Source organism: Chiroxiphia lanceolata, chromosome 20 (genome assembly GCF_009829145.1).
Source record: "Chiroxiphia lanceolata isolate bChiLan1 chromosome 20, bChiLan1.pri, whole genome shotgun sequence".
Taxonomy (NCBI): Eukaryota; Metazoa; Chordata; class Aves; order Passeriformes; family Pipridae; genus Chiroxiphia; species Chiroxiphia lanceolata.
Genome location: NC_045656.1, coordinates 2,323,889 through 2,606,884, shown reverse-complemented (window position 1 = coordinate 2,606,884; position 282,996 = coordinate 2,323,889). Strand labels below are relative to the sequence as shown.

The 282,996-nt window shown below is 51.1% G+C and overlaps 2 protein-coding genes across 5 annotated transcripts in view; both read left to right on the top strand.

Moving 5' to 3' along the window:
* Positions 1-71,124, top strand: part of LOC116796783 (S-adenosyl-L-methionine-dependent tRNA 4-demethylwyosine synthase TYW1-like) — a 101,997-nt gene extending 30,873 nt beyond the window's left edge. Inside the window, 9 exon segments of the mRNA XM_032707686.1 lie at positions 2,913-2,965; positions 6,224-6,342; positions 14,778-14,887; positions 19,871-20,048; positions 24,201-24,336; positions 47,927-48,037; positions 59,815-59,883; positions 59,885-59,983; positions 69,489-71,124. Of these exon segments, the coding sequence (XP_032563577.1) occupies positions 2,913-2,965; positions 6,224-6,342; positions 14,778-14,887; positions 19,871-20,048; positions 24,201-24,336; positions 47,927-48,037; positions 59,815-59,883; positions 59,885-59,983; positions 69,489-69,710 (1,097 nt within the window). The 3' untranslated portion in view covers positions 69,711-71,124.
* A 25,218-nt stretch (positions 71,125-96,342) lies between these two features.
* On the top strand, positions 96,343-259,539 carry CALN1 (calneuron 1). 4 transcript variants are annotated; one of them, XM_032707608.1, is made up of 7 exons: positions 96,343-96,508; positions 115,709-115,909; positions 140,433-140,557; positions 185,470-185,613; positions 202,929-203,041; positions 250,262-250,415; positions 256,414-259,539. In XM_032707608.1, the coding sequence occupies exons 2-7, from the start codon at positions 115,782-115,784 to the stop codon at positions 256,539-256,541; spliced, it is 792 nt and encodes a 263-aa protein (XP_032563499.1). In that variant the 5' UTR covers positions 96,343-96,508; positions 115,709-115,781; the 3' UTR covers positions 256,542-259,539. The 4 variants fall into 4 exon arrangements, with proteins under 4 accessions (XP_032563499.1, XP_032563503.1, XP_032563500.1 ...); XM_032707612.1 differs by lacking the exons at positions 96,343-96,508; positions 115,709-115,909 and adding exons at positions 124,833-125,108; positions 126,126-126,263; XM_032707609.1 differs by lacking the exons at positions 96,343-96,508; positions 115,709-115,909 and adding exons at positions 124,833-125,108; positions 126,126-126,743.
* The last annotated feature ends 23,457 nt before the right edge of the window (positions 259,540-282,996 follow it).

Here is a 282,996-nt window from a genome sequence, read left to right as displayed (position 1 = left end):
TGCGTGGCTCTAGCAGGGTGACCACACTTCTCCCCGTTTCCCCCCTGGTGAAGGACCCAAGTTCTCTGCACAGTGGCTTTAGGGAGTTCTGCAAGTCCTGCTGTTCCCTCCTGTCACCACAGCTGGGCCTCCTGGCAGCAGCCAAGATGAGTAAACCCCTTCTCATCCCTAAAGCTGGCTGCAGTTTGTAGGACTCTGTTTTTGGTGTTGAACATGGGCAGTTTTCCTGGCCTTGAAAGGAAGCTGGGACTGCTCCACATGGTGGAAGTTGATTTCAGTAACTGAAGAGAAAATGCTGGAGCTCTGGGCTCCGGTGCTTGGCATCTTGCTCAGTTTAGCTGCTTCCTCTCTCTTCCCTCAAACAGCTCAGCAGCAAATCTAGGAGAGCATGTCCTATTTCCAATTTAAGTTTCCTCCAAAGCCCATTTTAAAGCAGCCATATTACTTCTACTGACAAGTGATCTGTGAGGGAATAATCTCCCGTGAATGCCGTTGCTGGATTTTGAAAAATGGCAAAAATAAGACTTGGGGCTGTGCTGGTTGACAGCAGAGTCTGGCTCAGGCAGCTGTATTAGAGGGAGGAGGAATGCAGCATTCCTTTGAGCTCTCATCCAGAAATCCTGTAAGAACAGGAATTTTAGCAGTGCAGGGAGGTCTCAGTTGAGATTAGACCATGCTGGACAAGCCTGTTTGCAAAGAAAAGGTGAAGATCTGGGCAGGGCAGAGCCAGGGTGGGGGATATGCTGGGTCACAGCCAGAGGCAGTTGTGTGTTTGTGGCTGTGCCACTGGACAGTGTCACAACCTGCTACAGGATCTTCTGGGTGTCATCCAGTCCCAGGGAAAGGTGTCCCCAGTATTGCTTGTGGCTTTGGGGACTGTCAGTTCCATGGTAGAAAAGCTGAACCATGGAATGGTTTGGGTTGGAAGGACATTAAAGATCATCCAGTGCCACCCCCTGCCATGGGCAGGGGCACCTTCCACTATTCTGAGTTGCTCCAAACTCCATCCAACCTGGCCTTGGACACTTGCAGGGATCCAGGGGCAGCCACAGCTTCTCTGGGCAACCTGTGCCAGGGCCTCCCCACCCTCACAGGGAAGGATTCCTTGCAGTATCCCATCTAACCCTGTCCTCTGGCAGTGGGAAGCCATTCCCTCTTGTGCTGTCACTCCAAACCTTGTAAACAGTCTCTCTCCATGTTTCTTGTAGCCCCTTCAGGTCCTGGAAGGCCACAATTAGGTCACCCTGGGGCTTCTCTTCTCCAGGATGAAAATCCCAACTGTCTCAGCCTTTCCTCCCAGCAGAGCTGCTCCATCCCTCTGGATATTGGGGGTTATTTGCTCAGAGAGGCAAATGTTGCAGTGTTGTCCATCCCCACGGGGCAGGAGGGAGATGGAGCCCAGGCCATGGGAGCAGCCTGGCTCTGAAGCCCCCAAAGCCTCACTTCATCTGGCACTTGGGCCCTTTGCCATCTCACAGAGGGTCCTGCCGGGCACCTCCTCTGTGCTGCTGCTTGTGCAGTGTCCTGTGTCACCTCAGGCTAAAACCACCTGTCCTGACCCCCCAGCCAGGTCAGAACCGGTGTGAGGAGCTGGGATCAAACCCCAGGTGAAGCAGGAGAGGAGCCTGGGCAGATCCCAGCTGGCTTTGAGTGGCAGAACCAGAGCATTGTGCTCCACATGCTCTGTGATTCCCCCTTGGCCGTGTCTGCCTTCACACAGTTTAACTTCCACCTGGTGCAGCTCTTGTGGCATCTGCTGGCACTGCCATTCCTGGCTGGCTCCCTGCCCTTGGAGGTGTGGGGCTCTTTGGGATGCAGTCACTCTCCCTGGAATCTTGTACCAGAGCTGCCCAGGGACAAACAGGCAGGGCAGGGAATTGTGCTGCTGCTCCTTGGAGGAGCTGAGGGCCAGTTGTGCTGAGCAGAAGACTTTTTTCCCTGTTCAGCTCATGCTAGTTTGTTGGCAGGAAGAAGACCTGACAGCTAACATTTGATATTTTTTTGCCCCCTAAAGCAGGTAGTTGGGATGTGCTGAGTTTGGGGCCAGCCAGGCCAGTGCCACAGAAAAGCTGCCCTGTGAGTGACACAGCGAGGCATCACAAATCCCTCTTATTTTTATTCTGATTTTGAAGTGACTTTTAATCCTTGAGACATATTGGCCTCTAAGCACTTTTTTTTCAAAGAGGGATATAACCCAACTCGAGCAGTTGGGGTAATAATAGCACTTAGTGCTTAATGAGTGTTGTGGGATTAATCCTCCTGGAGCAAGATATTTAAATGGAATTGTGTTGATCTTGGGAATGGGGCAGTGCTTTCTCTGGGCATGGAGGAGCAGCTCCCTTGCTGTGGCTGCACCAAAACCACGGGGATGGAGCTGGTGAGCCTGAAGGTTGGGTTTAGGCTGAGCTTTGTGTGTTGGGTCCCTTCCCCTGCCTTCACAGCTGCTCTGGGAATCAGGTGTTGTCCTCTGGGCTCAGTCAGACCTGCCAGTGGGGATTTGGGATCCTGGCTTCTGGGAAGAGGCTGTTGGAGGGTCATGGCTCAGGGCCAGGGAGATGTCTGTGATTCCCTGTCCTGCTCCCTCCCACTTTGCTGGGGCAGACCTGTGGTTCTGCCAACCCGTTCCAAGAGGGGTTTTCTGGCCACCCTGTTGATTCAAACAGGACTGAGCAATATAAATAAATGTCCCATCAAAAGGAACCATTCCCAGTTGGCTGAAGTCCCTTGGGTGGCCACGGCCATGGCTCTGATGTGCAGCTCTGTCATTGCTGGGGGTGTCACCTGGGGGCCAATGAGGAAGAGCAGCACTGAGTCTGTGATGCTTAATCCTTTTGGGTACCCATTGGTATGTTTTATGTCTCAATTACTGCAGGTTAAAATCAGCTCTTCATTATTTTTTGCTTTGTTTTCAGGTTACAAACTCATTGGGAGCCATTCCGGGGTGAAGCTCTGCCGGTGGACAAAGGTGTGCTCTCTTTCCTTTTCTCTTTTGGGAAATAAAACAAAGCTAGAGACCTACTCAGGTATTTCACTTTCCCAATGAAATGTCATTTTAAAGTGTGCACAAAACCAAATTGCCTCTTTCCAGCTTTAGTCTTGCATTTCAAGCTGTTAAAACCCCGCTGTGAAGAGTGAGAATGTAGCTGTGGCAAAGAGCTGGGAACATCATTTGCTGCTTTTTCCTGTTATTCTGCTGTCTGCTAAAATCTCTCCTGCCTGCTGGAATACATGGCAGGAGCAGGACACTGCAGAGGAAAGGGGGAAGGTTCCATCACCAGTGTTTCCATCACCAGTGTGAGGGCTCTGAAACAGGGATAACAGCCCATTGTTCCACCTGGACGGGCCCACAAGGATGTTTGAGCCTGTTGTGCTGGGCTGGGGCAGTCACTGCTCCTCCACTGGTTTTCTAAATCAGATTTAAACAGTGAGGTGTCGCTTCTTAATGGTAGGACTATTAAAAATTCCCCTTGTGGGAGTGTGTATGGATGTGGTTGTGTGTAATACCCGTGGGTATGTACATATGGGAAAGGATAAATACAGATGGAAAAGGGAAACACAGATACAATTTGGGCAAGAGGCTTTTAGGGTGTGTAAAAGCCCCTCAGGAAGGGGCTGGTTTCCTAAAATAGGGGAGAAACCACTGAAGAAACATCAAAAGCTGGGGACATGGCTTAGTGGTGGGCTTGGCAGTGCTGGGTTAATGGTTGGACTCCATGGTCTTAGAGGGCTTTGCCAACCTCAATAATTCTATGATATATATGAAAACACCACTCTCCCAACCCTACAGTTGTCTGTTGTAGGCTCTGTAACCTTTCCAAGCAGTTTGCAGACTTAAAAACATTCCCAGCAGAGGCACAAAGCCCTGGAGAACAGAGTTCAGCTACTTGAGGGTGTTTGTAGTTTCAGTTGTTCTCTGCAGGTCCCTGAGAAACTCAGGATTTGAAAATTTGTCTCTAATGTTGTACATTTGGAGAGTAACATTGATCAGAGAATCCCAGATCATTTAGGTTGGAAAAGAGCTCCAAGATGGGGTCCAACCATCCCCCCAGCACTGCCAAGGCCTCTTCTTACCCAGGTCCCCAAGTGCCACGTCTACAAGTTTTTAAACCCTCCAGGGATGGGGACTCCACCACTGCCCTGGGCAGCTGGGCCAGGGCTGGATAATCCTTTCCATGAAGACATTTTTCCAGTATCCAACCTGAGCCTCCCATGGCACAGCTTGAGGCTGTTTCCCCTTGTCCTGTCCCTTGTTCCCTGGGAGCAGAGCCCAACCCCCCCCCCAGCTCCCCCCTCCTGTCAGGGAGTTGCAGAGCCAGAAGGTCCCCCCTGAGCCTCCTTTTCTCCAGGCTGAGCCCCCCCAGCTGTTCCTGGTGCTCCAGCCCCTTCCCCCTCCACGCTGCAGAGCACCAACCCCTCCAGCATTCCTGGGATGAGAACCTGTGGGAATCAACCCCTCATTAATGTGCCAGCACATCTCTAATTCCTGCACCGTGGAGATGATCAGCCCTTGGTCTCTCAGCTCTGTTTTACTGCTTGATTAACTCTGTTTGTTTTGGAAAGAGCCCTTGGAATGGCAATCACCAGCGAGTTTGTATTGTCAGTGAACTGTTTCATCAAAAACCCTGTTCTCCTCGCCCAGCCCTGTATTGTCAGGAGTGTTTGTGAGATACATCGATCCCACTGATGCTTCTGCTGCTCACTCTTACAAATATTTCTCTCCTCTATCATTTTTAGTGTCAGAGAAGGCCGTGAAATGTTCAAAGAAAAACTTGTCAAGCTCCAATGTTGCGACTGAGAAAAGCAGAGAAGCTGCTTTTATTAAAGAAGCAGAATTTAATGCAGTGCTGTAAAGCCATTTCACAAAATAAATAGCAGCTCTATGTGCTTAGATAGGCCCACACTATTTTTAGCTTAAGCAGGAATTGAATGTAAAGGCTTCTAATAAATTGAGCTGAAATTGGTTCCAGGCAGTGGCTTTGCTTTAGGTTCACATCAGTGTGTGAGTGTCTCCAGGAGCCTCGTTGGAGATTTGTATCACTGGAAAGCAGGAGCAGGGCTGGCAGGATTAGCATTAAATAGACTTTCATAGGGATATCACAGATAGCAAAGATTGTGCTCTGTCAAATCCCAGAAAAGAGCAAAAAAACCTGCAAATTTTCAGAAGAGTCCCAAATATAACTCCTGCTCTCCTGGAATTTGTGGATCTCCTGAAGTCTCTGTTTGAAGAATGGGTAGAATAAACAGCATTTCCCACCTTGTTTCATCTTCCACCTGTACAACCAGCCTGTGCATATCTTAGGGGTTACCTGGATATTTTTCCCTGCTGCTCAGTGAAGACTTTCCTTTGGATCACCAGGATCCTTCAGGTGCATAAGAAGCTGCTGTGTCATATTGCAAATTTGCTTTTGAGAGTAGTAGCTTCTTTCTCATTTATTATTATTTAACTGAGCTAACGAAAGGCAGTCTTTGCTCCAAGCAGCTTGAATGCTAAACAGGAGTTAATTCCCATTGGGAAGCTGCTGTGGTTGTGCTGGGAAGGGAAGTGCAGAGTCCTGCTGGAGCCACTGCTGGGTGTGAATGAGGGTTTATAAGGTCAGGGTGTTTATTTAATTTAGTGCTGGAAGAAACACTCTGGCAGACAAATGAAAGGAATTGAGTGTTCAGTAGGGCAGCCTTAAAATTGACCCTTGTTACTCCTTTTACAACAACACTTCTTGCATCTCCAGTGGCTTCTCCTGCTTTTTTTCATGGGCTGGTTCAGTGAAAGCTCCACATTGCTGTGCTGGGGTCTGCAAGGGAGAAGGTACTGATGAGATTAAAGTTTTTTCTCCTCCAAACCAGTTGTAAATCTGACCTCATAAATGCAGTTTGGCTGCAGGGCTGCGTATAAACAGTCACACTGTTGATATGTGTGTGCTGGGAATCGCTCCGAGCGGGTGGCACTGGTGGCACTGGTGTCCTGGGTGACCTCACAGTGTCACTCACAGGGCTTTGAACTGGAGTTCCTGGGGACTGAAGGGAGCAGATTTCAAACTGTACTCTCACTATGCTGGTGTTGTGTTGTCTGTCTGTGCTCTCACTGTGCTGGTGTTTGTGTTGTCTGTCTGTGCCCTCACTGTGCTGGTGTTTGTGTTGTCTGTCTGTGCCCTCACTGTGCTGGTGTTTGTGTTGTCTGTCTGTGCTCTCACTGTGCTGGTGTTGTGTTGTCTGTCTGTGCCCGCAGTCGATGCTCCGGGGCCGAGGGGGCTGCTACAAACACACCTTCTATGGGATCGAGAGCCACCGCTGCATGGAGGCCACCCCCAGCCTGGCCTGTGCCAACAAGTGTGTCTTCTGCTGGAGGTAAAACCCTGGGGGGGTTCACCTTGGGGTTGGGGTCTGCTGGACAGAGACAATGCTGTCCCTGAGCCAGCAGGGAGCCCTGGGGGCAAGGAGGCCAATGGGATCCTGGGGAGCATCAGGAAGAGCATTCCCAGCAGGGCAGGGAGGGGATCCTGCCCCTCTGCCCAGCCCTGGGCAGGCACATCTGCAGGGCTGGGCCCAGCTCGGGCTCCTCAGCACAGCAGGGCCAGGGAGCTCCTGCAGCGGGGCCAGCGCAGGCTGTGAGGATGAGGAGGGCACTGGAGCATCTCCCTGAGCAGCAAAGGCTGAGGGAGCTGGGGCTGTTCAGCCTCCAGAGCAGACCCTGAGAGGGGCCCTCCCACTGTGTGTCAGGGGCTGCAGGGAGGGGGCAGAGGATGGAGCAGGCTCTGCTGGGGGGGCCCAGCAATGGCCCAGCAGGAACGGGCAGGAACTGATGCCCAGGAAGCTCCAGCTGGACAGGAGGAAGAACTTCTTCCCTGGGCAGTGCCCCAGCTCTGAACAGGCTGCCCAGGGAGGGGCTGGAGTCTCCTCCCTGGGGATATTCCAGAGCCCTCTGGACACAATCCTGTGCCCTGTGCTCTGGGCTGGCCCTGCCTGAGCAGGGAGGTGGCACCAGTGACCCACTGGGGTCCCTTCCAGCCTGACCCATCCTGGGATTCTGTCCCTACCCTGTTCTCAAAAGCACCCCCGGGCAGGGTGGGACTGGGGAGAGGCTGAGGCTCAGCAGGAACACCAGCAGTGGTGTGAGTGCTCTGAGTGGGAGGACAGGGAGGTTATTTTTGAGCTCTTTTGTCTTCTACCTTGCTCGTTAATTCATCCCATTAGAGCTGTGTTTCCTTTGGGATTTATGTCTTACCCCAGGTTGCCAACAACACCCATTCCATCCCTCAGCCTGAGTGTCCAACATCCCAGTAAATAATCCTGAATGACCTGGGCTAGTGGAAGGTGTCCCTGCCCATGGCAGGGGTTTGGAACAAGATGAGCTTTAAGGTCCCTTCCAACCCAAACTGTTCTAGGATTCTGTGATAATATTTCCATGCAAAACGAGCCAAACTCCTCTGAGTGCCCCTTTCTGTCTCTCATAGCCTTCAAGTTTTAATAATGCAAATATTTCATGAGAACATTTAAAGCACTGCTCTAACTCTGAAGGCACTTTGAAGCTGTTTCCAGCATTGGTGTTAAGTTTAAGCACTAGACTCTGGTCATCCTGTTAAGTTTGCATTTGGGGGTCTATTCCAAAATGTTAATTGGTGCTCTTGATGGGCTTTCCTCATATCCTGGCTGGAAAGGACTCAGCAAATGGAATGTTTAATGAGAAAGTTCTGCTGCTTTTCTTCAGAGCAGTGTAATGGTTGGGAAGATGATGTGCCACTCGTGTCTCTTTTTTTCCCACGTCTCAGCTCCTGGTGCACCCTGAATTCTGCAGGGTGCCTGGGAATGCTGGGCATGGGATTGTCCCTCTGGCCCCACACAGAAGGTACATCCCAAACAGCAAAGAGGAGGAGGTGGTTTGTTCCCAGTATTACTCCACAGGGGATTTAACACAGTTTCTCTTCAAATTGAGCTAATTCAGTATTTCTTAGCAGCAGCCTGAGTCAGGGAAGTCCAGCAAGTGTAAATTGGAGAGTGCAGTAATTGGGATAAATTGGTTCATTCCACGTGCCTCTAACTCATCATCCTGGAACTGTCACTCTGCACTTCAGAGGGATCCTGGAAGCAGCAGCCCTAGGATGCTGATTTCCTGATGGTTACAACCTGAATGCAAGGAAACAGCTTTCCAGGGGGCTGTGCTGACAGGTTTTATGTATTTATTCATATATTTACCTCCTGTGGGTGAAATGGGGGGGCAGGAGATTAACTCTCCCACATGGAATGCAGCTGGTTGTCTTCTCATACCTCCATGGGAAGCTGGAAGTTTTAAGCTGGAAGATGTAAGGCTCAGGTTGAGGCTCATCCCAGGGCTTGCTTTATGTACTTAAGCTTGACATAAACCAGACCTGCTGCTGAAAGAAGTTTTCTTCTTTTTGGTTACTTTTGCAGATCCTGTGCTTGGGCTGCTGCAGCCTTTGTGTGGCTGTGATTTGGTGTGTTCCCTAAATAATAAGAAGGATTCTTATATATTATATTCCACAGAATAATAAGAAGGATTTCCATCCTTTCTTCCTACACCAAATCCCTGCTGATCCTGTGCCAGCCCAGCTCACAAACCCTGCAGTCAGGCCTATCTCTGCACTTTATTTTAAACCCACCACACCTTGCAGAGTCTTAACCATGTGAGACTGAACATGGGATTGCAGGTGCAGGATAAACACATCCCCTCCTTAGCAGCACTTGCCATCTGTGCTGTTGGAGACACACAAAGCAATGGTTTTGATCTGCTGTTGGCAGAATGTTTTTAACACCAGTTTTACGCCTTGCTGCTCTCCCTGGGCAGCTCTGCCTTGCAGATAAGGCCTCTGTGATTTTTTTTTTTCCCTGATCTCTTCTTTCAGGGTTTTGACATTTGTAGAGCCTGCCAATGTTTCCAACTGCACAACCACAGCAGCTCTCCCAGGATGGCTGAGGAAAAGGCCAAGGAGCCTGTTTGTTTTCTTTTCCTCACTTTGGCAAGAAATGCTGCAGTTGAGCTGCTTTCCCTGGGAATTGGATGTCAGGGGAGTTGGCTGCTTGTCACTGACACGTTTTGGCCCCAAACCAGTCATAGAATCATGGAAGGGTTTGGGTTGGAAGGGACCTCAAAGCTCATCTCCTTCCAACCCCCTGCTGTGGGCAGGGACACCTTCCACTGGACCTCATGGGCGGAGCCAGTGTCCAAACACCTGCAGAAAATTAGGGTGTAATTAAAATAAATAAAATTGATTTACAAATAAAATTTGTAAAAGATGTAGCTTGGCTCTGCACTGGAGCCCTTCCCTTTCCTTGTCCCTGGGAGCAGCAGATCCCTGGGAGCTGCCACTCCTGCCAGTGCCCCCTCACTGGCTCATGCTGCCCAGTGTGTCCCCTCAGAGCTGGCTCAGAGGTTGGGGCTGAAGGATTATGTGGCAGCTCTTTTGGAGGACTGGGAGATGGGAATGACCTGGAGCTGTGCCAGGGCAGGCTCAGGTTGGATCTCAGCCAAAGGTTCTTCCCCCAGAGGCTGGTTGGGCACTGCCCAGGCTCCCCAGGGCAGTGGGCACAGCCTCAAGGCTGCCAGAGCTCAGGGAGGGTTTGGACAACGCTCTCTGGGATTGTTGGGGTGTCCTGGATGGTCCCTTCCAGCTCAGGATATTCCATGATTCTCTGAGCTGGATTGTTTGGTGTTCCCCAGGGCAGCATGGAGCTGTGCTGAACTCCTGGGTTGGAGGGGGGAACCCACACCTTAATTACTGCAACATAACTGTGCTCACAGAGGGAGTCTGTCCCTCCCCATCCCTGCTCTGTAGTGTCTCTGTAGCCTGATTGCCTAAATGGAGCTGTGCAAGTGGCCAAATCTTTTAATCAATTAGAGCAAGAGCGGATTCTGAGGCTTCCTGACACCAAACTGCGACACAGTCACCAGGCAGAGCTCCTGGGATGAGCTGCTCTGGCTGTCTGAAACCCAGTCAATTATTGTGGAGAGGTGGAACAGCAAAATCAGATTGAAATTAATAGGGTTTATTATTTTGCATCTGAGGAGGAGGCAAAGCAGACAGAGTGAAATATCCTGTGGAGGAATTGGCTCATATTTCTTGTTCTGTAACTTTGTTTATACCTGTACCTGAAGGTTTCAGGTTTACAGTAGAAAACAGCTGAAGTTCTTCTGTACACACAGTAAATAAGTGTGTGGCCAAAAGCCAGTGATCACTGGAAACCCTGCAAAATGAAGAGATTCAAAATGAATAATCTCTCCTAGGAGAACTACTTCAGGTCATCAAAAAATGAAGAAGAAACTGAAAACAGATTAAAACAAAAGCTTCTCCTCAATAAGTAACTTGACTCCAGAGGCTCAATCCTTCAGGGAAATGGGAAGTATTGTGATATCAAAGGAGTTGTCACTGCAGGTTTGGAAAACTTGGAACCTCAGAGAGTCTCTGCATGTCCAGCCACCAGTCCTTGCTCTGCTGAGTTATTCCTCTTTTCTCCCTGGTTATTGTTTTATTTACAGGAGTGAGGTATTGTGATATATCATTTCCTTCACATTTGGTTCTTCACTGGTTTGTTGATTTTTGGGCCTTCCAGGAGCTCTAGAAATAAGCATATAAATGGGACAGGAATCATGGAAAGTACCCAGTTCATGCCCCTGTCAGTGGTAAAGAGTCTCGATGCTCTGCCAGCTCAGTAATCAGAGGCACTTCTGGGAGAAAATGTTCCTCAGGTGAAATGGGATTGGAATCTCTGATTTTCATCCCATAACACTGTGCATTTTTCTGGACCTGGGCTTGTTGAAGGCTTCTGTAGCTGTCACTGTCAGCTCCCAACTTTCTGGCATTGGTGGGGAATATATTCAGATTATTGGCTGTGAGATGCTCACGTGGGTTGGGTAATTCCTGCAGGGGGTTGGTGCCCAGGCACCAACTTTTTGGTGTGTTTTGACACTCAGATTAGTTGTGAAATGGTCTTGGAGGCTGTGCCAAGCAGGATTGTGCTGGGAGGGGATGGGATGGAGGGACACAAGCACAGGGCAGACACCTGGGAGGTGCTGAGCACCATCTTTGGGGAACTGCTCTGCAAAAACTGAGCATTTCCTGGAGTTGGGATGTATTTTCTTCATCAGGGAGCATCTTCTGTCCTTAAGATTTCCAAAGTGTGAGTTGGAAGAGGATCACAGAATCCTTTTGGTTGGGAAAACCCTTGGAAATCCTCGAGTCCAGCCATTCCCTCAGCACTGCCAAGGCCACCACTGACCCATGTCCCCAAGTGCCACATCCACTGTGTTAAACCCCTCCAGGGATGAGACTCCACCACTGCCCTACCACATGAAGATTTCCATGAAGAAATTTTCCCTGCTATCCAATCTGAACCACCCTTGGCACCCTCTGATACTTTGAGCCAACTTATCCACCATGCTCTGGGGTGACTGAACCATCCCAGAGAGTTTAAATATCTCTAATCTGTTCTCTTCCCAGCCCAGTCTGGGCCCTTCCTCTTGCTCTTAGGAAAAAGCAGAAGAAAAGCTGCAAAGAGGTTTCTTGTCATCCCAGAGGAACATTAAACGTGGGTTGCTTGTGCACTGGACAAGCTTTTTCCTTGTTCCTCGTTTTCCTCCTCCCATCATTACAGGGAGAGTCATCCTTGGGAGCCCTTTTGTGTGTCCTCTCCTAGTTGTGTCTGATTTTTGCCCTTCCCCTCTCTGAGGTTGCCCCTGTGTTCCTGTGCTGGTTTTGTTTGCAGCTGAGGGATCACAAGGTTGCAGAAGAGCAGGTTGGGTTTTGTTATCCTTTGTTTCTTCGCTTTTTATTGCTGCAGGTTGTGCTTCTGCCTTAATGGGGTTTAAAATGCCAGTTCTCCTCAACTCCTTTGCCCTTAAGCTCTTCTCCTCTGGGATCTCCCCTGATGGTTCTCAGGGTTCACTGAAGATGCTTCCCCTGGACTCTCTTTAATTTTATTCTGCTCTTCCCCTCCCTGAGAAGGACGTGCTCTGTCCTTTCCTGGGCACTGCCACCAGCACTTCCTTCATGTTCCCCCCCAGGGATCACCAGCTCTGGAGCAAATGATACTTTATCCCCGAGTTTCACTTGCCCTCAAAGATTCTTGGAAGGCTTTAATAATCCTTTGAAGAAGGCACAAAGCAAAAGTAGATTTATTAAACCAATCCCCAAGCAATTGGGATGGGGATGCACATCCACCTTCACAGAGGTCTCAGGGACTGCCAGGGACACTCTGGGAATGCTGTCACCTAATCCTGGTGGATCAAAGGTCTGATAACACTGCTGGATGGTCAGCCAGGGAAAATTGGGAGCCAGCTGGGAGATTCCCACCGTGTTTGCTGCAGTCCTGCCTCACTCTGTGGTGGTGGGATGCTGCAGCAGTGAAATGTCTCTGAAGGATCAAAGCAAACCTGTTTCACACTTGGAATCTCTGCTAAAATCGAGCGTTTCTGGTGTGTGTGGCTTTGGGTGGGATTTCTTTTTTCCTTGTGTTATTTTGGGAGGGAAGGAAGGAAGGAATCCCGTGCACAGGTACCAGCTCTAGACTTGAGTCACCAGTGAGGCAGATGATGAGGAGGGTCACGGAACCTGGGGGGGAATGGGAAGGTGACAGTGGAATCCTGTGTGTTCTGGGGACCATAAAACAATCTCAGCCACAAGGCATTGCTTTTTTATGCTCCTATTAGCAGAGAAACTCCTTTTTTGCCAAATAAGCTGCTTTGTAGACATGACCTGCTATGTTTATTAAACAGTTAGGACGTGTTCAAAATTCAGGGCCTGTTGGACACCAACAGCTGTCCAGGGTGTATCCAGAGCTTATTGATTTTCTGCCAACTTGCCCTATAAAATATACAAGGTACAAGTTATGTAGTTAAACATGTAAGAGTTTTATAAATGCATTTTATAGCTGACATTCAGAAAACTTGCCATGTTGGCAGATGAGGGAGAAAAAGGGGAAATACAGAAAGCAAAGCTGTTTTGGCTTAAAGGATCCTTGAGGTGGTAAAGTGTGGGAGCAGTGCTTGAATCTTTGCTCTTGAAGTGGATGAAGAAATGTTTGAGCTAAAAGGCTGGGTTTAGTGAGGCTGGGTCTGGAATTTGGGCTTTAGCACTGGCAGAGTGTGCAACTGCAGGTTTTCACTTGGAGAATCCCAGAATGGTTTGGGTTGGAGGGACTTTGAAGCTCATCCCATTCCACCCCCTGCCATGGGCAGGGACACCTTCCACTAGCCCAGGTTGCTCCAAGCCCCGTCCAGCCTGAGCTTGAACACTTCCAGGGATCCAGGGGCAGCCACAGCTTCTCTGGGCAACCTGTGCCAGGGCCTCCCCACCCTCACAGGGAACAAATTCTCCCAAATATTTCATCTACTCTTAGTTTGAATCCATTCCCCCTTGTCCAAAGTCAGTGGGAGTCTTTTACTTGTCTCCAGCAAGTGTTGGATCAGCCACTTCATCCTGAGAAAGTGCTTCCCTGTCTTTCCTCCCTTAGTTAACTGCTGGGATCATGTCCTGGTGCCCCTGGAGCTGGCAGGCTGAATGCAGCAGGGCACCTCCCAGCCCTCTCCTTGGCTGCCTTCCAGGGCTGCTGGAGAGTGGGGCTGGAAACAGGGGGCACCGGGGCAGAAATCTCAGTGTCAGGGGGATATTTTACTTGGTCTTGTTTCCCTGTCCAGAGCTGTGTTAATCCAACATTTTCTGTGACAGACTCTGCCAAATGTGCTGCTCTTTTCTCAGTGGGTTATTCCGAGTGCAGTGGGGCTGGGAGGGAAAAGGGAAGGAGCTGTTGCAGCATGTTTTGGAAAGAAACAGTAAAGATGGAGAGAGAACAAGGGGGTGAAAACGCTGAAATTCATTGACTTAAGATGATCCTTAAAGGCTGATGATCCCTGTTAGATGCTGATCCAAGTGCAGCAGGAGTGGGGGATTGCTCTGAGCAGGGAACAGGCTCTCTCTGGGCTGTGTTTGTCAGGTGGGACCATGATGGGGACCAACCAGTTGCTTGTGATGTCTCATTTGCTGGTGAGGATGCAGGTTGTTTTCCCAGCTGACTTACAATGGTTTTGTGACATCTTCTCATGCTAATAAATAAGAAATGGGGAGAAACTCTGCAGATCTCCCAGGGGCTTGTGTGGATTTCCCTGGGTGGGCTTTTGCTGGTTTTAGGTGCAATGATCCTTTCCAGGCAAGGTTGGCTTCCTAACCCAATGTGCTGTTCCTCAGAGGGAAGATCTGTGGGGTTTCTCCTTCAGTCTGGGACATGAACCACATCCACCACTGTGGTACAGTGCAGACTTCCTGCTCTCAGAGTTTGAAGCATCCTGCCCTAATCTGCCTTGTTGCCACAGCACAAAACAAAGACTGGATTAGAAACAAATCCTGTCCTTCTCAGGGTGGTGGTTGGTACCTTTAAAATGGAACTAAAGGTGTCCTGGGACCTTCCTTCTCCAGAGCTTCCTGCAGCTGTGGTCAGAAGAGGAGGTAGAACCAGTTTTCCTTTCTTTACAGAGGTTTTCGTGGCTGCAGAGCATCATTTTAGCTTAGAAACCTTTCACCTGGGGTTCAGAATAGGTATGTTAAGTTTAATAGGAACTGCAAGGTCCATTTTTCCCCTCTGGGGAGAGCAGAGCCTGGAAGGAGAGAGGTATGAGAGTGGTGGTCAAGGATGACACCTGAAAGTGGGGTCAGCAGCAGGATGTTGCTGGGGATTTCTTGTGGCTTTTAGTGTTGTTAAACACTGCCAAAGGTGGCAGGTGGGTGCTCCCAGGTGTGTTCAAATGCCAGTGAGTGCCTTGTCTCCTCTCCCTTCAGACACCACACGAACCCCGTGGGCACAGAGTGGCGCTGGAAGATGGACCAGCCAGAGCTGATCCTGCAGGAGGCCATTGAGAACCATCAGAACATGATCAAGCAGTTCAGAGGTAACTTCTCCTCCCACCCCATCAGTGGTGCTTTGAGAAGACAACCAGCAGTGGCACCTTCAGAGCCTGGGGGAGAACATTCTGGTCATCTGGGAGGGAGAGGTGTGAGATGTGGGACATCACAGAGATGGGGGAGAAGAAACTCCTGTGGCACATTTGTTGTTTTCTGAGCTGTTTGACCTTTCCCTCAGCCACTGGGTATCTGGTGCTTCCTGCAGGGGAGGAGGGGAGTTGCACCTTGGTGGTTGTTACACCTTTTCCCTTGGTGAGCACAGAGATTTCCACAGTGGTTAAACGGGTTTGGATGATGGGGAATCTTGGCTCTTCTGTGCAAGTGAGGTTAAAAGTGATCAAGAAATACCCAGCCTTAATCCCCTGCTTTTGTGTTAGTTCTGAAACTTCCAGGTTGTGTTTTTCCCATTAATAATTAAGCAGCAGCATTCAGGGTATTCCTGTTCTCAGGAATTATTCAAACACCTCTTTCTGACTGAAGCTGCAGTTATCCCCTCTCAGTAGCACTGCTTTTCCTTCAAATAGGAACCTGTTGTGAGTTGGATGTTTATTCATTCTGTCTCTGTGTAGACATGGCTGTTTTTTGGGAGGTTTTATTTGATTTCCCAAATGTGATAAACTTGGTTGGGTTTGATATCTTAGAGACCTTTTCCATGATCCAGTGAGTGTAAGCAGTGGAAGGTTCTGGAGGAGTCTGTAACCCCCTGTCAGCCCACGCTGAACCCACAGACCCACCTGCTGTGGTAGAACAGGGGACCACAGGCTTGGGGTTCTGTTTGGAAGGGTCAGCTCAGACATCAAAACCAGCTTGTTCAGCCAGGGTGGTGCCCAGAGAGGTGGGGGAGTCTCCAACCCTGGAGTCTTTCAAGTCCTTTAAGTAAAGCCATTATCACCCTGGACTAAGGAATAACCTTTTCTTCCCTTTACTACTCCCTGCTCTCTTCCCAAAAAGGGCTGGGAACAGGGGATCGTTATGGACAGACTTGTCAGCATCTGAAAATATTGCTTAAGTGTCAAGAGGCCTGTAAGGACATCCCAATTCTCTCCTTTGGGAGCTTCTTCTCCATTAAACAAATTCATAAATATTCCCTGAAATGTGCCTGTGCATCCTCAGCACGGTTACCCTTGACCTGGAACTGTGAAAGGAGAAAGAGCAGGGGGGAGAAAAATGGTTCTGGACTAGAAATGAGCTGCAAAGTGGGAAAAGAAAAGCTGTGTTACTTTTTCAGAGTGATAGATGGCAACATGCTTCCTGCCTTGGGAGCCAAAGGTTTATTAAGGAGAAGGAAAATCAGTAGGAAAAGCCCAGGAGCTGCTGTTCCATGTTGGGGATGTTACACTGTCACTTCCCTGGGGTGCCTGTGGAAATATTGTTGGAGCAGAATCAGTGAAAGCAAAATGGAGCTGGAGCAGTGTGGGGGGATCTGAAGCAGGGACAGGGAAAGGATGCAGGAAGGGATGGGAGTCCCCAGTGGGCTGTGCCAGGCTGGAGCTGCCTCGGGCACAAAACATGGCTGTGTCTTTCCAGCCAACTTAGCAGCTCCACAAACAGCAGGTGGATTTTATTGGGATTGATTTTTGAAACAAAAAAAAAACAACCATCAAAACCCCACAAACCACCCCAGTGCTTGAGCAGTGAGGAGCAGGTTGTTGTGGGGCAGGAGGGCAGGTTGGGCTCTGTCCCTCTGTGCTGCCACTGCTGAGGGATCTCGAGGGCTGGGGGCAGTTTTGGGCTCCTCAGGACAAGAGTGACACTGAGGGGCTGGAACATGTCCAGGGAAGGGGCTGGAGCAGCAGGAGCAGCTGAGGGAGCTGGGGGGGCTCAGCCTGGAGAAAAGGAGGCTCAGGGGGGACCTTCTGGCTCTGCAACCCCCTGACAGGAGGGGGGAGCTGGGGGGGGTCGGGCTCTGCTCCCAGGGAACAAGGGACAGGAGGAGAGGGAACAGCCTCCAGCTGTGCCAGGGGAGGGTCAGGTTGGATATCAGGGAAAATTTCTCCATGGAAAGGGTTGTCCTTCCCTGTCCCAGCTCAGGGCAGTGGTGGAGTCCCCATCCCTGGAGGGGTTTAAAACCTGTATAGATGTGACCCTTGGGGACATGGGTTAGGGGTGGCCTTGACAGTGCTGGGGGACAGGTTGGACTCGAAACTGGGGGTCTTTTCCAACCTCAGTGATTCCATGATTCTGCAGCACTGACTGGGACTCCAGAGGAACTTCCAGCAGGGCTGAGCTGTTTGACCCCCAGAGCAGAATAGACAAATTTGGGTCCTGGAGAATAAAACCACGGGGCAATGTCTTACCTAGAGATCCTTCAGGGCTTGAGCACCCAGTGATGCTGCTCAGGTGATGCCCAAAGCCATTTGAATAAATTGGTGCTGCCCTTTGTAGTCCCAGTGCCAAAGGAACTGCTGAGCTCATCTGAGGAGCACCAGGAGGATCAGAGGGATGGAGCAGCTCTGCTGGGAGGAAAGGCTGAGAGAGCTGGGACTGTTCAGGCTGGAGGAGAGGAGCTTCAGGGAGACCTGACTGTGGTCTTTCAGTACCTGAAGGAGCCAACAGGAAAGATGGAGAGGGACTGTTTACAAGGGCCTGGAGTGACAGGACAAAGGAGAATGGCTTCCCACTGCCAGAGGGGAAATTTAGGTTGGATATTGTGAAGGAATTGTTGGCTGTGAGGGTGGGGAGGCCCTGGCACAGGTTGCCCAGAGAAGCTGTGGCTGCCCCTGGATCCCTGGAAGTGTCCAAGGGCAGGTTGAACGGGGCTTGGAGCAACCTGGGCTAGTGGAAGGTGTCCCTGCCCATGGCAGGGGTGGGACTGAGTGATCTTTAAGGTCCCTTTCCAACCCAAACCATTCTGGGATTCTATGAGGCTTTATTAATTCAATGCATTGAAGTAGAAATGAGATTTTCTTTGAAGGAACAGAAGAATTCTTGTGTCCCTTTATCCTTTAGGATATCCTGGAGGAACAGCCCTCGATACTCTGAGTCCCTCTAATATATCATGTTCTCCTTTATTGTTGCCATAGTTTGTGCTGGTTTTGAAGACCACAGACATTAAAGTCACATAATTCTCTTTTAGAGTAAGTGATGGAGAGAAATGTTACTGCTGTGGAGTGAAGGTGGGAAGCAGTGCAGTTGATGGATACATTTTTCCAGGGAGTGACTGGTAAATCTCTCTGCCCTTGCAAAGGGCACACAGAGAATGGAAACATAATTCAGAAATAGGAGAGTGGGGAGTCTCTGATGATACAGCCCAGGGAAAAGGAAAAAAAAAAAAAAAACAAACAAAAATGCATGACCTGTGCTGGGAAATCCTGAGAGTCCCTGAGGGTACAACAGCCCCAAGTGCAGGAGAGTTCCTGCCCTCCTGGAATAGCACTAATGCTGTGCAGTTTATCCCTGCCTGGCTGGTGATTTGTACTGTCAAATGTTTGCACACAAACCCTCTCCCTCCTCTGGGCTGTGTTTGCTGTTCAGCAGATTTGGTGTAAACTGTTTTGAGAACGTTCCACTCCAACTTTAGGTGATGTTGGAATTTTCTTCTCTCTGCTTACAAAGCTGCCACGGTAATTATGGGAGTCCAGAGGAGAGATGCTGAGAGAGGGGAATTAATTAATTCCAAAAATGACTTACAGTAGCTTTAGAAATACCAAAGTTAGTCCTTTAATCTCAGTGTGTGGTTCAGATGCTTCTTTCTTTTCAAATAAAGCTCTCATTTAGTACTGTCAAGTTTCTATGGAATAACCATTAGTCCTCTCACTGGCTCAGGACTGAGCCTGGCTGGTTTAAAATTCACTAAGCTCTGCTCTGATTCCAAATCAGCTTTTTTCTACATGAGGCTGCAGCAATATCCACAAACACCCCTTTTTATCTGGGCTTTGCAGCACAGGGTGGAATTTTCTGTGCTGCAGCGTCAAGGCAACGAGAGGTGAGCTGAGGACCTGGATCCACACTCAGGGCTTTGTTTTTTTAGCTTTAAAAGAGACCAGCCCCCAATCTAAGCCCTCAGATATTATTGGAGGACATCAAGGCACGTCAAGGAAATGTGAAGTGACATATTTGGAGCAGAGGCTTGTTTGTAGTCGGGTGATTCCACGCGGGGTCCTGAGCGCTCGGGCAGGGCTGGGTGGGCTGGAGGAGGGTTTTCCTCCCCTGGGAATTGTGACCTCAGGTGGGTCAGACCTGCAGGTGATGTTTTCACATGGATGCTACAGTTGAGCTCCTTGTTTTCCTCTTCCTTCTGAAATCCCTTTGCTGTTCAGGGCCATGTCATGGTGGGGGTTTGAACTCTTCCTTGTGTGTTTGCCGGTGTGGATTCAGCCCCAGCTGTTGATGTTCTGCCCAGTGACACGTGCTCAGCTCCCCCAGGAGCTGCTTTTCCTGGGGCTGGGGGGCCACAGGGACCAGCAGCAGACACACACACACACCTAACCTGGGGTTCTTTCTTAAGACACCTGCTTGAAGTTGTCAAACTGGCTCTTGTGTTTCTGTCTCAGTGCTCAGGCAGCACCACCGAGGGCTCAGCAATGGAAAGCTGGGCTCAAATGTTAAAGCTGGGCTCAAATGTTAAAGCTGGGCTCAAAGATTAAAGCTGGACTCAAATGTTAAAGCTGGGCTCAAATGTTACTCGTTACTACTACCCACGTTGCTCACAGCAGTGATCAGGGCACACACAGCCCCAGGCCCTGGGTGGACACTGTCTATGGGTTCCTGCAGTGCTGCTCCTGGGCACTGCCTGTGGCCTGGTGTCCCCTCTGGTTCCAGCTGCTTTTCTCAGTCCTCTTTGTGCCAGAGTGTCTTTTAGATACAGATGCAAGGTTTGGGAGGGGGATTTGTTATGGGATCCCAGAATGGAAGGGACCTTAAAAATCATCTCGTTCCAAGCCCTGCCATGGGCAGGGACACCTTCCACTTTACCACATCACTCAGGGCCCCATCCATTGTTGATTTAAGGCTGTTTCCCCCTTTTCCAGGTGTGTCAGGCGTGAAGGCAGCTCGCTTTGAGGAGGCCCTGGCAGTGAAACACTGTGCTCTGTCCCTGGTGGGGGAGCCCATCATGTACCCCCAGATCAACCGCTTCGTGAGGCTCCTGCACCAGCACAGCATCTCCAGCTTCCTGGTGACCAATGCACAGTTCCCAGAGGAGATCAGGTAAGAGCTGGATGAAATACCTTCCTACTGAAACATTGGAATGCTGACCTGTGTCTTGATTCCACTTTATCCCCCACTGGAGTGAGCTCTGCATGATGGCAATGGAAAACCCACTCGGCACCTCTTTGGTTTGAACCTCAATCTCCCAGTGCTCATTTTCATCTCTTTCTCTCCCCCAGTTTGATTTTCCTTTCTGTACCTCTTAAACAAACTGGGATTGCTTCTGGAGGTGAAGAGAATGGAATGTTGTACCTGCTGAAGGAGGAGAACAGGGAGGGAGCTGTGCTTTGAGCTCGGGGCTGTGGATACCTGGTGTGTTTCTGTCAGCCACAGCAGGAGACTGAGCTCATGAATTTTGGGTCTGACCTTTGTTCTCACTCCCTAAGAGCAGCTTTTGGCTCAAACCAAAGCTCTGTCCAGCCCAGCATCTCCAGCAGGACCCTGAGTGCAGGATAAGGACACATGACAAGCACACACTCATTGGCAAAGTGGGATCAGAGGTTTTTACCTCCCTCTCAGAGGCACTTGAGCTGTGATTCTGTAAATGTAACAAACATATTAATGGACACTCCAAGAGTCTTTACAAATGCAAAGAATCCCTTTTTCTGCTGCTTTGGAGCATCCAGGCTGCTTTTAACAAAGTCTGAAGCAGAGTAGCAAGAGCCGAGGGTGGGTGGGAGCTCAAAATTCCATCAGCTGATCCCTCTGGCAAAGTCCAAGCCTGGAGTTGGGTGAGCTAGTGCAGGGTGGCTTTGGGGTGTCACTCAGCTCCTTGTTTCAGCTCAGTCCTCTCTGTGTCAGTACTTCTGATAGGGCTTCCTTTTCACTCCTCATGGTCTGAATATGGCAGTGGGGGGGGGGTGGAGGGCAGGCAATTTTGGAGGGAGTAATTATACACCACAAAGGCATTCCAAATGATTGAATAATTGTGTAATCAAGTTACTTTAAGTCATGTATTATGTGCCTGATAGATAGAAATTGCTCTTTCCTAAATATAGCAGTTTAAAAAGAGAGCACACGCTCTATTTTGAAGCTGCACTTCTTCGGATCTGCTGAATCTGTTTGAAAAGAAACAAAAAAGAAAGTGATAAAACGCTGGTCTTGCTGTCTTAAAAATTGCAACTGATCTTTGGCTCTTCAAAGCAAATGATTTGCTTAATGTGGGAACTGAAGTAGGCACCAGGCTCAGTTCTGTGCTGTCAGCAGAGGGGAGCTGGAGTGGAAATGTTACTCCTAAAATAGGCAGAGTGACCTCTGGTGCAGGAAGGGCCTTTGGACAAGGGCCTGCAAAGGCCTCCCAGGGCTGGAGCCCCTCTGCTCTGGAGCCAGGCTGGGAGAGCTGGGGGGGGGGTTCACCTGGAGAAGAGAAGGCTCCAGGGAGACCTGAGAGCCCCTTGCAGGGCCTAAAGGGGCTCCAGGAGAGCTGGAGAGGGACTTGGGATAAGGGCTGGAGGGACAGGACAAGAGGGAATGGCTTCCCACTGCCAGAGGGCAGGGATAGATGGGATATTGGGAAGGAATTGTTCCCTATGAGGGTGGTGAGGCCCTGGCACAGGTTGCCCAGAGAAGTTTTGGCTGCCCCATCCCTGGAAGTGTCCAAGGCCAGGTTGGATGGGCCTTGGAGCAACCTGGGTTAGTGGAAGGTGTCCCTGCCCATGGCAGGGGGTGGGACTGAGTGATCTTCAAGGTCCCTTCCCACCCAAACCATTCCATGGGAGGGGACTGTGGGCTGGGCTGTTGCTGGGTTTGGGACAGGAGCCCACTGGGCCTCCTCCTCCTCCTCCTCCTCCTCCTTCTCTTCTCTCTGGACTGCAGCTCCACCTGCCCCCCACAAACATCCACAAAGTGAGGGAGCTTTCCTGGCTCTGAACAGGAACCCTCCTGTGTGTGTTTGCATTTGTGATCCTCAGAGATAACAATGAGCAGATTCTCATCAGATTGTCATCATTGCTCATAAGCAAACGCTCGGGTTTAGTGTTGCTGTGTCTGCTCCTGGTGGGCTGCTGGAACCACCTCGTGGCTGGTGTGTAAATGCCATGGATTTGGTGTCCTGGATGTCACCTCAGACAACCAAAACCCCATCCTGGTACCATCCAACTAAATCTGTTAATTGTGAAGTGTAGCTGAGTTCCAGGAACATCAGGTGGGTTCTAGTTCTCATGGCACCCATGGCTGCCCTTTCTCCTTATTCCCTGAGCATGTCCAAGCTCATCCTGGCTCAATTCCCAGCCAGGCAGGGTCCTGTGGACCTCTCCTGCTTGGAGCAATGTGGTGCAGAAATCCCTCCTTGGAATCTCTTCTAATTCCTTAATTTTCTCCATCTAACAGTGACTCTGGCTCTTGCCTGTCGTTAGCTTTGAGTTCCTAAGAGAAGAGATGATTTTTCTCAGCCTGCAGTTTAAAAACCCCCTCCATCTTCACTGGGGCACCTTCTAATTAAACAAACACAGCATTGAGGAAAAAAAAGGGTATTTTGGCTCAGTATTCTCTGAAACTGAACACTCCAATCCACTTAGGCCTAGAACATTTGCTCATTTTGGAGTCTGTGGCTTTGGGCTGCCAGTCCAGACAGGCTTGTTTCCCAAACTGATATTTTAACCTGAAATGTTCAGTTTGTTCTGGGTTCCTCATGCAGAGGGAATGTGTTCAGATGGTTGGTTGAGTGTCCACGTGAAGTGGATTTTTCTGCACACAAAGAGCTCTGCTCAGTCTCATTGTGGCCAGTCCTTGTCCCTTTGTCACCTTCAGGGTGGGCAGGGGGTTGGGTGTACTTTTGGGTGGCCCTGTTTGGCAGCTGAGCAATGGTTTCTAATTTCTTCTCCAAGGAACCCCACGAAGCTGGGACTGGTGCTTGCTCATTGCACTCCCAAAGTGCTGTCCCCACACTGAGCTCTGGGGGACACTTGGGATGTGGTTGTTCAGCTCAGAGCCCCCGGGGTGGAAGGTGCCACGAGGGCTGGGTGTGTCACACTCACTGGCTTTGTCCCTTCTGTGTGTCACCAGGGTTTGTCCCCATCCCTGGAGGTGTCCAAGGAAGGACTGGAGGTGGCACTCAGTGCTCTGGGCTGGGGGACAAGTCACAGGTTGGTCTTGATGATCTTGGAGGGCTTTTCCAACCTGGAATTCTAAGGGAGCTCCTTCTAGGTTGTTCTCAATGCCCTCAATGATCCCTTTGCTGATGCACCTGTTGCTGCTTCTCCTTTATTCCCTTGATTTCTGGAAGGGTTTAGACTCAACCCAGGCTCTACACACAGCACAGGAGGTTTAAACTCTTTAGGAATTACCAGTGTTGGGCTCACAGATGCTGAGCTCACCAGCATAGTGTGACCAGAAAGGAATATTATTTATGGAATAAGGCCTTGTTAGTGGAAGGAGAACATGATGGTGGTTTGTGTGGGGGTTTATTTTCTAAACAGCTTTAATATCCCTTCAAAAACTGGCTGAGGATCCACCTGCAGGTCAGGTAAGTTCCATGTATGCAGCAGTAGGAAATGGCTGAGTTATGCCTCTATTTAGAATCCCAGAATCACTGAGGTTGGAAAAGCCCTCCAGGATCACCAAGTCCACCCTGTGCCCAATCCCCACCTTGTCCCCCAGCCCAGAGCACTGACTGGGGGACTCTACCACCTCCCTGGGCAGCCTCTTCCAGTGTCTGACCACCCTTTCCAGGAAGAGATGTCCTCCTGAGGTCCATTTCTGTTGAATGGGATTAGTTTTCCATGGGCCAGAGCAAACAGAACGTGGGGCAGGGGCTGAGCTGTGTGGATTTTAACCATGGGGGCTGTGGGGAGCAGCAGAGCTTCTCCCTGCTTCCCTGGCAACCTCCTTTGGGAAGCCTTTCCCAGTGTGTTACAGCTACTCTGGAGTGAAATATGTTCCAGTTCAGTGAGGAAAAGATAATTAAATTGTCAGCCAAGGCCTGTGTGTGTGAGTTCCCAGCTTTGGGGGTGTTATTTGGTGGAAGGTTCTAGCAGCTCACCACGGACAATGGTCACTTGGCAGAGATGAACCCCTGGACTTGGATGGTTTGCCAAGTTCCTGTTGCTACTGGACCTGCAGAGCAGCTTGGTGGGAGCTCCTGTAGCACAAAAACACAAACTGAAGCAGCAGCAATGTCTGAAAACAGCAATTCCCTGGTTTTTCTTTCCAAAGGAGCCTGGAGCCAGTGACCCAGCTGTATGTCAGTGTGGATGCCAGCACCAGGGAGAGCCTGAGGAGAATCGACAGACCCCTCTTCAAGGACTTCTGGCAGAGGTTTCTGGACAGTTTAAAGGCCTTGGCTGAAAAGGTACCCAGTTAAGAATGTACTTCTAAATAGGGTTTTTTAATTCCTTCTGCCCTTTGCCTGCTCAGGACACCTTTTTTCTTCCTTCTCACTTTCCTTCTGCTTTCTACAAAAGCAGAGACTTTCTACAAAAGACTTGAGAGGCTTCAGAGGCTCTCAAGGTGGGCCATGGGGTGGGTTCTGGATGTGCTGGGAGCATATTTGCATGGTTTGTACATTCAGGTGTATAAATTTTAGCAGGTTTGATCCATTTTCTATGTGGGGACAGACTCATTGACAAAAGAATGTGTCTGAAATGGGACAGTAAACTGCTGTGAGAGATGGAGAGATCATCAAATAACAGATTTCCTGATGAAGGGGTTACACTGCAAACAGGCTGCTGAAGGAAAGCTGGAGAGCTGGAAATTCAGGGAAGCCTGGGAAGAGTCACAAACCCCCATATATCACCTTGCTCTGGTTCTCAGAGGTTCCCTTGACCCTGCAGACATGACACTGTGTGTGCTGGAGTTTACCAGCTCTGACCACCCCCCTCCTCCATGGAAATCTGCTTATTTCTGGAAGATTGACCCAAACCAGGGGTGATTTGTGTCCACCAGAGGCAGCTGAGCAGTGACCTGAAGGCCCATGGGACTGTGTCAGCTCAGAGTTTGGTGTGACATGTTTTGTAGCAATTAATGCCCCATCCTGGGTATTAATAACAATAGTGCTTCGTGAGCAAGTCTCCTCCTCTTCTTCCTGATCCTGTGCTCTGATGGAAGCAAATCCTTGTATTTACCAATTTGGCAGCTGTTGACACGTTCCCTGCTGAGATGAACAGCCAGGAGAGAGGGTTTCCTTTAAATAGTGAGTTTTTCTGCCTTCTGAGATGACAATATTGGGCTATTTTCTGCCAAATCTACTCAGATTAGTAGATCTGAGGGACTCAGCAGGGTTCCAGTTTATTCTGGAAAGTGTGATCAGGTGGATTGTGTGTGAATGTCTAGTCTTAAAATCTCAGGCCAAACTCTTGGGTGTGTTGAAATCAGGTACAAACTGAGTTCCCTGGGAGCAGGGGCAGTGTGGGAACAACAGGAGCTAAAATATTGAAGGCAAAAAAAATGTTGAAAAAGCCCTTTGGGGACTTGCTTTTGCTCATCATTTCTTTCCTGCTGCCTCTCTTGACCCTGGATAGATTTGGTTCATTCCTTGCTGGGTGTTGTCAGAAAGTTCCTTGCAAAGGATTGAAGGTGAAAGTATTGGCAGGTCTGTCCATACAGCTAAAAATACTCTGGCCAAGGTGAAGAGGAGAGGAAAAAGGAGCTCAACTAGCAGGTGCATTTTCTCCTCAGAGCAACTGCACTTTGAAGGGTCCTTGAAACACTGGGAAAACAAGAGCCAGTTAATATTTGCTCCAGTTGGGGAAACTGCTCTGCCAACCCTGCTCAGCTGCACATGGGGACAGCAAGAGCTCCTGGGGAAGCTGCTGTTTGTTGGGTTTTTCCTCTTAATCACAGAATCCTTTTGGTTGAAAAAGGCCCCCAAAGGCTGTTGAGTCCACCCTGTGCCCCATCCCCACCCTGTCCCCCAGCCCAGAGCACTGAGAGCCACCTCCAGTCCTTCCTTGGACACCTCCAGGGATGGGGACTCCACCACCTCTCCAGGCAGCCCCTTCCAGTGCCTGACCACCCTTTCCATGGAGAAATTCCTCCTGATGTCCAACCTGACCCTCCCCTGGCACAGCTTGAGGCCGTTCCCTCTCCTCCTGTCCCTTGTTCCCTGGGAGCAGAGCCCGACCCCCCCCGGCTCCCCCCCTCCTGTCAGGGGGTTGCAGAGCCAGAAGGTCCCCCCTGAGCCTCCTTTGCTCCAGGCTGAGCCCCCCCAGCTCCCTCAGCTGCTCCTGCTGCTCCAGCCCCTTCCCCAGCTCTGTTCCCTTCACTGGACACACTCCAGCCTCTCAATGTCTCTCTTGTCCTGAGGATCCCAAAACTGCCCCCAGGACTGGAGGTACCTCAGCAGTGCCAGCACAGGGGGACAATCCCTGCCCTGCTCAAACCATGTTATACGTGATTCTGGTACCCAAAAACCCCCTTAAAGTGCTCCTGGGGCGTGGAAGTGCTGATGCATTGTGTTGGGAAGGTGCTGCTGATTTCTCTGGAACCAAAATCCAAGCCCCATGTTTTCCCAGTGAATCAATCCATCGAGGCTGAGTCAATCCTCCTGAGCCCGAGACGAGCTGGCACTGCAGCTCCTGTGACTCACTGCCAGTGGGAATCGTGGGGAGGTTTGGTCTGTGCACATTTAAAAAATAAAAGTGGGCAAAGGGAGCTGCTGAAAACACAAGTTGTACCTTGCTGGGCTCGCCCTGTGGGGTTTGGCAAGTGCTGATCCTGTCCTGGGGCTGCAGGGGTGGGAGGGTCAGGGCCTGCTGCAAAATAATCCTCTGCTTGGATAATCCAGACAGAGGAGTGGGAGAAAGGAAGAGGAGAGGACACAGTCCTGACTGAGAAAGGGTGTTCTTGGCTGTTTTCTTTCTGTAACCAAAACCAGGCTGATTCTTCTGGAACACAGGGATAGAAGGGCAAAGGGGTGGGTTTTGAACCTGTTGCTCCAGTGGGGTGGTTAAAGAACCACAGAATGGTTTGGGTTGGAAGGGACCTTAAAACTCATCTCATCCCACCCCTGCCACGGGCAGGGACACCTTCCACTAGCCCAGGTTGCTCCAAGCCCTGTCCAACCTTGGCCCAGTTACACTGAGAATGGATTTCATGCTTTGAACTGAAGTTCTGCACAAAGTTCTTGAGCCTCAGTAAAGGAGTGAATTTGATAAGGGATCATTCCCAGGAGGATTTGCCTGCCTCATCCAGCATGTTGGGGATTAGCTGCTACATCCATTTTCAAAGGAAGCTCAGGAATAAAAGATAATAATCTGTGCTATTTCTCATTGCAGCAAACAAGATGAACCCCCCCACACACTTTGTCCACTGCTGTTTGGAGCAAGTTTTATCCTTTCTAGAGCTGTTCTCACTGAGCTGATCTTTGTGTTAAACTTCCTGTGCTGAGAACCATTTTGTGAGAGAGGAGTTTGTGTTAGACAGCAGGTACACTCCCAGAAGGCTCCAGTTGTTTTTTGTCCTGTGTCCTCTCCCTCCCAAATTAAATTGAGAGGAAAAGGAAAGGCATTAACATGTGCAACTGGGACTGTGCCCTTTCCAAACATCACATCTGAAGTTTTGTAGCCTCGTCCTCTGACAGCCTTGAGTTTGTGAGGATGATTGAGGGGTGACTTGACTTGAGAGACAAGTGCTTGGAGGGAGCACTAAGGATGTGACTCCTTATCTCTGTGTCAGGGTGAGGAATCTCTGTTGAAAGATGTTTCTTCCAGCCATTGCTGCTTCCTAATGCTAAAATCCAAGTGAGGAATGAGGTGCAAATTAATAATGAAGGTCCAGCAGCTCAGGAGGGAAGGGATGGATTTTCCATCCCTTATGATTTTATAATCAAGTTGATGCTTTTTTCCCCAAAAAATAACATCAACCAGACGTGCTGAGCAAGAAAACAACCCATGGTCTGTGAGCTCTCACCCCCACAGTCAGATTTGGGATCCTTTTGTGTTGGATTTGGGATCTGTTTCCCTCAGTGTTACTGGACCACGTTCTGTAGGCTGAGAACCTTTGGAAACTGTTGTTGTGGTTGTTGTGGTCCATAAATCCCTGAGGGTTTTCCCAAGGATAGGGATGTGACTGAGACAAGTGGGAATGCCCCTCTGAGTTGCTGATGGATGAAGTGGGGATGCAGCGACCCAGGGTGGCAAAGTGTGTATGGATTTCTACCCAGGCACTGGGAAAACAGCTGGAGATGGACCAGCACAACATGGTCCATTCTGGATGTGCTTTTTACCACAGAATCCCAGGGTGGATCAGGCTGGAAGGGACCCCAGTGGGTCACTGGTGCCACCTCCCTGCTCAGGCAGGGCCAGCCCAGAGCACAGGGCACAGGATTGTGTCCAGAGGGCTCTGGAATATCCCCAGGGAGGAGACTCCAGCCCCTCCCTGGGCAGCCTGTTCAGAGCTGGGGCACTGCCCAGGGAAGAAGTTCTTCCTCCTGTCCAGCTGGAGCTTCCTGGGCATCAGTTCCTGCCCGTTCCTGCTGGGCCATTGCTGGGCCCCCCGAGCAGAGCCTGCTCCATCCTCTGCCCCCTCCCTGCAGCCCCTGACACACAGTGGGAGGGCCCCTCTCAGGCTCTGCTCTGGAGGCTGAACAGCCCCAGCTCCCTCAGCCTTTGCTGCTCAGGGAGATGCTCCAGTGCCCTCCTCATCCTCACAGCCTGCGCTGGCCCCGCTGCAGGAGCTCCCTGGCCCTGCTGTGCTGAGGAGCCCGAGCTGGGCCCAGCCCTGCAGATGTGCCTGCCCAGGGCTGGGCAGAGGGGCAGGATCCCCTCCCTGCCTTGCTGGGAATGCTCTTCTTAAGCTGTTGGGAGACTAAAACAGCTCCTGAAGCAAGTGGCTGCTGGTCTATGGGCTTGATGGTCTCTGGGAAGAAGGTCCCTGGTGTCACTCGTGCTCTGAGGAACATTCTCCCAACCTTGCCGTGGTGCCACCTCTTCTGTCTGTATTTTCTTGACTTCATCATGATAAATCCTGTCCAATCCACTCCATACCCTGTGCCCTGCAGTACTTGCTGTGCTGCCAGGCACCAAGTGGGCATTGCTGAGCTGCTCTAACTTTCAGGGGACAGGTGCCAATGTTCCCTTAAACAGATTGGAGCCACACGCAAAGCAAGCGGGGAACGAGCCCTGGAGGTTAATAGATGTTGTGGCACTGCAGGAACTGATGATGAAGCAGAACCTTGTCCTTCCTGTCCTTCCAGGAGGGTCACAAAAAGCAAAGGAAACAGCTTATTGGCACTGGCAGGAGCTCAGAGTTGGGTCTTTAAACATCACACACAACATGTGCTTCAGATCTGGGGTCTAACCTTGCCCTCAGTGTTTTTCTACTTCAAGGGAATTAAGATTTCATGGAGAACCAGGGTCATGGCTCTCTGGGGGAGGTGTAACAAATGCCTTGGGGTTTTTTCTTTATTAAGAAAAAGATCAGGAAGGGAAATGGTTCCCTCTACCTGCTCTGGGATGTTACCCACTGACAGTGCCTGGGGTTGGTGCTGGATACTCCTTGCTGGAAGGTGGTTTGGCCAGAGGAAGGCAGGAGATATAAAACCCATCTCCCATTCCCACCTTCCAGGGCAGCATTGAAATGCTGTTTACAGGTATTTCCTTTTCCAATTCTGGATGGTGAAGTTTGCATATTTAAACATTCCCAGCCTTGCATTTGCTGCTGTTTACTTTAGTCTTTTTTATTTTTTCCCCCCTCCAATGTGATCCTGCCCTCCAAGTTCCCCTTGGCTTTGTGTGATTGCAAACAGCACAAATACATGGAATCACATCTCCAGCACGTTTCAGGGCTTATTATTATGTAATATATGACAGGAACAATTGCTGTTATGAAAAGACACATTTGATTTGCAGGGAGATGATTTCTGTGCTTCCTGGGGGAGGGGAGCTGTGTGCGATGTTTCTGAGCTGAGTGACTTTTTAAGGAGAATTTAAGTGGAAAATCTGCAACAGATGTTAGAATCAGTAATCAATTTTACCACTAGAAATTTGGAGGAATTTGACTCTCCTGCACAGTAAATGCTCTGCACCAGCTGTGTGCTTGTTTTAATGGGTTTGCTAATGAGACTTCTGGTGTAACCCCTTGGAAATGCAGTGTGAGGAGTGTGACACAGGTAAGGTGTTTAATGTGAAGTTGTTGCCTCTGAAATGCATCATCTCCTTTCAGTGGAGCTTCCAGGGAGCAGCAATCCAGGGGAGGCTGCAGTGAGATGTTTGGCTGCAGAGGGAGCAAAATCTGATTTCTCCTGCTGTTCCAGTGCCTCTGGCTTTGCTTGCAGGCAGGAAAAGGGGGAAAAACGTTCATGAACGCAGCTCCCAACCAAAGGGATGTGTTATCCCAAGCTCCTGGTTGTCCTGTGTGTCTTGGGAAGGCAGGATAGTGAGGCTGGAGGAAGGCAAGGTGTCTGTGACCACCCCAGCAAGCCAGAGGCTGAGCTGGGGGTGAAATCCATGTTGTCTTAGTCCTTGTGCAATACTCTGTCTGTTATCCCACACCAATCCCCTGCTCCTCGTTCCTGCCTGGGCCTTTGGGGCGGTTTGTTTGCTCCTGGGGGGGCTGTTTCAGCTGCAGATGCTGCCCAGCTGCCACCCTGCTGGTGGCACAAGGCACTGCTACCCCTTCCCGTGGCCCTTGGAAAGGGGCTCTTACCTGGGAGCTGGGAATGGGAGTAACAGGACCCTCCTTTTCCAAGTCCTCTCATCTCTCCTCCTCCTCAGCTCCCAGACACTATCCAGCTTCCTTCCACTTATCATTTAAGGAGCATTTGCTGTTCTTTCCCTCTGTTAAGCACCATCTTTCCTTAGCCTTGAGCTCTTCCTAAAGCTGTATGAGATGCCAGACTTGGCTTTTAGGGAACTTGGTTCCAACCAATCTCTATCCCCCCTTCCAGCCCTTCTGTTGTTTATTAAGCCAGTCACTATCCAAGGGGCTGCTCTGTTCCCTGGGAGCCAGAATTCCCAGCCACCCCAGCAGCTTCCATGCTCTTGGGGACATCTTGTCACATTTTCTCTGGTTGGGAACTGGAATAATCTTCCTGTAAAATCACCCTGAGAAGACAGAGCACGTGTGTGGTTTTATGGAAACTTTTCAAAAGGAGCCTAAAAATATGCAAAGGAAACTTTTGTCTGTACTTTGCTTTAAAATAAGTTTTTATTTCAACCTGTAAAGCTGAAGTAACGGGGCCAAATGCCACAGATTGGGATTGTGCAGAGCACTGCAGGATATTCCAGTTTGCTGAATGGAATAGCTCTTGGATTTCTCTCCTTGTTCACTGATTATCAATGGCAGGATGATTCCAATAAGGAGCATTTGTTGGGTTCATTGAATCCATTCATTTGAATCCATTTGATGTTTCAGGAAGGATGAGTTGACAAAGCACCTGCAGGAGTGATGTGTTTTCTCCTCTCAGATGGAGAGGGTATAACAGAGGTGTAACTGAGGATGTGGATTTTATGGGAATGTGGGAATGTTGTGCTGGTGGGAATGTGCTCATGGATTTGTGCAAGGGGAATAAAATCTGGAAGACTTATGGCTTTGGAAGGGTGGAGGAATCCTCTCCTCAGAGGCTGGTTACAATGGGATGTGTGCAGGAGTGTTTGGGTGGCAGAGGCTGCAGTGCTGGGTCCAGACTGGCAGTGGCTGGGGAAGAGAAGGCTCCAGGGAGACCTTGGAGCCCCTTCCAGATCCTGAAGGGGGTTATAAAAGGAGGGAAAGGGACTTTTTCCATGGGCACATACTGACAAGACAAGGGGAATGGTTTTAAACTGCCAGAGGGCAGGGTTAGGTGGGGTATTGGGAAGGAATTCTTGGCTGTGAGGGTGGGGAGGCCCTGGCACAGGTTGCTCAGAGAAGCTGTGGCTGCCCAACCCCTGGAAGTGTCCAAGGCCAGGTTGGACAGGGCTTGGAGCAGCCTGGGCTAGTGGAAGGTGTCCCTGCCCATGGCAGGGGTGGAATGAGATGATCTTTAAGGTCCCTTCCAACCCAAACCATTCTGGAATTCTCTAATTTTTGGAGTTTATTGTTGTGGACATACCTGAATACAGAAAGCTGGTCATTAGTGACAGTGACAAAGGTCAAAGCAAAGTGGCAGTTCAGAAATTATTTATTTTCCATTTTTTACATAACTAAGGCCTTTGTTGGCTGAGCTTGGATCCTGTTGTGTTCAGACATCTCTAAATGTAATAGTCTGGTGCAGTTCCTGTGCTGACTAGTTCAGGAATCTCCGTTTTTCCTTATCCCAGGAGAGCACTTGGCTGCTCATGACTGTGTTTGGTGAAGGAACTGATACCAGATGCACTGTGAATGATCTCCCCTGACTGCTTAATGCTACAACCAGCAGGGGATGGAGTGTTTGGTGAGCCCTGGAACTGGAGAGTTGATGATCCATGGGATAATACAACTATTTACAGACCTGTAAAAACTCTTGTCTGCTCCATTGCTTTTATGGCATTCTGGCTCTGTTTTGAAATTTGCTTAACAATCCTGAGGAGCCTCATCTCCTCTCTGGGCTCTCCTGAAGAGTCCAGCCTGCTGTGGAAGCAGGAGGATCCAAAGGCTTTTCATGGAGACTGGGTTTAATGTGAGACGTCGGAATTTCGGGTACTGTCAAGCGTGGAGCCCCAACTCAGGCTCCTTGGGGGGAGAAGAACTCACACTGTGCATGCAGAGACACTCAGGACTTGAGTAGACTCTTTGTTGTGGTTTTATTTATTAAGAAGCAACGTAATTTCTGAACAGAATCATAGAATAGAACCACAGAGTGGTTTGGGTTGGAAGGGAACTTAAAGATGATCCAGTTCCACGCCCCTGCCATGGGCAGAGACACCTTCCACCAGCCCAGGTTGCTCCAAGCCCCATCCAACCTGACCTTGGACACTCCCAGGGATGGGGCAGCCACAGCTGCTCTGGGCATCCCTGTCCCACTATCCCAGGGTACTCCAAGATGCTCCCTCAGCACACAGTCCCTGCCACTGGACACCACCATGCAAAATGAGGGCACCAATTGCTTCAGACTGTGATAAGGTCATAGAATCCCAGAATGTGCTGAGCTGGAAGGGACCCCCAAGGATCATCAGTCCAAGCCTCAGCCCTGCACAGGCCCATCCCCAAGAGTCACCCCCTGTGCCCCAGAGGATCAGCCAAACCCTCCCTGAGCTCTGGCAGCCTTGGGGCTGTGCCCACTGCCCTGGGGAGCCTGGGCAGTGCCCAACCAGCCTCTGGGGGAAGAACCTTTGGCTGAGATCCAACCTGAGCCTGCCCTGACACAGCTCCAGCCATTCCCTGGCTGCTGTCCCTGGTCCCCCCAGAGCAGAGCTCAGTCCCTGCCCCTCCTCTGCCCCTGCCCAGGCAGTTGGAACTGCACTGAGGTCTCCCCCCAGTCTCCTCTTCTCCAGCTGAACACACCAAGTGCCCTCAGTGTCCTTCCATGGCTTCAAATCAAGGCCCTTCCCCATCCTCGTTCCCTCCTTTGGACACTCTCTAATGGCTCAATCCCTTCCCTACATTGTGTCCCCCCAAACTGCCCCAATGTTGAGGTGAGGCCGCCCCAGGGCAGAGCAGAGCAGGACAATCCCCTCCCTGGTGCCCCCAGGACAGGGTTGGCCCTCCTGGCTGCCAGGGCACTGCTGACTCAGGGCCAACTGGCACCACCAGGACCCCCAGGGCCCTTTCCTGGCACTGCTTTCCAGCCTCTTATGCCCAGTCTGTCCGTTCATCCTGGGTTGCCCCATCCCAGGGGCAGAATCCAGCACTTCCCCTTGTTGAACTTCCATGGTTGGTGATTCCCAGCCCTCAGTGCTGGGGGGGGGGGAGGGGGTTGCAGCAGGATTGATCTCCACATCCCAATTTTCTTGCAGAGCATAATCCAGCTGCCCTTCTGGGACTGCTTTTAAAACATCATCCCAATGTGTGCTGGGATGGGAATGTCTCCTCTCCTCACTCCTGGCCCATCCTGCTCTGTCCCATCACTATGCAGGAATTCTCTTTGTCCCCAGCTCAATCTGGAGCTGAACTACTTAACAGAATGGGCAGTTAAAATGTTTAAAGCTTATTTATCTGCCCATTTCACAGTGAGCTCTTACAGGGGATAGCTGCTGGGAGTGGGCTCCCGAGCCTCTAACCTCCTGGCCGGGACCAGGAGCCCTTGGCCGCAACCGTTGCATGAGAGAGGAGAAACAGGGGGAGCCTTGCCGGCAGGTACTGCACCTCCATGAAAGAGGAGAAGGAAGCTTCGGAGCACACAGAGGTTTGGCGTTCCAGGGTTGGGGGGGAGGGGTTGGGGGGGGGATTATCGTAGTGTGTCAAGCGGGCCGTGGTGGTCCGCTGACTAGCAGGAGGGAGAGTGGTACAATCCCATATGTAATGTCGCAGGTGAGTAGTGTGCCTGAAGATATGTGGAAACACAGTGGGGGTTGGATAAGGTCAGGGTGGATAGTGGGTTCTTTTAGAATAATGGGGGGCCCCGCCAGGCTGGAGCCAATAAAAGGCACCCCTGCCTGGATGGGTACTGGGGTCAGAATGTTTGCTTTGTTTGTTCTGTCTGTCTGGTTTTGGTTCTCCTGTGGCTACTGCCCAGGCTCGGCATACTGGATATACTCGCTTTGCTCTGTTACATCCTGAAACGGTGGACAGGACAAAGGGTTGTCCCTGGGTACCTCCTCCAGTTTATTTATAGGTAGGTGATAATAAAGCAGGAAATGAAATACTTGCTCAAGGCGTTCTAATAGGAACATAGTCTCCGTTCCCCTGTGTGGTTGCAAACTGTATGGTACATGCCTCCAGTAGGGTCGCCCATGCCAGACAGATCAAAACCGTAGGACCAGATTTAATACATTCTTGGGCAGGATGAGCTCATTAGCCTCCTGGCAGTCATCCTAGGAGAAGGACAACTCCAATCCCAAACCCGGGCAGATGGAGCTCGCTTAGCCCTGTAAGGCCGTCCATCTAAGAGAAGGTCACTCTAATCAAACCTACGTCCTGAGGACCTCACTGCCACCGTCCAAGCTCGCTCGGCCCTGGCAGATGAACCTCAGGATTAAAGGGTGGGTTCAGTTCCGCGCACACTGTGTCTCACCTAAAAAATCCACTGCACAGGCTTGAAGGCTTTACCCACATGCAAAAAGTCCTGTAGCGACAGGCGAGGGTCGAAACGGCAGGTGAAAGGTGCACTGGGAGCCGCAGACCCAACCCTGCATGCAGGCGGTTCAGGATATTGGTCATTTGAGACTGACCGGAGATGACAGTCTCTTGGGGCAGCACCCTGAACGACCAAGCAGCCTTTTCAAGGACAGCACTGCTTGCTCCACTCAGAGAGGGGCCTAGAAAAGGTGGCCTAAACAAAGCTCATCTCCACTTTCACCCGGTTGGTTAACTGCAGGCCAACGGGCATCTTCCTCCAATGCGGTCGCACAAAGAGCAAAAGACAAAGGCATGCACCTGCCTCCAAAGGTGTACCTAAATTAACTCTAGCATGTTGGAATATCAGAACCATGCTCGATTCTGCGGGTAGCGGACGTCCTGAGCGTCGGTCTGCCCTAATTGCCCATGAGCTGGCTCGTCTCAACATCGACATTGCCACTCTCAGTGAAGTTCGCCTTCATGAAGAAGGCAGCCTCAGAGAACATGGTGCCAGTTACACACTCTTTTGGTCAGGCAAGCCCAGAACCGAAAAACACCTCTCAGGAGTCGGCTTCATGATCAAAAACTCCATTGTCCCTAAACTTGAAAATCTGCCGACAGGTCACTCTGACCGCATTATCTCCCTACGCTTTCTGCTAAACAACAAGCAATATGTTGTCATCTTTAGTATATATGCCCCAACTCTCCAAGCTGACCCTGCTGAAAAAGATAAATTTTACACTGACCTGCGCCTCCTTACCCAAAAGGTTCCTGCAGACGATAAGATCATTATCCTTGGTGATTTCAACGCCAGAGTAGGCAAGAATTTTGAAGCCTGGAAAGGAGTATTAGGCAAGCATGGTGTTGGAAACTGCAACGACAATGGTCGACTTCTGCTAGAATTCTGTGCAGAGCAACAACTCACCATCACTAATACTATCTTTCAGCAGAAAGATAGTCTGAAGACAACCTGGATGCACCCCCGTTCTAAGCATTGGCACCTCATTGATTATGTCTTAGTGCGACAGAGAGATGCCCGCGATGTCCTCCATACCCGCGTGATGCCCAGCGCAGAATGCCAAACAGACCATCGGCTTGTGCGCTGTAAACTCAATTTTAAGCTCAAATTCAAACCAAAGAGGGGCAGCATCCCAAGGAGAAGACTCCAAGTTAACAATCTCCAATCAGCCACAGTAAGAGACAGTTTCCAGGCAAACCTTCAAACTAGGCTCGAAAACATTCCCACAGATTCCTCTCCTGAAACAATCTGACTTCATATTAAAAACAGCATCCTGCATTCCTCTGAAGAATCCTTAGGGTTCTCCCTCAAGAAGAACAAGGACTGGTTTGACGAAAACAACCAAGAAATCCAAGACTTGTTGAGGAAGAAGAGAACCACCCACCAAGCACACCTTGCACTGCCATCCTGTCATGCAAGAAAAACAGCCTTTCGTCTCGCATGCAGCAAGCTCCAACAGAAACTCCGTGACATCCAGAACAACTGGTGGATCGATCTAGCTGAAAAAACTCAATTATGCGCAGATACAGGTGATCACAAAGGTTTCTATGAGGCCTTGAAAACAGCATACGGACCTACATACCAGGTCCAAAGCCCTCTACTCAGTGCTGATGGTCAAACCCTTCTAACAGATAAAACCTCCATTCTCAATCGATGGTCTGAACACTTTCAGACTCTTTTCAGTACCAGCCGTGTAGTCCAAGATTCAGCAATTCAGTCCATCACACAACAACCAGTAAAATATGAATTGGATACTGCCCCCACTTTAGAAGAAACCCTCAAGGCCATACAGCAGGTAAAAATCGGCAAGGCAGCTGGGGTTGATGGAATTCCACCTGAAGTCTGGAAACATGGGGGCCTTGCACTCCACACCAAATTTCACGAGTTTGTGGTGCGCTGCTGGGAGCTCGGTGAACTACCATCAGACCTTCGTGATGCTGTCATCATCATTTTGTATAAGAAGAAAGGTATTAAATCAGATTGCTCAAACTACCGTGGTATTACTCTGCTCTCCATTGCTGGCAAAATCCTGGCAAGAATACTCTTGAACAGACTAATACCCACTATAGCAGAAGGAATTCTACCTGAAAGTCAATGTGGTTTCAGAACCAACAGGAGCACCACAGACATGGGTATTTGTCCTCAGACAACTGCAAGAGAAGTGTAGGGAACAGAACAAAGGTCTCTATGTAACCTTTGTCGACCTCACCAAGGCTTTTGATACTGTGAGCAGAAAAGGTCTGTGGCAGATTTTGGAACGTTTAGGTTGTCCCCCCAAGTTCCTTAAAATGATCATCTCACTCCATGAGGATCAGCACGGCCAAGTCAGATATGGCAACGCACTTTCTGAGCCCTTTTTAATTAAGAATGGTGTGAAACAAGGCTGCATTCTCGTTCCTACCCTATTCACCGTCTTCTTTAGCATGATGCTCCGAAGGGCCACAGCAGACCTCGATGATCAGGACGGCATCTACATTCGATACCGTACTGATGGAAGTCTATTCAATCTAAGGCGACTGAAGGCCCACACCAAGACCTTAAACCATCTTGTCCGGGAGCTGCTTTATGCTGATGACGCCGCCCTTGTTGCCCACACAGAAGCAGCTCTGCAGCGTTTAACATCCTGCTTTGCAGATGCTGCTGAGCTCTTTGGGCTGGAAGTCAGCTTAAAGAAGACAGAGGTCCTCCATCAACCTGCACCTCAGGAAGTCTTCCATCATCCCCACATCACCATTGGCCAATCAGAGCTCAAATCAGTCCAACAGTTTAATTACCTCGGTAGCCTCATCTCCTCAGATGGTAAGATCGACGGAGAGGTAGACAACAGGTTAGCTAAGGCATATAATGCTTTTGGAAAACTCCACAAGAGAGTATGGCGTAATAAACACTTAAAGAAAAGCACCAAGATCAGTGTTTACAAAGCCATAGTGTTGTCTACTCTCCTATACGGCTCCGAATCATGGGTCATCTACCGCCACCACCTCCGTCTCCTAGAACGCTTCCATCAACGCTGCCTCCGTACAATCCTTAACATCCACTGGTCAGATTTTGTGACCAATACATCTGTACTAGAGCAAGCAGCTGTCACTAGTATTGAGGTCATGTTACTGAGAACGCAGCTGCGATGGGCAGGGCACGTCTCAAGGATGAAGGACCAACCACCGCCTCCCTAAGATCCTGCTCTATGGTGAACTTACCACTGGCTGCCGCATGAGAGGAGCCCCAAAGAGGAGATACAAGGACTGCCTGAAACAACATCTCAGCCTTGGCCATATTGATCACCAGAACTGGTCTACTCTGGCCTCCAATCGGGAGGCCTGGAGACACACCATCTATAACACAGCTGTCTCCTTTGAGAACTCACGCAGGATCACTCTCGAGGAAAAAAGGCAACGCAGAAAGAACCGTGTCTTGCAGAATACACCATCTAAGGAGTCTTTCTGCTGTGCCTTTTGCAATCGGATATGTCTGTCACGTATTGGCCTCATAAGCCACCAGCGTGCCTGCAGCAAATGTGGATAGTGCCTTCCCAAATCTTCGTTCGCGAAGCCTAGCCATGATTTATCTGCCCATAATATTTGTTGTTTTAGAGCCCAGCTCCTGAATTAGAGCTTTACAAGAGCCCTGGCCTTGCAAGGATTGTTTAATCAATGAGAGAAATTTATTTCGGACTCTGTTTATGTTGGTCCTTGTCGAGTGAAACGGGCAGGATCTCCAGCAGGTGGTGGTGGGGCTTTCAAATCTATTTTTAGGTGATTTGGACAAAACCCAGCAGAAAAATATCATAAATCCTTTGCTTTGCAGTCCACGAGAGCGCTTTTTAACGAGGTAATTATGTTTTTATGGCAGCTCAGTCTCTGCTTTCATCACTTGAGGTTGCATTGCTGGTTTGTTATTTCCTGAGATAACAAGTGGCAGTTTGTTCTCCTCAGTACAATCCCCCCTTCCCAGGCTGTGTCCCTGTGCTGTGCCACCCTCACAGGGAAGGATTCCTTCCCAATATCCCATCTAACCCTGCTCTCTGGCAGTTTGAAGCCTGTCACTCCAGGCCCTTGTAAATAGTCTCTCTTTTAGTCCCTTCAGGTCCTGGAAGGCCACAACTGGGTCAGCTTCCCTTCTCCTTCCATGACAGGACTCAGCATGAAGCTTTGTCAGGGCAGGCTCAGGTTGGATCTCAGCCAAAGGTTCTTCCCCCAGAGGCTGGTTGGGCACTGCCCAGGCTCCCCAGGGCAGTGGGCACAGCCCCAAGGCTGCCAGAGCTCAGGGAGGGTTTGGCTGATCCTCTGGGGCACAGGGGGTGACTCTTGGGGCTGGGCCTGTGCAGGGCTCAGGGTTGGACTCCATGATCCTTGGGGATCCCTTCCAGCTCAGAATCACATCCTGGGATTCTGTGTGTCCCCCCTGCTGTGCCCCTGTCCCAGGTGGGTTGGGGGTTCCTGCTCAGCTCAGGCCCTTGGGGCCTCTCCCGGACTCACATTCCAGGAAAACCGTCCCAGCTTTTCTCACGCGTCACTCACGAATGTTCAGACTGCAACGAGAGCTTTTGTTTCCAAACAGTCTTTATTTCTTTCTTATTTCTTCCTCTGAGATGATGCATCACACAGTTACAGGATGTAATGTTACCAGGTATCCTGAATTTTTATTTCAGTGGGAAACAAAGGCTCTGTGTCTTTCTCTCGGGGACTTCAGCAGTATTCCTGTATTACACTAAAATACAGAGAGAATTTAATAAATCTAAAAGTCTTTTATCTTCATGCAGAACATTTCTCACAGCTCCTCCGCTCTGCCTGGCCAGGGGGATGGAGGTGGTGGCCCTTTGGAGTTAAACATCCACTAATTCCCTGGGAACTGAACCATCACCAGGCTGTGTGGTCTGTTTAACAGCAAGCTTGAGGTGGTTTTTGCTGCTGATGTGATGTGATCTGTTTTAATGCTCTTCTATTTTAAGTCCCATTGCCTTGGACTTCTTTTTCCCTGGGTATAAATTTTACATGATTCCTTGAAACTGCCCCAGAAATATGGAAAAGAAACGAATAATCCCTGGAATATTGTTGGTGCTGATTTCCAAGAGTTAAGTGTATTAAAACCAAGGCCATGAAAAATGGATAAGGAGCAGTCATGGTTCTGGATTTGCTTGAGAACAACATTTATGGCTCTCAAAACAAAACTGTTGCTGTACTTTGTTTGACTTCTAGAGATTTTTTAATAATCTGATTAATTTCTACTGGAGTGTGAAGCAATAAAGTAGATTACAAGCACGTACAGGAAGAATGATTGTGGAGGGGAATGTGACTTAGGAAGGCAAGAGAATGAAAAATGATGGGTTTTTTTCTCCTTACTTTCCAGTCTGGATCCTCCATTCTTGTGCTTCACACATCAGCAGCTGCTTTAAAATTCTGGCTTGGGAATCTGAGCTGATGTGCTCACATCACTGCAGGATTTCCTCCTTCTTTGGAGGCAGAATTTGAGAGCTGGTCCATCCAGTTCGATTTGGGATGACCTGGAGAGATTGTGTTGATTGATGTCTGCCTTTTCAAACCCTGATACCAACCAAAAACCCAACTTTGATGGTTTTCTAATTGTTATTCATGCCAGTTTTCATCTTATCTGCAGGACCTTAAAAGAATAAGGAATTTCATCTGGAGATCAGACTTGGCACCTCAGAATAATTATACTCAGAGAGGCAATTTTGTTTCTTACATAAATGTGGTAAAGCTGAAAGAATTAGAATTTGCTTTGCTCTTTGACCTTTAAAGGGACTGAATTGGACTCCAGTGGTGAGAAAAGATGTAGGACCAGTCCCTCATCATGTGGACACATCACCTTGGAATTGGTTTTTTTTCCCTGATTCTCTAATTAGTTTTTTTCCTGTTTCTCTCACAAAGATCAGGAATGGCTTTGACATGGAAAAGAAGGACCAGGTTCATGTTTTGGTTGTTTTTTATGTTTTTTTTTTAATTTAAAGTTTGGGGTTATTTTTTAAAAAACATCCCAGTTGCTTTGGTATTAACACTCAGATCATGGAATCCTGGAATGCTTTGGGTTGGAAGGGACCTTAAAGACCCTCTCATTCCACCCTCTGCCATGGGCAGAGATCCCACCCACTCAATCAGCTTTGAGGGGAGTCTGTAAGTCTCAGCTGGGAAAAACTGAGCACTTAAAAAGCTGTTTTTATGCTTACACATAGATGGAAACACAAATCTTGGGGCATTTCTGAACCTTTCTTTAGATACCCATATTTAACATGAACAACAGATTATTTTCTGATGGTCTCACATGTAATAAACTGAATTATCCAAATCTGGAGAAAACCTCAGTTTTGAAAATCTGGTGGGACTGCAAACTCTCAAGGCTGACTTTCCAAATTAGCTGTGTCTCAATTCCAGCTAAACTTAGATCACAGTAATATTTGGGTCACTCCAGGCAAGAAAATACTGGGCACAGGAAGAGACCTCTGAGGCTTTAAACCTTCAGAAACTCCAGGACACGTGGAATATCGACACCCCCAAGCACTTCAGAAGCAATAATTTGGTTTGGTTTTTCCCCACAGGCAGCAAAGAAGATCCTTAATGTGAGATTTAATGTTGTGCTGGAGCTGGTTCAGGGTCCAAAGAGAGGGTGCTGGTGACAAGGTGGGCTTTGTCCCCGTCCTGGGGATGTGAGTTGGGAACAACTGGGGCATCCTGGGTGAAGCCCAAGGGCTCTGGTGCTGAGCTGCAGGTTTAGGCTGAGCTTTAGGCTCCCTTTGCAAGCCCTGAAATCGATGCTCTGAGCTTTGCTGGGCTTGTACAGCGGAGCAGCTCGTGTGTTAATTATCTTATGCTAATCAGCACCTTTTTTAGCAGTGGAGACAAAGCTCCACTCACTTTAACTGGTGTATTAATAGCAAATTCTGGAACAATGGGTGGTTTTAGCAGGTTCCTACGCAGCACAACCTGTTCAGGTTATTGCTTTAATGACTCTTGGCCTGAAGAAAGGAAGCTGAAAACTTTTGGGCTCTTGTGCTGAGAAGGAACTTCTCCTGTGCTGTGGAAATTTGCTCAGCACGACAATCCCTGGGTCCTGCAATGTGACTCTTGGAGGACACTGTTCCTCCAGTGATGGATGAGCCAGAGCAGAGTGAGGAGCTTGTTATGGGAGGGGAGGGTCCTGCTTGCCAAAAAAATGGATTAATCTGCATCCTTTCAAGGACACTGAGTCTTCTGATGGTGATGATGTTCTCCTGGTGCCACACTTGAGTCCAGAGGAGGCCACGGAGATGCTCCAAGGGCTGGAGCCCCTCCGCTCTGGAGCCAGGCTGGGAGAGCTGGGGGGGTTCACCTGGAGAAGAGAAGGCTCCAGGGAGAGCTGAGAGCCCCTTGCAGGGCCTAAAGGGGCTCCAGGAGAGCTGGAGAGGGATTGGGGACAAGGGATGGAGTGACAGGACAAGGGGGAATGGCTTCAAACTGCCAGAGGGCAGGGTTAGGTGGGATATTGGGAAGGAATTGTTCCCTGTGAGGGTGGTGAGGCCCTGGTACAGGTTGCCCAGAGAAGCTGTGGCTGCCCCATCCATAGGAGTGTCCAAGGCCAGGTTGGATAAACTTGGAGCAACCTGGGCTAGTGGAAGGTGTCCCTGCCCAGGGCAGGGGGTTGATCTGGATGATCTTTAAGGTCCCTTCCAACCCAAAGCATTCCATGGTCTGCAGAGCTCTGGGAGCCTGGAGGCTGAACAGAGCTGGCTTTGGGAGAGGCAGAAATGATCTCCAGGCCTCTTCCAGGGGCTCTGTCTCCAAGCTTTGGAAAGCTGTGAAATTTTGGATTGTGTTGGAATTTGAAATTCCTTTTTGCTGCATTTTGGATCCTTTATCCTTGCCGAGGTTTCTGCATAAAAACACACGTTACCGGCTCTGCTGAAGCGATTCTTGGCTCCAGGGTTTTTTTTTTCCTGATCCACATCCCTGTGACAAGTAATTTCCAAGTGTGAAAATTGCTTTGATATCTTTATTCAGCACTTGCTCACTTAGGAAGTTGTTGCATAACCCAGGCAAGGGAAGAGGCTGGAGTTTGGGGAAAGGACTTTTCCAGTGCTGGGAAAGGGCAGCCTTCCAGTTGCTCCAGGAATGCTGGGCTGTGGGGCTGCACTGCCAGTTTTCAGACTGTTTTGTGCCGTGATCAGAGCAGGTCCCTGCCAGCTCAGAAGCTCTGAAAATGTGTCCTGAAGTCATTTTGCAAGTCAGGCCTTCCCTTGAAGGGAGGGAGCAAATCCTAATGAGCCCAAGGAGCTGCCTTTGAAGTGGCTTCCTGCTCGTCCCCCAGTCCCTGCAAAGGCTCTGTGAAGTTGTGTGAAGGAAAGAGCAATTTTTGTTTGGAGTTTGCACCATCATTTCCTCTCCCCAGAGGGTGCTTTTGCTGTTCAAGCAGCTCAGTGTTTGTGTTGACAATACTGAGATTCATTAGCTGCAAAAATAGGCATTTCTTGGAGGTGTCTGGGCAGGAAACAGCATTTTCCAACAATGAAATAACTTGAGCTGTGTCTGAGAAAGGTGTGTGAGTGTCCAGGGTGCCTGCCTTGGGGCTAGGAAGTGGGGATAAAAATAAAGGGGATATTATATTTACTCCCAAACGGTGGGACACTGTTCCTGTGCCTTAACAACAGAGCCAGTGTGAGGGACACGGTCCAAGGGAAGGGCTGGGTTGGAAAAGGGAGATGATGCTCCCCTGTCCCACTTGGAGAAGGGAGATGATGCTCCCCTGTCCCACCTGGAGAAGAGAAATGCTTCCTCTGCCCCATGTGGAGAAGGGAGATGATGTTCCTCTCCTGTCCCCCTTCAGAAGGGAGATGATGCTGCCCCTGCCCCACTTGGAGAAGGGAGATGCTCCTTTGCTTTGGCTGGAGGAGGGAGGTGCTCCCTCTGCCCCACCTGGAGAAGGGAGCTGATGTTCCTCTCCTGTCCCACTTGGAGAAGGAAGATGATGCTCCCCCTGCCCCACTTGGAGAAGGGAAATGCTCCCTCTGCCCCATTTGGAGAAGGGAGATGTTCCCCTGCTTTGGGTGGAGGAGGGAGGTGCTTCCTTTTCCCACTTGGAGAAGGGAGATGATGCTCCCTCTGCCCCATTTGGGGAAGGGAGGTGCTCCCCTACCTTGGTTGGAGAAGGGAAATGCTCCCTCTGCCCCATTTGGAGAAGGGAGCTGATGTTCCTCTCCTGTCCCACTTGGAGAAGGAAGATGATGCTCCCCCTGCCCAGCTTCGAGAAGGGAAATGCTCCCTCTGCCTCATTTGGAGAAGGGAGATGATTCTCCCTGTGCCCCACTTGGAGAAAGGAGATGTTCCCCTGCTTTGGTTGGAGAAGGGAGATGATGTTCCTCTCCTGCCCCACTTGGAGAAGGGAAATGCTCCCTCTGCCCCATTTGGAGAAGGGAGATGTTCCCCTGCTTTGGGTGGAGGAGGGAGATGCTTCTTTTTCCTTCTTGGAGAAGGGAGATGATGCTCCCTCTGCCCCACTTGGAGAAGGGAAATGCTCCTCTACTTTGGTTGGTGAAGGGAGATGATGATCCTCTCCTGCCCCACTTGGAGAAGGGAAATGCTCCCTCTGCCCCACCTGGAGAAGGGAGATGTTCCCTTGCTTTGGCTGGAGGAGGGAGGTGCTTCCTTTTCCCACTTGGAGAAGGGAGATGCTCCCCTGCCTTGGTTGGAGAAGGGAGCTGATGTTCCTCTCCTGCCCCACCCGGAGAAGGGAGATGATGCTCCTCTGGGATCACTCCACCCCCTGCTCTTTGCTGCACATTTGGGGTGTCCCCCCTTCCCTGTCCCTCCTGAGATCAGCCCTGGGCTGTTTCGTGGAGAATAATTCTGTTTGATCTACGAGAAGATGAATGTTGAGGAGGAGGGAATTAAAAAGAAATGATAAAAAAGAAGCAGCCCCAATCCCTCTTGGTTACTGAAGTGGGAAGGGAACACTTTGTCAAAGTGACACCAGGTCCTTTATTAACCCTTTCTGGCCCGGGGGGTGTCAGCATTTGCGTTATTATAGAATATCCTGAGCTGGAAGGGACCCACAAGGATCCAGTCCAAGCCCTGGCCCTGCACAGACACCCCAAATCCCACCCTGTCCAAACACTCCCTGAGCTCTGGCAGCTTTGGGGCTGTGACACTTCCCAGATCTTGTGAGAGACCAGGACCTCAGATCCACTCAATGAAAGGCTTTTTTTTATCCTAAATATTCTCCCCTAACCCTGTTCAGGTTTGGGCTTCCCTTGTGCCCCGTCCTGCCACTGAAAGGCTGCAATGCTTTTTCAGGGCAGCCTGGTAGGATTTTAGCAGGAATTTTTAGCAGGAATTACCTGAAGGGAAAATACTGCTTTTCCCCAGGTCGGATCTTCATCCCTTTGCCCTCAAAGCGTTTGGGGAACAGAAGGCTGAGCTGCACCCTGGAACTTGCATTTTTGGGACCCCCAGAGAGAAAGGTGCCTGTTGCTCTGTAGCTTTGAGAATCCATCAAGGGACAAAGCCCAGAATCTCTATTTCTTGAGCATCCTGCCAACCCTGAGGTGGTTTGTGTCCTCCAGAGAGCGAGGCTGGAAAGATTTCGGGGACTGAGTGACACGTGCCAAAGTGCCTCTCAGGGGTTTTCCCCCTGTTAAGATATTTCTTGGACAATATTTTATATTAAGGTGCCTTTAATGGACCTCAGGCAATCCCAAGGAAAGCCCAGGGCTGTGTGTTAGACCAGCCTGCCCTGATAACCTGGATTTCCTTTGCCACCTGATGGGCATCTGTGCTCCTGCCCCTTCCCGGGGCTGCTTCTCTGCACCCGGAGCTTTCTGGTGTCAAACAAATGCAGTTCCACACCCTTGGCTCGCCCCCTCCTCCACAAGGTTTGTTATTTGATTAACTCCTCTTCCTCCCCCCTTCTCCTGATGCCTGCAGGGGGGGAAATAAGTTGCTTTTCCTGGGAAAAGCAGGGAGCAGAACATCAGCCTGCTTTGAGATCCCGCCGCTTCAGCTCGTTGAATTCTCGGGGTTTAAGCTCTTTATTTCTTGTTTTGCTGTGCTTATAAGAGGCTCTCCTGGGGCTCTGCTGTACAACAAATACAAATAAAACATGAATAAAGCGATCTGACTGCTGGCATTCCTCAAGGATTACTCCCAGAGAACATTTTGGGGCTGTTTAGTCATTTTGATGTGTCCCTTCTCCAGCTTTTCCTAAAAACACTTGAGAGATGTTGCCCTCTGGAAAGGGGCTTCTTCAGTCACAACAGTAAATTTTGATTTTTCTACCTGTTTCCTGTATCCACTTGAGTTTCTTTCCCTGCTTTCCCTCCCCAGTTGTGATTAATTAATATGTTTTTTGGGATAGTTCAGTTATGGAAGTGATGGATAACACAGTTATTCCTTGTCAGTGCTGCCAGGGGTTGTGGGGCAGGTAGTGCCTGGGGGGAAAACACCCAAATTTGGTTAAAAACGGCCAAACCCAACCAACAAATACGAGACAATTGGTGTGAATTATGAAATATTAAAAAAAAAAGGAATTAGCAAAAAATGAGCAAAAATAAATGGGGTTAAGGGAAGGAAAATGGGTGAAATTAGTTAAAAATTATAAAAATATGTTAAAAATATATAAATTTGAGAAATGTTGTTTAAAAGTACTAAAGAAACCCAGAATTGGTAAAATGGTTAGAAAGGACAAAAAGGCCAAACTAAAATCACAAGAGAATATAAAACTTAATAAAAAGAACCAAAAAGGCACAAAAGTTATAGAAAATTGATGGGATCCAGGCTGGGATCCAGCCTGGGCCCAGCTGAGGAGCCTGGAGCTGCTGTGGGTTTGTTGCTGTGGATTTGTTGAGGGCTCTTTCCCTCTGGCTGAACTGTCCCATTTTATAGTCTGCAGTGTGTGGGGATGGCAGAGGAGTTAATCAAAGAGCACTTCTGCCAGGAAAATTGCTCTGTAAATAAATTCCAAAAACAAGTGAAATAAAATTCCCCAAAATAAGCGAAGTGAAATTCCAAAAATAAGCGAACTGAAATTCCAAAAATAAGTGAAATAAAACATCAATGGGAGCTGAAGGGGAAGGAGAAGCTGGAAACAAGCGGATGTCACGGCGAGAGTGGATTTGTTCCGTGGCCAAGTGCTTGTGTGGAGAGTCCTTTTGTCCCCAGGAGCTTCTCTGGAGAGCAGCCCTTGGAGGGCAAATCAGAACAACTCCAAGGACAGAAGCTCTGGGAGTGCTGTCACTGTTCAGGTTGGACAGTGGGGAAAATTCCTCCCTGGAAAAGCTTGTCCAGCCCTGGCACAGCTGCCCGGGACAGTGGGGGAGTCCCCAACCCTGGAGGGATTTAACACATGTGGGTGTGGCCCTTGGGGACAGGGGGCAGTGGTGGCCTTGGCAGTGCTGGGGAATGGCTGGATTTGATGATCTCAGAGGGCTTTTCCAACCTGGATGAGTCCATGTTCCTATGGAAGTCACCAGTGCCAGATGATCCAGCTGGAGGAACGAAAACATCTGTAACTAGCTGGGACATTTTATGCCTGGGGAAGCAAATCAAAGAGAGTTAAATTTCCTGGTTATTTTCCCGTTAAGTTAAAGCTCCTGTAAAAACGAAGTGCCTGGGAAATCCAGGAGGAATATCAGTCATTTTATGGGATAAGGTGGCTCAGCTCCGATGCTGGGGACTAAATACCTTGAAAGAACAAGTGAGGAGGCTCCTGCTTTCGTTCAATCTCTGAAATAAAGGAATGATTTAATCTCTTTTTTCCTCTTTGAAGTCCCAGGGCTGGAACATCCCTGTGCCAGAGTGGGATCCTAATGGGATTTTTTCCTTGATTCCAGGAACAGCGCACGGTTTACAGGCTGACCCTGGTGAAAGCTTGGAATGTGGATGAACTCAAAGCTTATGCTGAGCTGATATCCCTTGGAAAACCAGACTTCATCGAGGTCAAGGTGAGCTACCTGGAGCTGTTCCCTTTTTTTCCATCGTTTTTTCCCCAGTTTTTAACTCCCCGTTTCCCCCTCACTTTAGTCTTCAACTTTCTGAGTAAAACTCTCCTCAAGATTTCAGTGACCTGTAAGGAACTTTACTCTTCCTTTTAATGATAGTTCACTGGTAATAATTAATAACCAGTATTTCCTAGTGTGCATTTGGAGTAGGTTTCAGTTGGCCTCAAGTTAAGTTTTGTGCCAGCCAGCCTTGATTTCTGCCCAACACAATTTCTGTATTTCTCATGGAAACAGGGACTGATAAATAGATATTCCTTTTTTATGTCAACCAGCACTTTGAACAAATTATTCTGGGACAAGCTGGCAGTTTGTGGTGTGATTCTTCCCATCCTGGTGTCAAATTTTGCCAGGGAAAAAGGTGATAATATCAGGTTTAGTGATGTGCTTGCTGTTTGTACACAGCAGGGCAGGAGGGGCTTTGTCATGGGGTTCATGGATTTAGGGAATGTAAAAAAAAGTTAAAAACTTGTAAAAAAGGCACTGTATAAATGCTCTGGGAAGAGCCCCTCTCAGCATTGGTACCCAGTTACCTCTGGATTTGTGCAGCTCCAGCTCCTGGACTTTCCCTTTCCTTTTCCTTTTCCTTCTCCCCTTCAATTTTTTAGCCTTGTTTTTGAAGAAAAAGCCTGGACTTTGCTGCAGTGGAACAAACCCAAAGGCTTTGATCCATCAGTGGTGAGAGGTCTCTCTCTCTGAATGTACTGCTGAAGTTGAGACCTTGATCCAAAATCAGGGTTTGGGGAAAAAAACCCCTCACTTTTACCTTGTGTATCAAACTGCTTCATATTCCTTGGGTCAAGCCAAGCAGGAGGAGTGTTCCTGTGGGAAGAACTCCCAATCTCCAGGATGCTGGAGGGCAGGGATGGAGCTGTGAGTGTTGGTGCTGCTGAGGCTGCTCTGCCCTGGGCACCAATTAGTGCAATGAGCTGGGTTTAAATCAATGTTTCCAAACACTGATCCCCTGGGAATTCTGCAGGGCAAACATCTGCCTCCTCCAAAGGCACAGGGCTGCTCTTCCCTCTCCCCCCCTAGTCCTGCTTTCCCAGAGTTCAGCTCTTCCCTGGAAAAATCATGCCTTGGGCTGCCAGGGAAGTAGCTGGGGAAGGAGGTGAGCGAAGGATGTGCTCCTGGGGCTCTTCCAGCTGGGACAGGGGCATCTCTGGAACACTTCCCCCTGAGGCAGAGAGGGGGGGAGACATTCCCAGGATCCATGTAGTGGGCTGGTGGCACTGAGGGCTCAGCCTTGCTCAGCTGCAGGGGGTCAGAGGCTGACAGGACACACAGGGGGCTGCTGGGTGGGTTTGGGGCTTTTCTCGGGCTGATCCAAGTGGGAGTTTGCTGTTTCTTGGGGATTTTTAATAATAAAAAGTATGTGCTGTCTAATGTCACCTAATTCCACTTGCAAGCAGGAATCCCAGAGTGGGTCAGGCTGGAAGGGACCACAGTGGGGCATCTGGGCAAGCAAGGTCATCCCAGAGCACATGGCACAGGATTGTGTCCAGATGGTTCTGGAACATCCCCGGTGAGGGACACTCCACACCCTCCCTGGGCAGCCTGGGCAGTGCCTTGCTCTAAATGTCCTATTTCCAGAAATAGGACATATCCCCGAATTCCCAGCAGCTCATCCTGGCCAGGTGCCTTCAAGCCAAGGGACATCAAGGACATTTTGTGCCTCAGTTTCATTCTCTGGGAACAGTTTAGTGTCGTGCCTGTGCTCTGGTCCCAAAAGCTGGCATGTGGAAAAGTCTCTTGTGTTTCTAATCCCAAGAGCTCAGGGACCCAGGGAAATTGGGGTTTAAGCCTTTTTAAGGGATGCCACATCCCTCTGCTGGCTGGAAGTGTTGGGAAAGCCTTCCCTTCCCAATCCCAGCTCGGATGAAAACCCACAGTCCAACGTTTCACAGCTCCAAGGTGAGCTGTGCACTCAAACCCCACACCCTCTTCTCTTGGCTCTTTGTTTCCAGCCTGGTGGAGGGAGGGTGATTTTCCCAAGCTCTCCAAAGCAAACAGGAGGTCTGACAGCAGCTCAGCCCCGGGAGAGAGGAGAGAGAGAACAAGAGCACAGCTAATTCCTCCTCAGCTCCAGCAGCAGGAAGGAGTTATCAGTGCTCAGGACAGGAAGGAGGCTCCATTTTTTTTCCATGTAATTGAGGTTTTAAATAGAGCTGTGCTGTGATCTGGGTTTGGAAAAGAAGAAAGGCAGGTTGATTCCCAGGCAGTGTGGATGTGCTGTTGTGAGCAGCAGTGCTGGAGCTCCTGTTCACACAGGGCAGGCTCAGGTTGGATCTCAGGCAAAGGTTCTTCCCCCAGAGGCTGGTTGGGCACTGCCCAGGCTCCCCAGGGCAGTGGGCACAGCCCCAAGGCTGCCAGAGCTCAGGGAGGGTTTGGCTGATCCTCTGGGGCACAGGGGGTGACTCTTGGGGCTGGGCCTGTGCAGGGCTGAGGGTTGGACTCCACGATCCTTCGGGGTCCCTTCCAGCTCAGCACATCCTGGGATTCTATGATCTTACCACAGTTTGAAGCAACTCAGTGCTGGTCCAACACTGGGGTCTAAATGATCTTTCTGAAAAATCATGGATTTCTCTGGTGGCTTCCCTGGCTTTGCTTGAGACAGATTGTGTTTCAATTGACCCAAAGCTGGATGAAGGGTCCTTGCTCACAGATTTTTATCTGGGATGTTTTTATGGGAGAACAAGAGGGTTTTAAACAAGTTTAACAACCAAGTGTAATGTTCCAGGAGGTAGCACTTGATGCTCTGCAGAGGGAAGTAGCTCACACCAAATCCAGCATCATCCTATATTGGCCTTTTGTGTTTTCTGTGGCTTCATCATCACAATTTTTCCCTTTTCATGGCCAGGAGTGAGGGACCTGTTCCAGAGTGACTGAGAGGGGCTGATGATCAGTGAGGTTTGTTGCTGTGGGATGTGAGAGTCCAACAACTACCAACATCCCTGGAAGTGTCCAAGGCCAGGTTGGACAGGGCTTGGAGCAACCTGGGCTAGTGGAAGTGTCCCTGCCCATGGCAGGGGGTGGGACAAGGTGGGCTTTAAGTTCCCTTCTACCCCAAACCATTCCACAATTCTGTGATTGTACCATAGGACAGAAAGTCAGGGGTTCAATTCTGACCCAAGTCAGAAGGGTCGAGTGTGTTCCAGTCTAGTCTCAAGGTTGCTGCTGGGATTCCCTTTCCTGCAAAAACTCAGACAAAAACTCCTGCCAGTGTGTCCCTGGCCTCTGGTCCAGCCCTGGCAGTTGTGGTGCTCACACAGCATTTGTCACCTGGGAATTGATATTGTCACTTGATATTTTTGATTAAAAGTGATTTCTTGTGTTCCTTTGAGAATGAAGCGTATCTGGCACGTGGACAGGGCTCAGCATTTTGTTTCCCAGAGCTCCCGTGTGACAGGTTAAAAAGGCAACAACCGGGTGGTGCTCAAAGCAAATAAACAAACAATTAGTAGGAGACACTGCAAAGCATCTGCCACAAAATGGGGCTGATCCCAGTGGGATTTCCTGGTTAAATACTGGAGATAAATGACGTCCATTTAAGATGAACTGAGCTAATCCAGTGTTGCTCCAAAGAGGCTCATGGGGTGGAGGGGAGGGAGATTTAGATTCTTGCAGGGCTTAATACTTGTTCTCATTTCCATGAGTGTCTGAACTCTGTGGGACCCTGTTCTCTTCCTTAAGCCAGTGGTAAAGGGAGAATCAGTCCTGGGGTTATTAGATATGCATCCAATGTATTTATTACCTTAGTCTATTCTAATGCCAGCGTGTCTCTGGCACAGCTGATGGTTGTATTTAAGGTCTAGAACGTGCAACTCGTCGTCTTGAATGTTCCAAAAGCCAGAGGTTTGTGTTGCCATCCAGCATTTTTGTGTCCAGGGAAAGGAATGGAGCTGGGGAAGGGGCTGGAGCAGCAGGAGCAGCTGAGGGAGCTGGGGGGGCTCAGCCTGGAGCAAAGGAGGCTCAGGGGGGACCTTCTGGCTCTGCAACCCCCTGACAGGAGGGGGGAGCTGGGGGGGGTTGGGCTCTGCTCCAGGGAGCAAGGGACAGGAGGAGAGGGAACGGCCTCAAGCTGTGCCAGGGGAGGGTCAGGTTGGACATCAGGAGGAATTTCTCCATGGAAAGGGGTGTCCAGCCCTGGCCCAGCTGCCCAGGCAGGGGTGGAGTCCCCATCCCTGGAGGGGTTTAACAGACATGGATGTGGCACTTGGGGACATCATTAGTGGTGGCCTTGGCAGTGCTGGGGGATGGTTGGACTCCATCATCTCAGAGGGGTTTTCAACCCTAATGACTCTGTTGATGACTTTAGGACTCTGTTGGATTCTTTGAGAACCTAATAATTCTATTCTATTCCTTCTTAAACCAAAGGGGCAAAAGGATTTTCCTATGAAGTGTAGATGAGCCCTAAGGAACTCCTTCAGAAGTGAGAACCAAACCTGCCCAAAGCAGCTCAGAGCTGCTTCTGCAGAGCTGAGGAGATCTCTGCTCTCTGTGAGCAGGGACAGCAGCCAGGGAATGGCTGGAGCTGTGTCAGGGCAGGCTCAGGTTGGATCTCAGCAAAAGGTTCTTCCCCCAGAGGCTGGTTGGGCACTGCCCAGGCTCCCCAGGGCAGTGGGCACAGCCCCAAGGCTGCCAGAGCTCAGGGAGGGTTTGGACAACGCTCTCAGGGACAGAGTGGGATTGTTGGGGTGTCTGTGCAGGACCAGGAGTTGGTCCCTCCCAGCTCAGGATATTCCATGATTTTGTGATCTGGTTGCTGTGGTTGGAGCCCGAAGCAGAACGTTGTCCCTGGGGAAGGGTCTGTCCTTGCTAAATCATGGAATGGCTTGAGTTGGGGGAGACCTTAAAGACCATCCAGTTCCACCCCCTGCCATGGGCAGGGACACCTTCCACTAGCCCAGGTTGCTCCAACCTGGCCTTGGACACTTCCAGGGATGGGGCAGCCACAGCTTCTCTGGGAAGTGAAGCTTCATCGTGCAGCTCACAGGAACAAGTGACTTTGTAGCCTTCCCCCCTGAGCTGAGCCTTCCAGCTTCTCCCCATCCCTTTTCATTTCAGCAGGACAACCCAAGCCTGGCTGCCCTCGCTCCAAGGGCTGTTTGTCCCACAGTGTCTGAGGGCAGCACTTTGGGCAGAGCAGAGGTGACAGTCCCAGCACAGAATCTTCTCAAGCCTTTGTGAAATCAGTTTGCAGCCACTTGGAAACACTTGCCCCTGATGATTTCCCTGCAGCACCTCCACACCAAGCTGGGGGTGGTGTCTGGCCCAGCTGAGGGTGCTGCTCTGGGGCTGCAAAGCTCCTGAGGCTTTGCTGCAAGATTCTAATGACCAAGGAAATGTGTGGAAGGAAGGAGCAGAGGGAAGTATCAGTCCCAATCTGCTCAGTCTTGTCATATTAAACACTAAAGATTATTTAAGTGCTTAAAGTAATGAGGAAAATGAGCTGTGCCTTAATGAGTTTTTAATTGCAGCAGCAAGAGGGGACTGCCCCCACCTGTCAAAAAAGCCACTGAGTCCTGCTGAATCCCAGTTGGAATTTAGATGAAGGGAGGTGAAGCTAAATCTCCTGTTCTAGTGCCTGCTATAAATAAACCCAAACCATGGATGATTTCCATGCATGAAAATAGCCCAACATTGACCAATTACTGTCCCAGAATCACAGGGTTGGGAAGGTTGGAATGGACCTGTAAGACCAAGTCCAACCATCCCCCCAGCACTGCCAAGGTCACCACTGGCCATGTCCCCAAGTGCCACAGCCACATGTTTTTTGAGCACCTTCAGGGGTGGGGACTCTACCACCTCCCTGGGCAGCCCCTTCCAATCCCTGACCACCTTTTCCATGGAGAAATTCCTCCTGATGTCCAACCTGACCCTCCCCTGGCACAGCTGGAGGCTGTTCCCTCTCCTCCTGTCCCTTGTTCCCTGGCAGCAGAGCCCGACCCCCCCCAGTTCCCCCCTCCTGTCAGGGGGTTGCAGAGCCAGAAGGTCCCCCCTGAGCCTCCTTTTCTCCAGGCTGAGCCCCCCCAGCTCCCTCAGCTGCTCCTGCTGCTCCAGCCCCTTCCCAGCTCCATTCCCTTCCCTGGACTCACCCCAGCCCCTCAATGTTGTCTTGTCCCCTCACCCGTGAGCTCTGGGTCCAAGGACAAGGTGTGGACGGTCTGAGGTGCCCAGGTGGGCAATGGCAGGGCTGCCTGGGGCTGTGCCACCTCCCTGTCCTGCAGGGGCACCTGAGGGTCTGGCAGTGCTGGATAAATCCCAGTTGCCCTGGGCTGCTGTGGAAGCTGCTTCCAGGTGGGTCCTGAGCAGCCTCTGCTGACAGGGAGTGAACCCATTTTGCTGCTGCCGTTGGTCCAACTAAAGGTTACAACTCACTAATCATGGAATGGTTTGGGTTGGAAGGGACCTTTAAAGGTCTTCTAATTCCAACCCCCTGCCATGGGCAGGGACTTCAACTAGGGTGAAGTTGCTCCAAGCCCCATCCAACCTGGCCTTGGACACTTCCAGGGATGGGGCAGCCACAGCTTCTCTGGGCAACCTGTGCCAGTGTTTTACCACCTTCCTGGTGAAAAACTTCTTCTAGTGCCCAAGGGAAGCTGTAGAAACTAAAGAGTGAATGGGGACAGCTCAGCCTGGAGAAAAGGAGGCTCAGGGGGGACCTTCTGGCTCTGCAACCCCCTGACAGGAGGGGGGAGCGGGGGGGGGTCGGGCTCTGCTGCCAGGGAACAAGGGACAGGAGGAGAGGGAACGGCCTCCAGCTGTCCCAGGGGAGGGTCAGGTTGGACATCAGAAGGAATTTCTCCATGGAAAGGGTGGTCAGGCACTGGAAGGGGCTGTCCAGGGAGGTTTGGAGTCCCAGGAAGGTTTGAAGCCCTGGAAGTGTCACTCAGTGCTCTGGGCTGGGGGACAGGGTGGGGATTGGGCACAGAGTGGACTCCATGGGCTGGGAGAACTTTTCCAGCCTCAGTGATTCCATGAATGTGACTCTGGGAGCAGAGGGGTGAGGGATTCAACACCCCTGTTTCTCTCTTGGTATCCACAAGAAGAGCTGGAATGAAAGGCTGTGTCCTGTGTTTGAGTTCAGCTTTTCCAGGAGGGGTTCCTTCCCCTTCAGGGGACTCACAGAACATTATGGGGTGGCTGCAGCCCCACTCAGTGCATGGCTGTGTGTGGGGGGTGTCTGGAGAGCTGGGGTTGTGCAGCCCAACTCACCATCTCCACCCCTGCCTTTCACATTTCACTACCACCCAGAACTGGTGGCCTTTGTTAAATCAGCTAAAAAGTGATTATCAAACACAGCCAACGAGTTGAATCCTCCCTGAACCCACTGCAGGGCTGTGTCTGTCATTTGGAGGTGCTGATGGCCAGACTATGAGCATTTTTATTGCAGGGAGTGCCATCTATCAACATGTCATTTAAGGCTTTTTATATTTGTCCTGGGTCAGGGCTGCCCCAGTTTTTAAACAGTGGCTCTGTCACTCAGCAGCTTGGCCAACACTTTGTTCTGCTCTTCATTCACATGAGCCTCAATGAAATTTATAATTTGTGGGCTGGCAGTTCAGGGAATTGTTTTGTTCAGTAATTAAGTTGGGAAGTCTGGAGTTTGAGTTGAGAGACAAAGCCCTGTCATATTTAATTCCCCAGGAATCTTTTCTTCAGAGCCCCTATGGATTAAAATGATTGCTGGCTGTCCAGATCTCCATCCAGATCCTGGGGGAAGGAATGTGCTCCTCATGCTTCTCCCCCTGGCACAAGGCTCTGGGCAATAGTTGTGCTCAGCTCCATCACAGCCACATGAAAATCAGCTCTGGGTCCCAGCACAGGAAGGACATGGAGCTGTTGGAGCAGGTCCAGAGGAGGCACCAAGATGATCAGAGGGATGGAGCAGCTCTGCTGGGAGCCAGGCTGGGAGAGCTGGGGGGGTCACCTGGAGAAGAGAAGGCTCCAGGAGACCTGAGAGCCCCTTGCAGGGCCTAAAGGGGCTCCAGGAGAGCTGGAGAGGGACTGGGGACAAGGGATGGAGGGACAGGACAAGGGGAATGGCTTCCCACTGCCAGAGGGCAGGGTTAGATGGGATATTAGAGAGAATTTTCCCCTGATATCCAACCTGAACCTCCCCTGACACAACTTGAGGCTGTTTCCTCTTGTCCTGTCCCTTGTTCCCTGGGAGAAGAGACCAACACCCCCCTCCCTACAACCTAAAGCAAAGAATTCCACAGAGTGTCCCTACCCAGGATCCAAATGTTCCCTCGTGGTGCTCCAGCCCTCCCTTGTGCCACCACTTGGATTGTTGCCCTGCTGGATGTGCCCTGGGATGGTGGTGTGTCCTCCAGCAGGGCAGGGTGTCCCTGGCATCCCCAGGTGAGCCCAGGGAGCTGCTTTTGGGAATAAAGTTCATTTGCCACGACCAAAGTTCCCTGTTCAGGTGGGGAGGCCCTGGCACAGAAAAGCTGTGGCTGCCCCATCCCTGGGAGTGTCCAAGGCCAGGTTGGAGCAACCTGGGCTAGTAGAAGATGTCCCTGCTCATGGCAGGGGGTGGCACTGGATGATCTTTAAGGTCCCTTCCAACCCAACCCCTTCCATGATTCTGTGAACCCCGGGCAGTGCCCAGCAGGGTTTCTCTGGATTCATCCCGGCGGAACCAGGAGCTGCTTTTCAAAAGGCTGCTGTTCCAAGGTACTTGGCCAAAGCCCTGTGGGTTAGGATGCTAAAACACCCTCATTAAGGAGGTAATTAAGAGCGGGGTTGATGATGCTGCTGCCGTGGGGAGGTTGGTGTGAGAGCTCGGGGGGAAACAATGGAATCACTTCCTTCTCCACACTTGATGTCTCAATAACTGTCTTCATGTGTCACCAGCAAATACAGGGTGACTGCCCTAATCAACCCTTCCCCCTTTTTTAAGTGGTATCAGCTCTGGTAATTAACTCTGTTTTAAGGAGTTGGGGAGGTTGAAAGCTGCTGTGCCTTCCTTGGGTGTGCTGGAAGCTGATCCTCATTGATTTGTGCTGGGAATTAATGAGCCAGCCGAGCCCTCAGTTATTCCATGTGCTTCCTTTGCTTGTAAGTGATCTCTTTGGAGTTTACTAAGGGAGTGAGTCATGTTGTAGCTTCCTAAGAATTTTACCCCTCTGTCCTCATCCATTTTTCATGCTGCTCAAATCCATAAGCTGGATAATGAATGCTGGGAAAATATTTCTGTGTCTCTCCAGCTGAACTTTGGGGATCCATAACCCCTGATTTGCATGGCTGTGGCTGCTCTAAATAAGACTAACAAATATAGAACTAATATTTTTAAAGGCTTCTTTCAGAGCTGGGCTAAATAAAAATGAATGTACATCCTTTTTTAGCACCATCCCCCTGTTTCCAGGCTGGCTCAGAGTTGTGCTGCTTGGGCAGATTAATGGAGGGAGCCACTCATTAATTTATGGGTGAGAAAGTAATTGCTTCCCAAACTTGTACAGTTGCTAATTAGCAGCAGGCTGTTCCTTTTGTAGCCCTGTTTCAGCTCTGTGTGGTTCACCTTGCTCTTAATTGAAAGTGTTTGCAGAGATGTGTTTGTTGCAGGCCATGAAATGTGCAGTTGAACTCGGGTAAATCAGATTTGGGAGCAGGGTGGCAGTGGGGTGGACACAACACACGTGAACTTTGGGTCCAAATGCCATTGAAAAGAAGTGTTCACAGAGGGAAAAAACCAGACAGCATCAGCCATCAAATCGTGTTTTTAAAGGCTGGGCTGATGGGGTTTTGTGACTGGAATAAAACAGCTCAGGCAAGGAGCAAAGGGGATGAAAAGTAGCCCAGAGCTGGGCTGTTGTGAAGGGGAAAAGCCCTTTTTCTTTGTGTTCCCCCTTTGGGTGGGTTTGGGACCAACCCTGTGAGCAGGTGGGTGATTTCTCCTCTGGCTGGTGACAGATTAATTGCTGGGAAAACAACAGCGAAGGGTTTGATTAGAAGAACTTTAAGTGACTCAGTAGAGTATCTGTCAAATATTTTTAGGCAGGCAGGTTAAAAGATCCCATAAACTACCCCACTGTTTACAGTGTGAGTGGGTGACACTGAGTGTACCTCCCACTGCCTGGGGAGCACCCAGTACCCTGCCCCTGTTGGATGGCAAAGTGCAGTTTAAAAAAGATCCAATACTGTGCAGTGTTCTACTCTGGGAAGGGAAGGTTTGGGAAGGGAAGGTTTGGGAAGGGAAGGTTTGGGAAGGTTTTTGGGAAGGTATGGGAAGGAAAGAAGGAAAGAGAGAAGAAAGAAGGAAAGAAATAGAGAAAGAAAGAAAAAGAGAGAAAGAGAGAAAGTAGGAGAAAATAGAGAAAAGAGAAAGAAAGAAAAAGAGGGGTGAAAGAAAGAAAGAAGAGAGGGAAAGAGAGAGAAAGGAAGAGAAAGAAAGAAAAAAGAAAGAGAAAAAGAAGGAGAAAGAGAGAAAGAGGAAAGAAAGAAAGAGAAGGAAATAAAGAGGAAGAAAAGAGAAGAGAGGAAGGAGAAAAAGAGAGAGAGAAAGAAAGAAGGAAGAGAGAAGAAAAAAGAAAGAGAGGAGAGAAAGGAAAGAAAGAAAGAAGAGGAGAGAGAGAGAGAAAGGAAAGAAAGAAGAGAGAGAGAAGGAAAGAAAGAAAAGAGAAAGAGAGAGAAAGAAAGAAAGAAGAGAAAGAGAGGAGAGGAGAAAGGAAAGAAAGAAAGAAAAGAAAAGAAAGAGAGAGAGAGGAAAAAGAGAAAGAAAAAGAAAGAAAGACATAAAAATACATCTCAACAAGCCACCAGCTGCTGAGGCAATTTTAGAGAATTTTCCTGACTTGTAAAGAGGGAACAAGTCAGTAGTGATTTGAGGTCATGGCTAAAACTAAATCAGTAATTCAGAGGTTCAAGTGATCAGATCTCCAAATTAGGAGCAGCTGGTTCCAAACTGGGACAACTGGAGGTGGCACTCGGTGCTCTGGGCTGGGGGACAAGGTGGGGATGGGTCCAAGGTTGGACTCGATGGTCTTGGAGGGCTTTTCCAAAGGGTTCTGTGGTTGTGAGGCTGAAGGTGGTGGAGGGGGGTGGGAGAACTTGAGGGGTTCCATTCACTGACCAGGGGGCTCGGGGCTGCTGCAGGGGGTTGGATCACCCTGGGCGTGGGAGTGATGGGAACACTGGGATGGGAGGGATGGAAGTGATGGGATGGAAGTGGTGGGAGCACTGGGATGGGAGTGATGGGGTGGGAGTGATAGGAATGATGGGATGGGAGTGATGGGAATGATGGGATGGGAGCGATGGGAGCAATGGGGATGGGAGTGATGGGAGCACTGGGATGGGAGTGATGGGAGCACTGGGATGGAGTGATGGGAGCACTGGGGGTTCACCTCTGTGACACAGGGGACAGTATCTCCAGGAGTGGCACAGTGACCTGTCACACTGGATGTCCATGAGACTTTATTCCAGAGATGTTGTGTTTCAACCCAAGTGACCTTCTGGAAGGTCCGTCGGGCACTCAGGACCATCCCCCCTTGGAATCCTCCTCAAACTGCTTTCCAGGATAAACACCACCCTGTGTTTTGCTGCCAGGGACACCTGGGCACAGGGATGTGTCACTGAGGGAGAGATGGAGCTTTGCTGCCATCTCCAACTTTGTGACCTTGTGAAGGGGTGACCAACCCAGACATTCCAGACGTGCCAGCACCGCCCGGAGCTCGGGAGGAGTTACCCTGACTCCTGATGGTTTCCATGTCTCTCCTCAGGGTGTGACCTACTGTGGAGAAAGCTCTGCCAGCAGCCTCACCATGGCCAACGTGCCCTGGCACGAGGAGGGTGGTGGGGTTTGTGCAGGACCTGGCCGAGCTCCTGCCGACTACGAGATCGCCTCGCGAGCACGAGCACTCAAACTGCCTGCTGCTGGCCCACACCAAGGTGAGCATCCCCGGGCCAGGGGGGATTCCAGCCACTGCTGCTTCTCCTGGGAAGTGCTGTATGACTGCCTGGTTCTGACGTGTTTGTTCTCCAGAGTTTTCATGGAATTGTTTAGGCTGGAAAAGCCCTCTTAGATCCTTGTGTCCAACCCGGCGCTGCCAAGGCCACCCACGTCCCCAAGTGCCACATCCACACAGCTCCTGAGTCCTTCCAGGGATGGGGACTCCACCACTGCCCTGGGCAGCTGGGTCAGGGCTGGACAACCCTTTCCATGGAGAAATTTTCCCAATATCCAACCTAAATCTCCGCTGGTGCAACTTGAGGCCGTTCCCTCTCCTCCTTGTCCCTTGTTCCCTGGCAGCAGAGCCCGACCCCCCCAGCTCCCCCCTCCTGTCAGGGGGTTGCAGAGCCAGAAGGTCCCCCCTGAGCCTCCTTTTCTCCAGGCTGAGCCCCCCCAGCTCCCTCAGCTGCTCCTGCTGCTCCAGCCCCTTCCCAGCTCCATTCCACTTCTGGCATGGATACTTCCATCTGGATGGCTTTTGGGAAGGAAGCTCAGTGCTGGATCTCCTGCCTTTTGTCCCACTCCCTTTGCATTTTGAGGAAGGCAGGAACAAATCCAGTGTAGGCTCTGCCTTGGCTCTGTGTTTGCACTGGGGTGTCCAGTGGCAGGGACAGTGTGCTCAGGGAGCATCCCTGGGATAGTGGGAGAAGCTGTGGCTGCCCCATCCCTGGAAGTGTCCCAGGCCAGTTTGGAGCAACCTGGGCTAGTGGAAGGTGTCCCTGCCCATGGCAGGGGGTGGGATGAGATGAGCTTTAATGTCCCTCCCAACCCAAACCATTCTGGGATTCCATGTGCTCCTTCCAGCCTGACCTTGAACATTTCCAGGGATGGGGCAGCCACAGCTTCTCTGGGCACCCTGTGCCAGGGCCTCCCCACCCTCTTGGTACAAAACTCTTCTTATTTCCAATGCAAATTGTCCCTCCTTAAAGCCACCACCCTTGTCCTGTCACAACAGGCCTGCTAAAAATTTGTCCCTTCTCTCTTACAGGCCCCCCTCAAGTAGGGAAAGGAAATGAATTGAAATGAAATAAGAGTGAAAGGCCAAAAGAATAATAATTCTTTTTAAAGTATGCAGGAGATGAAAAAGCATCAAGTGCTGTTTTGTTTTCTGACCTTCAGAAAAGATTAATAGAAAGGCAATAAAAATATATCATAATGTGTGAGCTGGGCAGCTGATGGAACTGTAGAATCCTGGAATGGTTTGGGTTGGAGGGGGCCTTAAAAACCACCTCATTCCACCCCCTGCCATGGGCAGGGACACCTTCCACTAGCCCAGGTTGCTCCAGCCTGGCCTTGGACACTTCCAGGGATCCAGGGGCAGCCACAGCTTCTCTGGGCAACCTGGGCCAGGGCCTCCCCACCCTCACAGAGAACAATTCCTTCCCAGTATCCCTCTATCCCTACTCCCTTTCACTCTGAAACCATGTTTGATAATTGTCAGAATCTCCTTGTTGAAAACCTCTGCACAGTTCCCAAACTGTCCTTATTTTTATGGGAGCAGAGAAAACCAGGATACCTGGCACTAATTCTGTTTCAAGCCCCCTAAAATTTGCTTTTTATTTACGGCCTCGCTCTTGGTTGTTGCCACTGGCAACTGTGCCTGAGAAATCCAAATATTCTTTTCCATTCTAAGGTCCAGGGGAAGGAAAACAAACAGATTGCACCGACCCTATTGATGCATAATTTAAGTAACACCATTTAGTAACAAGAATGAATTGATACCTGCCCAGGAGGAATTCAGCAGCTGCTTTGCCTTCCAGAGCCATTAGCAGAGGGTGTCTTTGGGAAACAATCTGTCCCCAGTACTAAAATAACTAATAAAAAATAGATTTATTTTGATTAGGTTTTAATTTTTGCATTTCAGGCTCTAGTGGAGAATAAAATTTGTCAGTGTCTTATATTTGCAGCAAACCTGTGCCCTGGGAATGATCAGGCTGGAGCCAGGAATGGCAAAATCAAAGGGCTCTTTAAAAAATTAAGGAGTTGCAGGAAGGCTGTAATAGAAATCATTAAGAAATGGGATTATTATTTCCCTGTGTTCGGAGTTTTGGGGGTGTTCAAACAATGCTCATCATCATTTGAACATCAATGTGGAATGACAGCCTGCAGGAAAAGAGTCTGGGAATGTCAGAAATAATTCATCCTGCCTTGATTGATGGAGAGTCATTGATTGGCACCTGCTTGTGTGATGAATGATAGTTTAGGAACTTAAGCTCTAGAGTCTCCAAGGGCCAGGGATTTAGGGGGGAAAAAGGGATTTAAGGGAGAGGAAACTGCAGTTTGTAGGGCTGGTGTATTTTCTTCTCCCTGGAGTGAAGAGGTGACCCTGGGGTTGGAGCTGGGGAATATTTGGGGGGTTCTTCAGTGTCTTCAAGTCTCCCACTGAGCTTCCAAGTCTCTTCCCACACACACATCCCTTGTTTTTTCCCTGCTTCCTGGTGCCTGAACGTGTGTCTGGAGGTGCAGGAGAGGAGCTTGAGGACTCAGGGAGGCTCAGGGATTGAAATGTGTCCCACTTAACCCTGGAGAGCTTTGGATCTGTCTGTCCTGGACTATCCCAGGAGAGCTTTGGATCTGCTTGTCCTGGCTATCCCAGGAGAGCTTTGGATCTGGCTCTGCTGGAGAGCTTTGGATGTGCCTCTGCTGGACTATCCCAGGAGAGCTTGGATGTGCCTCTGTGGACTGTCCCAGGAGAGCTTGGGATGTGCCTCTGCTGGGACTATCCCAGGAGAGCTTTGGATGTGCCTCTGCTGGACTGTCCCAGGAGAGCTTGGGATGTGCCTCTGCTGGACTGTCCCAGGAGAGCTTAAAAGGTCTTATAAACTGAAGCCTTACAGCAAAAATGTTCCTTTTCCAGTTGTCCTTCACAGAGGCCTTAAATGAACACAGCCAAACACCTGTGACCTGAAAATCCATTAGTTGCTGGGATTTCCATGGTTTTGGAGCCATCAGTTTCTTAGGATCATGGAATGGTTTGGGTTGGAAGGGACCTTAAAGCTCATCCCACCCCTCTGCCATGGGCAGGGACACTTTCCATAGCCCAGGTTGCTCCAAGCCCTGTCCAACCTGGCCTTGGACACTTCCAGGGATGGGTTGTGTCCTTCTGAAGGATGAGTGCAGCCCTCCTTGCCTTGGCCTGGGCTCCCATGGATGTGGGATATCCCCTTCCCTGCCTTTTCTGCCTCTTCCTCCCAGCTTTCCAGTGGTTCCCATCTCACTGAGAGGTTCCCTGTGTGTTTGGGCTCCATCCCCCTCAGGTTCTTAGCAACAGTGCTGAATTCCTGAGGAATTCCATTTGCTTTCTAGTAAATCCCATAAACACCACGGTCCCAAAAATGTGATTTATGGCAGCACTTTGGAACTAACAGGCTGAAATATCGACACCTTTCTAATTAACACTGAATTCAAGTGGCCTTTTCCAGAGAGGGACCTCAGGCTGCTGCTTTTCCAGGCTTGGAACAATCAGTGTATCCTCAGGATGACCAGAACAAGTGCCTAAGAAAGGGGATGTGCTGCAACTTCCTTGCAGGGAAGGTTTTTATGGATGAAATTTGACCCCTGGGCATTTCTAGGATAAAACCTTCTGCCCCACTGGGTTGAATTTGCTTTACTTGTGTGTTCCACCCTCTCCCAAAGCACCTCCTGACAATTATCTCCTGGTTTGTTCATTTAAATCTCTCCCTTGCTGGAGCAGGTGGGTTTTTTTCCAGTTCCCTGTTGCTTTCCAGACACAAATTCCTTGTCAGTGCTGCTCCCTCTGCTCCTCAGCCAGGCTGGCATTCCATAATTCCCAGGTCCCTGGGATTCCATAGTTCTCTGGTAGAACACTGTGATTCCATGTCTGAGCATCCCTGCCTCTTCCCTGTGGTGCCAGGGTTGATTTCCATGGCAATTAACCATGCAGAGCACCGGGAATATTCCTGGAATCCAGTGCTTTGCTCTCTCTGGAGCTCTCAGTTAACTGCCTTCAGCCTTTTCTGCCTTTATAAACCTGATGTGTCTGACTAGGAATCATGGAATTGGAAAGGTTGGAAAATCCCAGCCCCATCCAGCATGTTCACCACTAATCCTGTCCCCAAAGTGCCACATCCACATGTTCTGTGAACACCTCCAGGGCTGGGGGACTCCACCACTGCCCTGGGCCGCCCCTTCCAGTGCCTGACCAGCCTTTCCATGAAGGAATTTTCCCTGATGTCCAACCTGAACCTCCCCTGGCACAACTTGAGGCTGTTTCCTCTTATCCTGTCCCTTGTTCCCTGGGAGAAGAGACCAACACCCCCCTCCCTACAACCTAAAGCAAAGAATTCCACAAGCAGAGTGTCCCTACCCAGGGATCCAAATGTTCCCTCGTGGTGCTGCAGCCTCCCTTGTGTCACCACTTGGATTGTTGCCCTGCTGGATGTGCCCTGGGATGGTGGTGTGTCCTCCAGCAGGGCAGGGTGTCCGTGGCATCCCCAGGTGAGCCCAGGGAGCTGCTTTTGGGAGTAAAGTTCATTTGCCACGACCAAAATTCTCTGTTCAGGTGGGGAGGCCCTGGCCCAGGTTGCCCAGAGAAGCTGTGGCTGCCCCACCCCTGGGAGTGTCCAAGGCCAGGTTGGAGCAACCTGGGCTGGTGGGAGGTGTCCCTGCCCAGGGCAGGGGGTGGGATGAGATGAGCTTTAATATTCCTTCCCAACCCAACCCATTCCATGACTCCATGGCCCTGCAGTGCTGGGGTGTGCCAAGGCTGCTGACAGGGGTGGCTTGATCTAAAATGAGTTGGGGGACGTAGAGTCCTGTCCAAAGGTGCTCAGCACTCTCCATCAACCACAGAATCCTCCTGGAAAAGTGGGAATTGGCCTTTTCCTTGGCAGTGTGTCCCTGTGAGGGCTGTGGAGGCTCCACGGGTGTCCTGGCTGTGCTTGGAGAGGCTGCAGGGAGGTGAAGATGTTCCATGCTGAGCTTTTGTCTATATTTAGGGAGGGAGAGGAAGCACTTAACTCCCAGCTGCACTCACAGGGGGGAGAGCAGAGACAGAGAGTCCATCACATCCCGTTTCCTTCCTGCCTGCAAGTCATTTGGAGAGTGGGACATGTCCTTGTGATCCCGGATCCGGAGGCAGCATCACGGGGCAAGGGGAAAACCAGCCTGGGGAGCTGCTTGGAGCGAGGCAACAACATTCCCAGGGGATGGGGCAGATCCCAGGTGGGGCCAAGCAGCCAAACAACCCCCCCAGGGCAGGTGTGAGCAGGGAATGTTGTGTTTCCTGCAGGTTTTCTGCCTTTCCTGTGTCCCCTTCCAGCAGGAAGGTGGCTCTGCTGGCTTGATATTTGAGTTATAACAGGAGACCTCTGTTGTGCTGCAGTAATCCTGGTTTGATCCATTGGAATAAAACTGTCTGGATGCAGCCACTGGCTTAATTGGCAGAGGAGCTGCTCCACTCAGTGGAGGGGGGGGGGATTAAACCCAAATAAATCTGCAATAATGAAGCTTTTCTTTGCAATAACTCCCCTCCCAGGGGCACAGGGCTCAGATCAGGTCAGTTTGGGGTTGTTCCACTCTTTTGGGGAACACGATATTTATGTGGATAAATTAATCTGAGTAGGGTCATGTGGTGGTCAGAAAGCTCCAAACTTTTCCTTTTTCATGATTAGTTGCAACCTCAGGCTTGAGGGGGAAGAAATTACGATTAAACTGGTTTTAAGTTGCAGGTGCAGGAGGAGAAGGTAATAATGGCCTTAAGGGGAAGGAGGGCCAGGGTTAGGTGGGATATTGGGAAGGAATTCTTCCCTGAGAGGGTGGGGAGGCCCTGGAATGGATTTCCAGAGAAGCTGTGGCTGCCCCATCTCTGGAAGTGTCCAAGACCAGGTTGGAGCAACCTGGGCTAGTGGAAGGCCATTATTGCCTTCTCATCCCTGCACCTGCAACTTAAAAACCAGCTTATCCTAGTTTCTTCCCCCTCAAGCCTGAGGTTGCTATAATCGTGACAAAGGAAAAGTCTGTGGCTTTTTTGAACAGCACATGACCCCACTCAGATCCTGATTTCTCCACAATATTTCTCCTTGTTTTGCTGAGTGACTCCAGCTCTGACACTGCCGCTGTCAGACAGAGGGAGCCTTAAATAATTGTGAGCCTTAATTAGGTGAGAAACTGTGGGTAATGATTCCGTGAATTGTTTGTTTGTCTTGGAGAGCTTGGCAGTGGCAGGTGCTGAGAATGCCCTGATTTATGAGCTGTTTAATCACCCCCCGTGTGTGAGGGTGGAAAAGCTCCTTTGTTTATCCTCAGATCGGAATGGAGGAGTTCAGGACTCAGGATCGGTTTCCAGGTGCCTCTTTGATGCTGTGCTGCAGAAGTGGCCGATAGTGGGCACAGGGATCGGGAGCTGCAGTGGGCTCTCAGTCCCATATCCCACATTCCACATGGCATCACCTCTGCTCAGGCACCTCTGCCCCAGGTCCCTGCAGTCCTGGGTTGCTCCAACTTGGCCCTGGACATTTCCAGGGATGGAGCAGCCACAGCTTCTCTGGGCAACCTGTACCAGGGCCTCCCCACCCTCACAACCAACAATTCCTCCCCAATATCCATCTATCCCTGCCCTCTGGCAGTGGGAAGCCATTGCCCCTTGTACTGTCCCTCCAATCCCTTGTCCCAAACCCCTTCCAGCTGTTCTGGAGCCCCTTTAGGCCCTGGAAGGGGCTCTCAGGTCTCCCTGGAGCCTTCTCTTCTCCCGGGAACCCACCCAGCTCTCCCAGGCATGGCTCCAGAGCAGAGGGGCTCCAGCCCTTGGAGCATCTCTGGGGCCTCTTCTGGACCCTCTCCAGCAGCTCCATGTCCTTGTGATGTTGTTCCCAGGGCTGGAGCAGCTCTGCAGGGGGGTCTCACCTGAGGGGGCAGAGGGGCAGAATCCCCCCCTGCCCTCTGCCCACGCTGGGGATCAGCCCAGGGCACAGGGTTGGGTTGTGCCCCTGGCAGGAGGTGGAACTGGATGATCTTTCAGGTCCCTTCCAGCCCAGGCCATTCCATGATTCCATGCTGAGCTTCCATCCACCAACACCCCCAGACCCTTCTCCTCAGGAGAGCCATCCTGCTCCACCCAGCTTGGATTTGGGCCTGGATTTTGCCCTGACCCAGGTGCAGGACCTTTGCACTTGGCCTTGTTGAACTGTCATCACCCTCATTTGGGGTGGTGGCCACAGGCCATGTCCTCCTTCCAGCTGCTCTGGGTGGCACCAGCATCTCCTGAGGCTGTGCTGCTCCTGGTGAGCCACCCTTGGCCATAGGGTGAAGGGCTCTTTGTGAGACCCCCCTTCCACCCCTTTGGATCCATCACAGGTTGGACTTTGTGATCACCTTAATGATTTTGTGATTCCCCCCTGATTTTCCAAGGAAAAGAGCCATTATCAAGTCTCAGCTCTCTTTTCTGTGCTGGGTTCTCTTAGGTGGCCTCAAGGCTCTCTGTGTGACCTGTTGGGAGTGCTCCAAAACCCATCATGGGAATAATCTCAACACCTTCCATGTCTCCCCACGTGCCTTCAAGGCTTTGCTGGATCCCCCTGGATTGGGGATTAGTTGGGTGGACAGTTTGCTGAGTGTGACTGAATCAAATCTGGGGGGAGCAGAGAGTCTTCTGTGTGAAACCTGTCAACTCCCACCTCCACATGCCCTGGCAGGGGAACCCAGGTCCCAGAGCTCCAGAGACTGGGCGCAGGTGGTTTTTTGGCCACCTGCTTACAGGTGGCCTCACAAACACATCACCCACCTTGGCATGGGAAAAATGAGTTGGTTTCTGCCAAGGCTTCTTCCCCAGAGCTGTGACTCTGCAGTGTCCCCTCCCCTGCTCCATGTGGAGGCAATCCCAGCAGGAACGTGCTGTAATTCCAGAGGCAGCAATGGATGAGCACTAACCATGTTTGAGTGCAAGGATTTTGCAGTGTCAGCAGTTTTTCCAACCAAAAAGCTTTTAGCTCTCGGGCACAAGTCAAGAGCCACTTAAATGCACAGCCATCAAGTTTGGGGAAAAAACCAACCACCACAACCAGGGAGTCAGGCTGTTTTCCCTCTTTTTTTTTTTTTTCCTTTGGATGAAATGCATTAATAAGTCTTAGCTGAGATAACTCCTAATTGAGGATTCAGTCAGGGCTGTGGCCTAAAATTAGCAGAGCAGGTCTGGGAGACAATGCAGCTCCAGCCTGTCAGAAGAAGCAATTCTTCACGTTCTCACGTGGAAAGAGGATTCGTGTCATTAAACCTCTTTATCCTCCCCCCCTCCCAAACACAGCCCTCCTGCCCCTGTCAGGAATCACCCAATCCATCCAGTCCCTGCTCTGATGCTGCTCCTGGGCTGTTTTTTCCAGGCTGTGCTGTCCTGGAGTTGGAGACACGCGGTCTGAGCGGGAGCTTTGGTTGACCTTGGCCCTCAAGGGGCACCTGGGCACCAATCCCTGTTTACACTGTCCCCTCCAGGGCTTGTCCAGTTCTTTCAGGTGTAAGTGTCACCTGGGAACCGCAGACAGGCCTGGGAAGGCTTTGGGATGCTCCATGGGAGTGTTCCCCCTGGAAAGTGGGGCTGGAGGGGGGGGTGGAATCCGGTACTTTGAAGGGTCCAGCAAAGCGTCCAACAGTCAAACCCTCATGGAAATTATCATGGAATGGTTTGGGTGGAAAGGGACCTTAAAGCTCATCCAGTCCCACCCCCTGCCATGGGCAGGGACACCTTCCACTAGCCCAGGTTGCTCCAAGCCCCATCCAACCTGGCCTTGGACACTTCCAGGGATCCAGGGGCAGCCACAGCTTCTCTGGGCAACCTGTACCAGGGCCTTCCCACCCTCACAGCCAAGAATTCCTTCCCAATATCCCATCTATCCCTGCCCTCTCTCAGTTTGAAGCCATTCCCCCTTGTCCTGTCCCCATCCCTTGTCCCCAGTCCCTTCCAGCTCTCCTGGAGCCCCTTTAGGCCCGGAAGGGGCTCTCAGGTCTCCCTGGAGCCTTCTCTTCTCCAGGTGAACCCCCCCAGCTCTCCAGCCTGGCTCCAGAGCAGAGGGGCTCCAGCCCTTGGAGCATCTCCGTGGCTCCTCTGACTTGCTCCATCAGCTCCACATCTTCCCTGTGCTGAGGATTCCAGAGCTGGAAGCAGCTCTGCAGGGGGGTCTCACAAGGGCAGAGCAGAGGGGCTGAATCAATTCCCTGTGGGCAAACAGCCCTCAGTGACTAAAGCTGTGAGAAAACCAGGGCTCCTGTGTCTGCAGGTGTTCTCCAACCCCAGGGATGAGGATATCCATCCACCTGAATTCCTTTTGGTTTCCTGGGAAGGCCGTTCGGAGTGGCTTTACCCCGGACCTCACTGGGGCTACGGAGTTAAAACCAACAACAGCTGCCATCCATTCAGCCCAAACCCATCTTATCTTGGCAGAAATGTGGATTTGGTGCCTCCCATGCTCCGTAACGTGTTTGTTTTCCCTCCAGTTCAAGGTGGATGGCGAGTGGTTCACCTGGATCGACTACGAGCGCTTCCAGGAGCTGGTGCGGGAGCGCGAGCGGAGTGGCGGCGCCAGGACCTTCACCGCGGCCGATTACACGGCCAGGACTCCTCCCTGGGCTCTCTTTGGGGCCAGGGAGCGGGGATTTGACCCCCTGGATGTCAGATTCCAGCGGAGGAGCAAGGCCCGGGACATCTCTGGCTGCTGAGCTTTGGGGCTCCATTTCCGGCCGACGCGGATTTCGGATCTTCCCGTCGACGTTACCCCGCGTTTGCTGTTGAGCGGGAGGGTCAAGCCTTGAGTTCACCCTTCCCTCCCGGTTTTAGGGCTTCCTGGATGAAAATATTTATAACATTCTCTCTCCCAAATCAGAAATGGTTCATGGCAGTGGTTTCTCAGCAGCCTGGTGGGGAGGCAGGGCCATGGTCGTGTTTGGAGTTGGATGTGGTTTGGAGTTGGATATGGAGCAGGAGCATTCCTTGGATTCCAGTGCCCTCTGTGAGGAAGCCTGGCACATCTGGCCCCAGCTTGGCAGCAAAACGTTCCACATCCACGAGGAAAAGTACCACAGGGATTTCAACCCCGAGCTTGTTGGATCAGGGCAGGTGGGACCTGGATCAAAGAACCTGATCCCTGCTGGGAATTATTTGGACTTAGTTCAGGTTTATGTATTTAATTCCTGTAAAAACCTCATCTCATCCAAGAAACTTGGGAATAGTGTGAGTAACAGCCCCCCTATTGATACCAGCTGTGACCTCTGATACCTCTCCAAGTATCTTCCAACTTCCTGGTTTTGGGAATGGATGTTTCTGAGCAGTGTTATCCCACTCCCAGCAGCCCTGAACAACGTGTACAATCCCTCAAAGCCCTGGCTGTGTGTGCCCAGTGCCCATGGGAGCTGGACATCAGAGATGGAACTCCCCCTCTCCCCTGGGAAGCTCCACAGCCTCACTGCTGCTCTGGATGGGGAGAACGGGGTGGAGAAGGAAACTGGACCCAGTCGAGGTCTCTGGAGTCAAGAAACCAACTCCTCTCCTTTGGAGAGGTGACATCCAGGCACAAGGTCAGGGGTTGCTCTGGGATACCCTGGGCACTCTGGAGGTGCTGGAGCCTGGCTGGAAAATGGCTTTTAAATAAGGAGGGAATTCCCTTTCCCTCTTTGCTGCATCCCCAAGGGTTGGAGGCTCTGTGTGCAAACCCCCTGGCACATTCCCGGGCCTTCAGTTCCCAGATGGCTGAACCAGGCAAAGCTCTGCCCCTTCCCAAGTGGCTCCCACCCCTCTTCCATGGCTCCCACCCGTGGGCAGCCCCTCCTCCCTCAGGGCTCCAGGTCCTCCCTGGTGCTGCTCCAGCCAAACCCTTCCTAGGAATGGATGGAACCAGCAGCAGGAACAGCTTTAATTCACACCCAGGGCTGGAGGTGGGACCACACCTCAATCCTGCTCAGGGGGGTTTGTTTCCCTGTGGAACTCCAGCAGCTTGGATCAAAGGTGCTCCCAGCACTCCCACCCTAAACCTTCTCATCCCATGGAGCTGTGGATGCTGAGAGTCCCTGGGATGGTGATTTTCTTTCTTTTTTAAAAGCAAGCCCGTTTCTTAGGCTGTAAAAAGTGTTTCTAAAGAAAAAAAGGGAATAAAAGTTCTTTTGCCTAGAGCGCCTTTGGTGTGTGGCTGCTGTGCAAGGCTTTGTGAGAGGGGATGGTAGATTGATTTTAAGGAGATCAAAAGCACAGATGTTGTGTAATATCTCTTTTCTTTATAGGACGTGGAGGGGAAGGGGGAGCATTGGTGTGTCTGTGGGTGAGGGATGCCCTTCCTGGGGCAGAAAATTTCAGAAAATCATAGAATCCCAGGATGGTTTGGGTTGGAAGATGCAGGATGCAGGAAATGAAATCTATTAAGTACAGTTTGCCTTCTGAGCTTCAGAAAAGATTAATAGACAGTAAAAATATAAAACAATGTGTGAGCCAGGCAACTGATGGAATTGTACAATCCTGGGATGGTTTGGGTTGGAAGGGACATTAAATCTCATCTCATTCCACCCCCTGCCATGGGCAGGGACACCTTCCACCAGCCCAGGGTGCTCCAAGCCCTGTCCAACCTGGCCTTGGACACTTCCAGGGATGGGGCAGCCACAGCTTCTCTGGGCACCCTGTGCCAGGGCCTCACCACCCTCCCAGGGAATGATTCTCCCTGATCCTCCCTGTGTCTCCATGTTCCCTCCATCTTCCTTGATCCTCCATGAGTCCTCACATTCCCTCAATCCTTTCCCATGTCCTCCCTGTTCTATTCTCCTTGGTTTTGCCTGTGTCCTTATGCTCCCTCCATCCTCTCCCTGTGTCCCCATGTTCCCTTCATCCTCCCTGCTCCTCCTCATGTCCTCACATTCCCTCCTTCTGTCTCCCACGTGCTCCCTCCATCCCTCTCCCGATCCTCCCTGTGTCCTCACACTCCCTCCATCCTCTCCCTGCTCCTCCCCACTGTTTCCCAGGGCTCAGAGGGACGAGTGTGACCTCCTGAGGTCAGTGCCCAGCATTCCCATGGGAATTGGCACCTGAGCTGTCCTAGAAGAACGGTGCTTTCCCTGCCCTGGTGCCAGGCAGGGTGGAACCAGGGCCACATCCCTCCTGCCTGTCTCTCCTGGGGGCCAGCTGGCACCTGCAGGCTGCTCCCAGAGCACTTTGGGCAGGATTCAGCCCTGCAGTTCCTCTGGAATTACCTCGAGCTCAGGGAAAATCTTCCAGCACAGACACCCCCCGTGATCCTCCTACACAGGGAGTTCCCAGATGGACAATTTCCATGTCCCCATCTCTGCTGTTCTGGGGACACACTAAACTGGAGCCCTGGTGGGGCTCTGCTGAGCTCTGGGATCATGCTCTGGATGTGCTGGGAATGGAGGGCTTTGTCCTCTTTCCAACACCTGGAATTGCTTCTGGCATTTAGAACAGGTTGGCTCTCACTCCTGGGGTTGGGGGGCGGGAGTGATGTCCATAGGGAAACTTCCTGGGAAACTTCCCAGGATGTACCTGGGAAAAAAGTGGTTTTGTTTCAATGAGGAGTTTTCTGTTCTGCCAAAGGTCAGGGAAGGATCCTGGATGGGAAGAACCTCTCCAGTGTCAGGGTTGCAGGATCAGCCCATCTTGTGATGCTCTGAATATATTTGGCTTAATAATTGGGGAATTCCAACCCATTTTCCGTAGGTTTCCATCTGGATCACAGTCATCCTTCAGTTTATGGTGCTGCTGGGGGGTAGGGGGTCCCCATCCCCCTTCCTGCCCCCAGTGCTGCCCAGGAGATTCCCAAAAAACTCTCCCCCTTCTGTTTGGGGGTTTTACCCAAAGCCAGGGCACAACGTTTGTCCTGGTGCCACTTCCAGCAAAGTGGGACCTGTTGCTTCAATACCCGACCTGGAGCCTCGGGAAGTTCCATCCTAAGGGCAAAACGGACCAAAATTGGTTTAACCCCTTAAAAACAGGGAGAACTGGAGGAGTCCTGTGCCCAAATTCCTGTGCCTGCTCCAGCTCCTCCTTCCCTGGCACAGCCTGGATCCCTCCGTGCTGCTCCTGCTGCTGCTGTTCCCTGACTCAGGGCTGAGTCATTCGGGGTGGGGGGTGCGTTTCGCTTTGGAACGAAGATAAATAGATTTGTTTCCCAAAAATCTCCAGCAGGAAAACATTCCCCACCCCCCCCGAACAGAACCGTCATCCATCAGCTTTGTCTTCAGCTGGCTCGGCTCCTGAATCATTGATGATGTTACAGCCGCTGCTGTGCCCCGAGGGGGGGAGGAAAAAGATCTGGGAATTAACGGGAGGAAGGGCATCGTTCTCACTTCATCAAGCGCAGGCTGAGCTGAGCCGGGGGTTGGCAGAGAGGGGACTGAGCCAGCCCTGAGAACTTGTGCTGCTCCAGAGCTCCCCGTGGGGAAAGGGAGGCGGTTAATCCCGGGGGAATATTCCTAAGGAAGCCCCTGAGTTTTCCTGGGGGGGGAGCTCAGCAGTTCGTTCCCCCCTCCTCTGTGTCCTCCCTTCCCGCAGCTGGAGGGGGCAGGAGCTCCTGGGGGTCATTTCCAGCAGTGATGGGGCATTTTAGGAGGAGGAGGAGGGACCCCCAGCCAGGCTGAACCTTCACCCCTAAAATCCACGGGGCAGCAGCACGATTGGAGCCAATGGAACATGGAGTGGGGGTGGGTTTATGGCTGTCCCCAAGGCCCCATCCCTGGTGCCAACCCCCCCTCCCACTGTGGGGCACAAGCCCCCGTGGCCACATCCTGCACCTTCCCAGAGCAGGGCCACCATCCCTGGTGCTTGGACAAATGCCAGCCTCTCCCTCATCCCAAAGCCTTCCTCTGTCATCACTTGGAAAGACTGAGGAAGATGAGCTTTAAGGTCCCTTCCAACCCAGGGCATTCCATGATTCCCTGGGGGTGGTTTCTGCTTCAACGATGCATTTCCCCCTTCTCCCATTTCCAGGTGGGCTCAAATCCCTTGGGAGCTGCTGGGATGGGTTGGTGCCTCTCCTGGGCTGCCCCAGCCATTGCACAGGGACTGGTGGCATCTTTGAGATTCAAATCTCTTAAGCCAAAAAAACCTTTCTCGGGACAGATCAAAACTGATGAGAAGGTTTGCAAGAAAATACTCCAGCCAAAAAAAAAAAAAAAAAAAAAAAAACCACACTCGAAAACCTTGAAAAAATTCAGAATTCAGCAATTCTTTGGGAAAAAGCTGCCCCATCTCCTCCAGGCTTTTCCCATCCCCGGGATTTTTTTTCGGGATGCTGATAACAACACATTCCTCACCTCTGGGGCAGCCTCTGGGAGCTCAAGGCGCTCTGAGGCTCATCCTCTTTGCCGGGGGCTCAGATCAGATCAGATCAGCCGCTTAAACCATCTCAGCGCTAAACACGCGTTGTTTGCCAAACCCAGGGAAAGCATCAGGGACGGGAATAATGAGCTGTTAAACGAGCAGCCCGCGCTGCCTTTCCCCGTCCAATCATCCACAGCCCCCCCCAGGTGTCTTTGGCAAGCGGGAATTTCTCCCCTGGATGGGACTGGGGGAGGGTGGGAGGATGGAACCTCCCTGGAGGTTGGTTCCCCCATAACCGAGAAAAGGGAAGTTTTGCAGGGAAATGGGGTTTGGGGCAGGTTTTGCTGGTGGTGTGTCCTGACCATGAGGCTCCATAAAACCCCTCACTGCCAGAAGGACATCGAGGGGCTGGAGCATGTCCAGGGAAAGGAACGGAGCTGGGGAAGGGCTGGAGCAGCAGGAGCAGCTGAGGGAGCTGGGGGGGCTCAGCCTGGAGAAAAGGAGGCTCAGGGGGGACCTTCTCACTCTTTACAACTCCCTGGAATGAGGGTGGAGTGATATTCCAGTAACCAAGTGTCTCAAACTGATGATTGTCTATAACTTGAACCCTGTAAAACCTAAACAAGCTCTGTACAACCAACTGTGCCTTTCTGAAGTGGTCCTGGGTATTTAGTTATTTATTTTAAACCCGGGTTTACATGTTATTTTTATAATCTCTTCAGAGTGGGAAGGAGATTCTCTGTGTGTACTGACAGCCTTTCCTGGGCCCCTGATCCAGCCTGGGATGTGCTGAGCTGCCTTTGGAGAGGCTCTGCCAGCAGGAGCCAGGAGTGATGGGGCTGCAGCTGCTGCAGGGGGTTCATTTGGAGCTCACTCTTGTTGCAAGGGGATGGGCAGTGTTTGTGTTCCAGATCCCAGATGGATCAAAGCCGTTCCTTATCCCACTTCCCTGGCTCACCTGCAGCAGATATTCCTCACTGCTGTGTTTCTCCTCCTCCCCTTTTTCTCTCTGCTCCTCCCAAGATTAAAGGGAGAACACAGGGAACACCAGAGCCCTTTGAAGGAGGGTTGTAAAGCTCTGATCTCCTCAGAGGCCCTGTTTGATGGCAATGATGCTGGGCAGGTTTTCCTCACTGGGCTCCTCCAGGCTGTGGGTGGGATGTTGCTGGGGCAGGGGGGGCAGAGGGTCCTGGGCCAGGGCAAGGTGTTAACCCACAACTGGCACCAAACCTCCCTAAATCCCTCAAGAGGGAGGTGGAACAAGATGCTCTTTAAGGTCTTCAGGGACTCGAAACCATTCTGGGATTCTGTGGAATGACTGCTGTGACTCTTGGGTCCTGTGCAGGGACAGGGGTTGGACTCAATTCCTGTGGGCCCAGCTCAGCAGTTCTGGGATCCTGTGGGACTTGGGAGCCTTGTCTCTGCAGGAGAGCTGGGTGTCAGGGCTGGGAGCTCTGGGAATGCTGGGCAGGTGATGCTCTGGGGTCCCACCACCCTGGAGCCAGCAGGGAAAGGTGCTGGCCCTGGTTGCTGCTCATCCCGGTCCTGCTGCCACCGAGGCCACCCCGATGCAGGAGGAGGGAAGGGGCTCTGCAGGGCTCACCTCTGGCACTGTGGTGGCTTTGGGGACAATCCCCTGGGCCCTCCTAGCCCCACAGAGCACTCCCCAAGTGGTCCTGGGGCTGGCCCTGGCCCGGAGGTGCCGCAGCTGAAACCTCGGAGACCTGTCCTGGGTGACCCCACGTGTTCACCACCATCACACCCCCCAGGAACTCCTGGGAACACCCATTGCTGTCACCACTGTGCCCTCAGTGGTGTCACAAACAGCCCCAGGGCTGTAAGTGTTTTTCTCATTCTATTAACAACTTTGCAGACCAAGATCCTAAATTTTGCCCAGGTTCTCAGGAACATTGGCACAGTCGCTCCACGTAGGAAACACATTTCAGCTCACCTAAACTGAGATTAGCTCAGCTGGTGCTAACAAAGCCAAGGTTGTGGTGTTGATCCCTGTAAGGGCCATTCTCTTAAGAGCTGGACTTGCTGGTCTTTGTGGGTCCCTTCCAACACAGAATATTCTGAGAGGCTTCTTCCTTTGCATATTTGTGCTGAAATCACTTTAGAGCTGAGTAGTGCTGAGTAAACTCAGAAAGATTCATAGAAAAATCAGAGTCCGGGACAGAAAACGAGACTAAAATTGTTTAGATGTTCGATATTATTTGATAGGAAGGGTATTTAATATTTTCTAGGCTGTTTTCTAGGCTTTGAGGGGGTTTGATGTGTCATATCTCCCATCTGAAGCCTTGCAAGTGACCCCCTCATGGCCCTGCTGGGTGGGTTTGTGGCCCTTGATCTCTGTGTTTCTCTGTGCCAGGAGGTCCTGGTGGCCAAACCCTCCTGGTGGATCTTTTCTCCAAGATCTTTAGATTGTTATCCAAAAATCAAACTTTCCCCAAGGCTTTCTGTATTTAATCAGCAAATATCATCCAATTATAAGGGGATCAAGTAATTATGTCTCCCTCAGCAAACCTACTTCTCTTTTTTTTCCCCCCCCCCAGGGGGAGGAGAGCTCTTCCCTCAGGATTATGTGATTAAACAGAGGTTTAAAGAGAAATCTTGCTTTGTTGCTTAAAGAGCTTAATTTGAAATCCTCTCAGAAGTGAACTGAGCTTTGCAAAGGCTGAGGGAAGGACTGGGAGCTCAGCCCCTGCCCGGGCTCCCACTGGGTTGTGCCCTCCATGCCTGGAAGTGGGATCAGCCCTTGGCCAGGGGCTTGGAGCAGTCCTGGAGTCCTTCATTCTGGCTGCTCAGCCCTGGTTTTCCCCTGAGATGTGCTCTGGGCCAGCTGGATGGTCCCCCCTGCTCCAGTGGGACGTCAAGGCTCAGGTGGAACCCGACGGTCACCTTGGGATGAGCCTGAACACCTGAGACCCACTGAAACAGTGGGATTTGCCACTGGATGTGGCCAGATCGCCTCTCAGGGCACCTCACTCGTGTCTCTCCTCGCTCTGGGGAAGGTCCATCACTCCCAAAAGGTCTCCAGTGGTGGTTTGGCCTCAGATCCAACCGCACCCATGGTTTTCCCTGCTCCAGCTCCACAGCTCCTGCTGGCCCTGCTTTGGTGGCACAACAAACATCCCACAACCTGAAGAAAGGCTGAAAACCATGTGCCAGGTGTGTGTCCCTGCTTACAGTTCTGTTTTCCCACTCTCCAAGGCACAGGAGTCATGGATGTGCTTGGGGAAGGTCTCTGAGCTCCCGGCCAGCAGAGGAGCAGCTTGGGAAGGATCAGTTCATTGATTCCTTCAGTCCAGGCAAAAAGCACCCGAGGAGCTGTTTTGTCTCCTCAGAAATAGTTTGCCATGCTCTGCTTTTATATTTTTCTGTGCATTTACGGCCCAGTGGAGAAATTCTGGCCATGTGTTTGTTGGCAGCAGGGAGAACTCTGGGGAACAGCTCCCAGCCCAGTCCCTGGGGCCTGGGGAAAGGAGGTGGAGGTGGCTCTACCTCCTTCTTCCTCCCAACCAGAGGCCAAATCCCCAGCTGGGAGCTCTCCTGGGGTGATGTCTCAGGAGCTTTCACCTATTTAAGCAGTGTCAGAAGCAGAGCTGGGACATTCCCAGGCTGCTGGCACTGAGAGAAACCTGAGAGGCTTCCCCAAGGTACCAGGAAATCCTTCCCAAGCTTTTCCTCCCATGCTTATCTTTCAGTTTGGTCACCCAAGACTGTCATTTTTGCTCTGACAACAGCACATTTTGGGGGGTTTGAAGCAGTTTCCTGAGGTGTTGAGCTCTAACTGGCAACTGGAGCGGGTACCACCAAAGGGAAACTTGGGATTTCTGGCAAATCTGGCTTGGAATGGGAACACAGGGAAAGGGGGAGAGGAGAGGAGGGACTGAGTTATCCCAGAGCTGTGCCCACACTTTGGTTGATCCCTGCTGAGAACTGGAGAACATGGAATCCCAGGATGGTTTGGGTTGGAAGGGACCTTAAAGGACCATGGGCAGGGACATCTCCCACTAGCCCAGGTTGCTCCAAGCCCTGTCCATCCTGGCCTGGAATGTTTCCAGGGATGTGGTGTGTTAATGCCAGAGGACACTGATATCCCTCTGGATAGCCCAGGGCCAGGCTCTGGTCGTTAAAATTCCGTGAGATCTTGGGTGAAAGGTGTGTTTTGAGGCTGCTCTCCTTCCCCCCTGCTCTTCCCAGGAAAACTCCAGGCTACTGTAGAGCTGGGAAAAAAGTGCTGTGTGAGTGCAAATCAGGGCAAGGCAGAGGGAGAGAAGGAATTCAAGGAGATCTTGCATCTCCCAGAAGCTCTGCCTTAAAGAAGGCAGGAGGTTGGGATGAATGATGCATAGGATAACAAGCCTGGGGATGGAGGGAGGGAAAAGAAGGGCTGGGAAAATATCAGAGACAGGGGGAAGAGCCAGAAAAGCAGGGGTGTCATCTATCAGGGCAGGTTTCATGTTTACAAGGGAAAAAAATGTAAATAAATCCACGAAAACCTTGGGGCAAAAATTCAAATGAGCCTCAGGGAACCTCTTGGAGGGTGGGGGGGGGTGAGGGGGTGATAAAATGGGTTGAAAAGTGTCATTTGCAGTTGTTTTGCATAAACCAGAGTGAGCAACAGCCTTGAGAGCCCTGCAGTAACAGGTCCCTCCAGCCAGGCCAGCAGTGGATGGAACTGCTTTAAATGGGCTCTTTTGGGCTCTGGGGGTGGGAAGGGAGAGGGAAAACAAAGGGAACTGGGAGCCCTCAGGGGCCTGAAAATTGTTAAATTGAAAATGCTTAATCTCATCAGTGTTAATGATCTAAATATGTATGTGTGTGTGTGCATATACCGTGTGAAGAGTGCAGGAGGAAGGGCCCAGGGAGGGCTCCCAAAGTCCTGAAAGTCTCCTAAAATCCTTAAATCTCCTTAAAGACCACGGACAAGGAGGCTGCAGTGGGACACGGGTGGGAACAGACCCCGGGTTTGGGAGGCAGAGCAGTGCCTGACAATAAGGGTCTGAAAATAAGAGAGAAGAGGGAGCAGGGGCTGGGGGTGATCAGGTACTGGTCCCCCCAAGAGCTGGAGTGGCTTTTGGCTGGTTTTGCTCTGCAGTGATGGACTCGGAGTGTCTGGGCTGATAAAAGCTGAGCCTGAGGGAAGGTGAGGCTGTTAGAGGGGTCTCAGTGCCCTGGAAGGAGCTGATGGCTGAGGAGAAGGAGGAGGGGCAGGGACTGTCCTTCCCCAGGACACAGGGCTGGTGTCCTTGCAGGGATGTCTGGAGATGGGGCTGTAAATCTGGAGTGCACTGCAAGGACAAGGAGCTGCAGGAGATTCATCACATCTCTTACTATCCCAGGATGTGCTGAGCTGGGAGGGACCCCCAAGGATCATCAGTCCAACCCTCAGCCCTGCACAGGCCCAGCCCCAAGAGTCACCCCCTGTGCCCCAGAGGATCAGCCAAACCCTCCCTGAGCTCTGGCAGCCTTGGGGCTGTGCCCACTGCCCTGGGGAGCCTGGGCAGTGCCCAACCAGCCTCTGGGGGAAGAACCTCTGGCTGAGATCCAACCTGAGCCTGCCCTGACACAGCTCCAGGACAGGAGCTCATAAACCTCATCCCCATAAACCTCAGGGTTCCTGTGGCTCCAGGTTATCCAGCATTTCACACCCTTCCCATGCTGCTCCCAAAGGGGGATTTTCAATCCTGCCGGGGTGGAGGGGGATGTTTTCCCTGACACCCCCATCTCATTCCCACTGGATCCCACTGCCCTGCTTTGCTCGTGTCCCCAGGGTGCTCCAGCCGAGGGAACAGATCCTAAACAAGCACTGCCATGAAATTTTAAACCCTTGATTAATTATGCTGAGCTGAGCACTCCCCTGTAGCCTGATGGCCATCGATTTATTCTGCTGATGTTAAACCTTTAACACCAACTCCAGGCTTGGGGAGAAAGGTCTGTGATTCCATGAGCTGGGGGGAGAGAAACCAGCTGTAGTAGCTGTATCTGCTTTTCCCCTCCTTCCTGACCACCTTTCCCAAACCCCTCTCACGCTGGAGCCACTTTTCCAATGGATCACAGAATGTTCTGAGTTGGAAGGGACCCAAAGGATCATCAAATCCAGCTCTGGTGCACGGCAGCCCCCTGGTTTGGGAGAGGTGCTCCGGGTCTCTCTTGGATCCAGGGGTTCCTCCAGGACCTTCCCACCCAGGTGTGGGTTGGGTTTGCCCAGCACTCGTCTCCCAGTTTGTCTATCCTGGTCTGAGCATCAGGGAAGTGTCCCCAGCCCGGATTTTCTGCTCCCTGCGGGCTCCGTGCCACCACCTGCCTTTCCCTGCCTGTAAATATTAACGATTTGGGTTAAGTGGAGTTAAGTGGCTGCGTTAATTATCGAGCAGATCCTCAGCAGCCTTTTCCTCCGGGAAGGGATGGTGGATTAGGGCACCCTCACCTTTATTTTGCAAATGCCCGGTGCTCTGAGCAGCCCCGGGGCACGGGCTGGGCTTGGTTTGTTCTCCTTCTCTTTGCAAAATGGGTGAGTTCGAGGTCCTACCTCCCCTATTCCAGGTTCTGCAGGAATAAATGCTGACAAAACCGAGCTCACCTCCAAACCCCACGTCCCAAAGGCATGAGGGGCTGCACTCGTGGCTTGGCCAGAGCAGTTCTACTCCTTGATTAAAAACGCAAAGCCTTCAATGATGACACTCATCGCTCTGACCTGGGTTTCCAGCAGGCTCAGAGCCTCGTGGCACAGAGGGCTGGGGAAGCTGGAGGAGCAACACTCCAGTTAAAAGGCCCAGGAAAACACAGGCAACAAAAAAAATCACAGCTGCAGGAGGAATGGTGAGAACACAGGAGGGATTTGTCTGTAGCTGTGATGCTAGAGGAGTTGTGGTGCTCTGGCCCTGCTCTTCTTTCTTGGCAATTCCAGCAGCTTTGGGTAGTTCATGTTTTTCTGTGTCTTTGCTCGAGTCAGAATCATTTTCTGCCTGCTCTCCCTTTGTCCTCTGATTCATTTCTGTGTGAAAAACCCATTAAACACAGAAGAGAAGGTCAGGATTTCAAAGCCCCTGGTGCAGAAACCTCACATGGAACCTCTGGCTGTGAGTTCCCATCACAGGCTGGTGGATGTTGGTTGAGAACAAGATCTCCAGGACCCCTTTGCTCTCATTTCCACTGTACCAAGAGGCAGAAATGTCCACAGCCCTCACAGCACAGCCCTGTGTGAGCCTGCAGCTCCTGGCAAATCCAGCCAGGAGTGAACTGATCCTCTGGGAAACTAATGGAGCTGAGCCCATAATCCACCCAAACCTGTGTTTGGATGTGCACAAAGCAGAGACTAAGCCAGTGAGCAAAGCTCTGCCTAAAGGTCCCAAGGGCCAGAGACCAACTTTGTGGAGTGCTCTGACTCCCCTTGGATCAGCCCACATGGGAAGGGCTGAAGGATGGACCCCCACACTGAGCTGTCCCTCAGCATCACATCCACGAGCTGAGAAGAGCTTGCTGATAACTCTGCCCTGGCCAATTCCCTGAAATCCCACGGGATCCCTCAGTACTGACATTCCCTCCCCACCCCAAAATCCAGAATTGTTCTTCCTCGTGCCGTTTTAAAGCTTCACAGAAACCCCTCAGCATTATGGAGCTCTCCCAAAGAGCTGCTCCCTGCTTTTCTTAAGGAAGGCTCCCAGTTTCCCAGCCCTGAAAGCTGGGGTTGGATCACAGCATTTCCTTGTGCATTATGTGTTTTCACTTACTACTTCAATTATCACGCCTTCCTCTGCAATTTACTCCCATATTTTATTCTAATGGTCCTGCTGTGCCTCAGGATCTTTGGAAACTCTAATAATAAGTGTAGGAGTATAATATAAATCATCCTGGTGCTACCTGCATGTGTCTGGTTACTCTCCTTGCATTTGTAATAGCAGAGCTAGGCTGGATCAAAACGGGGGTTTGGCCATTTTTCCTTACCTCTCAAGGAGGGTTTCCAGGTGTATCTGTCATGCCAAACATGTGGGAGCCCAAGTCATTCAGCACATCACCAATGGTCACCAGGTGCCACAGCCTGTTACAAGCTGTGGAGGATCCTCACTGATTTTTTATAGTGGAACATCAAATCCAAAAGCTTCACATAGGGGACTGGCTGTTCAAAGATCCCAGAGTGGGACATTCATGGGCTGTTGCTGAGGCTGTGTCAGCATTAAAGAGCTTTTGGTGACCTTAGACATGATGGAAATGTTTAGGGAATGGAGCTGGGAAGGGCTGGAGCAGTAGGAGCAGCTGAGGGAGCTGGGGGGGCTCAGCCTGGAGAAAAGGAGGCTCGGGGGGGACCTTCTGGCTCTGCAACTCCCTGACAGGAGGGGGGAGCCGGGGGGGGTCGGGCTCTGCTCCCAGGGAACAAGGGACAGGAGGAGAGGGAATGGCCTCCAGCTGTGCCAGGGGAGGGTCAGGTTGGACATCCAGGGGAAATTTCTCCATGGAAAGTCTTGTCCTGCCATGGCACAGCTGCCCAGGGCAGGGTGGAGTCCTCATCCCTGGAGGGGTTTAAGAGACATGTGGATGTGGCACATGGGACATGGGTTAGTTTTGGCCTTGGCAGTGCTGGGGCTGTGCTGGACTTGGTGACCTCAGAGGACTTTTTAAAACGGAGATTATTTCATGATTCTTGATTATTGTGCCAAGAAAAAGGCCCCCAGGCAGGTGGGGGTGTCTGGACAGCTCTGAGCACGACACTTACAACTTTAATACAGACAAACAACAAAAGCCTGGAGGAAAAACAGCCCTGAAGTGACTGCTGTGGCACACTGAGGCAGAAGGGGGTTGTGGTTGTCCAGCTCCTCCCCAGCAGCAAGGGCTGAGTCACAAACACCATCCCCAGAGCAACAGTCTGGGACTGCAGCCACCTCATCCCTGCCCTGCTGGAAATGATGGACTGGAGATGTTCCATCCTCACCTGGAGGCACAAAACCAGGAAGGTTTGCAGAGGCTGGTGAGCTCAGGGCCTGCAGGACTGAGGTTATCATGTCCATGGAACCCTCGGCTCTGTGCCACAGGCTCAGATGAAGGAGGTTGTTGCTCCTGTGTGTGGAGAGCCTGGGACACCTCAGAGCCCTCAGGGACACCCTGGATTTCCCAACAAAACAACCCCTGCACAAGTGTGAAGATAAAACCTGCAAGATTTGAGCTGATTTCCTTGGTGTCTCTGGAGGAAATGCCAGGAGAGGGCACAGCTCTGATTTTCCCCCACATGTGGCTCCTTGGGGTCCCACAGACAGGCAGGAGGAGGCAACGAGGCCTTGTGGCCTCAGAGAGAGTTGGGTTGGGTCAGCTGAGTGAGGATGGAATTACCCATCCTTCAGTCCCTTCCTCCAGCTCCCAGCACCTCAGCCACACCAGGATTCACAGAGCAGCTCCTATCTGAGCTCTGTGCAACTGCCTGAGACCTCTGGAGCTCCTCTGCTCACTCTGGATTTGGGGTGTGAGAAAATAAAGCTCTGGCAGGGACCAGGCTGAGGGGCAGGAATGCCCTGAGCCAGCCAAAATCCTGGAGACCCTGAGCTGAGCCACATCTGACTCCTCTCTGCTTATTTTTGCCCTCCTTGTGCTGCTCTGCTGTCCCTGGGGGATGGAAACTCCTGAGGGAATCCAAGGGCTTCAAATTGTGGTGCCAGAGGGTGCTTTTCTCCATGGGCAGCCCTCTCAGGTGTCTGAGGGCAACAGTGGGGTGTCTCCAGGAGATTTTGAAAGGGATTTAATAACCCCTTTAAGGTGTCTCATGTTTGGAAACACGGCTGGGAGAACCCAGAGAGTCCCAGTAGGACTTTGGTGTGGAGCTCCTGGGGTTGCTGGCTCTGGGCTGAGCTGGCTTTGGGGGAGATGAGTGCTGGGGGACTATCCCTGATGGCCATCACTGCCTGGAACATCCCATGGGATGCACTTGCTGGTGACGGGCCAGTGGAATGTTGGGAGGGGAAGATGTCTGGATGCAAATTGGAGGGAAATGTAGAGGCTGCACTTCCATGTCCTGGGCTGGATGAGTAAGAGGAGATCAAATGGATCAGAATGAGCCCCCCTGGCAGCAGGAATGCTGATGAAAAAGCAAAAAGCCCATCACTGGGGGGGTTTGCTGAACCTCCTTGCTGGGAATTGGGCAGCATCCCCAGCCAGGCTCTCCTGTGAGCCTGAGTTAAATGCCAGAGGGGTGTCTGGGGGAAGGAGCTGTGCTTGGATCACTCCCTGGACACTCTCCTGTGAATCAGGGGATGAAGTGGCCAAGCCCAGCCAAGCTGTGCTCCCTGAACCTCTCCTGTGTCACTGCTGGGCTGGGCAGCTCTGACCCTGCAGCTCATCCTTGTCCCTGCTCAACATAGACCTGGAACCTCCTTGCCAGGGCTTTATTCCCTTTTTCCATGTCACACAAACCCCTGTCTGCAGCCTTTGAGTCCCTTTGGGATCTCAGGTGGCTGCTCCTGGGACTCTCTTCCCAAGCTGAGAGTGCAGCCACTGCCCAGACTGAGCTGGGCTTCAGTCAGTGGCTCAGAGCCACCTGGACTCATTTTCCAAGTGACTCCTCAGCCAAATTCCCAGCCATGTTCCCTTGCAGAAATGGGATTTTGGGCAAAGTTTGCAGTCTGTCTCAAATTCCACTTCTGCAATGGCTCAGGTTCCTGGGACAGGTGGGGAATGGATCTGCAGGAGTCTGGCCAGAGGCTTTGGAAGATGCTGGTCATGCTGAGGGACTTCCGAAGCGAAAAACTTCCAGCTCCCCAGCCCAGAGATGTGTTTTAGGGTTTAAATATCCCTCAAATCAGGCTCCCCATAGCTCAGCCCTGATTGGCAAGCCCATGGAAACTGAAGTCCTGCATGAAATGGAATTCAGGCTTCCTAAACCACTTTTGAAAACGTCACTTCATGTCTTTCTTGCATCTTTATTTCTCTTTACCTGGACCTTGCATGGCACGTTTTCTTTTCTACCTCTCCTGGCGCCTTCAGATTCTGGTCCCTTCTCATGTGAGGTGTTAATTATTTTCCTCACAGCATTAAGTGCTTCAGTGGCTGAGCAGCCTGGTCTTTTATACCTCCATCCCATCAAACACTGCTGCTCCCTTTGGCGCATTCCATTTCTCTCCTGGACTCTCACAGAAGGTTTGCTGCCAGGGCCCAGAGAATCCCTGGAGCTTCGTGCTGCTGACTCCAGAAAACAGGGAATGTTTCTAGAGCTGGACAAGAAACACTGTGAGTTTTTCCCCTGCTCCCCTGAGGCTTTTCCAGGGGATTTTTTTTTTTTTTTTTGGCAGCCAGATGTGGGTGTGGAGGAGGTTTGGGGGCGCTGGGGCAGAGCCTGGGGAGCAGCAGGACACAATTCCTGGAGGGATCTCTGGGCTGATAATCCCTTGGTGTCTCTGTCGGTGCTCCATCATTTTGATCTGCATTTTGACACCGTGTCTCTCCAGTCCTGACATAATGGGAGAGGAAATTATACGTATTTGAACAAATCACATCAGTTTGACAGAAGTCAGGAGCAGTTTTAATGAAGTTGGATCTGTTCCCTGTCTGTGCTGAACGAGCAGGAGGGGCTGGGAAACTGAGCTGGACTTTGTCCCTTTAAATAATAGAAATCTGTGATGTCACATCTAATGCTCCATCAGTGCCTGTAATGCCATCAGTCATAGGAGGAATAATATGACAGAGATATTTTTTTAATGATGAATAGCTTCCATCACTCTGGAAAAGATCCCACCTTAAATGGATTGAGCTCCTGCAAAAAAGAAAATTCCTTTGGGTCAGGGTCGGGTTGGATTTTTTTTTTTTTTTTCATTTCAGTGAGGGTTGAATTGGCTTTGAGACGATGTTTGAGGTGGGAGAGTTGCAAACCCAAAGCCTCCCTCTCCCGATCGTGCACCAGAGGGCACTGCACGATGTGCCGGGAGCTGCCGACAATCCCAACGGAGCTCCGCCAGGATCTGGGGTTTTTTCTGCGTGTAGGATGCGTTTGGAGATGGGTCTCAGGGCTTCCAGAGGTGTCTCAGGGCTTCCCGAGGTATCTCAGGGCTTCCTCCCCCTGGGGATGCCATCACGGCAGGTTTGGCTCAGTCACCACCCCCCGGGTGACCACGGGGCTCATCCCACAGTGAGGGATCACCTGCAGTCCCAAATTTGGGACAAATGCTGCTGGGGATGGTCCAGGGTGTCAGCAGCTCCTCGCTGGCAGGAGGCATCTCCCCCCTGGGCAGGGGTAGGGGCTGTCCTAGGCTGCCTTGGCCTTGGTGTCCCATCTCCATCCACTGAGGCTGCTGCTCCACTAAAAGCTTCTGGGAGAAGCACTTCTGCTCCAAACCAGGCTTGGAGCTGTGTCAGGGCAGGGTCAGGTTGGATCTCAGCCAAAGGTTCTTCCCCAGAGGCTGGTTGGGCACTGCCCAGGCTCCCCAGGGCAGGGGCACAGCCCCAAGGCTGCTCAGGGAGCTCTCAGGGACAGGGTGGGATTGTTGGGTGCTTGTGCAGGACCAGGATCTGACCTGGATGCTCCCTGTGGGTCCCTTCCAGCTCAGGGTATTCCATGGTTCTGTGATTGGATCATCCTCAGTCCATTTTCATCAGGTGCCTGCTGGTTCCCCAGGGTGCCCATCACAGCAGCAACCAGGCTTTTGAGTTCTGGTTTCCTTTCATTTCTCCCCAAGTTTTCTTTTCTTTTTTTTTTTTTTTTAATGTTTTAACAGCTGAGCTCGTCTGTGATGTGCCACCACTTCAATCCTTCCCTCTTAAACTAGAGAAACTGGGGCCCTCCACCTTTCCTGGTGGGAATCCCAGGGGGAGGTGGGGGCAGAGCAGCATTTCTGGGGTGGGTGATGCTGGGAGCACTTCCCTGGCTGGTGGCAGCAAGAGGACAAGGCTGGAGAGTCCAACAGCCTTTCTTGGCCTTTAATTATGCCCTGGAAGTTGTGCAGGTGAGGATTCCTACAATCCAAGCAACCCTGTAGGAGTGGGATTGAATTGTTAGCACATCCTGCACTGGGCAGCCTCTGGAGCTGCCAGGAATGATGGAGCTGGAAACCTGCTCCTACCCCTGCACCTGCTTTCTATTATTTGTGGGCAAAATCCTGAGACTCCCTGAACAACCAGGAGGGGGAAACTTCCCCTGGGGGAGGAGGTGTTTGTGAGGGGAGTCCTGCAGGTGGATAATCCCTCAGGGAGGGAGCAGGACATCCCTTCTCTGCTCATGGAGGAGGCCAGGGGATTATCCCTAAGCACTCTCCTGTCTGGGGAATTTCCTGCCTGGAAAGATGTGTTCATGCACTCGGGATGCTCATGGATGTGCCTCCAAATGCAGCTGGAAAAAGGTCCCAAGCTCCTGCATGATGATCCCATGGATGTGGTTCAGGAGAGCCCAGGTTTGGCATCTGGGCTCTGGGAATGGGCTGGAAAGGAACAGCTGTGGCTGAGCAAGTACTGGGAACAAGCCTTTCCATGGGGGTGTCCCAAATCCTGCCTTAGTGGCACCACAGTGATCCTGTGCCCCCTCACCCCCCTCACCTCCAACATCCCTTTTCTCCTGGGAATCCTTGCAGGTCTTTCTTCAGGGTCACACTCCCGGCTCAGGATGGTCCCTCTGGAAGTCCAGGGCCAGGCTGGAGGGATCTCATGGTTCTCTGAGCTCCTCTGCCCCCACAGCAACCCAGCTGGCTGCCCAGGGAGGGCTCTCCCTGCTGGGACAGTCACTTCTGCTCCACAACTCTCCCAAACCACGAGTCAACGTGTGTTCAAAGGCACTTCCCTTGCACCCTCCATCCCTGGGGAGATCCTGGCTGGCTGCTGAGCAAAGGCTGGCTCTGGGACACCGTGTCACCTGCCTGTTCTCCCTGGATCATTTAGGTTTGTCCCCATCCCATCACCCCATGCAGGACCCACCAGCACCTTCCCCCCAGAAAAGGAGGGCTGGGGGGGGTCCATGGGCTGCCCTCCTACTTCTCCTCCAGCAGAGAGGATTCCCAGGAGCCTGAGGAGGAGGGAAGGGCCACCTGAAGGGTTAATCCATGTCCTCCAGGACCTGAATTGAATCGATGTAATCCCACACAGGCTAATGGAAGTTCTGTATGATGATGTTGGTTGATGTCATGTCCCAGTCCTTCAATTATTTGATTCATTCACATTTAGGATAAATACAGGATTAACCCAAAAGGAGGGTTTAGGAGGGAGAACCTCTTACTCTTTAATTTTAATCTAAAATGAGTTCAAGGAATTTGCTCTGGTGATTGAGGGGAGGTGATTTAGGGAAGGATAAAGGCACAGGGGAGCAGCCTGGGGGTGGATGGGGCCTGGGACAGCCTGGTCATCAATATCTGCTTCAAACAAACCCAACACATCTCTCTTCTTCCTCCTCTCCCCTCCAAGACCTCTTATTAAGCTCTTCCTCCCAAAATCCTGGGTTTAGCATAATTTTTTCCTTCCTTTTTATTTTTTTTTTCACCTGGGCACTCAGGACATCTCCTCTCCTCTGGGGGCTGCACTGCCATATGAATTAAGGCTGATGAACTCGAATCTTGAGCAAGCCAGGCTCAAGGTGAAGGAGCTTCATCCCATCCCTCAGAGGTGCTGAGAAGCTCCTCTGCAGCTCCTGGGAGGTGCTGGAGCAGGAGGGACCCAGCCCTGCCCCGAGCAGCCCCAGGCAGAGCCAGGAATGCCCAGAGGCTCTGGGGGGGCACAGCCCATCAAACAACCTCTGGGTGCCCCTCGGGGTCCCAGCCAGGTGGGCACGGGGGTTCTGCCTTTGCATTTGAGGCTTTCTTTGCACGGGGCAGAGGAAACACCAGTTTCAAGTGGTATTTTTGGTGAGCTGTCCCCACTCCAGGGCTCGGACCCCGCCGGCACCGGGAGGGGACAAGGTGACAGGTGACAAAGCTGCTCCTCAGGGGTGGGGTGGGGTGAGGGTGGGTGATGCTGGAGGGGGTCTGCAGCCCCTCCTGGGCTCTCTGAGCAGTGGGGTCTGTCCATCCCCGCGTGTGAGGGCTGGACACCGCGGGCAGCTCAGCCCCGCTCCCCCGCCAGCCCCGCACCTTCCAGCCTGCAGGGAACACTGAGGAGAGCTCCCCGCGCTTCTTTCCGCCCTGGGATCCCAAAATGAGGCCAGATTTTGCATAGGTTGATGCTGCTGTGCTGGCAGGATGACGCAGAGCCATTGCCATGGAGACAGAAAGCCAAGGTAAGGAGCCACGCAGCTCCTGGCAGCAGCATCCCGGGAGCGGGGCCCTCACCCCGAGTCCCGCAGCGGCTGGGAGAGACACCCCCAGCTGCAACCACGATAAAACGGGATGTAAATATTCCAGCACAGGTTGGAACCTTCCCTCCACCTCCTCCTCCTCCTCCTCCTCCTCTTCCTCCCGCTGCTGCTGTGCTCGCGCGGGGGGTTGGAGCAGGGGCCGCGCCGGATGCAGGTTACACAATTGGGGAGCGCTAAGTCGTGCTTAGCATTTTAGGCAATAATAGCTCCACTTCAAAGAATTGCTTAATGACTCTTTAGCTGAGCCCTCCCTCACGCGAGAGCTCCTCAGACCCACTTCGAGCTGAGAGCACAGCGCGGCTCTGGCAACGCCAGGCAGGGCTTTTGTGGGGCAGGGGCAGCCCGAGGGCACAGCAGCCTCTGCTGGGGCATGCAGCGCTCCAAAATCCACCCGGATCACAGCAGAGGGAAGCATGGAAGGGCTGGAATGTGCTTGAAACCACCCCCCGGTTATCAGGTATCGTTGAATCCCAGAATGGTTTGGGTTGTCCTGTTCCTGGTGGGTTTTCATACCTTTGGGGTCACTTTGTGCTCTTTGGGAGGACACAGAGCCTGCACTCATATGTAGGATGGAGGAAGCCAACACGTTGGTTTGGTTACAAGACCCCCACAGCCACATCCCCCTTTGGGGGGTTTCTCCATGTGCTGTGTCATCAGTTCTCCACCTGGTGTGGCCAAACCCAGCTCTGGAGCAGTCCATGCCCAGCTCCAGGATCCCCGTCCTGGTGCCACCAGTCCTGCTGGGTCCTGGCCCTGGGAGTGTTGGACAGACCCAGCCCTGACATGAACAATGTGAACCTTCTAACTAAAGATCATCCAGTCCCACCTCCTGCCATGGGCAGGGACACCTTCCACTAGCCCAGGTGGCTCCAACCTGGCCTTGGACACTTCCAGGGATCCAGGGGCAGCCACAGCTTCTCTGGGCAACCTGTGCCAGGGCCTCCCCACCCTCACAGGGAACAATTCCTTCCCCATATCCAACCCAAGTTTCCCCTCTGGCAGTTTGAAGCCATTCCCCTTCTCCTGTCCCTCCAGGCCCTCCAGTCTCTCTTTACTTTCCTTGTAGCTCCTTCAGGTCCTGGAAGACCACAATTAGGTCACCCCAAAGCTTCTCTTCTGGATAATCCCAGCTCTCCCAGCCTTTCCTCCCAGCAGAGCTGCTCCATCCCTCTGATCATCCTGGTGGGCTCTGGAGGAGATGCTGCTTCCAAGTGCAAACGTCTGAGCACCCATTTGCTGCTCATCTCCTCTTCCAGCCCCTTTTCTTGGCTCCTGGCGGGCTGGAAGCAGGAGATGCCATGAAAATATGGAAACTATTTCCCATGCCCCTTTCCTGTGGGATTTAGGTCAGGTGGAGAAGGCAGTGGTTGGGCTCCCAGGGACTGAGCTCCCACTGTCCATGTCAGGGCTGGGTCCATCCAGTGGTGGGGTCACCAGCCCTGGTGGCATTTAACACGTGTGGATGTGGCACTTGGGGACAGGGCTTGGCAGTGCTGGAGGAACTGTGGGACTCCCATGACCTCAGAGGGCTTTTCCAACCTGTGATCCTGTGGTTTGTGGCCCCGTGTTTGCTGATGGGCTGGACAGGGACGTGTGGCAGAGTCGATTTGTCTCTTCCTCTCCCCGCTGTTATTTTGGGCTTTCTCACTTATCCAACCGCCCGTCAGGAAACCTGCTGGAAGAGCAAATCCCTGAGAGCTCTGCTCCAGTTTGAAATCGAGTTTGAGGTGGCCAATATATGCAAAAATTAAGAAGGATGGACAGTGTACACTGGCTCTGTGACCTTGGCTTTCCCTCAGACTGAAGTTGGGAACAGCCCTAAACCGGGAGCAGTTATTAAACCTGTCAGCACACGGCTCCCTAATTCACCTTTTACGTTTTGAGAACCTAAAGCAGCCCATCAGGAAGGTTTTTCTTCTGCTTCCACTGTCAGTTAGAGGCTGATTTATCATCCTCAAGCAGGATGATTTAGGTCCCCTTCACATTTTTCTTCCCAACTGCTGTGCAGTGCAAACATGGATTCCCATCACTTGTCCCCGTGCAGCCCCTCCCTGGGCTCAACCCTTGCTGTCAGGGTGTCTTGCACAAAATATCACCCTGTGGAAACCAAAAAAATCCCATTTCTTTCCATATTTTCAGTTGTGAACAGCCCTTAGCTGGAGCACAGATACTGCTTTTTGCTGGTCTTTATCATATCCCCTCACAGCAGAGCTAGTAAAGATTAGCTTTATGCTGATTTCTGTCTTACAAATCCTGGTGAAGGGGTTTTTTATGGCCAGATCTGCAACTTGTGAAGGGTTCTCTCCTTGCAGAACAGCCTGGCATTGATCAGGGTCAAGGTCAGGGAGAAGCCAGTGAGACAGATGGACACATGTACATGGCATAAATCTTGTTTAATTTACAAATCTGGGCAAAAAGAATAATTTGTGCTTAAATTAATTAAGTACCCCTTTATTCTGAGAGAAGGATGAGAACTTTCTCCATGACCTGAACTTGGACATCAAAGTCCCACAGGGATTTGGAAAGTCAGCAAAAGGAGACTGGGAACAGATATGCAAAAGTGGATTAAACATCAGCTCCCCCATGTTTAACCAGGTTTTTTTTGTTTGTTTCCAAATTCCTTTTGAAGTTCTAAAAAAAAAAAAAAATAGTCCCCTGGTGACACTTGGTGCAAAGCAAACAAGGTTTTCAAAGCTTTGAGCTGGAATTCAGGAGACCAAACCCCTGCCTATAGGTTTGCAGCATGTTTTATTCTCTTTGCTTTTTATCTTTAGGTAAAGGGCTGTAATTTGGGTGATTAATTGCAAAAGCACGGGGTAATTTTCTCAGCCTGACACGATATTGCACTTTGAGAGTCCATTGTCTGCCCAGAGAGGATCCTCTGAGTGCTGCTCCCACATCAGCACAAAAAGGGGTTATCACATCAACTCCTCTTTGGATTCTGAATTAATTAAATCAGGTTGAGGGGCTCCAGCCAGCCTGGTTGTCCTGGGGACAGATGTTACATCAATAAACCCTCCAGCCTGCGCCGTGGGAGACCCTGGATGAGAGAGGCACCAACGGGCTCTTCCAGCCTCCAAACTGATGCCAGTGAGGTGGTTTCCCCTTCAGAAAATGTGGTGTAGAGAGAAGAGATGCATCAAAACGTGCAGCAGTGACAGAATTTAACACTGCTTGCCTCAAAAGGGAGCTTGTCCATGTGCTTGGCCATTCCCGGCTTTCCCAGCAGCCGCACAGAAATACAGGATCAATTCAGTTGGGGATCATCAAGTCCAACCTATGACCCAACACCACCTCTCTACTAGACCATGGCAGGAAGTGCCACATCCAGTCTCTTCTTAAACAGCTCCAGGGACGGTGACTCCACCACCACCCTCCTCGTGGTTTGGGTTGGAGAAGGAATTCAGCAGTGACACGACGCGGTTTTTGGACAAGATCCTGCACAGCTCTGCAGGTCACTGGTGCTTGGATCACATCTCCCTGCCCCATTCCCACCCTGCCTGGGTGCCTCAGACCCGAGGTCTGGGGAAGGGTGGTGGGGCTGGTGTAAATAAGAGGTGACTCACAGAAGAGCCAGGGGCTGATCCAGTCTCCTGATTCAGCTCCTCTCCCCTGTGGTGCCTCTGCCTTGGTGCTGGTTGATGTCTCCAGCTCTATGTTTCCATCTCATCCCCAGAAACCTGCAAACTCTGATTTCTGCCTGAGATTAAATACCCACAAGCTCTCCAGGAGACTTGTCCTGCAGGGACAGGTCCAGATGGGGTCAAGTGCAAGATTTAGACTGGTGGAAAAGTGAGGTTTTAGACATCAGAAAACCTTCAGTGAACCAAACTGCACACTTAATAGTGCCTTCAGCCTCCTTGTGAGGGGAATAAGAGGGACAGGCACTGATCTCTGTGGGGACCAGGGACAGCAGCCAGGGAATGGCTGGAGCTGTGTCAGGGCAGGTTCAGGTTGGATCTCAGGCAAAGGTTCTTCCCCCAGAGGCTGGTTGGGCACTGCCCAGGCTCCCCAGGGCAGTGGGCACAGCCCCAAGGCTGCCAGAGCTCAGGGAGGGTTTGGCTGATCCTCTGGGGCACAGGGGGTGACTCTTGGGGCTGGGCCTGTGCAGGGCTGAGGGTTGGACTCCATGATCCTTGGGGATCCCTTCCAGCTCAGTGATTCTGGGATTCTGTGTTGAACCCAACGCTCAAATCATGGTAAATGAGGAGTTTTGAGCTCACTGCTCCTCTGTCGTGGCCATGGATGAGCTCATCCTAAAGAAAAGGGAAGAGATGAATATTTCACAGTCAAAAGCCAAAAAATCCAAGGTTCCAGCCAGGGTGGCATCATTGCTGAGGCTTATTTGTCCCTCACCAAAGACTTCCAGGCTGACTAAAACAGAAAAAGTAGATGCAAGGCTCACTTTAGAAACACAAAGACGTGGGAAAAACCCCCAAACAAGGCTGAGGATCCTCCTAAAGTGGAACACCTTGGCACTGCCACCCAACTCTGGCCAACCAGGCAGTTCACAAGCCCAAGCTCAGCTGCTGAGGCAGTTGATCTGGAACTCAGATATAAACCACACCATCCCAGTGAAAAATATCACACGTGGCCTCCACTTCAGGCTACGTTCCAGTATCTGAAGGAAGAGATCTTTTAATTGAAAGCCTTAATGCTTCTCGTTAGATTTAAAATTAGAGCAGAACGGCAATAAAATTGGTCATGGGATTGGGAGAAGTTTTAAGGGAGGGAAGGAAATTTATCCTTCATTTTTTTGCATCGGAGCATCCGTTAGAAGCTTGTGCACATCTGATTACGTCAATGCAAGGATTAATAATTAAAGGAACAACAACCACAGGCCTCCGAGATGCACGAGAAGGCAACAGCTCGGGCCAGAGGCTGGGATTTCTTAGGATGCCCTGTTTTTGCTGGCATTTTACCTCGGCCTGGTCCACCTCATCATTTAGGAAAGCTCTTTCCCACCAGCCTCTGCCAAGTGATGTCCTGTGAGCAATTTGCAGCTGATGCCTGGGAGATCCTATCGGTGCTTGTTATCAGATTGATTTTGAGGGGAGATGTGAAGGTGTTCACAGAGTCACAGAATGTGCTGAGCTGGAAGGGACCCCCAAGGATCATGGAGTCCAACCCTCAGCCCTGCACAGGCCCAGCCCCAAGAGTCACCCCCTGTGCCCCAGAGGATCAGTCAAACCCTCCCTGAGCTCTGGCAGCCTTGGGGCTGTGCCCACTGCCCCGGGGAGCCTGGTCAGTGCCCAACCAGCCTCTGGATGAAGATGTGTTTGGGGTGAAGCCCTACAGCCACCAGCAGAAGCCCCTGCAGAGTGACGGTGATGCTCCAGCAAACCTGACAGCCCCGAGCCAACGCGGCTCGCGGACACCATTACCCAGGACTAGCAAAAAAGCAGGATCCCAAACTGCTTCCTCTCCATTCCCTGGAGCCAGACGGACATCAACAGGCCACTGGGATGAGACAGAGCCATTTCGCTCCCTGGAGTGGCCCCCAGCCAAGCAGATGCCTCAGCACGACGTTCTACAGATCCGGCCCCATCCCCGTGCCGGGAGCGCCTTGCCGGGCGCTGAAGTCACCTCAAAGCGTTGGCTTGGGCAAAGGAGTCTCCAACTTGACTGCAGTTTTCCCATCCAGTCCCAAACTGCTCTTCCCTTCCCTCCCCATCCTTCCTTCCTCCATCTTGGTAGTCTTCTCCTTCATTAATAACCTGCTAATTATCTCAGCAGCTTGGAACCGGGTTGCGGCGTGGAATTAGAACCAGCTTTTCATTTTGGCACCCGCCACTCCGTCTAATTAATAAGACAAGAGAAAGCCAGAACATGTGGGTCAGCCCTGAGTGCAGGGAAGGGATTGGTCAGACATGCCAGCACTGGGATGCTCTGAAGCTGGTCTTGGCGAGGGTGGGTTTCATTTTGGGGCCAAAATGGGGAAAAAAAGAAGATAAGGCTTTCCAGGCTGGTCGCTCCTCTTGCTTTTCCTCCTTTTAACTCAAAATCTGGACCAGTGGAAAGCCTGCACTCCATCTTCATCACCTCTTTGCTGGGGAGGGAGTGGGGAAGCAATGGCAAGGCTTGAAGACGTGTTTTGGCCAACCCTGCCGTGCTGAGCAGCCCGAGGTGCCCACAGAGCCCAGACTGTCGCAGGCGGGTTTTGAGGGAGATCTGGAGAACGACTGGAGGAACCTGGAGCTGAAGGAGGGATCGGCGTCACTCGCTGGGTCGTCTCCCCACTGCCTTGGCACGAGCAAGTGGCCGCCAAATCCAAATGGAATTGCTTCCCAGCTCCCTGGATGCAGGCAGGAGGCCGAGCACCCCGTCCTGCAGAGCTGAGCTGGGGTGACGCATCCCTTCCCCGCCGCCCGCTCCACCCATGGCAGGGCGACGCCTCTGGGCGCTGCCGCAGAGTGGTGGCACCACCAAGGCACCACCATCCTGCTCTGGACCCACCAGGGCGCTGGTAGAGCACCGACTCCCCTCCCTGCACCCGCAGGAGTTCTCAGGCTCCCCTCGCCCACCCTGCTGCCGGTAGAATCCCCCCGGCCACCCACCGTGCTCAGGGGAGAGCTGATTTACAACTTGTTGTTGCTGCCACCGAGCAACTCCTGTTGTTGCTGCTTCCTCCGGGCTTCCCTGGCTGCCAGGATGCCCCCGATGGGCGGCAAGGCACTGCCGGAGCTGCCAGGCCGGGGTGGCAGAGCGTGGCTCCTGGGGGAGCAGCGCTGCCAAATTGGGGTTCTAGCCCTTTAAATCCGATCCAGTACTGCAAAAAAAAGGACGAGCGAGCAGGAGAGAGCCTTCAGACTCTTTTAATTAAAGCTTGTACCATATTCCGTGTTCCCAAGTCACGGCAGTCACTCCGGCTTCTCCAGGACATCTCGGGGCTCTCCGGCACCGCGACATGGATGGGGGGAGTCGCTCACCTGGGACCGGCGGCAGGAGGTACGCACGGAGGGACGGGGCTGCTTGCATGGCTTCTCCCCCTCTCCTGCTGGCAGCTGGAAGCATCCCCCCGGTTTGTTTTTTTTTTTTCCCCGTGTTTTCGTTTGCTGGAGAGAAAGTCTGACGCGATGCTCGCGGCTCCCGGGGCAGGAGCATCCTCCCAAAGCTCACCTGGGGGCGAGGGGCTCCCCGTCCTGCCCCGCTCTCTCCCCTCTGCTCTCCCTCCCTTTAAATGATTAAGTGCATGACCTCGAGTCGTGTTTGGTTTGGTTTGGTTTTTTTTTCCCCCTCGCTCCTTAAATCCCAGAGCTGCCATTCAGCAGAAGATAAGTTGGGCTGCCCGCTCCATAAATCACCGCTGAAGTTGGTCGCGGTCTCGCCGCTCTCGCCGCCGGTTGCCCCCTCTGGCTCCTCTCCCTCTGCCTCCCCAGGTTAGGAGAGTTTTGCCATATCCTTCCATGCGCATTGCAGAGCATTTCTTCCGAGCCTCATGGACCAGAACCCAGGGTTATTAGGAGAGACAGCGTTGTTTTCACGCCGGAGTCTCATCTCCTCAGCAGAATAAGCTTCAGCTGGGCTTATAAATCGCCTTCAGCAGGAACATTGTGCACAGAGAGCAGCTCACTGCTAACTGCCCCAACATTTACCTGCTAGCTCCCCCAATATTTACCTGCTAACTACCCCAACATTTCACTGCTAACTGCCCCAACATTCACCTGCTAGCTCCCCCAATACTTCACTTCTAATTACCCCAACATTTACCTAACTCCCCCAATATTTACCTGCTAACTCCCCCAATATTTATCTGCTAGCTACCTCAACATTTACCTACTAACTACCCCAACATTTCACTGCTAACAACCCAATATTTACCTAACTCCCCCAATATTTACCTGCTAGCTACCCCAACATTTCACTGCTAACCACCCTAATATTTAACTGCTAACCCCCCCACGTTTACCTGTTTATTCCCCCAATATTTCACTGCTAACTCCCCCAACATTTCACTGCTAACTACCCCAATATTTACCTCTAGCTACCCCAACATTTCACTGCTAACCACCCCAGTATTTACCTGCTAACTACCCCAATATTTCTCTGCTAACCACCCCAATATTTAACTGCGAACTCCCCCAATATTTAACTACCCAACATTTCACTAACTCCCCCTCTCACCCATTGATTTCCTCTCCTCCTGACTGAGTGATCTCTCTGGTTATTTATTTCCACAAGGCTATTTCTTTAAATTAGGTATTATGCTTCCTTCCTCCCCGTCTCGGGCTGGTGCATCATTAGGGTGCCCTGACCTCAATGAGAGCCTGTTTTTCTCTTGGCAGTGGGTCCCAGGTGAGGTTGGGTCTCTCTCCTGCCCAGATCCCCAGAGGGAAACAGGCTGTGCCAGGAAATATTTGTCCCGGTGCCTATCTGAGGTTAATAACACTTTTGACAAATAGCAAACCTCCTCGAGGCTTGAAATAGGGTTGGAAAAGCAGCCACTAATCTCCTGGAGAAGAGCTCGCTGGTGGCCACCTCTCTCAGTAAATCAGGGGCCGAGTTGTTGGTGTGCGACACCAGCGCAGCAAAACAACCTCCCCCTGCTAAAGCACCAGGAAAACACCCGGCCTTGCCAGCATTCCCCAGAGCTTGTGCAGGGAATCCTGAGAGCTCAGCACGGCCCAAAGCCCACGGCACTGCGGGACTGGGGCGGGAAGATGGGTTTTTTTTCCTCACTGCCGGTGTTTGCCATAAGTGAGAGAGCGACGGGACGGGGAACGTGGAAGTGAGCAAGGGAAGAGGAGCCGTGTGTCGGTGTAGGAGCAGCTGAGCAAGAGCACCTGGAGGGATCAGGTGGTTTGTGGGCAGCAAGACACTTCAGCTTGAGCAGTTGAAGGAATGAAACTTAAGAGAGGAGGAGGCTGAGAGCAAAAGCAGAGATGCCAGGACGGAGTGAAACCCACTCCAGGATTAACTCATGGGCTGCAGGGCTGGGGAGGGAAAGGGATGTTGTGTTTATTGGTTTCTCTGTTCAGGGTTGTTTTCCTCAGTGGCTCCCATCCCTTTGGTAGAGATTTAACCATTTGTGACTTTTGGTGGCATGAGGAAGAGCTTGTCCTTTGTGTCCCAGACATGGGATAATAACTCCCTTGTTCCCAGCTTGCAGAACAAATGACCTGGCAAGGAAACCTGAAAGGGCCTGAAAGTCAAAAAACCTGTTCCTGTGGGCTGAGCAGGGCAAAGTGTTCTTGGGTGAAGCCCCTGAAACCTGGTTCCTTCAGCCAGCAGAGCTGGAAAACACAGAGTAGGGTTTGAAAACCACCAAAAAATACAAGCGAGGGGAGGAAAGACAAACAAAATGTACATCTTGGTTCAGCAAAGCATCTCCAGCCTTGCAAGCATAAGGAGGGTGGGGAGTAATTATTTATAGTGCCATCAGCAGAAATAATGGGATGAAATGAAGGGCTGAAAAGTTTTGCTGACTCTCAGGGAATGTGTCCTGGCAGGGATGGATATTTCCCGGGCCCAGCCCTTTGCGTCTCCAGCGCTCCCAAACGTGCAGCCTGGAGAGGCAGGGAAGGAACCCACAGGGAGCAGCTGGGCAGAGACACAGAGCTGAGCCCACCACGAGGATGGAGCTTAAATACCAGCTACAACTTCCCCCCTGAGCCACCTCTGCTGCCCAAGCCTGGATTTATCTCCTGCTGGATTCCTGAGCTGGGACAGGAGCAGCCTCGGCGGCGGGGAAGGGCTGGGTGGCCAGGTTTGGCTTTTCCATTCTAATTCTGTGAATATTGAGATTAAAAAGGGAGGGAGGGAGTAATTTTTGAGCTCAGCAGTTAGTGGGATTGAGTGCTTTGTGCTCTGTAATTAAGCTCTGAGTCCTGAGTCTCAGTGACGCTCTTGAACCCGATGACAAAAGGATTGGAAGGGTTGGCAGGCAGGGAATTGCTCACCTGGCATCACTCGCAGTAGAGGTGACCTGGGCAAGGTTTTCTTTTCTAAATTGAGGAAACTGAGCTTGGACTCTTCTTTGTGGCTTTGTGATGACAAAAAGGCCTCTTTTTTTCCCCTTTTTTTTTCTAATCTTCTTTCTTCACCTGGGAATGATGAGCAGTGTCAAGGTTGTCCCTCCCCGTCTGAGGTTGTCGCAGGTGGAAAGGGTGGATTTGAACCTGGATCAAGTTGTGGGCTCTCAGCAGGTGTGGCAGACAGACACAAACATCCTTCCTAAAAATCTCTGTGCCACAGGTTTTCCATAGTCCCAGAGCCCTTTCCTTCCCCCGGGCTCCTTGACAGCACCACGAGAGACCAGTGCCCGGGTGGGCACAAAGATCTGAGCTTCCCTGGTCCCACCAGGCCATTTGCTCCATCCTGCCTGTCCATCTCCAACCACCAAAGACTTTCCCACTGCAAACAAGAGCTGAATTTCTGAGGAACAAGCAGAAAAATTCTATTTTTATTGCAGGTAATAACCTTCCTTACTTCCTTTGCTCTGTACAGTGGAAAGAGCACAGGTACAAAAGGCATAACTCCGATTTTTGCTTTTTTCTTTGCCAGTCACCTTTAAACAACAGAAAACCTGGAGCAGGAAGGGACCAATATGTATTTGATGAAGATAAAACCTAAATTTACTACTTCTAGCTGCTAGAAATGAATATATTCTCCTACTCAGAGCAAAGGATGTATGTCAAGCCCATTCTACATCTCTGGCAGAATACTGCAGTTTGAATTAGTGTGACAAATTAAAACCAGTCTACAGAAGTCCTAAATTGTAGAAATGGATCGTGTGAATGAAGTGGCACAGTTATTAAGAGGAATGTTGGAGGTGTAAACATCAGGGTGGAGGGATCAGAGCAGCCACAGCCAGGGAATTCAGCAGGATCCAGATATGGATCGGGAGAACCTGCAGGGCTGGATCATCTGATCATCTGTGCTGATCCCCTGGGGGGTTTGGCTGGATTCAGGTGGCCTTTCAGAGCAGGTTAATCCACCTTAATGCCACAGCCTTGTCTTCTTTGATGTTTTTACCTTTTTTTTTCCCCTCCTCCTTCAGGGTCTGTTATTCCCCTTTGAACATTAGCCACTCTCAGTGTATTATTTTAACCCCCCGTTTCAATGGAAGGAGGTAAAAGGCTGCCCAGACAATGCAAACCTGGCTTTCCACGGCCACCCAGAGACTGCCAGAAATCAATTGTCAGCTAGAGGCTGATCTTTAGATAAAGTTAAGCCACACTGTATCAGAAGCCCTGGGGATCCTTGAAAGTAGATTTTCAAGAAATTCCCGTGCAGATGTTGCCCGGTTTGATGGAGGTTTCACCCTTTAAATCCTTTCGTGCTGCGACCTGGGCTGCTCAGGAGCTGAATCCCTCTGAATTCCTCCCGGCTCCAGCCAAAGCAAGGGCTCCAGTTTGAGAACTGCTTTGGGAGCCCAAGGCACTGTTTCAAAGTGGATTAATAAACCCTCAGGAGCTGCTGATGCTTTGCTGGAAGCTGGCAGGATGCCCCTGCTGGCTTTGGAAAGGTTCCTCTTGGAGGCTCCACTGCAGGAGCAAAGGCAGGAATGGTCTGGCACAGCCAGAGCTGTAAGTGAAACAGGAACACAGGAATCTTCTGAGAGGGTGTTTTTATTTGTGCTCCCTCATAAATCCAGTGGGGAGAAACAGCCCATGAAGCTGGGAAAGGATTAACTTGAGAAGAGCAAAGGTCTCCCAGGGTTTAAGAACAGGAAAGTTGCTGGTTCTTGAGAGCAAGGAGATGCTCCAGGATTGGTGCTGTCACAGAGGAGCCACCAAGCCTGGCTGCCCCTTGGACCTGCTGCTTGTGGTGATGTGACAGCACAGTACAGCTCCAGAGCTGCAGGAGGGGAAACCTGGAGGATGTCACAGAATCCCAGGGTGGGTCAAACTGGAAGGGACCCCAGTGGGTCACTGGTGCCACCTCCCTGCTCAGGCAGGGCCAGCCCAGAGCACAGGGCACAGGATTGTGTCCAGAGGGCTCTGGAATATCCCCAGGGAGGAGACTCCAGCCCCTCCCTGGGCAGCCTGTTCAGAGCTGGGGCACTGCCCAGGGAAGAAGTTCTTCCTCCTGTCCAGCTGGAGCTTCCTGGGCATCAGTTCCTGCCCGTTCCTGCTGGGCCATTGCTGGGCCCCCCGAGCAGAGCCTGCTCCATCCTCTGCCCCCTCCCTGCAGCCCCTGACACACAGTGGGAGGGCCCCTCTCAGGGTCTGCTCTGGAGGCTGAACAGCCCCAGCTCCCTCAGCCTTTGCTGCTCAGGGAGATGCTCCAGTGCCCTCCTCATCCTCACAGCCTGCGCTGGCCCCGCTGCAGGAGCTCCCTGGCCCTGCTGTGCTGAGGAGCCCGAGCTGGGCCCAGCCCAGGGCTGGGCAGAGGGGCAGGATCCCCTCCCTGCCCTGCTGGGAAAGTGTTAACCCCGGGGGGGGCGGGGATCCGCTGCTGGCTGGTGGCTCCTGGGAAGGGTGAAGTTCTTCTGTCCTGGTGATGGAGATGATGTTGCTACAACGTGTGTTACACTTGTTACTGTGCTGTAATGTGTGAGCTGGGATGGTGCCAAGAAACTTCTGCAGGATGGCATTGCCCCCTGGCACTGCACAGCCATCCATGCAGAGCTGTGGTATTTTTGTCAGTTCCTCTCAACGAGCTTCCATCCAAAAACCCATTTTCTGGAACAAAAGCTGCAGATCCAAGAGCTGTTGTAATGCTAATAACACCGGGGGGGATTAATCCCAACCAATCCTGGCCTCAGAGAACAATCCAGAGCAAAACCTGGTGGGGCAGGACCCCGAGCAGCTGAGGGTGTCAGACTCAGCCAGGAGCCCCTCTGCTCCCACCCAGCAGAGCCTGATCCCACAGCCAATTGTTTTCTGAGTTCCTGATGACCAGAAAGAGTGGGAAAACAGATTCAGGCATTTTAGATAATCCTAACCCATAAAAAGAAAACAGCTGGAAGAGTAGAGATGGGGTTTTTTCTCCCTCAGCTTGGCCCATGGACCAAAGGTGCAGTTTTGTCCTGTGACCTGATTGAAGCAGCACAATCTCACAGCGCTTCTCAGGATGTCTGATGAATATTTTATCCCCTCCTGAAATGTAAGTTGTAAAAGATGGGCTTTCTCCAGGGTACAAGGAGAAGATGGATCTGTGGAAAATGCTCTCAGTGCTCTTTAAACCCCAGCTGAACTGCGTGGCTGCAGGGAGAGGGTTTATGATGAGGTGATGTGGGCTTGGTCTGGGTTTGGCACAAAAGGCAGCAGGGGCTCCACCTTGGGTCTCATTTAAGGCTTGAGAAAACCATCACAGCTCTGGAGGGGCTGAGAGCAGCCAGAGGCACCAGGAAACCTTGAACAGTCCTACTGACCCCTTTTGCTGACCCTCTTTCTGCCGCATGGCAGCTGCTAAAAACCCAGCAGACCTTGTTGTGAGTAAGAGGGACACCCCAAACTGCTCAAGGGTGGGCCAGAGGCAGGGGCCAATTGTCACAATCACAGATGTGCTCTGGTGGTGGAACTAGATGGGCTTTAAGGTCTCTTCCAACCCAAACCTTCCTGGGATTCTGGGATTCCACGACAAGCCTTGGCACTCACAGGATGGTTTTCCAGAGGTGAATGTCCCAGGCAGGATGGCACGAGGGGAGCTGCTCTGTGTCCATGTATATCCACGAGCAGGAGGGCACAGGAGTTTCTGGGACCTTGGGAGCAGACATGGGGCTGCAGACCTCGGTCTCTGTGAGCATAAAATCACAGAATCACAGAATCCCGAGGGCTTGGAATGGAGCTTAAAGACCCTCTAGTCCCAACCACCCACTGCCACGGGCAGGGACACCTCCCACCAGACCAGGTTGCTCAAGGCCTTATCCAGCCTGGCTTTGAGCACTGCCAGGGTTGGGGCATCCACAACCTCCCCTGGGCAACCTGGGCCAGTGTGTCCCCACCCTCACAGTAAAGTGAAGGTGTCCCTCCACATCATCTCATGTGCTGCTGGAGAGTAGATTTGAAGAAAATAAGGTTTGTTCATAAAAAAGTACTGGCAGTGTGTGGGAGGAAGCTGTGAAGGAAGGACGAAGCTGGAGACACATGCTGGTGTTTCCTTGCTGCTGAGATACATCCCCCAGGTGTGGAGAACAGAGTGCTGTGATGCAAAACACCTTTTCATCAGTGTTGGTACAGCACAGTAGGCTCTTGGTCTAAGACTCAGAGCCCGGGACTAATTCTGGGACCTGGAGGAACCGGAGTCTGCCACTGTGGCTTCCCCCTTCCCCTCCCTGAAGGTCTCTTTAAAAAAAACCACCATGAAAGTCCCTTAAAAAAAAAAAGATATTTATTTTTTCAGATGCTATTTCCCACGTCAGATTCACCATAAAGGATTTTAAAGAGCAGATTAGCTGACTTAAATAGCGTGAATTATGAGGAGAACCTGCTCTGTGCAAAGGACAGGGTCACAGGGGATGATTCACCAGGCTTTTTCTTGACCATTAGTTAAACACTTTCTGTCACAAATGTGATCCACATAAAATTGCTGGAGGATTTCTTCCAGCTCTCAGTGTCCAGAAGCTGCAGGAGGAAACATTTTCTTCCCTGCCAGTAGATAAAAGGCCACATGGACTCAGGGCAATGGTGTTGGAGCTCCTTTTCTCAGGACAAATTCCCCTCTCACCTGATCTCCTGGAGTGCAGTCCACACCTTCTCCTCCAACTTCCCAACCTGGAAAATTCCTGAGCTGAAAGCTGTGGCTGTCTCTGTTTCAATGCATGTTATTCCTCCTTGAACCTATTTCTGCTTTTGAGCACCTCCTGGAAAAACCCAACAACGTGACTGGGCCCTATCTGCCAAAACACTTCCTCTGCCACCTTCTCTTTATTTTAAAAAGTTATTCCTTGGTAGTTTCATCAGGTGCCTCTTAAGCCTGGAGCTGTGAGAAACAGCAAGTCCTTGCTGTCTATTCCCTTTCTCTGTGGAGTTTCTCCCTTAAAACCCTTCTTTTAATAAGTGTCTCCTCCAGCCCTTTCAGCCCCCTCTTTGCCAGACTGAAGGGCCCTGAAGTGTCGATGTACTTTTGTGCACAAGCCACTCTCTGTCTCTGCCCAGGCTCAGTTCCCTCCTCTCCCCTTTCCTTGCTGTGTTATCTCCCTTCTGGAGTGTCCTGAGCAGGGCTTGATTCACCCTGGGGGTGCAGGGTGGGTTCACACAACAGTAGAGTTTCAGTTTTGGTCTCTATTTCTCGCCCAGAAACATCTCACCTTATGTTTTCCCGTGGCTGTGCTGGATGTGGAGTGGATGTTTTCCAAGCAGCATCCAAGTTTCTCCCAGTAAATCCTCCCTGAACAGCAATTCCTAGTTCAGAGCTCTTCATCTGGTAGGAGACCATGGGGTGTTTTCCTCCTGTGCTTTTGGCACTGAAATTCAGCTCTTTGTTCTTCAGACATTGGATTTTGTGAGGGGTTTTTTTGGGTTTTTGGTTTTTTTTGCAGCTCTTGCAACCAACTCAGGTTTTGCTCATCCTGATTGATTTTGCCTCTAATAAACGTTGTCATCTCACTCCTCACCCCCCTCCCAGGGAATTCCTGACAAACCAGGGGATATTTTACAGGGGTTGCAACAGGGGGTTACTTTCATTATGGAAAACTGTCCATCTTTATTCCTTCTTTCCCCACCTCCTTCATCCTGAAAACAATGCCAACCATCCCTTACCCTCCCACCAGGCCCTGTCTCTCCTCTCTGTGTGTTTTCCTTGGGGGTCATTTTTCAGCCCCAGCAAACCTCCTTCCCCTGCTATTTCCTGTTGTCACCTCTTACAGGTTGTCATTCCACCCCATTTTTGGCCTGTCCCACTGTTCCTTCCCGTGCAATTTGTCACATCCAGGCATCTATTCCCTTTCTGAACACCCTTGTGCTTTTTGAGTAATGCCTTTTAACTTTCCTGCTCTGCTGCACAACCCTTTTTTTTCCTTTTAACTCTGGTTGGTTTGGCAATCTGTGATTATTCCAGGCTTGAAATAGAGAGCTTAAAGCAGTTATTTTAATCTTTTAACTTCTCCCTTTTTATTGCTTTTTCGAGCAGCTCCTTAATTTTTAATGCAGTTGTATAAAAATCGATGTATTATGTATTTATAAGTTTAGATATATTTAGTGTAATATTTTTAATATATAAAGATGTGTGTATATATGGTGAATATATATATTTACAGTCACATGAGCACTGCGAATATCTTGAATTTCAGAGCAAAACAGAGCTTGTTTTCTGCTTCCAGAGTCAATAATTTTGCATTCAGTAGTTATTTATGGTCTCCAAAAACTATTTCAGAGCTCATGCCTCGTGAGGTGTGGTGGATGGAGCCAACCCAGTGTGTGTCCTGGGTTCACAGAGCTCCCCAGGAGCCTCTTCCCAACAAAATCCCAGTGCCAGCTGTATGGACACCCACAGGGGTGTCCCCATGTTTTGGTTTCCAGAGGCAAAAATCTTGAAGAGAACCCCTCTGAGCTGTGCTCCACCATCCTCCCTGCTCTGGAGGGGCTGATAACTCAAGTGTAGCTGGTTTCCACTTCTCAATTCCAGCTGGAGATGGTGTCTCCAGTCACTGGCCAGGAGAATCCAGGGCCATGGTGGGAATCAGGATTCCAGCCCTTTGCACGTGGATACGTGCCCTGGATACCACATCAACCCAAGGGATGCCCTCCCTGCCTGAGCCACATCTTCAGAAAGCAATGAAACTACTCCAGGTGGAATTCACCGTGTTGGAATCATGGAATCACAGGAGCACTTAGGCTGGAAAAGCCCTCTGAGATGATGGAGTCCAACCATCCCCCAGCACTGCCAAGGCCACCACTAATGATGTCCCCAAGTGCCACATCCATGTTTGTAAACCCCTCCAGGCATGGGGACTCCACCCCTGCCTGGGCAGCTGGGCCAGGGCTGGACAACCCTTTCCATGGAGAAATTTTCCCCAATATCCAACCTGACCCTCCCCTGGCACAGCTGGAGGCCGTTCCCTCTCATCCCATCCCTTGTTCCCTGGGAGCAGAGCCCGACCCCCCCCCAGCTCCCCCCTCCTGTCAGGGGGTTGCAGAGCCAGAAGGTCCCCCCTGAGCCTCCTTTTCTCCAGGCTGAGCCCCCCCAGCTCCCTCAGCTGCTCCTGCTGCTCCAGCCCCTTCCCAGCTCCACTCCCTTCCCTGCACACGCTCCAGCCCCTCAGTGTCTCTCTCATCAGGAGGAGCCCCAACCTGCCCCCAGGATTTGAGGTGGTGCCTCACCAACGTGGAATGAAGTCACAATATTGACATCAACACTTGGGCACTGACGAGAATCTAAAACCCCTTTCCTTTGGAAGACACTCCTGCGTTGCTGTGACAATGGTCAAATTAGAGGCAGGAGGGCTATTCAGGCAGGCCTAAATTAAGTAATAATTGAAATGTTTGAAGGAAAATGAGTATGGCTGTTCAGGGTCAGCCTTAAATATGTTTTGCTAACAGCTTGCAGGAAAAAATTTTGATGAAAATTGCAGTGCTGTGTGAGAGAGGACTGGCTTTTATTTCAAAGCAAAGAAGAAGAGCAGGAGAGGAAGGAAGGGGGAGGACACACGAGAGCACAGTTAATAAGATGTATAATCAAATTAAAACTTTTGCACAGTTGAGGTAAAACTGCAGAGTTTAAATCCACAACATATTTTGTTTACCAAAGCCCCTGAATGTTTGAAAGCACATTTGACTAATACATACCTCCCGTGCTTTATGGGGTATTTATTTAATGTAGATAAGTCAGGGAAGCGAAGCACTTTTTGCTAAGTAATGACTCAAATTGCTGCTGAAAAACAACAGAAGCAGAGAAAAAGTTGTTCTAGAGAACTCAGGAGCTGCCAGCCAGGCCCTGTTTGAGAATAATGTGTAAATTCAAATGCAGCAACTTCACTTGATGGCCCATGAGGTGAGGGGAGTCGGGTGTTCCGAAAAATCCTCACGTTTGCTTTCCTGAGCCAGGAAAATCAGCTCCTGATTTCTACAGCAGCACCAGTTTCGTGCTATAACAGCCCCAGCTCACTCAGGCTCACGTGGCAGGAGGAATTTCTCCCTGGAAAGGGTGGTCAGGCACTGGTAGGGGCTGCCCAGGGAGATTTGGAGTCCCCATCCCTGGAGGTGTCCAAGGCAGGACTGGAGGTGACACTCAGTGCTCTGGGCTGGGGGACAAAGGGAGATCAGTCACAGGTTGGATAATCTTGGAGGGTTTTTCCAACCTCAAGTGATTCTATAAATGTGATTCTGTACCCTGGCACAGGTGACTTTCAGAGGAGCCCTATTTAAGATGCCAGGACAGGTGACAAGTTTTCAGATGTTCATCATCTGAATCCCAGTTCCCCCACGTTTCTGAATCCTGGGATCAAACCTTAGGGCACTCATTGCCCTCAGCATCCTCACCTGGGTCCCACCCATGGCCAGGAGCCCATTTAAGCTCAGTCCTGAGCCCTCAGCTCCAGTTTGTGCTGTTTGTGCCCATTTCCCTGGCAGGACCTCGGAGCTATATTGGAGATCCCTTTGCTCCCAGCCTGTCTCCTGGATGGACCTGCACTGTAGCTTTGTTTTCAGGCTCATCTGCTCCTGACTGAGCTTTTTGGGTGGAGCTTGCACTTAATTTCTCACCTTTTCAGTGGCTGTTACCAGCACTCTGAGTTCAGACCCCTCAGGACTTCTTTGGGGGGGCCACCCTTGGCCCCTGGTTCTGTTATTCCCACCACGGAGCAGATCCATCTCTGTCACTCCCTGACAAAGCTCTTCTTGACCTGCCCTTCCCTCCCTGAGCCTGTCCTGCTGAGGCAGTGCCAGCACAGGTGGCACTGACAGGGGGTGGGGTTGAGTTTGGCTTCACAGCCCCAAATCCAGGAGCTGATGGTGCCGAGGTCGGGAGGAGGATGTGGGAATGTGGTTGAAGAGGCCTCCTGAGCTGGATCAATGAGCACTGTGGGCTCCAACAACTGCTGAGCACCCTCCAGCTGAGCCTGGACACCCCTTAAACGCCCAACTCTTGGGCTGTACCACCCCTGCTTGGCAGAGGCTGCAGCTCTGAGCTCCAAGTAACTCTTTGCCATTCGACACTTGGCATTCCAGCCATCCCTATAAACACCTGCTGAAGCTCAGCTTAGATCCAGCCCTGCCAGATTTTCACCTAAACCCCTTTTATTTTTGGTTCCTTCGCTCTTGCTTTCACTCCTGGTCGGGTCTTTGAGGGCAGGAGCCTCTTGCTCCACCTGAGGTGCTTCCACCTTCTCCCAGCAGCACCTCTGGGGAATTCTCTGCAATTCCATGAAGGAAGTTGGGCGAAGGGGAGCAGCAATAATTTGCAAGTCCTGCCAACAAAAATCTCTTTCATTTTTGCTGTTGGTTTTTTTTTTTCCTCCCTGTACCTTGGCAAGGCTCTTTCCTGTTTTTCTTTCATTACATGGCAAATGCACAATAGGAACAGGAGGTCAATTACTCCAAATTCACAATTCCTAATTTTTCTGACATTGCCAGTTGCTTTTTCTAAAGGCAGTGAACAATGTGTGAAGTCCTTGTTGGGTAACAGACATAATTAGACTCTTTCTGAATTTCCAAGAGCTTTTGGGTGCTCAGCACACTCCTTCCCTAATACCCTGTGGCTCTGTATTTGTGCTAATAAACTGAATTGTGTCCAACTGACCCTGCAGATTTTGAGAACAGTATTGGAAGGCAAAGAAGGAACAGCTGGAATGGAAGATTCTGTGCAAGAATCCCATGTATGGATTTAGAGAAAAATATTGGTTTTGTCAAAATTCTTCCAGAAAAGCTTTACAGGTCCAGGGGAAGGGATAAGAAAGGATTGTTACAGATCCATGAGGTCAGATAAGCAGGGCTTGGTGGACGGGGAAAACATGAAATACTGCCTCTAAAAATAAAAATGAGTGAAATTTCAGCTGGGTGGGGACAAAAAGGCAGCTGCAGGGAGGAAAAGTGAAAATCTCAGTCAAATTATGACCAAGCTGACAGCTCTGTCCCTCTGCCAAAGTGGTACCTCCTGGTTTCGGTCAGGGGGGCAGTTTTGGGTCAACTGGAGCAGCTGAAATTTGCTGAATTCAAATTTAGAGGAATTAATAATTCCTTTCTAATTTAAAAAAAATTCACTGAATAATTTTCTTTCAGCGGATGGTTTTAGTTTGCACGGGAAGTTCTGAGTGGAGAGCTGAGTAACCCCCACCCCTGGGCTGGGGGCAAATGAGCCCCCAGGGACTGCTGGAGCTGCCTGGATGGGCCACAGACCCAGCAGCCATCCCTTGTGTTCTCCTGCTGCTGCCTTGCACTGTAGGAATAATTGGAACTGAATACTAAGAAAAAAACAATTTACTGTCTGTTTATTCCTGGTGGGATGAGATATATGAGCTCTGCACTCACTCCCAGGGAGTATTTAAGCATTTCTTGTAACAGGAGCCAAAGCAGCTCCTGGTTTCTGACAGCCTGGAGTTTAGGCCACGCTCTTTGCTGCTCCAAACCTGTCTGACTGGGCTCTCAGGCACTTGAGACATTAAAGTAGCATTTTGTACAAGCAAATCTCAGCAGCTCAGCTTGGTAAAGAGCAGCTTTGGTGCTTTCCAGTCCAGACTTTTATACCCCATCCCAAAATCCACATTAATCCCAGGTGCCAGCTCTGCTCTCAGACACTGAGGTGATTAAACCTCTTCCTTGTCCCTGTGTTAAAACACCAGAAAAGGCTCCAAGGGGCACTGAGTGATCCAGGCAGGGGGATTAGTTCCAAAAACCCTAAAAAACAAAAGCCACAAATCCCCACAAACAGACCAAAAAAAAAAAAACCCACCACCAAAAAGGCTCCAAAACAAACAACTCCCCCCTGACAAAAAAATCAACTCCCATAACATAATAATCAAAAATGAAACCAATTAAAAAGGAGGTCACCTGCCTCCCAGTGGACACCAGTGGGGCTCAGAGATGAACCTCCTCCCTGCAGTGGTGTCTGGGGAACTGGGCCGTGCTGGGCAGCCCTTCTTGGCTTTTATTCACTGCCAGAAAATGAAGTGCTTGTCACCGGCCACCACCCTTTGGCAGATTTGCTCTTTCTTCACTGGCTTAAAGCCACGGAGGAATTTGGAGTTGACTCAAGCTGAACTGCAGGTTCTGCTGAGATGAGCAGGAGAATGAGAAGTGTCACAGCCAGTGACCCTCGGGTGGGCTGGGGGTGCAAGGGGGGCTCTGCCTCCACCACTGCCCCACACAACTTACGAGCTGCACGTCGTGCTTTAGGAACAGCCACGGACCTGTTCGTGTCCTCCACAGCCTCACCCATGACCAGGCTGTTTCCCAACCTGAATCCCTCCTGAAAATGCCGGCAGAGGGAATTTAAGGCATTTCAGGAGTGCTCATGATGGTGTATTTCCATATTTCCATATTTCCATATTTCCATATTTCCGTATTTCCATCTTCCCATCCCCACCAGGAGCAGGGCAGACTGAGCTACACCCAACCTTCCCACCCTCTCTCCAGGTGCATTTCTTCAGCCTGTTTTCCAGCTCAGAGGGCATTAAGAAAATTATCCTTCCATCCAAGTGCCTGTGAGGGATGTCAGAGATCCTGGATGTTCCTGAGTGCCCTGGGAAGGACAGTGCTTTGTGTACGGAGGGGATGATGCTGCACTGCCTCCCTCCCCTCCTGGCTGCACCCTCCCAGCCCTCTCTCACACCTCTGAGCCTCTCCACTCTGCCCTGCCTCCCCTAGAGAGAAAAACGAGATGTGAGAGGAAAAAAGCACCGAGGAAAATCTGGGAATCCAGATGTCTCAGCATCAGTCCAAGCCGTGTCCTTCCTGGCTTGTAACAGGGAGCTTTGGAGTGAAGGAAAGCCCTGACCCCCAGCCAGCCATTGTACCTGCTCTCACCCCCTTCTCCAAGAGGTGAAGTCTGGAGCAGCTGCTGGATTTCATTTTAAATCTTCGGGTTTGGGCTATTAATAAGCCTGGAAAATAACCCACATGTTCTCTGAATTATGCAACAGATGTTAAATTCCCCAGGATGAAGAAGTGTCAGCCTGATGGAAGAAGTGATGTGAGGACCTTTCTTTTCCCCTTTGGGCTGCGTTTCTCCTCTTATTAACAAAATTGATTATCTGCTGAGGGAGAGACGGAGATAACTCCGATCCCCCACCAGCTCTGAGCCAATCCCGCCGTCCCCCTTCGCTTTGAGCTCGTGTTTGTGCCCTTCTTGCCTCTCTCCAGCAGCAGATTTGGAAGACAAGTGTCATCCAGATCGAAGTCCCATTGAAGGAATGTGTTGTGATGAGGAGCTGCTGAGTGAGTCACCGCCCGCGCTGGCACCGAGCGCTGGGGACGGGCCAGATCCTGACGCTTGGCAGGAAGAGCAGGAGGCAAAGGAGGAAAGGAAACTCAGGGCCAGGAGCTCTGCAGAGCTCACCCAGCCAAGGGGGCTGGGCTGCAAATGCAATCCCAGTTAACCATTTCAGTGCCACTGCACCCAGGGAATGGCTGGAGCTGTGTCAGGGCAGGCTCAGGTTGGATCTCAGCCAAAGGTTCTTCCCCCAGAGGCTGGTTGGGCACTGCCCAGGCTCCCCAGGGCAGTGGGCACAGCCCCAAGGCTGCCAGAGCTCAGGGAGGGTTTGACTGATCCTCTGGGGCACAGAGGGTGACTCTTGGGGCTGGGCCTGTGTAGGGCTGAGGGTTGGACTCCATGATTCTTGGGGGTCCCTTCCAGCTCAGCACATTCCATGATTCAGTGTTCCCAGCCTCACTGGGGCAGTGTGAGATGGACTGGAGGTGAGGACAGAGGAGGTGTCTTAGGCAGGAGGTTAAAAAGGGTTTCCTTCTGTCTCCTTTTTGATGATTTATTTTTTTGGAGGTTGTTGTTCCTGATCTTCCCCTGTCCCAGAGTGAGCACTCCTGGCTCCACATGGGGAAAGGTCCTGAGCAGCTCAGGATGGTTTGAACCAGGGTGGCTCTTCTTTGGATCCCTGTCTTAGTCCCTTGCATGAAGATTGAGGGCACACCTTGAGTATGAGGCTGCACCTCAGGTCCCAGTTCTGGGACCTTCATGACAAGAGAGACACTGAGGGGCTGGAGCGTGTGCAGGGAAGGGAACGGAGCTGGGAAGGGGCTGGAGCAGCAGGAGCAGCTGAGGGAGCTGGGGGGGCTCAGCCTGGAGAAAAGGAGGCTCAGGGGGGACCTTCTGGCTCTGCAACCCCCTGACAGGAGGAGGGAGCTGGGGGGGGTCGGGCTCTGCTCCCAGAAAACAAGGGACAGGAGGAGAGGGAACGGTCTCAAGCTGTGCCAGGGGAGGTTCAAATTGGATATTGGGGAAAATTTCTTCCTGGAAATGGGTGGTCAGGCACTGTCACAGCTTCTCAGGGTGGTGGTAGAGTCCCCATCCCTGGAGGTGGCACTCAGTGCTCTGGGCTGGGGACAAGGTGGGGATGGGGCACAGGTTGGAGTCAACGGGCTGGGAGGGCTTTTCCATCTCAATAATTCCAGGATTCTGAGCTGGAGGGAGGCTGTCACCAGCTGTGTGAAACACAGCTGAGCAGCCCCTTGGGAGAGAAGTTCATGAACATGGATTGAAGCCCCGGGGCCCAGGGGGACCACATTCCTGAGGCAGGCTGACAGCTGAGCCTCTGCTCCGCCCGAGGTGTCCCTGCTCCTGTCGGTGCCCCCTGGCTGCTCTCCTGAGGGGTGACTCTGCTCACAGGGTTGGTTCTGAGCTCTGCTGCACCATCTCCCATTCCACACCCACTGGCACCACGGCTGTGAGCCCTCGTTCCACCACAATGGGCCCTTTCCTCCCGGGAATGCTGCTGGGAAAACATGGCTCAAGGCAGAACGAGCTGATGGGGGGAAAGTCCTCCTGGTGTTCCACCACCAACAACATTAATGTGACTGTAGGGAAGGGCCCTCCTGGATTCTTCCTTCTTTTTTCACATCCTGTAGCAGGAAGAGGAAGGAATTGAAGTGAGTTCCTGCTAACTGTGAAATCCAGCAGGATTTGGAATGTACTGGGAATCTCCTAAGTGCTGATATCTAATCTGGACACCTGTGACAAGTCTGGGTCCCCCATGCAAAGAATTGATTCTTGGCCACTTTAAGGTAATAAAAAAGAAACGTGGAGTCTGGTGGACCAGATTCTGAGTGTTTTCCCCATTTCTCCACAGTTCCCCTTTCTTTGCCCTTCAGGAGCAGTTGACAGCCTTGTACTCTGTGTTATTCACCGCTCACCACTGATTAATGGGCCCCTAATGCCATTACTTGTTTCATTATCCAATCTGGGAGATCAGTCATTATCTAGGAATAAGAAAAGGCAATTTTTCACTGGCATTAAGTGGTTGGCTGGAGGGGTGAAGTGCAAGGTTCGCTTTTCAGAACAGGAGCAAGCCACTATTAGGGAGAAAAACTGCAGTGAAAGTCATCTGTGAGTTTGTATTGCCCAAGGAGTGGAGCTCAGCTATGGAGGAGGTGTTGCCAAACACAGAGATAAGGGAGAGAGTCCAAAAAAAAATTAGGACTGTATCGAGAAGGTGCTCTCAGAGGGTTGAGAATAACAATAATAATTGGAATTGATAATAATAATACACCTTGGAGGTCAGAGCTCGAGCTGTGGGTGCTGTGCAATTACAGACAAAACAGCAAATAAATTGTTGCTTCGAGTTCTCCTCCTCTGTTGGGAGGAGAGGAGCCAGACGGCGGGTGACAGATGGCAGGGGCGGGGGGTGACGGCGGCTGGCACGGCGAGGGCACGGCTGGGGCACCGGCAGGACCGCGGCTGGCACCGGGCGGGCACAGGAAGGATGACAAGGGGCATATGTGCATCACCTGGGGGCACCAGGGCCAGCACAGGGCAAGGGGGAAAGGGCCTGTTCAGAGTGTAAGGAGAGACTGAGAGGGTTTGATGTTGCAGGGTGACTGAAGGCATAAAATCATGGAATGTGCTGAGCTGGGAGGGACTCGCAAGGAACATCCAGTCCAACTCTCAGCCCTGCCCATCCCCAAGAGTCACCCCCTGTGCCCCAGAGGATCAGCCAAAGCCTCCCTGAGCTCTGGCAGCCTTGGGGCTGTGCCCACTGCCCTGGGGAGCCTGGGCAGTGCCCAACCAGCCTCTGGGGGAAGAACGTTTTCCTGAGATCCAACCTGAGCCTGCCCTGACACAGCTCCAGCCATTCCCTGGCTGCTGTCCCTGGTCCCAAAACGAATCAGGATGGTGGGTCAACCAGTCCAAGCCATGAAGGGTCCTGGCATGGACACAGTGGCTTGTCCTGGATGCAGAAAAGAAGGAGAGGTGTGTCCCTCATGGTGGGGAAGGAGCGCAGCCCGTGCTGGTGATGGACAGGAGCTCAGGGACACAGCACACAAGGTGTGTCAGACTCAGAGCTCTTGTGTGTCATGGCTGGAGAAGAGACACCTCCCTGGGGCCTTGGAGGTTGGGGGTACCTGTGGTGGGTGCCCTGCAGAGGGACCTGTGTGGCCCTGGCTCCTCGTGCTGTGCCAGGTGGTGGCATCACATCCCTGGAGCACGGGAGCACCTGCTGGACCAGCTCCCCAGGGCAGTGGGCACAGCCCCAAGGCTGCCAGAGCTCAGGGAGGGTTTGGCTGATCCTCTGGGGCACAGGGGGTGACTCTTGGGGCTGGGCCTGTGCAGGGCTGAGGGTTGGACTGATGATCCTTGGGGGTCCCTTCCAGCTCAGCAGATCCTGATGTCCCATGGGAGGGAGGTGGGCACACGCTGTGCAGGGACCCTGTGCTGCCGTGCTCCAGGCTGGCACCGGTGGCACTGGGCTCACAGCGTCACACGTGGATGTTTGGAGGTGCCTTGCCAGCATCTTCCCAGCGCCCCTGAGCCAATCCCTGTGGATGCTGCAGGTCTGGGCTGCAGCTGGAGCCAGCCCTGGCTGCTCCACTTCATCTGTGCCAACCCTGCCCTGCGAAACACCCGAGCCAAACGCCCTTGCCCCCTGGCAGGAGCAGGGCTGTGTCCCGGAGCGCAGCATTCCCATGGCATCTCCACATTCCCTGCAAAGCCAGCTTTTATTTCCAACTGAACATCTGTTCCAGATGTGGCCGCGCTGCCATTGTTGTCCTGCTCCTCACTGAAAGGCTGCCATGAATTATTGAGAGATGGGCTCTAAATAAATGATAAAGCGGGACCGTGCCTGCGCTGAAGTTTTTTTCTGTCCACCCCTTCCAGAGTCACACTCCGGGCTTTGATGTCCCCATGATGAGCTCACCCAGCGCCCAGAACCTGCCAGCTCACCCTCCTGATGGGGCTGATCGAGGAGCGAGGAGAGGGGCAGCCCAAGCATGAAGGTGGCCGAGGGGACGAGTCTCCCGGGGAGAAGGAGAAGGAGGAGCCGCAGCAGAGGATGAGACAACCCGAGTTTCCCTCCTGGCAAGTGCTTTTCTCCTCTCAAATCCCCCCTCCCCTGCACAGGGCTGGGAGGGGGGGGTGCCAGCTCCCAAAGCTGGGCGGTGGGGATGGTGGTGGGGCTGGGAATGTGTTGGGAATCTCGGGGCCAAAAGGATTTGGAGCTAAAATCCCGGAGCGAAACCTCACAGGGAGTAAACACAGACATCCCCACCCCATCCACGGGCACGTGATACGAGGGCAAGGGCACTCTGGGGCTGAGGGTCCAAACCACCCTAAACCACTGTGGGGCCAAAGCAGCCCCTCCTTTTTTTGCTGGCTCTCCTCTGGGAAGTCCGAGTGGAATTTTGGAAGCCTGGTAGCCTTGGAAATTGATTTTATTTAAATTATTGTTTCTTTTTTTTCTTCCCCATTTTGAAAAATGGCTTGACTCACAGTTGCATGAGGCTGTGGAGACTTGCAGCAGACCATCTGTTTCAGCTGTTAGCAGTCATTAATTTTTTCATATTTTTTGCTACTTTGGAGACACTTTGGGAGAAAAAAACCCATGTTCTCGATGGCATTGGAGGACTTCAAAGTCAGTAATGTTTTTTTTCTCATAGAAACAATATACAGGGAATGCAGTTGTTATAAAAGAATTCCATTTTTATTGGGCTTTCTAGATGGGGAATTTGTCTCCTGTGGACATGCAGGAGGACAGAGTGTTTATCTGCTTTTCTCCATGAACTTGGCTAAACCTGCACTGCAATGCATGTTCTGAGGAGTATTTTTCTGGGTTAAATCTAAGGCAGAAAGGCTTTTATTTAAACAAAAAAAAAACAATACAGGGAGATTTTCTTTTAAGCCACTCCGTTTCTGGAACTAAGCACTTCCTGATTAAATCAGCCATATTGTCTCCAGTTATTCTACCCAGAAACTGGAAAATTACTCAACTCCTTTGACAGGTGCTCCCAGCTGATGGCTCAGGTTTGTGGATCGAGTGCTGGGGCTTGTGGCACGATAAATAACAGGACAAACTCCTCTTCTGACGCCCCCCACCCTCCAGCCTGGGCACTTTGCCCTCGTGCCCGTCGGTCCCTGAGCCAGCTCCTCTCGAGGTGCTGCCTCTGAGCCACTGCTGGAGGGTCAGTTCAGCTCAGCAAAGCCCTGGAGGGCTGTTCTCACCAGGGCCTTGGTGTGATGGGAGCCCACCAGGGCTGGACCTGCTTCCCCAGGGCTCGAGGGGCCCCGTCCCGCCGGGTCTGTCCCAGGGGTTCCCTCCTGCTTTCCCTGCGCTTCACGGGAGGTTTGAGGTGCAGCAAAACAACCTCCTTGATTTTAGCACCGAGTGACAGGACAAGGAGAATGGTTTTAGACTGCCCACAGAGCAGGGTTAGGTGGGATATCGGGAAGGAATTCTTCCTGGGAAGGGTGGTGAGGCCCTGGCACCTGTGACTGCCAGTGTGGCAGCTCAAACATCCCCCAAACTGCAGGTTCTTGGGACCTCCTCCCACCCGAGGAGAGATGGAGGAAGGATGTTCATCCCTCAGCCCAAGCAGCTTCACTCATTTCTACCCTGGGTTTGCCATCCTGAGAGAACTGCTGCTCCCAAAAACGGGATCACAGAACGGTTTGGGGGGAAGGGACCTCAAAGATCAACCAGCCCAACTGGTGATTCAGCCATTCCCACAGGGAATGGCTTCCCACTGCCAGAGAGCAGGGTTAGATGGGATATTGGGAAGGAATTGTTCCCTGTGAGGGTGGGGAGGCCCTGGCACAGGTTGCCCAGAGAAGCTGTGGCTGCCCCAGCCCTGGAAGTGTCCAAGGCCAGGCTGGTGCAACCTGGGCTAGTGGAAGGTGTCCCTGTGGCAGGGAGTGGGATGAGTTTTAACCCTTCCAACCCAAAGCATTCCATGATTCTATGGATTATAAATCGTGACACAAGATTTAAGGGGTGTTGGGAAATGGAAGAAGGTGCAGTATCTTGTATGGAATTAAGTGGTGGGAGATGGTGGCAGCTCCTCTAGAGGATGCTGAGGCCTTTGTCCAGCCATGAAGCCCTGGGCTGGTACTGGGCAGAGCAGAGAGCTCTGCACTGGGCTCATGGTTGTGCTGGTTTGGGTTGTGCAGCCCTGAAAGGATGTAAAACACGACCCAGGAACCTCCCAACCTGCTCTTGAGGCTGATGATGGTGGGAGGAGTCAGCAGGACGGAAACAGAGTGGCTTGACCTGCCTGTGACACCTGGGAAGTGACAGCCAGAGAGCTGTGGAGCACTTCCAACCATCCATTAGGACTGAAGCTTTCAGCAAAATTACAAAAGTGTCCTGGAAAAGGCTCCTTGGAGCTGGCCAAGGAGCTGATCCTGGGGTTGGGAGTGGGAGCTGCTTCCTGGCAGCTGCTGTGGGGCTGCACCCAGTTTGTGCCAGTGCAGAGTGAACTGGCACCGAGGGACGTGTGGGGTGGTGGGTCCTCCTGCCCCAGTGGTAACCCCAAATATCAGAGTCCATAGGATGTGCCCTGAGAGCTCAACATCAGTGTGAGCTCTGTGTGATCCCACATGAGTTTCCGAGTATGGACTGGATCCACTTCTTGTCCTTTTCCAGGACATGTCCCATCCCTGCTCTCCTTGGAGCTGGCCAAGGGACACAGGTGGGTCCTCCTGTCCCTGTGACTGTGGCACAGGATGGTAAACCCCAAATATCTCTGCAGGGCAAAGCAAAGAGTCCATAGGATGTGCCCTGAGAGCTCAATATCAGCTCTGTGTGATCCCACATGAGTTTCCAGGTATGGGTTGGATCTACCTCTTGTCCTTTTCCAGGACATGTCCCATTCCTGTTCTCCTTGGAGCTGGCCAAGGAGCCATTCCCATGGCTGGGAGTGGGAGCTGCTTCTTGGCAGCTGCTGTGGGGCTGCACCCAGTTTGTGCCAGTGCAGAGTGAACTGGCATCGAGGGACGTGTGGGGTGGTGGGTCCTCCTGCCCCAGTGGTAAACCCCAAATATCTCTGTAGGGCAAAGCAAGAAGTCCATAGGACGTGCCCTGAGAGCTCAACATCAGCTCTGTGTGATCCCAAGTGCATTTCCAGGTATGGATTGGATCCACCTCTTGCCATGTCCCACCCCTGTGTCTCCTGCTCTCATTTTGTGCCCCGGGTGAAGGGGCACAGCCAGTGCCCTGTGGTGCTGCCAGCAGAAGGTGGGAGGATGAAAGAATTCACATCTGGAGGCTCAGAGATGTTCGGGGACTGCGTGGTTTTCATTTGAGGCCTTTCTGTTGTCGATTGAGTTAATTAGGATTAAAAAGAAGGAAAAAAAAAAAAGGAAAGAGAAGCAGGCAGGATGGCAGGACTGGGCTTTGGCTTTGGGTTTTTTTTCAATCAGAGGCCTGGTTTAGAGTGCTACAGAGCCAATTTTCATTTTGAAATTTCCTCTCATTTTCACTTTAAGGCTCCTCCAAAAGAATTTCGAGCTGCAAACTGGAAGGAGGAGGTGTTAGACTTCATAAAGCAACCCTCCAAATCTATGAATTGACTCGAAAAACACCTTCTGTTTTGTCCATTTTCTGAAAAGTCAATTTTCTGGACGGGCTTTCTGGGGCCTGGATTGAGGTTTGTAGGTTTGATGAAGAGGGAGGAAGGTGATTAGAGGTCCTGGGGTGTCCCTTTTTGTTCTTCATGTCCTGCTGTATGTTGGCTTTTTGCTCAGGTGGCCCCTGAGACACCCCACTCACAGCACAGGGCACAGCCCGAAAACCCCTGCCCAGATCCCGAGTCAGAGGGAATAGTAGGAAAAAAGAAAGAAATAGTAGGAAAAAAAAAAAAAAAGAAAGAAATAGTAGGGGAAGAAAGAAAATGCCAGGAAATTTGCCCATTAACACCCCAGACACAAAAGTCTCAATGGAGCTTTTCCCCCCTGAACCAGCTCGAACGTCTCTGCCTGATGGGAAGTCTAAAAATAAGCCCTGTTCTCCACAAACAGCTTAAAGATGTTGAAAATGAAAAGCAACAAAGGCTGGAGAACGTATGAGTCATTAAATTACAGGGCTATCTTTCGAAGAGCAAAACAAAACACACACCAAAAAAAGCCCCTCCTTCCCCCCCCACCCCAAGCCCTCGCTGCTGGAATTCGTTGGGAGTTCTCTTGGGTTTTCTTTGGGGCTCTCTGCCCGTGCAGACACTTTGGCTGGTTTTTGTGGGCTCAGAGGGCTGAAACCTTCTCCATTTTCATGGCCTGACGTGCCAGAGCTGCTCTGGAGGAATAATAAGAGGAAAAGCAGGCTGCTTTTGAGCAGGAGGGGCTTTTCTCCCGCACACGGGCGTTTCTGTTGGGGTGTTTTGGGGAATGAACCTTCTTGCAGGGAAGGGTGTCAGCTCACATTCCCCTTGACAGCATATCCTCTGACCCCAGAGAAGCCACAAGTGTTTGGCCTCTCAGCTGGGAGCAAGCAGGTTTTTTTTGGGTGTGATCACATTTGTCTATAGCTTGAGTTTTGTTGAGATAATGCAATTAAAAGGAGTTCTGGGTTGGTTGAAGGGGTTTTTTTTCCCCTTTCTGAAGGTCTCATTTCAATGAGCTCCACTAGGGTGGACTCTGTTGCAAAGCTGAAGCTTTTTTAGCATTTGCAGATGAGCTCAAATCAAAATCTTGGCGTTTGGGGATGGACTGGAGCCAAACCTGTGCCTACATCTGATGTTTGCAGCCAGCCCCAATCTCCCTAATAGGCTGAGCTGAAACCTTGGAGCCAAGCAGATGGTGGGGCTGGAGATGCAAATCTGCCAGTGCTGCTGCAGCCCAGACCTGCTGCTGGGGTGTGTGATACCCTCTCTGGGGTCTGGAGGAGCTTGGAATGGGTTGGGTTGGAAGGGACCTTAAAGCTCATCCAGTCCCACCCCCTGCCATGGGCAGGGACACCTTCCACTAGCCCAGGTTGCTCCAACCTGGCCTTGGACACTCCCAGGGATCCAGGGGCAGCCACAGCTTCTCTGGGCAACCTGTGCCAGGGCCTCCCCACCCTCATCATCAGCACCTTCCTCCCTCCTCTTCCTCGCTGCAGGGCGGGGAGGAAGGGCAGGATCTCTGGGAGATCCTGGCCTGTTTTCCCGAGTCCGTTTTGGTCCAAACTGGCTCATTCCGGGCCCAAAAAACCCACTGATCAATAAATCAGTTGCCTGAGTTGGCAGGTCCAATAAAAGCTGTGCTCAGTGATCATAAATCCTGGAGCAGAGCTGGCTCAGCGGTGATTTAATCTCGATATTCCGTTCGGAAATGCGCTAATTAAACTTCAGGGTAAAGCAGCCGGAGCGAAAAGGAGCCGGATAAAAGAAGTAAAAATAAAAGTTTCTCCTGGAATAATTAACCATCACTAAAACATGAAAACCCGGGCTAGGGAGCAATTGTGTGCCTTCCACAAAGCGTTTCATCAGAAATAATGGGCTGAAATGAAGCCATACTGAAAATGAAGGCTGGAAGTTGAGAAACTTATCCCACTCATGAGACCCATTAGACTGGGAAATGCTTCTGAACCCTCCCCAGGGAGTGGGGGAGTGGCTGTTTCTCAGGATATTTAAGATTGGACTGGACAGAGCCCCCTCCCCAGCACTGTGAGGGTGACTGCAGACCTCCTGCTTCAATGGGCCTTCCCGAGGTTTCATTGCAAAGCCCTTTAAACCCAATCGAGGACTTTCTTATCTGAGGGACCTCTAAGTTTGACCCCACAGGCCTCACATTTAGATACAAGGGATATTTTGAAGGCACCAGCCTCTTCTAAAACCATCCCCTGGCTTGCCCTGCCTCCCCTTGGACACCCAATTCATTGCTGCCGACTCACGGCGCGTTGGCTCCAAATCCCAAAACGAAGCCCTTGCCCTGCCTCTGTGGCTGTGGCTTTGCTGAGCAGCTCCCTGCGAGCTGGGAGGGACCCAAATTCCATCAGCCTGACTGGTGTGCAACAGCTTGATAGCAAATTACATCAAGGGCTAATCCACTTGTTATCAGAGTGACAGCTCAGCGCTGGCGGTGACAACTCCGGCCGGTCCCCACCAGCCACCAACCTGCCCTGCCTGGCGTAATTCTTCTGTGTGATGCTTTGTCACATGAGTATTATATTGTCTCTCAGTGTATCATTTTCAGGAGGGTGATGTGAATCTCACAGGGCTCATTCCTGAGGCAGCCCTTTCCTTCCCTCTCCCACCGCCCCCCCCCGGGAGCCACTGTGGCACCCAGGACATCCTAAAAACAGAGGGGGTGACACCATCAGCTCTGTATCCTAACAAAACAGAGGGGGTGACACCTTCAGAGCTGTATTTTAACAATAAAAAACAGAGAAAAGAGCCATGGGCTGCTCTTATTTATGTGGACACAAGTTTGGAGAGATCCTGGATCTGTTTAGGGATTAATGAGGACTCGGTCGTTTAATGATTTTTAATAATAAATATATAAACTTAATGGATTTTCCAGCTACTGTTTTCAGCCATGAATGTTGGAACCTTTTTGGGTTAATGTTTTCCAGAGCTGGGGGAAAGGAAATTAGCTAAAGGCAGGGAATAATGCTCACAAATGAGGGGTTTGGCCCCCGCTTCACTCACATGAACAGCCCAGATGGAGCTGAGGGAGTGGCAGGTGAAAGTTTCCTGATGGATCAAGATAAAAACAAAGAAATTAATAAGTAAAAGGATGAGAAGAGATTGATGTGAGTCTCATCCTGAAGAAACATTTGATCCCATCATTCACCTTCCACTGCTGCTGTTGAGGGCCAGGTTGCTGGGCATAGAAATGCAAATAAATTAATAAAAATGGTTAAATTGCGGGTTTTAACCAGGCCTGGGGGTTTATAAGGGACTTGGACCATGGCTAAATTCCTGAATTTCCATCCAGGCCCAGGACCTGGGGAGCAGGGAGTGTCCAGGCACTGGGCAAGGGGCATCAGGATGCAGAAATGCCACCCTTGGGCAGGACAGCTGAGCTGGGGAAGCACAAAGAGTTTAATTTCAATGGGGATGGGATTTGTATTCACACAGGGAGCAGAGCAAGCAAAAATCCCTCTGCCCCTGGTTCCTGAGCTGGAGATCATGTTCCTTCTGATGGTAAAATCCCAGCGTGGGGAACACTGTGACCCACGAGGCTGAAAGCAGGGAAACGGGAAGGATTTTACATCAGAAAAGTACAACAGAGACAAGATGTGAATTAAACACCTTTGAGCCACAAAATCCACACTCTGAAGGCTTTGTTTGATGCCTTACACGACTGTGGGAGTGTTGCTGTCGGTGACGGGTGTCTCTCCAGGCTGTTTTCCAGATCCAGTTGAGGCAATTTTAGATGTGTTGGGTTCCCATTAAGACTCTCCTGCAGTCAGCTGCTCTCCCAGCACAGCAGCTCGCCATGTTTTTAACCCAAATTGGCTGAATTGTCTGAATTTCCCCCCTCTGGTGCAGCTCTCCCCACGTTTGGAGGGTTCAGTGATCCGAGGAGCATGTGCCTCAGGCGCATTCCCAAAGGGATTGGAGGGTCAAGCAAGATCCTCGGAGCTCTGGGAACACACTGGAGGTGACTGCAGCAGGGAAAGGCTGTGCTGGGAGTTCCAGCTCAGCTGAGAAGCCCAAGGAGGTTCTCAGCAAGCCAGGAGAAGTGCATTCCTTCAGGCACTTGTTCTTTCGTGATGGAGAAGCCCAGGACCCTCTGGACTTGTCAGAACCAGTGATTTGGATCTCCCTGCTCTGCTCCTCTGCCTTCAGCATCAAAGAGAGGGTCAGGCAGGCTGGGGGGGGACACTGGGTTCGGGGAGACACACAGGACACACGTGCAGATGGGGTTTCTTTTCCTCCACTGCTGTTGGCCAAGAAGTCCAAGAGATTGTGGCTTATATCAGCCACAGTGTGGCCAACAGGACCAGGGCAGTGAGGTCACTGTGCTGGCACTGCTGAGGCACCACCTTGAATCCTGGGCTCAGTTTGGGGCCTTTCACTTCAAGAAAGGTCTTGAGGGGCTGGAGCGTGTGCAGGGAAGGGAACGGAGATGGGGAAGGGGCTGGAGCAGCAGGAGCAGCTGAGGGAGCTGGGGGGGCTCAGCCTGGAGAAAAGGAGGCTCAGGGGGGACCTTCTGGCTCTGCAAGGAGGGGGGAGCTGGGGTGGGTTGGGCTCTGCTCCCAGGGAACAAGTGATGAGAAGAACCACCAGGAGAGGTTCAGGTTGGATATTAGGAAAAATTTCTTTATGGAAAGGATGATTGGGTCCTGGCACAGCTGCCCAGGGGAGTTATCATCCCTGGAAGTGTTCAAAAGATGTGTGAATGTGGCACCTGGGGATATGGCTTAGTGGTGGGCTTGGCAGTGCTGGGTTAATCATAGGACTTAATGATCCTGGAGGTCTATTCCAACCTTAACGATTCTGTGTTTCTAAAAAAAGGATCTGGCAGCCGAACCCCCCTCCCTGCCAAGAAGAGACCTGGAGAGCCTTTGGAGAGCCAACTTCCCGAGGGGCTCAGCCCCACAGGAGCGATTCCCCCCCGGGGTTTAGCTCAAGGAGCGTTTGGACGATGCTCTGGGGCACAGGGTGTGACCCCTGCGATGGGCCCGTGCGGGGCTCAGGGCTGGACTCGCCGCTCCTTGTGGGTCCCCCTGGGCACGTTCTGTGCCCCGCGATCCTTGGGCTCGTGCCTTTGCCCGCAGGAGCGGCCGGAGCAGGGGCGGGGGGGGCCGGACCCTCCCGGTGCGCGCAGCATCCCGGGGGGGTTCGGGGCTGGCGGACGGGGAGGAGGGGGCGGCCGGCACCGAGGCAGCGGCGCTGAAGGGGTTATGGAGGGGGGGCCCTGCCGCAAGGTTGGCCGCGGCGGAGGGTGGTCCCAGCCGGGCGCTGCGCCGCCGCCCTGGCCGGGGGTGCCGGGGGGAGCGCGGCGCGGCGCGGCGGGGCTCGGGCTGCGCTCGGGGGGCTGCGGGGGCCATGGGGCGCTGAGCCGGGGCTGCCGCGCCGCGCCGCACCCCTCCTTCTCCTCCGCCAGCACCCCCTCTTCGCCTTTCGTTTCTTCGCTTGTTTTCTTCGATTCCATCCGTTTTCGTGGGGGGTTTATATATATACATTTTTTTTTTTCTCTCTCTCTCTCTCCGCCATCCTCGCCGCCCAGATCTCTCTCTCTCTGTGCCTCCTCCCTCCTTTGAATAAGTCGGCTAAAGGAGAGATCTGGAGTGGGGAGGGAGGGGGGGGGGATAGTGGAGCCGAGCAAACCTGTGGCGGAGGAGCCGGCGGGTGGAGAGGTGAGTCGAGGAGGTGGCGAAGGATGGGGAGCAGCGGGTGCCCCCCAGGCGGGCAGGGGAGGGTTGGGAGGGAGCCGGCTGTGCCAGCGCAGTGCCCTCCCCTGCCCGGCTGGGGGGCACCCGCTGCTCCAGCGGGGACCGACCTGTTGGGGGGCTCATCCCACCCTCCCAGCGCGCTCAGACGGGGCGGGAGCTGCGCCGTCCCCCAGGGGCACAGCGGGGTCCGCGGGCGGCCACGGGGGGTCTGCGGGTGTGGATGCTCGGGATGCTCATCCTCTCCAGGCGGGAACACTCGGTACCCCATTCCCTGGCGCGTGCGGCTAATTCCCGGTTTTCCCTCCCCTCTCCCGGGCTGTGTGCGGCTGTGGGCGCACACACGGGTGTTTGTGGAGTTGCCATGGAGCAGCAGAACAGCACTTTTGCTGCCCGGAAAACCTTTTTTTCCTAATTTCTTGGCCCTCTCCCGGTTCGCGCCGTGGGTGATGTAATGAGAGCTCGGTGTCTATGCGGTGTCCTGCTCCTGTCGAGTTCCACAGGAATGGAGAGCCCAGAGCAGAGGGAGCAGCCGCCATCTGTTTGAATAGATGGGTCCTAATGAATCTGTCAAAACCAACAAACGTCCTCGACAGAGGAATTTGGCCCCAAACACCTCCTGATGCCGCTGTCGGCAACCAAAAGACTCCCGGAGCGAGTCCTGCCTGTCACCCAGCCCCTGCTCGGAGCTGTAATTTATTCAGCCCAGCCCGCTTTTATTTCAGCTCTGATTTCAAGCCCAGGTTTAACACCTGATTTGCAGCGATTGCCTCCTGATTTCCCCAGCGAAGGGCTGCTCTGAGGGTGGCTGAGCTGCCGCTGTGTCCTGAGCGTGAGCTGTTCCTCCTGTTACTCACCAGCAGCTCAGACCTTTTCCACCCACCAAGTTTGAGTGTTTCCCGTGGAGCAGCCGCCTCCCCCCCGAGCACCCGCCGCGCTGTGTCGCACTAATTCGCCGGGTGCCTCACAAGCTTTGTCTCTCAGTGGCTTTTGGAGAGTGTTGGAAGTCGTCAGGATCCAGATGGGCTCCGTCGGGAATGCTAGCGGGACGGGAGCGGCGCCGGGAGCGGCTCGCTGAGCTCTGGCCGGGCTGGGCTTGCCTGGAACTCCGCGGGAGGAGAGGTGTGTGGTCCTGTGTGGCTTTGCTGGACTCCAAGAGGATCTGCTCGGTGCCTGGGAAATCGAATTCCCCCATTGTTCAGCCGTAAAATAGCTGCACCAGGCCGTGATTGGCAAAGGACTGGATGCCCAGGTTGCTTACATCACGTAGGCAGCTGCCACCGAAATGACACACTTGATTGAAGGCCAAAAGAACCATATACGTAACTGCCTGTGATTAAGCTCCATATGATGCCTCAGAGCAAGTAAAAACCCCTCCTTCATCTCAGCTTGCTTGTAACGAGACAGCCGTTGCAGGGATATCATTTGGGTCATGTTGTGGCTTTTGGGGGATTTTTTGGGGTTGTTTTGGGCTGGGTTTTTTTTGCTTCTGGCTGTAAACTTCCATGACCTGCACCAATCTGCTGTTGCACCCTTGCGTGATGCCCCATGAGAGCCTGGTGCTGTAGGTGTGCTGATAGCTGGGAATACAGATTTTATCAGGTAAGAGCTCCCAATGCCATCTTTTTATCAAGGAATATTCCAGCTGGCTTCTTTTGGGGAGGGAGAGGGTCCTTGCATGTGCCCTGACCTGCGAGTGCGTGCGCTGGGACTTTATTTCTGGGAAGGGTTTGGCAGGGGAAGGTTCATCTTTGCAGTTTTGGGAGTCCTGGTGGGGGCTTAACTGTTTCCTCAGAGGATGCACTGGACCTGTAGCCAAATCCTCTCTGCACTGCACCTGTAGATAAAGGCTCTGCTCTGGCTCCAGGGAGGAGGTCTGTGTGTCTCCGGGCGGAATCCGATCGGGAGGTGAGGGATGGGGAAGGGTGGTGGATCCCGGCCAAATCCTACTCCAGGTGAAGCTTCCAGGTGGTGTAAGGACCTCAGGGGTCTCTGCAGGGAGGGGTCTGCCCTGCAGGAGCTGGGCTCTGCTCCTGTGTCCTCAGTGGTGTGCAGACCTCACCTGGTTCTCACAACAGCTCCCTTAACTTTCCGGAGGGGCAGGATCAGGCCGGGGCTCGATCCCGCAAACGGATTTCAGCAGGGAACAAAAGCACTTTGCAAGCCCTGCTGTCGAATCCCAGGGCAAAACTTGGCTTGCAAAGAAGGGGGGCAAAAAAAAAAAAAAGCAAAAACCCACTTGAAGGGAAATAGTTGGCCCAAATTTAACCAAAATGTCCTTCCTACCCTGTCTCGGCAGGGTGGGGAGTCGGGGTCGTGCCTCCTCGCTCCGAACTCACACTCTTCATTGTCATGCAGGTTTTGTCCAATCATAATGTGCTGGAGGATTGTGCTGATGCAGCTTATTCCTTCCAGATCATGATAGATAGATACATAAATATAGATGCATTTCCAAACAACATTTTGGTGGCTGCTTGTCCAGGCTTTCCTTCATCAGCCCAAAGCCCAGCCCAGTGTCGGGCTTTAAATGGCTGGTCCTGTGCGTCTCCCACAGCCTCCAGAAAACCTCCCCCTGTAAGTTCAACTGCAATGCAAGTCTTCTCATTGTGCTTTGCTTTAAAAGCCTGGCTTGACCCATAGCAAGATGCTGGTGTTGTGCATGTTTTACCTTCCGGAGTTGTCGTGAACCGGACAGAAAGCCCACTGAGAAACTGCTGGGCTTAGAAATGCCAGCAAACATCCTTTTAGCCCATTTGTGCACATGGAACTTTTATTGATCCGGCACGAAATATGGCAGGCAATCTGTTAGGAGATGGAAAACGAACCAGGCAGAGCCTTTTCAGCAAATGCTGGGGATGCTGAAAGGGTCTGAGAGCACTCATTTTAACCAGGTGCCTTCTTAAGGTAAACTGAAAGGATTTTTTTTATGAGTCAGTTTTATTCAGTTTTATACAGTCCCCAGCTAAGATACATTGGTTAATTCAGCACTTAACTGGGGGGACTGGTCATATGGAGAAGCTCTGCAAGGCTGGGAGGGTTTCATTGTTTTTTTAACCTGTGAATGTGGGTAATGTTAGAAGTGTAAGCACGAAACTAAAGTAAATGCTGGGTATTATGCAATAGTTCTTGGGCTATCATGAAAGAGGGCAATAGAAACAAACTGCTTTACAGGTCTGCTTTTGATTAAATGCAGACTACTTTGATAAAAGCACTAAAATGTGAAAATGTTTCTCAGAATAAAGGCATTAAGCAGGGGCAATAAAAGCCACAGTCTGGATTTAGTCTGTTGAACCTGAAGTCCACGGGCAGGACATGGAAAATGTGGAGAAATTCAGTGGGTGGTTCTAAAACTGCCCTCTCATTCCTTGAACTTAATATCTGCTTGTGGAGGCTTGCTGGGCATGATTGCATATGCATTTTTACAGCATGATAAAAGAAACCCTTAAACATCTGCACTGCATGTTGTCCTCAGGTCTGCTCACAGCTGAGGCTTCCAGGCAGCTCAGACCTCCCTTTTCCAGCCATTACCGAGCCATTTAACCTGGATGGGGGGTTTGGACCCGTGCTGTTTGTTGCCTGTAGCCTTCCCCTGCTGTGTTGGCATCTCAGCAGCTTCAGGGGGTGTCTCCTGAGGTTCAAAGTGGGTGACAAGGGGCAGAAGCTGCCAGGTTTATGTCTGAACCCCAGCAGTGAGCGATGCCCAGCAGCGCTGGGGGAGCTGCTGCTCTGGGGCTTTCTGAGCCACCCCTTTTCCTTCCCCTCCTGTTTACTGAAGTCCTTCCCCTCCTGTTTATTGAAGTCCTTCTCCGTGGTCTCTGCAGAAGGGGGTTGGATATTTAGAAATGCACCAAGCCCCAAAATGGGGCTGCTTTGCCTTTGAAATCGCTGCTGGGTTTGCCTGTGGTCACTCAAGTCCTGGAGGAGGCTCGTGTGGGATGACACAGGTGACAGTGCTGTGGGCATGTGTGTGCAGGGAGAGCTCCCTGTGCCAACAGTTTCCTTGGGATCTCTTCATCCTGGATGCTGGCACATTAAACATTAATGTGAGCGAGCCTGAGGAGCTGGAACATTGTCCAGTCGAGGGAACGGCCGCCACTGACGTCCTGCACCAGCTCCACTTTGGCTTCGTTCCTTCCTAACCCAAATTCCCTGGGTTTGGACTCCTCCCTGCCCAGGCCTGATCCTGCAAACAGGTCAGTAGGGCAGAGCCTCCCTGAAGACGAGGATCCTCTTTAATGAGCTCCTCTACACCCTCCTCTGTTTGCAGGACCGGGGCTGTTTGCTCAGATCCCAGAAGGGTTTGAGGGGTCACCTCACCCTACAAAGCCTCAAAGAGCTGAGCACACAGCTCAGGGGAGCACTGCTGCTCCCACCCTGTCCCACTGCAGGTAGCTGTGTCCCACAGTCCCATGGGCACGTGTTTAAAACCTGGGCGTGTTTGTGCTGCTGATTGGCACCTTCTCCAAGGGTTTGAGGACGGATCCAGAGGCTCCCAGGGATGTCACAGTAATGTGTTCTTTGAGGTATATTTATATATTCAACCTTGATCTTGGATACTCTGCTCTGACCCCTTTTAAAAGCAGCAGTTGAAGAAAAATGGCCTCTCCACACACTTTTTTCCCCTTGCATGTTGTTGATCTCTTCCAGGGCACTGATTTCCCCCTGGCACACCAACTACTATGCAAATGAGATTCCAACTAGTTGATCAGCCCTGCCAGGTATTAAGGTTGGGAACAGCCAGCCCCAAAAGCAAATCCCAGGGAAAAAACAAGCAAATGAAGTCTCCAGAACTGTTTCCAATTATTCAGCCTCGCTGCTTCTCCTTATGTTTCAAGAAGAAACATGTAAATCTCTCTGGGTCGAGCTTGTTTACAGAGTGCTTGTGGGTTTAAAATCCAGCCAGCATCAGGTTTCTGTTGTACATTTCCTGCAAATAAATGCTGAAATAAAAATAAGGATGCTGTAATTTGTGCCACCCCAAGAGCTAAATATTGTGCTCCGGCAGGAAATGAGCGTTTGGGTTTCTTGGAGCAGCTTTACTATTCCCAATCTTCCAAAGACCAGGAGCTTGCAAGGAAAGAAGCACAGACTTATACAGACTTGGGAATTGAGGTTGTGGATGATGAGGTGCTCCAGCACATGCTCAGATCTGGCTGAATCAAAGTGCTTCCCAAATCTTATCCCTTGGAGAAGGTCCACTCCCAGTGAATGCACATGTAGGGGGGTCACTGAGGTTTGGGGGTTAGTTACAAACTCTTACCATAAACAGCTAAATGGTGCAGTGGTTGGTGTTAAACAGCTGCTCTGGATGGACAGTGGATAGACAGATGAATGGATTCATTCCCAGGTCACATTTGCCAGTAGTGCTGCAAGTCCTGTGTGTCCAGAGGCAGCTGATACTCCCAGTTTTCTGCAGGAGTGAAATCCTGAGCACAACAGTCTCTGAACCCTCTCTCACCACAGCCTGGTCCTGGTTTAGTGCTAGTTAATAACCAGCCTGGAAGTGGTTCTGGAAGCTTCTTGTTGGGACAGGTCTTTGTTTGGGTCAGTTGACCCTCTCCCAGCAAGAGAACTGGGATCCTCTTTGTGAATCCAGATCCGCTTTGTGCAAAACTGGATCCTCTTTATGTGAATCCAAATCCTCTTTGTGTGAATCTGGATCCTCTTTTGGGGAATCTGAATCCTCTTTTGTGGAATCTGAATCTTCTTCGTGTGAATCTGGATCCTCTTTTTGTGGAACTGGATCCTCCTTGTGGATCCAGATCCTCACTGCACATCTGGATCCTCCTCTAAAGCTGGGCCATCCTATGTGCTTGAAGACACTTTTCCAAGGAACTTAATAGCCCTGAATGTTTGCAGTGGGGAAGTGCTTGGAGTGTGCCTTGATTTGAATCTTACACTGAGATCCACCTCAATTTATATGAGAGTTATGGGTACCCTCATCTCTTTAATTACCTTCTGCTCGTTTATACGTGTTGGTGGCTCCAGTTCTCAGAGCTCCCAGGGAACTTTCTGCAGGAACCAGCAGCTCTTGCTTTTAAAAACCCAACCCTCACCAGATGTCTAAAAGCCTATTTTATAGGAGAGGACTCCCATATTTACTGGGAGTAATTAATTGTCCTGTTAAAAACCCTAAATGTTTTGGCATTTCATTAATAATAGAGGCTGTTTGGAGTGTGTTACTTTGTTAAATCCGCTGTAAAAATGGTCACTATTGATAGATTTCATGTTTATAATTACTCCTGCGTGACGCACTGGGCCTGTTATGAATAATCCATTGTATATTGTTTTCGGAACTCGGATGTTTGCTCAGCGTGCTGGGGGTGCCAGGAATCACTGCTGCCGATGTCTCCCTGCCTGATTTATGCCTGGGAAGGAACGAGTAAATGAACAGGAGCTCGGAAAACTCCCCTCCAGACACACTCAATAAGCAAACAGCAGTTGTGAGTGGAGGAGAAAAGGAGAGCAGGGAAACGTGTGAGGGAGATGCACAAGAACATTTCCTCCCGGCCTGGCCGTGCTCTTCAGCTCAGCTAAAAGCTCAGGGAGGCTTTTTTTTTTTCCTCCCTGCCAACAAAGAGCACCATCAGTTAGTTCTTTGTGATCTTCTCGTGTTCTGCTCAGAAAAACACGAGCCAAGTGTTGCAGAAAGAGAGGAACCCGAGCTTTTTGTGTTTGAGCAGCCAGGACAGCAGGGGGGGTCGGTGTGACGGGCTGGGAGGTGCGGGGGTGATGGGACAAAGCCTCTCCTGCACCTCTGCCCTCAGCTGGGCGCTCATTTAAACCTCTCAGTGTTGACTTTGTCGTCCCCCCATTCCCTGAGTGCTGGGGGAGCCGATTGCAGCCTCCCCAGGGGCAAAGGTTTCACTCCCAAACTGATTCTTTTCGTGTTTCCAGGTGAATTATGAGAAGGGGAAAGAGAGGAAGGTTTGGAGGGTTTTGTTGTGTGGAAGAGGAAGGTTTGGAGGTTTCTGTTGTGTGGAAGGGAAAGGTTTGGAAATTTTCTGCAGGAGAGGAGACATGAGCACAACAGTCTCTGAACCCTCTCTCACCACAGCCTGGTCCTGGTTTAGTGCTAGTTAATAACCAGCCTGGTGGTTCTGGAAGCTTCTTGTTGGGACAGGTCTTTGTTTGGGTCAGTTGATCCTCTCCCTGCAAGAGAACTGGGATCCTCTTTTTGTGGATCTGGATCCTCTTTGTGTGGATCTGGATTCTCTTTGTGTGAATCTGGATCCTCTTTGTGTGGGTCTGGATCCTCTTTGTGTGAATCTGGATCCTCTCTGTGAATCTGGATCCTCTCTGTGAATCTGGATCCTCTCTGTGAATCTGAATCCTCTTTGTGAATCTGAATCCTCTTCGTGGATCTGGATCCTCTTTTTGTGGATTTGGATCCTCTTTTTGTGTATCTGGATCCTCTTTTTGTGGATTTGGATCCCTGTGAATCTGGATCCTCTTTTAAAACTGGGCTCTGCCGTGTGTCTGCTGCCAGGGAGCCCCTGGGTGGGCACAGGGTGGGCATCACTCCCCTTGCAGTATCACCTGGACAGTTTGGGCAGAGAAGACGAAATCCAGGTGAGGTGGAAGTGCTGAGGGAGCTGCAAGGTCCATGAGCTGCCCGTGTTCTGCTCTCAGCCCCTCAGCAGCTCCAGCTTCACAGACTCCTGGTTTTTAAGGCCCAGGAGGAATGTCAGAAACGTGGAAAACAATCGATCACAAGCTGTTCTCACCCTGTTAACTCCAACACCTGCTTGTGCTTGGCTGAAGTGCATCTTCCACGAGGCATCAGGGCTTGTCTGGGACCAGACAGGACGTGTCACTCCCTCTGCTCGTTTGTTCCAGTGGTTAATCACCTTTGCCATTAAAAACTCAGCCTTAATTTCCAATTTGCACGTTTGCAGCCTTCAGCTTCCCACCACAGGAGCCCTGCACCGGGAGATTTTACAGCTGTTTGTTTTTTTTTTTAGCCTGTTTTGGTTTCTCTCATCAACTCTTCCCTCCTGAAATGGTCTTTTTTTGGGAGGCCCCTGCGTGATGGACACCACGGACCTGTTGTCTTGTGGAGGAGCTGGACCCACAGGAGGGAACAGGACACACTGCAGCCTCCCCAGGGATAAAAGTTTCATTTCCAAACTCATCTTTTCATGTCTCCAGGTGAATTATTAGAGGGGAGAAGAGAGGAAGGCTTAGAGATGTTTGTTGTGTGGAAGAGAGGAAGGTTTGGAGATGTTGTGTGGAAGAGAGGAAGGTTTGGAGATTTTATGTGCAAGAGAGGAGGTTTGGAGATTTTTATTGTGTGGAAGAGAGGAAGGTTTGGAGATTTTTATTGTGTGGAAGAGAGGAAGGTTTGGAGATTTTTATTGTGTGGAAGAGAGGAAGGTTTGGAGATTTTTGTTGTGTGGAAGAGAGGAAGGTTTGGAGATTTTTGTTGCCCTCCCCTTTTTTTTTTTTTTGACTTTTTAATATCAGCTCAGAGGCTTCTTCCAAACCAACTGTGATTTATATGAAGATGTAATTTTGGACTAACCTTGGCTGAACACAGCTGGGGGCAGCAGCATCAGCAGCTGCATCTCAGGGACAGAAAGTGGGAGAGGGCAGCAAAAATCTTGGGCTTTCTGGCTGCAAAAGTTGAGGATGAGTTTGGGAGTTAAGAAGAGCCTGGGGGAAAGGATGAAATGCTGGTGAGTGGGTTATGATGGTTCTTTAATTAGGTTTAAGCCCATTTTGGGATGGAAAGGGGTCTTTATCCCTGGAGATGCAGAGCTATCAGGTCCTTGCAGCCCTTTCCTCCTGGCAGTTTAAGCTGAGGATCAGCCCAGGCCACGGTTAAAAACACCAAACAACAGCTCTGGTTTAAAGCTGCCCCACTGTGTCCTCACATGTTCAGCTTGCAGGAGGAGATGTGTGTGTTTTATACTTGACCTGGCATCCTCAGCTCTCCCTTTCTGCCAGGATTCAAAGGCAGATGTGAAGCATCACTTGTTTAGTGACGTGGTGTCTTTTAAAGTGACCTTCCTCTTCTTTTTCATTCCGAATTTACTGCAGAAGGTGAGGGAAGGAGGGAGAGGAAAAAACCAGCACAAAATCTTCTGAAGCTCCTGTTGCTTTGTAGTCCTTGAACCTGGAAGTTGGTGGCTCCTGAAGTGCCTTACATTACATTAGACTTGTCACTCAGATCTTGTTTTCTGCATTTCAAAAGGCGTTCTGGTTTGGTTTTTTTTTCTCAGTTCCATCCTTGAATGCTGAAAACTGTCTGTTTGTGAAGCCTTTTTTACCCAGTGATCACTTCATTGCTGGTATGTGCCAGCAACAGCTCCAATTTCTTGGTCATTGCCTGAACCAGGGGAATATTTCCCTGGTCTTATGCCAATAAATAATCAGATCCAGCACAAATGCCACGTGCAGGAGGATGAGGGCACCAGGTCTGTGAAGGGTCAGGGCTGAAAGTGTCCCCAGGGGCCAATTTTAATCTGTACCTGTATCACCCCCAGCAGCTGAGCCATGAATCTCACACGTGTGTGATCCCTGTAAAAGGGATGAAATGAATCTGGATGGATTAATTTGCTGAAAGCCCCGTGTGTGCCCATGCTGGTTCCAGCTTTTGCCAGCCATCCATGCTCCCAGGCAGTGGGAGCACTCCTGTTTTCCAGAAAAACTCTTTCAGAGGCAGCTTTAGGGCTCACCTGCACTCACAGCCCCACGACTTTGCATCACAGTCTGAGGAAATTTGGCTTCCAAAAGTGGCCCAGGGTATTTATTGCTCTGTGACCAACTGGGAGCAGGGAGGCTCTTGCCTTTCTCTCCCTGCAGTAGATCTGTTTATATACAGCCCAAATGTGCCCTTTCCGTGTTTTTTGGGGGGTTTTGATACCAATTTACTGGTATCAAATTGGATCTATTTTAGGGCTTTCTTTTAAGGCTCTCTATGCACCAGATCTTATTTTTCCCATCCCAAGGTACCTTCCAAGGCCCCCTTTTATTGGATTTGGAGCTGCAGATCAAACCATCTGCCTGAGCCCTCAGCCCTGTGTCTCTTTACCCACCTGAGCTGACACTGATTAAAACAAGACTCTGCATTTCATTGCAGCAGCTGAAACCTTCACACCTTCCAGAGCTCTGCATCCTCAGAGCTCCTCCCAATGCCAAAAGGAGCCTCTTCAGGCTTTTCCTGTGGCAGCTTGGGCTCATATTGCATCTGAGGTGCCAAGTTTGTGTACAAAATAAATTAAAAAAAAAAAATAAATCTTTAAAGCTCTTGTTGGCAACAGGGAATGGAGGTGATAAGGGACAAAGTGACTTAGGGCTCTTCCTAGCAGAGGGATGTTGCCAAAGCCACGTGTCTGCAGTGAAGCACTTGAGTTGTCTTCCCTTAACTATATTGGCTACAAACACAGATATTTAGTCCAGCTCAGTCTCTCCTAAGACAGAGATTAATCCACGACCTTGGAGAGAGGGAAAGGACTAGTGCATGGACAGCAACAAATGGAAAAAGGAGCAGGAATAGCGATGGGAAGCCGGTGGTGTCCCCTGGCTGGTGTGTCGTGCCCAGAGCAGGGAGGATCAAACAGCTCAGGAATTTCCCAGGTGATGCTCAGGGCTCTGTTTGCTCTGCCCTTCCCCTTGGATATCACACAGAAGATAATGGCAGTGCTCCAGCCCCAGGGAAAAGGGGATCCTCTCCTCAGAAGTCACTGCTCTTCTTTGCTTTACATGTTGAAACGTTGCTGTGCCCAGGGAGAAGCATCTTTAACACCGTTACTTCATTTGATGAATTTTTAAAGGGTTTGAAAGTGAGCTGAGGGATTTTACAGCTACTCTCTTCCAGCTTCCCAACCATCTGGTTGCTTCACAGATTTTCTGTGGATTCCTGTGTTTCTTTCAGCCCGCTTCCCTAAGAAAACAAAGCTTTTGCTGTTGTGCTGCTCGTGTGTGTTTGTCCACCCATATCCCTGTGTTTCCTTGAACTTTCTGCTCAACCTCAGCCAGATTTGTGGGAGAGGTGGAAATCTCAGTTTTACCCCCACCCCACGTTTCCATCATTTCTGTTTGACACCCTGTGGGGATGGTCAACATCCAGCCTGGGGAGCTGCTGGCCCAGGTTGTTGCAACCTCCCTGGACCCCCAGAATTCCAGCTGAATAAAGTCAAATGCAATATAGTGGCCAGGTGGGACACCCGAGCAGCTGTGTGTTATCTGCTTGGGCATGTTAAACCAAGAGGTTAAACCAGGATCAGCTCCTGGACATCATTTTGTGCTGCACTTAGGAGGGATTTTAACAAGAAACCTTTTCCAAGTTGGTAACTCCCAAGGGAGATCCAGGATAAATACAAATTAATCCTGATCCTGTCTCGTTGATGATACTTGAGCTAAACCTTCCAGTTGAATGTTCGTGTGGATTTTGGCTCTGGAAGCCTTTTTAGAAAGCTGGGGAATGATGCAAACCATGAGGAGACATGTGAGCAGCGTGGAGATGTCTTTTTTTTTTTTTTATCCTGATGGCAAATTGCTTATGAACACCTTCTAAAACCTCCCCAATGTGGCTGTGCCGAGAGGCAGGAGCGGGGCTGGCAGAGCTGCCACCCGGCATTCCGGGGGATGGAACCTGCTGGGGAGCTTGGCACAGGCACTGCAACCTTGGCAAGGTACCATGGTAACGTTTCCAGACACATGTTTATGGGTTCTTTGAGGCCTTTTTGGTTAAATGTCAATGTTTTCATGAGATTATTCGAGGAGATTTCACTGCTCCAGAGTCCCACTCTGCCTTTCGGGCTGAGAGTTGCTCCGTGGAAAATCACAGAACCCCAGACTCACAGAATCCCAGGATGTGCTGAGCTGGGAGGGACCCCCAAGGATCACAGAGTCCAACCCTCAGCCCTGCACAGGCCCAGCCCCAAGAGTCACCCCCTGTGCCCCAGAGGATCAGCCAAACCCTCCCTGAGCTCTGGCAGCCTTGGGGCTGTGCCCACTGCCCTGGGGAGCCTGGGCAGTGCCCAACCAGCCTCTGGGGGAAGAACCTTTGGCTGAGATCCAACCTGAGCCTGCCCTGACACAGCTCCAGCCATTCCCTGGCTGCTGTCCCTGCTCCCCCCAGAGAAGATGTGTCTGTCCTGACTGCTCAGAGATGGAGAGCAAAGCTCAGGGTTCAGTTCCCTGCTTGTTATACGGCTCTGGGAACGGGGAAGGAGCTGAGGGGCATCTGCCCTAGTCCCATTCAGGGCATCTGCCCTGCTCCCAGCCAGGGGAGAGGAAAATTGCTGCAAATTTAACACATTGGAGAGGTAGAAACCCTTTGGCTCATTGCAGTCCAGCACCGAGCCCTGGGCAGGGCATCACCCCAGTGTGGGATGGATCCCATCAGCACCAGGTCACTCATGTTCTGAGCTTACCCAGGGCCTCACCACGTGAAGGTTTCTGTGTTTCCAACATGGACATTTTGGTGGAATTCAAAATGAACCTTTCACAGAATCCCAGGATGGTTTGGGTTGGAAGGAACCTCACAACTCATCCAGTTCCACCCCCTGCCATGGACAGGGACACCTTCCACTACACAGGGTTGCTCCAAGGCCTTGAACACTTCCAGGGATGGGGGTTCCAGCCTGGACTGATCTGGTTGTGCTAGGACAAGTCTTTTTTTTCCAGACAGGCATCAGGCACCTACATAATCCCCTGAAGCTTTACACGGATTTCAACCTCGAGTGCTTTGCAAAACCTGGTGCTGTGTTCCATGAGCTCTCCCACAGCCCACCCTCCCTGTGCCCCTTTTTGCTGTTTTCTCCCCCCTTTCAGGCCTGTTTTTGGCCTCAGGCTCCTCTCTGCAGGTTGCTGAGTGTGTCTGAGGTGCAGCTGCACATCCTTGTTGGACACCCAGCACAGGAGCTGCTGCTGGTCCAGTTCTGAGCATCCCTGGTTCAAACTGGAGGCAAGTTGAGAGCTGCTGAATTCCAGCAGCTCTGCAGGTTTTCTGTGGAATGATATTAGATTTTTTAAAAAAATAATACATACCTGGGTGGTAGAATTGAATCCTGGATTTCTCTCCCCGGGGTATCACGGGTCTCCTCCAGCACTAAAACACATTCCAGGATCCCAGGGAGCTGATTTTAAACACTCCAGCCCTCAGGGGAGATGCATTGTCATTTTTTATTTTTTTTTTTACTGCTTGTAGAAGCAAAGGCAGGGAAAGTGATTTAAGAAATGTTTTAGTGAACTTAACTCCAGGGTTTGCTGCTGCTCCAGTGCTGGGGGAGCCCAGGGAGGGAGCACAACCCAGGGCTGGTGCAGGGGGGTGCTGGGTCCATACCCAGCCCCACAGGCTCAGCACTCTCTGGGTTTGCAGTGCAAGCCCATCCCCGTGTTGGATTTAAACCCCTTTCATTCAACAGGGTTTTGAAAACCCTGTTGATGGATGTTGTGATTTTTGGGGTTGTCCTGTGCAGGGCTCGATGGTCCTTGGGGATCCCTCCCAACTCGGGATATTCTGTGATTCCCTGGGGTGTTTTTCAAGAGAAAACAAGGATCTAGCATTCCCTGAATACTTTGTGGTGGGCCTGGAAGCTAAGAAAGGTAAAATTCCCACCTTAGTGCTGAGAAAAATATGTCAGAGCCAGCAAGAGATCCCAAGGAAACACATTAATTGGCAAGTGCTGGGAAATTACAGATGTGCTTAATGAAAAAGAAAACCTTGTTTATGGTTTCTAAGGTGCTGCTGAAGGAACTGGCTCCCAAATAAAAATACTTAAAGTTACGATTAGGATTTATTTACATAATTACTGCCAGAGAAATTCCAGGGACGTGCTGAGCAGTGCAAGAGAAGCCTCATGGCTTTTCCTCTTTGCTTCCCAGCGTCTCCAGGTTATTTTGCTCTTGGGGAGTCTCTCGAAGCTGTTCCTGACTCAGTGAGGCAAGGAGGCATTTGTTACAAAATTAATTCATATATATGTGGATATAGATTTGTTTTATTGACTGTGGTAGGAACATATGGCTGAGTAAGAGCCAGATCATCCTTGTAATTGGAGTGCTGGCTGGAGAAGGATTCAGGAGGTGGCACTTATGGCAAGGCAAGGATGTTCCACGGCTACAGCGAGGATGCCCTTGGAGTTTGTTTCCAAGGGGCCGTGACCCCCAGGGACGTGAGGGAGTCGTGCCAAAGCATAAATTGATATTAATGGTGGGTTTCAAACCGTGCCCAGGGTGTCCTGGCCACCTTCCAGCCCCTGCAGAGCCCCTGGGCCAGATCCCAGGGGATGTTGGTGTGGCTCTGCTGATTTATATCCGCTGGAAACATGGAACAGAAAGGCCCACAATGGGTTTGTGCTGCCTGGATCCAGCCAAGGGGATGACAAATCTCCCTCTTAATATTTCAATTGACTTTGGCAAACTTGCCTCTTTCTTGTGTATCCTAAATCAATGTGTAAGTGCTGCTGACAGTAATTCCCACTTTTGTCTGTGCAGATGGCTGCCCTTCACTCTGCTGCCGTGTTTATACCTGCGAAGTTTGCAAACACTCTGCTGCTCCAGCCTCCTGTTGAGCAGTATTTTTCCTTCCCTGTCATAGTTGGGAGGTGAAAATGTTCTTTGTTGGGCCCTGCCCGAATGGGAATTTTCTTCTTTCTTCTTCTCACTGAACTCTGGAGCCCAGGAACTGGTGGTGACGAGCACCTCGCTCAGGGAGGGTGCCCTGGGTGGGGGGTTAAACCACCTCAGGGGGCTGGAAGCTCCAGAGCAGGGTCTGAGAGATGGTCTCCAGGCTCTTGCAGGGCTTTGAAAGTTGTGCTGCTGGATCTAGTTGGGGATGTTGCATCTCTGGGATTGTCCAAGGCCAGGCTGGAGCAGCCTGGTCTAGGGGAAGGTGTCCCTGCCCATGGCAGGGGGTAGAACGAGATGAGCTTTAAGGTCTTTTCAACCCAAACCATTCTATAATTCCACGATCTTATGGAATCTTTTTAAATTTTTTAATTGCATCTCAATGCAGACCCCTGTGCACTATGAAACTATTACCAAGAAGCAAATCTGGAGGCTGAAAGCTGCCATACGAGTGCTAGAGATTCCTCTTTTCCTGCTGCTCTGTCTCTGCTCACTCTTCTTCATCACCAAGAGGCAGCAGCTGCATTTTTGTTTGTTTAGCTCCTCTCTCAGACACTCAATCAAACCTGCAGCCCATCAGTCACGCGCCAGCCTCGCCGGGGATGCTTCGGCCCAGCTACTCCCTCAAGGCACACACTGCTGTTGTACCATTCCAACAAAACAGGGCCAAACAATTCCAACAAACCGTTCTTTTCCCTTTCCTCTCGTTCCCAGGGAGAAGATGCCATTCCACCATGTGACAGCTGGCTTGTTGTACAAGGGCAACTACCTGAACCGCTCGCTCTCCGCCGGCAGCGACAGCGAACAGCTCGCCAACATCTCCGTGGAGGAGCTGGATGGTGAGCAAATCCGGGGGGGGGTCCCAAATTGCTTTTCCAAAGTCACCCTCTCCATGGTGTTGTCACGAGGTGTTCTCCCTGTGGAGCGAGGAGGAAGGGATGGCTCAGCAGGTCGGGCACAGGGAAAAGGTCCCCGAGCGAAGTTGCGTGGAGAGCTGGGCAGTGACTTTGGGCTCGGATTTTGTCCTTCTGAGAGGCAAGAAGGACAAAGTCAAGAAGTCAAGAGGGCAGCTTTTTGAGACAGGAAGGCTGCATTTTATGGGCAAAAGTGCAAGAGAAAATTTAGGCTGATGTGTATTGCAAAGATGCTTTTAGCTTTCCTGGAACCTGCAGAGCTGAGTCTGTCCCTTCCAAGTCATCTCGTTTGCTTTGTGGGCTTTCAAAAGTGAGGTTTCTCTGTGTCTCAATATAACAAGATGCATGGAGGCAGCTTGTGGCTTAAGAAGCTGGGAAGGGCTTTAAAATTACCTTTCACAGGTCAGTGATTGGGAGCACAGACTGGCCTCAGGCTGGCAAAGGCCATCAGGAGGGTTATCCACATCTGCTGCCTGTAGGATCCCATCATTTTCTCCCTGGTTGTTGCTAATCCCTCCTGCCCTGCAGACAGGATGTGTGGCCAGGTAGACTCCCAGTCTGGTTTGTGGTGGGAAGGTCTCCTTTGTAGATGATTTGTGGCTCCCCAGGGTCGTTTCTAAGCAAAAGTTAATATTGTGGACAGCTCGGCTTTGAGTGCTGTGGAACAAACTGAAGCTCTTGGGTTGCTTCCCAGTGGACATTTGGTACAAGCCATGATCATAATGAGTGGCCTCGATGGAGAACTCCAGGAGGAAATGATCAGGGGAAGGGTACAAAGGGGAAATGGTCCTTCCAGGGCAGGCTGGAGGAAGTTTGGCAAACATTTCTTCTCACCCTCCCCCTCTTCACGTGTGCTTTTGTAAATCAGAGCTCGGTTTACAAGCCTTTGGATTTGGGTTTGTGAGCTTTGAATTAACTTATCTTTGGTACAAACAGGGTTTTCTCCTCCCTGGTGAGTGAGAAGGCAGCTCAGGGGAGAGATGCAACACGAGGAACCACTTTAAGGGCACCTCAGCTCAGACCCCAGGACTGACCAGGGCATGTTCTGGGCTCCTCTGGGGCACAGGAGCTTGGCTTGAAGATTGAAGTTCAGCTGAACTGAGGTGAATCAGCTTCTCTGCATCCTAGAGATGCCAACCTGTGTTGCAGGTGAAGCTTTGCTGTTGTCCCTGTGACAGGAGGTGGGATCAGGTCCTGCAGTTCATTCCAAACGCAGACAACGAGGGGGATTTTGGTTATGCCAACCCTGGTCAGAGCACAGCTGCTGTAACTGGGATTTGCAGCCAACTGTCAAGAGCTGATCCAAGGGCTGGTGTTTGGTCAAAGGTTGCACTCAATGATCTTGAAAGTCTTTTGCAACCTTAATAATTCCATGATTCCATGACTCTATGAAGTGGCATCAGGGCTGGAACCCACTGCCAGGGCTGGGACACCCTGCCAGGGCTGGAACCCACTGTCAGGGCTGGGACACCCTGCCAGGGCTGGAACCCACTGTCAGGGCTGGGACACTCTGCCAGGGCTGGGACACCCTGTCAGGGCTGGGACACCCTGTCAGGGCTGGGACACCCTGTCAGGGCTGGAACGCACTGTCAGGGCTGGGACATGCTGTCAGGGCTGGGACACCCTGTCAGGGCTGGGACACCCTGTCAGGGCTGGGACACCCTGTCAGGGCTGGGACATGCTGTCAGGGCTGGAACACCCTGTCAGGGCTGGGACAGACACACTGTCAGGGCTGGGACAGACACCCTGTCAGGGCTGGGACAGACACCCTGTCAGGGCTGGGACAGACACACTGTCAGGGCTGGGACACGCTGCCAGGGCCATCCCATCCCACCGGGGACACTCCTCCCTGGTTTGTCTCCCTGCTGTTTGCACGGCAGTGACCCGTGGCTGGCCGTGGGAAGGCAGCCCAGCTCATCTCCATCCTTCCCGTGCCTCCCTGACCCGCGCTGGACTCTGCAGGCTCCGCAAACCCTCTGCCATCCCTTTTCCCTGCGGGGTGGGAGCAGCAGCTGCGGGAGAACAGCCCCACCTTCCCCAGCACTCCAGAGGCTGCGGAGCGCGGCTCATCTCCCTTAATTAAGGCAAATGAAGTGAGTTCGGTGTGAAGGAGCTGCCCGAGTCGCTGTTAATGCGAGTCCCGCTCCCATCCAGCGCGGCCGGTGCCCCATTAGCGCCGAGCTCCGAGCGGGAGCGTTCATTCAGCTCCGGGCACAAAGAGCATCCCCCTCGTTCTCCGGGAGATTTAACTAATCAGCCATTTATTTCCTGCCCGTTAAGCACGGGGCTTCCTGCTAGAATTCAGCCCGATCATTTTCCTGACAGCCCTGTGCTCCACGAGCCCCTCTTTTCCGAGGGCTTTGTGGCTCCTGCCAGGAGGACGTGCCCCGGTTCTGAGGAGAGCTCAACCTCAGGCCGTTTTTTTTCCACCTGCAAACACAGAAGTGACACCAAATTGATTCGTGTCTGCTAAAGCCAGAGCAGCATAAGAAGCTGCAGAGAGTTTTCTGTGTGCCAGCCAGCAGCACACAGCCTCTGGAATTTATGTTTAATATTAAGGCAGCGTCTCTATCTTGCTGTGCTTTGTCACTAATACCAGATCAGTGCCTGGGTGTGCTGGTAATTGGGGAAGGTACCACTGTTCACTGCCCAACTTAAAACAGAATTAGTCTTTCTGCCTTTAAGCATAAACTGTCTGAGGGTGAGTAACAAAATGTTCTTCCTTGAGAAGTTAATGTCAGGGTATGGGAGCTTTGTGGATATATCAAGCTGTGATAGCTCGATGCCAATAACATATTTGCATTTAATCTTACAGGGTTGGGAAAGAGATGCCAAAATTCTCCTTGGTTTCTTTTTCAATGAGATTTTGCTCCTGAGGGAGTTCCAGCCTATTGAGAAATTCCAGTCACACATATTAAATTATGAAAGGTTTGAAGCTGGGGAAGTCAGTGGGAATTTTCTATAATGTTCCCTCTGCGCTCAGGACTCCAACAAGTGCCTGATCTGTCGGGGGTTTTCCAGCAGGTTTTTTGTTTTCCACGTCTAGCATTGCATGTCTCAGCACTTGGGGAAGGATTTCTGGAACTGTGGGCTCTGGGATGCTGCAGGATCTGTGCAGCCTGACTGGAATACAGGCTGGAATATAGCCTGTCTCCCTGCAGTGAATACTGAGTTCTCCCTGTTTGCAGCCTGAGGGTGATGGGTGAGGGATAATATGGAGATCAGGGAATGAAAAATAGTTCTGGCTTCAAGTAATGTAAGAGAAAAGGAGTCCAGGTTTCGGGATGGACACCCAGTGTGCTTAAGGTGCTGCTCTGCCTCTTCTCTGACTGGTTGTTTTTCAAAGAAATATTTCGAATCATGGAACAGGTTGGGTTGGAAGGGACCTTAAAACTCATCCAGTCCCACCCCCTGCCAGGGGCAGGGACACCTTCCACTAGCTCAGGTTGCTCCAAGCCCCATCCAACCTGGCCTTGGACACTTCCAGGGATGGAGCAGCCACAGCTTCTCTTGGAATTCCGCCCCAGCCCCTCACCACCCTCACAGGCAAGAATTCCTTCCCAATATCCCATCTAACTCTGGCAGTGGGAAGCCATTCCCCCTTGGCCTGTCCCTCCATCCCTTGTCCCCAGTCCCTCTCCAGTTCTCCTGGAGCCCCTTTAGGCCCTGGAAGGGGCTCTCAGGTCTCCCAGAGCTTTCTCTTCTCCAGGCTGAACAATCCCAGTTTTCCCAGCCTGTCTCCATAGGTGAGGTCCTCTTACCAATTCTGGACTTGCTCCAACAATTCCACATCCCTCCTTCATTGGGGGCACCGGAACTTCCCACACTATTCCAGGTGGGATCCAACGAGAGCAGAGTAAATTTTCCCCTCTGAAAACTTCCCAGACTTCCATCAGCCATCTGTCAACTTGAACTGGGCTCTGGTTTTTTCCACCCTGCTTTAAACACAGTTCTGGCAGCCAGGGAAGAGGCTGGAGAGATAACAGGTCACTGCTGATGCCTCTTCTATTCCGAGCAGCCACGCTGCTATTTGTGGTTCTCTTTGTGGCTCTGTAGTAGTGTGAGGGTGTTTAGGAGCTGTCACCGTCACAGAAGGGGAATTAACTTGCACAAAGCCATATTAGGAGCTCCTTAACTTTGTTAACAGCCACCAAATGACGAAGTTGGAAGTGGTAGCACATCCATAACCTGCCTCTGAGGGGCTGCGAAGCACGGCGGGGTTTTGGATCGGAGTTATCGCCGTGTGCTCACAGGTTTCTGGGCATGAGATTATAAATCAAGGCTGGGAGGGGCTGGTTTTATACACTAAGGCTGGGAGGGGCTGATTTTCTACATTAAGGCTGGGAGGGGCTGTTTTACATATAGATTTCCTGGCTGCTGTTGGGTGACATGAAACTGTGGCGTGGTTTGTGCCGACTCTGCGGTTTCCACGTCCCTCCTCAAACCACCTCCCGTCCTCACATTCGGAGTATTTTTAATAAAAAAAGTGGTGGATGGAAATAATCACGTCGAGCTTTGAGTCATCCACCTCCATAGGCACTATCTAAAGGGTATTGTCAGGAGGCAAAAACATTCCCATAGCAGGAATGTGACAAATATCACCTGAAGGGAGGCAAACGCGTGAGAAGCAGGCTTTGCAAAGAGTGCCTGGGAGATGTGAACCAGTCAGTGCCTGGCAGAGAAACCCCAAAGCTGAACCACAGCAGCAGCTCTTTGTCCAAAAAGACATCGAGAGAAATCCTTATCTGCCCCAGATTCCTTTGAAATCAGCAGGAGAAAATGGTGCTGCAGGACAGCTCTTGGCATCTGGGGCTGCAGGTCACGCAGCTCCCGCCCCGGGAGGAGGGTCTGGGGTGTCTGTAAGGGTTTTTCTAGGCTGGGAGAGGTGTTTTTTGGCTTGAAGGTTGAGCTGCATCTCCAGTTTTGCCTGCCTGAACTGGAGATGTCAGCAGAGCAGCACGTGGAATGGGGCAGAGCTGCTGCCTGCAGGAGCTTGGGGTGCAGCAGCTCCAAGGCAGGAACGTGGAGATTCCTCAGCAAGAGGCTGTTCTGTCATTGTGGATTTTACACCACCTTGCAGGATGTGCTTCACCTGGTTTCTGCTTCTTCCCAGCAGTCTCCCTTTTGTCACCCCCAGCAGCTCTTTCCTGGGCTCCTGTGTAGAAGAGAAACATGAGCAGCTCCAGAGTATCCTGGGAAACAGTTCTTGAAATAATTTAAAGGTCATGGTTAAATGCTGCCCCACATGGAGTTTAGATTAGCAGTTCTCTCCTGCTTGCCAAGAACACAGGCAGTGCCAAGTGGCTCAAGGTGTGTCGGGGCTGCAGCAGGTTCTGGAGCCCCAGCAGCAGGGCCAGAAAGGCAGTCATGGGTCTGGTGACACTCTGGGTCCCTGCTGGGACACAGTCCAGGTGAAATGGCCCCACAGCAGTGCCATCCTAACCCTGCCTCTGGAAATAAGGCCGAAATCAGGGCTGCACATCTGAGATGATGGTCCTTGGATGTTGTATGTCCTGAGAAGGGAGCCTGCCCGAGCTCCAGGAGTGTTTGGATGATCCTCTGGGGCACTGGGTGTGACTCCTGGGGATGGGGCTGTGCAGGGCTGAGGGTTGGACTCCATGGTCCTTGGGGGTCCCTTCCAGCTCAGGACATTCTGTGACTCTGTGACTCGGTGATTTGGTGATTCTGTGCCTCTGTGACTGTGATTCTGTGGTTCTGTGATTTGGTGACTCTCTGATTCTGTGATTCCATGATTCTGTGGTTCTGTGATTCTGTGATTTGGTGATTCTGGTTCTATGACTGTAATTCTGTGATTTGGTGACTGATTCTGTGGTTCTCTGACTCTGTGACTCTGTGATCCTGTGGTTCTGTCACTCTGTGATTCTATGACCTGGTGGTTCTGTGATTCTGTGGTTCTCTGATTTGGTGACTGTGACTCTGTGGTTCTCTGATTCTGTGATTCTGTGACTGTGATTCTATGATTTGGTGACTGTGGCTCTGTGGTTCTGTCACTCTGGGATCCTGCAGAGCTCTGTCCCCAGGCACTCTCGTTTGGGGGTTGTTATTTAGCACAAACCCTGTGAGCTGTGAGGATTGTGGCTCATCCAGACCCTTGTTCTCTCCTGTGTCACCAGGCAGCTTTGATCCCAGTCCTTTGCCCTGGAGAATCGGGGCTGTTGTGCAGCTCCTTGTCTCCCTCTCCGGGTGTTGATTTTTCTCCAGCTCTGTGTTTCCAGCAGGGATTCCAATCCTGCTGATGGCACAGCACAGAAGGGACAGGGACAGGCAGGTCCCCTCCAGCCTCCCCAGCCAGCTGGCTGTGCCCTGTGGGGACCAGAGGGATTATCTGTGCTGTCCCAGGTGGGATCAAGCCGTGTTTTGGAAAAGGAATGTGCTCCAGGAGGGAAACCCAGGGGAGAGGGGAATTAGTCACTTGACTGAGTCATGGAGCAGCAACAGGCTGAGTCTGCTCTGCCTGGCTTTGTGTCCATGGGAAGGGGAAAAAATGCTTGGAAAAGGGGAAAGAGGAAGGAAGGAAGGGAGGGAAGGAAAGAAAGGAGGAAGGGAGGGAAGGACAAGAGAAGGAAAGAAAGGAGGGAAAGAGGAGAGAAGAAAGGAAGGGAAGGAAGGAAGGAAAGGAAGCGAAGGAGGGAAAGAGAAGAGAAGAAAAGAAGGGAATAAAGGAAGGAAAGGAAGCAAAGGAGAAGGGAAGAAGGGAGGATATTTTCCTGGGCCAGCAGACATGCCAAGGTGGAGGAGCACTGGGATACAGCTCCCCTGGGATGCTCTGCACATGGAGTCCTGCACAGCTCTCCAGGTCCATGCTCAGTGTAAGGACTGTCTGTTAATGAAGTGGATGGAAGTGCATAAAGCTCATTTTCTCTTTTGCAGGAGTTCTTTTTTAAGGAGAGGTTTATCCAGTGTCGCTGCTGTGAGTGGCCATGGCTGGCAGTGGAATTATTTATGTCTTCTACTGGGCTTTGATAGTGTTTCGTGTCTCTGAATATAAAACTGCAGCATCACCGTGTGGAGTCTGGTGTGGACAGGAGCAGCTGTGCCTCTCACTTCTGCTCAGCTCCTTCTCCTGATTTTCCAGCTCCATATTTTAATTGCAGTGTGGGTTTCCTTGGGACTTGGGAGTTTGAGGTATGAAACAGTAAAATGGGAAAATCTGGTACAATATTAATATTCTTAGAGCCAGAGAATCCTGGAATGGTTTGGTTTGAAGGGACGTTAAAACTCATCTTGTTCCACCCCCTGCCAGGGGCAGGGGCACCTTCCACTATCCCAGCTTGCTCCAACCTGGCCTTGGGCACTTCCAGGGCTGGGGCAGCCACAGCTTCTCTGGGCAACCTGTGCCAGGGCCTCTCCACCCTCCCAGTAAATTCTGCAGAGTATTATTTTATTCCAAGGCTCCCATTTGCTCCAGGCAGTTCCTGTCCAGTGGAGTTGCTGATGGAGGGCAGGGGGTACCTGTCCCAGGCCGTTTAAGGAATCCCCCAAGGCAGAGGTTTGTAGTTCTCATTCCCTGAGGTCTGTCCCAGCCTCATTGGAAGCTTCCAGATGTCAGGATTGCTGAGTGAAGCCCCTGCTCAGTGCAGCTGGGAGGGCTCTGTTCTCCTAAGCTCCATTTGGGAATGTTTCCTCTGGGCCAGCGAGGTCCTGGGAGCCCCATCCATCCATCCATCCATCCATCCATCCATCCATCCATCCATCCATCCATCCATCATCCAGCCCCAGCATCACCAACCTGCCACTCTCAGCCTCCAGGAAAGCTTTTTTTCCCTGGAATCAGCATCACTTCCCACCCCAAACAGTGTTTGAACACCCAAGGTGTCTGAGCACAGGGAGTTCCAGCTCCTCCAGGTGTCATGGAGAGGAGGAACCATGTCAGGAGGGTCTGAGCTGCTGCAGGGACCACCAGGGTTTTTGGATGAGCTCTGGGGTTTCTCCAGCTCTAGGGATTTTCAGCAGGAAGGTGGCAGAAAATTATGGATGGGGGGGAAACTCCAGAACTGAAAGTACCTCCACCCTCCAGTGCTTTGCATCAAGCCCCACACAAGGTGCCAGTACTTTGATTACCCAGGGGGACAAACATTTTTTAGGATTCAGCCTCGGGAAGGGCTTGCAGAGCCTCTGTTTCCACTTTTCCAACCCCCCTCTGCCAAGGAGAAACGTGTCACCTGGACTCCCTGCCCCCAAAATCCGAGAACAGACATCAGCACCATCTCCAAGGAAAGAGTCCTTGCAGCAAGAGAGTATAAATAAAATGAGATTGGCTGCCAACAAATTAGAATTACAGGGACACCATCTGGACAACAATTAGAGAGATTGTTTGAACTCCAGCTCTGCTGACACAGGGATGGGAACGGGCTGGTGGATATTCAGACATCCCTGGGCAGGGCTTGTTGGAGTGGAGAAGGAGCCTCTTTGAGCTGGAAGAAGTTGGTTTGGGGGCCTTCATGCAGCTCCTTCCAGCTCTGCTGTGTTTGTCTCCCTCAGCAGAGACGCTGCTGAGGCTTCAGTGCCCTGGGAATTGGGCTGGGCTGAGGCTCCTCATTCTCAGTGGGATGAGCTGAGAACCTGCCTTGCCTGGGGCCATGGGAATGGAGCACATTCCCATCAAGGGCTAAACACGCTTTAAAAGGCACTTAAATCTCACTGTGACACTTTTATCCAAATTTTAATACGGATTTTTAATTTTTTATGCAAGCTGCTGGGTTGGGTCATTAATTTTACAAGTTCCTTCCATCCCTTGCCTCAAAACATTTGGTTTTAGCAAGTGGCTGCTGCTCTAGGGAGTGTTTCTGGGTGGACTCAGGGGTCTCATCCTTACTGCTCTACCAATATACCCCCATTGCCCTGTGTGTGGGAGGAGGTGGGATGGGGCCATGAGGAATGACAGACACCCTGGGGTTGGAAGCAGAGGAGCCTGGATGCCTCTGGCTCCCTCGTTTTCCAGCTGGAGGCACAGGAAAGCTGTGGATCCAGCCAGGTGTTGGACACTGGCTGCACACCCAGCATTGCTGAGAACATCATTCCTGCTCCCAGCGAGCTCCTTTGGGATGTCAGTCTGGCCAGAGCATCTTTCCTTGGAAAAGGGACACATCAAGTGCTGACCAAGCTTTGGGACTTCTGGGGCTGAGCAGAGCTGGCAGTGCCACAGGAACAGAGACTTTTGGGAAGTGTCCCAAAAGGGAGCTGATGGTGCTTCCTTTCTGAATCCCAGGACACTGGGGAAACTGAGGGCTGGACTCCACGATCCTTGTGGGTCCCTTCCAGCTCAGCATCTTCTGGGATCCTGGGAAAGCTCAGCACTGCAGAAGCCACAGCAGCTCTGCAGAGCCAAGCACTTGGTCCCCAGCTGAAAATCCCTCTGCTGAGCCACTTCTTCTCCTTTAACTGCCCAGCCAGAGGCACAGGACTGGACTCTGCCCTGGGTTTTAGACATCCCTCAGTGGCCCTGAGTGCTGAGCAAACATCTCACCTGTTATTTCAGCCCCAGGGCCTCTTTAGCAGCTCTGGGCTCGGGGCTTGGAAAAGGGCTGGAGAAGCTGCCATTGGAGTATGTTGGAAGATGGATGGTGAATCCCAGACTCTCAGCAGTGCAGCCCTGGATGCCAAGCACGGGGGCAGGATGGAGCTGAGGGTCCTGTGGGTGCTGCCAGGTCTCTGTGTGGTCACACCCAGTGTCTCTCTGTCAGCACTGAGCTGTGCAGCTCCAGCCTTTAATTTGAAAGACCTGAGGGTTTGGAGGTTGTTGTGATGCTCTGCCTGCTGTGAATGTGCCCTTTTCGGGATGCTGGACTGTCAGATGTCCCTCTGAGCTGTGGACACACATATTTTAGCCAGACTGGGCAAGTTCACTGTGTCTTTCAGCACTTCAGCTTTAATCAACTCACAGCAAAGCTGAATCGATTCCCTTGGCTCTGTCGGAGCAGCCAACTCACCAAAGTGCAAACACCTGCAAAAAGCCTCTGTTCTGCACTGCATTCTACTGAGGGACAGCCAGAAAACAGGTTTTCTCCCTAAATAATGAGGTTTAGGTACTGGATCACAGAATATTCTGAGCTGGAAGGGACCCACAAAGATCATGGAGTCCATTCACTTTGGAGTTGGACTCAGAATATTTTGTGATCTAACACATAAAAGTCATTATTTAGGGGGAAAACCTGGTTCTGAATGTTCCTCTCTGTAGAGAAGCAGGAGGCCAGATATCTATCTGTGATCCTTCCCTGGGATGTTTTGGGATCACTGATCCCTTTGTGCCTCAATTTACCTGGGATCTATCTGTGGGATGCTCTGGCCATCAGTGATCCTTTTGTGCCTTAGTTTATCTGGGATCTATTTGTGGGAGGTTTTGGGATCACTGACCCCTTTGTGCCTCAATTTACCTGGGATCTATTTGTGGTTCTTCACTAGGACATTCTGGCCATTGCTGATCCCTTTGTGCCTCGGTTTCCCTGGGATCTATTTATGGAGTGTTTTCGGATCACTGATTCCTTTGTTCCTCTGTTTCCCTGTGATGTATTTATGGAGTGTTTAGAGATCACTGATCCCTTTGTGCCTCAGTTTCCCTGGGATCTATTTATGGAGTTTTTGGGGATCACTGATCCCTTTGTGCTTCAGTTTCCCTGGGATCCATTTGTGGGGTGTTTGGAGATCACTGATCCCTTTGTGCCTGAGTTTCCCTGGAATCTATATGTGGGATGTTTGGGGATCACTGATCCCTTTGTGCCTGAATTTCCCTGGCAGCAGCAATGCCTGGGAATGGGAAGGGGAGCAGTTGAGCCCCCCAGCTCTGGGTGAAGCATCACCTGTGGGTCCTCGTGCCCCTGAGCAGTGGCTTTGCCTGGACTCCCCCCTCCCCGTGTCCCTGTGCCCGAGGTCACACCGTGAGGGGCTGGCACACCAGGGCACTGCCCTGGCACGGGGCTGCTGCAGGAATGACAGGGAGGAGAACCCAGTGATCCGGGGAGGGTTTCACCTGCCTCTTTTGAAGATGTTCTTTCCAGTGCCACTGGAGCAGAGCTGTGTCAAGGTCAGTGCTCCCAGCCCTGGTTTGGCTGGCAGGGCACCTGCTCCAGGCAGGATCCTGCTGCTCTCCTGGGCAGTGCCCACCACCCACAGGTGTGCTCTGCTCTGCTCCCTGTCCTCTTGTCCCTGGGTATGAAAGTGCATTTGGTGCCCCAAGGACGAGGCCAGTGGCTTGGCAGAGTGAGAACTCACCTAGCAGGGTGGGAGTGCAGCTGAGGGAGGACAGGACTGCCAGGAATTAAACCAGCAGACCTGGCTGTCCTCTCCCTCCGGCTGGAAATCTCTGCTTCCCGCTTTCCCTGGCCCAGAAGTGGGTCCTGAGACCATCCCAGCCCCAGCTGAGATGAGAAATAAGTACAAAATCCGGGATTACTAAATGAGCTGTGGTCCCTCCCGGGGTTTGCACTGGGTGGTCTCCTAAAAAACCAGAGCTGGGGAAGGCAGGAGGAGAGGAGGGGAGGGACATGGGGCTGTGCCCAGTGAGACAGGGCAGGATGGGGAGGGATGGCAGGATGGGGGGCACACTTTGGAGCTGCAGAGGAGGTGGGATGATGGGCAGCTGCCTCCAGAGCAGGATTTGCTGTTCCTGGAGCAGAAATGATGGGCAGCTGGAGCCACGGGCAGCCACTGACTGGCATCTCAGGCCGCTGTGGCCGCAGCCACCAGATGGGCACAGGGCAGGAGCCCAGCAGGGAAGTGCTGCTTTTCCAGCTCCACTGGCTTTGGTGACATCAAAGAGGATCAGAGTGAACCCTTTGAAGTCAGGCTGAGCTCCTGCCTGCCCGTGCGCACAGAGGGGTGCTGGGGGTGCTGTGCAGGGCTGCAGGGACCCCTCAGGGGTGGGGCTGCTCCTGAAAACACCAGGGAGGCACAGAGGGAGCTCCCCCTTTGCTGTCCTGCTCTGCCTCCCCGCCAGGGCCGTGTCCAGGAGCACGGGGATGCAGCAGAGCTCCCGGAGGAGGCAGAGCTGTGGTTACCAAACACTCTGTGCCAGCCCAGCCACTGCAGCACGGGGTGCAGGGCTGATCTCACTGCAGTTCCTCAGCCTGATGCCAATCTGGCTCGGGTTGTGCACTCTCCAAATGAGATGAGTTAAAGCTGGGCTGGAGTTTGGCAGACTAAGGGCAGCCCAAGGTCCTGCTGGTCCCTCCTCACTGGGTGATGCTGCTCCAGGCAGGCAGGGGGGGCTCAGCCAGGGGCTCTCTGGGCACCCTGGGGTGGGTTTTGGAGGCTGAGCTGAGCCAGGACCTTGCTGTGTGCCTTGGTCTCCTCTTCATCTCTGCTCTGCATGGCCCTTGTGCCCTGATCCAGCCAAGAGGATAAAAGGGAGGGACTGTGGTGTGCTGGGACCAGCAGCAGGACCTGGGTGAGCACCACGACTCAAACTGAGCTGTGACAGGAGATCCTGGACCTCACTGTCCTCAGGGACAACGTTCCCAAAGTCCTGGCACCCTTCAACAGTGGGAAAAGCAGATGGGATCAAACATCCCTCTGGAATTGGAGTGGGTTTGACTGAGTTGCTCAGACCTGAGGTGTCACAGGCAACACTGAGACCCGTTGCAGCAACACCCACGAGATAAGTGAGAGCAAGAAAAAATAACTTCCAGAAATGTTTGGAATTTTCAATCTTTAGTATTGTACCAAGTCTTTCTTAAAATGTTTCCTCTTTTTTTGATAACAATTACGAAAAAAAAAAGAAAGAAAGAAAACCCCAAAGCTCTGGTAGTGAAAGATATTTTGTGTCTCATTAGGATGTCTTTTAAGAGAAGTCTCCCTTTCTAAATAAGTCATTAGAACACAAGCCTGTTAGAAACATGTGGGATGAGGCAGTATTTTGTATTTTAGGATTATTCTTTGGAGCAATTTCTGTTTAATTTGTTAGGAAACACAAATCTCATTACTTTTCTTTCAACTAAACCTAATCCAGGGCCCGAGATTCTGGGAATAGGTTTGGCTGGGGAGGGGGAAGAACTGTGGCCATGGAACTGATTGTAATTGCTGTTACTTCCTGAAGGTAAAAAAGATTTTGAAGCATTTTCCCCCCCCCTCAGCAATTCTTAGTGTTTGCACATCAGGAGTAAATTGTGCTTTGAGGGGACACAGTAATTTCTGCCTCTGAAATGTGAAACTGTGTTTGCCAATGTGTCTGAGGGCTGAAATGTCCATCACAACGACTTAAATGCTGCTTGTCACCACTTGTAAATTTGATTCCAGTGTTGCAGAAGGGAAAATGAGAAAATACAGAGTTGGAGGGTATCACCAAAACCGTGTTCTGTCCTGCTTTGCTCCTCGGGGGAGGTGGAAGCGAGATGGGCTCAGGTTTCCCTCTCTAAAAGCACCAGGAGTAAGAACATCCCTGGTTGCACAGGAGGGAAGAACCAAGTCTGGACCTCAGGGAGGGTTCACAGCCCCAGGACGGGCACTGCTCCCAGATTCAGGGATTTTTCAGTTCACTAGAGTTAAAAAAAAACCCAACAATAAAAATAGGGGAAAAATACAAGTAGGGGGACCCATTCCAATTTAAGCCAAATCAGCACATTCGAATTTTTGCGTTTTTCTCCAACGAATCAGAAGCTGGGAGGGAAAAAATCCCCAAACATCTGTTCCAAAACAAAGTGTTTCATTTTGAGCTTGAGCTTTTTAACTTATCCCTGTTCTGGAGGTGTGGCAAATGTGTGGATTTTGGCTGGAAAAGTCAGACACTTCCATTGAAAGAGTCAAACCCAAACATTTCCTTTCAGCAGCAGCCCGGCCGTGTGTCCCGTGCAGCTGCTGGAGCTGATGAGGTGTCTCAGAGAGGCTCACTCTGTGTTTTTTGCTGAAAGCACTTCAGGAGACACATTGTCCCGTGGTGTTGGCCAAGCCAAGGAGGAGGGTTGGGCAGGGATCTCATCCTGACCAAGTGGCAGAGGATCCCCGGGAGTGGAGGGGTCAGAACTGAGTCACTTGGAGGTTTTGTGTCCTCGGGGTCTCGTTCCTGCACTGCCACTGTCCCACAAGGGCTTTAATTGCTCTGGGGATGAGCTGAGCTGGGGCTGCTGGCAAAGCCACAGGGAACACAGGGACAGAACCCAGGGAATGGCTGGAGCTGTGTCAGGGCAGGCTCAGGTTGGATCTCAGCCAAAGGTTCTTCCCCCAGAGGCTGGTTGGGCACTGCCCAGGCTCCCCAGGGCAGTGGGCACAGCCCCAAGGCTGCCAGAGCTCAGGGAGGGTTTGGCTGATCCTCTGGGGCACAGGGGGTGACTCTTGGGGCTGGGCCTGTGCAGGGCTGAGGGTTGGACTGATGATCCTTGGGGGTCCCTCCCAGCTCAGCACATTCTGGGATTCCAGCCCAGCCCTGCTTCTGAGCAGTAAAAATATCCAAGGTTTGCTTTGGATGGAGATGCAGAAAGGACACTTCCCCTGCCCACCCCACTCTGGGTCTGTTAAAGGGGTTAGGGCAGCTAATGGCTTCTTCAGGGTTCATTCCAGTTGCCTTCCAGGCTGGTTTCTCAATAGCTTTCCTTTGCTGTATTCCCCATCTTCTCTTTTGTCTCGCTCTCATTTTTCACAATAAAAAGGGAATATATGAGCTGAGGAGATGGAAGCAAAGCAAATAAAGAGGCTGCTTAAATACAGGGTTCTGGAGGGACTTTCTGGCTTTTCCCTCAGGCTTCCCTGCTGTCCTGCACTGAGGTCTGGTGTTTTTTTATGTTTCTGTTTTGATAAATAGCAAATAGGAGACGTGCTTTGATTCCTTTCGCTCAGGGTAAGACTCAGGTGTCCCTTTAGGGGGAGGGGGTCACAGCAAAAATGCAGAAAGGAATTGGATTAGACAAGCAGCCTCACACTTGAAAAGCTGCTGATCATTAGTTTTGGGGGTCTAGAGAAGATTTTTTGGGAGTGTTCAGTTTGTTGCCTCACTGTAACAGTGCAGCAGGTCAAGGGATGGGTGACCTGATCCCTGAATTTCCTCATGCAGAGAGAAACCACCCATGCAGTGTTTCCTGGGAGGCAGAAGGGTTGATGTCCCTCTCCTTGCTCAGCCCATGGAAGAGCTGCTTCCAGCTTGGAAAGGGACTTGTTGTCTCCAAAACAAAACGTGCTTTTTTTGCAAATATGAAATTCTGAGCCCATTGATAGAAGGAGCAAAATTCCCATGGACAGAGCTGGGCTTTTACCCTCTGATGCTGAAAGAATCCCATAACTGGGTAATCTCCATTTCTCTCTCTGGAGGAAGGGGTTTTAGGACTAATCCTAGAGGAACTTTCATCCTCACAGCCTGAATTTCAGCTTCCTTAATGCTGGAACACTGGACATCCCATCTCCTCATGGGGTGTTTTTTGGGGATGTAGCTGCCTGTGTCCACCTGAGCTAACACTGGCATCTCTTATCTGCTGCCTGAGAAGGACCTGCCAGTCCCTGGTGGCACAAAACCAGTGCCATCCCAGTTTGCAAGGCTGAGCCTGCCTGTGTGAGTGGGCCAGCCCAAGGCTGCTGGGGGTGTTCAGACTGGGAAGTGATGATGGAAGGGAAAAGAGGCTCTTTCGAACCTCAGTCCTTTGGGTAATTACCAGGATGATAATTGATGTGGTTCATTAGCAGTCAACTTTCTGCCTTCCCACTTACCTCATCCTGCACTTGCTCACGAGGCCTCTGAGGCTTCCATGGGATGAGAGCAACACAAATTCACAGAGGAGGCTAAAAAGTGGAATTCTGAGGCAGGAGGGCCATGGAATGTCTGGTTTAGCCCCAAAACAGAACAAACAAACAGGTTTGATGACCTTTTTTTTGACATTTTCTTCCCACCCATGCAGGGAGACACTTTCTGCATCTCCACTGTGGCCTCAGCTCTGATGGAGTTTTTCCATGACCTTGGTGGGAGCAGGACCATTTCTGGCCACCCCAAGGACTAACACAGACCTTACCCTCAAGGAAGGGAGAAACCCTGCTGTGGTTCATGCTGTGGGCACAATTTTCCTCACCTGAAGAACTCATTGAGACTTCTCTAACCCCTGGTCTTCTGTTGTCCTTGGGGACAGTTGGGAGTTCTAAAGGATGACCCTTGGGAGCTCCAGGGAGCGAGTCAACCTGCGCAGCTCTTTCCAGAGGGACCCTCAGCCTCCACTGAAGTTATGTGGGATAATGCTGGACAGCTGTGCCAAGCCTTTATGGATGTCAGCACAGCGTGTGTAGGAATGTTGGAGCCATAAATACTTGCTGAGGGTTGCAGTGACTTTTTCATTTTAGTGGGAAAAGCAGAATGTGGCAGCCAGAAAAAAACACGGCCCAAAAATAGTAGGAGCCCTTTTGGGAAGAGGAAATGTTATTCCACTAAAAGCAGCCACCCCAATTAAATGGGAGCCTTTAAAGAAGGGAATAGCTAATTACCTAGATAAGGATGAGGCAGACTCTTGCACATGGCAAACAGCTTTACTGGGGAACTCTTCCCTCTGTACATATGTCCAAGATGATTTATTTTCTTGCCACAAGCCCAAAATTGCCTGTGCTTTGTAAATATTGTGGTTGATGGCTGTAAAGATTTCCGATGAGATCAAGTTGGAAAGAGTCATCTGGTCAACCACAGTCACCAGGACTGGGGAATCTCATTAATGGGTTTGGGGGCACGGCCAGGCCTTGTTTAAAACAACCACCAGCACTGGGAACACCCCTGGTGTGTGGTGACCTGGGGTGACTCTGCTGGAACAGAAGATTTTTAGAAGCAGGTTTGTTTTACAGCTTCTAACTGTGAGAGAAGGGGGATACATTGATTTTCCAAGCTGGGAGCAGCTCATGGCTTTGCTGGTGTCACGTGTTGAGGAGGATGGTGATGGGTTTGGCTGTGGTAACAAGTGAGGAGATGAGAAGAAACAACCAGGGGAGGTTTAAGTTGGACATTCGGAAATATTTCTTCATGGAAAGGGTGGTCAGGCCCTGGCACAGCTGCCCAGGGGTGTCACCACCCCTGGAAGTGTTAAAAAACATGTGGATGTGGCACCTGGGGACATGGGTCAGTGGTGGCCTTGGCAGTGCTGGGGGAATGGCTGGACTTGATGATCTTGGAGGAGTTTTCCAACCTTAGTGATTCTGAGATTCTGTCCTGCTCCCTCTCAGAGTTCCCTGCACCCTCAGGGGGCCCTTCCCTGCTGTCACCTCTTCTAATATGAATTTCCATCACTTTTTCCTGTCTCCAAGTCACTTCTGGTTTGACATTAATAAGAATAGCAAAGAGTTCAGAGAAAGTAGTTTTGGCATCTACTGTATTTAATTTGCACCAACTTTCATGTGGAGTTTAATTTAGACTGATGAGAGAGGCAGCTTTATGAGTATAAAACTCCATTAATTACAGATCCTGTCTTAATTATAAATGGCTCTATTTTAAAGTGAGTTTTACAACCAAAATTAAGACTTGGAGCAGTTCAATCAATACAAACATCAATTAGACCTGACTTTGTACTCCAATTAATTTATAAAGCTTCCCAATGAAGTGTAAAAAGTGGGCCACTTTGTACTCCTCTTTCTGCCATTCCCGGGCATCAGGAGGTCTCTGTGGTTTCATTAGCAGCCTCCTCAGGATCAGTGTGGATGGAATAACAAACTTCCTAACGAGATGCTTTCTCCCAGATAAACCAACAGAGTTAATGGCTAAAATGGTCCAACCTGGCACAAGCAGAAGGGAAAACAGAAACTCTTACTAGTGCTCAAATTACATGTGTCTTGTTCAGCTGGCTGTGGTCCAGCAAAGTCTGGGATCCCGAGGTGGAAAGCACTGTCCAACCAGCCCATGGCTGCTCCAAGGGGCTCCAGGAGGCCCCAGGGCAGGACATGGTCACTTGTCACAAATATCACAGTCACAGAATGGTTTGGGTTGGAAAGGACCTTAAGGATCATCTTATCCCACCCCCTGCCATGGGCAGGGACACCTTCCACTAGACCAGGTTGCTCCAAGCCCTGTCTGACCTGGCCTGGAACACATGTGGACCTATTTAAGCCCTGTCCCTGTTCAGTGTAATCACCCAAACTTTACAGGATGGGCACAGATCGTTTCCCTGCTCCACCTTTTGAGCAGCTTTGCCCACTTGGAGCAGTTGGTGCTGCAACTCCTGACTCTGGGGACCTGTGTCCTTTACAATCCTGGTCAGGAGCTGAGGATCCAGCCCAACCCAGGAGTCAAGATCTGCTCCTGGTGATGTCAAGTTGACCTGAATCCCTCCTGTCATCTCGACCCAGTGCTGCAGATGGTGGTGAGCTCACCCAGACTGCACCAAACACGCTTTTTCTCTCCACCAGAGGTTGAGATGGAAGGACCTGAGGGCTCCCAAGCATTAACAGAGGAATTAAAATATTTCTTTGCTTCTAAACTGAGTGCAGCTCACGTACAAACTGCTGGGAAACAGCACATCTGTATTCCTGGAGAAGGAATCTAGAAGGTCACCTGGGCCTTCAGCAGAAGGATTCAGGGAATCCCAGAATCCCAGAATGGTTTGGATTGGAAGGGATCTTAAAGACATCTCATCCCACCCCCTGCCATGGGCAGGGACACCTTCCACTACCCCAGGTTGCTCCAAGCCCCATCCAACCTGGCCTTGGACACTTCCAGGGATCCAGGGGCAGCCACAGCTTCTCTGGGCAACACCCACCCAGGTGTGGATAAAAGTTCTTAGGAAGAGTTGGGGGGAAACTGAAGCCCCATAAAAGGTCTTAGGAAGAGTGAAACCTTTAATGCAGGACTTGGGACCTCTCTGTGAGCTTTAGACTGGTCCCAGTTGACTTCTCCTCCCACACAGACAGAGACTCTCTGCCCACCCAGAGGTAGAGCTGCTCCCATGTGGGACCCCCAAAAAAACCAACAAGAAACTGTAATTTTTCCCCACATAAGGCCATGTAGGAAGTGGGGAAGGTGGAGGTGGGTGTCAACACAGTTTTTATTGCCTTTCTGGTGAAACTGGGTGTTTTAGTGAAGCCAAGCTCTGGGCTGTGCAACTGTTTGAAGTTAGGAAGAGAAAAAGGCAGGCAAACAAAGCAAAAACCTGCTCTGCATTATCATAAGCTTTTTTTTTTTTTTTTTTTTTGATGTTTTAAACCCTTTCAAGCAGAGCCATTTGTACCGGAGCAAATTCTCCCGAGATATTTTTAGATGATACGAGCAGAAAAATATTACTCCACAGCAAGCTGTTTACAAATCTGCTCCCCTTGTTTAGTGCTAGTAAAGCTGCCGGGCTGGTGTGCTCGGAGCTCACTAATTGCTTGACAGGAATCATGCAATGATGCCTCTCCAAAAGTGATACCCACTGCTTGGCCCCGCAGCTGGGCTCGTGTGCAGCACTTCCTGTAATGAAGTGTGAATGTTTCGGCAGCTTTTCCATTAAAACAGGGAGGGAGAGGCAGGAAAGAGCCGATTCCCGGCTGCTCCCCGTCGTCTCCATGCTTCTGTGGTGGGGTTGTTCTGGAAATGGCCACTCTGGGCAGTAGCAGCTGGTTTGAGCAGCCTCAGAGGGGCTGCTGGTCGAGCTGCTGCTTCCACCTCGGTGGGAGGTTGGTGGGGATGGTTTGGTAGGTTCCTGCTGGGGATGGATGGATGGATGGATGCTGGTCCGTTGTGTGCATCTGGTTTAGGAGACGGGCCCTTGGCTGAGGGTCAGGTCTGCTCTGAGCTGTTGTCACCACTTACAGGACACAACACTGCTGCTGGGACAGCAGAGATGTCACAGAGTCCCAGGATGTGCTGAGCTGGAAGAGACCCCCAAGGATCGTGGAGTCCAACCCTCAGCCCTGCACAGGCCCAGCCCCAAGAGTCACCCCCTGTGCCCCAGAGGATCAGCCAAACCCTCCCTGAGCTCTGGCAGCCTTGGGGCTGTGCCCACTGCCCTGGGGAGCCTGGGCAGTGCCCAACCAGCCTCTGGGGGAAGAACCTTTGGCTGAGATCCAACCTGAGCCTGCCCTGACACAGCTCCAGCCATTCCCTGGCTGCTGTCCCTGGTCTCCCCAGAGCAGAGCTCAGTCCCTGCCCCTCCTCTGCCCCTGCCCAGGCAGTTGGAACTGCACTGAGGTCTCCCCTCAGTCTCCTCTTCTCCAGCTGAACACACCAAGTGCCCTCAGTGCCCTCACACGCCTTCAAATCAAGGCCCTTCCCCATCTTTAGAGTTTTCCCTTGTCCAGTTTGAGCATTCCAGGTCCTCCTTGGTGCCCTTCCCGGAGAAGAGATCAACTCAGCTTGGCTTCAGATGGACAGAGAGTAGGTTTAGACTGGATATTAGAAAAAAATTAGGAGTCCAGGCATTGGTCACTGTCCCTCCCTGGGCCCTGGCTGCCATGAGGTGGAGATCCCAGCCATTCCCATCACTCCTGGGATCCATGAGCACACGGAGCAGGGTGTACTCAGACATTGTGGGAATAGGACATCTGAATACCCTGAAGATTGAGATGGACTCTGTGGATATGAGATCCCATCCTATCCCACGAAGCCTCACTGGCCTGTCCCTTATGTTGGGTATGGGGATGAAGCTTGGAGCCCATGTGACCTCTTCAGTGATCTTGGGGAAGCTCCTGCTCCCATGGCAGCTGCTTCCAGTACTGATGTCTGCAGGGAGGTGGTGTGGGATTTCCACCTTGGATATTCAGGGGCTTGGTTTCGGGGGCCTGGATGTTTCTTTATTTTCTTTTACTGCCCCAGGCTGATGGTCCCATGAAGGGTTTGGTGGGAGCTCCGTGTTTCTGGGGGCTCTGAGTGCTCAGCAGTGCTTGGATGGGCCAAGTTGGAAGGGCAGACGACGCGAAGCAAGTTGTGGGATAGCTCAGAGATTTTTCAGCCTGAGCACAGCCAAGGATATGGTAAATCTACGTCTCTAAAGTGGGTGAATGGTGTGGAGAATGAGAACAGGGAACAGTTGTTTGCTGTCTGTTCCAAAACAAGAGCTGCGAAATGTCAGATGGAAGTTGGAGGAGGTGTTTCAGGAGAGGAGAAAGTGGATCATCGCACAGCGCATGGAGAAGCCATGGAACTCCTTCCTACAGGACAGACAGAAGTAAATGGGATTATAAAAGAAATAGAAAGATTTGTGGAGGTCTTGGAAGTGTTTGGAGCTGGGCCCTTGCTGAGGATCAGATCTGCTCTGACCTGTGGTCACCATTCCCAGGCACAGACACCCAAGTGCTGCCGGGAGCTGGAGAGGGGTCGGTGTCCCTGGCTCAGTTTGAGCATTTCAGGTCCTCCTGAGAGCCCTCCCTGGGGAAGAGATGAGCTCAGCTTGGCTTCCCACTGCCAGAGGGCAGGGTTAGATTGGATAGGAATAAGAAATTCTTCCCTATGAGGGTGGAGAGGCCCTGGCACAGGTTGCCCAGAGAAGCTGTGGCTGCCCCAGCCCTGGAAGTGTCCACGGCCAATTGGGAGCAACCTGGGCTAGTGGAAGGTGTCCCTGCCCATGGCAGGGGATGGAATGAGATGAGCTTTAAGGTCCCTTCCAAGCCAAACCATTCCGGGATTCTATGATTCTAGGTGAGCTGCATCCAGGCTTTGGGGGAGCACAGGGAATATGTGACCTCTTGGGGACACTTCCAGCCCCTTGCTGGGATTTGTGTAGTCCTGCACATGTGATGGATCAGATGGGGAGGAATGGAAGAGGGAAAGCAGCTACAACAAACTCGTGGTGTGATTCTTGGGGCTGCTCTGTGCAGGGCCAGCAGTTGGACTTTGATGATCCTTCCAGCTCAGGATATTCCCTGATTCTCTGTAACTGACAGACCTGCTTGGAATTTTTCCTCCTTTTTTTACTTAAATACACTAGGAGAGAATATCCTATGGAAATGAAGAACGAGGAGCTGTTTTCACCATTCCCCCACCTCCTGGATCCCCCCAGTCCTGTGTCCAGGATCCTCCAGTGGGCTCGTGCTGGGCACAGTCCCCTCCACAGGCAGCTGGCACGTGGGATACAGCCTATGGAAGGAGCACAGCTGGGATTTCCCTGCTCCTTGTTATCCTTGGCCACTGTGAGATCCCCTGGAGCTGTTGGCAACCTGCAGGACTTGCAGCAGCTTCTCTAATAGCTCTGGGCTGTTGATCCAGTGGAGCAGCATCTCCAAGATAACAGGCAGGTTCTGTCCAGCTCAGCTGGAGAGGGATGTGGGGACTCTCTGCAAGCAGGAGCTGCATCCCAGCTTGGGACACAAACCAGCTGGTTTCTGTTCTCAGAGAAGCTGCCTCCATGGGAGAGGGGTGGGAATCTCACAGAAGCTTTGGGGTTTTCCACACACCCTGACTCAGAAACTTTGCTCCCTCGCAGTGACTCCCTGCTCCTCTCTCTCCCGAGGGGTGTCATAAAAACTTTGGAATTAGGTGCTGAAACAGGGGCCTGGAGCTGTCCCCTCCCAGGGGAGAGCAGTTGTGCCCCTCTGGAACAGCAGGACACGTGTCTGAGCTCATCCCTCACTCAGTTTAGGGAGTTGTGTGGTGTTTGTGTTGGGAAAGGGATTAGAACTGGATTCTTTCTCTTCCTGCCTTCTTCGTGCTGGGAATCCAGACTAGGGACTAGGTTTACTTTGAATTTAATTATGTATTTAATGGCAAAGCTGCCAAGAGCAGTCAGGTGGGGTTTTTTTTTTCTTTATTATATTTCTTATGAATCTAAATAGATTAATGTTTGCAAGAAATGCTTCCAGAGCAATTTTATCAAACAACTTCACTATTGCCATGGGATATTCAATGCAATTTTAATCTGGGACCAGTTCCACTTTGCATTCCAGCTAGACTGTGAGGTTTAGAGGTAGGCACTGTCTGTGGCTGATGTTGTACATGGATATTGTGATGATAAATTGAGGCTGCTGCTGCTGCTGCCACGCTGCACATGCTGCCCAAGTGTCTGTACTGATGTCTTGTGTTTGCAGGTAATTAGTTAATAGTTGTTGATAATGAAGAAAAAAACTCTCCTTGCTGTGTTAACACTTTTAAAAGCAAGACAGGCAGAGCAAAATGATGACAGCATAGAACCATCATAAAATCATGGAATGGTCTGGGATGGAAGGGACATTAAACACTGTCCAGTTCTACCTCCTGCCATGGGAAGGGACACCTTCCACTAGCCCAGCTTGTTCCAACCTGGCCTTGGACACTTCCAGGGATGGGGCAGCCACAGCTTCTCTGCCCAACCTGTGCCAGGGCCTCCCCACCCTCACAGGGAAGGATTCCTTCCTAATATCCCATCTATCCCTGCCCTCTGACAGTGGGAAGCCATTCCCCTTGTCCTGTCCCTCCGTCCCTTGTCCCCAGTCCCTCTCCAGCTCTCCTGGAGCCCCTTTAGGCCCTGCAAGGGGCTCTCAGGTCTCCCTGAAGCTTCTCTTCTCCAGCTGAACCCCCCCCCAGCTCTCCCAGCCTTCCCTCCCAGCAGAGCTGCTCCATCCCTCTGATGCCTCCTCTGGACTCTCTCCAGCAGCTCCATGTCCTCCCTGTGCTGTTCCCCAGGGCTGGAGCAGCTCTGCAGGGGGGTCTCAGCTGAGGAAGCGGAGGGGTAGAATCCCCCCCTGCCCTCTGCCCACACTGGGGGATCAGCCCAGGGCACAGGGTTGGCTCATGTGCAACCTCTCCCCCAGGTCCTTCTCCCAGGGCTGCTCCATCTGCTCATCCCCAGCCTGGATTGATCCTGGGATTGCCCTGATCCAGGTGCAGCAGCAGCACTTGGCCTTGTTAAACCTCAGGAGATTCCCAGGGGCCACTTCTGGAGCTTGTGCAGAGGGGTGGTCCCATCCTCCAGGTGTGTCACTGCACCCTCAGCTCACTGCACCCTTCACCTGGGTCATTAATGAAGATAATAAACAGCAGATAATGAGGAGCAGCACCGTGAGAGCTGCAGCTACATCGTTAATGAAACTTTATCCACTGTATTTATTTAACCCACGAGTTTCTCCCCCCCTCAGCAACCTGAGGCAGCACAGGAAGGATGCCCCTGGCAGCTCTCAGGGCCCGCTGGCAGATTGATTACTTCAAGTGCATTTGAAATCAAGTGCTGCACAGGCAGCTCGAGATCATCTCACAAGCATTTCTCATGTGCCAGTAAAGGAAAACCAGGGTGAATAATGCAGCAGGTTGGGAATGGGGAAGCTGCTCCTTCTTGTAAATCTAAAGGGGCCTCAGCATCTCCCCCCCCTCGTGCCCTTGAGTGCAGTGTAATCATCATGACATAAATAACAACCACGGGGATAGAATGGAATTACATGAGAGGGAGCTGGAGAAATCAGGCTGGCAATGCTTGGAGGAGCTGAGATCAGGGTAGAGGTTGAATTGATTTCCTTTTCTTTTTATCTGGCTGGAGAGAAGGGAAAGAGAGGTCCTGCTATGTTTGTAAAAGCTTCAAGGAGTTGTCCCTGCCTGTTTGAGTGGTGGTGGAGTGGCAGGAACCCTCTTCCAGCTGCTTCCAAGGCTTCTGCTTCCATCTCCAGGCTGCTGTGGTGCTCCATGGGCAATCACACAATCCCGGGACGTGCAGAGCTGGGAGGGACCCACAAGAACCATCCAGTCCAACCCTCAGCCCTGCACAGGCCCAGCCCCAAGAGTCCCCCTCTGTGCCCCAGAGCATCAGCCAAACCCTCCCTGAGCTCTGGCAGCCTTGGGGCTGTGCCCACTGCCCTGGGGAGCCTGGGCAGTGCCCAACCAGCCTCTGGGGGAAGAACCTTTGGCTGAGATCCAACCTGAGCCTGCCCTGACACAGCTCCAGCCATTCCCTGGCTGCTGTCCCTGGTCCCCCCAGAGCAGAGCTCAGTCCCTGCCCCTCCTCTGCCCCTGCCCAGGCAGTTGGAACTGCACTGAGGTCTCCTCTTCTCCAGCTGAACACACCAAGTGCCCTCAGTGTCCTCCCACAGCTTCAAATCAAGGCCCTTCCCCATCCTTGTTGCCTCCTTTGGACACTCTCTAATGGCTTCAGATCTTCCTGATATTGTGGTGCCCCAAACTGCCCCAAAATTCCATCTGAGTGCAGAGCTGGTCTGGAGCTCTGGATGCCCTGGGACAGCTCCTGGGAGCACCCAGGTCGTGCTCTCAGCCACCCCTGGCCTGGGCTGGGGCTGTGGGGGCAGATGTGGCTGTGGGGCAGCAGAAGGACATGGCACAGCTCACAGGGCTGTTCCTGCTCCCTTCAGTCCAGAGGGTCAATTCCAGTGGTTTCAGGACAAGGAAAGGTGCTCCTTGCCCTCACTCCTCACTGGCCACCCCCAGCCAGGTAGATTGAGCTGAGCTCAGCTGGGCAGAGCCTGGTGCTCACAATGCCAAGGGTGTGGAGTCAGTCCCTGGAGGGACCATTCCCTGAAGAGCTGGACTTGAAGACCCTTTTGGTCCCTCCCAGCTGGGAATACTGTGTGATTGATCTGATCCGTGGTGCAGGCTGGTGGATCAGCTGTAGGATTCAGCTGGATCCCAGGCAGAGGAATGTACCTGGGTGCTTAAATCCCCAACTGCTCCTTGTCTTCTGCTCCTCATCCTGCAGAGCCACAGCTCTGGTCCTGCTCCCACTGTGGGCAGGGAGGATGGGATTCCATCCAAGTCAAGCCACCTCCAGGCTGAGTCCTGGGGGATACTGGGAAAGGGTATGGCTTGGTCTTCAGGTGGAACCAGAGTTCTGCAGGGAGATAAACCAACTTCAGACCATTTCCATTGATCTCCTGTGTCAGGAGTTGTGTTTCTGTTTTGTTTCTGAAGTTTTCTCTCTGTTTGTGAAAGAAAAAGGCTGGAATTGCTGGGTAGGCAGCCCAGGAGCTCCACCAGGACAGGAGACCCAGGGGGAGGAGTGGCTCTGTGTCATCCCTTCTACATCCAGAGCAGTTTCATGCTCATGTAGTTTCCTTCAGAGGACCCTGAAGTGTCACTTATCCAAGGAAAGCTTACCAGGAGCATGAGCTTCTGGGCTGGGCTGCAAGAAGCAGCTGGGAATGTGGGAGTCAAAAGCCCTTTCCAGAACTCTTGTAGGCTTGGAGAAAGGGAGGCATCAAATGGCTCTTCCAGCATTGGGTGGAAGCACAGGAGGCAGGAAAAGGGAGGTTTTCTTTTCTCTCACCCCTGCCCACCACCTAAAGGCCACCACTTGAACCAGACCCAGATGGAAGGAAAAGTTCTTTCCACGCTGTTATATTGTTTTTTTTTCTTATCAGCTCTTGCTGCACTTCCCCCCCCCCCCCCTACATTCAGCTTCTCATTCCTTATCTAGTTCCTTGCATGAATAAGATATGGCACATATTTCCCTGACATGTCTCCCTCCTATAAATATCCCTCTGAGGAGAGAGAATATGGACTCTATGTGTGTCTATCTGCAACTAGAATCCTAAATGACATTTTTCCAATATTGTGTCTTTAATGGGAAGTCACTGATTAGGTGCATAAAAGGCTCCAGAACACGACAGTTTCCCTGGGCTCAGTTTTAATACAAAGAGTACTACGGTTGCTAAGAGACTGATACTTCAAGTTTGGAAATCTTCAGCCCCACTAGATATATTATCTTGGCAAAATTGGACTTTTCTGAGTTGGCAGCGAACGGAAAAGAGTAACTTTTAAAAATAGAGATAATTTACGTGACGTCAAAGACATCTGGTGTCCTTTTCTAGCAATGAGAGACCCATTTATTTGGCTCGTGTGTATAAATCACCCTGCACCCAGTGCCTGATTTATTAATAAACCCCCTCGGTGGTGAAGACATTTAGCCAGGTTTATTTTAATTAAATTGACTGTGTGTTTACAACACGGAGGACCTGTCCACCACCCTGGGCATTTGGGAGCAGCTCAGCTTTGTGCCTCTTGTCCTGCCCAAAAACCCCCACCAGGCTCTGCAGTGACTCAGAGGGGACAGTCACCCATTTACCTCATCCCCTACAGACCCTGCAGTGCATTCCCAGGGTGGCTGCACTTTATTCCCACCTTGCTGACGCCTCAGCCTAATTCCCACCTGGAATTGCTGGGGGCAGAAAAAGGGGGGAGGCATCTCTGGGCTTAATCATCCCTCATCATCCCTCATCATTGTCGGGCTGGGGAAGTGCTGCTGCTCCTGGATGGTAAAGGAGGCTTTGAGTGACAGCTGGGAATCAGGCAGGGAGCTGGGAATCAGGGACTCTCGTGCCCCTGGATGGCAAAGGAGGCTTTGAATGACAGGCAGGGAGCTGGGAATCGGGCAGGGAGCTGGGAATCGGGCAGGGAGCTGGGAATCAGGCAGGGAGCTGGGAATCGGGCAGGGAGCTGGGAATCAGGCAGGGAGCTGGGAATCAGGGACTCCCGTGAAGCGCATGAAGCAACCGGAGCAGGAGCTGCAACGGGCAGCACGAGGCTGGTGTGAGAGAAGGGGAATAAATCAGGAGTGACTCAAAGACTGGCCACGGGAGGAGATTCCATGAAAAACAAGCCATAACTCAGAACTGCTCATGGAATTCTGTCCATAAAAACCACTGGTTCGTAAAACACGTCCCAGTAGGCAAAGGAGGGGCTGGATTTGCTGTTCAGTGGGTTTGTCTTGTGATCTTGCTCACTTTTGGGAGGGATGGTGGGGCTGTTTTTTTGAGGGAATGGGAATGCCTGGATTACTTTCCTCCTGTGTTCCTGAATATCTGAAGTATTTCCCATCCAACACACAGGTTATTAAACCACCAGACTGATTGGCTCTGATATTGCTCTTTATTTAGAGCACGTTTGGTCTATATAAACGTATACAAATTAGCTTTTTGATTGATATATATATATATATTAACTCAATAACCTGTGTTTTTTGGCTCCTGGTCAGGCTGCCTGTCCAGGTCTCTGGGGGAGAAGGATTTCCATTGTGTTTGGGCAGGAGAGGAGGGGAGAAAAGGCATCCCAGGGGGTGCACAGGTAGGGAGGATGAGCAAGAAGAGGCTCAAACAACTTCTGGAGGATTTTCCAGCCACAACCTGTGTTCTGGTGGCATTTTTCATAGGGATTCACCTGAAGTCACACAGAAGTCGTGGCTGCCTCTGTCAGCTCAGTGCTTGCAAGGCTGGGAAGGCTGTTCCCCACTTCAGGTGTTGCTCTGCTCCCCAGACAGAGATGGATGGTGGGATGTAAATTATTCCCTCCCAAGCAGAGCTTAAGCTGGACTCCTCCAGAGTTGGAAGGAGCACATTTGAATTTTAATATCAGCTCTGAACCACAACTGCAGCCTGTGCTGCTTGATTGTGTGCTCAGGTTATGAGGGTTGGTGTTATTTTTAGAAATGTTCATTTGTTCCAAGGACCAGCAGACACAGAAGTGGCCACTGAAATGTGAACATGTGATGTGTTTTTGAAGGCTCAAGTGAACATGGAGGGAAATGGTGATAAAGGCAGGTTACATGGCTTTTGCAAGCTTAGACAATGCTCTGTAATTGTGTGTCAGGAGTCATTCAGGTTTGATATCACACCAGCTAATTAAACCATCCTCTCTGAAGAGGCTGCCTGTGCTTTCAGCTTTTGCTGTTTCCTCCTCAGGAACAAAAAAGCCTCTGAAGGCAGTTCTGTGTTCAGCACTAATGAATTTGGGTGGGAACAAACCCAAGGGAAATGGGAACTGTGAGGAAATCCATGTTTGGTTTGACTGGGATAAAGCAGGTTCATTCCCAGCACGGGTGGTGGCAGGAGAAGGGCTGTCTGTCTGTCCTGTCTGCTCTGGGCATCCTCTGTCCCCCACTGTTGGTGGCTGATCTCCACTCAGATCTGTTGTGACCTGTGCACCCTGACACAGGAACCCTGCTGTGGGTTTTGTTTCTCCTGAGTACCACAGAATCCCAGGGTGGGTCAGGCTGGAAGGGACCCCAGTGGGTCACTGGTGCCACCTCCCTGCTCAGGCAGGGCCAGCCCAGAGCACAGGGCACAGGATTGTGTCCAGAGGGCTCTGGAATATCCCCAGGGAGGAGACTCCAGCCCCTCCCTGGGCAGCCTGTTCAGAGCTGGGGCACTGCCCAGGGAAGAAGTTCTTCCTCCTGTCCAGCTGGAGCTTCCTGGGCATCAGTTCCTGCCCGTTCCTGCTGGGCCATTGCTGGGCCCCCCGAGCAGAGCCTGCTCCATCCTCTGCCCCCTCCCTGCAGCCCCTGACACACAGTGGGAGGGCCCCTCTCAGGGTCTGCTCTGGAGGCTGAACAGCCCCAGCTCCCTCAGCCTTTGCTGCTCAGGGAGATGCTCCAGTGCCCTCCTCATCCTCACAGCCTGCGCTGGCCCCGCTGCAGGAGCTCCCTGGCCCTGCTGTGCTGAGGAGCCCGAGCTGGGCCCAGCCCTGCAGATGTGCCTGCCCAGGGCTGGGCAGAGGGGCAGGATCCCTCCCTGACCTGCTGGGAATGCTCTTCCTGATGCTCCCCAGGATCCCATTGGCCTTTTGGCCACCAGGGCTCCCTGCTGGCTCAGGGACAGTTTGTGGGGTGTCTCATCACGATGTTCCTTCCACGTGTGTCACAGGACACGGTCCTGAGTGGGGTGAAGGGGGGCAGTGCAGGCTCTTAGTGCTGAGGAGCCACCTCATGGCTTGAACAAGCTGCATCTCAGACAGGTAAGAGAGCAGCTCTTGTAGACTTCTTCTCTTGCAGCTCTTCTTCTCTTGCAGTTCTTCTTCTCTTGTATCTCTTCTTCTTCTCTTGTATCTCTTCTTCTTTTCTTGCAGCTCTTCTTTCAGAGAAGGAAGATCTTGTCTCTGCCCATTACCAACATCTCATTCCTCCTTTTGGTGCTGTTTTTCCTGTGCCTTATTAAATGCCTGAAAGATTTAATTCATGATAAGGCAACACAATAATAACAGCCAGAAATGAGGAGCTGTGCTCCCCAGATCACTTCTTCACAGTGGGTGGTGTTCTGTGGGCTGGCTCAAGGCCACTGGTGGAAGAGGAGATCTCCAAGAGGAGATGGAGACATCCCAAACCTCCAGGGCTTTCTTTGTGTGCAGATTTAGTGCTCAGTGCACAGACTGGGTGTCCTAAAGAGGAGTGGGGTGAGCCACAAGTGCAGTGGTGTGAGAGTGGTTCTTCCACTTAAAGCTGGAAAATAAGGAGGCAAACCCTTACTGGGATGTTATTGTGTGTTGGCATTGACTTCCTGAAGCTTAAATATCTCAGAGCTTAGAGCAAACTGCCAACTGCACCATCCTGTGGGCACCAATGCCAGGGGTGGGTGGGAGCTGGGCAGGCCTGGGAGCATCACTCTGGGGTCTGATGGGGAACTTCAGAGTGTTGTTCCTAAAGCTCATCCCTGGGGGGAGAGAATCGTACAATTACACAATCATTAAGGTTGGAAAAGACCTCCAAGACCACAGAGTCCAACCTTCGACCAAACACCACCTTGTCCCCCAGCCCAGAGCACTGAGTGCCACCTCCAGTCCTTCCTTGGACACCTCCAGGGATGGGGACTCCAAACCTCCCTGGGCAGCCCCTGCCAGTGCCTGACCACCCTTTCCATGCAGAAATTCCTCCTGATGTCCAACCTGACCCTCCCCTGGCACAGCTGGAGGCCGTTCCCTCTCCTCCTGTCCCTTGTTCCCTGGGAGCAGAGCCCGACCCCCCCCCGGCTCCCCCCTCCTGTCAGGGAGTTGCAGAGCCAGAAGGTCCCCCCTGAGCCTCCTTTTCTCCAGGCTGAGCCCCCCCAGCTCCCTCAGCTGCTCCTGCTGCTCCAGACCCTTCCCCAGCTCTGTTCCCTTCCCTGCACACGCTCCAGCCCCTCAGTGTCCTCTTGTTTTGAGGGACCCAGAGCTTGGCACAGGATTTGTGGTGTGGCCTCAGCAGGGCCAGCACAGGGGACAGTCCCTGCCCTGGTCCTGCTGCCACACTCTTTGTGACACAGCCCAGGGTGCCATTGGCCTTTTTGCCCACCTGGGCACCCTCTGGCTCCATCCTGAACCAGAGTCAGAAAACTTCAGGCTCCCCTTTCTCCTATTTGAGGCACTTCTTGGGCTGTTCCCAGGATTTGGGCAGTGAAGAGCCGTAACCTGGGCAGGATTGAACATCCACCCACCCCACTGCAGATGGGTCCAGAGACTGAGAAACCTTGGAGAACCACAGCAAGGCTATTCTGCCAACTGCTGCCCTCACCCAGACAGATCTGACGATCTGCAAGGAGTAAAATAATTAGATTGTCTTTTTTTTTGGCGTCCCAGTCCAAGCAGCAAAGGGCCCACTCTCATTTCTCTTCCTCATGCCAGCAATGCTTGTCTTCATTTCACCAGAGAAAGAGCTGCCAAACTCCTTCATTTGGGATAGGACAGAAAAAAATTAAAAAGAGGAGGAAAAAAAAAAAAGAAAGAAAAAGAAAAAAGTGTTTCTGAAAGGCAGGAAATGAAAATAAATGAATTCTTCACCATTATTTAAAATCTCTTTAAAGCTTGAGAGTAAAGCAATCCCTTTTGAGCTGGATTGGCCGTGCTTGCCTCCAACACACATTTTACAATGGAATTCTCAAGGACTGCTTTCAGGTACATAGGGAAAGAGCAGAGATTTATTCTTAGGAATGCTTTATTTTTATGTGCCTTTGATATGGAGAAGCTGCACTTTCATTCAAAGAACCGAACAGGAAAGAAATGCAAATATTCCAGTCGCTCTCCTGGAACATTTGGGAGGTACAAGGTTTGTAATACAGCTTTCTGCCTGTTTGCTGCAAAAGGCAAATCTAGGAAAAAGAAATCCGGGAAAGTTTCTGCCACTATTAATCACTTTATAAGTAGAAACTTTCTCTGGGTTTGCAGGTGAAACCTTTCACATCCTGAGGGTCCTGAGCAGCTCTCTCCATATCCCAGTGACCAGACACGTTCCACTTAACCTCCTTTGGGAATATAAATCCCCAGATCACTTAATTCAATTTGTTCCTATCACTGAGCAGCTTCCAGTGAGCCATTTGCATTTCCAGGGGTGGATGTTGGAAACTGGCTTTACAGCATCCCTCCCTGATTTCCCGGGTTGGAAAGCAGGCTCTGGGCACGGCTTGGGTCAGGAAAACCCTGGGAATGGTTGACCTTGAGCCAACACATCCCACTGGAGGCTCCTGTGGCTGCACACCAGACTTAATAAATATTGCTAAAATCCCTCCCAGTTGCAGCTCTCGGGTCAAAACCCTCCCCAGCAAAGGAGCACCTCGAGGATTTTGGACTGGATTTAGGAAGGAGATTTGCTGGAGTCTCACCCTGACCCTGGAGCAGCTCCTCTGGCTTTGCTCAGGGTTTGCAAACCTGCTCAGGAGCAGATTTGCAGGAGTGTCTTTGGGCAGCCTCCCCTTATGGCTTGTGTGTTGAACATGGTGCATGGTTGGACTTGATCTTGGAGATCTTTTCCAGCCTTAAGGATTCTGTGATTCTATTCCATGATTCTCTGGGATGGCAGCCTGGGAATCCTGGTATGGGACAACAGCAGATCAATGAGACAACAGGTTGGGCTCAGCAAATGCAGGATAATTGAACATGTCCCACATTCCAGGACATGAGGCTGGAGGCTGCCTGGAGATAAAAACCACAGGAATTCCATTCCCCTCCTTAACATGGCCTCAGAACCACCTCTGGTGTTACAGAGGCACCTTCAGCCAGAGCGAATGAAGATCTCCGACAATGCAGCTCCAGGGCAAAATTCAGATTTTTTTAAAGTGATTCGTAATGAGTTTTCTGCTCCCTGCACAAGGAAAGACTTTGGAATTGCTAAAAAAAAGCTGCTGGAGCCGTGATGGTTTTGCACAGGGGCTGAAAGTGTTGCTGAGGTGACTTTTGGTGCTCCCTGTCCCGAAACAACGACGCTTTGCAGGCAGGGTGGGAAAAGCTTTCTCCAATCACTTTAGACTTTGCAAAGCAATAAACTTGGCCCAAAAAACCACGGAGCAGGAAGCTGGGAAGCTCAGCTGATTGTAATTCTTCCAGTGGAAACACTTTCCCTGTGAAAATGCAGATTTGATTCCATTCCCTGTTGACAAAGGGCCTTTCAGCTGGAAATAATAGAAGGACTCTGTTTGGTTAACGCTGCGAGGTTTTGTCCTGAATTTATGATTTCAGTTCTTATAATATTAAATAACAGGGTCAGGAAATAGTGGGACTCCACTGCAGTGAAACCTTTTCTGGAAAGCATTCCCGAGCTGGGATGATGGATGAGTTTGGGGTTGGTTACACTGCGAAGCCACGGGAAGGAAAGCAAACCAAAGGGTGGATTTGGTTCTGTGCTTTCCTCCCCTTTCATTCCGCTGGAATATTTGAATTTAACCCTTTTGGTCCATCATAGAAGAGGCTGGGAGCAGCCAAGCTGCCCAAAACCCAACAGAGCATGGGATTGGGATTTACCTCCCAGCAGAGCTCCAGCTCCAGTCCCTCCTGCTGGATCCACCCCCAGCCTCATCCCTCCTCCTGCAGTGAGCTCCCACATCCACGTGTATCATGGAGAGCTGGCAACCTTGGGTTTGATCTACTCTTCAAAGCCATCTGTTTGATCTGATGGCAGCTCTGAGGCCAGTTGGGAATTCCCAGAGTAATTAATGGATGTCAATGGAGGGGCTGCAGGGTCCAAGTAATTAGGAGCGAGGAACAGTCCGGCTCTTCCTGGTTCCCCAGGGATTTGTGGACAGATGAAGATCACTTTGAGGTAAAAGTGGTAAAAGTGTAGTGATCATCAGCCTGAGAAGATGAAGAGGAGCCCAATTTACTATGCAACCAAAAGGGAAAATAAGGGAGGAAAAATGGCCCAAAGCAAAACTGAATTCACTGCATCAGAGTTTCTGTGCATAAATAGCAGGATTTGTCCCCAAGGCTCAGACTAATTCTGCTGGTGTTGAGAGCTTCCCAAAAGTTTTATTTCAAAATGGAGATAGCTCTGTGTTTTGCCTCCTTTGGAGCCAGGATTGTTGCTCATCTTCCTGAGCCTCCAAACGGTGAAGGAGGAGAGCTGGAGAGGATGTGGTGGAGTCAGACTTGTTTTGCTGAGCTCCTGATCACAAGATATGCTCTGAGGGAAGCATTTCTGTGTTATAAATCACTTGGGCTTTTCAGGAGAAAAACTGTCTTTTTCCAGGGTGGAGTAGTTTCTGGGATTTGGGGAGCAGAAAATGCACAGGAACGGGCAACTTTGGACTGGAAAGAGTGAAATTATGGACATGGTGAGGTCCTTCCAAGGGGAAGTCTCTCATCTTGGATGGTGATATTGAAGAAACAAGTACTGGGAATTAATCCAAGGGCCACAGAAGCTGTGGCTGCCCCATCTCTGGAAGTGTCCAAGGCCAGGACGGGGTTTGGAGCAACCTGGGCTAGTGGAAGGTGTCCCTGCCCATGGGGAGAATGAGTTTTAAAGTCACTTCCAACCCAAATAATTCCAAGACTCTGTGAAATCTGCTGAGGGGAAAGGGATGAAGGGGATGCTGCAGTTGCTGCTCCCATCCCACCTGGAGGAGCTGGTGGAAGAGCAACATCTCCCTGTGGACCTGGAGCTGTGTGGGGGCATCTCCTAAGTCCTGAGCGGCCACTTCCAGGGTCTGAGGTGTTTCTCTGGTCCTTGTATATCTGTAGTAAGAACATTTTAAGTTGGGTTTAATGTACCATTATGCTAATTAAAGGCAGAGGGACTGGGAAAGCAATGGAACTCCAGGCACACTCGCAGCAGGCACTGCCTGTCCTGCCTCGAGGGTCATTTTGCAACGGGAAGAAGGATGGCAACTTATCATCTCTGTCAGGATCAACTCTCTGGGTGTTTGAGTCTCTGCATCACCCTTTCAGGACATTGTTCTCCGTGGCAGGTACTCATGTTGGCATACTGGGCAGTAAATTTCCAGCAGAGCCTAATTAAGCCACCCCTGGAAAGTGTGGGGAAGGAGCTCCACGTGGTGGGACAGGTTATATGTCCTAAGCAGTTATTGCCAGGCAAGACTGCAATTCACTGTGGTAGGACATGCAGGAAGCCTGTTCTGGCAGTAAATCAGCCCAGGATGCAAATTCCATCTACTAAATTCCCTTTGATATATGGAATGTGAAGAAGAAGAGATGGGCACCATTATCTCCTCCACGTTGACGGGATCTGGAATCAAATCCCGCTCGTTCTCCCCAGGCAGGGGCCTGGGCTCATTATCTATTTATGGCCAGCAGACGTTTCACTTGGGTTGATAAACTGAGTATTGGTGGCAATAAAGTAAAGCAGCAGCTCCCAGACGTCGCAGGTTTATGGCTGAGCTCAAAATCAAAGCTTTAGCAATAAATGTTGGGAAGTGAGACCGTTCTCGGCCACTCCCGGGAGAACATGGAATGTGTGCTGGAGCCCCCCGGGATGGAAGGGGGTTGGGAGAACATGGAATGTGTGCTGGAGCCCCCCGGGATGGAAGGGGGTTTGGGAGAACATGGAATGTGTGCTGGAGCCCCCCGGGATGGAAGGGGGTTTGGGAGAACATGGAATGTGTGCTGGAGCCCCCCGGGATAGAAGGGGTTTGGGAGAACATGGAATGTGTGCTGGAGCCTCCTGGGATGGAAGGGGTTTGGGAGAACATGGAATGTGTGCTGGAGCCCCCCGGGATGGAAGGGGTTTGGGAGAACATGGAATGTGTGCTGGAGCTCCCCGGGATGGAAGGGGGTTTGGGAGAACATGGAATGTGTGCTGGAGGCCACCAGGATGGAAGGGGGTTTGGGAGAACATGGAATGTGTGCTGGAGCCTCCTGGGATGGAAGGGGTTTGGGAGAACATGGAATGTGTGCTGGAGCCTCCTGGGATGGAAGGGGGTTTGGGAGAACATGGAATGTGTGCTGGAGCCTCCTGGGATGGAAGGGGGTTTGGGAGAACACGGAATGTGTGCTGGACCCCCCTGGGATGGAAGGGGGATTGGGAGAACATGGAATGTGTGCTGGAGCTCCCCGGGATGGAAGGGGGTTTGTGCCCCGCTGTGGGAAGGAGGAGGGAAGAGAGGGAGTGTTTGGTGATAAAAGAGGCAGTGACAGGAGATGGAGGTTCCTCCATTGCAATCCCTGCTCTCATCCAGCCTTTCAGGAGCAGCTGCTGGAACTGGAAAGAAAAGTCCTGACGTGCAGATCAATGGAGCTGCTTTTTCCACTTCCTTTTCTTTTCGTTTTCCTTTTCATTTTCCTTTTCCTTTTTCTACCTCTTATTCTTATTTATATTTTTTCCTTTTTCTCTTGTAATTTTCTTTTTACTTATTTTTATTTTCTTTCCCTTTTTTATTTTCCTTTTTTCTTTTCTCTTTTTCTTTCTCTTTTCCTTTTCCTTTTTCTCTCTCTTGTCCTTATTTTTATTTTTTCCTCTTCCCTTTTTAATTTTTCTTTTCGTTTTTCTTTCTTATTTTTTCCTTTTTCTTTCTCTTCTTTTTCTTCTTATGTTTCTTTTTTCCTTTCAGTTTTTAATTTTCTTTTTCCCTTTTCTTCCTTTTCTTCTTATTTTTATTTTTTCATTTTCCCCTTTTAATTTCCTTTTTCCTTTATCTATTTCTTGCTCTTCTTATTATTTTTATTTTTCCTTTCCCTTTTTTTATTTTCTTTTCCTTTTTTCTCTTCCTCTTATTTTTATTTTTACTTTCTCCTTTTTATTATCCTTTTTCCTCTCTTTTCCTTTTTCTTTCTCTTGTTCTTATTTTTACTTTTTCCTTTTTAATTTTCTTCTTTTCTTTGTCTTCCTCTTATTTTTATTTTTCCCTTTTCCTTTTTTTTTACTTTTCTTTTCTTCTTATTTTTCCCCTTTTTTTTCCTTTTCTCCCTCTTTTTTTTATTTTTTCCTTTCCCCTTTTTAATTTTTCCTTTCCCCTTTCTTCTTATTTTTCTTTTCCTTTTCCTTTTTCTTCCTCTTCTTTTTATTTTTCTTTTTCCCTTTTTTCCTTTATTCTTTTCTCCCTCTTCTTTTTATTTTTTTCCTTTTCCTTTTTTTGCTTTTTCCCTTTCCCCTTTTCTTTTTCTTCTTAATTTCCTTTGCTTTTCCTTTCCCCTTTTTGCTTTTTTCCTCTTCTCTTTTCTTCCCCTTTTCCCTTTTCTTTTTCTGTTTCTCTTTCTTTTCCATCCTCTTCTTTTTTTTTTCTCTTCCTCCCTCTAATTTTTATTTTTCCCTTTCCTTTTCCCTTTTCTTCTTCTCCTTCCTTTTCTTTTTTCCTCAAGAACAAGTCATTAATTTTTACCTTCCCTGACCATCCTGGGTTCCAGAACTCCCAGAAACTCTCCCGAAATTCCCAGCTCTGACTGCCCAGCTCAGCAACAGCCCCACCATGAGCCCAGAGCTGGAGAGAACCATAAGCCCAACCAAAGCCTGGCTTAAGCAGGGCAGAGATGACCTTCCCCTCCTGCCTGGAGGAGAACAGATGTGGGCTCTGGGGCTGTTTCCGTGGCATTTTCCACCAGGACAATAATCCATGACAGGGAGCACAGGAGGAGACTCTGCGGGTCTGGTGGGATTCTCTGGGTTGGCATCTCTTGCCCCAGTCGGTGTGTTTGGAGGACCTGCCCCTCTCCTTTCTCTTCCCTGCCCAGTTCTGTGTGTGGAACGAGCCAAAGGAAGGGGCTCTCCTGGTGGTGCCCCAGCCAAGGGGCCCTCAGGGTCCCACAGCTCGTGCCAGGAGGCCAAAACCCCTCTGCAAGTGGTGGGAGGTGCTGCTGTGCCCACAGCAGGTGACAGGGACGTGCAGGGGAGTCCTACCCAAAGTGCTGAGACCTTCCAAAAGCCCATTTCCATCCAGAGAGCAGAGCTGAGACATTTGCCTGAGCAGCCACTGCCCCTCCTGCAGCTGCTCTTTGTGATTCTCTGCTGGTGGAGCCTCAAAAAAAGCCTCATGTTCTGACTCATTTGGGGGAGACCCACAAAGCCAAGGAAGCAGCAACACCTTGGGAGGAGCAGAGATCACAGCAAAGCTTCCAAGCTGATGGTGAAACTCATCATCCCTCATGGAGGAACCTCATCACCCCTCATGGAGGAACCTCATCATCCCTCATGGAGGAACCTCATCATCCCCCATGGAGGAACCTCATCATCCCCCATGGAGGAACCTCATCATCCCCCATGGAGGAACCTCATCATCCCCCATGGAGGAACCTCATCCCTAATGGAGGAATCTCATCATCCCTCATGGAGGAACCTCATCACCCCTCATGGAGGAACCTCATCACCCCTCATGGAGGAACCTCATCATCCCCCATGGAGGAACCTCATCACCCCTCATGAAGGAACCTCATCACCCCTCATGAAGGAACCTCATCACTCCTCATGGAGGAACCTCATCACCCCTCATGGAGGAACCTCATCACCCCTCATGAAGGAACCTCATCATCCCTCATGAAGGAACCTCATCATCCCTCATGGAGGAACCTCATCACCCCTCATGGAGGAATTGCCATGAAATCCTCGTGGGTTTGTGCTGCTGTGGTGGGCACTGATACACCTGACACAGGACATCAAGACTGATATACCTGGAGTCAAAATTCTCTTAGCATGGGCTGGAAGAGGTCCCTGAAGAGGTCCCTGAAGAGGTCCCTGAAGAGGTCCCTGAAGAGGTCCCTGAAGGAGGTGCCCAGAATGGCTGCAGCCCCATGTCCAAGTGCTGCAGTCATCACTCACCTCTCAAACTTCTCATTCTCAGGTTAAATTTGCTCATCTCCACTTGTCCTTACACCAATATTGCTCTTCACCTGGAATGGCTTTTCTCTGTCCCTGGGTTGTCCCCTTCATCTTCCTGCCCCACAAATCACCTCCCTGGGAGGGTGGGGAGGCCCTGGCACAGGTTACCCAGAGAAGCTGTGGCTGCCCCATCCCTGGGAGTGTCCAAGGCCAGGTTGGAGCAACCTGGAATAGTGGAAGGTGTCCCTGCCCATGGCAGGGGGTGGAACTGGATGAGCTTAAGGTCCCTTCCAACCCAAACCATTCCATGATTGATGAGCCAAGTCCTGCCTTTCTCTCTCCTGGCAGCCCCTCCACTTGCATCCTCTCACACCCTCCTCACTTTTCACTCTGAGCTCATCTCTCACCGCTCAGGACCAGCCTAAGGCACCAAAAACTTAATTAACCTGCATTATTTAATGGTTAATTAAATAATTAACGCAGCATCTCCAGCCCCACACATCCTTCCTTTGGCACTGAAGGTGAGCCCTGCTGGTGTCCTGAATTTCTGATTCCCTCCCACAGCAGGGAAAATTATAGGGAAGGCGCTATTTTGCCAAATTCTTCCGACAACAACGTCTCCGTGCGACGGCAGGACTCGTGCATCCCGGGAGAAGGGACGGAGCCCCAGTCAGGGAGTGAAGCTTTGGAATGCTGCTGTCCGCGCCAGCCTGCCCTCCGGGGAACATCCTGAACCATTCCCAATCCCCGCTGCCAGCGCTAAAAGCTTCTCTGAAGGAAGGCTCCGGGAGCGCTGGCGGTCGTTGTGTGGCGCATTTATATGGAAATGGGCTGTTCCCGCAGGTTTCGTGTTAAATGTGTTTGGGGACAGCACCACGGGAAGTGTCATTTCCACAAATCATTTTTATTTTTTTTTTCCCGGGGAAGGGAGAAAAACATAAAAATCCGCCAAATTATGTCGAAAAAGGACAAACAAGGCGAGACGCTCGATTTGGAGGCAGAGCCGCTGTGTCAGCTTGAGCAGCTTTGCCCATTTGACATCCCCGCGTCCCTCTGAGCTGCTGGAGCTCCGAGGCCACGATTAAATCCCCATTTACGCCCCGTTTTCAGCTGGTTTCGGTGCTGCCGAGGGGACTCGGAGCTGGAACTTTTCAGCCTCCAGGTTGCCGTGAGAGGGTTTGGTCCGGGGATGCTGAACTGTTCTGCTGGGATCGAGAGTAACCAAGGGAAATACTTTGACACTCGCAATTGGAAGACGTTTGGGGAGGGGAGGGGGGGCGTCGCCATTAGAAGCAAAACGTGGTTATTTTGACACTTCGTTGCAATTTGCAGCAAAAAAGAAAAAAAAAAAAAAGGAGGAAAAAACCCAAGCGTAAAATAGCAGATGGAGGGATGGAAATTTCCATTTTTTGTAGACAGAGTAGTTACAAGACTCACCAGTTCACTCGAGGACGTGTTATTTGCAGCTCGGAGATCAGGCAGTTTGTACTTTGGTGCCCGAACCTGCAATTAAGGGAATGAGATGACTGGCAAGGTTTGGGGGGGGGTGGGATGGCCTCTCTTATCACGCTGCTGAAAACCACGTGGTGGGGATTACTCTGCACTCGGGGTGTGGGGGCTACACCGGGATTACAACCTTTAGTACAGGGGGATTATCACCCTGTGAGTGATGTGAAACCACCTGAGAGTGATCAGGGCACAGGGATGGCTCTGGATGGATCGATTTGCCAGGGAATTTGCCAGGGGATCGTGATTCTTCCTCATCAGGAAGACAAATAAAATAGTGATGGTTGTCTCTAACAGAGGGAAATCACCTGGAAATAAAGCTGCTGTGAACGGGGAGAAGGGATGAGCTGGGAAGGGAGAAGTGTTGGGAAAGGAAGGGTTGGAGTGGGAGCAAAGGAGCTGAGGATGGTTTTTAGGATGCATATGGAGAATTTAGGACTTGTTGGGCTGGGTGGCAGCTCTGGCACCAGCCCTGTGTGTGCCCTTCACAAAAGTAATTAAAAAAAGAAAATCATCCTTTTCCCTGATTCTTCCCATCTTGCTTCCCAGAGGAGTGGCCAGGGCACAGGGATGGCTCTGGATGGATTGATTTCCCAGGGAATTGTGATTCTTCCTCATCAAGAAGCCAAATAAAAATAGTGGTGGTTGTCCAGGCAGAGGGAAATCACTTGGAAATAAAGCTGCTGTGAACAGGGAGAAGGGATGAGCTGGGATGTAGGGAAGGGAAGGACTGGAGGGGGAGCAAAGTGGGTGAGGATGGTTTTTAGGATGCACATGGAGAATTTAGGACTTGCTGGGCTGGGTGGCAGCTCTGGCACCAGCCCTGTGTGTGCCCTTCATGAAGGTAATGAAACAAAATCATCCTTTTCCCTGATTCTTCCCATCTTGCTTCCCAGAGGAGTGGGGGGGAATTGATGGGACAGTAATAGGGAAGCTGTGAAGTGCAGCTGAGAAATGTGAGGAAAGAGGGATGAATGAAAAGCAAACACACACAAAGAAATCCCCCTTTCCCTACACGGCTCTGGAATGCTGGGATAACTCCGAGAGGTGAGTGCTGTGCTCTCAGCTCCCCTGGAACACAAATCCTCATCCAGGGAAAAGCATTCCTGGCTAAACTGTGCTGAGAAAGCAGCTTCAGGCCCAGCTCCCCAACCTGCTGACCCAGGATAGGGCCCTTCTGCCCCAAAATCTTGGCCGATTTGCTCCTTCCTCCTTGCTGGAATTGCTTCCCTGGCAATTCTTTCCAGCCTTGTGTCGTTTGGGAATTAAATGAATGTTGTGGACACTCCCTCTGTGGGACCATTGGCCAAGATGTTTGTTAGGGTGACTGGATGGTTGGGCAGGGCTTGGAGCAACCTGGGATTGCTGTGGAAAATTCCCTGCCCGTGGGTGGAACGAGATGGGCTTTAAGGTCCTTTCCAACCCAAACCATTCTGGGATTCTGGGATTCCATGGGTTTGGATGTTGATTCCTTCTCTCCCCTCGTTCACCTGAATGTTGTTCAGAGTCCAACATCGTGGATGTCCAGCTGAGAGTCTCCTGGCAGCAGCACCTGATCCTGCTGCAATCAGAGATGGTTCAGTGCTGCTCCCAGGGGGAACATGTTTGTGTGGAGACCTCCCTGTTCCCAGGAGCTGGAGAACCTGAGCCATGGAGAAGAGCCCTCGGGGCCCAGCCTGGCCTCCTTGGGAAGAAATGTTTCCAGAGGTTCAGGCCAGTGCCATCACCACCAAAAAGGGCCATTTTCTCCTCTCTGACATTTCTAATTTCTCTTCGTTTCCCCTTTTACCCTCTAATGTATTTCTGTGTCAACTGCTGATGTTTGGGAGTAAAAGAAGATGCTACACAGTGGAAAGGGGAATAAACATCAGCATTTCTGACACCCCAGGGGAGAGGGAATCCATGTGCTTGGTTTCCTTTTGCCATCCAGGCTGGGCAAGGGGAAAGGCAGCTCTTTGACACCCACTCCCCTTATTATCTTTACTCTTCCTTTTGAAGACAAAACAGGGCTCTGCTTCTCTTGAGCAGGGCAAAACCTCCAGGTTCCAGCTGGAATGACAGAGGTCTCACAGGTTCTCCCGAGCCCCAGAACTGTCTTTGTTGAGAGATTTCCTCATGGACCACATCCACTCCCAGTTTGGAGCCGGGAGCATCAGTTGCCATGGAGACTTCTTTGGGAAAGTCACCTGGGGAAAGCGCTGACGTATTTTTAGCTTTGGGTAATGAAGTTGAACAGCTGGAGGTGAAGGTGAGGGCCAGCCAGGTGCCACAGGTTCATGGGCTGGTGGCTGGGACCCCACCTGTGCTGCTGGGCTGGGATTGGGAAGGATCCTCAGGGCTGTGGCTCCACCAGGACAACGGAGGAGAAAGAATCACCCCAAAGAAAAGCTGCTAAGGAGGTGTTGTTACATGGGAAGGTAAAGAGGAGGCACTGGCTGAGGTCAGAGCTGCTCATGTACAGTGTGTTCAGCCTATAAATAGCTCCCAATCTACCTCTGCACCAGTGGTATTTTATTTATAGAGTGATGAGGGGACAAAAAGCTCCATTTGGTGTCAGGAGTTGATTTGGGAAGGTGGTTCAGGCTTGGTCAACAGTTCAGGTCTCTGAGAGGAGCAGAGCAGGACCCCAAACATGTGGGGTTTTCTCCTTGGACTGAGGCTCAAAGGCTGCAGTGCTGTTAATGCACCCTCTGGAATCAGGGAGGGCACTCCAGGTGCTGCCATTCAGGTATCCCACAGCAAATAGGATTTATCCATGGCCCTTGGATCAGCCTAACTCACATGGAAACCCGGATTTTACTCTCTAAGATACTCTCTGGGCTCCCCGGGATATATTTGGTTCTTTCGCCTTCAGCTGTCAAAAGTTGATTTGAAAATTAATTGATTTTGGTGTAATATTTACTGCACTTTAGCTTTCAGCACAGCACAGGGGAATAGATCTCCCTACAGCTGGCAGTGTCTGATGGGATTTGTTCCTGCTCCAAAGGCTCTCCACATTCCATGCCAACCCTTCCAGCTTTCAGCAGCCCCATCACCTTTTCCTACCCAGCTCCCACCGGCTTGGGAAGACAGAGGGAAGAATTTCACCTTAAAGAAGCCACAGTTGGTGCAAAACTGAACCCAAAGTGGAGAGATTATAGATGTGGCCTGATATTCCTTGGAATCAAAAGGATCTTCCCTTTTTTTTTGCACCAGCTGGGTTAAAAATGGGTCATCTCTCCTTGAGACAAACCAGCTGGGGGGAGGGTTAAGCAGCAGGTCCTGGAAGTGCCCTGGCCCATCCCCAGGGAATTATTGCTGGCAGAATAATTCCACAGAGCAGGCTGGAGGTGTCAGGGGAGGTGGTGAACCTGGATGGGAGGTGATTTAGAAACAGCCTTTAAATAAATACCCTGTTAGCAAAGACATCACCAGAACATTTCCTGATGGGCTGTGATGCTCCTGACTTTCTCCCAGGAGAACTGAGGACCATCCAAAGCTTTCACTGCAGGGTCTGGTGTCCCCTGACCCCAGGGGAGGTGACATTCTGACAGGGAATGTTTCCTTGTCTGCGGCTTAAAGCCTGAACTACCCAGGGTGGGCCAAACATTTTCCATTCTCTGTTTCTTGAGAGAAAATAGAAAAATTATTAATTAGGTTTTTTCCCCCCCACAGAAAAAACCTGCTGAGTTTTCCCTCCCACTTCAGTGAAATGCTTTCACCTGAAGATTAAATTCCTCTGAGTAGAGTTAGGTCCCAGTGTGCTGATGTTTCCTATAAAACATGATAAAGCATCCCATGATTTCCTCCCCAGGCATGGGGCAATCAGCACCTCTTTCCCTCTCCATTCCCAATCAAACCCTTTCAAGGCACAGGCTCCCAGCTGCCAGGAATGTTCAAGCTTCTCTGTCTGGCATTTGCAACAGTCAGATTTGGGCACTTTTGGGGTTGGGGCTGCAAGTTGAGAGGTCTGTGAGGAGCAGGAAAGGTGCAGAGACCTCGAGGTGGTGGATTATGGAGTCAGAGTATATCCTGAGCTGGAAGGGACCCATCCAGTCCAACTCCTGGCCCTGTACAGGACCCCCCAAAATCCCACCATGTCCCTGAGAGCGTTGTCCAAACGCTCCTTGAGCTCTGGCAGACCCCAGTAAGTCTCCACTCCCAGGAGTGGAGAGGGGCTGTTAGAGGCTGGAGGGGCATTTAACACAATTAAAAAGCAAAACCAAGTCAGGTGTCAGAAGCTGAGCCAGGCTGGGGACGTGGGATGGAAGTGATTCCTTTGGAGCTGTTGGATTTGGAGTCATCTGAGGCTGTTTATTGCTGTAAAACATATAAATCAGAGCAGAGTGAGAAGGAGCAAGAGATGGGAATTGCTCAGGGGGACAAGGGACAGGACAAGAGGGAACAGACTCAAGTTGTGCCAGGGGAGGATCAGGTTGGATATCAGGGAAAATGTCTTCACTGAAAGGGTGGTCAGGCCCTGGCCCAGCTGCCCAGGGCAGTGGTGGTGTCCCCATCCCTGGAGGGGTTTAACAGCTCTGTGGATGTGGCACTTGGGGACGTGGGTTAGGGGTGGTTTGATGGTTGCACTTGATGGTCTTGGAGGGCTTTTCCAAACTAAATGACTCAGTGGGTCTCTGCTGTCCCCTCTGCTCTCCGAGGTGCACCCACGATGCACACACAGAGGTGTCTCTGTGTTAACAAATCACAATCACACTGCTCAAAACAACAAAATACACACCAGTAACGCTCTGAAAGGCAATCCAAGCTGCTTCTGCCCTCCCCGTTTGCTGACACGCTGCCCTAGGACTCCTCCACCATAACAACTCCTCCCTTCTTCCTTGCCCTTCACAGAAATCCGGGAGGCTTTCCGAGTGCTGGACAGGGATGGGAATGGCTTCATCTCCAAGCAGGAGCTGGGCATGGCGATGCGCTCGCTGGGGTACATGCCCAGTGAGGTGGAGCTGGCCATCATCATGCAGCGCCTGGACATGGATGGTGAGTCCTGCTCTGCTCCTGGGGGGCGGGGGGGGCTTTCCCAGCGCTCGTGGAGGGGGTTCAAATAATTTGTGGTCGCCAGGGAAGGGCTGGAGAGGAAGCTGGAGAACTTTTGCTTCCGCCACAGCCAACTCTGAGATGCCAACCTGCCTCTCAAAGCAACCCATGGGAGGGAGCTGAAGCGTCTTCATGTGGCAGCTGGGACATCTGGGTGCAGACAGAGCAGGTCTTGCAACCTTTCTCTGCAAAGTTCAGGGATCCCCAACAACCCCAACAATCCCACCCTGTCCCTGAGAGCGTTGTCCAAACCCTCCCTGAGCTCTGGCAGCCTTGGGGCTGTGCCCACTGCCCTGGGGAGCCTGGGCAGTGCCCAACCAGCCTCTGGGGGAAGAACCTTTGGCTGAGATCCAACCTGAGCCTGCCCTGACACAGCTCCAGCCATTCCCTGGCTGCTGTCCCTGCCCACAGGGAGCAGAGGTCGGAGCTGCCCCTCATGAAGAAGCTGCAGACCCCGATGAGTCCTCACTCACATAAGGGTCTGTTAAAGGCTGGAGGGGGATTTAACACAACTAAAAATCAACCCAAAGTCAGATGTCAGAAGCTGGGCCAGGCTGAGGATGATTGATGGAAGTAACTCCTTTGCTGCCATCACCCCCATGGAATATCCCACAGGGATCACTGAAGGCCAATTCCTGGCCCTGCCCAGGACACTCTGGGAATCCCAGTTGCAAACAGTCTTTTGCAAGGCTGTTGTCACCTTTCTCTTTGCATTCCTGGGCATCTTCTGACCCAGGGAGATGATCTGAGTGCCCAAGCAGGCAGAGCTGCCCAGCCCTGTGGCCCCAAGTGAAAGATTCTCTGGGTGGGAGCTGCTCCCGGTGGTAATGAAGTGTTGATGGGCTTGATCGAGAAGTTTTGAGGGGTGGAATAATTTGGAGCAAAGTCCTGCTGTGAGAGCTCATCAAACAATTACTGAGTGGTAATAAAAGAAACAGAACCCACCATTAACAGGGAGAGGGAAATGCAGCATCAGGATGATGGAGCCAGGGAGGACTTTTTAACAATCAGAGCTGATCACAACGAGCAGAACGTCTTTAAAATGCCCTTGGTCAGAGCAGGAAGGGAGACACAGAAGTGTGCAGGGACGCTGGGATGCAGCTCCAAACTTCTCCCACCCTTCCAAAGGGGTGGAAACAGTGAAATGATGCCAAAGCAGAGCCCTGAAGGCAGCCCTGGTGTGGAGGGGGACCCTTGGAGAGCCAGTGAGACACCACAATCCTTGGGGAGAGTGTGGAGAGCAGAAAGCAGGGCAGGTGGGGCAATCCCTGGGGATCCCTGGATACCCCTGAGCTGCACAGGAAAACCGTGTTCAGCAGGGCAGGGAGGCAGGGGAGGGGCTCTCAGCCTGTGCAGGGTGTTCAGCATCTCCCCCAGACAGGCACAGAAACCCTGGCAGAGAGAGAAGATCAGCTGTGGAAATGATCTCATTCCTAAAAGAACAGGGGGAAGAAAGAATCCATCACTTTTAAAAGCATTTTCTCCCAAAGTTATTGATTGTCCCTCGCTCTGTGCTGGCCTTTCCTGGCAGAGCAGGGCACATCTCCTCAGGTTTTGCAAAGCCCAGACTCAGCCTGGTGCCAATTCCTGGGGTCTTTTACCGAAACTCGGAGCGTTTTTGGAAAAAGAGCTCCGGGGACTTGGCTCCCGGGTTTGATCCCTCTCCAGTTATTCCCCGACTCTTGGTCTCCCGGACTGAGGCTTTGGCACTGTTTTGTACACGCTCCTGGCGTGCAGGGACCTGTAATGTGAGAGGTGGAGTCCAAACCTGCAGCAATGGGAGGTGTTCAATCCCTGCTGGAGACTTGTCAGGAAGTGTTTTCTGCAGAGATGGGGTTGATCCTCCACCTCCTCCAGCTCAGCAGTTCCAGCAGCTCCAATCTGGGTGTGCTGGGGGGGTTTATTGCTCTCCTGTCTCCTCTGCCTGTCGTGGCAGTGTCTGAGCAGAGGGTTTGGGGCTGCACTGATGTGAAGGTCAAGTGCATTAAAAAGAACCAGGGGAATGGGAAATTCCTGAGGCACTGAGCAAAGAGGGGAATATTCTGTGAAAGATTTACCTTGCCTGCAAATTGTATTATTGCTCTACAGCTTGAATTAATATTACATGGCTTATGGCTACTTTTGCTCTGATGGATTATCTTGATTTTTTTTCTGGGATTTAGCTTGAAATATGGAGTGAGAAGGAGGAATAGCTTCCTCCTCCCTCTCCCACTGTGATCAGCATCATTCAGTAGCAGGGTTTGATCCCAGTGAGCTCCCAGGGGTGTTGGTTGTGCCTGGCACTCCCAGGGACAACCTGCCCCTCCTTCCCAAATACTCATGTTGGGGTTTTCCTGTTGGGGTTTTCCTGTTGGGCTTGAGGGTTGCCAGATTTTTGCAGGGCTTTGGCTCAGCATGAGGTGGATGGGAAGCTCCGGTGGATGAAAGGTCACACTCAAGGAGGGTCAGGAAAGCTGGGGGGGTTCAATGAACCTCCCTCACCTCTCCTGGCACCTGCCATGAATTATGATGTGACAGAGGGTAACGTGGCCAGACATCCATTCCCCCCCAGAACTGCTGCCAGGGTGTGCTAATAATGAGGTAATACAATTGGCAGGGCTTGAGATTTAATCTGAACCAGCCTGAGCAGACCCAGAAGTTTCAGTGCAAACAGAGTTTTGAGTCCCTCAGGATCGGGGGGGGGGTTGCAGGATGGCAGAGGGGATGGATCTGCCACAGCTTGTTTGACTGGTGGGCTTCAAACTGAGCAGCCAGAGCTGCTCCCAGTTTGGTTTTCCTTGCAAACCTTATTTTCTGTGGGGAAACAGAGGGAGGCTCAGCCCTGTAAAACCTTTTTTTTCTGTGGGGATACAGGGCCCTGTGTGGGTGAGGCTGAGGAGATGTTGGTGCTGTGGGATTGACAGGTTGGACACAGAGTGTTTGAAGAGGAGCAAATGCTGGAGTGGGGCTGTAGCTGAGCATGAACTGGGCTGACAAGAGCATTTCACACCTGGGTGTCACCTCCTGCCACAAAGCTCTTGCCCAGCTCAGTGAAGAGACTGAGGGGAGACCTCACTGCAGTTCCAAATTCCTGGGGAGGAGCAGAGGAGGGGCAGGGACTGAGCTCTGCTCTGGGGGACCAGGGACAGCAGCCAGGGAATGGCTGGAGCTGTGTCAGGGCAGGCTCAGGTTGGATCTCAGCCAAAGGTTCTTCCCCCAGAGGCTGGTTGGGCACTGCCCAGGCTCCCCAGGGCAGTGGGCACAGCCCCAAGGCTGCCAGAGCTCAGGGAGGCTTTGGCTGATCCTCTGGGGTACAGGGAATGACTCTTGGGGATGAGGGTTGGACTCCACGATCCTTGGGGGTCCCTCCCAGCTGAGCACATTCTGTCAGTCTGTGATAAAACAGGATTAACTCTGGAGGTGCCCAAGGACAGCAGCTCCCGGTGCCACCCTGTGCTCAGTGACACCCTCAGAGCCTCCCCAGCAGAGCAGAAAGGAAGGGGCTTTCCATAATTCATCACACTTGAAGGCAAAATGGAATCAGTTAGAAAACACTGCTTGAAATAAAGCACAAATGGCCGTGGCACAGCTTGGATTTTGGCCAGGAGGTGTCAGATCACCTCTGATGCCTCCACAGCTCCTAAGTGCTGCCCCCAGCCCTCCCTCAGAGAGACCATGCCAGCAGCCCCTTGGTTTGCCCAAGAGAACTTCAGCCACTCTCTGAATTCTCTGCTTTGCTGAATGCTCTGGTTTCCAGGGAATATCTGATTCTTCCAAATCCTCAGCAGAGGCAGGGGAGCACCACTGCATTCCCTAAAAACACCTTCTCCGTCTTTCCTTCCAAGTCCCTTTGCTTGGAGTCCAAGCAGCATTTGGACAACACTCCCAGGCACAGGGTGGGATTGTTGGGGTGTCTGTGTAGGGCCAGGAGTTGGACTGGATGGTCCTTGTGGGACCCTTCCCACTCAGGATATTCCATGATTTGGCAAGGTGTGCTTCCCCCAGGTGAACAGGGGCACAGCTGCCACAGGGGGAAAGAAGAGTTGACATAAAAAGAGGAATTAGGGAGAAAAATGAGAATCTCCTTGGAAGATTTCAAGGTCTCCAGAGAAATCTTATAAATCATCAGAATTCTTACAAATCATCAGAAACCCCCTTTGACGAACCACCGAGAGATGCCACAGTGGAAAATACCAAAATAGAACAGAAGGAAAAGGGATTTTCAGCACAAAAAATGTTCCTTTTTTAGGAAGGGAAGTGAGGAATGGTGGTTCCATCACGTGCCAGGGCATGAGTTTCCCATTAGGCCAAAGCTTTGCTTACATCTTGCTGGAAGTGGGGCGTGACTGGATCCCTGCAGAAGGTGGTTGGAGCCCCTGGGCATCTCTCCAGGGTGCTGGGCCTTGGAGGGACACTTTGTTTGCTTTTGGTCTGGAACTAGAGGTCAAATCTTACCTTTCTCTCCTTGATTTGCTTTATTCTTAGCCATAATTATGTACTGCATGAACATAAACATTGCAGGCTGGGAGAGGTGGGGATGTTTCTGTCTGCAATCTGGAGACTGACCTGGAGTGTTCTGCCAGGAGGGGGGAATGTAAAATATTTAATCTATATTTCCGTGCTTGGAAAAAAAAAGGAATTATTTGTAAATTCTTCCAATTGGCAGTAATGCTAATAAAAATGCAGAGAAATGGCACATTAAATGTGTTGCCTTATCTGGGGTGCCTCCACTTTAAGCAGAGCTTTTGCAATAAAATAGATGAATGTGTGATTTAAGTGTCAAACTCGTTCGTTACAACATGAGACACTTTTATCTGAGGAATAAAATAAGCACTCCATGTACTAATTAGAGGAGCAGCTGCTTTTCAGAACCCTGGAAAAATAACTTCAGGCTTCAAGAGGGGGGAAAGCAAAAACACCCACCCCAGTGTATCAAATTATTGTAGTACAAATAGGAACTGCTTTGATCAAGCCAAAGACGAGCTGGTTCCCTGGGAGAACAAGGGACTCACCTGGTGCCTTCTGGGATGTGGCAGCGGGAGCAGCAAAATTACAGCGGTGACACCCTGGAAAACCAGGAATTAAAAGCCAGTTTAAAAGCCTGGATGGAATCATTAAGGTTGGGGAAGACCTCTAAGGTCGTTGAGTCTGACCATGATCCACCACTGCCAAGGCCACCACTAAACCATGTCCCCAAGTGCCACATCCCCAGGGCTGGTGAACCCCTCCAGGGCTGGGGATTCCAACACTGCCCTTGGAAAAGGGCAGCCTTTTCCAAGCCTTGGCAACCCTTTCAGCGAAGACATTTTTCCTAATATCCAACCTAGACCTCCCCTGGAACAACTTGAGGCTGTTTCCTCTAGTCCTGCCACCAAACTGGGTGTGTTCCCAAGCTGCTGTGCGAGGGAGCAGGGAATTGAGGAAGGGATGAGAACCCAGCAAGACGTTCATGGGGACCCTGGCAAAAGGGTTTGGAAGATGTGCAGCTCTCCCAGGTGGAGGTTTGGGCAGCTCCGTGGTTGGAATGGGGTTCTGAAGGATTATTGTCATCTTTTGCTTTGCATGAGGGAACTTTCTCACTCTCTGCAACAGGAGGGTGGAGTCGGGGGGGATCGGGCTCTTCTCCCAGGGAACAAGGGATGGGATGAGAGGGAATGGCCTCAAGTTGCACCAGGGGAGGTTTAGGTTGGATATCAGGGAAAATTTCTTCATGGAAAGGCTTGTCCAGCCCTGACACAGCTGCCCAGGGTGGGGGTGGAGTCCCCATCCCTGGAAGTGTTCCAGGAATGAGCAGAGGTGGCACCCAGTGCTTTGGTTTAGTGGGCACGGGGCTGTTGGGTTGAAGGTTGGACTTGATGATTTTGGAGGTCTTTTCCAACCTTAATGGCTCTGTGATTCCATGATCCTCTCTGGAAAGGGCAAAAATGACAGTGACACGACTGCAGGGTGCCAGGGGCTGGTGACAGGACACTGCCAAGGTGTCACTGCTGTCCTGCTGCTGGGTCAGGGTTTGTACAAAGACGTTGCTTTGCTTTGCCTGCACCTGCTTCCCAAAGAGAGGGAAGGGACATCAGAGCTGGGAGCTCCACTGGCAGTGTCACAGGGATGAGAGGATCAAAGGACATCTGGAGAGAGAATGGGCCTCTCTTTTAAAAATTAGGTGCTGAGCTTTCCCCTGTGTCCAGCAGAAGGTGAGTTCCTTGCAGGCATTTCATGGCCAAACCATCAAATCACAGAATCATTAAGGTTGAAAAGACCTCCAGGATCCTCAAGTCCAACCTTTGACCAATAAAATGTTTGCTTCTGTCCAGAAGATCAGCTTCCAGTGCCCTTTGTGGGACAGGCTGACATTCACAAGCTGAAAACATTTTATCTCTTCCTTTTGTGTCTCCCCCTCTTCTTATTTCGGTTTTCCTGGTTTTTTCTTTACTCCCATGGATGTTTCCTTGTGTTTCAACCCCTCAACATGAAACTGTAGAAAACAGTGGAGGACCAGCAACCGTTTCTGTATTAAAATGCAGTTAATAGGAATCAGAGAATCCCAGAATGGTTTGGGGTGGAAGGGACCTTAAAGATCATCTCATCCCACCCCCTGCCATGGGCAGGGACACCTTCCACTAGCCCAGGTTGCTCCAAGCCCCGTCCAACCTGGCCTTGGGCACTTCCAGGGATGGGGCAGGGAAAGCACAGACAGGTTGTTGCAGATGTTTGGTTTGTCCTCTGTGCTCAGAGCTCTCTGATTATTCAGTGTGAGAACTGATGTCACAACACTTCAGGGGGTTGTCCTTTCAAGTGTGTTGCTGAGCTGAGAATCTTGGTCAGCGAGATGGATTTGATGAGACTTGTCTTTATTTATAGAGGCCACTTTCTTCCTGTCTGCTCTTATTTGGAAAATGGAGATTATCATATTATGTGTTCTCACTGAGGACAATGAAGAGTAATTACAGCTGCTGGTGAGGCTTGGCTGATGTGCAGCTCAGGACTGGGAAGAGGGGCACCAGGAATATCAAATCCTGCCTTTGTTGAAGTGCCAGGGTGGCCGAGGGCAGCTGTGCTGAATGGACAGGACAAAGGGAAACCCTGGGCTGCAATCCCACCCCAAAGCCTGTCCATCCTGTGCTCCAGCAGGGCAGAGTCCTGTGCTCTGGGATCCACCTCGTGCCCTGTGGTTTGTTTGCACCCTTGTTTAATTTTATTTACTCTTTAAAACACAGTGCCCCCGGGATGATGATTTTGGCTTCAGAGGATGTGTGTGCCACAGGGAACACACCTTGTCTCTGTTTTAATGAGCCTGTGACTTGCTGGTTGTCTCAGAGCTGTCTGGTGGCTGCTATGATGCTCACTCAGCTCTCTGCTCTTCCCAGGGCCCAGGGAGCCACTTTAATTAAAGTCCTGGGTAGTCAGGTCGTGATTTTGCTCCTCTTGATCCATCTGACAAAGAGATCAACTGGTGACAAACTCTGCAAAGACCTGCAAAGGAACCCTCTCGGGTTTGGGTGCACAGGGAGAGGGTTTCAGGGACGTGGGAAGGCAACAAAGTTGGGGAAGGGCTTTGAGGGGAAGGGGCTGAGGGCACTTGGTGTGTTCAGCTGGAGCAGAGGAGACTGAGGGGAGACCTCAGTGCAGTTCCAACTGCCTGGGCAGGGGCAGAGGAGGGGCAGGGACTGAGCTCTGCTCTGGGGGGACCAGGGACAGCAGCCAGGGAATGGCTGGAGCTGTGTCAGGGCAGGCTCAGGTTGGATCTCAGCCAAAGGTTCTTCCCCCAGAGGCTGGTTGGGCACTGCCCAGGCTCCCCAGGGCAGTGGGCACAGCCCCAAGGCTGCCAGAGCTCAGGGAGGCTTTGGCTGATCCTCTGGGGCACAGGGGGTGACTCTTGGGGCTGGGCCTGTGCAGGGCTGAGGGTTGGACTCCATGATCCTTGGGGGTCCCTCCCAGCTCAGCACATTCTGGAATTCTGTGGGTTGGGGGCAGTGGGGGCTCGGGGTGGCCGTGCTGGGGGCACATCACACTCAGCAGGCTCTGCAGGGCCCTTCCCTGCAGGACAATCTCATCCCAGGGCTGGGAATTGGGGCATCCTGCAGCTCCCCAGGGCTGAGCTGATGCTGCTGGGCAGGTGTCTGATGGATATTTATTTTTTCCTGCAGTCACTGTTTCCCTTGGACTCTTCCTCCACTCACAGCAGCCTCCTTGTTGCAGTGGCTGTGCTGGAGCAGGGGACACGTCCCCCTGTGGAGGCAGAGCCCTTGTCCTCCTCCATCACTGTCTCCCAGGTCAGCTCAAGACAGGCTCCCCTTGGGCAAACACGGGGAGTTAATAGATCTTTCTTTTTAATGGGAAGCAAACAAGTCCTGTGCAGCTGCTTCCTCTTCCCTGCCAGACAAGGCAAAGTGCTGTCAGAATAAGTAACTCTCAAGGTCCTCTGCTCAGTGTTGGATGGATAAACCTCCTCACACCCCCCAGGCTCCGTCTATGCGGGCTTGATGGAGCCTTCCAGCCCCCATGGAAATTTCCTCCTCCAGGAATGTGTGTTTGTACAGTTTGTGAAGCTTTTCTGTGGACTTGTCAGCAAAAGCAGAGCAGCCAATTCCACACAGCCCCCCTAAAACCTGTGGGACTGGAGGGGTCCCTGAGAGCCCAACTGGCTGCAGGGGAGATGGTTCATCCTTTCCTTCAGACCCAGTGAAGCTTTTCACAGAATTCCACAATGGTTTAGGTTGGAAGGGACCTTAAAGACCACCTCATTCCAGCCCCTGCCATGGGCAGGGACACCTTCCACTAGCCCAGCTTGCTCCAACCTGACCTTGGACACTTCCAGGGATGGGGCAGCCACAGCTTCTCTGGACAACCTGTGCCAGGGCCTCACCACCCTCACAGCCAAGAATTCCTTCCCAATCTCCCATCTAACCCTGCCCTCTGCCAGTGGGAAGCCATTCCCCCCTGTCCTGTCCCTCCATCCTTGTCCCCAGTCCCTCTCCAGCTCTCCTGGAGCCCCCTTAGGTACTGGAAGGGGCTCTCAGGTCTCCCTGGAGCCTTCTCTTCTCCAGCTGAACACCCCCAGCTCTCCCAACCTTTCTCAGAGCAGAGGGGCTCCAGCCCTTGGAGCATCTCCTCTGAACTCTTTCCAATGGATCCCCACCTTTCTTGTGTTGGGGTTGTTGTTTTTGTTGGCTTTTTTCCCCTCCAAAAAGTCATTTTAGCTGTGGGACGTGTGGCAGAGCTGGTGGACAGTAAAAAGGTGAGACTATTCCGAAGGAGCAAGAAAAATGAGAAACTCTATTTTTTTACAGCTGTGCCTGGTCAGGGAGTATCAAAGACCCTCTGTGAGTGACTCTGGGAATTCCAAGGGAATGCCAACAGGACTTTTGGGAGATGGATGCTCATTGTCATCGTTCTCCATCCTGGGCACTGGTTGCCCATCCCTGTGTGGGCAGGAAGGGGAGGTCTGGCAGCCTCCTTTGGGGACATCCAGGACACTCCGTGCCTCAGTTTCCCCTTTAAAAAAAAGCACTGCAGTGGAGCTTCACCTCCTCGTTTCAGCCCATTCCATGGGTGCCCATAATTCAAACTGTTTTCCAAGTGGGAAGTTTCATGAAAGCCTTCCTGTGGCTGGAGCCGGAGTTATGGATTGTGGCTGTAATTAGGCAGAAAGTCTGTGGATGCTGCTGGGGGAAGGGGCAGGCTGTGGCTCTGACCTGAAAATCTTTGAAACCCAAACACTCGTCTGGGAAATATCCTGTGGCTGGAGCTTTTCCCTGCACATCCTCTGCATCACTGCCAGGCTCAGCAGCAAGAGCCCTTCCCAGACTACATTATCCGTGCCCGGGTTCCGTGGGCACAGCAATGACACAGCCCGGGACAGAGAGGCACTGCAGGGAGCTATTAAGGGAATAAAAATAAACAGGAGTGTTGTGTGTGCCTGGGCCCCGAGCTGCAGCAGACTAGCTCATTAACTTTAAATATATCACCTACCTGCACTCTGGAGGTCAAACTCCAGCGAAAAAAGAGAGTGTGAATACTTAGGAGTCTCCACACAGCTCGGTTTGGGTGTGTGGTACCATGGCAGGGAGCTCGGAAAGAGGGACAACCTGAGCACCCTGAGAATGGCCAGGGAAAACACTTATTTAGGAAGCAATCAGGCCAGATTATGCAGGCTCCCAGTTTAATGCACAGGGCTCTGAAAGCCCAGTCTAAGCCTGTTGTACCCTTGAGTAGAGGCAGTGCAATCCATGTAAAATGCAATCCATGCACGGTTTTCTCCCCTCTCCTTTTCTTCCCCTCTCCTGCTGTGATGATCCCTGGAATGGCCAGGGAAAACACTTATTTAGGGAGCAATCAGGTCTGATTATTTTAATAAACAAGGCTCTGAAAGACCAGTCTAAGTGTGTTGTGCCCTTGGGTAGGGGCGAAGCAATCCATGCACGGTGCAATCCATGCAAGTTTTCCCCCCTCCTTTTCTTCCCCTCTCCTGCTGTCATGATCCTTGGAATGGCCAGGGAAAACACTTATTTAGGAAGCAACCAGGCCAGATTATGCAGGCTCCCAGTTTAATGCACAGGGCTCTGAAAGCCCAGTCTAAGCCTGTTGTTCCCTTGGGTAGAGACGGTGCAATCCATGTACAATGCAATCCATGCAGGTTTTCTCCCTCTCCTTTTCTTTCCCTCCTGTGCTGTGATCATGCTGGGAATGGTCAGGGAAAACACCTATTTAGGAAGCAGTCAAGCCTGCTTATTTTAATGCACAGGGTTGTGAAAGCCCAGTCTAAGTGTGTTGTGCCCTTGCATGGAGATGATGCAATCAATGCACGTTTCCACCCCTCTCTTTTTCTTCCCCTCTCCTGCTGTGATCATCCCTGGAATGGCCAGGGAAAACACTTATTTAGGAAGCAATCAAACCTGATTATTTTAATACACAAGGCTCTGAAAGCCCAGCCTCCAGTGTCCTTGGGTGGAGATGCTGCAATCCATGCACGGTGCAATCCATGCACGTTTTCCCTGTCTTTTCCCTTCCCTCTGCCTTTCTTCAGCCCAATGAATATTTAATTACATCCTCCAAGGGAGCCACTCCAACAGGAGATCTTTGGACAGGGATTGACTGAGGGCTGAGGGTTGGCTCTCCCATGGGGAGGGGGGTGAGGTGGGTTCACGCCACTGCTCCTCCAAGCATTTAATTACTCCTTCAAAGCACAAAGACAGGCGAGTTTGCAGGAGGCTGCTGCTCCCTGGGATGTGGGGATTTGCAGTCCCCTGCTGGGTCCTACTCCCCTGCCTGGCAGACTCTTGTGAGGGTGGATTCTGTGGGCTCAGGACAAGGCAGGATGAGGTTCAGGCTTGGTGTCAAAGTGCAGCTGGGGGGAATTTGGGCTGTGGGGCTGGAGTCTCCTCCCTGGGGATATTCCAGACCCCTCTGGACACAATCCTGTGCTCTGTGCTCTGGGCTGGCCCTGCCTGAGCAGGGAGGTGGCACCAGTGACCCACTGGGGTCCCTTCCAGCCTGACCCATCCTGGGATTCTGGGATATGGTGATGGCAGAGCTCTGCCTGTGTGTGTCCTTCCACACATCCCCCAGCAAAGACAACCTTCCCTTCTTCCCCTCAAAGGGGCTGAGGGAAGATGAAATCTTTTGTCTGGAGCTGAAAACTCATCAGCTCAGAGAGAGGGTTGGGATTTTCTGTGCTCAGCTCTTACACACCAGTGGAGAACCAGCAAGAGCAGCTGATGGCACTTGGAACTTCTTTGTCCTGGGGATCTGGAATCACAACCCCAGTAGGAATGAACTGGTGTTGAAGGGAAGTAGTTTAGGAGAGTAAATCCCCTTTCAAAAGTGCTGGAGGCTCTTTTGTCTCCCTCTGACTTGTGTGTCCAACCCACAGTTGGCTACATAGAGGGCAGTGGTACCTTTAAAGCTTTCTCTGGATGTTGAATCATTTGTGCTTTTCTCTTTTCTGCATCCTTTTTCACCCTCTAAAACTCCCTGACAGGAGGGTGGAGCTGGGGAGGGTCAGGCTCTGCTCCCAGGGAACAAGGAACAGGATGAGCAGGAAGCAGGTTGTGCCAGAGGAAGTTTAGGTTGGGTATTAGGGAAAATTTCTTCCTGGAAAGGGTGGTGAGGCACTGGAAGGGGCTGCCCAGGGCAGTGGTGGAGTTCCCATTCCTAGAAGTATTCAAAAACCATGGAAATGGGGCACCTGGGGACATGATTTAGTGGTGAACACACCAGTGCTGGGTTAACTGTTGGGCTCCGTGATCTCGGAGGGCTTTTCCAACCTTAATGATTCTGTGATGCCATGGGTTTACCTGGAAAACCTCATGGGCATTTTTCAAAGGAGTAGACACCTCTTCCTGGAGTGGGCAAGTACAAAGCAAATTTCTCTGAGCTGCAGGGTCTGGAAGAGCTGGAAAGCCCTTGGTTTCCCAGCTCCACACTGCTCTTCCTGCTGCTCCATCGCCTTTGGTGTGCTGAGAATCACAGAGTGCTTTGGGTTGGAAGGGACCTTAAAGATCATCCAATTCCAACCCCCTGCTGTGCCCACACTTGGAATAAGTGTGTTGGACATTCTGTGGGCCCAGCAATTCCCTGCTGTAACTCTGTGGAGCTCCATGGGAGCAGCCAAACTGGGCTCCCAGCACGGCAAACGTTCTTCAAGGTGGAATTGTCCCCAAGGCCTTTCTGCACCCCCTGAGCAAACAGTGCACAGGGTGACTTGGGCAGGTCCATGACCCCTTGCTGGCCAGTTTTTGGTCACTGAGAAGGTTCCCAGAGCCCCCAAAGATGTTGCTGGGTGCCTTCAGCATCCTCTTTCCATGGTGGAGCAATCAGGCTCCCACTATTGCTGTGGCTCGTTGTTATTCCTTTTCATTATCACCTTTGCCTGGTTTTTGTGACAAGTGAGACAGTGGAGCCAACCTTTGTGGTAACTGGGAGCACAAGATGAGCCCAATATCCCCGTGCTGAGGGTCTGGGAGTGCTGAGCAGATCTGAGTTGTCTGTGCTGATGTGGCCAGAGATGTTCTGAGTCATCCTTTAGTCATGCCATGATTGTCACCCTGCTTGGGACTCTTTGACATCAACGCTGGGAGTCAGGGGAAGCATTGCCAGGGAGAAAGATGTGAGGGCAGAACTGTCAGGAAATAAATAAGTGGTTTAGGTGGGTTAAAACCAGGGGTTAAGCTCAGCTCTGGTGCTTTGCTCAGTGCCCACACAACCTGTCCCTTGGCTGATGGGCAGTAACTCGGGTGCCATCCTGCCTGGAACCCCTCTGGTCCTCACCCCCCTTGCCATCTGCCAGTCTCCCCTGTCCCACTGGAGCCACCCCCCTGTGCCTCAAGGTTTCTCTGCCCTCCCAGATTGTAAGGAAGTTATTTCCATGTTTGAGTGACTTGGAATCATGGAATCATTAAGGCTGGGAAAGACCTCTAAGATCAGCAAGTGCAACCACTAACCCAGCACTGCCAGGCCCACCCTAAACCACGTCCCCTCATCAGCCAGGGACTTCGGGGTGACCTGGGTTTGTAAATCTCATCTGCAGTTGTAGCTGGGAGCTGGAAGAGGAGAACAGAGACTGTCACTGGGCTGTCACTCCATCCTGGCTGGAGCTGTTCAGCTGCTCGTACCCCCTCTGTCCTCACCAGGTGTTTTCCTGTCCGTGTTTCCTTCAGTGTTCCTTGCTGAAGTCCTCAGTGTGAGTTTGGGGGCAGAAGGTAGGGGAGGATGAGAACACCACACTCATCACACATCTTGGGGGGGTGGCAGGGCCAGGGGTGGGTGTCCTTGTTCAGGGCTTGCAGGATGGCTCCTGGGGAGGAGCAAGGGGAGGTGAGAGAGCACAGACAACACAACACACGTGCTCCAGCCTGGTGTTTTCCCGGTGTTTTCCTGGTGTTTTCCTCCCCTTCTCCCCACCCCTTAAATCCAGCTCAAAGTTAGTTTGTGAATAAGCCACACATGGCTCTGAGCTCTGAATATCAATGGCTTGGGACCCAGGGAATGGCTGGTGCTGTGTCAGGGCAGGCTCAGGTTGGATCTCAACCAAAGGTTCTTCCCCCAGAGGCTGGTTGGGCACTGCCCAGGCTCCCCAGGGCAGTGGGCACAGCCCCAAGGCTGCCAGAGCTCAGGGAGGGTTTGGCTGATCCTCTGGGGCACAGGGGGTGACTCTTGGGGCTGGGCCTGTGCAGGGCTGAGGGTTGCACTCCATGATCCTTGGGGGTCTCTTCCAGCTCAGCACATCCTGGGATTCTGTGAGCCCAGGAGAGCAGCACATCTGTGGGCACAGCAGAGGAACGTGGGGACGTGTGTGGGGTGTGATTTGCCTCCAGAGCAGAGTGGAGAACAGATGCTCAGTGTGAGCATCACACATCAGCTGGTACCACCCTGGGCATGACGAGGAGGAGGAGGAGGAGGAGGAGGAGGAAGGTGCCTTTGGACTGTGCCCAACATAAATTTCAAGCTGGGTGCTCCCAGGATCTGATGGGATGTGGGTATTGGGCACTACCTGGTGATGCCATGGCTGTGGAAAGCACCCCCGTGTGTTTTCTCATTGCAGACTTGGAACCTGTGTGTACCTTTCTGTATTTCTCTCCTGGCAGTTAAACAGTGCAAAAGGGATTTTCAGACAAAATTGTGATTTCTCTTTCTTGATATTATGATGTTGCTGTCTCCTGAGATCCTGATGGCAGGAAGGTTTGTTTTCTGCAGCTTGAAACGAATGTTAAAAGGATATTTCTACCACCAAAAGTGCTTTGGGGTCTGGCTTCCTTGCTAGTTAAGAGTTTTAATTGAAAAAGAAGTCAATAATGGGATAATGCATTTTTTAATGGCATCTTTCTTCTGAGGTTGTGGCAAATGCTATAATTAAGCTGATAATTAAAGCCTGTGAAGTTAGTTATGATCCCTGGCAAAGGCCCAGGGGAGTCAGGAGCAGGGTCTGCCTGTTCTGAGTCAGACACAGAGTCCAGCAGTCCTGGCCCCTGCTTTCTCCTGAGTCATGTGTGGGATGAAGTCCTGCCTGTCCTCTGGGGGTGAAAGGACATCGTAGAAAACACAAACTGAACATCTCAGAGTTTGGGGGTTGCACGTGCACAGCCCAAATCTGTGCAGGGCCAGGTACTGGAGCCTCTTTGAAGTGCAAATTGTTTTCTCACTCATCTGGCTAATTTCCAGAAATCAGCATCCCAGTGCATCCCAGTTTGCATCCCAGGGGATGGATTTGTTCCTGGCTTTCCCACGGAGGGATGGGTGCAATGTAAATCACCCAGACCCCACTGTCACCTTGCATTCCCTTCCCCAGGTGATCCCACGTGCTGTGACTGACCCAATCCCGCTCGACGCCATTCCCAAGGGGGAGCAGAGGGAACACACGTTTCCATAGCCCAGAAGTGTTTTAAAGAACGGCTTTCCAAGGGATGGGGTGCCCACCCCTTTCCTTTCCTGCTTAATAAGCTGCCACAGAAATGCAGAAGCCCTGCAAAGCCCTGAAGGTGTGAGCAGCTCCAGCAGCGAGATGGGATCCCTGGGCATGTTCCAGGATCAAAGGCACCAGGAATCCCTGCTGGGCCTCAGCCCCAGGATATTCCCTGCAGGCAATTCCAGGCACAGCCCCCCCCTGACTGGAGATCACTATCCTGGCAAACAGTCCTTTGACTCTGCTTATTCTCTGGGAAGATAAGGAGGGATTTCAGTGGGTGCCTCTGCTCGGATCAAGCACCTGAGATGTGATAAAGAGGACAGACGTGTGTGGTGCACGAGGGGCTGCAGGGGCTGCAGGCAGTGGGGGCATTTTAACAGCAGCCCTGGCATTGATCTGCTTCAGTCTGATGCTTGAAGACACTTCTCCCACCTGATGATTTAATCTGTTTTAATCTGATGGTTTAAGACACTTCTCCCACCTGATGATTTTGCAACAGCAGCTGCCTGGAGAGGTGGGTGCAGTCAGGTCGGGTTGTAAATGTGAATAAAACACAACTGCAGCTCTTGCAGTTGCTGATTCTGTTTCCAGACTTGGAAAAGGGCAAATATATCCACTCACTCAATGATACGTAGGCAGGCGTGCCCATGGACTGAGAGATTTCAGAAGATTAAATACTTGCAGAAGGTCTGGACACTGTTGAGACAAACTGGTATTTTTAAGACCCTTCAGCAGGCAGGAATAACCCTTTTTTTGCAGAAGTTCTTGGAGAGAAAAGTAACCTTGGATACAATTCCCCCCTCCAAACAGCTCCGTGCCTGGTTTGGAGCACATGCAGGGGCTCAGGGCTGCAGCAGCTCAGCTCATTAGTGGCAGGAGCAGTCTCCTCTCCCTCCTAAAGGCACTGCATGCAGAGCACTCCGGGCTTCCCAGAGCCCCTGGAAAGCTGGAATGGAATGCCTTGTGGGTTTGCAATAGTCTGGCTCTCAGCTCTGTGTGGACTCCCTCCCTCTGGAGGATGGGGCTGGCCCTGTAAAAGTTTTGCAGAGACCCTTTTGGCAGCCGGGGGGGAAGAGCCCTGGACGTGCTGCTGCCTCCTGTCCTCCTGCCAGAGGGGCTTTTGGAGAAGGGATTGGCCTGCAGACTCTCCAGAGCTGGGAATGACCTGTTCTACCCTAGTCTGGTCCTGTCTTCAGGTGTGGATGGGCCACATCAGGGGCCATTCTTTGGGATATCAAAGGATTTGGGTCTGGAGACACCATGGAGTTGATGTGGGAGGTGCCATTCTTTGGGATATCAAAGGATTTGGGTCTGGAGGCACCATGGAGTTGATGTGAGAGGTGCCATTCTTTGGGATATCAAAGGATTTGGGTCTAGAGGCACCATGAGGTTGATGTGGGAGGTGCCATTCTTTGGGAATATCAAAGGATTTGTATCTGGAGACACCATAGAGTTGATGTGGGAGGTGCCTTTCTTTGGGATGTCAAAGGATTTGGGTCTGGAGGTACCATGGAGTTGATGTGGGAGGTGCCATTCTTTGGGATATCAAAGGATCTGGGTCTGGAGACACCATGGAGTTGATGTGGGAGGTGCCACAGTGGGTCCTTGATGTGCAGCAGATCCAGAGCAGCAGGTTGGACACTGGCACTCAGGGATAATTCCTTGATAACAGTGAGGGTGGTGAGGCACTGGCAGAGGTTTTCCAGATAAGCTGTGGCTACCCCATCCCTGGAAGTGTCCAAGGCCAGCTTGGACAGGGTTTGGAGCAGCCAGATCCAGTGGAAGGTGCTCTAGATGAACTAGATGACCTCTAAAAGTCCCTTCCCAGCCAAACTATTCCCTGCCTCCATAATTCTGTGACGTTTTTCTTTCATTCCAGGGGATGGCCAGGTGGATTTCGATGAGTTTATGACCATCCTGGGCCCCAAGCTGGTGTCATCGGAGGGCAGGGATGGCTTTCTGGGGAACACAATAGACAGCATATTCTGGCAGGTAAGTCAGCATTTCATTAAATGCAACTTTAACCAACTCTCAGCAGCTTCCAGAATGGGTTTGTCGGGGAAAACACGATGTTTTCCAAGTGGGAATGCCTGTGAAAAGGGCACTGGGGTCTGCTGTGTGTGTATCCTGTGTGGGAGGATGGGAAAGCCCTTCCTGTGGATGGATGGAGTTGGACACAAAAAATCACCCACATATTTGGGCAACATCTTTAGCAGTATTTTGGAATTCAGTTTGGAAGAGAGAAGGATTTTTCCTGATGAGATTTTGGAGTTGGAAACCTTGAATCTTTACAACTGTGTCGCTGTTCCACATCCCTGGGCTGTGGTGGGGGATGCTCCCTGTGGAGCAAAGTGTGCCCAGGAGATCAGGTCTCACTGGTGCTTCTGGGGTGAATCCAGGGCCCAGGCTGAGGGCTGGGTTGGCACAGGTGATGTTTTACCTTGAGGGGTGGTTTGGTCTGGCACTGGGAGCTGCCTTTTGTCAGCCTTGGGATCCATGGGCTGTGTAAAGGGCATTGCTGGAGGGACTTGTGTCCAGCTGAGCCCTGTGTGGGAGGAAGGGAAAGCCCTTCCTGGGATAAATGGACACCACAAATCACCCAGATATTTGGCAACATCTTTAGGAGCATTTTGGAATTCAGGTTTGGAAGAGAGAAGGATTTTTCCTGTGAATTTTTGGAGTTGGGAACCTTGAATCTGCAGGACTGGTCTCCGAAATGTGCCGTGTTCCACATCCCTGGGCTCTGGTGGGGGATGCTCCCTGTGGAGCAAAGTGTGCCCAGGAGATCAGGAGCAAAGTGTGCCCAGGAGATCAGGTCTCACTGGTGCTTCTGGGGTGAATTCAGTGCCCAGGCTGAGGGCTGGGTTGGCATAGAGGACGTTTTACCCTGTTTAGGGGGGTTTGATCTGCCAGTGGGAGCTGCCTTTTGTCAGCCTTGCAGTGGGATTTCCAACAGCATCAGAGCTTCCAGGAAAAGCAGTCCAGGCTGTTATGGCAGGGATTAAACCTCTCCAGACCCACAGTGCTGCACTTTTCTTGCCAGTGGATTAAATGTGTGGCTTCCTGTGAGATTGCTGCTCATTTCACTGGCCATCAACAGCCTTTGCCTGCTCAGACACTTCAGCTGTGACCAAGTTCTTCAGGAATCACAAGAGCCAAACCTGGAAATGAGCATTTCTGTCTTTTACTGCCCTCCAGCACAGTCCAGACTGAACTGGGTGGAGCTTTCTAAAAGTATTTTTAAAGTCTTTTAAAAGCTTGTTGCTGGCACGTGACAGAAACAACCCTGGAAATCCTGCTCTGGATCCCAGGATTTGGTTGTCAAAGCAAGAGTTTGGTGGGGGTGAAGCCTCTGGTTTGTAACGAATTTGGGGGGGAGGTGAGGGCTGGAGGACACCAGGAAGGGCAGGACTGGGAGAACCAGGAATGTTTTGTGCCTTGGGAGCCTCATCCCAGCACGGGAGAGCACCAAGGAGGGGAGGAAGCACCATCCTGTCCCACTGAGCCTTCCAGGCTCCCCTTCCAGCCCCTCACTGGAGCTGTTGGGAAAGCCAAGCTCATGAGCTCTTGGATGGGGAGGCAGAACAGCCTGGAGCCCTCTCTGAATTCTCCTGGTGAAGCTGCTGCTTTTCAGTGCCCCTCCAGCCCCTAGGAATGCCTGAGGTGGCTTTGCCCAGAGGAAGAGGGGCAGGGGGGGGAATGGGAGCTGTGGATTTGGAGCAGCAGGATCCTGGGCTCAGCTTTCCCTACCCCAGGGACCTTGTTCCCCCCCAGCTGGGGTGGGATGAGGGAAAATTGAGCAGAGACTTCAACAACTACCCCCTCAGTGGGCAGGGACAGCCCTGGGGGGGGGTCTCTGCAGGAAACAAAGCCCTGACTGGATCCCACCAGCCTCAGGAAACAATGGTTGTGATCTTCTCCTTGTAAGGGTAAAAATACACCTCTTTCCATAGCACTTCCTTGGATTTCAAAGCCTTGGAAGGGAAGGCTTTGGCTCAGGTTGCTTTTCTCCTGGGATAGGAGAAAAAGAAAAAGCAAGGAAAATTTACATAGGTGTCACTCAGATTCCCTCTTCCCATTCCTGCCTGGTTTTACCCAAGGCATCTGCAGGGCCATAAGTCACCTCATCTTTGAGCATTTATGGCTCTGCATTGTCTCCAGTGGGATTCCTGATGGGAAACAAAGCCCTTTCCAGCATCCGGGCTTGGCTGTGCTTCCCACATCTCCTTGACGTGCAATCTTCCCATTTTCTGGGAAGGAATGGCAGGGAGAGGGGGCTTGGGATGCTGCCAGAGCCCTTCCCCAAGGAGGGGGCAGTGCCCACGAGCTGTGCCCAGGGCAGGGTGGCACAGGAAGGGACAGCCCTGCCTGGGGGTCACCTGGGTGGGCAGTGCCAGCCTGAAACCCCACCCCAAAGCCACAGGCAGCAACAGGCACCTGGGAGAGGCTCTTCCATCAGTCCCACGGGGACAGAGGATCCACCTTGGCATCCAGAAAGTGCCTCCCCCTCTTCCATCCAAGCAGCTTCACTCCAACTCTCATGGGTTTGGCTCTTGGGGTATTTTTGCTGAGGGTCCCACTTTTAGAGTGGGGCACTTCTGTGCCAACTCTGTTCCAAACATGCCTTAAAATCCCTTGAAATAGTGCAATTACACAGTTAAATTACAAACAGCAGCAGAAGGAGGCAGGAATTCAAAGGAGCAGGCCTGGAGCTGCATTTGCAGGTGAAGGAGGAAGGGAGTTGGTGGGACACAGGAAGGTGGTTCCAGAGGGGAGGAGCTGCAGAGGGGATGGATCTCACACCAGCAGGAGGGCTACAGGAGGTGGGAAAGGGGTAGAAGCAGTGGAAGAATAGGAAGGAGAGAGAGGAATCATATGTGGAAAGGGCAGGATTGAAATAATAGGGAAAGGCTGCATCCCAGCTACCATGTGTTGCCCCAAGAGCAAGGGACAGCCTGGGAGAGGGGGGATTCAGCCAAGACCTGAGCTTGGACAGGTAGTAGAGACATGGAGGGTCTCTATACATCCTTCAGATGTATTTTCCCTCCTTGCTTTCCCCTGTGGGATTTCCAGAATTGTTTAGACTCTCTGGAATCACAGGAAGGTCTGAGCTGGGAGGGACCCACGAGGACCACAAGGGACCACAAGTCCACACAGGGGATTGAACCCTGAGCTTGGCTTTGTTAGCACCAGGTTCTACCCAGCTGAGCTCCTCTCAGGCTCATCCCTTAAACTGAATCCTATCAGTGTGTGTTTTGGGCATCCTGCTCTTGCTTTCCCAGGAAGGAGTGATCAGTTCTGCTCCTCCTGGAATGGCTCTCCCTGCTCCCTGCACAGGATCAGGAGTCGTTTGAGGGGAGGCAAAATTCAGCCCTGCAAATACACCAATGAGACATCAGGAGAGGTGGGGAAACATGGACTATTTTCCATCCCAAAAATCCATCATTTCCCCTGGGAGATGCAGCTCCCACCAAGCCCCTTCTGGAGAACATCCCCAGGTGCTCCTGCTCTGTTTTCCAGAGGGTTTTCTCACCCTGTGTGCAAGTGGAAGTGGTATTTACCCAAGCACAGACATCTTTCACTGTCTTAAATGTTTAAGACACTCTTAAACCATCTTAAATGTTTTTTCTTGCACACACCTGGTCACCCTTAGCCAGCCCTGGGCAGGCAGAGTGGGAGTCAGGAGGAGCTAGAAGGCTGGAAGCAGGACTGTGTTTTGTCCAGGTGAGTTGGAGGCATTTCCACTGCAGGGCCATTCAGGGCTGGGAAGGGATTTAGACCCAGAGCATCACAGGAAAGCCAAACATCAGTATTGGTAAATAGCAGCTCCTGGGGTTTTTTTGGCAAACAGACTCCAAATCTGTGCCCTGTGCCCTGCCAGGGATGAAAAGAGAGGGGAGAAAGTGAGATTTCATATTCATTTACAATTTTTTTGTCCAGTTGCTGAGTGCAAAGACCTTCAGGCTCAAGTGTTCTACAGGATGTAGCGTGGAGGATCTCCAGTCCCTGGGGGAAGGAACAGGACCAGAAGTAATAACAACCTTGGATGACAGGGTTTTAATTAAAATAAACCTCTGTCTTGGCTTAAAATGCTTTTGGAAGTCAGAACAAGTTTGAATGGTTAAACAGCAAGGCTGCAACTGCACCATGAGCAGAATAAATCCCGTGCCCAGCAGCACTGATGAGATTATTTTGAAAAGTCAATACTTTGTACAGGGATCATCTGAGAGGACTGATTATGTTCCCCCCCCCCTTTCTCCCTTCACTGTGTGCATGTGGAAGGTGCAGGGAACAGCATTTCCTCCTGTGCTGGAGCATTGGAGCTGTGGCAGCTTTGTCCTGCACCAGGGGATGGGGCTGGACCATCCACTCAGCTGTGGTGTCCCTGGTTATTTTGGGATAAAACATTTATTTTGGGATAAATAAAGCTGCTTTGCAGGAGCAGGAAGAGCAGAATACCAACACAGGGGCTCTGCTGCTCAGGGTTCACGTTTCCCCACTGGGGAGGTGTCTCTGCAGTTTTGGGGGGGACAGGCAGGACTGGGGAGGTGGGTCCTGCACAGCAGGTGGCAGGTGGCAGGTTGGACTCCATGATCCTTGGGGGTCCCTTCCAGCTCAGCACATCCTGTGAGTCTGTGACTCAGTGATGCAGAGATGCCTCGTGCTGCAAAAGTGCCAGTTTTACTCCAGGTGGTAAAAAGAAAGTCTGGAAAAGTGGCTCAGGTGTTGTGTGCACTGGGGACACTCAAAGCCACCTGAGAGGTCCCAGCAAGGCTTTCAGGGACCTTCCTGATTTATGTACAGTGGACCTGCTCTGTTGGTGCCAAGACCATTATCAGCAGAAGGAGACAGTTCTGGTTGCTCCATTAAATCTCCCTTTGTTGCACTCCATGGCTGGGAAAGATGAACTCTGGATCCATCAACAAGACTCTGCTCTTTGTTCCTGATCCCTGTGCCCAGCACAGATGTGCTGTCACAGCTGGTGCAGATGTGAACCCTGCAGAGGTTCCTGGATCATGCTGGTAAAGCTGTCCCTGGACAGGGAGACTGTCCCCTCCCTGTAACCCCTTTGCAGGGTATGGATCCACCACCAGGCAGGAGTGAGCGATTTCGGGAGGCCCTATTTTATCCCTTTCTGTGAAGGCACCTCATTTTCACCGCTGTACATTTATACCTGTAACAAAATCCACTTCTCAAGTCACCAGGATCAAATTCACAGCTCAGAACTGGAGGCTCTGGAAATGGCAACGTTTTGGAAGCAGCTGTGAACCAAGAGCAGCAAAAAAGCACAGCTTCATTGTCCCGCTGGGTTTTTTCTCCTCAGCCACCTTCCTGACACATTTAGCCTTCAGAAATGCTCTCCAGCTTTGGTTCACAGCCTATTTAAAGCAGCCAGCTCACATCCAGAGGCTTCCTGCCTGTGGGATGACAGTGGAAAGCTGCCCCGGCAGGAGCTGATGGGGCTTTGTGCACACTCATGGACTTAAACCCCACCAGCTCTTGCTGTACAGAGGTTATTTTTTCTAGGCCAGTTTATATATAAACTCAGGCTGCAGCTCTGTGGCTTTTTTAGGGGGGGGTTATTATTTATTCCCATACCCTGCTTGATGTGGGAAACAGGAACTGCTCAGTGGTTTTGCTTGCAAATGTGAGGAGAAATGTTTAGGAAGTATGACTCTGTGTGAGCATCATCTGATGTGTGCACAGGGTTGGGGAGAGGGTTTGGAGCTTTTTGTGGCCTCCTTGCCCGGGGGATCCGATTCTCCAGCCCCTCTGAGGACCAGAAACATTCCCAGAGCTGCTTGTGTTGGGATGGGGATCATTGTTCTCTGGATGCCTTTGAAAGGTGCCTTTGGGTGATGGGGCAGAGGCAGCACAAAAACACACAGGGGAGTTTTATCAACAGCAGTTGTGTCTTCAAATCCCATATCCCAGCACTCCCAGGATTGGGAAGGAGTTTCTTCCAGAGGCAAGTCCTTAAATCCCAAGCAGCACCAGATCCCAGGATCCAGCCTTCCCCTCTGCTCAAGTCAGGATCTGCAATCCGGGTGTCACTGGAGGACTTTGCCTTTGGCTTCCCTGGATACTTCAGTTCCTGTAACAAAATCCCCTCTTTCACTGCACTGCAGTAAATTTGTCGAGTCCTTAATTGACCATAAGAAAAGTCTGATTTTAATGGAGATCAGAGCTTGGGAATTGTTTAAAAGAGGCTTGATGGTGGTGGCCTTTTTCTATTTCTTTGTCCTAAAGAATCCCCACTTTGAGATGGGAATTCATATATTGCCCTGTCTCCCAGCCCTGGCTTTCAGTGGAGCAAAAACACTGTGAAAATAGAAGAATTAGAGGGAAAAGCAGGAAAAGAGACACCGCAATTGAAGAATTAGAGGCAAAACCAAGAAAATAAACACTGCATTGCTCATAAATAAACAAACAAACCCCTCAAGTGTTGGCAACTGTTTGCAGGGAAAAAATGTGTTTAGAAAGAAAATGACCTTTTGTGTGAAAGAAAAGCTAAAAAAGAAATGACTTGCTTGCAACAACAACAAAAAAAAAAAAAGGAAGGAAGGAAGGTTTCTAGAAAAATGGAAATGGAGAAGCTGCAGAAGATCTCTGGGGTGGGATATTTGTAGCCCAGGTAGTGGCTGAGGTTTGTTGGTGTGAGACACACGAGCAGGGGATGCTGTGGCGCTGAGGAAGGACCTGCAGGTCCTGCTACCAGGAAATTTCTACAGCACAGGGTTTAACTCAGGTTTTCCCAGCGTGTATCCAAGATTTTTGGTGCCCTTTGCTGGAACCTGAACATGTAAAGCCAGAAGCACAGGTTGCCCAGAGAAGCTGGGGCTGCCCCATCCCTGGAAGTGGCCAAGGCCAGGTTGGAGCAACCTGGGCTAGTGGAAGGTGTCCCTGCCCATGGCAGGGGTGGGACTGGATGGTCTTTAAGGTCCCTTCCAACCCAAACCATCCTGTGATTCTGGATATGGAAAATAAGCTTTGTGACACAGTAAAATTTTCCTCACTCACTGATTTCTCCTGACACCAAATCATTCCCTGGCAATAATTCCCCATTTCTCTTCATCCCACTGGGCTAAGGACCTCACCTGTAGCCTTGCTGAAGCCTCTCCTGCTCTGCAGCTACCAATCCCAATTTTCTCACCAAATTATGAAATGTATTAATAAAGTCAATCTGTTTCCAGGCTCAGAGTCATCAGCTGCTGTTCCAGCTCTGGAGAAGGACATGCATCTTCAACAGTTGATCAGGGCATTTTTTCTAATAAAAAATGTCACTGATCCATGAAAACTCCATCTCCTTTCTAAGCCCTGATTTCATTAAAACTTCATTAATTGGAGGCCTAACAGTGAGAGCTTCCCAGAGAAGCTGTGGCTGCCCCATCTCTGGAAGTGTCCAAGGCCAGGTTGGAGCAACCTGGGCTAGTGGAAGGTGTCCCTGCCCCTTGCAAGGGGTGGGACTGGGTTGTTTTTAAGGTCCCTTCCAACCCAAACCACTCTGGGATTCTGGGATTCTGAATAAACCCACCTGGAACCATCCAGCCTGGTCAGATATTAAGATTTTCAGTTTTATCAGCAAAATACCTCATGGGACAGCCCTGAAGCAGCTTTTGGAGCATCCTGGTGCCTCTTCCAGAGGGCATTTCTGGATTTCTGCTTGTGCAGAGGCACAAGGAGCAGGTTGTGTTGGGGATTGCTGGGAATTTCCTATGGAAGAGAAGGGTTTCCACTGCTGCCCTGCCATGCCCACCCAGCCACCACCCCTGGGTGTCCCCCTGGCACTGGGCACTGCCTTGCTGGCCCAGCCTGGTGTTTGTGAGGAGCAAAGGTGGTGGCACATTGGTGGCCCTGGCAGATGGTTCTCCAGGCACCAGCTGTCCTGAGTTACCATGGGATGGGAGATTCCCTTGGACACCAGGCTGGAGATGTTTCCCTGGGCATCCATACTGAGGTTTTTCCTCATCCATCAGGGTGGAGATGTTGCCCTGCCCATCCATGCTCAGGTTTTCCCTCATCCACCAGGGCTGAGATGTTACCCTGGCCCATCCACACTGAATTTGTGCCCTGGCCATCAGGGTGGAGATGTTTCCCTCATGATCCACAGGAAAGTTTTCCCTTTGCCATCTGGGTGGAGATGATTCCCAGGCCATCCATAAGCAGGTTTTTCCTTATCCATCAAGGTGGAGATGATTCCCTGGCCATCCATGCTCAGGTTTTTCCTTATCCACCAGGGTGCAGATGATTCCCTGGTGATCTATAGGAAGGTTTTTCCTTATCCATCAGGGTGGAGATGTTTCCCTGGCCCATCCATGCTGAGTTTTTTTTCCCCCTGACCATCAGGGTGGAGATGTTTCCCTGGGGATCTATAGGAAGGTTTTTCCTTATCCATCAGAGTGGAGATGTTTCCTTGGCCATCCATAATCAAGTTTTCCCTTATCCATCAAGGTGGAGATGTTTCCCCGGCCATCCATAATCAGGTTTTTCCCCATCCATCAGGGTGAAGATGTTCCCTGGATATCCATGCTCAGGTTTTCCCTCATCCACCAGGCTTGAGATGTTACCCTGGCCCATCCACACTGAATTTGTGCCCTGGCCATCAGGGTGGAGATGTTTCCCTCATGATCCACAGGAAAGTTTTCCCTTCGCCATCTGGGTGGAGATGATTCCCAGGCCATCCATAAGCAGGTTTTTCCTTATCCATCAAGGTGGAGATGATTCCCAGGCCATCCATACGCAGGTTTTTCCTTATCCATCAAGGTGGAGATGATTCCCTGGCCATCCATAAGCAGGTTTTTCCTTATCCATCAGGGTGCAGATGATTCCCTGGTGATCTATAGGAAGGTTTTTCCTTATCCATCAGGGTGGAGATGTTTCCCTGGCCCATCCATGCTGAGGTTTTTTTCCCCCTGACCATCAGGGTGGAGATGTTTCCCTGGGGATCTATAGGAAGGTTTTTCCTTATCCATCAGAGTGGAGATGTTTCCTTGGCCATCCATAATCAAGTTTTCCCTTATCCATCAAGGTGGAGATGTTTCCCCGGCCATCCATAATCAGGTTTTTCCCCATCCATCAGGGTGAAGATGTTCCCTGGATATCCATGCTCAGGTTTTCCCTCATCCATCAGGGTTGAGATGTTACCCTGGCCCATCCACACTGAATTTGTGCCCTGGCCATCAGGGTGGAGATGTTTCCCTTGTGATCCACAGGAAAGTTTTCCCTTGGCCATCAGGGTGGAGAGGATTCCCTGGCCATCCATAAGCAGGTTTTTCCTTATCCATCAGGGTGAAGATGTTCCCTGGCCATCCATGCTCAGGTTTTTCCTTATCTATCAGGGTGGAGATGTTTCCCTGGTGATCTGCAGGGAGGTTTCCCTTGACCATCAGGGTGGAGATGTTTCCCTGCCCAACCATACTCAGGTTTTCCCTCATCCACCAGGGCTGAGATCCCTGGCCCATCCACACTGAATTTGTGCCCTGGCCATCAGAGTGGAGATGTTTCCCTCATGATCCATGGGAAGGTTTTCCCTTGGCTGTCAGGGTGGAGAGGATTCCCTGGCCCATCCATGCTGAGTTTTTTTCCCCCTGACCATCAGAGTGGAGATGTTTCCCTGGATATCTATGCTGAGGTTTTCCTTATCCATCAGGGTGGAGATGTTTCCCTGGTGATCCACAGGAAGGTTTTCCCTTGCCCATCAAGGTGGAGAGGATTCCCTGGCCATCCCTGCTGAGGTATCTTTCCCTGGATGGAGATGCCCTGGCCATGCTGCCCCATTTCCCTCCATTCCTCTTTGCTGACCTCTCCAATGGCAGGAGGTGGGATGGGGGCTGGGCCAACCTCTCCCTCCCCTTCCCAAGGGATCTGCACAAACTCTTGCCTTGGTTTCTCCAAGAACTTGTGCCCCGAGTGCTGCCAATGCGGCTGTTGCACTTTGGTTTGGCTCTTGGCAGGAATTTCCTGGGCTGGGGGGGATGTGAAGGTACTGAGAGTGTTCCTGGTGCTGTGGCATCACCTCTCCCTGTGCCAGAGCCAGAATAAATTCAGGCTCTGAATTTATTATTACAATTTCCCAGCAGAGCCCCAACAGAGTGTGTGGGGGGGAAAGATGCTGATCTTCAAGAGAAATTTCTTAAAGGCTTTTTTTTTTTTCCAAACAAATTTACCACTTCATTGAGAAATTGTTTCTTTGCCTGTGTGTTTTCTGCCTGTCTGTGGAGCTCTGGGTGTATTTCTGTGCTGGCAAAGACAGCAATCCTGCCCTCTGAGCTGGGTGCAGCCTCCAGAGCTGGTGGAGGGAATGGTGTCACAGAGAGATGATTTTGTTATTTTGGCTGTTGAATAACACACCACACTATAAAGTGGTAATTAAAACAGGTAGTTATGTATCCCCACACATTTACTGACAGGTAAAAGAATGGGTCAGGGTGGAGACACTTATGGCAGAACAACCTGAGGAAGCTGGTGGAAGTATTCAGCAGACTGTGAGCCTGGTGGGAAGGGTTCCAAACTGATTTTGATCCTTTTTTTTCATGTAAATAAGCAGATGTAGCCTGGAGGGGCAAGATCTCTGTTCAAAAGGAGCCAGGAGGGTGGTGCAGTTCCCTCCAGAGCTGTTCTCCAGTGTCCAACATTCCCACACTGTGCAGCAACACGACCCTCTGGAGAGAACCCAGAGAGGTCCACAGTGGAGTTCATGGAATTGCCCCATTTTTGGAGCAGGGAGTAGGAGGCTGTTGCCTTCCCTGGAGGAAAATAATCACATAACAATGATTTGCATGTTTTTAATCTCTTCCCACTCTTGCTGAGTGTGTTGGTTTAGATGTTTCCCCCCCCCGAGGTTGGTTTGCCTGGGGGATTATTAGCAGCAAACATCGTTGTCAATCCATCAGCTCCCCGGTGAAGCTCCAGTTCCTCGAACTTTTGGAAGTGACAGAGCAAGGAAAAGACAAATGAAATAAAGGGATGCATTTTGATGCATTTTAGAGGAGCAGGCTCTGAGCAGAGCTGTCCCAAAGGCAGACAGGCTCTGTGGAGGTGACAGAATTCAGGCACTTCAGGCACTCCCTTGGGAAGACAAACCCAGGACCCTCAGCTTCCAGCACTTGTGGCCTTTGTATGAAGAGACAATTGAGCCAATATTAATATTTATTTTAGGGCTAGTTGGTGTGCAGGCCCATGTTCTCACTAAATTAGCCAGGGTTTAAACTGCCAGAGGGCAGGGATAGGTGGGATATTGGGCAGGAATTGTTGGCTGTGAGGGGCAGGCATAGGTTGGGCAGAGAAGCTGTGGCTGCCTCTGGATCCCTGGAAGTGTCCAAGGCCAGGTTGGACAGGGCTTGGAGCAACCTGGGCTAGTGGAAGGTGTCCCTGCCCATGGCAGGGGGTGGGACTGGATGGGCTTTGAGGTCCCTTCCAACCCAAACCACTGTGATTCCATGATTCTGAGATCTTTTTCCCATTAGTGGCTCTGTGGCCCAGTCTTGATCTACTCCTAAAATAGCCAGAGTGACCTCTGGTGCTGCAGGGCTGGGGAGGGACTTTGGACAAGGGCCTGGAGAGACAAGACAAGGAGGAAGAGTTTCCCACTGACAGAGGGCAGGGTTGGATGGGATACTGGGAAGAAATTGTTCCCTGTGAGGGTGGGGAGGCCCTGGCACAGGTTGCCCAGAGAAGCTGTGGCTGCCCCATCCCTGGAAGTGTCCAAGGCCAATTTGGAGCAACCTGGGCTAGTGGAAGGTGTCCCTGCCCATGTCAGGGGTGGAATGAGAGGAGCTTTAACATCCCTCCCAACCCAAACCATTCCATGACTATAATTGAAGTTAAAACATATCCTGTCCCCAGGATATATTTTATGTGTAACTTCTTGTTACACATCAGCTCCATCCTTGCATTTCCTAAAGCCACATCTTTAACACAACTGGCATGAAAACCCCGCTGAGCTCGTGGCTCAGAAACACTTGTGTGAATATTCCAACCCCCCTTCAGCCTGTGTCCCTCTGTCCTACTGACAGTCAGAGGGGCTCAAATCCCAAGGGCAGTTTCAGAGCAAAAATGGAATATATTACATATCATAATCACAGACTCAAATGATGATGAAACCCTCCAGGAATGGCTGATTCAGTGTGGGATAGGTGTGGAAAATACCACCCCTTCCCCAGGATTGTTGTTGTTTTGTTAACTTCGTAAAGTGTTTAAGGGAAGGAGAACAAACCCCCGTGATGTCGGTGTGTCCAGGCTGGTGGAGAAGGGACCTCAGCTCTGTCCTGCTGAGGCTTTGCCACCTTCTGCATCTTCTGAAAGTTCTCCCAAGTTCATGTTTCACAGCATCACTGGAAAAGACCTCTGAGATGGTTGAGTCCAACCTGTGACCCAACTCCCCCTTGTCACCCAGACCAGGGCACCGAGTGCCACCTCCAGTGTTCCCTCAAACCCCTCCAGGGATGGTTTCCTCCTATGGAGAACAGGCTCAGTTCAGTCCACGTTAAGCCCTTGATTTAGGAAATAAAGAATAAATTCAGTTCTTCCTGTGCCTCAGAATACAGGGGAATAGGGAACAAGCAAACTCCGGTGGGACAGGGCTGAACTGGTCCAAAATAACACCCCTTGGGGCTGGGAAGGGATGTGTGCTGGCTCTCCCAGGCAAACAGTTTGGGTCCTGCTCTCAGTTTGATGAGAAGATTTAGATTTGTTCTTTGGTTTATGGCTCCTGGATTCATGCTGGACCCAACAGCACAGGCAGAGAAATGGCAGCAAAAATCCTTCAGGATCGAGGTCTCCGGAACTGAGGGAAGAGCTGAGTCTGTTTGTGCTCCTTCCTCCTGTAGGGAAATGGTGTTTTCACTTGGGATACCTGGGTAATACCTTAGAGAATAGTTACCCTGGTGATTAGAGATAATCAACATGTTTTCCTGAATTCAATTTTCTTGAAAAATTGCCCTTTGTTTTTGCCCAAGTGGAACTTTCAGCCAAGACTTTGAAATTGCCATTAGTCCCAGAATTCCTGCAATGTTTTGACTGAACATGTGCCTATTTTTCATCAACATGGTTTAAAATGTGTTTTACTCAAAAGTAACACAACGTTCTTATTTATCTGGAGCGTGTTTTTGCAGCAAACAAATCAAATGGGGTTTTGTGTTATATCATTTGTAACAGAAAATGGATCCATTTAGGACTTGGCCAAATGAAAATTACCTGAAGGTATTTGAATGGGGGTTTTCCAGTTTTTTAAACTCACAGCAATTTGTCAGGTGTCACCACTGGGCAAAGCTTTGGAGCTGCTGCTCAGAGCCTGGCTGGCTCCCAGGGCAGGAGAAATGTCCCTGGTTTAGGGCATTTAGGGCATCTCTAGAACTGCTGACAGATCCTTGCAAACCTTACTTGTAGATTTACTTACAGAGCAGTAGCAAATTGTTGTGGCTTCCCACTGCCAGAGGGCAGGGATAGATGGGATATTGGAAGGGATTCCTCCCTGTGAGGGTGGGGAGGCCCTGGCACAGGTTGCCCAGAGAAGCTGTGGCTGCCCCATCCCTGGGAGTGTCCAAGGCCAGGTTGGAGCAACCTGGTCTGGTGAAAGATGTCCCTGCCCATGGCAGGGGTGGAACTGGATGGTGTTTAAGGTCCTTTCTAACCCAAACCATTCTGGGACTCTGGGACTCATTATACCACTTTTTTAGTGCATTTTTTCAGTTGCAGTGGTGAATTGTTCTCTCTACAAACTTCCTGCAGAGCTCTCTGTGTTCCCGTGGGGTAAAGATGATCCTACCAGAGAATCCCAGAACATGCTGAGTTGGAAGGGACTCACAAGGACCATCCAACCCAACCCTCAGCCCTGCACAGGCCCAGCCCCAAGAGTCACCCCCTGTGCCCCAGAGGATCAGCCAAAGCCTCCCTGAGCTCTGGCAGCCTTGGGGCTGTGCCCACTGCCCGGGGGAGCCATGATCCATAGACTGAAGAATAATTCCTCTCTCCTCCCCTCTCCTCCCTCTCCTTTCTCCTCCTTCTCCCTCTCCCTCTCCCTCTCCCTCTCCCTCTTCCTCTCCCTCTCCCTCTCCCTCTCCCTCTTCCTCTCCCTCTCCCTCTCCCTCTCCCTGTCTTCAGAGGCAGCTGAGTGTTGATTGCCATGCAGGAATTAAATTAGAGGAGTTAAAACCCATTTCAATCACGTCATGTCCAACTTGCATATGAAACACGGGCTCGGAATGTTGCTGGTAATCACCGTGGAGTGGCTGATTAAAGGCCATTAAAATTCACCAGGAAAAGCCCTAATCCTCTCTCCACTTCCAGCCTGGCTCTTTGCTCTCCGTATGATGATCACTGCTGACTTCACTCCTCCTCCCTGACAAAGTTTCCCAGGACAGGACATGCCCCTCTGCTGCCCCTGGATGTGCCACACTCGCCTGGAGAAGCAGATGGGAAGCAAAGGGGAGAAATAATTTGATTTATAGGAGCCAAGGCGTGGAATCTGCAGGAAGAAACAACCTGGAAGTGCTCTGTCACATTCTTGCATCCAGGGACTCAGGGAGGGATAGAGGTGATATGAAAAATGTAATTGCAACAGGAATTGAGGATTTCAGGAATCCCGGGGGGGGGGGGAGTTATTGCAGCTCAGAAATTTCTAGTGGATATGGTGACATGATTATTTTTATCTATGATATATTACATCATATTTTATATGTAATAATTTTTCTGAATATGAAGCAAGTCCAGTCTCCACTGAGGAGGTTGCTCCTGACTTTCCTTCCCCGAATGTGTCTCTTCCACAATGTGCAGAAACATCCCAGCTCTTACTCACACAAGGTCAACACAGACCTTATATTAAGAGACAGTACCCACAACTAAACCTCCATGGGACTGTTTCCATCATCCCTGCCTGTTTTCACAGCCTCCAGGCCTGCTGGAGATCTAAATTGCTCCTACAATTAAATCTCCATCCCATTAATTCAGCACCTGCAGAATGAAGTCCTGCCTTTCGAGTCTGTGCCTGAGCTCAGAGCACAATTGTTGACCTCAAGTAGACACTCAGATCGTGATGTCTCAGGGGTGCACCAGCCAAGGGCCCCCAGAAGCTGAAGGAGCATCACTTTTGCAGGCAGCAGATGCTTTTCCAGCTCCTGGCTGGTTTTAATGTGCCCCAGAGCAGTTGTTAGAAAGCTGAGTGGGTAATGGGCTCCCAATTAAACCTTTATGTGGCCTTTTGTCACTCCCCCCTTGTCATTCCTTGTGGTGGTGTCAGCAGTTTGCCTGTTGTGGTTCAGTTGCCAAATAATTCCAAAATCCTTGGGATAACAGAAATAACACCCATTTTTAGTGGTAGAAAGCCAAGCATTACTTGATTTGCAGCACTGGCTGTGAATCCACAGTCACCAAAATCCTGCCTCCACACAGACACCAACACAACACTTTTTATATATTTTTAACAAACAAATCAATGTTCATTAGTTCCTAATTACATAATTCTCTTTCATTAATTAATATTCTGTTTTCTACTGGTTGTGGATTTCTCACTTTCTGTGCTAATGAGTTCATAATTTCAGACTTTTTAGCATCTTTTTCCTTTGAAAGGCACTTTCCATCATGTTTGTCTTCTTTATCTGCTGCTTTCTGCAGAATGTCCTTGTGGTCCATAAGTTCTGCATTCCAGATGTCCAATTTCAACAGTACATCCTTCTCTCCAGGGCTTTTTTCATTGAAGCAGATCAAGGTCAGCGTAACAAAACTGAGTTTTAGTCCTTTTCCCAAACTGTGTTCCCACAAAAGCAGCTTATGGCAACTCTTTGCTAAATGCTATAAGGGATTCAGGGCCTCACACAGCATCTATGAGCGATTCAAACCATTAAAAATTAGAAAAGTTGTATCATTTCCAAAAGTTCCAGTGCTGACCCACCCTTGGATCCTGCTGGGGTGGTGCTGCAGGTCCTGCCCCAGCTCCCCCCGCTCTCTGTGCCCTCCCTGCCATGGCACTGGTTCCTCTGCTCACACACTGGGGTTGTGATGCTCCTGTGCCCACCTGGGCACTTCTCTCCATCCCAATATACAGGACAGTCCTTTCCCTTTATCCCATCAGTGGTTTGTGGGTTTTCATTCCTGGTAGGACACAGTTATGATGATGATGCTTTTGGATCAGAGACTGGTGCAGTTTTCCTCAGGTCAAGTCCTGGACGCTTCCTTATCCTGATTCCTTCATAAAAAGGGGGAAGCAGGAGGAGATCATAGGAATCATGGAGTGGTTTGGGTTGGAAGGGACCTGCCCTGGGCAGGGACACCTTCCACCAGCCCAGGTTACTCCAAGCCCCATCCAACCTGAGCTTGGACACTTCCAGGGATGGGGCAGCCACAGCTTCTCTGGGCAACCTGTGCCAGCACGGAGACTGCCCAAGTGGCCAAGAAGGCCAGTGGATCCTGGCCTGGATCAGGAAGAGTGTGGCAGCAGGAGCAGGGAAGGGATTCTTCCCCTGTACTCAGAGCTGGTGAGGCCACCCCTGGAGTGCTGTGTCCAGCTCTGGACCCTCAGCTCAGGAAGGACATGGAGGGGGTGGAGCAGGTCCAGAGAAGAGCAGCGAGGCTGGGGAAGGGACTGGAGAACAAGTGCTGTGAGGAGAGGCTGAGGGAGCTGGGGCTGTTCAGCCTGGAGAAGAGGAGGCTCATGGGAGACCTCCTCACACTCTACAACTCCCTGACAGGAGGGGGGAGCCAGGTGGAGGTCAGGCTCTTCTCCCAGGAACCAGCAGTAGGACAAGAGGGCTGGATCTTGAGCTGTGCCAGGGGAGGTTTAGGTTGGATATCAGGAAGAAATTTTTTACAGAGAGACTGATCAGCCATTGGAATGGGCTGCCCAGGGAGGGGGTGGATTCTCCGTCCCTGGAGGTGTTTAAGGACAGACTGGATGTGGCATCAGTGCCATGGGCTGGGAACCACGGCGGGGTTGGAGCAAGGGTTGGACTTGGTGATCTCGGAGGTCTTTTCCAACCTGGTCGATTCTGTGATTCTAAACACCCCCCAGACCTCACCAGAGAGAGCTGCTGCCAGTGGAGGAGTGTGGAGAGAAGCTCTGTGTGAAAGGCTGTGTCGATGTTGAGAAGCTGCTCCCCTCAAAGACAGGAGAGAAGGGAATTGCTGCAGTTCGGCCCCACAGAGACAATTATGCAGCACCTTTGGGTACTCATGATTTACTCCCAAAGCTTGTGGTTGCAAGAGGCTTTGCACAGGGTCTGGCCAATGACTCCTGACTTCCCTGGCCAGCCCCCGAGTGCTTGATTGCTTTTGTTCCCCCCTTTACTGCTCTGTGGGTGATTAATAGACAGGTTAATGTCCCTGGGGCAGTCCTACAAAGCCTGGCACTGCTGCTGCTTCAGCAGTGTCTGCCTTGGGTCAGCACTGCTCCTGCTGTGCTCTGGAGGGGGAGTTTTAGGAATTATTACTCTGGGAGAGCCTCTGTCCTTGGAGGTACTCAGAGCAGACACAGCCCTTGTTAAAGTAGAAAGTGGGAAGCACAGGAAGGCAAAGGGTGGGAGGTGCTGTCCAAGGCCAGCTTTGGTTTCCACAGATTTCCAGAGGACTGGATGGGCTCCCATGTCTCTGTGCCTTTCTGGTGCTGCACAGACAGCAGGACAATCTGGAGCAGCTGCTCTTTGTCCTGGTGTCACCTACTCGTGCTGGAATTCCCAAGACTCTTGGCACACCCAGAGCCACGGAGGCTGCCATCCCTGTCCTCCTTCCCACAGGCTGCCATTCCTGTCCTCCTTCCCACAGGCTGCCATCCCTGTCCTCCTTCCCAAAGGCTGCCATCCCTCCTTTTCCTCCTTCCTAAAGGCTGCCATCCCTCTCTGTCCTTCCCAAAGGCTGCCATCCCTCCCTGTCCTCCTTCACAACTTCCCTGAGCCTTGTTCAGAGGGAAATGGGATCTGGTCACAGCCCCAAGGCTGCCAGAGCTCCAGGAGTGTTTGGACAACACTCTCAGGGCCAGAGTGGGATTGTTGGGGTGTCCTGGGCAGGGCCAGGGGTTGGACTGGATGGTGGGTCCTTTCCAACTCAAGATATTCTTTGATTTTATGACTCTTTCTGGTGGTTTAAACAAATGTGAAGTGGTGATTTGTGGGAATTCTGAGCAGGAGCCAGGTCTGGCTGTAACAGAGCAGTAAATACCACTGGTGCCTCTGGTCACCAGCCTGGTGGGCTCTTCCTTAACCTCTCATTTTGGCCATGGCTGTGGTTTGCAGGTGGTGTGGTGAGCCTGGCTGGCAGCTATGGCAGGGAGACAACTCCATCCCACTGCTGAGGGCTGGCCAGGGTTACATTCCCTGCTGGAAATCCCGATGCAGAATTCTGACAACAAGCTGGAAAACAGCAGGGGTGTTTTGGATGCTGGGTGCAAACATCTCCTCGGGTTTTTCAGGGCACATGGATGCACAGGAGCCTCTTTGGTGTCTCCTGGCTCCTTCCACAGTGACCACTTCCCTCTGGGTTAGTACCAGCAGGAGATGCCACTCCTTAACTCTCAGAGGTGTATTATGGGATGTATAACCACCAGAGGGGTGTTTGATAACACAGCCAGAGGAAGATTCCCCATCTCTGCAAACATCTAAGATCAGGCTGGACAGGGCTCTGAGCAGCCTGGTCCAGTTGAAGGTGTCCCTGCTCATTTCAGGGGGGTTGGACTGGATGGTGGTTAAAGGTCCCTTCCAACCCAAACTGTTCCATGATTCCATGATTCTGTTATTCTGTAATTCTGTGATCCCATGATTGGTTGATTCTATTATTCTGTGATTCCCTGATTGTGTGATTCCATGAATGTTTGATTCTATTATTCTGTGATTCCATAATTGTGTGATTCCATGAATGTTTGATTCTATTATTCTATGATTCCATGAGTCTATGATTCTATTATTTCATTATTCTATGATTCCATGATTCTGTGATTCCATGTTTCTATGACTCTATTGTTCTATGATTCCATGAGTCTATGATTCCATGAGTCTATGATTCTATGATTCCAGGATTTTTTGAGTCTGTTATTCTAGAATTCTCTCTGATTCCATGATTGTTTGATTCTATGATTCCATGACCCTATACTTCTATTATTCCATGATTCTATGATTCCATGAGTCTGCAATTCTATTATTCTATGATTCCATGATTCCATGACTCTGTGAAGCAGGACACAGCTCTGGAGAGTCCCCTCAGTCAGCAGCTCCTGCTGTTGTCCCACTGGATGTTCAGAACTCATTTCAAACACCTCTGTTCAAACACAAACCCCAAGCAGGGATAGCAGCCACATCCAAAATAATGAATTGCAAAGAAAATGAGCTGTGCCAGTCAGAGAAGACTTTCCTGGAGCTGGGGATAAATAAAATCCCCGATTATGAGAACTCTGAGTATTGATGTTTGCAGCTGAAAACCTGCAGCTGGAGGTCAAAGTCTCTGCTCACGTCAGGGATGGAAACATTTCTTGTTAATAATCAGAGAATCATTAAGGTTGGAAAAGACCTCCAAGATCATCAAGTCCAACCTGATGCCAAAGTAAAGATCCAGCAAATAGGGGACAGGAGCAAACACAAATAGATCCATAAATCTGAAGCAGACTGGTACTGAAATGGAATACTGAAGAGGAAAGCTTTGAGATTGGAGATGGGCTCAAGCCCTAATGCCTGGAATGGGATTTCAGGATCTCCTGAATTGATGGACTGTAATAATAAAAGAAACATTAATTTAGGCCTTGATTGAAAATTCTCCCAGGCTGCAAAGAATGGGGGTATCTGGTGTCAAGGTGGTTTGAGCAAATTGCATTGTATTTACTAAATTGGAGGCTCTTTTGGGCATAATGACAATTCAATTGGATTTGAGGAGGCAGCAATATTATATCTCAATCTGCAGGTCATTGTGGGAGGCTGGATGATGAAGCCCCATCCCTTTTAGCATGAACAAGACATGTAGAGACTTTCAGATCTGCCTTAAAATATCCCTGACAATAAAAAAAGCCCCATTCTTTCAACATGATGAGCCCAGTGATTCATAAGCCTCTCCTGCCTTTAAAATCATAAGTCTCTCTTCCCTTTAGAACGGGGTGGGTTACCTAAGATGGAAATATTCCCCAGAAAAATTGATATGCAGTTGATAGTGATGGGTAACAACCCTTGCACGAGGGCAGGCCCAGTTTGAAGAGGTGAGAGGGCACATTTGGGAAGGCAGAGCATCCCGGTGGGCACCTGGAAGCTGCCAAAAGGCTGCTGGGGGTGCAGATCCCTCCGTCAGAAATCCATCGGTGAGAGCCCGTCCCGAGCCGCAGTCCCAGGAGCAGATGTTGTCTGAGTAATTAGCTCAGCCCTTGATGAAAGGGCCACGCTGGAGCTCTGCTGGAACTGCTCAAATCTTGCAGAGACAAAGCAGAGCTCGGGCTATTGCTCGGCAAAGCGATCTCCCCGCAGCTCAGGGGAAAAGCAAATCGGTGAATGGCTTTAATTAGCAATCCTTTCATGTCTTCCCCTCGCCGTCCAGGAGGAGCTCAGCAGGGAGGATGCTCTTCCCCCTGCACATGCTGCAGAGGCACAGAGTGTCTGCAGCCACCCATGGCAGGGGGGTCAGACCTCCCTCACTTTGATCAAATGGGCAGAAATATCCTTTTCTTTGATCAAAATAGTCTTAGGGATACATTTTAAGTCTCCTCTCCTGTCTGGCCCCAGAATCCCAGAATCCCAGAATATTCTGAGTTGGAAGGGACCCACAAGGATCATCAAGTCCAACTGTTGAGTGAATGGCCTGGACAGGGATCAAACCCATGCCCTTGGTATTCTTTGGTCCGTAGGAATTCTGTGGCAGAGCCTGCACCTGGGCACATTAATTGGAACTGCACTGATTTATCTGATTTTCCCTCATTCCACTTCTCCTCTGGCTACCTGGGGGGTAAATCCAAGTGCTGCACATTCTATTCCTTGAAGTCTGTGCAGAGATCAGGAATTTAACCTCTCCTGGAGCACTGTCTCAATGTGGAATAAGGTATTGGGGGAGCACAGCTTCTGAAATCCCAGTAACTTATCACACAGGCAGGACTTGCAGTTGTTTTGGGGTTATGATGGGGGGGATGAGATAAAATTTTAATTGAATTAGAATGATTCCTGGGGTTGAGAGATGCTCCAGTTTTCACAGTTTCCTGAAAACAGACCACATAAGAGCTGAGCAGGTTGGGATGCTGAGGGATGTGGGGTTATTGTCCCCAGGCTCCTGGGGCAGGTCGGATTCCAGAGGAGGGACAGTCTGCAGCCTCAGAAGGTGGATGAAATCCAAGTGATGGCCTTGGGATGGAAATGGGATCATCTGCTTGGTGATGGCTCAAAAACTCGTGTCACAGCCTCACTGAAGTTCCACCTGCCAACGAGTCAAAAAGCCTGTGTTTGTCAGGCTCAGGAGAACCCAAACAACTGAGGGTGTTGGGTGTGTTGGAGGGAAGATTCACCTGGGTTTGTATTTGCACCAGTTCCTCACCTCTCCAGTGTGGGAGGGTTGGGAAGGTTTAGCCCCAAGGAAGGTCAGAATCACAGTCCCAGGATGTGCTGAGCTGGGAGGGACCCCCAAGGATCACAGAGTCCAACCCTCAGCCCTGCACAGGCCCAGCCCCAAGAGCCCTGTGCCCCAGAGGATCAGCCAAACCCTCCCTGAGCTCTGGCAGCCTTGGGGCTGTGCCCACTGCCCTGGGGAGCCTGGGCAGTGCCCAACCACCCTCTGGCAAGATCTCAGCAATGTAAAGTCCACATCCCTGGCACGTGACCCAAGTTGTCACCACTTTGGCAGCACCACAAGCAAAAACTCCTTCCCGCAGAGAAGGACATTTCCCAAAGTTCTGGATCAGTGCGTTGAGTCAATCCCAGGAAATCCTGTTTTATTCCCAGCCCCTCAGCCCTGCCTGATTTGCCAGCCTGTCTGCATTCCTTCCACAGAGCTGTTGCTGTCCCAAAATGTTCCTGTACTTATCAGTCTTCCTTGCATCAGGAGCTTTCAGCACAGACAATGTGGTTTCAGTGCTGCCCATGAGCATCTTCCCTCCCCATCTGTTCCTTGGTTGCATCTGAAACACTTCAGAGCAAAAATCTCCTCCCAATACAATCAGTCATGATGGTCCCTGGGACAGGGGCACCTGCTCCCCATGTCTTGGTCCAAGTTGCCCATGGAGTGGATAATTGAGAATTATTGCAAATATGTGTGTGTTTAGATATTTGCTTTATTAATCTCTTCATCCAGCAGAGCATCAGGGGTTACTCTGTGAATGGATGGTGTGGTCTTGCCTGCTGGAAAGGGAATTGTGCTTTGTCTGAGCTGTACATCCCAACAGGGCCATGTGCAGCAGGGAATGCTAAAAGCCATGGGTTGGAGGTCATCAGAAGGGGGACCATAAGAAGGAGAAGCTGTTGGCCAGTGCTGCCTTTGCACACACCAAACTCAGCAGTTGTGCCCCTTCCATACTCTGGGGATTCCTGGGCCAAACCTTCATTGTGACTAGAAGGTGCAGTGCCAGCACTGCCCATTTCCCAGGAGAATCGTGGAATATCCTGAGCTGGAAGGGACACACATCAGGATCATCCTGGCCCTGCACAGACACCCCAACAATCCCACCCTGCCCCTGAGAGCATTGTCCAAACCCTCCCTGAGCTCTGGCAGCCTTGGGGCTGTGCCCACTGCCCTGGGGAGCCTGGGCAGTGCCCAACCAGCCTCTGGGGGAAGAACCTTTTCCTGGGATCCAGCCCAAGGCAGCAGAGGAAGGATTTGCCACCTTGCCTCATTCCCAGTGAAACACCCAGGGAGCATTTCCTCCTTTTCCCAATCCACCGTTTCCCAGGAAGCACTGCCTGCTGGGGAAAAATAAACGTTTCCTGTGTTCAGATTCAACTTGTTCCCCTCTCCTTTTGCTCCTGAGGGGGAATGTTGTGCCTCAGCTCCTGCCTCAAGCCAGTCCTTGGGAGTTCAAAACATCTCTGCAATGTGTGTGAAACCATTTCAGATAAAGAAAACAATGCTTTCCTTTCTACTCTCATGCCCACCTGAGCCTTGGCCTCCCCCATGGGAAGAGCTGCTCCATCCTCAGTCCTCACTGGAAACCATTCAGCTGCTTTGCTTTGCTATTTGGGTGCTTTTTCCTCCTGCTTTGGCTGACATTTCCTCGAGCTTTCATTTCTTTTTGTGTGCCTGTGGAGCTGCGTGTGAAGTAAGTAGTTCTCAGAAGGGTTGCCAAGCAGGGAAGCAGCCTCAGATATAATAATAAAAGTCATAAAAACAACCCCCCTCCCAAACTCGAGCCATTATTTCCTTGCAGACACACTGAAAATGCAAAATCAACTTATTAGCTCAGCATTCAGGCCTGATTTCATGATTTTATGTTTGGCTTTTAGATCTATAATAGCCATTTTCCACTTTCATAACAGCACCAAAAAAAAAAAAATCACTTCACAATTCACTCCTATTTTGTTCTCTCCTATTTCCAGTCCCATCAAACTCAGCAACAAGACATCTGGAAGCTCAGATGCAAATGAGCTCCCAGCCTGACGTGGCACATTTTGGGAATTTCAGCCCTACCACACTAAGTGGGAGGGAGGAACTAAAGCTGGAGGGGGAGAAGTTGCCCCTTGACTGAAGAGAATGTGCTGCCAAAATGACCAAAAAAGTTGGTTTCTTCTTTTCGTTTCCAGTGGGAAATTTTGATGTGTAGTCAGAAGTATTAAATAGCACATTTTCAAAGTGGGGTTGACCTGCAATCCCATAAACTTGGAGACTTTTGGACCAAAGTGGTAGTTCAGGGGGTTTGTACAAAATAACACACTGTGAGTTTGCATCAGTGGTCTGTGTTACCCAGTCATGGGAGGCAAGTGATCCAAATTTCTATGGATAAGGAGACAAAAAAGGTCAGGTGGTGCCAGGTTTTCCTGTTAGTTGTTGGCAACAGAAGTAATTTCCACCAGCCATTAAGCTGCAGGAAAAGGGCACAATTCTCCAAACATTCTTGGCTCAACAGCTCCTGGATTCGAGTAAAATGCAAAATACAGCCCCGAACACTGAGGGGATCTCAATGGAACCCACATGTGCTTTCAGAGTCAAACCTTGTGTTCTTGGCCTGTCAGAACAGCCCTTAAAAAGCACATTCACACCAGAGGCTGCTCCTGGTGGCATCTGGTGGCACCCAAGCTGTGCCAATTGCTGCCCAGGAGGATGCCCGGCCTCACTGAGAGCTGTGCAGTCTGGGGGTTGGGATTTCTGTTATTTTGACCCCAAATCCTTCTCTGTAGAATATTTTCCCCCCAGCAGGTGCCCAGAGCACCTGGAAATCCTTGAATGGTTTGAGTTGGGAGGGATCTTAAAGGCCATCTAGTCCAACCACGTGGCTGAAACAGCTCCAACCTTGGAGTGGCTCGTTGAGGATCAGTCTGAACTTCTCTTGGCCCCCACGTGGCTGCTTGACTTTTCTTCTTGAAGTCCCAACAGGCAAGTTGAAATCCAAATGCAGTGGCTGGGGCACTTGGCACCATCAGGTCCAGCAGGTATCAAACCAGGCAAGCTGAGAGGTCAGTCACAAACTGAATCAGCAAGAACTGAAGTTAGAACCAGTCCTGGTCCTCTCAAAACCAGCAGAGCTTACCCTTCATGATGCACCTCCACAGTCAGTGGAGACACACATCCCTGGTGCACAGGGAAGATGGGAATCCTGACTCCTAATTCATTGGATGTGTGAGATCCCAGTTAAAATTGGTTCCTGGTGCTGTACCTGTTTCCCTTTGGCTGCTGCACAGAGTCTTTGGATCCATTTGGTGCATCAGCTTTTCTTTAAGTGGTGAATCATTGTGTCGAGAATTAATAAACACTTGCCTGTGTTAGACAGAAGAGGAGAGAGCACACTGATGCTTTTCCAGCTTAAAAAACCCTGGAGAATCAAAATTCCAGTCATAGGAGCGAGTGTTGGAGGGAGTGAACCACTGACCTGGCCAGACACTGCACTGAGGGGGGAGCAGGACACCAGCAGGGCCCTGGGGGTGTCAGGGAGGCTGCTGAGCACAGGTTGGACCAGGATGTGGATTGTGGTCCTTTCCTTGCCAACCCAGAGTGTTTTCCTGCAGGTTTGCTCTCCAGTGGGAGCTGTGAGCCAGGAGCTGTCTGTAGGAGAGGGTGGCTGATTTCCCTCTCCAGAGGTGCTTGGTGATGGCCAGGCTGCTTTCTGCAGTGAGAGGCTGTGCCTGTGTTTCCCTCACTTTTGGAAGGTGGTTATTCTGTGGTGGTGGCTCCCAGGAGTTCAGTTTAGGCAGAGTTCACAGCTGTGGTTAGTGCTGGGCCAGGACCTTTCTTTTCCCCCTCTAAAGCAGCAGCAGTGAACCAGTGAGACTCCTGAGAAGGTATTATTCTATTTACTCCTGGGTTTGCAGTGAGTCTTGGCAGAGATTTTTCTCTTCAGGGCTGTTTGGAGACTCCCAACACCCTGAGCACAACACAAACTTTGGATGCAATGACAAGTTGGGAGCTTGAATCAACTGGGAGAGATTTCAGAGCCAGCCAAGTGCCAGCAGCTGCCACTACTTTTTTGCCTCTCAGGTGGCTGGTAGATCAGCCAAGGGGACAAGGGGCTCCTGAAGAGGGCACAGCCCATTTTTTCCTGCCTGGCATTTAGCAGCTGTTGAAACTCTTGCCCTTTGGTTCTGCTTTATTTCACCAGCTCTTGCCATTCTGGGTCAAACCAGAAATCCCTCTGAGCCCCACACAGGGACCAAACCCTCTTTCTATTCCCCAGCATTCACCTGCAGTGTGACAAGGATGGTTCCCAACTCCCAGTCTTTGCTTGGATAGACACTGAGTGGTCCTTCATGGTCAAAAGCAGCCAAAAGTCAGATTTCTTGGCACTGAAGGCCACTGGAGGCAGCAGATGATGAGTTGTCTCTGAACAGAGCTCAAACTCTCCTCACCATCATCAAGACACCAAGGCAGGTGCTGGGCCTGGATCTCTCCCTGGGAGGTGCTTTTGCAACCAGCAGAAGGGCAGCAGTCCCACCTCAAGCGTGGAACCTCATTTCAAGCCTTTGCCATCCTGGGGGCTCCACCATCTCCTCAGATCCCTGGGAACAATGTTTAAGCCCAGCTCAGGCTGATCATCACCATTCCAGGGGTATGACCATCCCAGCTGGAGCCTCCACCATCACAAGATGGGCAGAAACTGGGTCCCTGGTCCAGGATGTGGAAAACACCACTGGGTGCTACAAGGCCAGTAGAGGAAAGATTGTCTCACATCCCTGGTCCCCACCTTCCATGACAAAAACAAGCACTGAGTGACACCCAACCTTTTCCATATTGGGCATCTCTGGAGCTCTGAGCTGGCTGGCACCACTCAGGAATGAGGTCTTTGAGTTATTTTTAACAGGTGGAGCAGCGGGAATGTCAGCCCCAGTCAAAACAGCAAGTGGAAATCTGGGAAAGTTTGAGAAGGGAAGAGGGAAAAAACCAGAGCTCCCTTCCAAGATGCTTTGGAGCAGAACCCCACGACATCCAAGATGTGAAAGGGAGATGGTGGGATGGGAGAAACTGCAGAGAAGAACAAGGAAGAAGTTCACAAATTCCAGGCGGTGCTTCCTGAAGAGGGAAACTTCGGGTGGAAAAAAGGAACCCTGGGGAGTGAGAAGTTAGAAGTTGGGAAAGTGATGACTGGAGCTAAGAAGGGTTCAAGTGAAATGATAGACAGTTTCAGAACAAGCAAAAGGAGAAGATTTCCTCCTGCAAGGTGTGAAATTTCTTGATAGCACAAGTTTCATGTGCTGCGAGTTTGCAGAACTTCCAGAAATAACTTGGCAAATTATTCACTCGAGGTCTCTCTTCTTCCATCTTGCAATAAAGGTGGGATTCAAGACCTGGGAGGGAAAGGGAAGCAAAGAAAATCTCCAGACAACCAAATTTTGGCCTGACCCAGCCAGAGCTTCGTGGGCTGCAGGGGGGGTTAAAGACAACTTCTATTCTTTTGGGTTTGCTGCTTGTATGGCCCTGTCTTGGTGAGCATGGAAGGGACCTTTGCCTCGTTCAGCATGACCTGAAGATGGTCCAACTGTTGTGGTTTTGGGAAGCAGCTTTCCACATCTCTGCTTCACCACTCACAGTCTCATTTTGCAGCATCCCTTGTTCTCCATCTCTGTGGGAATGTTCCAGTCCGGGATCTCAACCACTTCCTCTGTCTCCTGTAAGGGCCCCAATGAGGGAATCTGAGAGGAACTTGTAAGGATTAAAACCTAAGAAAATCAGCCAACAGCATAAAGAGTTGGATTACTTTAGAATCAGAAAGGCCAAAGCCACCTGGATAACTAACAAATGATGAATTATTTCTTCCTGTCTAATGGCAACACAATGGGCTGACCTGGTGATGCTGCTTCAAGTGGGACTTCAGATCACCAGAAGACCCAGAAAACCACACTCTGCTAAAACTTCCTTTATTCTTAAAAGCCATTTATCACCTGTAGGATTATTTCAGATGTGTTTTCACAAAGCCCCGTGACTTATAATTAGCAGGTGCTCACACAACAAACTATTAAAAAGCAATTAGCTCAAGGAAATTCATCTAAGCTGTTGACAGAGCTGATCCAAGGAATGACAACATTTTTTTGATGGAGGCATGTCAAATTTACTGAGCCTGACAGAGGCCAATCCTTGGGTTTTTATAAAATCCTCAGGACTCCCCCATGGTCCATATTTTTAGGAAGCTTCATTAGCACTCATAAAAACCAGCTGACAGTGACACTTATTCCCAGGGATGTTCTTTCCTGTCTTCTCCAGGGGCTGTTTCCAGGCTCTGAGAGAAGCACATTCCTCTTCACTCTCCAAGATCCTGAGCATCTCATTTATATCAATTCCTTTATTAATTGACATAATGGATGAATTAGAAATTGGGTTTTGTTACTTCTTGCTGCATATTATGTTGACTTGTCAACTCTAATAGTTTCTCTCTGCCCAAATAATTTGAAAATTATGCATGAATGCTGCAAACTGCTCAAAATTATATTTTACAATGCCTTGCCTTTAATTACCTTCAGTTTTGATGTAAATGTGTATCCCCAGAAACACAGAGAGCAGCTGCTGTGGGCTCAGCTCCTCTCTGAGCTCAGTGACTCAGTAGCAAGGAGCTCATGGGGAGATGCTTCACTTGAATTCACTCCCCTGCAGCTCTTCCCAGCTTTTCCCTTGGAGAAATCACAGCAACATCAAACTCCTCTGGATAGACTGTGCAGGGGGAAAGAAAGTGTTTGATACAGAAGATGGTGGAGTCTGTTGTTACCTGTATGTAGATTTTATTCAATCAACCACCACGGGAAAAAAAAAAAAAAAAAAACCTAAAAAAAACCCTCACAGACATGAAAAAAAAAAAAAGAGGATGGATGGTGTTGACAAATAGGCAGCTCAAAACTTAACCATAGTGTGGAAATTGGCTCCAAATCTCCTGTGCAGCCTTTGGAAGTAGCCAGGAAGACAAAGAGCAATTCTTTTGTTTCAAATAAATCCAGAACATGGTCAACAGCTTCCTCAGGAGGGACAGCTCTGATTTCTGCTCTCTGGGACCAGGGACAAAATTTGGGCACCTTTTCTGAAGAAACCGTGTTTCCTTTGGCTGGAAAAAACAACACATTGGTACAAAACTGAACTATTTTGACGTCTGAGCTCCAGGCAGATATGACAGAGCCTTCTCATCTCTCTGATAAAATCCAGGTGCACCTGATATACTCAGGTAGGGAGCAAATATTTCAGCCTGGCTACCCCAGTGACAGCAAGATTAATCACCAGTAAACAGCCACCAGTGGTGGTCAGCTCAGCTCCAGGGGACCATGTTCCAAAGGGCCACAAAGATGATTAGAGAGATGAAACATCAGGCTTTGAGCAACCTGGTCTACTGGAAGGTGTCCCTGCCCATGCAGGGGGGCAGGGACAAGGTGATTTTTAAAGTCCCTTCCAGCCCAAACCACTCTGTAATTCTACAATTCTGAGTTACCGAGGAGCTGCAGCACTTGGTGCATTTTCAAGCATTCTTTGCCTTTCGCTTTTCTTTCTGCACTTTTTGTGAAATCAGCTGTTGTGAAATGAATGCTTTAGGGCAGCAAGGAATGAGGTGACTCAAGAAATTACTGCAGGGCCACAAAGCACAGAGTGTGAGGCACCCCAAGGGCAGCCAGACACGTGTGCAGCGGCCCCTCGCTGTGGCTGTGCCAAACAGGGCAGAGCAGGGGCAGAAAATGAGCTCAGAAAACTCCCCAGATATGGATTTGTGTCTCCTGAGGAATCTCAAAGCACTATCACATGGATGATGCTCCAAGAAAAGCGTCAGAGATGACAGGCTGACGGGAGCTGATCAGCTGGAACAGCTGGGCAGGGAGCACAGCGCTCCTGCAGGGAAATGCAGCTTTTGGAAGAGTCTTTTCAGGAGAAGGGAAAAGAGAAAACTTGAAATGTGACACGAAGAGGTTCTTCTGCAACTGCTGCATGGCTGGGTCTGGCATCACCTGTGCCACACATCTGCTGTGGGTAACACTGGTGCCATGGCCAAGTCCTGCAGCTCATGAAAGGCAGAAGAGGAGACTGAGGGGAGAGCTCACTGCAGTCACAGCTGCCTGGGCAGGGGCAGAGGAGGGGCAGGGACTGAGCTCTGCTCTGGGGGGACCAGGGACAGCAGCCAGGGAAGGGCTGGAGCTGTGTCAGGGCAGGCTCAGGTTGGATCTCAGCCAAAGGTTCTTCCCCCACAGGCTGGTTGGGCACTGCCCAGGCTCCCCAGGGCAGTGGGCACAGCCCCAAGGCTGCCAGAGCTCAGGGAGGGTTTGGCTGATCCTCTGGGGCACAGGGGGTGACTCTTGGGGCTGGGCCTGTGCAGGGCTGAGGGTTGGACTCCATGATCCTTGGGAGTCCCTCCCAGCCCAGCACATTCTGTGATGGTGTGAAAGCCCAGCAGTCCTCCAGCCCCATGTGCTGGTTCATTCCTTGCAGCAGTTCCTCAGATGCAGAACCTCACGTATCCCTTTCCCACCAGGAGAACACAGGATTTTGGATGGAGGGAGGGGGCTTTTCTATTCTTAGAAAAAACTTTTGCAATGCTCTCGAGTGCTGTGAGCAGCGTTTGACCCCTGCAAAGGAGCCCCCAGGGTGTGGAGAAGATTTAAACCCACCTACATCAAAGAGCACAGAGAACTTTGCCCTGGCAGTGCTCGTGCTCTTTGATGGCTGTTTATCCAACCTCCTTATGCCTTCTGTCTCAAGCTCATGGGATCACTGGTGTCCTTGTCCCTGCATCTTGGCATTAGCCAGGAGCATGTAGGGCTGTTTGCCTGCCCGTAGCTCTGTGAGGTGTGTGAGCACAGGAGCACATCTCCTGAGTGCTGCTGCTCCTCCTTGCTGGCTCTGGAGGCTTCTGCAGTGCAAACAAACAAACAGTGGTGATGACAGGGATTGATTTACAGTGAGATTAACTCACAGCAGCTGGCCAGTCCTCACACACTTCCCTTAAAAATGCCTCTTCTTTGCTCTCCCCAAATGGGGACTCGCAGTCTTGGGCAGTGGGACGTGCAGGACTTGGGGGGCCAAAGCAGCCAAGGGCTCCTGGACTCCCTCAGCTCTGCCCAGTTGGTCTCCCCAGATGTTTTCTCTCTGGATTATTTGGGTTCAGGTTTCTCTTTTGGTTTCCCTGCAGTGGGGTCACCTTCAAAATCAACACTTTTGCTCCAGGTTACTCTTGCAAGAGGTTACTTCTCTCCAGGTTACTTCTTCTCACAGGACAAAGAAGGGGACACTCGGGAGGCAGTCAGAGAAAAAGCCTAAAAGTACCAGTGGGGTGGAATTACATTCCCCTGTGCTTTTAGACATTATGCCCAGGGACACAATGAAACTGCTGCTGGAGTGCACAAAACAGCTCCCAGTATTGATTGGAAGCCTGAGCTGGCTGTGTCCATGAAATTACGAAAATGTTTTGTGTGGACTTCGTCAGGCTCCCAGAGGTGCCTGGAGCACAACCCTCAAGCCAAAAATCTGCATTTCACTCCCTCTGTGCAAGGAGCTCTCCTGCAAAGGGGGTCCTGTGCTCATGTATCTCCTCATGCACCTCCTGGAGCAGGGAGCAGCTCCCTCCCCACCCAAAAATCCCTTTATACAGCCAAGGGGTTCCTCTGGGCATTATTTTCACAACTACCGGGGTCTGGGCAACTCCTGCTGCCCAGGGAAAAAGAGGGAAAAGGGTTTTCTGGAGCTCATGGTGAAGCTTCACCCTTGGCTCAGAAGGAGCAGGACCTGCTTGGCCTTTCCCAAAAGGCACTTCTGCAGTCGGGCAGGGAGAGTTTTCATCCCCAAGAGCTGGGAGGATTTCATTAGGGCTGACCCAATGACTGAAGGGTTATTGTGTGGGGGCACAGAATGCAGCAACATTTGCATTTATTAAGACAAGCCACCAAAGTTCAAGATAAATCCTAGGACAAGTTCGACCCCTCCTCCCACACAGAAGGAGGCATGTGCTAAGATCCCAAATGTCCCAGGGATCACCAATCCCATTTAACTAGGGCTTGATCAGACACTTTGTCCTAAGCAAACTGAGCTGTAAAGATGTTTACAAGTCAGGAGTGAAGGGAAGGCAAAGGACATTCTTCCTTTACAAGCCACTGAGAGTTGCAATATTGATTTCAGTCTCTATTCTATCAGCTTTTTTTTTTGACAGAAGTCTGGGATCTTTTTATTTTGCAAAAAAACCCACTTCTCTAGCAGATGGGATGGGATGATAATGCTGCCGTTGAGCCAAGGCTCTTGGGCAAATAATAAACATTAAATAACCTTTGCAGAGAAACTGGATTCAAGGACTGAGGAAACTGAGATCCCTTCCAGGCAAAAGGCCACCCCGAAGCTGGTGGTGTCACTGGTGTCCCCCACAACAGATCCTTCCTTCCAGAGATCAAACTGGTCAAAGAAGTAGATGCCATTTTTCATGCTCCCTGCCCAGGGGGAGTGTCTGCAGTCAGCTCCAGTCAGGCTGCCAGGTCTGTGTTAGAGGAAAAGACCAGCTGTGTCCTTCCCTCTTGCCGTTAGGCCTCCAATTAATGAAGTTTTAATGAAATCAGGGCTTAGAAAGAAGATGGAGTTTTCATGGATCAGTGACATTTTTTATTAGAAAAAATGCCCTGATCAACTGTTGAAGATGCATGTCCTTCTCCAGAGCTGGAACAGCAGCTGATGACTCTGAGCCTGGAAACAGATTGACTTTATTAATACATTTCATAATTTGGTGAGAAAATTGGGATTGGTAGCTGCAGAGCAGGAGAGGCTTCAGCAAGGCTACAGGTGAGGTCCTTAGCCCAGTGGGATGAAGAGAAATGGGGAATTATTGCCAGGGAATGATTTGGTGTCAGGAGAAATCAGTGAGTGAGGAAAATTTTACTGTGTCACAAAGCTTATTTTCCATATCCAGAATCACAGGATGGTTTGGGTTGGAAAGGACCTTAAAGACCATCCAGTTCCACCCCTGGCATGGGCAGGGACACCTTCCACTAGCCCAGGTTGCTCCAACCTGGCCTTGGCCACTTCCAGGGATGGGGCAGCCACAGCTTTTCTGGGCAACCTGTGCCAGGGCCTCCCCACCCTCACAGGGAACAATTCCTTCCTAAAATCCAATCTAAATCTTTCCTCTTTTAGTTTAAAATCTTTCCCCCTTGTTCTATCACTATCTGCCCATGTAACAAGTCGCTCTTTTACATAAGCCCCCTTTACAAGCCATTTTTTTTATTTAGATGGGAAAGCATGTTCCGAGGCTTAAAGTGCAGCCCATCAGCACTCGGGGGGTGGGAGAGTCGCATTCCCATGGGGAAATGGAAGGAAAAAGGAAGATGTGTCCATATTCACAGCCCCTCTACGGCCCCAGGGTCACCCATCCCCTCAGGGGCCTGGGGTTGGACACACCGGGGGGGTCCTGCCCTGTCACCCCCCACGATGGGAGATGGTGGGAAATGGGGAGATGCTGGGCAAGGGGGGGTGAGTTGGGAAAGGGGCTGATCCCCAGGGAAAGGGGCTCATCCCCAGGGAAAGGGGCTCATCCCTAGGGGAAGGAGCTAATGCCCAGGGAAAAGGGCTCGGGACTGGGGGAAAGAGTTCATCCCCATGGGAAAGGGCTCATCCCTGGGGGAAAGAGGTCATTCCCGGCGGAAGGGGCTTGAAGGTGGGGGAAAGGGCTCATCCCTGGGGGAAGGGGCTCATCCCCAGGTGAAGGAGCTGATTCCCTGAAGAAGGGGCTGATTCCCTGGGGAAAGGGCTCATCCCCGGGGAAAAGGGCTCATTCCCATGGAAAGGGGCTCATCTCCTGGGGAAGGAGCTCATCTGCGGGAGAAAGGGTTCATCTTTAGGGAAAGGGATCATCCCCGGGGGCAGGGGCTCATCCCCTGCGAAAGGGGCTCATCCCCAAGAATGATCTCCGGGAAAAGGGACTCTTCCCCAAGGGAAAAGGGCTCATCCCCTGCGAAAGGGGCTCATCCCCAAGGAAGGGGCTGATCTCCGGGAAAAGGGACTCTTCCCCGAGGGAAAAGGCTCATCCCCGGGGCCGTGTCTGTGAGGGGATCGGGGGAAGGAGCCGACGGGCAATGGCGGCGGCGCTGAGGGGCCGGGCCGGGCCGTGAGGGAGCCCCGCGCCGGCCGAGGGCGAAGAGAGGGTTACGAACATTAACTCCTAAGCAAATTCTCTCAGAAGTTAAATATCTTAGGGAGGGGGATGCACGGGGAGCTGGCTCGGCCCCTGGGCAATCCGCAGCGGTGCCGAGGAGTTGAGTGAATTTTCCGCGTTTTCCTGTAGTTGGCGGGTGAGGTGGATCAGCAGTGACTAAAACATTGATTTTGCTGAGGTTTAGCAGCGTTTTCCAAACGACATCTTTTTGATGCTGGTTTTACGCCTTCAGTGATTTTCCCTGCGGTTCCTGGTGTAAGGTGAAATTCAGGCAGTGGGTTCAGGGTCATTTTTTTCATAGACAGTGAGTTTGCACATCTTCAAGGATCACGGAACCATTAAGGTTGGAAAACACCTCTAAGATCATTGAGTCCAACCCTTCCCAGCACTGCCAAGGCCACCACTAACCCATGTCCCCAAGTGCCACATCCACACATCTCTTTGTCATGGATTGCCATGTTCTAGGTTGTTTATGGCACACCTAATAAAAACAGATGTCACCCTTGCTAGGTAGGAAACATCCCTTTTTAGTGAATCACCTAATCCTGTCAGGGATAGCTTTGAACCAAAACAAATTATCCAAATATTTCTGCGGAACTGTCAACACGGTGGAACAGGATTGTGTTTTCCCTGCGTGGTATCGTCAAAATTATCTGCTGCTTTTTGATTGCAGTGCCTTTCTGATAAAAGTCAGCTTCATGTAGTAGCTTGAGGGGGAGATGAGCACTTAGGAAAGCTGACTTGTTTCAGTGCATGTAGGGAAAAAAAGGTTTAGATGTCATCATGTGATCAGATTATCTGGTCTTGTTTTATCCCTGCACATTAATATGTGTACCAGGGCTGCATCCAGTCATCTGCACATTCCTGGGCCACCTGTGAACGAGTTAAATGCAGCAGCAAAGCTTTGCTGTCACCTTGAAGAGCCTTGTTCCTCTGTGCCTGGGGAAGTGTTGGACTTTGGGGGATAGGGCTTGAACTCATAGAATCTCAGAATGGTTTGGTTGGAAGGGATTTAAAGCTCATGTTGTTCAGCCCCTGCCATGGGCAGGGACACCTTCCACTAGCCCAGGTTGCTCCAAGCCCCGTCCAGCCTGGCCTGGGACACTTGCAGGGATGGGGCAGCCACAGTTTCTCTGCCCACCCTGTGCCACCCTCACAGCCAAGAATTCCTTCCTAATATCTAATCTAAACCTACTTTTTCAGTGTGAAGCCATTTCCCCTTATCCTGTCACTCCAAACCCTTGTCAATAGTCTTCTCCATCTTCCTTTTAATGTCCTGTCAGATACTGGAAAGCCACATTAGGTCACCCCAAATTTTCCTCTTGTCCAGGTTGAACAATCCCAATTCTCTCAGCCTTTCCTTACAGGAGAGCTGCTCCATCCTTCCCATGCTGGGCTTGGATTGGCATCACAGCTGTTTGCCACAAGTCCTTCCCTGGCCTTGCTGGTGCCTGAGCTCAGTTCCCGCAGCCACACCAGCAGAGCTCGGGATGGGGGAGCTGGGCTGTCATGTGACAGTTTATTTTAGGGTGAGAAGAGTCCTCGAGTGTCACTGAGCTAAATATTTCTCTAATTCATGCATAACTGATGTACAGTTAGCGGCCTGATCTCACAGACCTGGGTCAGAGCTCTCTCCCATGATGTGGCTGGGCTGTGACTGCGTGTGGCAGGGTGGCAGCTCAGGGCTGGCACTTATCTGAACTTCCTGACCACTGGTGACAGTCCCTGTCAGCACTCACTGCTGGAACTCGGAAGCCAGGTTTGGAGACAGTTTGCATTGGCCTCCAACCCTCCTGTTAACAGCAGGAGTTGTGGCAAGGGGGTTTAGGTTGGATCTCAGCCAAAGGTTCTTCCCCCAGAGGCTGGTTGGGCACTGCCCAGGCTCCCCAGGGCAGTGGGCACAGCACCAAGGCTGCCAGAGCTCAGGGAGGGTTTGGCTGATCCTCTGGGGCACAGGGGGTGACTCTTGGGGCTGGGCCTGTGCAGGGTCAGGAGTTGGACTCCATGATCCTTGGGGGTCCCTTCCAGCTGAGCACATTCTGGGATTCTTACCCCATCTCACCCACACACTGGGGTGTGTCCTCCTGTGCTGGGCTCTGTTTTTTGGGTTCTAGAGCCCTGAGCTGAGCAACCCACCTGCTGTTCCCTCTGCTCTCCTGAGCTTTCCTGCAGGTACCAGCAAACCTGCTCATTTTTCCCAGTTTCGAGGTGCCCCCTCCTTGTCTCAGCCCCACTGCTCTGAGTCTGAGTCATGCATTAAAACCACTTTCCTGAATTTTATTTTTTTGCAGTGACAGCTGATCTGTATTTTCTTCTTTGTCTGCCCCAGCATGTTGGTAGCTGGCAGGAGCTAACAACTGCCAAGTGAATTGCTGGAGGGGACTTCAGAATTGATCACCTTGTTTTTAGCATGGCAGGGAAAAAAAATCATGTACTCCCAGCAAAAGACTAACTTAGCAGATACTCCAGGCTTTAGTTGCACTTTCTACCTCGCAGTTTTCAGTCCAATTAATCTTATTTTCAAACAGTGGTCATTATGTGGAGAGCAAAAGGTGATACAAAAATAATTACAAAATGCAAATAGAATAAAAGACAGATTCCCATCCCAGCACAATGTGACAGAGAGAAGCAAATCAGAAAGAATTAAAATCATTTCTGTCCTTTTCTCACATTTTCTGAGCCTTGCTGCACCAACACCAATTTTTCACATCCTCTGCTCTTGAATTGCTAAACTGAACTGCAAATGGTGGAGGGTTTTTCCTCGGTGTTTCTGCCTCTGAATTAGACATTCATTGACTTTCTTCAGGGCTTTAGACTTGTCAGGAAAGATCCATGACAGGCACAAGCCAACTGGGGAGCTGCATTGGCACCAATGCTCTGAGCTAATGTGGGCTAACGTGAGCCATGGGCTTTGGGGGCAGATGGGAAGGACTTCAGGGGAACTCTGGTTTCTCCAGCTTGGGGGGAAGTTGTCAAAGTAGCCCCAAACAAATTAAACATGTTCTTTGTGTCAGGGCACTGGGCAGTCCCCACTGGGCCAGACTGGTGCTGGCAGTTCCCTCCTGGATGTCTGACAGCTCCTGGGCCCTGTTAATAACATCAATAACTTCTGGCATTTTAAATTTGTTATTTCTTACTTCGCCTTACGAAGTGCCAGTTTGACAGATCATGACTTTGGCCCGCAGAGATGAATTTCTCATGCCTCAGGTGAATTTCTCACTGTGGAAAAAAAAAAAAAAAAAAGTGCCTTTTTAATATTACATGTCTTCCAAATGAGAAGGTCCCAGGCCTGAGGTCATGACAACTTTCAGTTTCTAAATACAGGCTAAAAGATAACAACAGACCCAGAGTGAATTAATAGAGGTCAAACTGAAACCCCAAAGGTTGGACCATAATTACCATAATGAGATGTTTTTACTGACTAAGTTTTGAATTTTTTCTCCTCCTTCACCTTCTCAGAACTCAAAGTCTTTTTAGACATTGTAATTTTGGCCCAAGTCATGCACCAGCACACTGAAAGATGGGAAAGATCCTTTCTGCTCTGGGTCATTGTTCACAAGGGAAGAGAGGTCCCCAAAATACCTTCTGGAACAGGCCTGGCTGAGCTGGAGTTTCTCTTTGCTTGTGCACACTCAGTCTTTCACTTCTGCTTTATTAAACTGCCTTATCTCAGCCTGTGAGTTGTGTTCCATCTCATTGTCTCTCACCTGTCCAGCTGAATCAGTGATAGAGCAGCTTGATGGGCACCTTGGTGTCCTGCCAGAGGGCAGGGATAGATGGGATATTGGGAAGGAATTGTTCCCTGGGAGGGTGGGGAGGCCCTGGCACAGGTTGCCCAGAGAAGCTGTGACTGCCCCATCCCTGGAAGCGTCCAAGGCCAGGTTGGACAGGGCTTGGAGCAACCTGGGCTAGTGGAAGGTGTCCCTGCCCATGGCAGGAGTGGAACTGGATGATCTCTGAAGTCTTTTCCAATCCAAACCATTCCATAATCCTATGGTTCTATCTTGGCTTTGTCTGGTGCTGGACAGCAGAATTAGAAGGGCTGTTTGCTGTTCAGTTTTATTTTTTGTTACCCATCACCTGCAGTGTCAGGGATGCTTCAAGTTTTCCCCAGCAGCTCTTGATCTCCCTTTGTAAAGCTTTTATTAATTACTAGTGTCCTTTGTGCCTTTCAGGAACATGTCTCACCTTCTCATCCACTTCTCGGGGCATTCTCCAAACATTTATAACTGTTAAGTAAAAAATTGCTTTCCTTTGGCTCAAGGCTTTCAGGAGACATTCAGCAGGGCTGCACGTTTACTTCCCTCGGGTTTCTGCTGCCTCATCCAATTCAGGAGCAGCTCAAAGATCGTTTCTCCAGGCAGGGATTCCACAAAAAATGGGTGGGTGAAGTTCAATCTGTTTTTTGGAGCAGACAAGACAGGTTATTTTAGCTGGATGTTGGCTTTCCCTCATTCCAGAATTCCTCTGTGCTCCCTGGCTCACAGGTTTATTGTCATAAAGCAAAGCCCAGGCTCTGGGGCTGTGCAGCTGCTTCACTGGCGCCTCACACAGCACGAGCTTCGCTGATGGAGCTCCAAAGTCCCCTCACATCCTTGCTCAAGACACAAATACCAGCATTCCCAGCCACTGGAGCCACTGTCCCTGAGGGTCCCAGCACATCCCTACAGGGTGCAGACCCCCTGGCCTCCCATTGAGGGACAAAGAATGAAGGATTTTATTTTCTTGGAAAACAGGGGGGTTTGGCTCACCCCACCCAGTGTCTTGTCACAAACCACTTTGTCATGTTCTTCTTGTTCATGGCAGTCACAACTTGCTGGGCAGGGGCAGAGGAGGGGCAGGGACTGAGCTCTGCTCTGGGGGGACCAGGGACAGCAGCCAGGGAATGGCTGGAGCTGTGTCAGGGCAGGCTCAGGTTGGATCTCAGCCAAAGGTTCTTCCCCCAGAGGCTGGTTGGGCACTGCCCAGGCTCCCCAGGGCAGTGGGCACAGCCCCAAGGCTGCCAGAGCTCAGGGAGGCTTTGGCTGATCCTCTGGGGCACAGGGGGTGACTCTTGGGGCTGGGCCTGTGCAGGGCTGAGGGTTGGACTGATGATCCTTGGGGGTCCCTTCCAACTCAGCACTTTCTGGGATTCTGGGATTGAACAGAGGGGCATCAGTTCTGCCCTAAATCCTCTGGCTGCAGTGGGACACACAGACATCACCATCAGAACACGTTTCACCTCATCCCACTGATGGATTCACACTGGGGAGATGAATCCATTAGAACTCCAGAGCTGTGGGGGAGGCGGGAGATGGTCGGTCCCAAATGGCAGTGCCCAGCTTTAGCCTTAATTAAATCTTGGGAGTTTGCTTCTCTGAGAGGCTCCCACAGTCCTTGCCTCGAAGGTCAAGATGTTGCAGACCTATTTATGTATTCTCTTTGATTGGGATCAGACTGGCAGCCTGTTGTGGAGGCCTGGGAGCTTTAAAAGTAGGCAAAAGAAATAGTTAGAGCCTGTTAATTTGTTCTTCAGCCTGAGAGCATTTCCTGATTGAAAAAAAAAAAAAAAGACAAATCACCACTTCTCCGTGTTTTACTAAACTGTTTAAAGTTAATTGAATGAGCCCAGGATTAACATTCCTGCTGTTTTTTCTGTGGAGGTGTTGCCTATCAGGGGGCCTATTTCTCTCAGCCCAGTTTAATAACCATTATATCCCAGGATATAAAGGAAGAGGTCAGTGGAGAGGTAAAGCCAATGACACACTCCCTACCTAAAACATTCCTCCAAAGAGTTAGTCTGGCTCTAGTAAAGGATGGGACCAGCGTCGGGTGGTGAGATCAGCAGAGGGAATTACACCTCTGGGTTTGTTCTGGTACACCCAGGACTGGAGAAAAGGGTTTCTTTGCAGACCAGCCCTGAGCAGAGTTTTCCATCACCAGAGCCAAGTGACAGTGTCCTCGTGGGTTCATTTCAGGCCCGTGCTGGGTGCAGCAGCTCATGTCCCAAGAGTCCTGTGGCATGGGGCCAGAGGTTTAAGGGATGCTCTAAATCCACTATCAGGGAATCAGGGAACACCCTGGGTGGGAAGGGACCCACAGGGATCATCGAGTTCAACTCCTGGCCCTGCACCAGGACAAGCCACAAAATCCCACCGTGTTCCTGAGAGCAAAGGAGGTTGTTTGGACCTGTCCAAGGAACCTTTTGTGATCCACAGCCATCAGAGCCTCTGGCAGAGCCGGGGGCATTCCAGTGGTGTTCCTTGAGGGTCCCATGTGGGCTGTGGGATGTCTGAAGGGACACACAGGTTAGTCTGGAATACCACATCACTTCATAGTGCAGAATTAGGCATTTGGGGTTGAGGGTGTTGTGGAGATGCACTTAAATCTGATCTGAACTCCTCCGTGTGCAAACGATTCCCCGCTGACAAAGCTGCGGGAAGAGCGGAGCCATCTCCCGACACCAGCACGGTAACGAGCCTGTTACTATGGAAATGAGCCTGAAATTCCTGCTGCCCGGCAGCCGCAGGGAGCTGTTCCCAAAGGCTGCTGAGCTGGTGGCACCGGCACGGCAGCCCCCCTGACCCCGGGGGTGGGGGGAGAAGCTGCCACAACACCTGGGTGCCGGGGTGGCTGCGGGGCACCGTGTCCTGAGGGACATCCTACCCACACGGAGCCAGCTGGAGAGGGCAACAAGGGTGTCACACAGCCCAACCACCACGGGGGTGAGCATGGAAGGTCATTTCCAGGGGGCACTGGGCTCCCTGGATGCTCTGGGCACTGGGAGTGTGTGTGCAGTGCGGGGGCCAAGCCTGGTGCTCCTGTGGGTGAGGGCAGAGCAGGATGGAGAAACATCCTGGACACTCAGTGCTGGGCTCCAAGCCCTGGCAGGCTGGGATCATGCCTTAATATACAATAATGCATAATAATATCCAGTTATGCATAATGATATACAACAATACATAGCAATATAGAATAATATGTATTGTATCTATAATAAGACAATACATTTATATGCCTAAATATAAATATAAAAATATATATTTATATTCTATTTATATTTATAATAGTATATATATAATAACACACACACACACACACATATATAAAAGCTCATCCAGGAGCTTCCCCAGTGGGGTCCTGCCCCAGTGCTGTGGATTGAAATGGCACCCACTGCCTCGTGGGCATGAGTAGAGAGTCCTTCAGTCTCCAGAGCCCAGAAGATCCCATCTACAAACACAGCTCCTTCCCTGCCCTTCCACATTCCTGGCTTCTCCAGAACACACTGTTTTCCCCTCGTTATAACATTGCCATGGCTGAGCAAATCTGGGAAGTACAGTGGGTACAAAAAGACATTCATCCACCCCCAGGAAGAATGGGGGAACATCAGTGCAGCTCACTGGGTTTAATACAGGGCCAACATAAAACATTGCTCCAGTGGAAAAGTCCCAGATCAGGAGTTTGTGATCTCAAAGTCCACCTGGCTCGAGGACCATAGAATCCCAGAGTCACAGAATCCCAGAGTCACAGGATCCCAGAATGTGCTGAGCTGGAAGGGACCCCCAAGGATCATCAGTCCAACCCTCAGCCCTGCACAGGCCCAGCCCCAAGAGTCACCCCCTGTGCCCCAGAGGATCAGCCAAAGCCTCCCTGAGCTCTGGCAGCCTTGGGGCTGTGCCCACTGCCCTGGGGAGCCTGGGCAGTGCCCAACCAGCCTCTGGGGGAAGAATCTTTGGCTGAGATCCAACCCGAGCCTGCCCTGACACAGCTCCAGCCATTCCCTGGCTGCTGTCCCTGGTCCCCCCAGAGCAGAGCTCAGTCCCTGCCCCTCCTCTGCCCCTGCCCAGGCAGTTGGAACTGCACTGAGGTCTCCCCTCAGTCTCCTCTGCTCCAGCTGAACACACCAAGTGCCCTCAGTGTCCTCCCACGGCTTCAAATCAAGGCCCTTCCCCATCTTCACTGCTCTCCTTTGGACACTCTCTAATGGCTTCAGATCTTCCTTTTATTGTGGTGCCCAAAACTGCCACAACATCTGCACCCCCAGAGCTGCCCTGGGACACCTTGGCTGTGTCAGCACAGCACAAGTCCAGCCACTCTGCTGAGTCCAGGGATTTTTTTGGGTCACATCCCGTGTTTTGGCAGTGTGAGAAGGGTCAGTTTGCATCTACCTGGTGGGTGTTGGACACATGGCCTGACGTGCACTAGGTCTGAGAGCAAAACAGTGGTGTTATCTCCTAATTCAGACATTATTCTGCCCCAAACCAGAAGTCTCAGATACATAGATGTGGTGCTTAGGGACTTGGTTTAGTGGTGGAGTTGGTGTTGGGACAATGGTTGAACTCAGTGATCTCTTCCAGCCTAAATGATTCTCTGATTCTCTGAAGCTTTTGGGTTTGCAGACCTGATTTTCAAAAGCACCAGGCGAAATCTTGCTCTCCTGTTGCTGTCCCAGTCTCCACTTGGAGCCCTCAGCAGCCCAAGATGACCTTTCTCAGATGGTTTACCTGGGAAACCAGTGTCTGAGTGCTCTCCTGGCTAAAACCTTCCCTCCAGAGGAGCCAGTCCCACCACTTGTTGAGCTGAGCATTTTTATCAAAGTGGCTTTAAAAGATCTTGCAGGTCACCCTGTTCCAGTTCCTGCAGGGTCTCAGCCTGGCATCACCCAAAATAGGCTGGCAGGCTCCTCTCAAATCCCAGGGCCACCTTGGGATTCAAGAGAGGAGCCTCCCACTCTTTTTTTAAAAGCAGAGCTGATATTAAATGAAATTATCATAAGGGCTACTTCAGCATTTAACTCTTTGGAGAAGCAAGTCCTTCCCAGAGGGGCATCTCCCACTAGAGGAAAGAATTCCAGGTAGGACACAGAAGTATCTGGAAATGGTGCTCTGCAGGCAAGGCAGCTGTCCATCAGCTATAAATTTGGAACATTTGGATTAAGGAGACTGAAGGAAGTGGTTGGGACTCTGCTTTCATTCCCAACAGGAAATTTAAATCAAGGAGGAGTCAGGAAGCTACAGGCCCACTTTCCCTTCTAGGTGTGTCCAGGGACAACATCCTCCTTCTCCTGGGGACAATTGCTGAGTTCCTTCCAGGTGCTCTCCATAGGATCCAAACATCCCTGTACAAGGAGAGGTTTCCATTCAGCTCTTGGGGAGTCTGAGCCTCAGCACTGGGCACAGTTGGTCTCTGTTTCAGTGCTCACCGTGTATTCCGAGCTTCAGAAGCTGCACCATTGATTTCCACTAATTATAAATCCTATAGAAAGTTCTCAGCTTGCAACAGTCACGGTTTGGCTCTCAGTGGAGTCAATAAAAGTTAAGAGTTGCTCCCTGGTTGCTGTCATTACAACAATAAACCCCGGAGTAATTGAAAAGTGAATCAGGGAAATTGCCGGATTGGAGAGCAGTGAAAATAGAAGGAATTACCAGGGAGCCCAAGCAGAGCCTTGTCCCTGCCTGCACCAAGCTGGAGTCTATTCTGGACAAACTGATAAGTGTGTCATGGTGGACATGTCTTGAGCAAGGGGCAAAGCAGGAGCAGTGACCATGTCCCTGCCAAGAGGCTGAAAATTCAGTGCATGAGCCAACAAGGGTGATTTTGAATCCCTACCGAGATTGTTCCGCTTCCTAAAAGGCAAAAATGACAACAAAATAATAAAAAAAATAATTTCTCCCTGTATTAGAATAAAACTCAAAAGCAAGAGCGGGAGATGCAGCAACAAGAGGACAATTATTTCCTACTAGATAGGTCAGCTGGTACAGGAAGACCCAAATCCCCCCAGGTCATTACTGTTTGCACATCTTTAAGATTAGATGATAACCAGGGTTTTGTCTGGAATCCAGGCAGCTGGAAGCAAAGTAAGGTTGGAGGACAGTAGAGTCTTCTTGGTGACAATGCTGGTAGAGAGGGAGATCTGCAAAGGCTTGGACAGGCTGAGAAAACTGGGACTGTTCAATCTGGAGAAGTGAAGGTTGTGTGGAGACCTCAGGGTCTGAAGGGGCAACAAGGAACCTGGAGAGGGGCTGTTCATCAGGAATGGGGGAGTCAGCACAAGGGGAATGGGTTCAAACTGACAGGGGGGAAATTTAGGTTGGAGATATGGAAGAAATTGTTCCTTGTTCAGGTGGGGAGGCCCTGGCACAGGTTGCCCAGAGAAGCTGTGGCTGCCCCATCCCTGGAAGTGTCCAAGACCAGGTTGGAGCAACCTGGACTAGTGGAAGGTGTCCCTGCCCAAGGCAGTGGGTGGGACTGGATGAGCTTAAGGTCCCTTCCAACCCAAACCATTCCAGAATTCTGATTCTTTATTCATAGGAAAATTCAAGAAATCTGCAAGAACATGACATTTTAAGAATGGGACATCAGACTTGGGCTGAGAAAATTGAGATTGTTCAGCCTGGAGAAGAGAAGCTTTCGGGTGACCTGATTGTGGCCTTTCAGTGCCTGAAGGGACTACAAGAAGATGGGGAGAGACTCTTTACAAGGAAATGACAGGACGAGGGGGAATGGCTTCATACTGCCAGAGGGCACGGTTAGATGGGATATTGGGAAGGAATTGTTCCCTGGGAGGGTGGGGAGGCCCTGGCACAGGTTGCCCAGAGAAGCTGTGGCTGCCCCTGGATCCCTGGAAGTGTCCAAGGCCAGGTTGGAGCAACCTGTGATAGTGGAAGGTGTCCCTGCCCATGGCAGGGGGTGGAACCAGATGATCTTTAAGGTCCCTCCCAAACCATTCTCTGATTTATGATTCCATAATTCTAAGACTGAGGAAAGGAAAAACAGGTGTCAGCATCGGCAGTGGTGTGTCCCAAGGTGAGTTTGGACACCTGTAGCTCTGGAGACAGACATGAAGGAGCAGAGGGATGATCCAGAGATGATGTTCTTCCAACACAGTCATCTTGGGACATAGTGAGGCAGATCCTGAAGCAATCAGTTGGCTTTCTACAAGGTCAAGAAAGCCCATGTAAAGTCTGTGAGCACTTCCAGTATGAGTCTCACACGGCCCTGCAGATATCCTCAAAAAAGGATGCAAGTAAAGAGAAGGTCTCAGACACTGCTCTGGGCTGTGGAGCACCCACAGGGGTGAGCATCCACCTGGTGATGGGTGAACACAGGTTTTGAACAGCTTCTGGAAGCACTGTTCCTTTGGGACAGCTTCTGGAAAGACCCTGGAAGTGTCCATGGCCAGGTTGGATTGGTTCTGAGCAACCTGGGCTAGTGGAAGGTGGCCCTGCCCACGGCAGGGGTGGAACTGGATGAGCTTTAAGGTCCTTTCCAACCCAGACCATCCTGTGATTCCATAATTTGCTGAAGGCAGAAAAATCAAACCCCTAAACTCCAACAAAAGTCTGTATTGGCCTCAGAGAACTGTCCCTGAGCCAAGAACAAACTCAGCACAGGTTGAAAATGACCCCACGATGTGATGGAATGGGGTAACCACATGCTGACAGGCTGCTCCTCCTCAGATGGAGTGACCACTAGGATGAAATTAAGGCTTTGCCATATGGGTGGCCTCAGGAAGAGTTTTCAGGTTGAAGTTTCCCAGGACAAAGACCCCAAAGGAATGAAGGATTGGGGTGTTAGGGGAGAAACCCTTGCTTTTACCAGCAATCAGCACTGCAGGAAGGCACCCAGGAGGGCTGCAAACCCCGGGCAGCTCTGCAGACCTCCACTAACACACTTCCCACCCTGCTGGGAGGTTCCCATCAGTGAGCCCCCATTCCCACCCCTCTGGTTGCCAAGAGAAACGCCATTTGGAATCCCACAGGTTGTCAAATCCGCAGCTGCTCGGCTTGACTTGCTCTCCTAACATGAAAGACAGAGTCTGGAGGGTGAGATTTCCTCGTGCTCAGCAAAGCAGGATGGAAATTTGGGACTAAATGCCAGGGGGATTTGCAATCCAGCTTTGAAGTGTACAACGAGGAGCCACTGGTGACAATGGCGTGCTGCCTATTTTTAGCTCTGAATGAATCCCTGAGGAACAAGGACAGCAGCAAAAACACCAAACCCACCAGACTTGCTTTGCAGAGAAATGCTTTTCATCTGGGCCAAAGGCAGGAACTTTGCTGTCCAGTTCTCTGCACCAGGTTTGGGCTTGTGGCAGGAAAGAAGGGAATAGAATTGTAGGAATCGGTGGTTCTAAGGACAGCTGGGGAAATAGGGATGAGTGTGTGCAAATCTGCCTGTACACACACAGTTGTGGCTGAACGTTTCAGGGTCCAGATTTAATCAAATTATTTCTCTTAGTTTTCCCTTGAGGATTAATGATTTTGGATCTATGTGATGAGATGTGCAGCAGTGCTCGGGGAAGACAATGTCAGAGCAGCTCGGGAGTGATAAGAATACCAAGATGGGTTGAGTTGGAAGGGACTTTAAAGCTCATCTTGTTTCCAACCCCCTGCCATGGGCAGGGACACCTTCCACTAGCCCAGGTTGCTCCAAGCCCCGTCCAACCTGGCCTTGGACACTTCCAGGGATCCAGGGGCAGCCACAGCTTCTCTGGGCAACCTGTGCCAGGGCCTCCCCATCCTCTCAGGGAAGGATTTCTTCCCAATATCCCACAAAACCCTGCCCTCTGGCAGTAGGAAGCCCTTGTCCTATCACTACATGCCCTGTCCTGTCCCGTTTGCTCTGTCCTCATCACGCTGAGGGAAAGGAGTGGGAATTTCTCCCTGCACCACCCACTCCCAGCTGGCATCACCTTTCCTCCACTACAGCATTACCCTGGGGGTGTTTGGCCTTTCTGGGCTTTCTTGGAGGTGGGTGGTTCAGATGAGGCTGGACAATCCCTGGTTCTCACTGTTTGCTGAGGGTGAGCCCATTTTGGGCTGTAAGGCCTGAGCTGAAGGTGCCGGGTAGAGGAGGATCATCTCCAGCACTGAGGAAGATCATCATGGCTTGGAGCATTTCCATCCATCTTTCCTGACTGCTCTGAGGGCTCGGGGACGCTCATCCCTTGCCCTGGCACAGCAGCCAGGGTGAGTGCCCTCTCTGCTGTACCCTTAGCAGGTGTTAATAGCACAAACAGCCACACGTGCAAAGTTCTGCTGCTGCAAAATGTCCTTTCCTACGTATTCTTCAGGAATCGTGGGTTTAACATTTGCTTTGTGAGAGAACATTTACCCACTGGATCTACAGCACAGGTCAGCTCAGAGGGAAATGTTCTCTGCTTGTTCTTGCCACACAGGCACAACTGGAGAGTTAGGAATCGAAAAAAAAGGGGTCAGAAACAAGGCTGTGACTCGTGGCAAAGTGCAAGAGCTACAAGGGGGATCCCTCAGGGGTTTGTCTCTGTTGGGGTGGCCAAGATGATACTGAATTGCTGCCTCTACAGCCTGGAAGACCCTCCCTGACACAGGGCTGTGTCTCTCTGCTCCTCCACCAGCACTAAGGAGCTCCAGCAACATCCATTTGCAGCTTTAGAGTAAAATGAACCTGAAAGAGCAACATTTGCAAAGTTGAAATGAGGGTGGTAAAACACGGGTAGGGAACTGTGGCACTGCCCTCCTGCCCTCATCCCTCTGGGTGCTGTGTCTCTAACTGGGTCTAACTGGGTGCTCTTCCCACAGTTTGACATGCAGAGGATAACGCTGGAGGAGCTGAAGCACATCCTGTACCACGCCTTCCGCGACCACCTCACGATGAAGGACATCGAGAACATCATCATCAACGAGGAGGAGAGTCTCAATGAGAACTCTGGCAACTGCCAAACAGAGTTTGAAGGTGAGGGAGGAACTTTCTGGGTTTCTAAACAATTATCCTCTTCCTGGTTTGTCTGTAAAACCCACTCTGTGCTGTGACATGCAATGGGCAGGGAGGTGTGGAGTTAATGGGGAGTTATTTTAGAGAAGCAATGACACACTTGGGGACCTGCAGAGCTGCCACCAGCCTTCCTCCATGGATCAGTAAAGCTGAGCCTGGTTCAGACAGGAGGAGGAACTACTGGGTACTTTGCCTTATGGCAAAATGGGATGGGATTCAGCCAAAGGGATGTGCAGCCCATGCTGAGGTGAGTGTATAAGACAGACTGAATTTTCCTACAGAAACTTCCATATTTCCCTCAGGCTGTCATGGAAACACTTCATTGGCCCTGGCAGGCCCTACCAAGAGCTGTAAGGCTCTTCCAGCTTTCTGCTGTCTTTCCATAAACAGAAAAAGGTCTGCTCTGGGCTCCCAGGGAACAGCTGAGATGAGTCCTGTCCCTGCACTGGAACACCAGCAAGGAGCAAGGATGGTGCCTCTGTACCTGTGGCCTGGGGCACCTCTTGTTCTGAGCTGCTGGGGCCACTGATGTGGGGCAGGTTCAACCAGGACAGCTCATCTCAGCACCTGAGAGTGTCTGCAAAGTCAAGGGCTAAGCAGAGCTCAGAGGGAGCCAGAGAAAGGGAAACATTTGCTTCCTCTCATCAGTGTGAGAAGGGCACCAAGTGCTCCCCAACTCAGCCTCTGCAGTGGGGTTTGCACTTTGACAGAGCTGACACTGGCAAGAACATTCCCTCTTTTAAGGCATCTCAGGAGAAGGATTTTCTTGGCCAGAGGAGCTTGTGCTGCTCCAAAGCATTGCTGGTTGGAACAACTGGAGCTGTCCAGGGAAGCTGTGGCTGCCCCATCCCTGGAAGTGTCCAAGGCCAGGTTGGAGCAACTTGGGCTAGTGGAAGGTGTCCCTGCTCATGGCAGGGGCTGGAATAACATGATCTTTAATCTTCCATGGTTCTCTGAAATCTTCCCAAGTCCCAGAAGAGTCCAAGGAAATACCCCCAGAGAACCTGCAGGGTTGAGCACAACCCCCTGGGACAGCCACTGTGCTTTGCCACCCACAGCACTGCCACTTTCTGTGGGCCATCTGGGGGGAAATTCTGATACTCTGAGGGGTCAGACAAGCTTCTGAAAGGGCACCAGGCCAAGACAATGAAGCATCTTTCAAACAAAGCAAACCTTTAGTGTAATTCTTAGCCTGGCTAATGAATGGCATTCAGCAGCTCTATCCAGCACACTGAATACTGCAGGAGAGGTGGAGAAGAGCACAGCTGAATTTTAAAAAACCTGCAGGAGAGAGGAAAGCAGCAACACTCTCTGAATCAAGCCAAGCACCATTTTTTTTTGTTCCTCCTGGAGAGCAGCAGGGAGGAAGAGATGCTACTTATTGAATGGAGCTGTCAGTCCCCACTGACCTGCTGATTCACTGGAGGCACGAGCCAGTTCAGGTTCATTTCAGCTCTGGGGCTTGGGTGAACCATCCCAATCACCAGGAAAAAAAAAATTGGGTCCAAATACCTAAATGCTCAGCAGCTCGTTTTGGAAGTCCCAGCTTCCAAAAGTACAGCAGGAACAGCTTTTCTCGTGGGATGTTGGCATTGCTGGTGCCAGGCAGAACCTGGAAGCAAAACAGCCCCGTTTTTAGATGCTAAAAATACACACACACAAATCCAGCAGGGAATACAGATCAACTTGACCCTGTCAACAGCAGTGCAAAGTTTTGCTTCAGGTCCCAGAAGAAGGGACAGTTCTGGTCCGTGGCAGCTCTGACGGGAGCGTTTCTCCCAGGAAAAGGCAGGCTGGGAGCAGGTTGTGTCCCTGCTGCTCTCCAGGTTGGACATGCCATTACCTGAATGACCCAGTTCTGCTCTCAGAGTTCCCAGTTCCCAAACACCAAGATCCCTACAGGGCTGAAAAGCAGAGCTTTGAGGGTCTCCTGGGTCAGTGACACCGCAGCAGAGCTGTCTCTGTGTAAATCACTCACGTGTGGAGCAAGGGAGATGCTTTTTGGGTATAATTCCTGGAGTTTATTTTAGGTGCCACCTTGGGATGAGATGAATTGCACCTTAAAAAGCAATTCAACCCTTCAAATAGCAATTCAACCCTTCAAATAGCAATTCAACTGTTCCTCTCAACCCACAGAACCTCCCACCTCTATTTAATGGGCATTTCATCCACCTCATTGAAGAGGCTTTGATGGGAATGAGGCCAAGATGAGCCCTGATGCTTTTTAGTGGGATTTTGGAATGGCTTAGAAAGGAAGAGATGTAACAGATACTTCCAGTAGTACCTTGAAAGGGGAGATCTGCACTCACTGTCACCTCTGGGTGTGTTCTGACCTTCAAAAGAGCAGCCCCCAAACCTCCTCCCTGCTGTGGGCACAGACATCCCCCCTTCCTCACAGCCCTGCCAGCTGTTTAAGGGTCTTGCACAGGTAATAGAACCATCAGTACAAATATATTCCAATTTCTGCCATTCTCACAGATTTGCCCTCTTGGCTGCTTGTCATGATAAGGTCTTTATGTGATATTTATGATTATGTAACATTCCTTCTATATTGGCATGGATTATAGACCTCATACCTCTCCCCCACACTCCCTTTACCCCACATACCATATTTGTATTATAGCCAGGGACAAGTCCAGGATTTTATTCAGTTCATTTCGAACATTAAAGTCACTTGTAAGACATCAAATCTAGGGAAAGACTACACCAGAACAGAGGCACAGTTATGTCTTCAGCCTTTATTTCTGTTTTTATTAATGCTTAGGGCAGGACAACAAAGATTAGATGTTTTTATGAGACACAAGAAAAGAACAACTGTTTGCAGCAACCTTGTGCTGCCAAAAATTTATAGCCCAAACCCCATTTGTCTGGCAGTTCCCTTTATCCAAACACTCAGGACATTAAACTGGTGGCAGACAAGGGTTTGGGGTGGTTGTGGTGACCTGAGCTGTCTGTCACAGGTATTTTATCCTCAGCCCTGACACTCCAATCAGCTGGATGTGCCAGAGCCCCCTCCCCGTTCAGCTGAGGGCTTGGGAATGAAAAACTGGCCTCTTAAAACAAAAATAACTCCAGGTAGGCAGAAAAAGCCACAATCCCTCATCCCTGGCAGGGTGGTGACAGAGCCACCATAAATACACTGCAGCTGTCCCTGGGAGCAGGGCTTTGGGGCAGGGGAGGAGGCTCTCAGGGCTCCCCTGACCACCCCAAACCCACCGTGGGCATCATGACCAGCCCAGAGCCACAGCCAGGGGGGCCTCAAATGGTCTGGCCCCATCAACCCCATGTCCTGGGGGAGAAGTTACAGTGACAATGGCTCTGTCTCTGCCCTTAATGACACCAGAGCGAGGTCTCCTCACTCCCTGGGTGCTGAGGAGGTGCAGGATGACCCAGCCTTGATTTGCCTTTGCTTCCTGAGCTCTCAGTGTTGTTGGACAGCCCGGGGGTGGCACCTCACCCCGAGAAGTTTGAGGATCTCTCCAGAGGAGCTCCAGGTTCTGACCGTGTACGAGGAACCAGCTCCCACGGGTGGTGTCAGAAACTCCCAGTGGCAACCAAATGCCAAAGGGATGGAGCATCCAGCCCTGAGCCAGTGGAACCAGCAGGAACAGCACAGATGCCAAGCTCAAGGGATCTGTGGATTTGGAGAAGGGACAGAACTGAGGGCAAACCATCACCACTAAGCAGGGGGGGCTGATGGGTGCTCATGTTTAAGAGGGCACTTCACAGGTAACTGCTCCCAGGGAGGAACATCAGTAATTCCAGGTTCTCTGTGTCCCTGGGGATTGCAGGGGCAGGGGAACTGTTACAACATTTCTGAGCCCCAACCAACAGCAAGAGGGTCTTGCTGGGTCTTCAGCACCCTACAGACCTTTTCCCTTTCTCCTGGGGTTATTTGGGAGGTGATTTGCATATTTGGTGTGCCTTCAGTCTGTGAAGAGCAGCCACGACAACTTCCCTGGGTCCTGCTACCTCAAAGCTCCATTTTAACTTGCTGATAGAACAGAAGTTGTTCAATCCAGGAACATTTCTGCCAGAAACACTGGCCATGGTTTACTCTTCCTCTGAAGAGGAGAGTTGCCATCACCAAAGGCCCAGACCAGTGTTCAGCTGCTGTTCTGGGTTTTTTCCATATATATTCTAAAAATATTCCTTTGAGTCTTTCCAAACATGAGCACTTGGAGCCTGGTCACATTTTAGGTTTATTCTGTGCTTGCTGTCACCTGAAAGTCTCCCATCATCCCCAAGTGCATCCATGAGAAAAAGGTGACTGGAACATCCCTTGTCAGGGCAATCCAAGACCAAAAACCAAACCAAGACTCAGAGCAGATGGGCAGAACTGTGGATGTGGCACTTGAGGACGTGGTTTACTGATGAACATAATGGTGGTGCTGGGTTGATGATCTTCAAGATCTTTTCCAACCATAACGATCCTGTGATTATCTCAGGGAACCTTCAAGGCCTTTTCAGACAAATTAATCTCCACAATACCCCAGTACCTCATAATGTTCTGACATTCATACACAGGGAGGCCAAGACAGAGACATGAACTGGCTTTGCTAAATCACAGCATGATCCTCACTGATGAGCTTAACAAAAATTGAAATTAAATAAAATAAGTCAAATGCTAAAAATCCCAACTCTGTCTGCATTTTAACTGCTGCACATTCCTCTCACCTCTTTTGACACGTTCATTTGAAAAGGTTCTTAATAAATCTGATTTTACTCAGGCACAGAAAACCTAAACACAGTTTGGAAAAGTGACTCATGTCCCATCACACTCATGGCAACTGTCACAGTGGGGGCTGAAGTGTTGGCAGGGAGCACATCTGGAATCTCTGCTCCTTCCCAGGTGACCTGGAGGAGTCTGAGGGATTCACACAAGACCAACATTTCCTATTAAAGAAATTCAGGGAGAACTTGGTTCAAATTAGAGGGAAAGGTTAAATTGGATATAAGGAAGGAATTGTTCCCTGTGAGGGTGGGGAGGCGCTGGCACAGGTTGCCCAGAGCAGCTGTGGCTGCCCCATCCCTGGAAGTGTCCAAGGCCAGGTTGGACAAGGCTTGGAGCAACCTGGGCTAGTGGAAGGTGTCCCTGCCTGTGGCAGGGGGTGGGACTGGATGATCTCCAAAGTCTCTTCCAGTCCAAACCATTCCATGCTTCTATGATTCCAACTTCATAAAGAGCTTAAAAGGAATACACAGATAAACTGAATCACCCCTACAGGCATCTGAGGGGGTTAAAAGCCAAGATGAGAGAGAGGATTCCTGCAGCATGTGAGGGTGGCCTGTGAGGAAGGTGGATTTGGAAGCACGGGAAGAGAAGGTGGGATGTTTGGAAATGTCCCAGCAGGGAGAGGTAAGACTTGGTAGGTCCCTGAGGTTTGGACAGGAGGGTTGTACCAAGGAAATGTAAGGAAGGTGTTGAGCCATTAGAGAGTGTCCAAAGGAGGCCACGAGGATGGGGAAAGGCCTTGATTTGAAGGTGTGTGAGGACACTGAGGGCACTTGGTGTGTTCAGCTGGAGAAGAGGAGACTGAGGGGAGACCTCAGTGCAGTTCCAACTGCCTGGGCAGGGGCAGAGGAGGGGCAGGGACTGAGCTCTGCTCTGGGGGACCAGGGACAGCACCCAGGGAAGGGCTGGAGCTGTGTCAGGGCAGGCTCAGGTTGGATCTCAGCCAAAGGTTCTTCCCCCAGAGGCTGGTTGGGCACTGCCCAGGCTCCCCAGGGCAGTGGGCACAGCCCCAAGGCTGCCAGAGCTCAGGGAGGCTTTGGCTGATCCTCTGGGGCACAGGGGTGACTCTTGGGGCTGGGCCTGTGCAGGGCTGAGGGTTGCACTCCAGGATCCTTGGGGGTCCCTCCCAGCTCAGTGATTCTGTGGTAACCAAAGGAGCATTTCCTGGTGGGAAACACAACCCCTGCACCTGTCTGACCGTGTCCTCCCTCCTGTCCCCTGCAGTGCACGCCCAGAAGCAGAACAGACAGACCTGCGTGCGGAAGAGCCTTATCTGCGCCTTCGCCATGGCCTTCATCATCAGCGTCATGCTGATCGCGGCCAACCAGATCCTGAGGAGCGGGATGGAGTAGCCCCTGGCCATGCCACTGTGACCCAAGCTGCCCATGCATGTGCATGCCCACCTGGGGGACCTCCCCCTGGCCCGACTCCACACGGCAAAGAGACACAGGCAGGCAAAGCACCACTCGAGCGGGAGCCCGAGGCCAGCGGCGTAAACGTGTCTTGTGAATCAACCACATCCTTTTTGGCAGGGACATCAAAGGGCTGTCTTAATGCTTTAAAGGTTTTGTTTCCTAATGCAATAAAAAAACACCCCCACCATCCCCCATGTAGAGGAGTCCCAAATTACTGCTTCAAAACAGCGATGGTGACTCGGAAGGGACTTGGATCCAGCAGCCTGTGTGGCAGTTTTGAGGAGGCACAGCCTCAGGACTTACTGCAGTGGGGCTGTCTTTGAACCAGGGGCCCACTGACTATCCCACTGGGCCCACATTCCCAGGAAGTTGATCGTAGCATTGCCACAAGCAAGTCCCATTTGTTTGATTTCACGTCCTCCAGCTCCACTTTCTTTTCCCTTATGACCATGCCATGGAGTTCACGGCATCAGAGGGGAGCCAGAGCATCTTGTACAGTATTTTCTGAGGAAAAAAAAAAAAAGGAGAATTCGCCAGCATCACACAAAATGTCTATTTTTTGCTTCCTAAACACAAGACTGGAGGTAGTAGGAGTCTGTTTGCCATTTATTCCCGACTGTGAATCAGGGCTTGAGAAGCACCACCCGTTTTTCACACATGGGCATTGGTGAGACTTGTGCACAGTCTTCCAACTGACTCTGCAACCACCAGCACAGCTCCAACTCCCTCTATCTGGTCCTGTCTGCATATTCAACAACATTTCCTCCCCAGCAGTTCTGCCTTTCTTTGATATTAGCCTTCAAGAACCTTATTCAAGATGAAAATCCCGAGGGAAGCTCTTTCTGGGCTTTCCTTCCCTCTCCTCGCCTGGGCAAATTTTATTTCCTTAATTTCACACGCCCTGGTTGGAATCTGCAGTGAAACCTCCGTGTCAGACATCCTGTGGGAGAGGTTCCCTTTCCCCTCACGCTGCAGAGTGTGGGTTTGACCATCCAGCTGCTCTGGTGCCTCCCAGGAGCCGTCCCAGCACCACCACCTCCGTCCCTTGGGCAGGTTCCAAAGAGGACAAGAGGAAAAGGAGAAGAAGGATCCAAACCAGAGCCCACCACCATGTGTTCCGAGGTGTGTCAGACTTTCAGATCCTGTGAGTGTTTGTCAGCTCCCCTGGAGGAGATTTTAATGAGCAGCAAGGAGAAGATGGAGCGATGCAGACTGGAGACATGAGCACTGGGCGAGCCTGGAGCCAGGATTACAGCAGCGAGGATTTTTCCTTTTCAGCTTGACACAAATCCTTGCATTTGCCTTTGGATGAACTGGGTGTCACACCGGGACACATCCAATTCCTTGCCCCAGTGGAAGAGGTTTCCCAGCTGGTGCTCATGGAGCGCTCCCAGGGAGGTCCGTGGAGTTGGAGCTGAGTTGTTGTTCCGGCTGGGAAAGCTCCAGAGCTCCAAGGAACAGTGAGATCTTGCTCCTGTAAATGTAGGTGACTGTTTCCTGTGCCACAGGAGGGGCAGGATGGCTCCCCAGGGGATTGCAAACCACCAGCTTCCCCCATCCTACACAGCAGCCATTGACTTAAACCTGGATCCATCCCAAAGACTCATTGCAGGTTGTTCTTCGGTGACAAGTTTGATTGATAACATTTAACCTGTATTTTTAGTAGCCTAATTTAAAAATCTGTTTCTTGTTGGTCTGTGTCCCATCAGCCCTTTTGAACTCAAGTCAACCACCTCATCCCTGTCATTTCCCTGGTGTCCCCCTCCACCCCAAGGACAACAACCCCCTTTTCCAGAGCAGCTGAGGTTTTTATTCTGCCTTTCCCAAAACACCCAACTTCTGCATTTCTGTTCTGTTGCGACTAATTGGGGTGAACTGCAAAATATTCCCTAACAAACTGGTTCTATCTCCCAGAAGATGGCGAGGTTTGTGTTTGCTGGAGGGCAGCAGCAGACTTCAAACCAGCAGCAGAATATCTTAGGGCAGCTCTGGCGGGGGATCTGCAGTGTTGGGGGGCCAAGGGACACTGGCTGAGCTGGACAGTGCAGATAATGAGCTTTGAGATCATCTGAAGGCAATTGTCATCACATTCTGAGGTCTCAGGGGTCTGTGGAGAGGTGGCAGCAGTGAAAAAAACCCTCTAAATATTACTTGTCAGTGAGTAATCCTTATTTTTTTCTCCTGGGGCTGTGCTGGAGGGAACATGGAGAGGTGGGGGTGGCTGGAGAGGTGGGCACTGACCCACTCCCCCCCTCAGCAATGGCAGAAACATGGGGCCTCTTTGCTGAGCCCACAAACACAACCTAAACCACAGACCAGGCATCTCCACCCCCTTCTCCCAGTGAACACCCAGCAGACTCCCACCATTGCATCTCCCTTAGGATGAGGTGACTGTCCGCATCCCTCCAAGCTTTCTGGAAGGCTCCATGATTTCCTCGTGCATGCTCCATAAAAACCATTGTAAATACAGCCATTCTTCACCCTGAAGCTCCATTTGTAGAACCAAACCTAGAACTAATACCTTGGTAAAAGCCATAGCCTGGTGTCAGTAGAGTTCATTGCACAACTCCCCACTGATTTCACTGGGTACAGGATTTTGGGGTGGTGGGAGGGGTTTGGGGGCGATTTTTCCGTAGGGAAACTAATTTATCTGTTAGGAATCAGTGTCATGTCTTGCCAGAGGTCTTCTTTTCCTTCCTAGATCAGCCTTTCATCTATGGGCATCTTGAAGAGATCCCTTCTTGAATCAGTCAGGCTCCACTGGCAATGCAGGGTGGATCAGGCGAAGCTCTTTCATCCTTTCCTCTCCCCAAAACCTTCCCATCCTTCCTAACCAGCAGCACTGGACCTCTGTCTCCTCCCAACCTCCCTGGCTCCATTTATGTAACATCCATTTATCTTTTTTTTCTTCTTCTTCCACAAGAGGGGGGGGGGGGGGAAGGGCTTTTTGCTGCTTTTACAGACAGTAGGTAAAAATAGAGCGGTAAAATTTTGATTGGAACCTGATGGCAAAAGCTTAGGGGGAAGAAAGTGAAAGAATCAAAGACATAAAAATAAAAAACCCCACATCCCATACTTGAAGAAAAAAAAAAAAAAACCTATTTAAGTGCTAATTAACATACTTTAAAAAATACCCAGACTGCAGCGAGGCAGAGCTGTCAGAAAAAGCACTAAACTTCTGCTCTCGCCTGTTACAGGAGAATTTAAGTGTCTTTTCAGCACTGCAATTCTGGAGGAAAAGGAGATTGCCATGGCAACCCCGGCTGTTCGTGACATGTGAGCGCCGTGTCGGAGCGACAGAGCTGTCCCGGCCCTGCTCCGCCGAGCAGGGATGGACAAACAACTCCCAGAAACCTGGGACACGGGTTTTGCTCCCGGATTAGGGAATCATCAGGAAATCGTGATCAACTCTGCAGCTTCTCCCGAGGGGCAGCTCCGATCCCTGCCCTGTGTGAGCAGCGACAGGACCTGAGGGAGGGGCTGGAGCTGTGCCAGGGCAGTTTTGGGCACCACAATAAAAGGAGGGCCTGAAGCCATTGGAGAGTGTCCAAAGGAGGCAACAAGGATGGGGAAGGGCCTTGATTTGAAGGTGTGTGAGGACACTGAGGGCACTTGGTGTGTTCAGCTGGAGAAGAGGAGACTGAGGGGAGACCTCAGTGCAGTTCCAACTGCCTGGGCAGGGGCAGAGGAGGGGCAGGGACTGAGCTCTGCTCTGGGGGGACCAGGGACAGCAGCCAGGGAATGGCTGGAGCTGTGTCAGGGCAGGCTCAGGTTGGATCTCAGCCAAAGGTTCTTCCCCCAGAGGCTGGTTGGGCACTGCCCAGGCTCCCCAGGGCAGTGGGCACAGCCCCAAGGCTGCCAGAGCTCAGGGAGGGTTTGGCTGATCCTCTGGGGCACAGGGGGTGACTCTTGGGGCTGGGCCTGTGCAGGGCTGAGGGTTGGACCCATGATCCTTGGGGGTCCTTTCCAGCTCAGGATATTCCATGACTATGATTCTCTAAAATCTCTTGGCTTGGCTCAGCTTGGGAAGGCTTGGAGAGGGATGTGGTTGTATTAACTTGAGAGAGGCCTTTGGTTTGCTCAGGAGTGAGGGAAATCAGTGTAGCCTGAGCTCTGCTCCACACAGGCTTGGAGAGGTGGGTTCTCTGTGCAGGGATTGATCTCTGATGGAAGGGTTTGGGTTGTTCCTGCTGGGACATCACTGGACTGTGCCACTGATAACCACCAACTTTGGCTTTGAGGGTACACCCTCATTCCCTGCTCCTGGAGAAGCCAGAGGGGGGAACAGCAGGCACATGACATGAAATCAAATGACAGCAGGCACATGACTGAAATAATTTGGAGACCAGGGAGAAGAGATTTCCAGCAAAAAGAACTTTTCTCCCCTCTCAGGTCCACAGCCACACCTTAGGGACAGCCATGAAGAAAACCAGGAAGAGATTCCAGGCAGGACATTGGGGTTGTCCTGTGCAGGGCCAGGAGTTGGATTTGATGGTCCTTGTGGGTCCCTTCCAACTCAGAATATTCTGTTTCTGTGTTTCTGTGATGGTGGTGGTGGCCCTGGGGACCAGGCTCCTGCTGTGCCACCCAAGGACCTCGTTGGAGCCTGATCCTCTCCACGAGTCCAACCACTGAGAAGTCACCTCTGATCAGGAGCAACATCAACAGGGACGTGAAGAATCAAACAGGGTGGGCAACTGGGAAAACTTGGCTTTGTTAGGGAGAACCTGGTCCTCCTGCTGGGGGAGGTCGTGGAGGATGAAGGAGAGTTGACAAAGTCATTCCTCTTCATGTTTGACGAGGACACACAAACCTGCCAGTTCCTGGCAGGAGACACCCTGACCTGGGGAAGGTGGTCACAGACCTTCAAGGTTCACAGACCTTCAAGGTTCACAGACCCCCCAGGACAGGGATCACCTGGGAGCAGAAGAGCTGAACATCTGGGTGGCATCTGGTGATTTGGAGAGATTTTTTTAATCCAGAGGTTTTTGGGAGCTCCCATGTTGGACCTGGTGCCCTGGGAGGGCTGGATGTTGGTTGCTCTCCATGAGAGACTTCCAGAAACTTTGTAAAAAGGATTTGTACATGGATACCCAGCTTTTTAAGCTGGGACCAAGTAAACAGGGTTTTAAATCCAAAACCAGGGCAGCAAGCAAGGAAATCAAGCAAAGGTGGAAAGCTTTGAATGGCTGAGGTGTGTTTGGATCAGCAAAGCACCTCCTGGCAAACCCTTCTTTTTCCATGGAAAGCACAGGAATATTTTATCACAAAAAACACTTGGCCTGTTGCAAAGACCAAACCATCTCCTGGGAATGCTTTTCCCATGGAAAACTCCCCCCCCTCTCCTGGTGTGCACGTGCCCAGAGCAGGCAGAGCTGTCACCACACTCCCGGAGAGGAGCTCAGGCCCCAGGCAGGCTCAGCTCTGCCAGGAGAAGGAGCAGTAGGAGGAATACATTAAACTCCCTAAGAATGAAGTTCCTTATTTTATCCACCCATGTAATAAATTATTTAGTTTCTGCTTTATGGATGACTATTTGAAAGGAGAAAAACCAACTCTTCTAAAATGGGAATCTAATGAAGCCTCTTTTTCTTCTTGGCTCTGATTCACGCTCGTGCTCCACAGATGAAGATGTACAGAACTTGCTGGGTTTCAATCTATTATTTTACTGTACTGTGCTCTGACAGTGCAATTACATCTCCCTGGCATCACTTAAAACCTTTTACTTCCCCAGGAATTTAATGCAGAGAAAGAAGAAGTTCACAGCATTTTCACCTCTTTATGTTGTCAGTTGTTATCAGGGCTGGATGTTGTTCTCCAGTTCCAGAAGGACATTTTAGGCAGCTCTAGGAAGTGGAGAAGCTTCACCAAGAGCAAGATGGACAGAAAATCTAATTGGGAGCATTTTAATTGGAAGTTTGCTCCACTCACACCTCTCCAGTGGCAAAAGTCTGAAAAACTGCCTCAGTTTGGCACCTTCACTGAAATAATTTCAGCCCCAGAAGCAAGGAGGAGAGGGAGAAGGGAGGAAAAGGAAATCCTCTGGATCTAAACATCAGTACTGGACTATTTGATGATGAAAATACCGTAGGGTTTTTTTATTTTATGTCAGAACAGACCAAAATCCTTTGTAGCCTTGAAGAGTGTTGCTGAATGAAATTGCCATTTTCCATATACATATATATATATATATGCATATATAGCATTATTTCCCCAAGGTTTCTTTGCCAACACCACAAATAATCAGCTGTTTTAACAACACTTTAGGGTGAGCTCCAGACTCCACATTTCCTTTGTCAGCTGGTCTTGTGTCTTCACCAGCCAACACGTGGACCTTTGAGCTCCAGGAGCCACCCCTTGGCAGCCCTCAGGCACATCTTGTCTCTCCTGGGGGCAATTCCCAACCCCAAATTCCATGGGTTTGCAGCATCAGGCCCCCGGGGGGGGTCCAGTTTTTGAACACCTGCCTCTGTGTTCCCCCTGCACCAGCCCAGGAATGGTGTTCCACCTCCAACCAGCTTTTTCAGAGGAGCCAAAGTTATCTCAGCTCTTGCTGGCTCAGATTTAATGGGGTGGGGATGAAGAGAGATGAAGTTCCTCGTGGACTCCAGGGCAAATCAGAAATAACTCGTTAGAGTTAATTGGCTTAAACTGGAATAAGCCCAAAATCCAGCCTGTTGCCATTTAATCCATACAAGGATCTAAGTAATCAATGCCTCCTGATTCATCTCTAGGAAGTTCTCCACTAATCCATGTGTCTCCTTTTTGTCAGCATTTCATGTTTCCGAGCCATTTACTGTTCGTTTGTCAGCTGAAAGACATGGCATTTTAATTAAAGGCAACAATTCACAAAGTCAGCAGCATAATAGTAAAAAAATTAAAAAAAAAAACAACAAACAACAAGAAATCTTTGTACAAAAAAGCTGTAAATATTAATATAAATTAACTTGGCATGCAACTGAAATAAATCTTATGGTATTGCAAGTTATCCAAGTGTATAAAGAAGTGTATAAAGGAAAACCGAGTGCCATATGTATCAGCTGTTCCCTCCAACCAAACTCTACTGTAAATATATAATCTGTATAAAAATATTTTAATTTTACCATTATTTATGCAATAGAAATAAAGGTTGTTTTTTTTTCCTTTTGATGAGGGATGGAGGTTTTTTTTCCCCCCTCCTTTCATATTTATTCATGCCCAAGATAGGGTGAGATTTGCATAAAATATTAGGGCAGAGAGCCTTTATTCCTTCTGAACATGAACATTTGGAGGGGTTATTTTGCTTCGAAAATAGATTTACGTGTTTAGCACAGAAGGAGCTCGTGGCTGAGGAGGGGCCTTGGCTGGGTCGGTGTTTGGAGGGTGACACAGAGCACAGGACTCGCTGCCACCCCAGAGGAAGGGACTGAACTTCTCCTCTGGAAGTCAGAGCCACACCTGGTGGGGCTGGTGGGCACCACGGGAAGGTCCCAAAGGGAAAGGTCAGCCCACCCCACGGGCTGGTTTATGGCACTTGTCTAAAAAAATCAAAATGCCCCTTTTTAGTCCCTACCAGAGTCAGAGGCTGTTTCTGTGGGTCCAGCACGTCGGGCACAGGTTTTAATCCTGTCCCTTCTCCTGCCAAGGCCTGAGAGCTGCTCTGTGAGGCTTCACTGCCCTCGTGAGTCCCTCAGCAAATCCTCATTTCACTGCAGACCTCCCTCCACTGCTTACAGTCAACCATGTCCTGCCTGGCTGGAGGAGGTCGGGATGAGGTTAATGACTGACACCAAAATTCTCTGGAATGCTGCCTAAATTAAATTTGAAAAGGCAAATTTGATGGAGGCAAGTCAGCTTCACCTGGGTGGACCCAAGTCACAGGGGGAGGACAAGGTTGGAGCAACATGGTCTGGTGGAAGGTGTCCCTGTCCGTGGCCCCTCCCAAGCCAAACCATTCTGGGATTCTCTGATTTTATGACTGCTGGGACTTCCAGTGCAACCTCCAAAGTTCCCACCACACCCACGGGCAGAGAACCACCTCTGCCCTGGGCTTGGAAAGGAGCTGTGACGTTTTCCCTGCCCGTTTTTGCAGAAATAGCATTTCTGGGTCCTTCGCTGAAACTCTGAAAACAAACAGGTGTTTTCCCCCAGATGATGACACATCTCACACCCCACCTCCTGGGCTCACATTATTTATTGATTGCAACCACTCGGCCACCAGCCTGGTGGCTCAGGGACTGTTCCTCAGCCCTGGAACCATCAGAGCTTGGGGGATGAACAGTGTCCATGCAGGGATTCCCTCTGGAAAGCAGGTGATGCAGGAAACTTGTGTTTACAAACTTTGGGAGCTAATTGTATAAAAAAAGGTACTGCACATTCCAGCTGACCTCTCGTGGAACTGGAGAGTGTTTCAATGAACGGCTTAGGAATGACTCTGGATTCATCACAGGAAATGTATTCCAGGAATTCCCATATATTTACCATAGGAGGAGTGAGTTATTGAAGAAATTCCTGGCTGGAAGGAGAAACCTGCACCCCACAATTCTGCTTTGAAAACAGTCAGCTCAATGTGCTCAATGAAATGACAGGTTTGGGGTTTTTGTTATTTTAATCCTCTCCATTCCATGGAGAAATGTAGGTGAAGGACACCACCCAAAAGCTGAGCCCCAACAGTTTTTGGGTGCTGCTGCAGGAGCAGGAACAGCAGTGCAGGACTAATCCAGCTCCCAGGGAGTCATGGAAACATTCCCAGACTTTGTGGGATTTGGATTAGGTCATCACACAGCCCGGGATTTCACACCCTGGCTCCTCACTTTGTTTAAATGGAGTCTGGCCAAGGCCTGGAATTGAATTACTGAAATCCAAACACTGAAGGAATAAGGCTTTTCCTTGCCCTGAATGAGATTCAGGCAGGGCCCGAATCTAAACCCTCCTGCCATCACTGGGCTCCCCGAGCTCAGAATTCCAGCAGACACCACCCTTTCCTCCAGGAAGGCCCAGAAACCCCCCGTGCCCTGGGCTGATCCCCCAGTGTGAGCAGAGGGCAGGGGGGGATTCTGCCCCTCTGCCCCCTCAGCTGAGACCCCCCTGCAGAGCTGCTCCAGCCCTGGGGAACAGCACAGGGAGGACATGGAGCTGCTGGAGAGAGTCCAGAGGAGGCATCAGAGGGCTGGAGCAGCTCTGCTGGGAGGGAAGGCTGGGAGAGCTCGGGGGGTTCAGCTGGAGAAGAGAAGCTTCAGGGAGACCTGAGAGCCCCTAAAGGGGCTCCAGGAGAGCTGGAGAGGGACTGGGGACAAGGGATGGAGGGACAAGACAAAGAGAAATGGCTTCCCACTGCCAGAGGGCAGGGATAGATGGGATATTGGGAAGGAATTCTTGGCTGGGAGGGTGGGGAGGCCCTGGCACAGGTTGCCCAGAGAAGCTGTGGCTGCCCCATCCCTGGAAGCGTCCAAGGCCAGGCTGGACAAACGTGGATCAACCTGGGCTAGTGGAAGGTGTCCCTGCCCGTGGCAGGGGGTGGCACTGGGTGATCTTTAAGTTTCCACCCAATTCAGGCCATTCCCTGATTCTCTGCCCCTGCAGGCTGGTTTTGCTGCTACATCTCCCCCATTCAATCCCCACTCCTTCTCGATTAACATCTCCAGAAAGGATCTGCTAATGCAAATCCAGAGGCAGGAATTTATTTGCTCCAAACCAGTTAATCCTCACAAGGCTCTCCCATATAAGTACAGGCCAATATTTCATCTTTTAATTGCTTCTTGAGAGAGTTTCTCAAAAAAATCAAAAACATTTTAATTAAAAAATTCACCAAGAGTATCTCCCAGATCTTTTCCCGCTTGTTCTCCTCCCCACCAAAATTATCAGGACAATTGTAAGGTTCTAAAGAAAGTAATTACAGCAGATGTTGATGCTGCTGCTGTTGCTGAGCTCGTGGAATGCTGCACATCAGGCTCCTGACTTGGAGCTTTTTGCAGCTTTCTGAGACAGAAATTTCCATTCCTGGTCTTTCCTCAGAAATGGGGCTGTCTGTGTAGGAGCTGGGATGTTTTCATGCCAGCTGCTCAGGCTGGGGGAAATCAGGGAGGGAAAAGGGGGAAGAAAGGAGGAGATACAATCAAGGAACTACCAGGGATACAGGAATTTGGGAAAGGAACAGTCAGGGATGGCTGAAAGACATTTCATTTGGCTGTCACACCATTTGTAATGAAAAAAGGTCCTGCTCCACCATCACCTCTCCAAAAGGCCCAATGAGAAATCCACTGGAAGTGCCACCAGCACACAGGGTGTTGTACCAGTGTGGCAGGACCAGGTTGAGGATGCCAAGGGCACACCTGCCACTGGAATAAATGCATTTTAACCCTCATTTCTGTCTGGATTTCCACTCACCCATAACAATCTGCTTTAGAACAACCTGTCCAAAATAACCCACCATGTAATGACTGAAAGCTGGGATGGGAGAGATGGACGAGCACCGTGTCACTGCAGCCAGGAATGAACTGCAGCAGCACAAGCCCATGGTCAGCAGCCTGGAGCACGATGCTGGTGCTGCAGGGAAGCCAGTTTTTAGCATCCTGGGACTGCTCAGAAACAGGCTCCTCAAAAACTATTTGGGGTGCAGTGTCTCCCACCCACAGGGCAAGAAAAACAGCATCCAGCAGTGTTGGTGGTGGAGTGGCTCTGGTTCTGAGCTACGGTTACAAACAAGTGGACAACACTCTAGAAGTCATGAAGTTGTGCATCTAAAGTTGTGCAAGAGTTCAAGCTTTTCTTTGTCTACAGCACAAGTTAGTGTCACAAAAAAATTCTAGTCTCTGCCTTCAGCCCATCAGATTTCAGTCTCCAAAGCCAGCAAGTTGGACCTACCAGAAAGGTCTCGCTCCACTGGAGATGTTGGACAAATCCCCATGAACAGGCACCACATGGCTGGTTTCTACACACCAAAGTTCATGGAATCCCAGAATGGTTTGGGTTGGAAGGGACCTTAAACACCATCCAGTTCCACCCCCTGCCATGGGCAGGGACATCTTCCACTAGCCCAGGTTGATCCAACCTGGCCTTGGACACTTCCAGGGATGGGGCAGCCACAGCTTCTCTGGGCAACCTGTGCCAGGGCCTCCCCACCCTCACAGCCAAGCATTCCTTCCCAATATCCCATCTATCCCTGCCCTCTGGCAGTTTGAAGCCATTTCCCTTTATCCTGTTGTCCCATCTTGCAGAGCAGAAGCTGATTTGTGCAGTGCTGGATTTCACACACAAACTGTGGGGCAAGACCAGGAGTGATGCGAATACCCCAAATACATTGTGGGTCTTGAGCAGGGGCACAGCATCCCAGAATTCCAGAATCCCAGAATCACTGAGTTGGGAGTGACCCCCAAGGATCACGGAGTCCAACCCTCAGCCCTGCACAGGCCCAGCCCCAAGAGTCACCCCCTGTGCCCCAGAGGATCAGCCAAACCCTCCCTGAGCTCTGGCAGCCTTGGGGCTGTGCCCACTGCCCTGGGGAGCCTGGGCAGTGCCCAACCAGCCTCTGGGGGAAGAACCTTTGGCTGAGATCCAACCTGAGCCTGCCCTGACACAGCTCCAGCCATTCCCTGGCTGCTGTCCCTGGTCCCCCCAGAGCAGAGCTCAGTCCCTGCCCCTCCTCTGCCCCTGCCCAGGCACTTGGAACTGCACTGAGGTCTCCCCTCAGTCTCCTCTTCTCCAGCTGAGCTGGAGCCAGGGTCAGGTGGGCAAGGCTCAACCAGCACCTCAACTCCTGGTACCATCACAGGGGCAAAGCAGAGCTCTCAGAGCCATCCCAGCCCCAAGGAGAACATGATGCTGCTGAGCCATTTCCAGATCCAACACATTCCAGCTGCAGATGTTTCCCAGAGAAGCACCAAAACCTCCTGAAGTGAAGGGTTTCACATGGAGGGGCCGAGAGACCCCAATGCTGGAGGTACAAACAGTACCTCTATAATAAGGGTAATCACTGCATGCTATACAGAAAAACCTCTTAAGTGATTGCTGTTTGCAGAGGCTGATTAAATATAAATTAAACTCATCTGCATGTTCAGCAAGGTGTGTGAATGGAATAGCAAGAGCATTTGGGGAGCTCAGCCCCCTGCCCGGCGTGTCCACACACTGTGGGCTTCTGGAAAGGTCCTGGCAGCCTTGGCATCTGCATGTTATTGAAATGAAACCACTGGTTCACTTCCAGAGGGGGGATTTCAGTCAGAGAATGAAGAAGGAATTAATTCCCACTTGTGTTGCTCGTGGGGGAAGAGCTCAGCTCCCTCTGCTTCCAGTGCCAGAGTTTTCCTGCTGCTCAGCTTCCTTCCACTCAGCTTCTCGGAATGCAGCTCCAGCGGGTTTGCCTGGCTTGGAATGGAATAGTTCAGATTATCTCAGTTGAAGTGACCTCCAAAGCACACAGAAGTCACTCACAAAACCCTGTGACTTCCTTCCTAATTCAGTGTCCTCAACTCATCTCCCTCAAGGAAGATCTTCCTGTTATCCAGGAACTCGTTACAAGGACACCAGGAGATGGACAGAGTGAGAGCTTCTTTTGGCAGAGAAACTGTTCCACATCCTTCATTTTTATCAAAGGGAGCTTGTGGGGTAAAGAAAACCACACAAATAAAATGGTTGGAGTGATTTGGGCATCTGGGCCCACCTCAGGACTCGTAGCTGTGCCAGTTCAAGGCAAAGATGGTCCAGCTGTCCGACCACTTCAGGGCTGACCAAAAGTTATTAATGGCCAATTTCCAAATTCTTCTTAAACATTGACCACCTTGGGGCATCAACCACCTCTCTAGGAATCCTGTTCCAGTGTTTGAGCACCCTTTTGGTACAGAAATGCTTCCTCAGGTTCCTGGCAATGCTCTGAGGGCTCCAGGAGCCCTTGCCATGGAGCTTTTGCCACCAGACACACCCTGAGGGATGAATTCGGCATTGCCAGACATCCTGAAAACAATTCAGAAGAGATTTATTCACCTTCTCCCCCCTGTACGAGAGGAAAGAGCCTTTTTTTAAAATCTGAACTCTCATCCAGAGACCCCAGAGTTGGAACCATCTCCACCTCCCTGTCTGTGCCTGGGGAGCAGCAGGGACCTCCCTGGAGCAGGAGGGATGGCACCAACTCTGAGCATCCTGCACGTGGGAGGTGCTGGGAATATCTGTGGGTTCCTCCTGCCTCCTGCAGGGTGGGGCTGTTGGCCCTGGGCTGAGACTGAGCCTTGCCATGGGAAGGGATAAGTGGGCTCTGGAGTGACATGGTCAGGAATGGCAACCACACAGCCCCAGACACAGCATTACCTCCCACACCCCAAGAGTCATCCTTTCTTCTCACTGTTCCCCACTATTTTGGGGCCAAGAAGGAGCCTTTGGGAACAGACAGATAAAGGGAGATGTGTGAAGGAGAGAATGACCAAAGCTACAAGATTCCAGGGAGAGGGGATGTTGATTCCTCCCATGGTGTGTGAGCTCCTGCTGTGCTGGTGCCAATTTTAGTGTCTGCTCTCACCTGGAACCAGAGACAATCTAAAAGCCTGAAAAATACTGGAAATGGGAATTGCTTCTTATGGTGAAAGAAAGCTCCAAATACCAGAAACAGGCTCCAGAATAGGACCTGTCAACGCAGACCTGCCAAAATTAAATGTATTTGAAAGTGCAGAACCCACATTTTAATTCTGAAGATCTACAAGAATCTACTTGGAATATTTATTAATTCTTCAACTCAATTTCAGAGAGGATTTTTAAAATGACTTGTCTCCTGTCCTGTTCACTTGGAGAGAGATCACAGCATTTACTGCCTTTTGGATATATTAAATTTGCAATTATTTTAAAATTATTGTCCTGTATAAAGAGGAAAAACAAGCATCAGTTCAGAGGACAGAAAAAAATAAACAGGAGGGGTAACAGTCTGATAAAACTGGACAGGTTGAGCATATGGATTTGCTTAAGTTGGGCTCAGTACCAGGCTCAAAGACAGAGATAAATGACATATTAGGGGTGCTCCAAAGCATTGCTATTCCTTGGGAAAGCAGTTTCAGTGCTGCCCTGATAAATGACTTCTAAGAATTCCGGGTATGTCGGGAAGGGAGCTGGAGCTCAATCACAACTGCAATTATTGCAGCATTTTCAACCAAATCAGAGAGTGAACTTGCAGGAATAAAGACTCGTTTATGTCGGGGCTGGAGAGATAAAACCAGTTCTGGCTGTCAGGAGGTGGAAGGAAGGGCCAGCAGGAGGGTGAACCCTGACTGTGTGAACCCCAGCAGAGCCCTCCTCTCCATGGTCACCCTGGGGCAGCAGCCACTGAACACCACGGGGGCTACAAAGAGGATTTGTGCCTTTTGTTCCCTTTCCACAGGAGCTGGGAAAGCCCCTGGCAGCTCTGGCTGGGCTGGGACCAAAAGAGAGGAACCACCAGTGAGCCTCCAAGTGTCCACTGGGGAGACTCCATGAGTTCACTGGGGAGACAAAGTTCACCCCAGACACTTCCTGGGGCCTTGGCACCACAGACCTGGACATGGTGGACACTCAGAGGACATTGGTCCATCAGCAGGAGGAGTTGCCCACCAGGAAATCACCGCTCACACCTCCTAATCATCTTGGGAAGTGTCTTTTTGGAAGCCATCCTGGTGGATGGAGGATATCACAGGGTACTTGTGCTGCTCCCTGGAGGAGAAACACCAGAACCACTGTGTTGTAGGCAATGGGAGAGTTCCTGCAGAGATCACCTTGCCCTTGGATGTCCAGGGAGGTGAGCCATCCAACCTCTTCCAGCACCTGGCACAGGATCCATCTCAGGAGGATCCTCCTCCAGGGCTCATAAACCAGATCTTCACACACAGAGCTCTCAGCTCGTGGGGCTCTCAGCTGATGGCACACATGGCCTGGACCCAGAGACCCCCAGGACACTCACTGCCCTCCACTTCTCACAGAATCACACAATCTGCTGAGCTGGGAGGGACCCTCAAGGATCATGGAGTCCAACCCTCAGCCCTGTACAGGCCCAGCCTCAGAGGCTCCCCAGGGCAGTGGGCACAGCCCCAAGGCTGCCAGAGCTCAGGGAGGCTTTGGCTGATCCTCTGGGGCACAGGGGGTGACTCTTGGGGCTGAGGGTTGGACTCCATGATCCTTGGGGGGTCCTTTCCAGCTCGGCACATTCTGGGATTCTGTGACATTTGGTCCATGAAATATTGACACCCTGATAAGCTACAGAGAGATCTTCTGCACCTCCTGCAGGTGGAGCCCAGAGGTGTTTGTGCACTTACCCCTTCCACCAGGTTTGTCCATGAAATTGTGCTGAACATGTCGTGGAAAGCCCCAGGCTGAGCTGAGCAGATTCCAGCAGGTAGAGCTGAGAACCAGTGTTAATAAAACCCAACCAAACATTCTTCCAAGGCAAACTGTTCTCCCTTCCCAGTTCACTCCCCTCACTCTGGGAGAAGATGATGCTCAACAGATGTGGAGCCATCAGCTGGGGGCAGCTCCAAGAAGCTGCTGTTAAACACATCCTTTTACAGCCCCAACCATCTGATTTATCCAGTCACAGACATTGTTTAATGCTTTGGGGACACCTTATCTCCTTGGCTAAACAACTCCCCCTGTGTCTGCAGCAGTTCTGAGTGTGAATTAAAGTCACTGCAACCCTGGTGATATCAGACCCCAGGCACAGTGACCTCACTAATGAAAATCCCTTGGATCAAAACAGCCCAGCTTTGTAAAGGCCTTGCTGCATGACAAAGAAATCCTGGGATAACAGCATCCTCCTGGCTTCCCAAACACACTCTGCTCCAAGACATGACCTCACCACAAGGATTTAGTGCTTCTGGCTGGATCAGTGCTGCTCTCTGTGTCCAGGGAACTCACTCACTTCCCTGGCATGCTCAGGTAGGGTCCAGGAGCAGAGCTGCTCCCTCCTCTAATCCAATCCAGGTCCTAATCCAAACCAGGAGCCTTTACCAACCCCCTGCAAAAACACTCTCAGCAGCAGAGATCTGCCTTCTTGCTGTCTCTCTGAAAAATAGGGTGAGGAATTCCTTTTCCACTGGCATTTGCCGCAGGAATTGGACTGCAGAGCAACCACAAGAAGTCAGGAGCACTTCTCAGGCTGCCACAAGTCCTGGGTTGTCCCCAGTCTCACTCAACTACAGCCACAGGGAGGGGTGGTCAAAGAACTGAGGCCTCTGGCATTGGAAACATTCCCTGATTTATTCCAAAACAAAAAACATCTTCTTGGGTTTTACCTTAACCAGCAGCCAGGTTACACTGGAGGAGTCCCTGGTTACTGGGAGAGGCTCCAGTGGCAATGGAGATACAGGAAGTTTTAATGAGCAGTTTAATGAGCTGCTCATCCAAAGGGTGCCCTGAACTCCAGAGTCACATCCACGCCCACAGGCCCTGAGCTCTGCTCTGGGGGGACCAGGGACAGCAGCCAGGGAATGGCTGGAGCTGTGTCAGGGCAGGCTCAGGTTGGATCTCAGCCAAAGGTTCTTCCCCCAGAGGCTGGTTGGGCACTGCCCAGGCTCCCCAGGGCAGTGGGCACAGCCCCAAGGCTGCCAGAGCTCAGGGAGGGTTTGGCTGATCCTCTGGGGCACAGGGGGTGACTCTTGGGGCTGGGCCTGTGCAGGGCTGAGGGTTGGACTGATGATCCTTGGGGGTCCCTTCCAACTCAGCACATCCTGGGATTCTGTGAAGACCAGCTCAGGTGAAGGCATCAAACTGTTCCCATCCACATCTCCCCACCTGAATCTCCCTTTTTCTGTAGCTGGAAGTTAAAAATGATGGGGAAACTTCCTGGTTGTCCCCAGCCTGTCTGTGAGTGTCCTCAGCACCAAGAGGAAACATTCCTGTTCAACAAACAGCTCAATTCTCTTCCCCTCCCTCCCCCTCATCCCCTTGCTAGAGCTGACATTGGTGACAAATGGCACCAGATGATTCAGAGGTGGACCAAAAATCACAGGATAGTTGAGAACTCACAGAATACCCTGAGTTGGGAGGCACCCACAAGGATCTTCAAGTCCAGCCCTTCAGGGAATGGCCCCTCCAGGGGCTGAACCCACACCCTTGGCATTGTGAGCACCAGGCTCTGCCCAGCTGAGCTCAGCTCAGGGTTATCAGAGCAAGCCCAAGTATTTCTCCATTTGTGGGGAATCCCCATTTTTCTTCCATTATATCCAAACACTTCCTTTTCCAGAATCTGATCAATCACAGTGTTGACCCAAGTTCTTATTTTCCCCCATCTCTCACTGAAGGCAGAGCTGACCTAGGCAGCCAATAACAAATTCACCATCACTCTGAGTAACAAAAATTCCAAGTGTCATTGTCCTTTGCAAGAGTAAATGAGTGTAAATAGCACAGTTTCCATCTCTCCTGGAGCATGAGAACAGCATATTCCTTTCTTTGGTTTGGTTTCCCTATTACTCTCTGCATATAGAAGAGCTACCTTAATTAATGTAAGCTTATTATGAAATTAGAGCACCAATATAATTAAAACATTGATTAAAAAGCCAATAAAACAACCAGCTAAAGCTCTTTGGAAAGAGGAGCAGTATGAATAGTCCTTGATTAAATATTACAGTTCAGTCAATATTTAACCATTCCATTGTATTGACTTAATTTCTCCATTGAGACGGGAATAAGCCTCTCTTGGGACCTAATTAAGTCAGGTTTGCTTCCCTTGTTGTTCTCAGAGTTTGTGTTCTTTGCTTGTTTTGATATTTCCTAAACTTGTGGCAGAGCAGATCTCCCATCCGGGGGAAGCACACGCCATGAAGATAATTTATGGGCAATGAGGAGTTCTGCTAATTGTGTTTATCTTTGGAAATTCACTTTAAGAAATCCATCACATCTCTGAAAATCGGTCCTGTCTCCTTCAGATGGCTCCCTTAGTGAGTTTGTTAATGAACTTACAGCCAGGGCAGATCAATAACCTCGCCCCACATTTACTGAAGGTCACTCTGGTGCTTGGTGAAGACATTTCCTTCCCTCCTTTCCTCATCCATCTGCAGAAACGTTGGTGCAACATCCACCACAACCTTCAACTCCTCAAGGACACCTGGAGAAGACACATCTCAAAGTGTTTGTGTGTCACAACAGAGGGTTTCTGTCCTTTAAAGTCCCAAACTGAGCTGTCTGAGCAGATGGGGCTGGTGTGAAGAGCACCCAGGGAATGGCTGGAGCTGTGTCAGGGCAGGCTCAGGTTGGATCTCAGGCAAAGGTTCTTCCCCCAGAGGCTGGTTGGGCACTGCCCAGGCTCCCCAGGGCAGTGGGCACAGCCCCAAGGCTGCCAGAGCTCAGGGAGGGTTTGGCTGATCCTCTGGGGCACAGGGGGTGACTCTTGGGGCTGGGCCTGTGCAGGGCTGAGGGTTGGACTTCATGATCCTTGGGGGTCCCTCCCAGCTCAGCACATTCTGTGACTCTGTGACCTCCTGTGAACATTTGGCAGCTTTGTCAAGGAGGAAGATGTGCCAGGTGGTTCCAGCCTTGGTGACCAGGCTGAGTTACCACCCACAGGGGAACCTGGGCTCCATCCTCAGCCCCGTGTCCTCATGGGAACACAGGTCCCACAGCTGCTCGCCCACAAAGCCTTTTCCAGGATAACTCATCCAGGGAGTCCCCACAAACCTCTCTTCTACTCCTTCCCTCCACAGGGAACCAAACATGCTCCATCCATTTCCCAGCTGAGTCTGTAACACAATTCCTTCTCTGTTAACACTCCAAAACTACAAGCCCACAAAGCCATTGGTCGTGACCACATGGGAACCATGAGAACATCCATCCCAAGGCTCCCACCTACCCCCTGTGCCAGGAGGTCCCCCTGCAGAGCCCCAGCACTGCCCCAAACCAGCCCAGAGCACTGGGGAGGCCAGAGGAAGCTCAGAGGCCAAAGGTGCTGCAGGATGAACCCTCTGACTGGAGCTCATTTCCATCCTTTTCCCACCACGAGGAGGCCATGGACACACTGGGGCCATGGTTTAGTGGTGCACTTGGCACTGCTGGGTTAACAGTTGACAATCTTTGGGGTCTTTTCCAGCCTTGATGATTCCCTGATTTTCTGAAGCAATGTCAGTGTGATCTGGGCACTTTCTGTGCTCTCCCCAGTGGGGACCATCAACACCTCAGGTAACACCTGGGAACATAAAGAGGGAACATCCCCAAGCCCTCCCTGAAGCTGGGTAGGGTGAAGAGAGCAAGTCTGTTCCTCAGGGTGACCCAGCGTTTCCAGTGCTCCCTCAGCAACTGGTTGCAAGATGGACATTTTTGGAAGCAAAGAAGTTGCATTTCAGATTCTTGCAGCCTGTTGGCTCTGAGGAAGCAGCACCACTTCATTTGCCCATTCTTTTCCTCCTGTTATATTCCCCAGGTAACACAGATACCACAGATGAAAGAGAAGGAGTAGGTTTTCCAGCCTTTTTTTTTTTTTTGCTTAGCATTTGAATTGGGCCCTTAATTGGATGTTCAGGAGTGTCTGATCTCTCCCCAGGGTGCAGTTGCTCTGTGCTGTCAGGCTGTGCTCACACCTCCCCAAGCAAAGCTCACCTCACATCCAAATATGTGCTCGTTCATCAGGGAGGTGCCTGGAGATCTCTTGGAGCAACCAGAGCAGGGATCTGGCACCACACAAGCACAATCTTGTCTATCCTTGGTGTCTGACATGGCTGCAGTTCAGAGCAGGATTTTACAGTGCCTGGCCCCAAATGCAGCCAGGGAAAAGTGGGGAAAATTGTCCTACTTGGTCAGCAAACTCTTCCAGATCCTGAAAAGCTGGTACACTGATAGAATCCTGGAATGGTTTGGGATGGTTGGTTGGAAGGGACCTTAAAGGGACCTTAAAGACCATCCTGTGCCACCCCCTGCCATGGGCAGGGACACCTTCCACTAGCCCAGGTTGATCCAAGCCCTGTACAACCTGGCCTGGGACACTCCCAGGGATCCAGGGGCAGCCACAGCTTCTCTGGGCAACCTGTGCCAGGGCCTCCCCACCCTCACAGCCAACAATTCCTTCCCAATATCCCATCTAAACCCCCTCTCTGTCAGTTTGAAGCCATTACCCCTTGTCCTGTCCCTCCATCCCTTGTCCCCAGTCCCTCTCCAGCTCTCCTGGAGCCCCTTTAGGCCCTGGAAGGGGCTCTCAGGTCTCCCTGGAGCCTTCTCTTCTCCAGGTGAACCCCCCCAGCTCTCCCAGCCTGGCTCCAGAGCAGAGGGGCTTGTTGAGCCACTTCTCAGTGCTCCTGTTAGGAGACATCACCACTTGACAAAATACATTAGTCAGGCTCCAAAGGGAGGGTTGAGTGCACACACAACGAGCTCTGAGCTGGACTGAACCAAGAAAAGCTAAAACTCACCCCAGTTTTTGCTCAGCAACAGGAGGAGTTGATGTTAGCACCACTTTCAGGAAAGATGCTGAAGCAGTTTCAAGTTAAAAATGCAAATAGAATCCCAAACAAGCTTTGAGATTGCAGCAAACATGTCTTGGTGTGTCATTTGCAGCACGGCAGAAAGAACGTCCTGGCACGTGTGTGTGTGTGTGAGCTGTTAAAAAAAGCGTGAAGTTCAGCAGGAGTTAAATGCCCAAAAGCCCCCGAAAAGAGAAGTTTATTCAGGGATTATCAACGTGACTGCCTCCATCAAGTGATGCCTGAAAGCAGCGGCTGAAAACGGGGGAAAAAACCCAATTTGTGACATCTAGTGGTGAGAGGAGACGCGAACAGCCTGTCAGGCGGCGGAACGGGGCTATTTTGGGCGGCAGGTTCGCTGACAATAATCTGTGTGCAAAGTGGAAACCCTTTCCATGCAGGTCTATCCAAAGGCAGGGTGTTACACGCCATGGATGAGTGGTTTCCATTCCCCCGGCAGCTTTGCTGTACGTGGCAAAGAGCCCTTTGTGTGGGCAGATCTCACAGCTCCAGCTCAGACCCGGAGATGGAGCTTTCATCACCAGCCTGGGAGCTGCTCTCTCAAACGTCACGACTGGCTGAGTCCTCTGCTCCTCTGGTTTGGGAAGTGGCCGTGGCAGGGGAAGAAAAAAGCTGTAGAAACTGCGGTGGGGGGTGTGAGGTGAGCAGGTGTCACTGCTCCAACCGTGGGACATCCCAGAGCACAGCAGGGCCTGGGGCTTTGCTCTGATTGCAGCAACAACTCTGGGCAAAAAACGTCTCTTTTGTGCCCTTTGCATCCACCTCCTTCTCCAAACAGCCCCTCCCTGGCATTCCTTCCAGACCTCCCGAGGGAAGTTCTGGGACCATAAGAGGTTGCTGCTTCAGGATAAGCAGGATAAACTCTGCTGTTCTGGGTCCTTCAGAGCTGTTCTCAGCATGGAAAAGCTCCCTCAGCCCTGCAGGAGAAACCCCCCAGACCTGGACAGATCTTGTCCTCAGCACAAAGGCTCTGCCCCAGCTTCTCCTCGTGCCCTGCCAGAATTCCTTCAGCAGAGCAGCAGAGCTGCTACATCCTGGGGTGCTTTGGGTCGGAAGGGACACTAAAGATCATCCAGTCCCACCCCCTGCCATGGGCAGGGACACCTTCCACTAGCCCAGGTTGCTCCAACCTGGCCTTGGCCACTCCCAGGGATGGAACAGCCACAGCTTCTCTGGGTAGCCTGTGCCAGGACCTCCCCACCCTGCCAGGGAAGGATTCCTTCCCAATATCCCATCTATCCCTGCCCTCTAACAGTGGGAAGCCATTCCTCTTGTCCTGTCCCTCCATCCTTTCTCCAAAATCCCTCTCCAGCTCTCTGGGAGCCCCTTTAGGCCCTGGAAGGGGCTCTCAGGTCTCGAGTCAGCTTATTTCCCTCCAGGAATCCAGCCCAGATCTGAGCTCTTCCTTAAGAACCACCACCTAACTCAGGCTCAAGATCTTCCTCACACTCTCCTCCACTGAGGGAAGCTCTCACTCTGCTCTGCCCCAGGACCTTTGCTGGCTGCAGGAAAGCTCAGAAGGGCCCCCAGGCTCAGCTCTGGTGAGTCCTGCACCTCCCCAGGGGTTGGCAGAGACCTGGAGGGTCTGCAAATGGAGACACCTCCTCCAAGCGCCTCCTCCAGCTCAGCAGCTGAGTGCAGGATTCTCCTCCTCACCGTGGCACCAATGTCCATGGAAGCACCATGAAGGGGTGGCCCAGCACCTCCTCCAGCCCTGGGGACCTGACCTGAGCATGGGTTCAGTGTGGCCTTGCTGGGACACACACTGAAGGTCAGCAAGCAGGAAGCAAGAGGGCTGGTGAGAGTGCCCAGAGGAGGAGATTTAGGGTCCCATCAACCCAAGGAAAAGCCCTGAGAAGGGGAAAGGGGAAGAAAAAGGTAGAATTGCCTTTGGAAGGGGGAAGGAAACACTGAACTTCACAACTTGGTGGTGGTGTTAAAATGTTCCACCTGATAACTCAGCACAAAGCTCATGCCCCTGAATTCAGTGGATTAATGAGGATCAATTTAGAAGAATATTAGTGTTTACCTGGAATAAGCTGTGTCCCTGGGTGCCTCTTAAAGCAATTCTTTAACTACAGTAACTATTGATTGCAAAGGTCTGAAATGAACCTTTACTGCTGGAAACCCTCTCTCTAAAGAGTTGCCACACTCAAAGATCAGCAAAAATCTGCAGTTTCTGCTTTAGACTCACAAGCCAAAAGTCTTTTGAAGCCCAGGAGACTGTGCAGGTGCCAGGGGAAGGACAAGGTGACTGATCCAGAGCACTTGGCACAGAGGGACTCTCAGGTGACATTTGCACCAGGGGAGGTTCAGGTTGGATAGTGGGAATGATTTCTTCACTGAAAGGGGGGTCAGGCACTGGTACAGCTGCCCAGGGCAGTGGGGGAGTCACCACCCTGGAAGTGTTCAAAACACAAGTCAACTTGGCACTTGGTGATGTGGTTCAGTGGGCCAGGGGGTGTTGGGTCAAAGGTTGGACTTGATGGTCTTGGGGAGCTTTTCCAAGCTTAATGATCCTGCAATTCCACCCTCACAGGGAAGGATTCCTTCTCAATATCCCACCTATCCCTGCCCTCTGGCAGTGGGAAGCCACTCCCTCTTGTCCTGTCCCTCCATCCCTTCTCCAAAATCCCTCTCCAGCTCTCTGGGAGCCCCTTTAGGCCCTGGAGGGGGCTCTCAGGTTTGGAGTCAGTGTGTTTCCCTCCAGGAATCCAGCCCAGATCTGAGCTCTTCCTTACGAACCATCACCTAACTCAGGCCAAGATCTTCCTCACACTTTTCTCCTCTGAGGGAAGCTCTCACTCTGCTCTGCCCCAGGACCTTTGCTGGCTGCAGGAAAGCTGAGACCTTCCCACAGGCTGTTGGGTCCTGCACCCACTGGATATTTTACCATCCAGCTCTGTAAACCTGGGCTTTGGGGGGAGGGCAGAGGTGTCTGTGGGTCTTGATTATTGACATCTGAAACTAAAGTGTGGCCAGAGAGCAGAGCCCAGAAACATAAAATATCTGGTGCTCACAAACACACACAAAAACACACAGGTCCGTGCAAAGCCCAGCTCTGCAGCCAGAGCAGGAAAAGGGAGATAAATCACTCCTTCCTACAAGAGAAGAATGACAAAGGTCTCGATTAACATTTAAAAGGCAGGATTGTTTCACTTTTGCCTGGTGATGAGCTCGAACCCATCATGACCACGGAGAAATCTGTGCTGACACCCCGTGATGAGCCTTTGAGTAACACCGAAGTGTTTTATTAAAAAGGAAGATCAGGGATTGTGTTTCTCTCGCTGTCAGGATCTGTCAGGTTTGGGCGAAGGGTGAGAGAGCCTGTGCTCCTGCCAGGGAAGGGCTGGAATAACCAGCTCCCACAGTCCCTCCGAGCAGGGAGGGGGGACAAGGAAATGGGAGAGGAAGGGAAACGTCTCCCGATCTTTTCTGCAAAAACAGCCTGTGTTGGGAATGCCTGGGAAACCAGGAAAACCAAACAAATTCTCACCCAAAGGCCAAGGGAGATCTGTGGCACAGGCAAGGGGATGGCACTGCCCCTGTGGGACCCGTGGGCTCAGAGATGCCACCAGAGCTGCCCCAGAGCACAACTGCCCGGGCAAAACCGGGCTGGAACGAGCAAAAAATCAAGTATTCCATTTTTTATGCTCTAAGCAGACACTGGAATGGGAGAGGGAGCAGCAGAGCCAGCCTGGCAGCAGCACAGGAGGGCATTGTGTTACAACCACCTGCAAAATCCCAACGGCACCAACCGGGAAACAGCAGATCCAATTGAACAGCGTTTTAACTGGGCAATTAAAAATAGAAATATTGAATAGATGGTTATGGAATGGATTTATATTGATGAATGTATGAGCTGGCAGTGTGAGCTCACAGCTCAGCAAGGCAACAGTGCCCTGGGCTGCCTCAGCAGCCTGGGCAGCAGGAGAGGGGGGGTTTTGCCCCTCTGCCCCTCCGGTGAGGCCCCACCGGGAATTCTGTGCATAGTTCTGGGGTCCCAAACATAGGAAGGACATGGTACTGTTGGAGCAAGTTCAGAGGAGGCCACGGAGTTGATAAGGGGACTGGAGCACTTCCCCTATGGAGACAGGCTGGGAGAGCTGGGGCTGTTCAGCCTGGAGAGGAGAAGGTTGTGTGGAGACCTCACAGCTCCTTCCAGGATCTGAAAGGGGCTACAGGGAAGTTGGAGAGGGACTCTGCATCAGGAACTGGAGTGATAAAACAAGGGAAAATGGGTTCAAAGTGAAAGAGGAGAAATTTAGGTTGGATATTAGGAGGGAATCCTTCCCTGTGAGGATGGGGAGGCTCTGGCACTGGATGCCCAGAGAAGCTGTGGCTGCCCGAGCCCTGGGAGTGTCCAGGGCCAGGTTGGAGCAACCTGGGCTAGTGGAAGGTGTCCCTGCCCATGGCAGGGGTGGGACTGGATGGTCTTTAAGGTCCCTTCCAACCCGAACCATGCTGGGATTGACTGATTGTACAACACAAATAAAAAGCAGCCGTGGAGGCTGCAGGAGCAGCAGCGTGTCCAGCACTGCACAGGGGCTGATCCTGCCCCCTCAGCTGCCCTGGGGGACAGGGCTGAGCTGCTCACACCCTCAGGGTGTTCTGGGGGCAGCTCAGTGCTCAGCCCCTCAGTGACCCCCTGCCCTTTGCTGTGTGACACCCCAGCCTGAAGGCAGAATTCCCATCCCTGCCTTACTGCCACCTCCTGTCTCCCATCACTTGCTACATTAAATCCCACGAGCCATTTATGTGGCTCCACAGCAAAGGTCCAAAGGTGAATGGTCTGACCCGTGTCTGCTGCCCAGTTCCACACTGGATGAGGGAATGGGGAGACAGTGCTGTGAGGGCATGGGGGCGTCTTGCCTAACTGGCATGGGCTGTGCCCACCTGGCAGCCAGTTCTGCCCTTTTATCTGCTCCAGGAATAACAATATCTGCTCTGCTGTAACCTCAAGGGTCCTGTAGTTGACCTTAATTCATTTCTGTCCTGAAATCTGTTTAACCAGAGGTTTGTGGGAGGGGGAGAGCAGCCAGTCTGTGCTGCTCCTGGAGCCTCAAAGCATCACAGCCTGGGCTTCCTCTTCATTTTACTCCACGTGAAACCACCGTGACACATTTCCAAGGGCCTGGAGGGACAGGACACAGGGAATGGCTTCCCACTGCCAGAGGGCAGGGATAGATGGGATATTGGGAAGGAATTCTTGGCTGGGAGGGTGGAGAGGCCCTGGCCCAGGTTGCCCAGAGAAGCTGTGGCTGCCCCATCCCTGGAAATGTCCAAGGTCAGGTTGGATGGGGCTCTTGGAGCAACCCGGGATTGGTGTCCCTGCTCATGGCAGGGGGTGGGACTGGGTGATTTTAAGGCCCCCTTCCAACCCAACCCATTCCATGATTCCATGTTAACAGAAATGTGTGGACCTTCCTAACACGGTTGTGTGCTCAGAATTCCTTATCTGAGGAACAGGAGAAAGGCTGAAATTTGGACATTTGATCACAGCCACTGGAGGCAACAACCCTGTCCCAGCTGCCCTTCTGTGGTGCTGCCTTTGTTCACCCCTTGTTTATAAACTTACTTTTCCCCTGGTTTGGCTCTTCCCTTGGAGCAGAAGTTCCCAGGTCATGCTTTGGGAGCACTTCAGCTTTCCCACTCCTACTGAGAGAGGTGAAAATCTCGCCCCCAGGATCCAAACCCAAACAGCAAGGGAGGTGTTGGACGTCTCATGTCCGTGAGAGGGAGCAGCCTTTCCTCCCCAGCACCGCCGTTTCCAAGCCTTGCTCCTGGATACGTTTTCCAACGGATTTTTCTCCGTAGGATCCTGGGGACCTCTCGTGGTGAGAAGTGAAAATGTGTTTGGTGGAGAAGAGCAGGAGGTGCTGAGCAGCCCAGGCTGGGTGCAGTGTTGCCTTAAAGAAACTCTAGAGTCAGAAAACAGCAAAGTGCTCCCAGACAGGAGCTCCTGACCCTCTCCTTGAAAAGTCTGGGAACACCCACCTGTGTCA

Bases quoted from the DNA above. Each gene is read 5' to 3' on its own strand.
- CALN1 (XM_032707608.1), top strand. From the start codon at position 115,782: ATGGGGCTGATCGAGGAGCGAGGAGAGGGGCAGCCCAAGCATGAAGGT. The intron at 115,910-140,432 runs GCAAGTGCTTTT...TCTCGTTCCCAG, and splicing joins CAACCCGAGTTTCCCTCCTG to GGAGAAGATGCCATTCCACC. The intron at 203,042-250,261 runs GTAAGTCAGCAT...CTCTTCCCACAG, and splicing joins TAGACAGCATATTCTGGCAG to TTTGACATGCAGAGGATAAC.